The sequence below is a fragment of the Lemur catta genome, chromosome 13, assembly GCF_020740605.2.
Source record: "Lemur catta isolate mLemCat1 chromosome 13, mLemCat1.pri, whole genome shotgun sequence".
NCBI classification, from domain to species: domain Eukaryota; kingdom Metazoa; phylum Chordata; class Mammalia; order Primates; family Lemuridae; genus Lemur; species Lemur catta.
This window is the reverse complement of record NC_059140.1, coordinates 38,306,876-38,595,233: the sequence shown is the minus strand read 5'-3', so window position 1 is coordinate 38,595,233 and position 288,358 is coordinate 38,306,876. Positions and strand designations below refer to the sequence as shown.

The 288,358-nt window shown below is 37.4% G+C and overlaps 2 protein-coding genes and 1 long non-coding RNA gene across 12 annotated transcripts; all 3 read left to right on the top strand.

The window, feature by feature from the left end:
• The first annotated feature begins 10,649 nt into the window (after window positions 1-10,649).
• LOC123648958 lies at window positions 10,650-36,172 on the top strand. Its single transcript, XR_006738847.1, has 3 exons — window positions 10,650-10,669; window positions 17,814-17,863; window positions 36,120-36,172. It is a non-coding gene; the product is annotated as an uncharacterized LOC123648958 (long non-coding RNA).
• A 42,095-nt stretch (window positions 36,173-78,267) lies between these two features.
• SCEL (sciellin) lies at window positions 78,268-192,227 on the top strand. 10 transcript variants are annotated; one of them, XM_045566921.1, is made up of 36 exons: window positions 78,268-78,352; window positions 90,629-90,696; window positions 106,393-106,454; window positions 107,150-107,267; window positions 110,019-110,123; window positions 113,882-113,950; window positions 118,423-118,491; window positions 119,199-119,237; window positions 120,269-120,349; window positions 122,189-122,254; window positions 139,629-139,709; window positions 142,317-142,382; window positions 144,234-144,293; window positions 148,583-148,627; window positions 149,818-149,877; window positions 150,177-150,236; window positions 152,283-152,342; window positions 153,402-153,461; window positions 153,856-153,915; window positions 155,131-155,190; window positions 158,601-158,660; window positions 159,294-159,353; window positions 160,811-160,870; window positions 163,412-163,462; window positions 164,431-164,493; window positions 168,081-168,140; window positions 168,286-168,345; window positions 168,489-168,545; window positions 174,463-174,471; window positions 174,829-174,882; window positions 179,458-179,550; window positions 180,241-180,312; window positions 183,446-183,520; window positions 186,111-186,219; window positions 189,623-189,725; window positions 191,195-192,227. In XM_045566921.1, exons 3-36 carry the CDS (start codon window positions 106,412-106,414, stop codon window positions 191,209-191,211), a joined length of 2,205 nt encoding a protein of 734 aa, XP_045422877.1. In that variant the 5' UTR covers window positions 78,268-78,352; window positions 90,629-90,696; window positions 106,393-106,411; the 3' UTR covers window positions 191,212-192,227. The 10 variants fall into 10 exon arrangements, with proteins under 10 accessions (XP_045422877.1, XP_045422878.1, XP_045422879.1 ...); XM_045566922.1 differs by lacking the exon at window positions 90,629-90,696; XM_045566923.1 differs by lacking the exon at window positions 78,268-78,352 and having other exon boundaries at window positions 90,546-90,696; window positions 110,019-110,078.
• Window positions 192,228-212,275: 20,048 nt separating this feature from the next.
• On the top strand, window positions 212,276-265,671 carry SLAIN1 (SLAIN motif family member 1). The gene is given in 8 exon segments (XM_045566818.1): window positions 212,276-212,809; window positions 212,811-212,890; window positions 226,009-226,148; window positions 249,729-249,878; window positions 252,265-252,606; window positions 258,257-258,412; window positions 262,609-262,891; window positions 264,584-265,671. Coding segments are annotated over 8 exon segments (1,761 nt in total). The 3' UTR covers window positions 264,660-265,671.
• The last annotated feature ends 22,687 nt before the right edge of the window (window positions 265,672-288,358 follow it).

Below are 288,358 nucleotides of genomic sequence, written 5' to 3'. Positions count from 1 at the left end.
CTAGACATTGTCAAAATAGCTTGTTTGTGTGCTGTTTGTATCACAGATCTAAGATCACACCTGCATGTATTTCTCTAATTCTTTTGCCAAGGACGTCAAATAGCTACTACCCTTCTGTTTTTGTTTTCTTGCTTCACTTACATTTCAACAACTCCTACTGGAAAATACATCTGAACTCCCACAGCACCCACTACAACAAGATCACTCAGGCAGCAGCTAGGAGCTTATAGGTAGCTGGGTTGGGATAGAAGGAAACTGATGTTCCTTCCTCTTAAATTATAGGTTCTAAGGCTTTCACTTAATATCTTTCTTTTAGCTGTTTTATCTCTAGGTTCCACAGGAACAATATGTAATTTTAGCACCGACTTCCTTTCTAACATTTTATTTTGACTAAAAATTATAAAGTTTATGTGAAATTCACAATAATGGGATTTCACTGTGTAGGTAATGAGGGCATATCAACTTTCACAATCATAGAATCTTAGAGTGGGAAGCAATTCGTGCAATACCCTAATTTAATTTCTTCATTTTTCAGAGGAGGAAACTGAGACTCAAAGAAGTTATGTGATTTGCCTATAGTTACTCAGCTAGTAGATGGTTAAAACCGGGAGAACTATTTGCTACTCTACCCAGTGATACAGAATGTTGAATTTGTCTGTTTACTTAGATATATAAACTATTGTGACTGTTTTAAAAAGTTCTGGTGATGTTTAGTGTACATTGTTGGGGCTCAGAAAATGATATCCCAAAATGAAGGCCTCAGAGGCAGCCTCAGAAGCAAAACTTATTCTCTGACCTTCTCCTGCCCTGCTGTCTCGGGCCCCTCATTCTCCCTTGAGGCTAGCCATAGAAACTAGAATCCCTCTTGTCCAAGGAAGGTGATAGAAATCAGAACCCCTTTACCCCAAAGCCAGCCATAAAACCTAAAAATATAACTCTAATTTTTCCTCCACCTTTTTGAGTAAAAACTGGCGATAAAGAAATTATCTGACTTACCTTGTTTGATTGTAGGTTGTAAGACCCCCATTCCAGAGAGGGCCCTGTCCCATACCCAGAAGAAAGGAATGCTGCACAGAGAGGCCAAGAAGAGTCTAAATAGACAGGCCTTGCTGGGTCTATTAGCTGAGTCTATTAGCACTGAGTCTATTAGCATTAGGTCATATCTTTTGTCCAATCATATTTCTGTAAGGTTGTCCATACTTCATTGAACCAAGCATAAAAATGGAGAGTTTCCCATGTATTTTGGAGTCTTAATTCTGAAGGCTCCCAAGTCATGTAAAATCATGATCAAATAAATTTTTATATTTTTTCTCCTATTAATCTGCATTTTGTCAGTTGATTTTCAGCAAACCTTCAGAGGGCTAAGGGGAAGATTTCCCTTGGCCCTTACAGCATATTATATTTTTAAGAGTTTCAAAATTATTCACCTGCCTTTGCATGTTTTGAATGTTTTCATGGCATGACTCATATGTGCGTGTGTGTATGTGTGTGAAACTGCATAATTTTCAGTAGGTTTAACATTCCTGAGTCATAAAAGTAGGATTTAGTTTTATATTTAAGAAGTAACTTAAAACTCTATGGTTGGTAAATAGAGACTGATAGAAAAATTAAAGAGATTCATAAAGTATGTTCACTTCATATGGCTATAAAGTTGGACTCAGTAAGCAACGTATCTAGAAAATCCTGGCAGAAAAAAAAAAATACAAATTCACCATTTATTTCCAAAACCAAAATTGCTTTGGCTTTTATTTGTATTTATTTTGTATTTATATAAAATTCCCACCCAGAGTGCCTAATTGATCATAATCTCTGGATAAATTATTAAACTTTATACTTCATACTTCTCACAGAGATACAATCATTATATACAGATCTCTGAAATTTAATGGTATCACTTTCTCAGCAGCTCTAATAAAGTGATTAAGCTACATCAAATTATGTTTTTAAAAATATTTTATTGATACATAATATCTGTATATGTTTACTGGGTACATGTGATATTTTGTTACATGCATAGACAGTGTAATGACCAAGTCAGGGTATTTAGGGTATCCATCACTTCAAGTACTTATCATTTCTATGTGTTTGGAATATCTCAAGTTCTCTCTTCTAGCTATTTTGAAATATAAAGTACATTATTGTTAACTATAGTCACCCTACTCTACTATCCAACATTAGAACTTGTTCTTTTTATCTAACTGTATGTTTGTACCTATTAACCAACTTCTCTTTATGCCCCCACCCCCTTCCCAGCTTCCAGTAGCTATCATTCTACTATCTACCTCCATGAAATCGACGTTTTTAGCACCCACATATGAATGAAAACCCATTTGTTTTTCTGTACCTGGCTTATTTCACTTAACATAATGACCTCCAGTTCCAACCATGTTGCTGGGAATGACAGGATTTCATTGTTTTTTATGGCTGGATGGTATTCCATTGTGTATATGCCACATTTTCTGTATCCATTCATCAGTTAATGGACACTTAGGTTGATTCCATATCTTTGCTATTGTGAATAGTGCTGTAATAAAAATACGAGTGCAGGTATCCATTTGATATACTGATTTCCTTTGGATAAATACCCAGTAATGGAATTGCCGGATCATATGGGAGTTCTATTTTTAGTTTTTTGAGAAGTTTCCATGTTGTTTTCCACAATGGCTATACTAATTTACTAATATCTCATAGTGCTTTTGATTCATATTTCCCTGATGATTAGTGATGTTGAGCATTTTTTCTTATACCTATTGGACATAAAATTGTTTTCATATGATAACCCTGTAAGGTTTAAGTAATATTTAGGACATAGGCCTTGAATGATTGCCAGAATTAATGGTCTGAATGGGATTAATTTTCAAATTTAGCAGGCATATAGTTTCTATTTCTCCATTCTACTAAATAAATTAAAAGTTAATTTACTGTGGTGGAGGGCTGATAGAAACTGAGAACATTTACTTCCATATGCTTGGATCACTCCTGGGCTTGAAAAGCCTTTTACACACTGGCCCTCAGCCTGCCCAGCTGCCTTTCCCAGTACTCACCTTAGAACATGTTTCCTCCACTTCCTTTTCTGCCCAGTCCCCTAGGCTGCCTTTGCCTCTTCACTTGCCTCTCTTATAGCATGGCTAGCCCCAGAGCCTGCCCAGGCTTGTGGTAGCCTGATGAATGATCCCCCAAAGATGTCCATGTCCTGATCCCGGGGCCTGTGAATATATTACCTTTTATGGTAGAAAGGACTTTGCTGATGTGATTAAGGATTTTGAGATGGGGAGATTTTCCAGGTGGGCCTAACTGATGTCATCACAAGGGTCTTTATAAGAGGGAGGCAGGAACTCAAGGTCAGAAAAAGATGTGATGACAGAACTGGAGGTTGGACGGATGCCCATTGAATATGGAGGAAGTGGCCAGAAGCCAAAGAAAGTAGGTGGCCTCTAGAGACTGGAAAAGGGAAGGAAACAGATTCTTTCTTGAAGCCTTCGGGAGGAACTACTAGTACTGCCAACACCTTGATTTTAGACTTCTGATTTTCAGAATTCTAACAGAATAATTTGATTTTAGTCACTATATTTATGGTATTTTTTATAGTAGCAATAGGGAACTAATTCCATTATCATATACATTAAAACTCTTTCAAGATCTTAATATCGTATTAGATATTAATCACAGTAGCATGTCATAATACTTTTAAGTCCGTTTCTTAATATTGTGCTTAAAAATTAAATGTAATTAAAAAAACATATTTCCAAGTTTGTTTTAAAATATTCTCATAGGTAAATTTTGTACTGTTACCATATTTTAAAATTAATACATTTATTCAGTTAATGTTTATTAAACATCTATTCTGTGCAAAGGAGTGTGTTGCAGAGGACACAGAAATGTTTAGAATACGGACTTTAATTCCAAGGAACTCATAATGTTAGCTCCTAGTAGCTAAAATATATGCATAAGTAACTATTGCCCAAAAGGCAGCATACTGTATTAGTTAGCTAGAGTTGCCATAAGAAAGTACCGTAGACTGCGAGACTTAGACAACAGAAATTTATTTATTTATCTCACAATTCCGGAGGCTAGAAGTCTAAGATTAAGGTTTTCACAGGGTTGCTTTCTTCTGAGGCCTCTCTCCTTTGCTTGTAGATGTGTCTTTTCCATGTTTTTCCATGGTCTTCCCTCTGTGCCTACATCCTATTCTCCTCTTCTTAGAAGGATGCCAGTAATGTTGGGTTAGAGCCTATCCTATTGACCTCATTTTAACTTAATTACCTCTTCAAAGACACTTTCTAAATATAGTCACATTCTGAGGTACTGGGGGGTTTAGATTTCAACATATAAATTTTTGGGAAACACAGTTCAGCCCATACACACATTAAGGGTATGCTTTGGGAAAATTCAGAGAGGAGTGAGATACTTCAGATATTGCTAATAGTACAATTCATTTGAAAATCAATTATTAACAAGGAACTCCTTGTCATGTGTGGTTACTTACATCAAAAACTGAGCTATCCCTTCCAGAGTGCACAGAAACAACGTGGAACATTCCTGATGAAGAGATACAGAAATGGTAAATAAGATGATGAAATATGTTTTTGTCCTTTCAGGAAAAGCATTTAGAATTGAGTAAAGAGATCCTTTGGTGCATGCAGTTCCTCAGTTCTGTTCCCAGGTAACAAACAAAGCCAGCTGCTAATGAGTCTTCAGATGAATCTGCCCTTTGAAGTAACTAAATTTCACAATGAACTTTACTCTTCTCTTAGGAACTGTCATGCCTAGGCTTACAGATGTTAATGTATCTTAGTTGAGACAAAAAGAAAAAATTGAAAAGCTTATTGTTTCCTTAAAAGAGTCTGCTAGATAAGCAAAATATACTAAGTTCCTTAGGGTCCTAATTAATGTATTCTAGAGAAAAGGCTCACCCCAAAGTGAAAGTTTAGTGAAGCCAAGGTGTGCTTCTGTAAAAAGAGCAGACAAGGTTCACAGCAATCCTTTCATTTCTTTATCAACAAAGGTGAAAATGCTTAAGTTGGTGGGAACTCATTAGACCTGGTAATTTAATCAACCTACTTTGGCCTGTGATTGTTCTAGTGCTGTAGACGAAAATATGTAGACAGAGGACTGGGAAAAATAAGATGTTTATGTAAGATAACTCACATATATGCATAATGAAACATCATGTAAGAGAGTCTGAGGAAAAGATGGATAGGAGCTTCTTTGAATTTCTAGGTACAAAAAAAATAATGAAGAAATCCCACGTTTAGGTTATTCATTCATTTGCATAAACATCTACTAATTAGGTACCTAATGTACTCTCACTATCCTCTATTATTTCAGATAAATTGTGCTATTAGAAAATTGCAAAAATAATTTAGATTTCACAAAATGAATCATTTCAAAAAAAACAAATAAAATGGGAGAATAGGAGGATATCTAGTAAAAATAGTTAAAATGCTGGGTTTTTTCCAAAACAGTACTGTTTCAATTGTAGAGTACTTGAATTCCATTGTCTAAACAGTGTTTATTTGTTAGCAACGTGTACATTTATTTAATGATTGTGTGCAAGTTTTAGTAAGAATTACTGGTATTTTTCTAAGAATGTTGATCCACCTCAAATCACATTGTTTTTCAGACACAGTCTGTTGGGTTTTAACAAAACCCTATAGCTAATCACAGATAGCAAATAATTATACCACATAACTATTTTCATTGATGGTGTTGGTTTTTGTCTTAGATCAAACACAACAATGTGTTTCTTAGCAACATACTTCCTGTAGTCAAGGAGACATTGTCACATACTTAGAGGAAGAGATGAAAAAGGCCATCTAGGGCTATCCCTAAGATACAGAGAGGATACTTGCAGACCAGTAACTGGCCTCTATCTTAATTAAATTCAAAGCAATTTTAATCACAACTTAAATGATTGAGGTGGGGAAAAAATTGTTTTTCACAGGGAAGATGGCTAAACTTGGATAGAAAAGATTTTATAGAGGGAGCAATAGTTACCCAGAGTCTCAAGGCCCAGATATATTTATTTTAGGGGTTAGAGCTAATTCTAAGATTTGATGCCAGAGAGATGGGAAAGCTTTCTAAAGAAGGTCTTACATGATGTCAAGAGATGTAGAAAAAAGGGTGGAGAAGGCTGAAGGGCAGAATTTCTCATTTCCTTACCTATATGTCTCAGTACTCACATAAAGACACCCGGCAATGTTTGTGGATCTGTTCTGCTCTGCCCAAAGCCAACAGAAGAGTATATAAAACAAAAACAACACTAACGTTGTGTGTTAGAGGAACTTCAGGGAAAGCTACTCAATTTACATTTTTTATATTGTAGTACAGGGGTTAGCAAACTATAGCCTGTGGGCCTAATCTGGTCTGTTGCCTATTTTTGTATGGCCTGTGAGCCAAGAATGGTTTTACAGATGAACATTTGCAATTTATTTGATGGTAAGGCACACTAATTTTGAACTCCAGTTAAATGAAATGCTATCACCCACAAGAGAATTCCATTCTTTTCATCAGTAGAACTGTATTACAAAAAATTATTACATTTAAATGTTTTTCAATAAAATTTTGTGGCAGTTTGTTTTCTCTCTTGTTATAAGTACCTGCAAAGTAATTTTCTTTCTTCCTTTCTTCCTTTCTTTCTTCCTTTTCTTTCTTCTTCTTTTTTTTTGCCTCTTAGCCTATAATCATAGCCTAAAACATTTACTGAGACTTTGCAGAAAACGTTTGCCAACCCCTGTTCTAGTGAAGTAAATAGACAGGGGATGCTCTGTGTAATTTCAGCAGTTTCTGACATCTCAGATCCTCCTCAACTAATCAGAAAATGATTGGTAACATTTGCCAATCCATCCCATTCAAGCACAAGGTGTTCTTGACTTTTCATTGATTGCTACCTTAATAATGAAAATAACCTTGGGAAATTTTTTGTTTTCATATATTATCCAGAGAGGTCACTTCAAGGTATTCAGCTGGTGGATGGCTTTTCTCACATATATCTGCTTGGTGGGGATGATTGGAAGCCTGGCTCAGCTGGGACTGTTCACCATCATTCCTACATATGGCCTCTCCTGTATGGTGGTTTCAGGATAGTCAAATTTTTACATAGCAGCTCAAGGCTAGCAGACAGAGTATTTGAAGAAGCTTGAGTGGAAGCTTCAAGGCTTCTCATGACTAAGTCTGGAAGTCCCAGAATGTCCCTTCCACCATTTTTTACGGATCAAGAAAGTCACTAAAACCAGCTCAAATTCAAGGAGAAGAGAATTAGATTTCACCTCTAAATAAGAGGAGTAGCAAAGAATGTGTGACTATCTTTGGTAAGGTATAATCTATGATGTCATCCATTCCTTATTTTTAAACTTTTTATGGGATATTTATGAGTATGTGAAATCTTTTCATCATAGCCAATATGTTTACACTTTTTACTGTGGTTCTACCATTTTTTTTTCTCACCATGCTTCTGTAGATATGTTCTATTGACCTTCCTTTCAATTTCTAATCTTTTCTTCTACTATGTCTAATTTGGTACTAATCCCATCGATTGAGTTTTAAATTTTTGTTATTGTAGTGTCTATTTACAGAATTTTTACTTAAATTTAATTATTTATTACAGATTCCAGTTTTCTCTTGAAATTTTCCATGTAGTCATTGATTTTCTTGGACATATTTATAGTAATTTGAAAGACCATGAATAATAATGATAATATTGGAATCACCTATAGGTTTGCTTCAATTGGCTGTTTTTTTCTTTTATATGCCAGATATTTGGTCTTTTCCAAGCATGCCTTTTAGTTTTCTAATTGAGTACTAAATATTGTATTTGAAAAACTGTAGAAATAATTTGAGGCTTTCATGGATGTTATCTTCTTCTAAGGAAAGTCCCTTCCCCCCTTTCTGATGGGCAATTAGACTAAGAGAAGATCACCTCAATCCTACCTGAGGTTGAGTTGATTCAAAGATGGTTTAAATCCTTGGTAAGGTTTAGTCTATTTATAGTTCATATTTATTCTTAGAATATAGTCCTTTTGGAGTCTTGACTGGAAGTATAAGAAATTTACTAGGAGTCTTCCTCCTTGGAGGGCCCTGAACCCTAACTTTTTAGTAGTAAGATTCCTGAAATCGCAGTTTAGGATTTTGGCGTTTACTTTCTTCTTGGTTTATTAGTATCTCAGGCCTATGTAGCTTAGGAATCATCAAATGCCCCAAGGAGAAAAACTGCTGCAGAATGTTGGGTTCAGGTCAATGAGCTTCCTTTCTCTCTGGGATCATGGCTCTTGAAAGCATTGACTGTCTTGATAGCTTTCTGATTTCTTTTTTTTTTAATTAAAAAAATTTTTTTTGTAGAGATAGGAAGTTCTCACTATGTTGCTCAGTCTTGAACTCCTGATCTCAAGTGATCTTCTTGCATCAGCCTCTCAAAGCACTGGGATTACAGGCATGAGCCACTGCTCCTGACCCTGATTTCTCCAAAGAGATTTTTTGTTTAACTTTTACTTCAGCTTCTCTGGTCATGTTCAAATTGGAATGCAGTAAGCTCTTTTACTATTACTGAAAATGACCAATTTTCTTTTACCACAACAGTTAATTTTTCTCCTATGTTCAAGATACTTTTTTGGTTACCTTTTTTTCAGTGACTCTAGACATTTAATCATTGGCCTCGCAGACTCATTACTTGGCTTTCTTTGCCACTTTCTATTGCCATTCTTTTGTTGTCTACCCTAGCATTTATTACTTCATGTTGTTTTTTTAAAAGTTCATTTTAAATTCATCTATTATTCTCTAGCTACTAGTCCACACACTTATTGTGTTTACTTTAGATTTGCTGCAAATTCTAGTGATCTATTGCTGTATAACTACTTGGAAAATTAGTGACTTAAAGCGATGATTTGTTATTTCTTTTATAGGTCGACTGGCAGCTCTTTTGCTCCATGTGGTATCAGCTGGGGTCACACAAGTATAATTAGTTGGTGGCTGGGCTGGGTCTGGAACATCAGAAAAAGACCTCACCCACATGTCTGTGCCTCAGCTAGGGTGGGTTGTGTGCCTTGTTCTCCTCCAGGTGAATGGATCCCTTCCTCTGACAGTCTAGACTGGCTTCCTTCAAGCATGACAAATGGTTTCAATGAGAGCAAAAGTAGATGATGTTATTGTTCTTAAAGCCTCAACTCAGAACTGGCAGAGTGTCCATCATTTCTGCTGCATCCTCTTGGTCAAAATAAGTCAAAAGTCCAAGCTGACGCTGAGAAGAAAGGGAGCAGATTCCCTTCCTGAAGGGAAGAATGGCATGCACATCTAGAGAAAAGAGGAATTGTTGGTGGCCATCTTTAAAGACAAACTACCACAGTGTGGCTACCTATATAGGAGCACATTCCTTTTTGAGGTACAATTTACTGACTTGTTTGGCTTCTTCCCAGAATTCTTCTCCTAGCAATAGCCAAGTTCCATTGATTTTGACAGTAGACTCAGGCAAAGCATAAGCACTGGGTTTGGTATCAACCTAAGATAGAGAAAATTTTACCTGGACCTTTTCTAATTACATGCCACAGTTTTAATAATTATATGTTTCGTTTTTTTCCCCCCCACCTTTGAGCCAAACCTACCTATGCCCTATTTCTGTTATATCTTTTTAAATTTTTTGAACCTCACTGCTTTCTGGGACTGCAACATCTTGTCTTTCTTTGCTCTCTGTGTGTCATTTGTTCTTAGTTCCACTTCCCTTTACATCTTTACTACATTGTCATCTTCTCAGTACTCTCTTTCCAGTATTCTGGAAAATAGTTTGCTTCCAATGGGAGGATCCTTGAACCAGGATCTGCCCTTATTGGTTCTTATGGAATTAATCCCTTTATGTTCACAATAAATTGATAGGTCCAAATCTATTTATATATATTTTTAAACGAAGTAAAACTTATTAATGCAGCCCTGGGGAACACTAGGATCCACAGGTTACAAGGGGCCTATGTGTTTAGAAAGTTTTAACAAATTTGATAGTTGCCATTATAACCACTGAACATAAAAATTTTTCCTTGAATAGAATCAAATTAGGCCAGATTTTCTTAATAATCTGGAAGTGATATTATGCTACTGACATATGTATTTTAATTTGTCACAATATTTCACAAGAATAGAGTAGGTAAGTTCCAAATTTTTAAAGCAAATTTTATTTTATTCAAATAATCTTAAAAAATAATATATTACCCTGTGAATTGCTGGAGACACTGTATACCTCACCTAATTAATGTCTAAGTGGCTAAACAGTTGTAAGACCAAATTATATATTATTAAATAAAATGTAAACATTTACCTCTAAACAGTATCAATTAGTAGGGAAACACATGTCTCTGGCTTGTGGCCAGAGCAGTGTTTCCAGGGGTTGGGGGGAGAGGGAGGGCGGAATCAATGAACAGGTCAAATTTGTCTTTTTGTAATTCAGAATTTTTTGGTTAATGAGAAAAGTTTAAAATGAAATAAATGCATGTCTTATGCCTGTATTATTTTAATGTGTAAAAAAAGCATAAATATCTTTTTTTTTTTAAATAGACAAGGTCTTGACGTGTTGCCCAGGCTGGAGGAGTGCAGTGGCTATTCATAGGCATGAGCATGGTGGACTACAGCCCCAGACTCGTGTCTTCCAGAGATCTTCCCACCTCAGCTTCCCCAGTAGCTGGGACTATAGGTAGGTGTGCACCATTGTGCCAGCCATAAATATATCTTATTGGGAAGTCAGGACCTCTTGAAAGGGCTTTGAACATCGTCAGGTTTTTATGATAGAAAAGTCTCTAGTGGCAATGATAAAGGCTCAAAGCTGTCTTAGCAGCAGGTAACTCTTAAATAGTTGGCTACATTTCAGCTATAAGAATGAAGAAATCTTTGTTAGAGTCATGTATGAATATAGTAGTTAACAATGCCTATATCTCATAAAAGCTAGGTAGAAATTGTCCTTTTAAGATTTACCATGCTTTTTCAATTAAAAAAGAAAACAACTCAAGAATAGCCAAAATGTCACTGAGATCTGAAATAAAAAATTTTTACATTCTCTGCTTTGTCTAATTTGCCAGTTGCTCTCTGAACTTTGTCAGACTTTACCAGTTAAGTCAAGTTGTTGACTGGCTTGTATTTCTGATTCCAGAAATTCTATTAATTCAAATGGATGAAAAGTTTATTGTGAAGATGCAAGAAGTATTTTCAGTAGACTTATGTGAATCATTAGTACTTATTGCTGTGTAATTTTATTAAAAGTAGAATTGAAAAAAAATTAAGCTAAGAATTTTGTGGAATAGTCATAAATTATGTGAGTGGTAGTTTTTCCTAAAGTGTGTACTTTATTAATTTTATTTTTGACAATTCTCTCACATTCTTCCCTAAGTTAAAAAAACTACTTTCAAAAGCTATTTAAGGAATACTATGGGAACAATGTTTAGTGGTCTATCATTATTTAGCATAGAAGCTCAAGTGGTTAAAAAAATGGAAGTTTTAAAATATTGATAATTTGTTAATAGCAAGTCATAATTAAAGTCTCCAAAATTTGTTTCAAAATTTATATTTTGTGTAAGTTGACACAAATTGTGTATTTATCAGTGAAGTCAAAGTTCTTAGTTTTAAAGTAAATGTTGTAAATTTTTTAATTTTCTTATGTCTTCATTAGCTTGCTTTTTTTCTTTCCTTTTCTTCTTTCACTTTAAGAACACTTTCCACACCACATTTCTCTTCCATGTTGTCTAATTCCAGCCACACCTATTATTATCCCCTTCATACCACTCATGCCTGGTCCTTTTGTTTACTCTGACCCTCTGGCTTGGAGCTCCTGTGTGTCTATGTCTATGTTTGTGGCAGCTTTTGCAATAATAAGCAGACCTGCTACTGATTCATCAAAGATCTATTAAGCACCTATTATGTGCCAATCGGTGTGCTAGATTTTGGAAATAAGATAATGATAGTCTCTTTGAGCTTCTTGAAGTTAGAGGTTGTCTGATCTTCATCCTGATATCCCTAGTGCAACACATACCTGACCCATAGTAGACCTTCCGTAATTGTTATTAAAAGTATCCCCCAAAGCCCATCCGCCCTTTGAGCATCCCATCTGTATTGACTGTTTCCTCTTAGTTCCAATAATGTTTATCCAAATTTGGGAGTCTATTCTATTTGTCAGTCAATAAAGTATGGGGTGAAAATATCATTCTTAGATTTTCAGATGAAATTCACTACTATGGCAACAAATTGCCTGAGTATAAGGAACATACACTGTGCAAACATTGTTTCAAGTGCTTTGTTGCTATGTTGAGCCAGGTGTAATGCAGCATTTGGTTGGAGTTTCTGGTTAGCATGTCTGCTGTAGGTAAAGCCATCTGTGCACCTGAAATGTGGTAGCACCTGAAATATGTATTTTATTCACCCAAAAAGTTGAAGAATACATAACAAAATTAGGTTGTGTATTTAAAAGCATATAGTATTATTATTTGTATGCATATTGCAAATGAAGTGAATAAGATGTAAGATATATAAAATCAAGACATCTGTAAAGTTAAATGAATGTAATCTTTATTCCTGAGTAAAATAATATATAAATGTTTTAAGACTTCAAAAATATTAATTAATATATACCAGAAAAGTCCTACCCCAGCCTTTCTTCTATGGGTAACCAAGATGGAATTTAACTGAGATGTCATGTGCACATTAAATTATTCAATTATTTACATCCTGACTTTGCAAACTTAGTTTAATATAATTTCTTATCAGTTAGACTATCTCCTAGAACAGTGAAAACTATAATCATATTTATACTTGAAATAGTCAATTTGTGTATTGTGTGACATGGAGTCACATGTCCTTTTAAAATTTCTGAAGTCTCATTCTTTGTTTTGTCCAACTTTCTTGTGAAGAGTGAGGATCTATGCCAACTAATTTTAATAAGCCTTCACTTTTTCTCTAAATAATGTATGATTTAATCTTCATGCTTTACAGAATTTTGCCTTTTTCAAGATCAGACTTGCTCAATGTCATTTTCTTCCTTCCATTTGTTTCTTTTGTGAGGAAATTACCCCTTTCAGAAGCTAAAGAGTTGATGAAAGAAAACTCTCAAAGGCATGTTTGTTTTAGCTTGTTTACCCAAAAAGTGTAGACTTAAGAGACTGAGAGAGAATAAAAGAGGAGGGAAATTTAATGAACTAAAGACCAAAGACTTGAAACTTGAAATTAAAAACATATGTTCCTATCAATATATTTCTGACATATTCATCATACTTCTGACCAAAATTCATGATCCATAGAATTTCATGTATTAAAATTATTGTTTAGTTTTGACTTCCACTGAAAATAAATTTTGTCAGCCTTCTTATTCAAATGTTTTAGAACTAAACTCACAACAAAATAACAGTTCCAGAAATGCCATTAGGTTTTCTAAAAGAGCATCAATCTACTCAGAGTATGAATTCAGCATTTTAATGCATGTATTTTCATAGATGCTTTTTTTTCTATGGGCAGTGTGATGTAGTGAAAAAAATATGAAATTCTGGAATTACAAGAACTGAGCATGGGTCCTAGACCCTATACTACCAATTGTTTGACCTTGGGTAAGTCACTTAATCTGTCTGAAGGTTGGTTTATTTTTGCATGTCAAATGAAAAATAAGTGATACCAACCTTTCAGGTTTGGTGTGTAGATCATATAAATAATAAATGTGAAAATGCTTTGTAAATTATAAAGCATCATGCAAAAGATATTGTTTTATTTTGGATTAACTCAAATATTGTTCTAAATTGGTATGTCCTCAAACAAAACGAATGACTCCTAATGCCTAGAGTAGCCCTGGCTCTATCTGGATAAATTTTCTTTGGAGAAAACTTTTAATTAGCAAACTGTCAATGGGTTTAGAATTTTTTTAAAAAAGAATCATTATATATTTGAAATAATTCAATTAGGAAAAAACATAAGCCTTCATCTTAGTCTGTTTTGTATTGCTTTAATAAAATATCTGAGACTGGGTAATTTATACAGAAACAAGGTTTATTCAGCTCATAGTTCTACAAGCTAGAAAGTTCAAGGGCATTGCCCTGGCTTCTAGTGAGTGCTTTTGTGCTGAGTTATAACATAGTGGAAAAAGTCAAAGAGGAAGTGGACACATGTGAAGGGACAAAATCTGAGGGACAACACATTCCCATGAGCACTAATCCAATACCACCACCACCCCCCCCTCCCCGAAACGATCCAGTCTTGCCAGAGCAAGAACTCACTCATCATATTGAGAGTGGCACCAAGCCATTTACAAGGGACCTGCCCCCATGACTCAAATACTTCCCAGTAGGCGCCGCCTCCCAACACTGCCACATTGGGGACCAATTTCAACATGAATTTTGGTGGGGACAAACTCCAACCATAGCAGTCTCCTTTAAGAGCATCCCCTTGAAGTTGAATCATTTGAACCTTACCTCAAGTTTGTCTTATCACCAGCTTCCGGAACCAGTCTTGTCCTCCTGCAGAGAAACCCCTTTAAACTATGGATTGCATAAATGAGAATAATGTCCAAGTGAGAGCACATCCAAGCAGGGACAACTTACCCGTTAGACATAGTGGGCACCATGCCAAGGCATACTTTTAAATGTTCATGAAATTGTTTTAATTTTTTTTGAAATTGGAAGGAAAAAAGTGAACTTTTAGGTTAAAGTAAATGTTTTAATATATAATATTAATATATTCATCTTTATGCCAATGAGTCATAAAATATGACTTTTAATATTTGCTCTAGCCCTGGGTAACCCAGGAGGAATCCTTGGAGAAGCCCAGTTACCTGCAGTTCAAGGCACTGTTCCAACAGCAGTGGTGTTGCCAGGAAGCACAGATGTGAGATGATTAGTTCTATCCTGGGAAATAGGGAAGGCTTTGCTGAACTGATATTTAAATCAGTCCTTTAAAGATAAGTATGCTTTCTACAGGTAAAGATATTAGAAAGGACATTTCTGGGAGAAAAAAAGAACATGGACTAAGGAATGGATCTGTGGAGAGACAAAGCACTGGAACTTGACAATGGTCAATAATCAATGATGGACTCTTCACTATAAAGTCATGGGGGAAAATATATTGCCAAGGTTTACTAACTTTTCTCCATTATCTTTCACTGAAATACTTTAGAACTAAGCCTAAAAATTACATGAACATCTGCACAAATACCTAATGAATACGCAATGGGTTGTTCAAAGAGCTGATAAGATTAGACAGAGTTAATAAGGATGTTGTGTCAAGAAGAAGGAAAATTATCTATTGTATCAATTATTCTCTATAAGCAACAGAAACTGACTCTAGCTAATTCACACAGAAAGGAAAGAAAAGGAGAAAAAAGAAAGGAAGCTAGCTAGCCCTGCTAACACATATGATATTCTTTCAAAGGTCAGAAGTGTTTTTTTCTTTTCCTCACAGCTGAACCAGATAATCTCTACCTAGAGGTTTGGTTTCACCTGAAACACTATTGGACAAATCCCATCATTTGTCAATATCTCTAAGTCAGTACTCGGGTTATTCAGCACCAAATACGCAAGCTGATCCATTCTCCATATCCTCAGTAACCCTTGTGCCTTGCTATAAGATTGATACAGATTATGTGGTTAAATTCAAGAAATTGTGCTTTATCCTATTCCTCAAAACAAGCCCTCATGTTGTGGTCTGGTTCTATGGTGCTCTTTCCTCTTATCAATTTTTCTATGCTTCTCATCAATCATACCTCTGCTTCTCATCTCCAAGGACCTGTGATCAGGGCCCTACAAAGTGCATTGGATTGTTTATGTACACTGATATCTGTTCTGATGTATTGAGGCATCCTTCTTGTGGCCCATAACATATGTTCTGACTAGTGAGTGCCTATATGTACCAGGGGTTAGATGTTTCTCCGATCATTCCTGCCTATAATGAACATTTAATTTAATGTCTGATAGCATCATTAGAATCTCTGTATGAATACAGTAAATGAAAATTCTTTGTATGGTAAAACATTAGTTCTCCTCTTCCTCTAAGGATGAGGCTAGAATTGTTTATCCACCAGATAATATTATTTTCAGAATTGGATTTGTTTTCTGTCACTTAAAGGGCTAGCCATAAATGACTCTAATCAGAACTGTTGACTGATTAGACTTTCAGTATATGCATGCCAACCAAATATGCTCAGAGGCCAAATATTAGGAACAAAAGATAGAATTGGCCATGAACTGTGCCTGCAAGGAACTTGCTGCAGAGAGAGAACTTCTGTTCCTGGTTCTGCCATTTATTACTTTATTCAGAACAATTCACAGTTTTATATTTTTTGATTTAAAATTATAGTAGATTACTTAGTGACTTTTTGGAATGTAGGTGATTCATTAGATTTAGAAATATATTTGAGAGTATCACAATACTCTTGAAAGGTAATTGGATAGACCCTCAAATACTCATCCATCCATTCACCCATCTGCTATCTTGTTGGATTCATCCATCTGCCAGGAAATGTGCTTGCAAATAGAAAAAGATTCCCAAGAAGTTTACAGACTAGTGCAGAAATTAACACACAAACAGTTTCAATGCCATTGTGGAGATAAGTTCACAAGTAGACGAACACATACAAATTCCATAGGAGTATAGTGAAAAACGATCTGAGTCTCTGGAGGATTGTAGGTCTGGATTTGAATTTTGGCTCTGCTCTTACTAAAGCTATGGCTTTGAGTGAGTTATTTAATATCTCTGTGTCACAGCCTCCTCATCTACTATATGTGTATAATGTCACTTGCCCGATGCATTATAGATGCCCATTTTGTTAGCTATGTTCTATTAATATTTCTTCCACATCTCTTTTATTTATCTCCAGACTTGGTTTCCTTATCTCAAAAAGGAAAGAGTTTGATTCCCAAGTTCTTTAAGAATCTAAAGATCTGTGAGTTAGAAATGATTCCCCTAAGCTTGAAAGAAGTACATTCATTACTTATGGTCAAATATATTAATATAATGTATTCTATAAATACAATAAACCTTAATTAATAACACTGATTAGCCTCTAACACATAGAGCTCTTTCTCACCTTCAGGACTTGGCACCTCTTGTTCCTCTTGTTTGCAGATCTCTTTTCCCTACGTTTAACTGGCTAACTTGTGCTCATCCTCCAGGCCTCAGTCTAGAAGTCTTGGATTCCACACTCATGTTGTCAAAATAGCCATCACATTATAGCACTCTCCCACCTATATTCAAATGCTAAAATTTGAGATCTGTATTCTACTGTATGTCCCTTAAAAAAGATAGTGATAATGACTCCTCCAACCATAGACCCTTCCAGGGCTGGCTTATGGTTTACTGCAGAGAAAGGGAATCTATTTATATTTTAACATCTCTGCAAAATGCAGATACAAATTATTAATGACTTACATGTATAAATCATTTACTACATGCCAGGAACTATGCCAGGAACTTTATATGCATTATTTCATTTATTCATATTATATCAACTTTAAAAAATAGGTTTGTGAGTAAAATAGTTTACAAATCAAGAAACACTGACTTATGGAGTTTTAATAAATTGTTTACCATTACACAAATTCCTATGTTTCCTAAATATGAAGACACCATACATGTCAAAATAAAGCAAGGCCAAAAAACCCTACTCAAAACTCGAAACATCAACCAAAACATTATTGGTTTAACAATAGCTTTTCCAGGAGAGAAGGAAACATGACCTTATATATACACATTAATTCTAAGATTGATCCTGATGTCAGATGCATTAGAATTGTGGAGTGGAAGAGGCAAATTTGAACTCAGAACCATATGACTTCAGAACCAATATTTGTAAAATATTGCTCTATACTCTACAGGTTCAGAAGATCAGCCCTGTCCTACGTGATACTGGTGAGAGGCTCATGAGGTAAATAAAATTTTTTTTGAGATTTGTGAAAATCTGAAAATAAACCAAGGGGGAATAAAAGAGTAAAAACAAAACAAAAAACTAACCCCAAACAACCCAAAGCAATTAAATTCAAACTTGCCAGTAACATTAGATTTGCAAACTTTAAAAATTATGCAGAAAATATAGAATATTTATTAACATATCATCACTTTATATGTTTATTTTACTTAATCTTCATTACAATTTTGTAAGGTAAATGTATTATTATAATCCATATTTAACAAATGAGAAACTGAGGTATGGAACCTGACCTAGGTCATATATTAATACTAACAGAAGGTTGATTTTCATTAGACCTAGGTAGACTAATTCTAGAATCCACAAACTGTGGAATTGGTACAATTGATGAAATTCTACAATTCTCCAGATCCCCGTGATACAGTAATGTTTTCTGAATAATTGAATAAAATTAATCATGAGAAATGTTCACTGTTGGAGCAGGTTTTTAACATGGGAGAATCTGGTTTGTTGTGGAAATAATGAGATCCTTGCAAATCCCCTATTTTCTATCAGATCTTAATTTTGCCATCTTCAGTTTTGACAGTCACAGTAATTTAAGGAACAGAGCCCAACAAAGGGCTAAAATTAACTGCTTTGTAATCTGATTACTATCTCCATGGTCCCTAGACTAAAATCTTCTTGTGGTCAGGGGCTGTGTTTTGTTCTAGGTTGTATCAGTGTTTGGCATAGTCACAGGACTCAATAAATGCTTGCTGAACGTATGACACATGTAAGAAATTAAGCACAAGCAAATTTACATTTAAACAAAGAAAATGCTTTCCATGAAGAATATGGTCTTTTCATCAGGCCAAAACCAGCCTCCACAGGACCTTGGAAAAAGTACTTCTCCTGGGTGGATAAATTAGGAACAGGCACCCACTGGGCAGGTGTAATCTCTCTGACTTGGCTTAGCCGGGGCAAGTGTCCTCTTATCTTTCTTAATCAAGGCAGTACCAGTTCTGCCTAGCTTTAAAGATGTAAAATGATTACATACTATTGATTTATACCTTATTCAACATCCATGTCAGTTTTTCTTATTCTTATTCTTTTTTTGTTTTTGGAGACAAAATCTCTCTCTGTTGCCCGGGCTAGAGTGCCATGGCGTCAGCCTAGCTCACAGCAACCTCAAACTCCTGGGCTTAAGCAATCCTTCTGCCTCAGCTTCCCAAGTAGCTGGGACTACAGTCATGTGCCACCATGCCTGGCTAATTTTTTCTGTGTATAGTTTTAGTTGTCCATATAATTTCTTTCTATTTTAAGTAGAGACGGGGTCTTGCTCTTGCTCAGGCTGGTCTCGAACTCCTGAGCTCAAACGATCCACCTGCCTCGGCCTCCCAGAGTGCTAGGATTACAGGCATGAGCCACCATGCCCAGCCCAGTTTTTATTTTTCAAGGAGAGTGCATTAAAAAGATTAGTTCCTTTACTCCTTATACTGTAATCTATAAATAATTTTTATAGGATCTTTTTGAGTTTTGGAAACCAAACAATTGAGCCCTGAGCCTGTACATTTTAGTTTTTAGGACATTCTGTGAATTTTCTACTGATCTTTTTGAGCTACCCTTCTTATTTTGTGTTAAGTGAACCACTAGAAAAAAAAGAATTAGCTAAACTCAGAGTCTAACAGAACATGAATTCTCTTTCTTTTCTAAAATATTTGCAGGAGTACATACATATGAACACATGCACATACACATGCATGCAAATACAAACACTCATACACATAAACATGCATATACCCAAACATACACACACAAACACACATATGCATACACATATACATGCACATTCGGCTTTTTATGTGCTAAGGGGGAGTTTAGGGGCAACCTTATTCATAGCAAGAGATGGAGGAATTCTGTCGAAATTAGTGGCTCTCCAAATAGCTGATTAATTGCAAATGATCACCACAATAATAGCTTTCCAAAAATAGTTTATTAAAGCTTAAATCTTAAAACTCCATTACATATCACTTAGACACACACGTGCTCCAAAAATTTAGGAATTAAACCAGTATACCTTTCTTGAGCAAACAAAAGCCTAATTAAAATCATGTTTGCTTTGACTATAGCTCTGCTTCAGCATGCCTTTTAGGAGCTATATTTGTATTTATTTTTCATAAGGACCACAAAACCATTTTCAAGAAATTTGGTCATTTTGGGGAGAAGAGAATGTTTCAATTCAGTTCAGAAGTCCCCAGATGAGAAGTTGGCTTCTTGTCCTCAAATGTCTTTACAAATGTGATCTCTGTGATGGATCTCAATATCTGTTGTTTAATACTGAAGTTTCTACTCATAAAACTGAAGCAACAAAATGGAAAGGATTCTGATCATGAAGCAGAGAACCTCTCCCTTTGCTGGCTCTGAGGATGATTGACTGTTTTGTAGGTGAGGTCTGTGGATAGAAGCTGGCTATGCTCTCTCCACTGGTAAATGGGGGGTAGAGGCAACGCCATCAGGAGAGCCCTTGAGAGTGTTAATGAAAACCATAGCAAAGTGTTTGGAAGAAAAGCTAACCCTAATGTCAGGATTGCAAATGCCTACCAATATTGGTAGCCTCCTGCTTTATCAGACACTTTAATTTGTAGCACCTTTAAAATGACATGGTTTCTGGATGTCAAGGCACTTTCTTTTCTGGTTCATGTCGGCTTTGCTATTAAGCAGGTGCAAACACTGGATTGGCATCCAGGAGCACTAGCGAGAGGACTGTAGCACAGAGGGTTTGTGTCATCTGGAGAACAGTAGTGAGTGGTAATTAAAAGGAGAAGACTTCAGAGATGTGACTTTGAATCCCAGCTTTGCATTTTACCGTATGAGCTTGAGCAAGTTGTTTAACCTCTCAAAGGTTTTGTTTTCTTCATTTGCTATAGCCTCCATCTTAAATGGTTGTTCTAAGGATTAAATTATATGTGTCCAGTGCTTGGTAAATTTCTATTGTTGAGATGTGGTCCTGGATAATGTTTTTTGGTCTGAAATTCCTTTCTCAGAGGTTTATTTATTCCCTAGGAATAGCTGGAATGAATAACACTTTCAGACATGAATTTAGGCAAAACAGAATATATTGCAAGGGGTAGCTACCAAATAAGCCTTAATCTATCCTAAATTGTTTCCAATGAACTTGACTAGATTTATGCTATAAATAATGATAATGATGCTTATAGAAATAAGAATATTAATTATTTCTATTTGTTCAATGTAAACTTAATTTGCTAGGTGTTTTAAATATATACTTTTAAATACTTACAACAATGGCACATATTAAGTACCATTACTGATATTTTATAGATAAAGCAGAGGCAAAGAGACTAAATAACATCTTCAAGGCCACACAGCTAGTAAACAGAACTGGGATTGAAAACCATGTTTGTTTTACTCCAGAGCCTTTGTTTTTTCTACTACACCCTGTTGTATGCTCAGATGGGCTAGGAAATTTGTCCTAGGAATAGGTGTAGTGAACATCAACAGGTTGTTTTGTCTCCCTAGTGAATACCAAATATTTTGCTGCTCATTTTTACAGCTTCTGAGGGAATCCTATAGACTCTTCTTTGCTGGAAACCAGAATCCCTTTAGTTGATTAAATTACTTCCATTGCTGTGGATTTCAATTCAATCTAATAGCAACAGGGCACTGTCTTGACAAAGGATGTGCTGTTGTTAGGGATTTTTCTGAGAGGGGCTACTTTCATAACTTTTTTCAGTTAGATGAATTTGGAGAATAGAATTATTAACATCTGTCCAGTCCATGCAGAGAAAAAGTTCTATTCTAGGGACTGGTTTTATTTCTAATGGATCTTATCATGAGATTTTAGAAAATGATTCTGAAAAAAGAATCAATCATAGTGTTAGAAAAACAGATCACAGCCTCAGGAGGACAGATCAAAGATGAATAAGACATAAACAATTAAGAGGAAGAGACAGGGCTATAACCTAATAATAAAGTTAGTGGTACCAGGAGAAACAAATGTGTAGGCTATAATAAGGGCAACAAGGAAGGAAATGGTCAGATCCACTTATGGGAATTCAGGAAAGTCTTTGAAGACTTGAAAACCACTGACCTGACTATTGAAAAGTGAGTAATATGTTTCCAAATAACAGAGGAGAGGAATGGAATGTGCAATGGAATTAAAACTCATATAGCAAAGGAAAGTGTCAGACAACTTGGAGATAGATCAATAGAAATTACTCAAGAGGGACATAAAACAGAAAATAACCAAAATAGTAGACCTATTGTGTGGGCTTTTCCAACAACCAGTTCTCCAATTCTCCCACACCAACCAGGTGTAACAATTCAAATCTGGCACTATCTAGGTGGAATTAGCAGCAGATCCCATAAGTTAAAGGGCTCAGTCCCATAAGACTGCCTCCATTTCAGTCACTAGCTGCAAATAGGGTCCCCAGGCTATCCACACCTCTTCCTGGCCAACTGTAAATTCTGGGGTTTCCACGACCCTCTCCTCGGGCTTGGTAATTTGTTAGAATGACTCACAGAACCCAGGAAAGCACTTTACTTACTATTTCTGATTTGTTACAAAGGATACAACACAGGACCATCCAAATGGAAAAGATGCACAGGACAAGGTGGGGGTGGCCCCAAACCACTCTCCCAGCACATTGTTGTGTTCACCAACCAGAAGCTCTCTGAACTGTTGTTTAGTGATTTTTACCAAAGTTCCATTATGTAGGTATGATTGACTAAATCATTGGCCATTGGCAATTAAACAAAATCACTCTCCAGCCCCTTCCCTCCCTGGAGGTGAGGAGGGCATTAGAGGGGTTGAAATTTTCAGCCATCCAGTTAAGTGGTTGGTTTTTCTGGTGACCAGCCCCCACCCTGAAGCTATCTAGGCCACCCTCTTCTCCTTGGGCCATCTCATTAGCACTTGTTGTTCAGAAAATTCCAAGAGTTTTAGGACTTCTATACCAGAAACCAGAAACAAAAACCAAACATATATTTTTTATTGTACCACACCTATACCCAACCATATCCACAATTACATGAAATGTTAATGAATGAAACCTGTACTGTTTAGTATGGCTGCCACTGCCACATGTGGCTATTTGAATTTAAATTAATTAAATTTAAATGTAATTTAAAATGCAGTTCTTCAGTTGCACTGGGCACATTTCAAGTACTCAATAAGCAAATATGGGTAAATGGCTATCACATTGGATAGTGCAAATATAGAACATTTCATTACAGAAAGTCCTACAAGACAGTGTTGGAAACAGGGAATGTCAAAACAGATTTAAAAAAGCAAGACCCAATTACCTATTGCCTACAAAAGATACACTTTAAATATAAAGACCTAGAAAGACATACCATGCAAACAGTATGCATAAGAATGCTAGAGTGACTATATTAATGTCAGATAAACAGACTCTATGACAAAGTATCATTAGAGATTAATAGGAATATTTCATAATGACAAAAGACCAATTCATCAGGAAATCATAATAGTTATAAATGTTCATGTACCTAATAACAGAGCCTCCAAATACATGAAACAAAACTGAGAGCATTAAAGGTAAAAAAATAGTACTAATAATTCCACAATCATATTTGGAGATTTATTGCCCCTATCTCACTATTGTTACCGAAAGCTCGGCACTTGTCCTTGAGGCTGCATCAGAAGAACGAGAGCAAGTAGTTTGAAGAGAAAGAAAGAGAAGTTTATTACTTTGCTGGAAAAGGAGGAAAAATGGTATACTCTTATCTCAAAAATCCAAATTTTCTAAATATAAGCAGAAATACAAAGCTTTTAAAGGGGGTACCCTCAGTTCCAGGATACTGTATTAATGATTCCAATGGTCCCATCTCTGCCAAAGACAAAGCCTGTGACCTCTGCCCACCTGGCCCACCTGTGTTACCTCCGGTAACACAAAGAACAAAAGACCTTCTCCTTGCCTCAGGGATGCAGGGAGGCCAGTGCCCAAAAAGACTGGGGAAAGGGTAAAGAGACAGAAAATATTTTTGCCATTTTTTTCAAGCCATTCATTCCCTTTGCTACATATTCCCCAGTCTCAATTTTATGCTTCCATATCTTCCATATCTATGGGAGGAGGGGTGACTACTCTGTTACACTAATTAGTAGAGCAACTAGACAAAGGAACAAGTAAGGATGTAGACAATGTGAGCAGCACTATCAACTATCATAACCTAATTGGTATTTATAGAACTCTATAGCCAACGACTGCAAAATGCATATTCTTTTAAAATGTACATGGTACTTTCATTATGCCAGGCTCTAAAACCAGCCTCAATAAATTTGAAAGGATAAAAATCATATGGAGTATCTTTTCTAACCACAACAGAATTAAATTAAGAATCCATGACAATGACATATCTAAGGAAACTCCAAATTTTGGAAATTAAACAACATACTTCTAAATAACCCCATGGATCAAAGGAATAATAGGGAAATTAGAAAATAATTTAAATTGAATGATAAAATAATAACATCAAAATTTGTGGGATACAGCAAAAACAGTACTTATGGGGGAATTTAAATCTTTAAATTCTTATATTAGGAAAGGAGAAAGATCTACAATAAGTGATCTAAGGTTTTGTCTTAAGATACTAGAAAATGAAAAGCAAAGTGAAAATAAATGGAAGGACAGAAATAAAGCTAAGAGTAGAAATCAACAAAATTGAAGAAAAACTACAGAGAAATTTAATAAAGCCAAAGGTCAGGAAAGGAGCTAAGTGGATTGAGGATGTAAGGATCACTGTTCTGAAGGGAAAGGACGTCTGACAATGTCATCAGGTCTTTGTAGAAAACACCAAGCACATGAGGGGTCTTGTCAACACTGCCTTTCTGCCTGTGTACAGATGTTGCAAAATAGAAAATATTAGTATAATCTTATTTGTTCAAAATAGGGAAGTGCCCATTGCTTTTCTATGCTATGATTTCTCTCTTTGCCCATTTAGCACTGTTGATAAGAACCTCTACTTGATTCCTCACTGCCCTTACCTTTGTTGGTTCCCAGAAATATACTAACCCATGTAGACTCTATTCAAAATGCAGTTCCTTTGGGCACTTTAGGTCTGGATTTGGTCTTAAGATGAGGTCTCAAGGTGAATACTGTCTAGAAGAGAGGTCTACTTGTTTTTACTTCAGTTTAACATGCTGTGGAAATTTGCAAATGCCCTGCACATTATAGATTGAAAGAGATATTGGTCACAGGGTATTAGCTTAATTGTGGTAATCATTTTACAAGGTATATACCTTTACAAGGTTTTGATACATTATGTCAAAACATCAAGCATACCTTAGATATTTACAATTTTTATTTGTCAATTATATTTCAATAAAGCTGGAGGAAAAGAAAAGAAAGTTACAACTTGGTCTATAGAAAATGGTGGTTTGGCAGGGTAAGGTGGCTCATGCCTATAATTCCAGCACTTTGGGAGGCCTAGGTGGGAGGATGGCTTGAGGCCAGGAGTTTGAAGTTGCAGTAAGCTATGACTGCAGCACTTTGCTCCTGCATGGGCGACAGAGTGGGACCCTGTCCCCCACCCCCAGAAAAAAAGAAACTGGGCGATTTGATCAATGAATTGTTGGTATTAGTTTCCATTTAAATTTGAAATTTTTTAGTGTTTCTTTTTAAGTGACATTCAAAAAGACTCAAAAAAAGTTTTATAGGGTACAAATAAGTAATAACATTTTATTCTTATGCCATTTGACCAAAGCATTTTTATTTTTGCTCCATTGTGCTTTTTCTTTTCTTTTTTTAAAAATGCCAATAGAATTGTTAGGTGGCTAGTGGAGGGATTCTGGCCCTCCTGGGGACGAAGACAAGCACCCGGAGCACTTGCTGCATCTAGGGGAGGAGGGAACACCCTGCGAATCTGAAAATCAGAACATAGCCCTCCAACTGCAAAAGAATGCCAAAGTACAATAGGGTCTGGAAGGTGACCTAGGACAACCTAAGGCTCATTATCATGTCATTAGCTTAAATCTACATTGCAGTTTGCCCCCACCAATGGGCCTTCCAAGAGGCTAATGGGAGATCCATAAGTCCACAATAAGACTCAGGTTATATAACTTCCAACTGTCCATCAAAGTAGTTCATGGTGATGTCTGGACCACCAGGAAGGCCGAATCCAGACACCATAAAATGAGACCCAGACCATAACCAAGGCCTTTTTTGTTACAACAAGAGGCCCATTTACCGTTCTGTGGTGAACGTATCTTGCTCTTACTCTGTAAACCTGTATCTTGCTCTTGCTCTGTAATCCTATCTTTCTCTCCTCAATAAACTTCGTTTCGTGCTTACCTTGCTTTTGGTATGTCTGGTCATTCTTTGACCAAGAGCACACCAAGAACCAACATTTCAGACTGCTGACCAGACATACCCAACAGAAGTAGAAAAAAAAATTTAAAAGAAGTTTGTGGTCTCTAATGAAAACTAGAAAATGTAGAAGAACTTTGTTATACAGCAATTTGTGATGTATGCAGGTTTGGCAATGCCATAGGTCAAATATTATCCTCTGAAGCCTAACTATATTCAGTAAGAAAGCCTCATCTCAGATGATCTTTATTCAGTCCACCAATACCAGAATTATCCAAAGGCTCCGCTTTGTAGGAGGAGGGATGGGAGAGCAGAAGAAACATATGTTTGAGTCTGACAGATCTGGTTTCAAATGCCAGCTGAGCCCCCCTAGTATTTCTGTAATCTTGATTAAGTCCCTTAATGGGTTTGTATGTCAATATTCTAAATACCTACTTCACAAGGTTACAGTGTGCTTTTGAGGAAATAATGTATGTAAAGTGCCTGGCACATAGGAGGCCCCCCTTGACCCTATAATACAAGATGCTATAAATGATTAGTACTTTCCACATTTTCTGGGAGAACCACTGTGGCAGAGCAAAAAGAGCAAGGTCTTTGAAATTGCATAAAACTAGGCCTTATTCTCCCTTGTTGGTCTGACTTTAGGCAAATTATTTAACCTCTTAGAATTTCAGTTTGCCCATGAAAAAAAAAGAAAAAAGAAGATCTGTCTGCATAAACATGAGGATTAAATGAGTTGAGATATGTAAACATCCAGCACAGTGCCTGGCACAGTATTAATAAATACTCAAGAGTAGGTTTAGCTATTGTGACATTAAGATTTTTTTATTAAGGTTTTTTTTTTCAAAGTGCCTTTTATTTTCAGTGTGTTCAAATGATCAAAGCCTGCAGGACTATAATCAGCAATGCTAGAGCTCAGATCAATTGCTGGTTCAAATACTGGGTATATAATTTCATCTCTGCCCATGTTAATAAGGACTAGAAAGGTGAATCTCACTGTTCATATGCTGCAGAGCAGAAAGATTTATTATGGCTCCAATAATCTAATCTTTGTGCTTGAGGATTATTGTTTTAAGATTTTTAAAAGTTTCTTCTAAGAAATTCATATTTCAGATTATTGGTTTCTATTGAACTTGCCTACTTTTCAATGCAACAGAATATATGATTAGTGAGGTACAGAGCAATATTTATTTGCTTAAAATTTCCTTAGCTTAATTTTCTTGTTGCCACTGGCAACCAACAAAAGAATAGATCTAAAATGACAGGCAGTAGCCACAATGATTATAGTCCATGTTTTTATCTTTTCCCAGTTGTGATTTTAAAATAGCTTCTCTAGTGCTGTTACCAAAAGTTTGGTACTTGTCCCTGAGGCCTGATCAGTGAGAATGAAAAATGAGGACAAGTGATTTAAAGAAAAGGAAAAAGAAGTTTATTAATTTGCCAGCAAATGAGGAGGGTGGCAGACTAGGGTCTCAAAAGACCACCATGCTGCCTTTAAGCAGAAATACAGGACTTTTTAAAGGGGAGGTTTTTGGCAGTTGGGCTCTAGTCTATGTGACCGTTGCCACATGTCGTGGCTTCGAGCTACTGTTGTTTAACCATAGTTGGTGGTATTGGTGGACCTTATCTCCAGTGAATATGATCTCATGACCTTTGTCTGGACAATTCTGTTGAGCCAGCTCCTGTGGCTTAAGGTACTAGAAAACAAACAACAAAGAACATTTTCTTGCCCATTTGATTACTGGCCTCTGGGAAGGAATGCAGGTTTTAATTCCCAAAAACTTTGGGGGTTTTAGAGAGACAACTCATAAAACATTTTGCCTTTTTCAGGCCTTTACTTCTGTTACAGTGCTTGTCATCATAAAAACAATTGCTATATATGTCGCTTTGGACATATTGACAAACCATCCACCTAAATAACCCTACCCCTCTAATGAACTTCTTCCAGGGCTTGTAGAGTCAACCTTGGGTCACATGCACCATTGCTACCCTAATGGCTATAAGAAAGATGATACTGTTTATATTATAGAAATTATTTACCGAATTGAATTTTTAATTAACTGGTTTGTCTTGGATCAGCATAATATTAATATTATGTGTAGCAACAGCATTGAAATAGTTTGCATTTTAAAAAAAACTATTTAGTATCACTTCTTTAAAAAAAGCTGCATATAATCTATTTAAGAATTTGGTAGTTCTGGTATAGAGATATACTAAAGTTGCTAAACAAAACTAAAAATATACCCTTGGCAGAGCTGGTCATATTATAGTGAAATTCTGTTTGAGTGCTTTCCAAGGACAAAAGAACATCTCTGTAAGCAGGAAAATATTAACTTTACAGAAGCATGAAACAAACACCTTTGGGATGTTTTGTTGAGTCTTCCAAAATTGAACTTGTTATACAGTAAAAAATAAACACACCAGAGCAGCACATGGCATAATATAGTTTCATTCTTTCGCTGACATCTTGTTCATTTGCAAGTCAATAGAGAGAATCTGCTATTACATGATTTGATCTCTGCATGCTATGATGCTATTTGTCTGACCCCTGGGTGTGTTACATCCGCATAGACAGGATTTCCAGAGGGGTGGCCATTATCAAACTTACAATAAAGCTCCTGCTGGTTCAGAAGCCTTTTTGGTGAGAATCACGTGTGCTAAATTGTATTTCTTGAGGCTAAAGAAAGGTCTCCATATATTCCATATTAAAGGGCAGGATTCCTTAAAAGGAACGCTTTAGGCTGCTAACCATTATAGCACAATTGTTGATCAGAGTATTTTCTGGTCAGCTAGGAATTAATGGAGCCTGTACTTCCCATGAGCAGGGGCCTTTTGCAGCAAGATTTGACACAGGAAGCAAGGGCCTTGGAGGAAGGGCCCTGGAGCAGGGCAGGGGAAGAGGGCAGGGGAGAGAGCCAAGAAGAGGCCTGGGGAGGATCAAAAATATTTTGTCCACTTCATAAATTTTCCTGAGGCTGACAATCAAGACTTTTTTAATTAATAAAAAAAAGTGGTCTTAAATTTAGTCTAGCTAAAGTCACTAGATACTACAAGTAACAATTCCCCTTTTGCCTTTCCTTCTAAATCTATACAGTATTGCAACACCCTGCTTCTCTCTTTGCTTACATTTGCCACAGGCGGTGAAGATCTGAAGTTCCTAGCTGTTGATTATTGGCCAGTGAGTGCAAAGGTTGGTCAACTAAAGAAATGATGACTAAACTATTAACCAAATCCTAATCTCTGCCTGTCTCCTCCACCAACACTACAGCCAGAGGTGGATTAGAGCCCTCTATGTCTCTAGAGCTCACACTGGGTATGCTATTTATTAAATTAGGGAACAGGTTGTTTTGGGGAAGAATTTGGCTCAGGCCCTGATCATCAGGTGTTCATTCATATATTGAGGTTGTATACTTTGCAGCACTGCTCACTGCAGCCTGCAAATGTCACAAAGTCCCTGCCTACTGGGGGGTCTATGAGAATATGTCCTCTAGCTCAGTTATTCCTACTCATGACGGTCAATTAATTTTAATCACACTTCTTTCATTAATTTAAAGTCCTTTCCATTTTATCTTTGCACTTGTAATACCCACTCTTACTGTATTCCTTGGATTTTCTCAATTTGTCTCAGCTACTTGGGAGAGATAGAAGCTCTGGAGCTGCAGCCTGGGGAATTCCTTTAGAAGATTAACTGCTTTTAAACTGGGGAGCTTTTTTTTTTTTTAATAGAGTCTGAAAATGATGTTTAAAATAACTTAGATTCATTGGCACAAGTCAGAAATAAGGAAATCCTGGCCTCAAATAATTTAGATTCTTAAGAACGTAAAAGCCTGACACAATGAAATGGTAATCTGTGAAATTAAAGCAGTCTCTCTCTGAAATAATCATGTTCAATGATGCTTAAAAGTTGGAGGGTACTTGAGGGCTGAAGAATTTTTGATGCTCCATGACAGCAGGAATAATATTTTTCTTATTACTCTATTGCATGGCACAAAGTCAGCACTCAATAAATATCTGTTGAAAGAATAGATGAATGAATCACCTTTTATTTTGTAGTTCTATCTCCTTCTCTAGAACCTACTTCTTTAGAGCTTATATTTATTTACACATCAAATACTTATTAAGTGTCTACTTTATGTTAGGTACTCTCCTGAGTCATGAGTATAGGAAAAAATGAATAAAATTTGATACATGCCCCTAAAGAGATCACAGTCTGCTGTTTACAACGCTTTGATCTATAGAGCAAGGCTGTTTATCTGCACACTTTTTTCACTTCATTTCTGGTAAAATTCAAAAAAATTTTTTTCTTTACTTTAAAAAATTGGTATTACTATGCTTTATAACATTTCTTTTCTAAGTAACGCATTTCTACAAAATCTTTACAAGGCTTAAATTTTGAGAAACCCCAATATTTGTGTGAACTTGCTGAATTTGATTCATCCATATCTATCTTTCCTTCCTTCCTTCCCTCCCTCCCTCCCTCCCTCCCTCCCTCCCTCCTTCCTTCCTTCCTTCCTTCCTTCCTTCCTTCCTTCCTTCCTTCCTTCCTTTCTTCCTTCCTTCCTTCCTTCCAACATTGACTTTCCTCTAGATATGAATTGTGCAGTAATTCTTTCAATGTGATTATCATAATGTGATTGTCTAGTGTTTGGACCAGAGCTTTGAGGGTTTAGTGACTTTATATTAGCTTTCTATTGCTGCTGTAATAAATTACCACAAGTATTATGACTTAAAATAATACAAAGTTTTTAACTTATTGTTCTAAAGGTCAGAATTCTGGAATGGGTCTCACTGGGCTAAAATCGGGATGTTGTCAGGGCTGTGTTCCTTTTAAGAGCTGGACTCTAGGAGACAATCTGATCCTTGGCTTTTTCCACTTCCAGAGGCTGCTGGTATTCCTTTGATGGTAGCCTCTTCCATCTTCAGAGCCAACGATGGCCAGTCAAATCCTTCTCACACTGCATTGCTCTAATGTAATTTCCACCCTCATGTTTCCCTCTCCGACTCTTACACCCTTGCCTCCTAGTTTTACTTATAAGAACCCTTGTAATTACATTCAGCCCACCTGGATAATCTCCCCATCTCGAGATCCTTAATTTAATCACATCTGAAAAATTTCTTTTGTCACATGAAATAATGTATTCACATATTCCAGGGATTAGGATGTGGACATATTTGTGTGTGTGTATGTGTGTGTGTGTGTGTGTGTGTGTGTGTGTGTGTGTGTGAGGGGTCATTATTCTATTTACCACAGACCCACTGGGCTCCTAAAAAATAAGGTTCTTTATTCTTTTCATGTTAAAATGGTGGCTGCATCTATCAGGTCTGACTCTCCAAATCTTGGCCCAAATGCTTTGCTGATCTTTTCTGCTCTAAGTCCAGTAGCACAGCACCAAATGCATTGCTTTTGTGAAAGAGTATATTACATTGTATACCAGAATGAACTCTGTATGAATTCATTTGGGGAGGTAATATGCATTTTAGTGAACTAAAAATCAACTTGGTTTTACAAAATGTCACCTTATAATTTGGCACTTTTACTAGTAGTTTCAACAACGGGGTGATTTTAATCATGGTGTATGAATGCCATTCTGTATGCTATAGTATTTTTCAAAGTTTGTCCTTACGTTTTCATATTTCTTTTTATTTTCATTTTTCCAGAGAAAGTAGAGCTGTAATCACTAAGGTGAGGTAATTGCCATTATTCTATTGAAGTGAATTTTAGACCAGAATGGCTTATAAGATACATCCAATCATCCACAAACATTTAGTATACCAGTCTCTGTGAGTCCATAGGAACAAAGTGTTGCTCCTTCAGAAATCCACAGTTTACTAGGAGAAAGAGGGCATGCACAGAAGAGATAATTAGCAGCCTGTGAGAGCAAGACTCATGCTAGAAAATTAAATAATGGGAATTCAAATCTTATGTGTAGATGACATTCAGGCTTTAAAAATTCATGCAGTGATATTTCCTTGAGAACTGGAGGTAAATGTCACTTGCTTAAGTTCGTATTTGGAACAAAGGAGGTTGACAATTATAATGCATGTTGAAATAAAATTTCTAATCTGAAAAATCTTTAGATTTGCTTACATATTTTTTCTTGATGTCATATTAAGAGATTTGGTGGCGTTAATGAATAGGAAACAATATACAGAACCTTAAAGTGGGTACTGCAGAGATTAGAAAAGAAGTAAAAGCAGTTAAAATATGTGTTTTGATTGTTGGAATTTTTGTTTATAAAATACCATTGAGTGAATATGCCCCTTGTGAGTGTGAGGACATAGGTCTGTGGGGAAAGAAAAAGAATAAGATAGTTCTTGCTCTTGTTGAATGAGGATGAAGGGCAGGTACATAACAATTAATGATAATACAAAAATAATATAGGTGATTAAATCTCAGAGGTGTATGCCCAGTTACCTATAGCTGTATGGAGATAATTACATTAAGATTTAGTCACTGAGAAAGTTCAAAGAGTAAGAGACTGAGTGATTCTTGAGTGACTTCCAGGTAATGCCATTTTGAGGAACACTCTTCTTTTAACATATGTCATAATCATGAACTCCTTTGAGGGAATTAATTCCAGTAGCTTTAGTATGGTCCTTCAGTAAAACATATGATTAGATTTGTGGCACGGCCCTATGGTCATCCCTTCTTGCTTTTGTTTACCCACCCTGAGCTGACTTAGATCATAGCTTTAGGAAGGATCTTGTCAGTTGACTAATGGAGAATTGCTATTTTCTCAACTCAAAAGATTAAAACTTTACTCTCTGTGTGTACATGACCAAAGTTGAGTTGATGTCATATTAAATATGGTTATAATAACTAGATCCAGGGCAAGAATGAAGATATTTAAGAACTACCACCTTGGGTCATGAGATCTGCATCCATTACTACCTTTAGCTAAACCATGTTTTATTCCACTTGGAAGTATGCTTGGTGGTTATTGGTGGGCAATAAAATTCAATGATAGAAATTCCATCTTGTTGGTAGTTGGCTAATCATCCTTTAAAATTGTATCTATATGACACCAAAATAACTTACCTTATTCCTGTTTTACTTGCTTGGATTTGTTATTTTGTTTTATTTGTTATTTTGTCTTTGTAGTCAAATTCTTGTTGAAAATTACCTAATGATATGGGCTGAAGAGAACTCCAAAGAAAATTTATATCAGTCTTTTCATTTTAGAAATGAAAGCTATAGAGATAAGCTAAAGAGACAAAGGAATACTGTCCTGTGGCTGTGAGTCCTGCTGAAGTCTTGTGGTGACATATGCAAGCAGGTAGAGTGATAGACCACCACAACTAGGTCTTTGATTTGCTTAGAACCTAAATGACATGAACTCAGTAACATCAACTGCCATTACCTATGAAGAGAAATGAGCAAGTCTTTTGAAATTTGGGTAATAGACTATTGCTTGGACAAGCTGAGTCAAAAATTCTAAAAGTTTTATTCTTAAAAAAAAATTTTTGGTTGCTATCATTTCTAAGCAAGAAACAATTTTTGCTTTTAAAAATAGCTTTACTTTGTTTATTAAGTTGATACTTACATTCAAGGCAAGGTTCTATATTTGATATTGCACATGCTTTCAAAGAATTAAAGGCCTTGGAGGAAACTAAAGCTGGGAGATATAGCTGATATGAAGAAAGCAGCTGAGGCTGTGCAAAATTCCAGCTTGTGAGCAAGTGATTTTGGCCTAAGTTTTCCAGATTAGTTTTCTTATCTGCCAGATTGTTGTTCAATTTCCTACTTGTTTTGATTGGGTCTACTCTCAGTCTGACAAAACTAGAGTAACTGAAAATTTGATCATTGATTTATTGTGCCAGTCTGTAAATTCAGTGAATGGTGGGAAGCTGGGAGTGTTAGTATCTATAAAGTTTAAAAATTCAAAAGATTCAAAATTTACTCTCTGTGTGTATGTGGGCAAAGTTAAGCAAATTATACCACGCAAGATGAACTTTATGTTTTGCAGTAGCTGAGTCTTATGGACTCTGGTCATATCACAGCAATTCTTTGTTATTATAGAGCTATGGAGCCACTGTTTGACATTAACGTTTCCTTGAAAGTGATTATATAGTCATGGTTCTTAATTAACTTGGAGCTTTAATGTGTATGGTATCAAAAATTTAGTGCATAATACTGTCCATTGATAAAGGAAATTGGCATGTTAGAAAGCACAAATGATGTTAATTTAGACATATTGTTTGAAGTGTAATAAGGTGTAAGTGCAAGAGTTTTGTTATTTTTTTGCTTTTTAAAAAGAACCCAGCAACTTATCTGCTTTAGCAACCTTTGGTTTCATGTGTACCTACCTTTTACCCAGCTCCCCTCTCTGCTTACTTATTGATAAGTTTGTGTTTCTACATCAATAGCAGTTAGAATGGGGTTTGAGTTTTTCAACATATTTAATTTTTCCTTTTAATTTTCAACATATTTAATTTTTCCTTTTAATTTTTTTTTGGTAAAGTAAGGATAATAATATTTATCTTGAATATTTATTTTACTGATGTACATAAATGTATGTAAAGTTTCTGCTGCTTAATAAACACTCAGGAAACTAGGATGTATGTTCATCCAGAGACATGACTGTGGTTTCCCTTTAGGGTGAATATTCAAGAAATATTGCCAAATAACAGACTACTCAGATGAAAACACAAGAGCACATGCTGGAACTGGCTTATAAAATGCAAGCCAGCTGGCTGCCCTAGAAAAAGTCTTAGGAAAAAGGCTTCTTCATCTTATTCATAAATGGGAAATTGAATCTCCAGGCTTAACTGGCTTATTTTTTATCTTTTTTTGTTTGTTTGAATTATGCATTGCTGAATAACTCTGGCAACATTTGAAAGAAGTTTCATGAGTAAAGCAAAGGTTGACCTTTCACAAAGCAGTGTTATATCCATCTCTACAGAAAAGATAGATAGATAGATAGATAATTTTATGCAGGAAACACTCTGTGTATGGTGTGGCCTCAGGATAGCACACTTGATAAGGAGCAAAAGAAACCCTCTGCTCAAATTATCAGATATGCATGTGTATATCTCACTTGAATATATTTTATATATAGATGTGTGTGTGTGTCTGTGTGTGTGTTCTCCTTATATTAACAGTGCCTGAATACTTTCCAGATAGCCCTCATGTGTGTGTGTGTGTGTGTGTGTGTGTGTGTGTGTGTATCTCCGATCAGGATTTATTTCCACTCTTTTTTATACTCTCCCCAGTATCAAAGGGCTGGAAGCCTGAGAACCTCATTTCCCAGACTCCTTTGCTTTTGGTATTTTGGGTGTAATTTATGTTCTGTCAATGAAATGCAATCATGCAAGGTACCAGAGGCAGAATAGAGGTTCAGTGAACACATATATTAAAGAAATAAGAATTCCTTTGAAATATAAATAATACTTTTCCTAATTTATTAATTTTGTAAGTTTGGAAGTGTGAAGAGCCCCTCCCCCTAAGAAATACCTGTTAGTTCAGCATTTGCTATAATCACTGAAGCCTTTGTTAGACAAATAAGATGAATGAATTTTCTTCTTCCCCTTTAGCATACATTTTATGTGACATTGTTTAAGAGACTGAGCACAGTATTTTGAAACAGATGACAAGGTTGTCACCTTTGAATGGCATAAATTTAGTAGCAACAGTAGAGTGTTTTATTACAATTTCTTTACAGTATGAAACCCAAAATTTATTCCTCTGTGTCTTCATGATGAAATCAAATTGAGTAGCAATATTTAAGGTGGTGACTGGGAGGGTAGGAGAGTATGAGGAGAACATTCTAATTTTTGCCAAATGAAACAGCACTAGATTTGCAAAAAGGTAATCATATTTCTGAATAATGTGATGATTCTCCCACGTGAATATTTCACCTCCAAGAAACATTCAATCAGGTAAGCTATCAACAAGATCTGGGCTTTGATAAACATATCTCCTTTAATAGCAGTTCCTGAGATGAAAGATTTGGATTTATGGCACCCAATGTCTGCAGCCTGAAAATAGGAAATAACTTCCTAGGAAGCTGCCATGGAAACTATTACATTATGCTAGAGTCTTCCTTTTGGTAAGTCATAGGATGTTATTAATTGATTAATCTCACTCTATTCCTAAAAATGATTTAAGGAAGCTGGCCATATGATACACTGGAAAAATACTGCTTCTTGGCCTGATATAAAATGAGGAATTGTCCAAGATGAACTCTAAGGTGTCTTCCATATCACACCTTTTATGATACAATTTTTAGGAGTCTGTCCTTTAAAACTTCATTACAAAGGGTCATATTAAGATGAAATCTTAATAATAAGCCTCCTTATGTGGGGTTTCGATAGATCTTGATTGAACCTAGGACCTACATGGTATTTGGACTGCAGTGATTTTGAAGCTTACATGTATCCACAGTGTTGATGTAAACTGAATTCCCTAAAAAATTAGGAGACAAAGATTTGTTCTCTGTTCTTGTTACTAACTTGGTGAATTTGGCAAATGGTCATTACTGTTCAGCAGCACACAGTTAGTAACGACAGGAAATATTGTATTACAATCTCTATATTACATGAATTCTAAAATTAAGTTTGGTGATTGAGAGGGAAGGTGGTTAAAAGGACAGTATACTTTTCAACTAATGAAACATTTAACTTATGAGAATGTAATCATAGTATTACTGAACGATGTAGAGTTTCTTCCCCTATTGAGTAGTTTTCCTTTTGAAGGCAAAGAAAGTCAGTGTTATCTTGTTGAAAAATGTTTCTAGCCAATGTTTTACAAGAAATGTTTCCAAAAAGAGTTTAAGCAGCATAATTCACAATAACCAAAATGTGGAAGCAACCCAAGTGTCCATTGACAGATAAATGAATAAGCAAAATGTGGTATATCCATATAATACAATATTATTCAGCCTTAAAAGGAAGGAAATTATGACACTTGCTACAGCATAGATGAAACTTGAAAACATTATGCAAAGTGAAATAAGCCAGTCACAAAAGGACAAATATTATAGGATTTCACTTATTTGAGATACCTAGAATAGTTAAATTCACAGAGACAGAAAGTCGAGTGGTGGTTGCCAGGGGTTGGGGGAGTGGGGAATGGGGAGTGATGGTTTCATGGCACAGAGTTGCAGTTTGGAAACATGAAAAAGTTCTTCTCAAACTTTTGGGATGATGAATAGTGGTGATGGTTGCACAACAGAGTGAATGTACTAAAAGCCATGAAACTATATTCTTAAAACTGGTTAAAATGGCAAATTGTGTTACATATATTTTACCACAACTAAAAACAATAAATATAAAAAGAACAAAAAGTTTAAAATGACTTCAACTGCATCTTCGTGTTTATCTTTTTTCCTAATTTGAGGAGAATAAGTTCAGTTTCCCAGAATTCTGTTTCTGCTGCTTTAATGTTGAATAAAATATCACCAACAGCCTTTTGTCTCTGTTAAAATAGATTTTTTGGTAGGCTATCAGCTTTAAGACACATCTTTGTGCCTCTGAATTCAGATAAAATAGAACTATAGCTAAGTTACGTCTTCGATTTGTTTTATAATTACAAATATGGAAGGTAAATTAAGAAAAATAATGTTCCAATCTTTGAAAATTACCTTTGGGGAGATTGTGTACATAATGGTTTACATTAAAGATGTAATGTTAGCATGTCTTTATATATATTTAAAAATTCACATTTTGGCATCAATTTAAAGATACTAATAAAATATTTTCTTATTTGCTAAAGTGAATCTTACTTATTGTTGAGATGCTTCTTATCCCCTTATAAATATTTAAACACATCTTACTGTTCTTTTACTTTTTTGTGTTGCTTAAAATAGACTGATATGTCTCAAAAGTTTTTTTATTTTTCTGTTTATTTTCTGTTATGATAACTATCACAAATACCTTTATGTGTCAAAATTTTGAGCCAATAATACTAAAGTGAGAGTAATTTTTCCACTTTTTAAAAGTAAAGTCAGAATGATCTACCAAGTATTTTAAAATTCAGGTTCTCATCCAAAACCTTGAATAAGATTTATTTTAGAAGAGTTTTTTCCTCCAAGGATAATGTTAAAAAAGATGAGAACACAGAACTTTAAGCCCTAGACATATTCTTGATAGAATATAAAGCACTTTGAATTTTTTCCCTTAATTTATCCCTTTTTAATGATTAATCTGTTCTTAAGTTTTGAGAGAAATTTTCCATAAATGCTTAATTTTAAAAAGATAAGATAAATAAAAATAAAACAATCATTACAAAGAATAGTCAATAACTTGTAACACTGTACTGAGGTTAAAAGTGAAAACATTTATAATGCAAGCACAAATGCACATGGAAGTTTCAGGAAAGCAGAGAAGTCCTATAAGTCACGATTAGGGGCAAGGGTGACAGTTGAGAGTGAATTTTTATTGTTAAATACATCTTGGGCAGCAATGACTTTGGCTTTGGACAAGATTCCTTAATTTTTTTTCTTCCTAAATTTGTTGCAAAATGGAGAGTTTCAAGTACTCCCAGGAGGTGGCTGTTTCAGTGAGTATGAATTTTATGGTGGAAGGGTCTGATGACTGGAGTCCATGGAGAGGCAGTTGTTTCCTTGTGAGTGGTTAGAATTTACTTTGGGTCAGTTCAAGGAAAATGTTAAGTGCTTTTTCCCATGGTGAAGTGAGCTCCTCAATCCTCTGTGTGTGATTCCCCAATCCAAACTCCTCTGAAAACTCAAAGACTTTGTTTTTGCAGCTTCTTTGGTGACAATAATGGACCTGACCTAATGTGGGGCTATTTGTAGTTTTAACTGGAAATATTAGTGTTTGATTACAGGGGCCACCCAGAGCCTACCAGGAGTGTTCCATAATGTGTGGATTTTTCACCATATTACTCCAAAAGTCAGAACACTTATGAATTCCCAAATACCTCTAGCTCCAAAGATTTCAGAAAAGGGATTGTGGGTCTGTACTACTATAAATATTAGTGTTACTACTACTACTAAGTAATGATATTCTTTCATAAAATAAATATTTGATATATGCACATTATGTTCCAAGTGTGTGCTAGGAGCTGGATAGACAATAATGAGAAAAACATATATAGTCCTGACTGTCTTGTTGCAGAGGCAGGTATTGGATATCATGTGTGCAGCTATATAATCACAAATTGTGTTAAATGATGTGAAAGAAAAGAACAGAGTGCAGGAAAAAATGTGGGCATATCTAGTTTAGATTGGTCAATAAGGGAAATATTTAAATGGAGACCTGAAGAGTTACTAGGAGTCGTTAGGTGAAGAGGATAGAGAAAACATTCCACATAGAAGAAACAGGTTGGCCGGGCACGGTGGCTCACGCCTGTAATCCTAGCACTCTGGGAGGCTGAGATGGGCGGATCGTTGGAGCTCAGGAGTTCAAGACCAGCCTGAGCAAGAGCAAGACCCCGTCTCTACTAAAAATACAAAGAAATTATCTGGCCAACTAAAAAAATATATAGAAAAAAAATTAGCCGGGCATGGTGGCGCATGCCTGTAGTCCCAGCTACTTGGGAGGCTGAGGCAGTAGGATCACTTAAGCCCTGGAGTTTGAGGTTGCTGTGAACTAGGCTGATGCCACGGCACTCACTCTAGCCCTGGCAACAGAGCAAGACTCTGTCTCAAAAAAAAAAAAAGAAGAAACAGCTTGTGCCAAGGTGCAAGGGTAGGAAAGATCTTGGCAATTGTAGAGGTGGAAGAAGACCACATGCTTGGTGCATGACAAGGGATAAGGAACTGAGCTTTGGAAGTAGGCAGAGGCTAGATTATGCTAAGCAGGCCATGGAAAAGACAAATTCTATTCTATTTGCTGGGGAATGATACGATCAAATTTAATTTTTAAATGATCAATCTAGGTAGGATAGGATAGGAATTCTAAGAATGAATTGGAGTTGGGCAAAACTGGAAGGAAGAAAACTTTTTCAGATGAGAGATGATGGAAGTATAAACCAGAGTAAAGGAAGTGGAGATGAAGAGAAAGTGATAGATCCAAAATACAAATTGGAGAAAAGATTGACAGGGCTTAGTAATGATTTGGTCACAATAGTTGAAGGAGAGACTTCCTATGTTCCAGGTGAATGGAGGTATCACTTACCAAGATGAAAAAAAATTGAAGAACATGTTGGTTTGGGCTGGGGCCAGAGGAAACCAAAAGTCTGGTTTTGGATGTGTAAAGTCTGTGGTATCTGTAGAATATCCAAGTGAACTTGTCAAGTAGACATTTAGATAGATAGATCTGGAGCTAAGATACAGATTTGCAGAATATTAATTTGGGAGTTGTCATATAGATGGATTTAAAGCATGGGAATGGATGAGACTACTTAAAGAATAAAGATAGAGAAGAAAGACAGAGGCTGAGTCTTGAGAAATTTCAACATTTAAAAATTAAGTAGAAGAGGAAATTCAGCAATGGGGATTAAGAGAGAGTGGCCAGACCAGTAAGAGAGGAACTTGATGAGTGTGATGTAAAAAAAGCCAGGAGAAAGGGGTTTCAAGAAGCGAGAGCCCAAGAATGTTGAATGCTACAAAGAAGTAAGAGGGAAGGGTTATGAATGTGCTCCTTGTTTTTGATGACAGAGAAGTCATTGGTGGCCTTGGCATGAGCAATTTCTGTAACTGGGTTATGGTAGGCAAACCAGTGAGGGAGGAAAGTTCTTTTGGAAGCTTGGTTGTGAAGGGGAGCAGAGAAGCAAATAGAGATAGATTCAGGGGCAAAGAGATTATTTCAAAGATAGGAGCTAAGAGCTCCATGTCTAAATGTTGATGGGAATGAGGAGGAGAGAAGGGATCTACGGAATCAAGGCTACTTCTTACTCTGTATCAGGGTGCTAAGGCCATTATACACCTTAATCCATTTTAATCCTCACAACACCAGTAGGAAGAGATAAGTATCACAGTTGTAACACCTTGCTACATTCCAAATGGCTAGAAAGCCCAACAAGCATGGCCCCAGGCTTACCAATGTCTGTTAGGGATACCCTTGAAGGACAAAGGAAAGTGCAAATGTTTCTATAATGCACCCCTTGGTTGCCTTCCAGACACTGCCAAGTTCCCTCTCAGCAGAGGTTCATAGAAATCCCTTATCCTTGGTCTATTTCCATCCCATACTCATCTCTACCTTACCCTCTGCTCTCTCCCTCAGTCATGCCTTTATGATACACTGATAAGTTCTCTTTGCACTAGATCTTCCCATTCTTGGGAAGTATGCATAAGACCAATAGAAGCTAATATTGATCACTTCTCACAGTGTGTATTGGATTTATTCACGTTCTTATTCATTTACTTAAGCAATTACTATGTGCTAGATACCATGCTGTGCAGTGGTGGACAAGTAGACAAGGATCATGTGCTCATGGAACTTATGTGTGTATGTATGTATGGGGGGTACAGATGGTTGACAAGTGAACCAATACATTTAAAAAAAAAATGACTTCAGGTAGTGATGAATTCTATGAAAAAAATGAACCAGGGAAATGTGATACAGAATTATTGAATGTTTACTTTAGATTGGGAGGTCAGGAAAGGTCTTGACATTATGCTAAAGGAGCCTCCTTCACTAAGGATAAGGATAGAAACAAAGAGATCTGTCTTGGCCCACTGGCTAGCATGATATGAGTCAAAAGGATAAAGGAGAAGGGACCCTTGTCCAGCCACCCAACTCCCATTTTATAAATAAAAAACTGGAGGGCAGAGTCCTCTAGCCTGCTCAAGGCCCTGTAACTCAAAAAAGATAAAACTGAGATTCCTGTCTCAGTCTAGTTATCTTTTGAACAAAAGCACCAGTTGTAGACCTACAATACTCTGGGAAGCCTTGAACAAAGCAATTTACCTGGCTCTGCAAATGAGGCTGTTAGCACACTGAGTTCTCAGGGGTGAATGATATACGTGCAAGGGGACTGAATCTTTTGGAGACAGCAGGCAACATCAAATCAAAATTGTCACTACCATACCATCTCATCATTGTGAAATGTCATTTTCTTAGATAATTAGGTCTCAAATTCTGCCAAAGGCCACTTAGTCTTTCCCTTCTCTTCTAGGAAGGAATGTGCCTAAATTTTCCCAGAAAAATGGGTGTTCCCTTCAGAGAAATAGATTGCTCAACCTTGCTCAGTGGCAGCCAATTTCAGAGGATCACAAAAATTAGGGCAAGATTTTTTTTTTCCTGTATCGTACTAAGAGTTCTGTATAGAAATGCAAGGTATTGCATCATGGTTTGTGGCTAACTGGCAGAAAAAGATCCGGAAGTTACCATTGTTTGGTTGGTGTGACAAGTCCCCTTAAGACCCCAAGACCAGATCCTTGGGGTGTACCTTGGAGCATAACTGTGGAGCATGGCCCAGGGAAGGCTAGGGAAGTTCTTCCCTGCCCAGTCTTTTAGCTTGTTTTCAATTCAGGGGACTATAATTCAAATTGCCTATGCAAAACCAGGAAATAACCTAACTATTTTAAAAGAGAGCCAAAGAATGAAATAACTAAATGATTAGAAAATAAGATTTATGAGGGAAAATTAAAGAAGATGGAGAATGATGAAGAGATGGCTGAAGGTAGCAGATCCAAGACTGGTGCTTTTTACTATTTCCTCTCCATCCCTGGGCAGGACCTCAAGGTCCCTAGAGAAGACTCCGGGGTACCTCAAGAAGTCTCTCCAAGCCTTGCTTCCTACCTACATTGTATACCTCCTTCTTCTCATGTCCCTCCCACTCTCTCCCCCATTTCTTCATACCTGGTTTGTTTCTCCCTACTCATCCCTTTAGTTAATTGTTTTATTAAGCTGTGTTGTTTTCTGGGTCTCTACTCATTTGTTAAGAGCTGTCAACCACTCCCATCTAGTGATTGACTAGAGGAACACTCTCCATGTTGGTTTCTGGCACATAGTTTATGCTCTCCAAATGTTTTTTGAATTGAGTATTCACAGTATTTTTGGCACAGCTATCTCACTTTAGTATGGTGTTTCATGGACAACTGATGAGGAGAAAACAGCAGGCCTTTACATTCACATCCATTCCCAACAACTTGGTTTTCCCATTCCAGCTGAAATTGTGAAGATCTTTAGAATAACATCAGTTTTAGACTTGTATATTAGTTGGCACAGGCCAACTACTATAATGCAGAATTTCAAAATTTTCAAGTTTAAAATTTGGATTAAAAATCCAATAAAAGTTTATTTGTCACTTGTGTTACAGGCTTAACCTGGTTGGCTGACTCTACCTGGCAGCTTTCCTCCAAGCAGCAATTTAAGCTCTAGATCCTTCCCTTGATCCTTAGAATTTTCCATTCAGTGGATGCAAGAGAAAATAAGAGAGAAAGACTTGTGGGTGGGAGGGAGTCATGGGCTGGACCTGGAAGTAGTATCCATTATTTCTGTTCAGATTCCATCGACCAACACCAGTCACAAGGCTAACAACCAACTGGAAAGGCAACTATAATGTGTTGTCCACCAGTGTTCTTGGGGAGAAAGAAAAAATAATTTGGTGAATAACTATTTGTGGGCACAAATGCCATGAGCAAATCTCTGTTTTTATTAATGAAATGATTGCTAAAATGTTAAGAAAAAATATCAGAGCCTTAAAGAGTATATACAAAGTCCTCAAAGATTCTTATAGCTTGGAAACCATTACACTTTGATGTACTGAGTTATGGAAATAAATTTAAATATATAAAAGTATATTGAAGCTTAAAAATACATGGTTGTACCAGAATTATGACTCTGCCAACATATTAAAATTTTTCCAGGGCAAAATAATCAATGGTATTACAGCATACATTAAAGATGGTTCAGTCACATTTTTGTCATTTTTGCAAGGATTTTTAAACTCTTCTCATTTCTCTTGCTTTTCATTTTTCAAAAGAAGAAAAAAACCTCTTTGTTTTATGTACTTCCATGTGTAATCATGAAAAAATGAATGAACAAATGAAAGAGAGGAAAGGAAGGAAAGGAGGAAGGAAAAAAGAAAGGAAGGAGGGAAGGAGGGAAGGAAAGAAAAAAGAAAGGAAAAACCGTACTTAGGACATAAATACCCCCAAACTTATTTTTATGACCATTTTGGTCTTGTTTTATAGTAATTTATTGCATTAAATTTTAAGGTTTTCCTCCCAACTGTAAAAAAATAAACAAACAGAATTTCATTTCATTGTTCGTTTTGGCATCAGGTTTAAGAATTTGTCTTTTCTTTTAGTTATACTAGCTCATGCCTCCATTCATCAGTGTTCACTCCAAGCAGGATTCACTCCTAGTACAGGGGTAGTATGGGTGTCTGACACTATGACATGGAGGAGTTTCAGAAGAATGGTAGAGCCTGGAGAGAATAAGTAGAAACAACTCCAAACCAGATTAGAGATCAAAGAAATCAACTTCTTCCTAAAACATCCAACTTTACAAAACTATCATCACAAGAGCTACATGGGCTACTCAAATGGCATTATTGAGTGTGAAGCTGGAAGAGACAGAAAGGGCTCACAATAGAACAAGTGTCCTGAATTAGCAGTCTGCCTATATGCAAGAAACTAAGCTTAATGTTTTTTCATCTAGTATGTCCTTCCTTCCTTTTGTATGGAGCTCCAATGTGAGAGATGCTGTGCTGGGCATAACCTAATCAGTATGTCCTGTTGAGGAATATCAGTTAACATTGTCCAGCAATGTCCAAGAACCTCAAGGTTGACTATCATTGGCCAAGAGGCTGAGCAGCTGGCACATCTGGTGGAGACAGTCTGTGGCAGCACTGAACGAATGGAAAGCTATATATGAAGCTCTGGGTCTTGGTGCTGGATAGAGGATTGAATTGCATTAGAAGAAAAGTGCTCAGGTAAATGCATTGGATGAGCCTCATCCCTTGCTTAACTTCAACATTGCAATTTCATTCATTCAGTCAACATTTATTAAATTACAAATCAACAAGGTGGTCCTGGGCAATTGAGGAATGTGTGAAACATAGCTGAGCTTTTTATTGTAATATAAAATGGTCAGGGCCATCTGAAAGGTACAATTAGAAACTATAGGGGTGTACATCTCTCTAAAAATCTCTAGAATATATTCTACTGTTCATTTTAACTGGGCCCCAAAGCATCTCACTTGCAGGACTTTAGGATCTGAACTTTTACTCTTGCATACGACTAATTTATTTTAAATCTTGTCTTTGAAGTAACACAGTATAGTCTAGGTTCTTTGCCTACAGAACTAGGCATACAAAAACCCTTTGGCTCTCAGAACCACTGCAGCTTGTGAAGACCTCTTTAGGAAGCTTAGGAATTGCCAATTCAGGTTTCCTTATCTCTTATGGTAAGTAGAATGACTCCAGTGAATCCAGTAGCCAAATATTTTAGGCTTGCCTGATTCTATTGCTCCCATGCAAATCTTCTTTTATAGAAGTAGGGAAAAAAGGCAAATCCAAGGTCACATAAATTATTAATATTAGAGAAGAGGTTAGAATAAAATGTGGTCAGAAGAATCATTATAGGATTTTTACAGCAAATCGCATGGTTTGCTTTTCTATGTGCTCATATGAAAAATATGTATTTATTGACAAAAATATATGAGTAAATATGTTCAATAAATTAATTACAGCTATGTTTTAGACAGATGGTGGAGAAACTGTCGTGGACTTAAATATCACATTTGTTCCTTTTTACTATCAACAAGTTGAGTCATTTTATTGTGAAGGAACAAAGACATGGTTATTTCTCATTATTGTCTAAGCTTGAGTGTCTGAAACCTTTTCTTTCAAGGAACCAGGGTGCCATCCATGGAAATCACAGCACTGGCTGTCAGAGATCTGCTCCAGAAAATCAAAATGTGTTGGCCCTGACTTCTGTTCTTATTCATTATACATATGCCTGAAATCCCTAAGATTCTTCAGTTGCTTTTAACATTTGCAAATTATATCCATAACTGTTAGGTAGATAGTGAGGGATTCCGGGTCTCCTAGGGACAAAAGTGGGTGCTATTGCCCCATCTTGGTCCTGCCCCACCCTAATTCTTCATACCTGGGGGAAGAGGAAATATCCTACAAATCTGCAATCAGAACTGGGCATGCCAGCTGCAAAAAGAATGCAGAGGACTCTAGCCCAGGGGCCAAGCAGCATAGGTGCCACAGAGTCTGGAAGTGACCTAGAACCTGTATGCATAGCTAAGGCTCAGGTCCTGTGACTCCCAACTGTCCAATCAAAGTGGTTCCATGGTGACATCTGAACCACAAGGGAGGTCCCTATCTGGGCACCATAAAACAAGATGCAGACCATAACCAATCCTCTCTCTGCGCCCTTCCCTTTGCTCTCCTTTTACTGCGACAATGGGTCCTGTCTTCTGTGGTATATGTATCATGCTCTGTAAACCTATATCTGGCTCTTGCCCTATAAGCCTATTTTTCTCTCCGCAATAAACCTCATTTTCATGCTTAACTAACTTTGGCATGTCTGGTCATTCTTCTGCCGTGGGCACGCCAAGAACTGACAGTTTCAGACTGAAACCTGACATATTCACCTTTCAACAGTCAGTTCAGCAGTAGCTGATTTGAAAAAATGCTTCCTGATGCACTATCACAGTATACAGATTTTTCTGCTTTAAAATGGCTAAGAGCAAAATTATGCAAATAGTATAATAGAAAACATTATATGCTAAGAACCTTAATATACTTTTTAGCTTTAAGGTCTAATATTCTACCTAGGGCTTAGAATTAATTTTTGATTGTGCCTTCAGCCCGATTCTCTTTTTGGAAAGATTTTTAAAGAATCGGAGCTGAATGCTTCAATGTCTGTCACCGTTTTATCTGCATTTTCACAAGCATTTTAGCAATCATGTGAGTCATTTCTTTCTCACCTCCCACAAATAGCGTGGGTTAAATGGAGCTGTGGGAATTAAAAAAAAAAAGTAATAATTCTGACTTCACAATCTAAAAAGACATAGCTTACATTAAACACACACACACACACACACACACACACACCGAGAGAGAGAGAGAGAGAGAGAGAGAGAGAGAGAGAGAGAGAGAGAGAGAGAGAGAGAGAGAGAGAGAGAGAAACAACCTACCAATACAGCTGCCTCTGAATGTTCCATAAGGTCGTATGCCAGTGATTTATGTTTTGTTGTGTTATGGTTGCCCAGCCTCCTGGATCTTTTGCCATTTTGTAGGCAAGGTTAAGTCACAGAGTGAATTGGGAGACTGACCTCATTACATCATATGTGCTGAATCACTGTCCTACAACTGTCGTCCTGAAGGCACTAGGGCAGACATGGTAATGCTGTTCCGTTTGTGTTACATTAATGGGAACAAAAGATACTTTCTTCTTTCTCTTTCTCCTTCTCTCTCTCTCTCTTTCTCTCCTCTCATTTGCTAAACAATCAAATGCTTTTAAAATCCTGCAAAACAGCTTTCATTTTAAGGTTCTGATCTAAGGACTTGCCTTGCAACATCCCCAGTGTTCTGACTGTCCTCTAGTGGCTGTTTTCAATCACATTATGTTTCAAAAGAAATTTATCTTTGTTTCTTTACTGTGTCATGTCTACAATAAAAACATATGTGCCTGCGAGTCATCTTTTAAGAATATGATGCTTTTATGTTCAAAAAGGACAAGAGAATGATGACTTTTAATTTCTATATTGCTTCATCCTTGCTACACTTTGAAAACCTCAAACCTATGAAGTGTTAAGTAAATTAACTCTTGAGTGTGCAGCCTCCATGAGTGAATGCAATAGTTTAAGAATACTCATTCTTTGAAGAACAAATTGCTTTTGTCTGCGCCACTCCATTTAAGGGAAAACTACTTCTGGAATCCTATCCAACCTCTCCGTATGCTGAATGATTTCTACTGTTACTCTAATTATCAGCCAGGAGGCTTATTTGTAATCACCAGCTTTCAATAATTTAAATAGGTAGTTGTTCAGCCAACTATTTTTATTCAAAATGCCACAAAAGCTAAAATTGCGTGTTGAATTTGATCCAGATGCTGTCTTCTTTTAGGACATGCCAGCTGATGCAGGGCAGTTGTTCATTTTCTTATAACATGTCAGAAGCGCATTTTTACTTCATGAATCTAACTGGCAATCTAAAATGAAGTCTACAATTTATGTATCAGTTCAATTGCTTACCAGAACCAGCAGGAAGGACATTTTAAGAATTAATTCCGCACACTGAATCACCAAACATAACCACGCCTAAGCCATGTTATTCCTCAGACTTTAGAGAGGAGCTTTTCATCAACTATTTGAATTCCAACAAGAGCTGTTTTAGTGATTACGTTTTTCACCAAGAATAAGAAAGACCACTTTAAATAAGTTTGTTTAATACTTCTTTAAGGGCCCTAAAGGTCTTTTGTCTAATTTTTCTTTCATACTTTTGTATACAAAGTGGATCAACCTCTTAATCCCAACAAGAACTGAATCAGACAAAATCCAGATTCCTTAAGAACAAATTTCTATCATCTCAAACTTTTTTTAGCTCAATAATTATTACCTTCTGGACAGGCGGAGGAAATCAGTCTGAAAAGTTCCAAAGCTGTAAAATTGCAAAATGGAAAAGCTAGGTGAAATGTTTTTCTGTTCTGTGAAATTTGCCAGAGTTTGTCAGTCCCTGCTTTTGCACTGAAAAAGTTTCAGGGAAGGTTTGTGTCCTCCTTTGTCTGAGTCTTTGTTCAAAAACTGTCCATGGAGTGGCTAACTGCTATTAGCAAATGCAAATAGAAACAGTCGCCTCAGTGTAGCTCAACAGTCCTCTTGCCAGTCTCAGCAGGCTCCCTCTCCTGTTTCTCATTGTGGCTTTTCCAAGTCTTCCCCGTCCCTGCAAGTCCTTCCTAACTCCCCACACTCACTGTCAGCAGCTGACCTTGGCTCTTACCTCACAGAGGAAGCAGAATCCATCTACAGTAACTTTTTCGAATTCCTGCTACTCAATCAACTTCCTCCCCTTTGCAATCTGTTACCTCCTTTCTCAAGGGCAGGTGGGGGTGGGACGAAGAGACTCCTCTTATGTTTTGTTCCTCTTATTTTCTAAGACCAATCTCTCCCCCCTCACTCCCATTTCCCCAGAGCTCTTCCCCCATCCTTTCTCTTCTCTCTCATACATCTTCAGTCTCCCCTGAAGAGGAGAGACTCACTCCCCTCAGCATATGAACATGATGCAATCTCTCCCAGAGTATTGACTTGGGTCTATAGGGTTCTGAGTAACAACCCCCAGCTCCCTCTAGAGCACAGAGGCCACAAGTGGCTCCTTGGAGAAAAGCTGCCATGATTTTGGTTCTAAGACTCTGCCACCCTGGCCTCATGGTCTTGGATTATTGATAAGGGCCCTTCGGATATGAGAGCCTAAACTATATAGTGCTTGAGTTCTATTTGGGTTCCCGTTTGCAAGCAATAGAAAATGATTCTGGCTAATTTAACCACAATAGGGAATTCATTGGAAGCGTGTCTGTGGCTCATTTAGCTATAGGAGCCCTGGAGGACCTGGCTTAGAAAAGAGACAGAAGCCAAAGTGGATTTGTTGTGAAACACAGGTTGGGCTGCCCACCACCCAAGAGCCAGACACGAGAGGTGAGTGTCTGTGAAGGAAAGGTGGTTTATTCAAGTGCTGGCAGGCTGAGGAGAGGGTGGGCTATTGTCTCAAAAACCATCTCATCTTCTCTGCTGGGAGATAGGGAAGTCATGTCATGAAAGTGGTAGAATCACGAGAGTAGAAAGCACAGATGGATGCCCACTGTGAGGGGCGGTGAGACAACAGGTGACCATAGGTGCTGGGTTGCTTGGGATACTGGAGACGGCTCAATTCTGGAGGATTGTGTAGGGTTCACAGGCTTTGAAGTCAGAGGATCATCTGTGTCCCTGGGATTTAAATCCCAGCTTCACCATTTACCTGTCATGTGACTTTGTTTCTTAACTACTATATGCCTCCGTTTCCTCATCTCCAAAAATTATAACTAATGTCACCTTGTTGGTGTAAGAATTCAGTGACAATGCATATACGTGCTGAACATAGTTCCTGGAATATTAAATGTTAGCTGTTATTATTGCCATTATTATTTCATGTCTCTTATGATTTTACAAATCCTGTTCTATTCCATTATCTTCATGAAAAATTCCAATTTATCCTTTAAGATCCAGTTCAGATATTACCTCCTCTGCAAATCTATCCATGAATCCTCCCCTTGCCCCCTAGGCAGACTAATAATGCTGTTCATTTCAGTTCAGATCAACACTTACTGAGTGACTACTATATGCAAGGTACAGTATTTTTCTAGGTGCTGGAGATATCAAAGATGTCTAATATATAGTTTGTTTCCTCAAAACCTATAAACTGAAGGGAGAAACAGAGACACAAACACAAAATTTTCGTATCTCCTTGTAAATACCTTGGTAGAGCTATGACAAAGCAGCAAAATGTTTTGCATTTTCTTCTACCTAAATCATGCCTTTACTGTAGCAATGTGCCATTATCGTTTAGTTGTTTGCATGTCTACCTCTCTTAGTAGGCTGTATACTTTTTGAGTTCAAGAATATATTTTTTTCATCTTTTTATCCCCAGGACATATGAGGCACTCAATATCTTTTATGAATAAGATCAGATTCCATTGTATTTTCATTGAAAAATTTAATTATCAATTTTCAGAGATGTCATTCCTAGTAGATTATTATTAGTTAAGATAAAAAGTTTTGAAATTCCACAAGTTATTTCCTTACCTCAAATTAAGATTCAATCACTACAAAATTGCAAATCTTTGTTGAAATTTGAATAAAGGGAGGGAGGTGGGTATGGTAAATGCTAAGCCAAAGCTGTTGGGTTGCTGGGGGTTCCTGAGTGGGTCCCACTCAAGATAATGCACAAAGTTTGGGAAAAGCTGACGGGGACCACTGGGGTAGAAGAGCAGGTAGAGACAGAGGTAGGGCTGGATGGACACACAAGGGTGGGTGCAGTCCAAGGAGGAGGAGGGGAACAAGGCAGAGATCGGAGGCGGCTAGGCCATGGGAGTGGGGAAGATGCAGGGTATGTGTTAATTATTGATTTATTCGGGGGTTATGTGAAACATTGGCATGCATAACAAATGCTTAGCAAGGTTGGATAAACTATTTAATTGTCAAAAGGAATGATCTATGAGAGGATCAAAATGGCGGTCCCTGAGTGTCAGGAGGGAGAGTGACAGGCATCCTCCCACCTCCAGGTAAGCCAGCATCAGTGGAATATTGGGGACAAGGACCCAAGAAATAGGGTCCAATGCAGATTGTGGTGTCCCTCTCCCACCTGAGTGTTATGTTATACAACTCTGTACCAAAAATGCACATGGCTCACTTAGTACGATCATTCACCTATAATGTTAACATGTCTTTTTCTCTGGTTTTGACTTGTTGGGTAAATTTTTTCAGTGTTCATTCCCTTTGTCTCTGTGTTTTCATTTATGGTTTATGACTATGGTTTGTATTGATTAATGGCCAAACATTGTTTGAAAATATAATAAAGCATTATGGAACTGCTGAGTAACTAGATTATTTTTTGTTTATGTGACTCAAGATTGGCAGCTTTACAATTTATGTTTTATCTCTTTTGGCCAATTACCTTGATCAATCAAGCCAAGTGGAAATAGAGCCCATTTTAGGTGGTAGTGGAGCGTAGGCGAGTGGACTTTGGCAAAGTAAATTTGACAGTCTTTCAGAGCTGGAAAGGATGTTGTACAATTTCTTCATTTTGCAAATGTGAGGAACAAACCTTGAGAAGCTGAGTGACTTGCCAAGGCCATGCTGGGGAAGGAGAAATAGGAGGCTGATGGAGATGTGAGAGCTGGGTTGCTCAGTGTTCAAACAAACCTTCAAATGCCAGCGCACTCTCCCCCTCCAATGTAAATATGCCCTAGAGCCTAGTGCAAAGTCAACCCTGAAATGTGCAAAATTTTGTTAACTTATATTTGCAAAAATCTGGCTGATACATGTGGCAATGAATTCTGAGGATGTTGACTAAAAAGGGAAGAATATGGTTGAGATCAAGCAGAATTTGTCAATATAGGGATCTGCACCTATATATAATCCTTTGTTCAACTGGGGGTGATTTTAATTACTCTTTGTAGTTGATTGATGAAACATAGACTCAACAGTGGCCTAAATATTTCTGTTAAACTATGAAGGAAGAAATTAAAAGACTTAGAGATGTAGGAAAGTGGGAGTGAATTTCTTATGTGCAATCCATTTCCTTAACTCCTAACTATGGCCCCACGGCCTCACAGTGAGAGGAGACACAGTTGAAATGAGCTGTCTGATTTCACTGGGATGCTAGAATCCCAGAGTGGCAGACGCCATGTAGCTGCACTTAAACTCTGGGTGCAACTGGGTGTTGGGTGAATGAGGGGACAGGGGGAGGATGAGTCAATGTGGTAATCAATATGGTCTAACCCCCGGAAATCTTTGACATTTGCTAATCAGTCATGATTATCCTAGAAATGAATTATATGTACAGCCCACCAAGAGAATATTTGATTTCTGAGATAATACTAACACCAACCAAACCCCCAAAACTCTAGGTATGGCAATCAGAGGCCCAACTTGAACTACCAGAAAAGAAAGTGTTGGCCTTTTACTCAGTTTCCAAACTTAAATTTCAGACATTAAAAGGAAGGCTAGGTACTCTTGAAGAAGAATTCTGTGTTCATATCACAAGTGTTTATTTCTTTTAGCCTTCTGCAAAGGGACCTTCAGCACAGGGTGACTGTGCATTGGGAAAGGGAAATGTCTAGACCTTTCAGGGTCATACAGGAGTTGATTTGAGTTCAAATAGTCCTTGAGGGTCCAGTATAATACTGTGATCTGTCACTTAGAGTGAGGGCTTATGGGGCCAGGTTTGGACCTGAATCTACCTCAGTGGAACGTGGACTCATCTCTGTTTCTTTACTCAGTTCCTGATTTTATGATTGGAATGAAAACCGCAAAATCCCCTGTCAGCTTCCTGACACACGGAGTAAGGGTTACTATGATGGAAAGAGCTGAGTAGAAGCCTCTGATATTCTCCTTCCAAATAGTTTTCATATAATAGAATCATTCATTCATTCATTCATTCATCCATTCATTCATTTAAGTAATGTTTACTGATTATCTACTGCATGTCACATACTGTGGACTGGCAATTTATGAGTGAACAAAACAAATAAAAATTCCTGCCTTAGTAGAGTAAAAATTTTAGAGGAAGAAGAAAAATTAATAAGTAGTAATTAATGCCATTGAAAAAATAAATCAGAGGTGGGATGAGGAGTGGGGTAGTCTTCATTTCTCCAGGAACTGATTGGGGTTAGAATTGAGAGAACAGGGCTGGGCTTCTTGTGGTGACCACTGTAAACACAGATTGAGGGAGGAGTGAAATAATACATAACACCAAATACATAAACTAACAAATAGAAAACAATTTCACTGGGCTAAAGAAATCAGAAAGTCACCAGCAGGGACTTAAAAGATACAGGGGTGATGATCCCCTATTTGATCTCCATTTAACTTGCCTGTTTGGCAGATGCAGGAGGCAGAAGGGTATTGAAGAAAGAAGTGTTCACGCGTCCATATTAGGATTTGAGCTAAGTATGCATCGTAGAGAAACTAACTCATTGTGGGTGATCGGTAAATACCACATTATATCTTGGAGTCCTTATCCCAGTTGGTACTGTGAACCTTTGCACTAACATTTTGACATTAATTTTAAAGCCTTTAGCTGCTCAGCAGGTCTCCATGGAGTGGTGCTAGAGAGTCGAATATTATTCAGTATCTGCCTATCATCAGCCGTGAGCTTGACTGATAGTTACATTGTTTGTTTCAGGAATGGCTTCCCTTTCCACTCAGTTTTATCATCATTAATCAGTGGGGTAGCCTGCTGGGTGTTGGCATCTAAACTGAGATTACAATCTGTTTATTCAGGATGGTTTCAAGGAATCTTAGTACAACAAGAGAAGAATGATTTACGCAAGGGTTTATCTTTCAGTGCATTGATTTCAGAACCCACCAGTTCAATTATAGAGAATGTATTAACTTTTGTCTTTGAGCTGGATAATTCTGGATTTGATCCAAAGCATTAAAGTCCGAGGAGAAGATTTCCTCCTATTTAATGTTGTTCTTTGTTAGTAACATTAAGAAAGATGATGTCAGTTCTCTTTTTTGGAAAATATAGCCTGAATTATTCACATTAATTTCTTCTATTTTTGTTATAAATAGTCTTTTCTTCCATATAAAAGAAACATTTTTATTATAAAAATCTGGAAAATTCAGAAAAATGGAAAGGGAATGTGTTAGTTTTCTATTGATGTATGACATTTTACCACAGACCTAGAAGTCTTAAAACAGCATACAGGTATTATATCATAGCTTCTGTGGGTCAGGAGTCTTATCATGTCTTGGCTGAGTCCTCTGCTCAGAGCTTCACAAGGCTGCATGCAAGGCGTTGGCCAGGGCTGTGGTCTCATCTGAGGTTCAGGGTCCGATTTCAACCTCAAGTTTATGTTGACAAGTCATTTCCTGCACCTGTGGAACTCATGGTGTCTTGCTTCTGCAAAGCCACAGAAGTCTGTCCTTTCAGGGAAGGTCTAGTTAGACCCCCTTTGAGAGGGCTCACCTGTTTAGGCCAGACTCCCACAAGGATAATCGCTTTAGGGCTGAACTCAAAGTCAAATGATTGGGGGCTTTGATTATCTCTGTGAAATACCTTCACTTTTGTCATATACTGTAACATAATCACAGGAGTGATATCCCATCATATTCACAGGTCCAACCACCACTCAAGGGGGGGGAGGAATTACATATAGTTGTCGGTCATCTTAGAATCCTGCCAACCACAGGAAGAATACTTAAACCAAGTATAATAACAGCCTCAAAATTTTAAGGGATTTCTTTCCTGTGATTCTTCCTACGTAGAGCATTCTTAACACAGTTGGTATTAAATTAAATTTTGTATATTTGCACTTTTTTTTAAACTTTTTATTATGGAAAGTTGCAAATATGCACAAAAGTGGAAGGAAGATTAAACTCCAAGCAACCTACCACCCAGCTTCAACAATAATCACCATTCTGTAGTGCATAATATTTTGACAGTCTTTATCATTATCATTATATTGTAGCAATTTCCCCAATCTATTAAAAATCTTCAAAGCATCATCCATTCATCTGTTCATGAAATTAGTATATTTATTGGGTGCCACCTATACACCAGGGAGCAGTAGTGAACAAGAGAGATAAGGAGCTGCCTTCAAAGAGTTTATTGTCAAAGGGTGTCTCGCCAGCAAAAAGGCAATTTTAATATAGTGTAATGTATGTTACTTGGGATGTGAATTGAGAGAGCTGTGGGAGGAATAAATACCAAGCCCAGTTTTGGGGAGTCATGGAAGTTTCCCTAAGAAGGTGACACCTAAACTGAGGTCCTCCAAGCTTTCCAGCATCCTCTTTCTAGTGTCCCTCTGGGACCTGCAATTTTTTGCTCCCATTAGTTTTACTACTGTTCACACACCCCTTTTCTCACTTTCTCTTTTATTAGCTTTGCTTCCATGCAACGTCATTGTGTGTTTATTACAAAACTGAGAGAAAATTCAGATAAAAATAATGGAATATAGAACAAAAATGATAAGGAAATATGATTAAATTAATAGAAATTGCTTTGACTTTAAGGAGCAAGTTGTAGAAAAATTCACATTTTATCAAAAGCAGTAATTCATTAAGGATAAATTTTCAAAACAAGTAATGAATTGACTCTTAGATCATTTGATAATCCAATTAATGAAGAACAGGCCGTATTAACACATTGAGAGAATAGTTAAGTTTCTTGCCGACATGAGGTTTTGACAATGTCTGACAGTATTGGAGATATAGTAACACAACTTGAGATTTATGTTGCCCTGTATTGTGTAAGAAACTTTGCCTGAGGTTTTCCTAAATTTGGCAATCTTAAACATTTACATGATGTTAACAATAATGAGATGTGAAAAAATGAAATAAAGCTTTCTAAACTATCAGAAATTAAAAATTTGTGATTATCTGTGCTAGAGGAAATATACAATTATCTATTTTTCTCTCAAGACAGTGATATTACAACTTTATTGTCATATGCAAGAGGTGCAGAATATGCAGCAAAAAATGCAGAAAAATTATATAGTTATGGATCCCTTAAAGAAGAGTCAGGTAGTTGGTTAAATAAAATTATTATGCTATTTTTCTGGATTTTGCATGATATTTGTAATATTTTTCAGGTTTTTGAAAATTTTGAATTATGCTTTGTTTTTTGTTCTAAGGGAATATTCATTTCTGTATCTAACTTTATATTGTTTTTTTGTACTTTGTTGGACAAGTTTCCTAATTCCTTTGTGCCTTGGCATTCTTATCTGTAAAATGGGGGAGGACAGGAGCTGCTAATAACAGTAATTATTTCACAGGGTAAGTAAATTAAGAATGTGAAGCATGTAGTAAGTACCATGTAAACAGTGGCTCTTATTACTTATACATTTGATTTTTATTTTCTCATAACTTCAACTCCTCCATGGACTCAGCATGGTTGTCCTGATACTTTCTACAAGATGGCACTGACTCTGTTTCTAACTCAGTCCCACATTCTCAGGAGAGGAATCTCTTCGGCTCAGTTCCTCTTTTTAAGCTGGGCCACATTGGAATTGGTTTCTGGAAGGCCAGTAGATTTGCTGTCTTTTAGGCAAATCCCCTCCTCTGGTCCAGTCCTCCATGTTAGGGGTAGGGATTGGAATCACATGGGTAAAATGCAGCTGCTGTCTCTCACCAGGTTGGCAAGTTGGCACCAAAAAAACATTGAACAAAGATATCAGAAAATATAATAGGTTTAAGAAACATTAGTTTTTCTATTGAGTTTTTATGCATGGAATCATGATTTTCATTGACTTTATAACCCCAAAGATATAATCCATGGACTTCTTCTTACTATTACTATCATGGACCCATTAAATCTAGCAAAGTTATGGCACCACAGTGTTACAGAAAGAGCACAAAGTTGGAATGGGGTGATTTGGGTGAGTTATAATTCCTGCTCTCACCCACTGGTTAATCCTGGGCGATATATGAAAACTGAGTGTCACTTTTGTCTTCTGCAGAGATAAAAATATTTGTCTCATAGAATATAAAATATTAGTTCTTATTATAAATGTACTACTTTATAACGAGTAGCTTCCCTGTACAGTGTCTTTATTGAATAGCTGTGCATCAGAACTCAGAAACACAGTATGTCATGATCACAATAGATAAAAAAAACCTCTTTTAACGTGGCCAGCTTCAAAAGGCTAGCTATATAGAGAAAAAATAATCAATGGTGAGTAAAAATGACAATGAAGTATAAATGGTGTCAAAGAATAGCAGCTCAATACTAAGCTGGAAATAATATAATTCCAGCAGTTTTCTTAGATCAAGGATTTGGGCTTCATAAAAGAGAAAGTGAAATCCATTTGAAAATTTGAGTATATTGGGCTTAGGTATAGCAAGGCTCACTTTTACTAATCTCAATTTAAAAAAATGTCAAAATTAACATACTTCCTAATGTTCATGTCGTATGCTAATAGCTCAAGCAAAGTACAGATAGGATTTTAATTGAAGATGGGCACGCACTAACTGGTTGACTATCCAAAGAGTGTAATTTGAGAGGTACAGAGGTCCCTTTTCCAAAATACACCTTCATTGGCCTGCTCAGTTCTGTATTATAGCTTCTCCCCGAAAAGACAAATTTTAGCCAAGCTTAGGAGTTGTGTTTTGTGGCAGATGTGATTATCTGGTAAATAATGCCAACCATTTAAATTTCACAAATATTCCTAACGGAATGCCATGTATTTGTAGAAAAGACTCACTTTGAGCCAGACTGTCTGCATTTGAATTTTGGCTCCATAATTTACTAGTTCTGTGACTCACATCCTCATCTTTGAAATGGGGATAATAAAGGTACCTCGTAGTCATGTACTTCATAGGGTTGAATGAGCTAACATAAAAAGACTGTCAGCTCCTATTATGATAACGACATGAGAAGAAAGATCTGGAGAATGGAATCATGTCTTAGTAAGTGGGGCGTGTGTGTAGGGGGCAGCCAAGGGACATCATAAAAACATGATAGCTTAGAACAGTTGGGTATGCTGGAAAATAATATGAAGAGGCCACCCAGGACAGTGGTGGTTATCAATTATTAATTTTCCTTTTTTCACAATTTTTCAGAGAATCATCCAACCACTGATTAAAGCATTGTTACTCAGCCACTGTAGCTGCCAGAGAAAGATTAGTGTAAACCTTCTCTCTCATTTTATGGTCGACTATGCTTTTTTTTGTCAGTGGGACAAAGTTTTCTAGTTCCCTAGTTACTTATATTTCCCCCTTCAGTTCCATTCACTTAACACAACTTTTTGTACTAAGCAATAGGAGTATTAAGATTGTTCAATGTCCATCTTATGTCTATGTAAGAAACTTTGGTGTCTGTGAAAAATATCTTCAAGAAACAATGATGAAAGTAAACATGCTTTATTCTGAGAATGTTAATGTTGCTGCTTAACTTGTATGTTGTATTAAACAGGCTGTTAAATGGCTGAAACTGATGATCTGAAAACTGATTTCACATAGATTTATCTTCATTTCTGTCACTTTGTATATCACTGGACACTGTAACAACTTAGCATTAGTCGATGAAGCAGGCAAAAATGTAATTTTTTTCATGTCATTGATTGTGACTTTTGCAAAGATGATAGTTCAGTGAATTACTTAGAATTGGGTTTAGTTTTGACTATCAATAAAATGCAAATAGCAGCAGTTTGATCAAGAAAGAAGTTCATTTCTCTCTCCCATTAACACGTGGATGTAGGCATTCCATGTCTCTATGACAGGCAGTTCTGCTTCTTGAAGTGCTCAAGCACTCAGGCTTCTATCTTAATGCTTCATCCATGGTTTCCATTTTCTAAGTCAAGCCTTCATATTTCCATGCCAGACATTGGGGATGAGGAAAAGGAGAAGGGTGTGCTCCCACCACTTAAGGATACTTCCTGGTGCTTCACACAGCTCTGCTCACATTCCCACTGACCAGCACTTAGTCACAGGGCAGTGCCTATCTGTAAGGGAAATTGAGAACTGTACTCTTCCTTCTCTACAGCCATGTGCCCAGGAAGAAGGGAGACCAGATATTTTGGGACAAATAGCAGCCTTTGTCAGCCTTGGTCTAGGATGCCTATGAATCAACCTGAAAGATAAAATACAATACAGCATGCACTTAAATATTCATCTAAGAATTTCAGAGCCATCTCCAATTGCTCAGTTTCTTAAACTATGGTACTTAATTATCACAAAAGGAGCTCATTTATTTCAATCAGTGAATTAGAAATTTAAGCAAAGAAGATGCGATTTTGGTGATTTGCCTAGCTTCCTAAACTCCTGTTTGTTAAATTCCTATCTTGGATTCCCCACAGGGTCTGACGCATGTTTCACTGGAGGATTAACTCCATTCTGAGCTGGAAGAAATTTGAGGAAGTAAGTCTAGGTCTAGGGCTTGGAGGTTCAGTATTAGGTCTATTATGATTTTCCCTCTTCCTTCCTTTACTTGATTCTAAACTTTTTTTTTTAAACAAGCCCTTGCTTTGAGCATCATTAAATATTAATAATAAGTTCTTCTGTACCAAAGTTCCATCATTCCTCTGGGGGACAAGTGCCCCTATCCCTTCTCTGAGGTCCTGTCACCATCTGTCTCTGATGTCAACCACATCTAGCTTTATATTCATCTGATTGCCCTGATACTATGTCTCTGATGCTCAGACATCCATTTGCTACCCACTGTGGACCCATTATGCTGCTTTGGGCTTCTGGGCATTGCTTGGAGCTTTCTGGATTGCTTGTCCCCCTGGAGTGTCTTTATCCTCTGGGTTTCTGTTCCCCATTTCAGCCCATTTCAGAAAGCCTGATTTCTGTTTTCAAAATGAGAACAAATCTTCTATTTTCCATTGCTCAAAGCTTACTCCCATTCATTCAGCCAAGACTGAGTGTCCTTCATATGCTGAGCACTGTCTTAGTGACAGGGACACAATACTGAGCAAGGCAAAGAAAGCCACTACTGTTGTGGCGCTTACACCCTAGTAACAACTGTACAAACTATAATTGTGATTGCAATATATTATTACAACATTTACTTTCCCTTTCTGTTTCAGACAAATTTCTGTAAGGCATGGCTTGCTGCATTTCTAGAATTTTTAGTTGAGTATCTCAAACATAAAACCTGAAGATGAAAAGATAAAAAGTACTGCCATTATTATCATCATTATTTTTTTAATTCTAATAACCTACAAAATTTATGACAGCTATTAAGTCTTGAAACTCACAAGTGAATAAAAGGCAGGTGTGATGTTACTTTTTAAGAGTCATTACTGTTACTCAATAGCACTGTTTCAGAGTCCATCACTGTATGGGAAAATTTAGAGGCACCAAACACCGCTGAACTTATAAACCCCAGATTTTAAAGAAGAGTTAGAAAGAATAAGGCTAAGTTTATATTCATTTAGCCTTGCAAATAAATACCAAATTTACATCAGCATTCAAATACATATATTTTGATTTTACAAAGATAATACAAATAAGTAAAATAAGCATTCATCACTTTGTTTTTCTATTATAAAAATGACTGTCTCTAAAAAAAATCTATAACACACACATTTCATACATGCATTTTAAAATCAAGTATTACCTCACCAAATACTTGAATAAATTTACTGGGACCCAGTGGATTTTTTCCTATCAGTAAGAATAATCCCTAGGTTTGAAGACTGGTTGGATGAGGCCTATTACAAGTTCAAGTTCAAACATCATCATCTCAATATTGAACTAATTCTAAAATTATTCCATATTTAAAACATGATTAAAAATAATCACTGAGGTAGCCCTTAGAAGATGAAGCTCCCTTCACCTGTAATTTTGCTCCATTTGAAGAAGTAAATGGACCACAGATGGGAGAGTTAAAGACTGGAAACTTCCCAGAGAGCTTAATGATTTGCTATCATCAGCAACAAAAATCCCAGAACGTATTTTCATTATGGGAGGATGACAATGAGGTGTGTGGACTAAATTATAGTGCTGCTTTTTCTTCCATTTCTGAAAGCAGTGACCCTCCTATTGGTGCACGTAAAAAGGAAGCTAAGGTCAAAAATCGGTTGCTGCTTCCTGTTCTTAATAACATTAAAAAATGTTGTCCTACATGTAATTGGGAAAATAATTTCCTAAAAAGAATTTAAATAAGCCTTGAGTAATATGCTTGTGTAACCAAACCCTTCTCAAACTTGACTTACTACTTCACTATTTTTTTCTGACTGCACCAGAGGTAATGGATCTTCTGAGATTCCAGCTGTATATTTGTTCCTGAGAAGTGGGCTTGAAGGATTGTGAAATCAAATCCAAAGTGGTATATTTTGAAACCAGACTGCCATTTGAATGCCCCCCCACCGAAATTAACAGACTACATTAAAATGAAAAGAACAGTGTTCTTTTAACAGCTTAATACATTAGTTTTTATTATTTTTCTTACTTTGTTTCCCTCTGGATCCTCAAAGTGAAAAAAATGCGTGAGTGATTTATATGGAGACGTGTCCAACTCAATGAATTTGTTCATTACTGTCCCTTTTAGAACCTGGGCACCACTGCCCTTTTTAGGACATACAGTCCTGAATCACTTCCACCCCCCTAACCCACCAGGACCACTAAACACCTCTTACTGGAAACACTCAGGTTTCTAGGGACCAAGCACATGATCATGTTTGCTTCCATGTCTTCTGCCTGGCCATGTTTTTTATTTTTTTAAATTTGAATTTAATAATGCTACAAATTATAATGATGTGTAGGTATTAGGCTCAAATTGGGACAATTTTTAACTTATGAGTAAATGACTTAATACAATCAAATATTCATATATTATAACACAGTAATTTTTAAAAAGGGGGAAATGGATTAATATTTGGATTTTAAATATCAAGCACTCCATTTTTGCCCTAGAGATGCCATCCTTGTCATATTTCTCGTTATTCTTGACCTTCTGTCTTTCCCCTAATCTTGAAAAAGAGAACAATGATCAGGGCTTGCTACCACAGCAAGAGTTATTACTAGGGGAGAATTGCTACCTTGTTGATATTCTAAATGAGAGTGAATATGCTTTGCGGTCACTGTAGGCTGGTGCTCTGGAACTGTGATTCAGAGTCACTTAAAATTTCTTTTGGCAGGAGGCAGGGTATGTATCGCCAAATGATATTTTTATGGCTTTTCTAGGGTTTGATGATCTCACATTTCAGGCGGGACGACTTCCCATGATGACTATTAACCTGATAATCTAGGTATGATGATCAGTAAGGGATACTTTTAATCTTCTGAAAGAAGAAGGTACTGAACAGGCCGGCAGGGAAACACATGCATGCACTGTGAGCTAGTCCCACCCCAGTCTTTTGTGGTCTCAAATATACGGTCAAATGCCTCATATTCCATCTCCTTGTCTATTCTCCTTCAGATAATAATCAGGTGACACAATCAAACAGCATGGCTCCAATTTTAGTCAATCAGTTCCCTCGTATCTTTTTAAAGCTCAAGATAGAATTGCTGAGCTTCAAGTGACAGCCTGGGCATTTAGAATGAGAATAAGCAAGGATGAGATGAAGTAGAACTGGATCAGAAGCTTTCTTTGGTGTTATTTTAAAGACAGTTGGCAATCATCTTCAAAGGAGGGTGTGTGTTTATCTTTTCTGGCATGGGTTTTGTTTTACTCATTCTGGAGCCCCACCTTTTATTTCAGGTAATATTTTCTCCAGTATGCCTGGCAGCTGTGCTGAGGCTGCTCACAGTGTGGCCACATTATCTGGGTGACTGAGGGGGAGAAAAATCAAATTTGAATATTTGCCATCAAGTAGAAAAATAATACCCAAACTATTGCCTTGCAGTTCAGAGTGTTGCTTGCTATGTTGAAACAATCATAGAGCAATCTGAGCACTCCAAAATTCTGATAACTCATTTATATAGAACTCAGTAAAGTATGCCTTTAAAAATAGGGTAAAATATCAATGAACACTTGTGAGTGGGTTTTGGAGAAAGATAATTTTGCCGCTGAAAACATGTTCTACCATTTTTTCACTGGGAGAACTCTCTGAGGTAAAAGACTCCATGAAATTTAAGGTCTTTCTTTTATGCCATTCTTCCTCTAGTGTCTAGCAAATTGCCTGACTCACAGTAAAAGCTCAACTGCAGGAGTCTGAAGGGTTTTTCTTCCTGTGCATGAAAATTCTTTTCCAGTTAGTGTTTTCATATAAAAAGATTTGACACTTTGCTTTTTTCTGACGATCTGTTGGGTTCTACAATGTATTGTTTGCTTGAGAAGATGAAACATCACTCAGATATTTGACATTCGTTGCTTCCTGTTTCCTACTATGTTGCTCATTGTTGAGCATGCCATTTAAATTGTTTCTGAACCTACTTCCTTATTGATTGGTTGAGGTCAGAAATATACCTAATATTTAATGTTTTAATAATTAAATGAAGGGAAAAACTCAGTATTCAGACCTGAAAAAGGGAAGAGTTATTGAGGCTAAGGCAAAAGGATTCTATTTTGCTGTTGAAACTTTCAGTTGTATATTATCTTCTATATTATATGATCTGTAATCATCAGTGAATTTTGCCAGCACCAAAATTAAACTTAGATTTTATAACCAAATTAAACTTTGATAAGTCAGTCCTCAAGGTCTTTCCATAATTGAAGGGTACTCAGGTAGTATGTTAATTATACTTATCCAGAATATCTCAAATGGCTGCCTATCAGTTCACTTAATTTCATCAACCTTACATGAGTAATTACTATGTGACTAACCTGAGCTGGCAATGGAGGACTAAAAATGAATACAGATACTTCATTTCTAAAAATTTGTATGCTATAATTTACCATATTGACATGAAAACAACATGTGATATGATAATGGAATATGTATAAAATAATGGTGAGTATCACAATAGATGTTCAGAGACTGATAGTTGCCTACCCAGTATTAATTCTTCACCTATTTCATATAGTAGAATCCCAATTTTATACCAGGTGGCAAAATGCCCAGCTAAAGACTCCATTTTTACATTCTCCCTTGCAGCTAGATGTTGCCAGGGACTAAGTTCTGGCTAATGAGATGTAAGTGGAAGTTTTTGGGTTGGATTTCTGGAAAATCCCTTCAGCATGGGGACAAATGGTTGGAGTTTCTTGGTTGGAATGTGAATGTAATGGCTGGAGCTTTAGCAGCAACCCTGGAACATATTGTGACCTTGAGGATGAAAGCTATGTACAAAGGATGGCAGGGAACAAAGATAGAAGTTGGACATTGATGACCCAGCAGAATCCTAAACTGACTGTCCCTCAGTTTGGGGGTAGAAATGCATTTCTGTTCTTGTTTAAACCCCTGTGACTAGGGGTTTAAACCTCTGTTACTAGGGTCTAAATGCAATTTCAGATGATGTGAAAACTATACTTCTTTTTGAGTGGAAAGTGTTGGGGAAGGTATCACAGGTAAAGTAATGCCTTGGCATATTATTTTAAAGGATGAGCAGGAGGAGTTGTCCAGGTTATAGGAGATCAAGAACCTGTGGAAGGATATTTGTTGTTACCAAATATATCTGTAGATATTGTTTTCTTTAATTTGAATTTTTAATTTGGAAATAATTTCATACTTACCAAAATGTTACAAGAATAAGAATATTCAAGAATAAGAACATCTCTTATACCCTTTACTCAGATTCATCTGTTGTCATCATTTTACCCCATTTGTTTTGTAATTTTCTGTCTTGACTCTTTAAATACTTAACATTATATTAGCAATATTAAATTGTATACCTCATGGCCCTTTACCCCAGTATCACTTTACCTTTAAATATTTCATTGTATATTTCCTAAACATAGAGATATTTTCTTTTGTAACCACAGCTCAGTTATCCACTTTAGTAAATTTAACATTGATATACTAATTTCATGCCAGCTATTGTCCTTATGCAATTGTTCCAACAATGACTTTGTAGCATTTCCCCTTCCAATTTAGGATCCAATCTATGGCCAGATATTGCATTTATTTGTCATGTATTTTTAACTTCCTTTAATCTGGACTATAATATTCCCCTCTTTTTAACAGAATATTCCTCATTGGTCTGCTGTTTTCTCATGATTAGAGTCAGGTTTGTACATTTTTACCAGAATACTTCATAGGTGACGTTGTGGCCTTCTTAAGGTATTCCATCTGGAAGCATACAATAGCCATCTGCTCCTTACCAGTGATGTTAATTTTAATCACCTGATGAAGGTGTTGCCTAACTTCTCCCCTGTATAATTACTTTTTTAGAAAACTTGATACTAATTAGCAATTTGTGATAAGATGCTTTAAGCCCATGCCAAATTTCTGGTCTTCAAATGTTCGCTAGATTTAGCATCCCTTTCATGACTCTTGCCTGGTTCAGTCTTTACTATGATGTTACGAAATGATGATTTTCCAACTCTAACACCACCTCCATTATTTACCAGCCAGCACTCAGCATTCTACCTTAAGCAAGAGACCTAACTTTTCCTCATTTATTTATTGATCTATTAATTATTGGTATTGCTCATTAGGTCATACTTTTCTAATGTCTTATAATTCATTACTGTACTTAATATTTTGGTGCTCAAATTATCCCTAATTTGGCCATTGGAGGCCTCTTCAAGTTGGTTCCTTGTCCTTGTTACAAGCTCCCTTACTTTTTTAAAATAACTTCCTCATTTTCAGACATAACAGTATGTTTCAGACTTGTCTTTATAACCTAGCTCTAGAATCTAGCTCGTTGTCAGTAATTAGTGAATATCTCTGAATCCTCAGCCTAATCGATATTGAAAATCTTTGCACAGATAAATTTAATATTAATTTTAAAGTATTTTTAGCAGTTTAGCATATCCAAACTATGGTCAGATATTGTATTTATTTGTCATGTGTCTTTATCTTCTTTTAATCTGGAACATTTCCACAGCCTTTGTGTTTTGTGCCAATAACATTTTTAAAGACTATAATATTTTCCTCTTCTTAATAGAAGTGGAGTGCTGGTTCTCTTTAGTGGGGAATGGTATTAGAGGCCAAATTCTGAGCATTAGGTATGCTTAGGGTTATTAAGGTATCTTTACTTCTTGGCCTTGTCAGTGGACAGAGCTTGGAAATGTGTGTGTTCATACACAAGCACGCAGACACACACATACACATATAAATATGCCAGTATAAACGTATACATACAAACATAGATGTAAATGCATACACAGATAGATACACATATATAGACATATACACACACCAACATATTTTAGAAATTATGAGCCTACATCAATACTTCCAGTTCCAATTCTTTCTCATGGAGTTCTTTCTTGCCATCTTTGATTGTATACTTGTATGACTCTTATTCCTCAGTGAAAACTCTGGCTCTTAACAACATAAACATATTAACTCACTGGGCAATCTTATAATACATTTAAGTTGTTTCAAAATCACCTAATTTATACCACTACAATAAGTAAACCTATTAAAAAGACTAGGATTTGTTTGCAATCTCCCTCCCCACTCCTTTCATACTCCTTAAATATTATTTTTATTATTTATTTATTTATTTTTAATTTCAAAGTATTAAAGGGGCATAAATGTTTTGGTTACATGTATTGCTTTTGTAATGCTTGAGTCATGGCTATAAGTGTTCTGATCACCTAAATAATGTTCATTATACCCATTAGGTAGGTTTTTGCCCCTCCATTCCTCTCCTGTTCCTCCTGCTTGATTTCCACCAAGTTTTACATTCCTTTGTGCACATATGTGCTCATTGATTAATTCCAGTTTAATAGTAAGTACATGTGGTATTTGTTTTTCCATTCTTGTGATACTTCACTTAGGTTAATGGTCTCCAGTTCTATCCAAATTGTTGCAAAAGGCATTAATTCATCCTTTTTATAGCTGAGTAATACACCATGGTATACAAATACCACATTTTGTTAATCCACTCATGAATTGATAGGCACTTGGATTGATTCCACATCATTGCAATTGTGAATTGTGCTACAATAAATATTCGAGTGCAGGTGTCTTTTTGATAAAATGACTTTTTTTTCCTTTGGGTAGATTCCCAGTAGTGGGATTCTGGGGTCCAATGCTAGGTCTACATTTATTTCTTTGAGGAATCTCCATACTGTTTTCTATATAGGTTGTACTAATGTCATATTACACAGATCTGGAAAAATTAATTCTATGCTTCAGTTGGAACCAGAAAAGAGCCTGATTAGCCAAAGCAATCCTAAGCAAAAAGAACAAGTCTAGAGCCATCATGCTACCAGACTTCAAACTATACGACAAGGATATAGTAATCAAAACAGCATGGTATGTGTACAAAAATAGAGACATAGACCAATGGAACAGAACAGAGAACCCAGCTATAAAACCATCTACTGACAGCCAACTGACCTTCAACAAAGCAGACAACACATGCTGGGGAAATGAGCCCTATTCAATAAATGGTGCTGGGAAAACTGGATAGCCACGTGCAGAAGAATGAAACAGGACCCCTATCTCTCACCACTCACAAAAATTAATTCAAGATGAGTAAAATACTGAAATGTAAGGCATGAAACCACAAGAATTATAGAGGAAAATGTAGGAAAAACTCTTCTAGATATCAACCTAGATAAAGAATTTATGACTAAGACCCTAATGGCAATCACAGGAACAACAAAAATAAATAAATGTGATTCGATTAAACTAAACAGCTTCTACACAGCTAAGGAAATAATCAACAGAGTAAACAGACAACCTATGGAATGGGAGAAAATGTTCACAAGCTTTACATCTGATAAACGGCTTATATCCAAAATCTACAAAGAACTCAAGCAAATCAGCAGCAGAAGAAAAACAAACAATCCCCTTAAAAAGTGGACAAAAGACATGAACAGAAGCTTTTCAAAAGTAGGTAGACAAATGGCCAGTAAACATATGAAAAAATGCTCAATGTCACTAATCATCAGGGAAATGCAAATTAAAACCACAATGAGATATCATCTTACCCCTGTTAGAATGGCTTTTATTAAAAAGTCCCAAACCAATGGATGTTGGCATGGATGCAGAGAAGACGGAATGCTTATCCACTGTTGGTGGGACTGCAAATTAGTACAACCTCTATGGAAAACAGTGTAAATATTATTTTAATCCGAGAATAAGTTTCAAAGTCCCCAGTATGGGACTTCCATCTTCTATTGGCCTAAGACTATAAATTTAGCATGAGAATGGGAATACTCTTTACTCTAAGATTTAATGTTTCCTGTATTTGACATTTCATATTGTGGAGTGCAAATCCTAAACGATTGGTATGTATATATGTATATGTGTGTTTGATAATTATTGGTAAAGCACCATTTTTTTTTAAATTATGCTCTTTATACTTTTCTCTTTTTCACCACTCCCTAAATAAAAGTAGCAATTTGTAACTTAAATGCATATGGCTAAGTGAAAAAAAACAACTGAAAAGACTACATACTGTATGTTTCCAAACATATGACATTTTGGAAAAGGCAAAACCATAGAGACAGTGAAAAGATCAGTGGTTGCCAGATGTTAAAGGGGAGGGGAGAGGGAGATTAGTAGGTAGAAGACAAGGGATTTTTAGGGCAGTGAGACTTTTCTGCATGATACTGTATGGTTGATACATCATAATATGTATCTATCAAAACCCATACAACTGTACAACACAAAGAGTGAACACTAATGTGAACTGTGGACTTTAGTTAATAATATGTCAATATTGGCTCATCAATTGTAACAAATGCACCACACTAAAGCAAGATGTTAATAATAGAGGAAGCTGAGGGTTGGCATAAGGGTGTATTTGGGAACTCTGTACTTCTGCTTAATTTTTTCCATAAACCTAACACTGCTCTAAAAAACAAGTTCTTCTAATTCAAACAAAACAGCAAGATGCAATTCTAGAAAAACTCCAGTGGAAAAACAGAAAGCCTGTTTAATAATGTGAGTATTTAAACATACCCAGCGCAGCCATTAATTAATATATCATCTATGAAGCTGACCTGAATATTGGCAAAGGTTTTTAGTTGTGATTGTTGTTTTAATTGATTGATTGGTTTTTAGAAATTATGACAGATTTGAAGGTTTTTAAATATAGAAGAAAGATTTACTTTATTTGCCTTTCAGTGAATTATCGTTAAGCTCTCTTTATAATAATATACTCCCATAGAGTTGCTAAGGCTGACCCTATTGGAATTACTTAGTCTCCTGCACTGCTCATCTGCCTGACAGCTACAATGCTGAGATTTCTTGCACTGTACTCAACGGCCAAGCCACAGAATCTGAGTTCAGGTGCACACTCCCAAGTTGTGCTTTCATGGTAGTGGCTGGCTGTTTTACTTTGAGCCTCCTGGTTCTCTAGCTGTGAAGTAGCAGCCCTGCTCCCAGGACTGATGCTGGGAAGACAGTTTTTTAGCGGTCTGCTGCAATGCAAAACACTGCTCCAGAAACAAACTCATGTGGCTTAGACAGGTGGGTCATGTTTTGTACTGGGACCCTTATTAATAAGGGCAAAGGATTCGCTGCCTCTGCAACTTCAGTACAGTGATCTCCATCAACTGCATTAAGTGAAGATCCACTTATCCCAAGAACCTCAAAAAAAATGCTTGAGCCAGTTATTATGGTTACTACTTGGAGCCTGGCTTCCCTCATCTGCACGCATCCTTGGTGCAGCTGTGTTCTGGGTCTGTGTGTCCTTGTTGCTTAGCTGCCCTGAGGTTCTGCTGTTAATTTCCCTTGGCTTTGAAGGGATGAGAAAATAGCAGCCTGGAGGGGCTGCCCTTGATGGGAAATGTGGTTTTCAGTTGATTCCACCAACTTGTGCAGGTCTGTGATTTACGTCATTTCCCTAGTAACCATTTCTAGTGACAGATGGCAGCATAATGTCTTTGTACCAGCCGTGTTATAGAGTTTATGAATGTGAAGGAATATTATTTAGCTATTAGTAATGTCCCAAGCATGTGGGCTACCATCAGTATAAAAAATGGTAATGTGCAATAATCACCAAAAAAGGAGAAAAATTCAGGATTGGTACACACCATCTGCTGCAATTATGTGAAAATTTAATTTTATAATTGTAAGATCAGAAGAGACTTTGGTGAAAGAGTTTAGAATTTAATAATGTTCATGCATTTCCCTTTTTTTCTGTAATGACACCAAGTAGCTACTCAGAAGTCATCCTGTAGAAGGCTCTGGTGTGTTTCAGACTCTTGCATTTTCATGTAAACCTAGGAGTATGGAGGAAGAGTGGCTTTTGGAAATTCTGACTTGGAAACTCTCAGGCTTATTTTCCAAATAAGTGTGAAAAGCAGCTGGAGGTTCCTTCCTTAGGATAGACCCAGACTTCCTGGACTTACTACCTCATTCAGCATAAGTAGACCTAGAACACTGGGAATCTTTCTCCACTCTCTCTCTCACCTCTCACATCCAAATTTGTCACCATCCACTTCACCAGATCCTGTGGGTTTTACCTCCTTTAATATTTTTCAAATCATTTTACATTCTTTGTCTCCTTAGCCATCACCCTAGTTCAGGCTAATGTCATCTCTTGCCTAATACGCTGCACCAGCCTCCTAAATGTGTTTGCCAAACTCAGGCTTACCCTCTTCTGCAACCAGTTTAATTTTTTTTGTAAAACATAAACACAGTAAAATGCTCAAATTTTAGTTGTACAGCTCAGTCAAATTTCTTATACATATACACCTATAATTACCATTTAGATCACACAGATAATAGAGAAAGCCTGCAATAGCTCAGAAATTCCCAGTGAAGTCCAAGTTGGGCTGTGCAATTTGCTGGCTCCAGCCAATGGGAAGGGGAAGGAGCCTGATAAGGCCCAGAATTGCCTCAATTTATGTTCTGTAGGAGGAAAGGTAATTACACGGCACAACCAACACAAAGGGCTGGAAAATACAGTTCTGGCTGGGTCACTGTGTACCCAACCACACTTTCTTACCATGGAAGAAAGGGACAATAGGTTGTGATGGGCAACTCACAGCCTCAGACACACTATTATTACACTATTAATTTTTCCAATCCATAAAACATTTTATATCTTGCCATATATTTAGCACTTCTTTACTTTCTTCCAAAAAAGTGAAATAATTTTCTCCACAGAGTTCTTGCATGTCTTTTGTTAGAGTTTCTTGGTGTTTTATATTTTTGATGCAATTATAAGCCCTATTTGCGTTTCATTTTCTGTTGTGGCTCATGTGTAGAAATGCAGTTGTTTGCATGTTTATATATATATTTAAAGCCTTGCTAACTCTCTTTTTAATTCTGAACATTCATCTGTGTCTTTTGGGTTTTCTACATACACATTCATATCATCTGTGAGAAATGATAGTTTTCTTTCTTCCTTTCTAATCCTTATGATTTTTTTTTTTTTTTTGGCTGACTATATTGGCCAAAAATTTTGACTGGTAGAGGAAGTAGTTGTTATCCTTATCTTATTCCTAATCTTAATTGGAAAGGTAAGAACTTGAAGCCATGGTGATTGATTTAGGATTTTGTAGAGACTCTTAATCAGATTAAGGAATGTTTTTCTACTGCTGGTTTGTTCAGAGTTTTTATTGTGAATGGATGCTGAAGTTTTTCCAATGCTTTTCTACATTAACTGAGCTAATGATATAATTTTTTCCCTCATTTAATCTGTTAACGTGGTAAGTCACATTAATTGATTTCGTAATGTTAAATCAATCTTCTATTCCTGGAATAACTCAACTTGCCTATGAAGTCATCTAGGCCTATACTTTTCTTTGTTAAAAGATTTTTAATTACTGATTTCATTTTTGTTTTTAATAATGGTAACAGAACTGTTTAGATACTTTGTTTTTTGGTTGGTCTGTTTGGGTAAGCTATACTATTCTAGAAAATTTTCCATTTTGTTTACATTTTCAAATTTATTGGCATGAAGTTTTTATTATATTCTCTTACAGGTTTACTCCTAAGCCTGAGGCATGAGTACAAATGGTAGCCCACATACCATGTGTCTAAAAGTTTAAAAGTTATGAATCAAGGTGAGGAACTATCAGATATGGTCTAGCCTCCTTACTTGACAGATATATCTTTATACCAATCTGAAAGAACACATTCCAATTTGGAATTCTCTCATTCTTCAGACACCTCTTTTCATAATCTCCTATGTTACTTTTCTAATTTTCAGTTCCCTGCTGAAGTTTTCTAACTTTGCTTTTATATCTTTGAACATACTATGCGTACTTGTCTTGGGATCTGTATTGATAATTCTAATCTCAAATCTGTGTGTGTTTATTTTGGTTACCTATTTGTTTCTGCTGGTTCTTGTGCTTGGTGACATGTTTCCATGTGTGCTGCCTGGTTATTTTTTGACATTGCTGGACATTTTAACTAAAAATTTAATTGTGGGTATAATTAAGGGCTAGGGTGATAGAATCTCAGAGAGAATTTTTGTGTGTTTGTGTCAGGCATGTGAGGTGCTCTCAGTCAGGGACCATCTTAATTCAAGTTCCATTCTTAAAGTATTCTGGACCACCCAGATATTGTGCAACTGGGTTGTCAGTACTGTTTTATTTCTGGTTCTCTCTTATCCTAAAGCTACAAGTCCTTTAGTTTCCTCACTCATAGTGTGGAGGGTATATTAGAGTCACCCAGCCTTTTTGAAGCCAAAATATGGGATCAGTTTGAGTCATCTCTCTGGATTGGTGAATCTTTCCCACATGTAAAGCACTTTCTCAATGCTTTAGAAAGTCTTGGGTTTCTATCTCTGGGTTCCTATGCTCTCCTAAACTTGTAGGAACACTTTGAAACCTAATATTAATACATTTTTTTCCCAGACAGAATGTATATTTGCGTTTTCCAGGAATCTTGGGCCACCAGTATACAGTCTGGACCATTTTATAATAACATCCTAGTTTGAGGTTTATTGGATGGCACAATTTACGTGAATTTAGGCAGCAAATTCAGGTGTCTCAGGAACCATCTTTTTTCTGTTTATCAGTGAGGAAATTTTCTTTGCAGTTTCCTGGAAGCATGTGCATGCATATGTGTGTACGTGATTTGTATTTGGTCTAAAGGTGTAAGCTTTTAGGGTGCCAGCTTTATGTGGCAAGTGTCTCCCAGTGGCATCATCGTTTGGACACTGGATATCATCGCATGAGAGTTTGTTCTTCAGTATCTGTTAGGTAGAATGATCCTGAAATGAGGACAAATATCAAACAGAATCCCCTTAGAACTGTATAGAAGTACTATATATATAAGAAAGTGGTTCCTAATAATTTTAACTCATTCTTCAGATTGTTCTTACTACATAAGAAGCTGATTATGTGTCTTTATCAGATGTATGTAAATTGTATGTAAAGCAATAACACAAGCCCAACTTTGCATGCATCTTGCATATGACAAACCTTTAACAACTATTTAGGGGAAAAAAGGAGTTAAATTTATAAAACAGTAAGAACTATTTATAATAATATTAAACATATTTTTTCTCTGACAAAAATCACACTGTGGGAAAAAAGTGTCCTTTCTCTTCTGTAACTACATTTTCATCTTTATAGCTTTATTTAGACTCTAGTATCCTACCTTATCCTCTGAATTTTCACAAAATGCCCTTCCTTTTATATTATCGCTCATTCAAAGGGCTACAGACAATATTTCCATATAAATTCTCTAAATAATGATCTGAGATATAGCTCTGCATTATAATAATTTATATTTAATTTAAACATAAAAGCTAAAAAAAAACTGGGCTAAATAACACTTCAATTTTAATCCTAGTTTTTAAAGTTATGACATGTAGCCTTGATAAAATTGAATTAAATGATAGTTTTAACCTACAGAGTAAATATTAAGATGTATTTTGATGCACGAGATTTATATGTCATGAATCTACCTCTTTCTATGTCTACATGTGCCTTTTCTTCTGTCTCTGTCTCTTCTTCTCTATATATCTTACCTCTTTTTGGTAAGTTTTTCAGTGTCAAGGAGTCAACATCATTTTCTATATTTCCTTTTCTTATTCATGTTCCCTCTTCCAATGAGTTCTTTTTTTTTACCCTTTCTCCTCTTCTTTCTTTCCTTAACCATATATAATATAAAATGAAAATATATTTTTAGTACCTGTTTTATTTGTTGAAAAAAACTCTGTTAACAGAACGTTTCCCTCTTAAAATGTTAAGATTGAGTTTATATTTAACCTATATGTAGCTGTAGAAAGAGCATTCACATTTGGGAAAGGAGACTTGGGCGAGTCACTTAACCTCATTAAGCCTCAGTTTGCCCATGTGTAAAATGAAGGTATTAGGTGAGACAGGCTATAATGAGGTCTTTTAGTATAATGATCCTATTGTTACCTGTGACTCTAAAGCCAAAATACCACCAACAAAAATACACTTCCCTTTTTGCCTCTACGGAAAGGATTAATTCATGAGGGGATTTCAGGTCTTGCAGCAGCTGTGAGTGGTGTGTGATTTCAGGACTTTTCAGATTAAACCACAGAGGAAGTTGTTTTAAAATAAGTTTAGGTCTTGCTTTCTTTCTGGTCTAGTTCTTATTTTCCCTTATTAAATGTCTCTTATGAACGTGGAGGAGTTGTAGACACTGGTAGAGCTCCCCAAATTACATTTTTGGTCCATACGGTCAAGGCTTTGTAACTTAGAGACACCAAGACAAAATATGGCAGAAACAATAAGTGACCAAAGATAAAGTTAAAATGTGGAAGGAGGAACATAAGGTTTGCTGATAGAGCTGAATGTCATATTGAAAAGAAAGACTTCCTGGGGGTGGAGAGAGCTATAGCCCTCAGAGCCCTTTGGGGCTCCTGGCCAGCAGAGATAGAGCAGGCTTAGTTGCACCCACAGTAGAAGGGGACTAACAAACCAGTCTCACAGAAACAGGGGAGCAGTTCTGGAGCTTACGGGGTGACAGAGGCAGATGTTGGAGAGCGGAGCACTGGTAGTCCTGGGGCAGGTTTGTCGATTGCAGTATCAGGAGGGTGAATTCCTAAGGACCCACAGAGGAGAGGAGCCTGGGGCTTCCTCCCACCGGATCACAAACAGCACGCTTAACCGAACAGCAGAAATAGGCCACTGTGGCTCTCTGTAGCATCTCTGCCGTTTTCTAAAAGGATGCTATTAACACTTACATAGGCTGCATTTTAAAGTTGTGACTCACACAACACAATCCATTGGGTTGCAGGAAAAATTTTAAAATACTATATTATTACAAAGCACTATTACATCTTTTATTTTATTACATATAATTAGTATTAGGGGTTATAAAATATATGATTATAGATAACATTATGTTATGGTATACAAAATGTTAAAATTTTCGTATGTATTTTAAATCTTGAGAAATAATGATGAAATCAAATTTTGACAATATTTACTATATGAGCTGACATGGGTTCCCTTGCTCGGTACGTGTGTCACATGGTCATGTGTCTCACAGGGTGTGCCAGGTGTTGACAGTGCAGGGTTGGCAACAGAACCCTCACTTTTCACTGACTTTCAGCCTGTGACTCTCCAACAACCCCTGCTTCCGTCATCACATCACCTGACTTCTATGACCCTCCTGTCTCCCTCTTACGAGAATGCTTGTGGTGATGTTGGGCCCACTGGATACCTACCCATTTCAAGATCCTTAACTTAGTCATATCTGCAAAATCCCATTTTCCATGGTAACATTCACAGGTTCTAGGGATTAGGATGTGGCTATCTTGAGGGGACCATTATTCAGCCTACCACGAATAAATATTAAATGGCACTGTCTTAGTCCATTTTGTGTTTCTGTAACAAAATACCCAAGGCTGGGTAATTTATAAGGAAAAGAGACTTATTTGGCTCATAATTTACATTTTTATTAAGAAAAAAATGTTTACGTTATTTATAAAATAAAATAATTAAAATAATATTTACATTATCCTTTTAAATTTCTATTTGTATATTATGCTTTATAAGGTAAAGTCAGATTTCTGCCAAGGAAACCAAAAGGCTGGAGGATTGATGTTTAAGCAAGGCTGCTGATGGCTTTCATGAAACAGGGAGTTTCAGGAATTGCAGGAAATGGCTAACCATGATTCAGCTGCCCGTTCACCACTGAAATGAAATAATTCACAGGACGATGCTGGGAAGCTTTCAGAAACCATCTGCTGTCTGCCAAAACACACGATCTGCCTGCCTGTGGCTCAGAAACAATATTATGATTTCTACTCCTCTCTCACCTTCCAAAGCCTGTGTGAATATCTCTCACAGGCTGAATGTAACCCAAAAGCCTGCTGGCAGGCATTCTGAGAAATGTAGTTCCTAATATTGTAGCCCTTGCAAATCAAAGATTTTGGAAGATGGATAGTGCTGGGTTGCCCACAGATAATCTGCACAACACAAAACACACAAAAGTACAAATATTTAATTTAAAAATAAGTGAACACGTCTGTAGGTGGTATGTGCTCAAAATGTTTATATGTTGGTAGGTACATGCAATCAAAAGTTTTTGAGTAGTACTTCTCCAGCGCTCAGCAACTCCAGGGCATCTCCCACTCCCTTCGTTATCTCCCAATTACTAGCTCCAGTTCATAATCCCTCTTCCTGCCCTCTTGCTTTCTTATCTCCTCCTTCCTCACCATACAGTAGACTTTTAGGACACACCAGCTGCATCTTGTGCAGGTCTTATGGTGTGTGGTTGATCTTTGGCTGTGATTACTTTCCTCCTGAGAGTCAACCTGGGAAACAGAAAGTAGAGGTTAAAGTCGAGTGGGCAATTCTCAAATGCTCTAGAATGGGCCAGGGAGAGGAAAAGGATGCAAATCACTATCCACTCATAATTTTTGATCCAGCACACAAACAGAAATGATTACAGACAGTACAGGTTTCTGTCCCTGAGTTAACTGTAACCTACTCCCAAAGGGCTGATAACATCCCACAGCCATTTTGTATGGCTTCTTCCTCCAGCATCCTTCTTGTTTTTTAGCTTGTCTTTCTGGCCTATGATTTTATTTACCCCTACCCATGGACAAGTCAAAGAGTGTTCCTTATTGAAAAGACAAAAAGACAACAAACCCCCCAATTCTTCAAAGCTCCACCCACTCAATTCTGGCATCCATGTGGGTCATGCGTAGTTCACAGGTGACTCACGGGGCTGTGACAGCTGACTCCCACTGAGAATCAAGAAAGACTCAGCCCTTGACCTGGGTGACAGAGCGCAGCTCACTTGTGCAGTCTCCTGATTGACTCACTCAGCAGGTGGCTCCTCACCTCCCACAGAAAGGCCCGTGGAGTAATAGCACCTTCATCACCCAGTGGCAAAGCCTGCTCGACGTTAACATCAAAAGTAGAAAAATAGAAAGGCAGTGACCTTAGTTTGGGTCTACTAGGAATCCTGGTGATAAAAAAGGCAGGGGCTGGAACCAAATTCCTCTCAAGCCTTTGACTTTTCCCACAACTGACCTGGCCTGTGGAAACAGGGTTATGGTTAAAACGACATTGGTATGTCTCTGCTCACACAGTGCTCTGTAGGACTGAAAAAGAACTCTGTGGAGGGTCTGTTCCGGGTGCAAGATCTATCTACTGTTCTGGCACGTAAGAGAGACGTGAGTCATCCTTACTGGATTCTCAGGCTACACCACAAAAATCAGGGATGAAAGGAAGAAAAGAGAGGAGGAAAAAAGATATTTGTGCAAAATAACGTGTATTGGTTCCATCCTTTACTTGGTTTAATACAAGTAACCTTTTTTTCAAATAAATATCTTAAAGGTATTAGTAGCAGAGGAAGGCTTACATGCATTTTAATATAAAGGTGGATTTCTGGATAAGTACATTTTAGTAGTGATTTCTCCTGTGAGAGGCTGTAGATAATCCTGTGCCCCTGGCTGAGGAACTTGTTCTTTATGCCACACCTCTGGGGAAGACACAGCTGCCAAATTCCTTTGCACAATCCCTAAAGAATGTCTTCGCCTTTGAGACTGTATTTGCTCAGCCTTGTCAGGTTTGGTTGTGAAGGGTGGGCCAGCCCACAGGGCAGGCTGCATACCTTTTCCGGGAGACCCAGGAAGCTGCCCAGCTGTGCAAAGGGCAGTAGGAACTTCAGATGGAACATTAGAATTTGTTTACTGTGGTTAGGAATCTGCCCGGAGGTATCTGAAGTGCTCCACTGAGGTTCTCCAGACGGTAAATTTTTGTTGTAGTTTTTCAATAAGTTTGTTTACTTGCAGAAAATGATTTCACTGACATAATTTTTAACGTTTCTTGATTTGCCTCTGCAAAATCTGTGAAATATGTTGATGTTCTTCCCTTGCAGTCTTTGCAGTCAACTTAGGTAGCACCTGAAAGAGCCCTAGTTTCTCTCTGCCTTGGGTTCTGCTGAGTGAGGAAAAGAGAAGGTGGATTTTGAAGCTGCTGTTTTGATCATATGACCCATTGCTTCATTGTTGAATCTTGTCTTACTTTCTTGGAGACTCCTATGGGCTACCTCACCCAATTCACCTCCAGATTTTTTTCCCCTTACTGTTGGGAGAAATAAAGATTTGAAAGGAAGAGTGAAGGACAATGGACCTTATAAGGTGGCTTCATTAGAAACCCACTGGGAATTACTTTTGCTCTAAGACAGATTTTTTTCTTCTCATTTAATTTTTTTCATTGGAACCTATCTATTTTCACAGATGCAAAATAGGCCTTGGTTGGGGAAGGAAAGGCTGAGAGGGAATATATGCGTATAGGTATTAATAATGTTAGGATAATGTGCTTTATATATGCCCTTTTCTAGAGTCTGAGATAAAAATAAGAATGCATAGACTGAACAAACTTTACTAAGTAAATGGACAAGTAATGGTGGTTTACATTCATGTATAGGTTACATGAAGAATATTTGATTCTGTGACATGAACACATCAACTTAGAAAACATTTTATTTTATCTCATAATTTGCCATTTATCCTCAGATACCTTTTTCTATCAATGGTGGAGGCTTTAGTTATGACACTTTCCAAACCTTCACAAGGAAATACATTTATTTAGAAAAGAAGCGTGCACTTAATATGTCTTTATTCCTTCCTACATTTCTACACCTACTTGTCTGACAGGGCTTATGGAAAAACAAAGTGCACGAAGTGTGCGGAGGCTAATCTAGTGCAATACTGGGGTGCCAGGAAGGCACAATTATCTAAAACAATCACGTGGTTTTGGCTGTGAATGAAAGGCAATTCCAGTTGTTTTCTGGGGACCTGCCCTGGACCCTTAGTGGCTGTGGACACTGGGATGAGCCACAGAGCTGCTCCAGGAGTCAGGCAGGGTAGGAGGGAGCATGAAGTCAACTGACTTCCTTGATGTCCTGTGGTTGTGGGTCTTTTCAGATTGATGTTCTTGCTTAAGCAGAGATCAAACAATGACATTTCCCAGCCTTTCTGTGTGGGGTTGGCCATGGGTGTGTAACGTCAAGGTCCACTCCCTGTTTCTGTGTTGCAGAATTATAGTTAGACTGGATAAACAAGTTAGGTTTTGTGAGTGCTTCTGAGGGGGAAAAAATTCTATCCATGACAGCGTAGGTCAGATGCAATGGTAAGAACTCCAGTGTTGGATTCCAAGAACAGAAAGCACATATGCAACATTCAAAAAAGGCTTTTACTCAAGAGGATCATAGGCTAGCATCCAGTGGAAACTGGAACAGTGGGAGTATTGCATGATATGCAATATCAAGAATTTGAATAGAGCACAAGATGCATGCATGAAATAAAAAAGCAATTGCCTCTTGGTAGTCTCAATGACCTCAAGCCTTCTCTCTCTCTCTTTTTCTCTCTCTCACACACACACTCCCAAATTATTGAGGCCAACTATTTGTTAAAAACTTTTAGTTAAAATGACTTGGTTAGGAGTGGATTGGGGTATTGGCAGGGGGGCATTGTTGTAAAATTAAAGCAATAATAAAGTGTATGTGCCTGTTCCAAAGTATTTGAAAATTCCTGTTTTCTAGGGACACCATTAAAATTATCCCAAGTTTTGTTTTAATAAAGGATAATACATGGATCTATGGTAATGCTTGGAAACTAAAATTTTTCTAAAATTCTTTTCTCTCTTATGGAGGATTTACTCTTTGATTATATAAAGTAAAGGAACTGGGAGGCAATTTGAAGACGAATTGTGAGGAGAAATATGAGAGGTGGGAGAAGTGAGTGGAAGGCATGAAACAGTGGTTAGGAAGAGGAAATGGGCAGGAGAGGCTGGGGACACATTTCAATTTCAGATATTATGTGTGGGGAGGAGCAAGGACACAATTTTGGGATACCAAGTGATTTGAGGGATTCGGTCAATCAGAATGTGTAAGAACTAAAGAAAAATAGCAACAGAAACACTAGAATGAATGGGGAGGACTGTTTGAACCATATTTCTCTAGTCTATCCTATTGAAGGCTGAGACACTGAGAAAAAAAAGCAGGAGAAGAAAGTCTGGTGATTTCATTTTCTTGTCGGTGACTTCTGTTCCGTTGTCCCATGTGTCACATAGTAATGAAAATATACTCAACCAAGAAACCACCTCCGAGAACTGGCTAGGTCAGGCCCACTGAAGACTTAAGGATAAATAAGCTCGGGCCTCCACCTTCAAGTTGCTTACATTATGATAGGGAAGACAGACACAAGTAGAGTTATCAACATGTGTGTGTGTATTTATCTGATATATATGTGTTTTATATATATACATCTAATGTATGTATTATAGATGTGTAAATATAAATATACATTTATGTGCATAGGTAATATATTCAGCTTAGGTAGTATGTTTCCCCAAGATTTTGCCAGGAATGGTTTTCACACAATCATTGTAACCAATATTCAAGCATCCAGTGGTCATTTGAAAACATGCCTGTTAAATTAATACTGTTTGCATCACCCATGAATGGAAGGTAGAAAATGGCTGTAAAAATTGCATGTGTTTCTTGCATTTGTTTACCTGGCTTTTAAGTATAAAATTTGAGATGTAATTCTAAGTATGTCACCTTTTTAACTTAACAAAAGTCATGAGAGCATAGAATTTTTTTGTGTTTATTTACTAAAGCAAATAATTGCATGCATTTTGAATTTTATTTATTTAAAGGAACATTTATTTTTTAAAATTGTAAAAATGGATGAAGTTATAAAGAACTTGGAAATTGGAAAATATGATCGGTGTGATAGACTGGGTAATGATCCCCAAAGATAACCACGTCCTAATCTCGGGAACCTCTGAATGTGTTATCTCTTAAGGGACTTAGCGGATGTGATTAAATTAAGATGCTGAGATAAGGAGATTATCCTGGATTATCAGGTGGGCCACATATACTCACAGTGTCCTTATAAGAGGGAGACAGGAGGATTAGAGTCAGTGGTAAGAGACATGATGGCAGAGCAGGAGGTTAGAATGACACCAGGAAGGGATTGTGAACCAGGGATGCATCTGGGAAAGGCAAGAAAATGGATTCTCTCCTTAGAGCTTCCAGAAGACACTAATCCTGCCAATACGTTGACATTAGCCCAGTGAGACTAATTTTAGACTTTTGACATCCAGAACTATAAAATAATACTTTGTGTGACTATAAACCACCACGTTTGTGGTTAATTTGTTACAGCAGCAATAGAAAGCTAATACAACAGTGACTTGGTAGAGGAGAAATAAAATAGATTTCAAGAAAGAAATGAAACATAATGGATATGAGAACACTGCGGAAAGAGAAGAAAGATTAATCTAAGAAGAGAGAAATGCCATGCCAAATAGAAGAGAATGTGAATGACAAGAAATTATCATCTAAGAGAAATGAATTATGCAGTAAACACTGCACTCCACATGGGCACCTCTCATTCTGTCCTTTATAAATAATTTTTCTCAGTCAAAAAATGAGAGTTTCCTGCACTATGAGCCTTTTATAAAGCCATCAATAAGTTTCAGAGACTGACTCTTGAGAGAATCTTCATACATCTTCTAAAACCTGCATTTAGTCATACACAACTAATGATGTTCATGAACAACATTGTTAAAGAGTTTGACCCTTGGACACAGTACATGTATCTGAGAAGAGTGGGATTATTAATTGTGCTTACATTCTTGTCCTTCTCAGATACACTTCTAAGTATATATAAATAAAATACATTAGTAGTTTACTAAGAGCTAAGTTTTAGGTAGCACCTTACCTAGTTGTGGCCGTATTCTAAGTCTCTCTTCTGTATTAACACAGTTGATCCTCACACTGATCCTCACAATTATCCCTATTTCACAGATGAGAAAACTGAGACAAAAAGAGTGAAATGACTAGCACATGGTTGCTCAAGTAGTCAAGGCTCTCTGACACCCAAGTCTGTGCTCTGAAGCACTGGTTATGCTGCTTCCTCTAGTAAGGTATTCTAGAACAGTATGTCACGTCCTGGGTACACCTAGTTTATCATAAAATGTAGTTAAGTACTATAATGGAAGAATATGCAGAGTTCTTTCAGAGCGGAGAGAAAGAGGGAGACTACCTGTGTTTGGGGTCTGATATGGTGGGAAAATCTTCACAGAACAGGTTTTGTTTGCTGGGCCTTTTAGGCTGAATGAGGGATCACAAGGTTAGAAGGAAAAAGGATAGCTCAGATCACAGGCATGAGGATGTCAAAGGCCTAAAGTATTACAGTGCATTTGAGCAACAGCAAGGATTTCAATGTGACTAGAGCCTAGGGCACATGTGGAGAAGTGAAGGGAGATGAGCCTGGAATAGTTGCAAGTGACATAAAAAGACATTCTATCTCGTTCTGGTACATGTGGGTGAAAAAAAATTAAAAACAAATATAATTTTTAAAAAGGCATTCTAATTTGTACCGAGAACCCCACAGAATGAATTATCCAAAGTGCATTGATTTTAATACATGTTTTGGTTTGTAAAAAAATTATAGTAATTTCTTGCACATTTTTAGAAATTGATTGTATAAGAATTTATGTATCTGCTTCTACATACAGTGTGTAAATGAACATTTCATTCACAAGAAAAAAAAAAGACATTCTAGACCTGTTTTCTCCTTTTGCTATCTTCCCTATCCAATATGGCATTTAAAATGTGACTAGTGTAACTGAAGAAATGAATTTTAAATTTATTTAATTTGAATTAATTTAAATTTTAAATAGCCACATGTGGCTAGTGGCTGCTGCATTGGACAACAGAGTTGTGTATGTAATTTGAACTTTATGGGACGTGGGGAACTTACGATGGGTTGGAAGCTGGCGAATGACATGATTGCATCTGTATTTTGGAGAAATATTAATAGCATTAGGGGATGGACAGTCCTTCCTGGGGAGATATTTACAATGGAATGTGAGCCATGCCTGTAGCCCACTTCTGAGCAGTTCCAAGGCGCAGGGGAACCATGCTTTGAACCATAAAGTGCTATGACCTTGGTCACTGCTGATTGAGATGGGGTAGGTGTCTGACCAAAATTGTTTCTTATGACTAGCCAGAGACTCAACAGATGGCCTGGTGCAGGAACTCTACCCATTGGAACGCAGTATGAGAGAGTGACTCAAACAGATCTCTCTCAGGGGATTTAAACTGAAACCTGCCGAGACTATGATAAATTGGCAGCACTGTAGAAAGAAGCAGCAGGTTGAGAATCAAAGTTTGAGTCATGAACATGGGAGACACATAGAGATTCTCTTGGGTTCCAAGATTTGTATTGGACAACTAGTGTTATTTTTACAAAGTAACCAGCAGCAAATATTATTTAACATCTAAGGCTGCTGAGACACTATCCTGTTTTCCTTGTAGTCCCATGTCTGTGCTATGAATGTTAATGTTAGCATGCCTGGAATTAGCCTGAGTTATTCTACTAAAATAAGACATGAGCTGCACAGTACTCAACATGTCCAAATCGTACTGATTAGTAGTATTGCTTCCTCGCCATGCACGCTAAGAGTTTCAGGATGCTTTGCACTAGCTGGTCAGCACTGTTTATTGGTAACGGTGAGACTTACAATTAGTATCTGATGAGACCCCAGAAGCCCTGGTCACATAGCAGGATATGCCTACATGACCAGAAGGGCATAGGAAATCCCAGTTGACACTGCCTTTGGGTGTTCCATTCACAAGTCAGTGGTTCTTAACCTGAGAGAGAAAGTGGATCCTGAGAAGAATCTCATAGAAGAAGGACAATTGGAGCCTGCACATCGCCCCTCTGACTCTTTACTGTGAGACAACATTTAGCTATGAAGCTTATCTTTAATGCAGCTGTACACTATATCTTCTTCCTGTAATAAACTGTAGATTTCTAAGTATCATCATTTTGGGTTCTGTGGGTCTGTTCCGCTTAATTGCTACTGTTAGTATGGGCCCATCAACTGAGGCTCTCATTAACCAATCCTTACAACCTGAAAGAGCCTAACTGATTCAGCGGGGTCAGATTTGAAATGAGAAGAGAACAGATAGCAGGTAAGTAAAGTAGTGTGCCCTCAAGATAGTGAGGGCCTGAATGAGGCAGGTGGTGGGAGTCAAGTGGAAAGGGAGGGTTAGGCTGAATTAGGAGGTAAAATTGATGGTCATGGTTCAGTGATGAATCAATTGGACATAATTTAGAGTAGGGAGAAAGGATGAGCCAGGAGGCAGTGATGATGGACGTTCCAACCTTGGGCAATAAGTTCAACTATGATAATTCTTTTTGGGACAATCTCTGTAAAATGAAGAGAAATCTTACCTTGTTTTAAGAAAGCAGTGGTGTTACAGGTGAGTTGAAGAGATAATGTTATAGTCCTCTAGCCAGGGATAGAAAAATCTGACAGTAAAATCAGATTTTTAAAACAGATAAACCAGGCTTTTGTAAACAATGAATACCCCTTGTGTCTGCACACTTGTTGTGTATGATCATTATTCCTTTGTTCAGCCAACAAACACTGAGTGCTTCTGTGAGTCAAGACCTATGCTATGTTAACGTAAAGACAAGTATGAAGGCCCGGCCTCTGATCTCCAGGGGGTTATGATATAATACCATTAAATATTTGGCAATGGAGAGATTGCTGTAAAGTAGAAGAATTAACTATGAATTGAGGCAAATCAGGAGTTAAGATCATGAAATTATGAATTAGCAATCTGAGTTTAAAAGATTTTAATTAGGAAAATTGATTTGCCTTTCTAAGTTTTTTAGCGAGAGGAAAAGCAATTCTTCCGTCCTGTTCCTGTGGAATTGTTTATTTCAACCTGCAGCCCGTCGGATTGCACTATTGGTGCAGTGCAGCTCATGAGTGTCCACAGAAGACCATGAGAACAGGAAAATGTGGCCACATAACACCCTGAGCAATTTGGGTTGCTGGGCTGCCAAATTGCTCTTTTGGTTCAGGAATGGAGGGAGGAAACTAGTGAAATATTCATTATTAAGCAGAAATCTGGAAAAAGTTAAGAAGATCTAGGATGACAGAGTGGATGGATGGTTCTTCTACCTCATGACCATCTAATAATTGTCCACTCAAACTTTGAAACTCAGCATCAAAATCACCTCCCAGGTCTAGGAAGAACTCTCTGTTCTCTGCACCATGCAATGCCTGGCCTTGCAAATTGCTCTGTATTACTTTATCATGGTGTATTATAGTTGTTTAATTAAATGTCTGTCCCTCCAAATAAATTGTAACTTCCTGGTGAGAAAAAACTGGATCTCATTAATTTTCCTGTCCCTTGGGACTAAAACAATATTAGAGCATAGTAGGTACTTAATGTTTGTTAAGTGCACAAATGATTGAAAGGAGAGGATGAATGAGGACAAGAGGGATAAATTGGTAAATGCATTACAGAGGGCAATTAGGCAATATTCATCTACTAAAGTTCAAATGTATAAACCCTTGGGCCCAGCAATTACATTTCTAAGAATTTATCTTACAGATCTATTCCAGATATATTCACACACATGCCAAATGATTCATGTACAGTGTTATTCACTGCATGTTTATTTGTTAGCAGAAGTTTAGAAATGATGGAAATGCCCATCAATAGTGGATTGATGACAGATTATGGACCATCCATACCATGGAATACCCAGCAGCTGTGAAAAATCAATATAGAAATATCTTCAGATTATAATGTAAAAGGAAAAAAGCAGGATTCAGAACAATGTAATATGCAAACTTTTGTGTAAAAATGGAGGAACTCTCCATATCTTGTATTTGTTTTTATATGAATATATGTCTCCAGAAGGACCCAGGAGAAACTATTAACTGGATTTTGTTGTTGTTTTTGTTGGAGATACAGGCTTGGAGGAAGAGGAAGACTTTTCACTGTATTCCTTTTTATACTTTTTAGTTTCTGAACATTATAAATATATTAATGGTTCAAAATACTATATATAAATAAATTTTTAAAAAGAAAACTGCACATGGATGTTTACAGCAGTTTTATTCATAATAGCCAAAACTTGGAAGCAACCAAGATGTCCTTCAGTAGGTGAATGAATAAATATGAGGTATTTCCAGACAGTGGGATATTATTTAACACTAAAAAGAAATGAACTATCAATACATGGAGGAAACTTAAATGCACATTACTAAGTGAAAGAAGCCAATCTGAAAATTCTTCATACTGTGTGATTCCAACTGTATGACATTCTGCAAAAGGCAGAACTATGGAGACAGTAAAAAGATCAGTGGATGGGAGGGGTTAAAGGGAAGAAAGGGGTGAGTAAGCAGAGCACAGATGATTTTTAGGGCAGCAAAATTATTCTGTTTGATACTATAATGGTGGATGTATATCATTATACATTTGTCTGAATTCATAGAGTATACAATAACAAGAGTGAACCTTAATATAAACTACGGACTTTAGGTGATAATGATGTGTTAATGTAGGTTCATCAACTGTAACAAATTTACCGCTGTGGTGGGGGATGTTGATAGTGGTGAGACTGGAGGTATATGTGAACTCTCTGAACTTTATGTTCAATTTTGATGTGAACCTAAGACTGGTCTAAAAAATAATCTAAAAGAAAAATAAAAATGGTGAGCTATATCTACACTATCATTAAAAGACCCTAGAATTTGGAGCAATTCTTTGTCATTCTCTGGTTCTGGTATTGTAAGTTAATGAATGTGGGCTGTCATATATTATTTTTGATACTATGAACAATATAAATACATACATATATACATATATTTTCTGCTAAAGCCATAGTATTTTTTTGTCACCTATTAGTCTGGGCTGAGATCTGCTGTAACCTTAGCTCACTCTGTAGTCCAGAGTTCAGCAACAGTTTCTTGGTCGAAGTGCCCATTCTCCTCTCTGGTACTTTGGAGAGTCAGTGGAGCTTCATAACCAGGAATGTGGGCTCCACAGTGAGCATACCTAGATTGGAATCCTGGACATGTCTAATTTCTAGCTGTGTGATCTTGGGCTTTTGTTTTTTCATCTGTAATTGGGCATAACAACAGTTCCTATAGTGTAGGATTTAGTGAGGATCAAATGAAATAATACTTGTAAAGCACTTAGCTGTGATTGGCACATACTTGGCACATGTTGCTGCTCTTGTTATTGTTATTTTGATCATCATTATTATAATCATCATCAACAATGCCTAAAATCTGCTAAATTCTTAGGCCAAGAGTAGTTACTTCTTTGAAGCTCGAAGAGAGCCAGAAAGCCCAGGAACTCAGGACTGAGTTCTCCTGATCCCTCCTAGTGTAGTCTCGAGCACAGGTTTGGAGTTCTGTTTTAAAAAAAAAACCTGATATTGTCATCGTGATCTATTCAGTTGGTGAAGTGATGGTTATTATCAATTTCACTGCACCAAAAAAGACATGGGCATAAGAGTTCAGTGATTTGCCCATAATAAATAGCCTGTATAGCCAATTGAACTCAGGCTCCCCTGGGTTCTGTGTTGTGATCTCCGTTGGTCTACATCATGCTGGTGCCATCAAAGTGTATTAAGCAATGCACCAGCTCTTGCAGCACTGGTGGTAATTCATTGATTCTGACATCTGTTTATTCCCAAAGAGAAATTGGCTCTGCAATTACCACCTTAACAATACCCCTTTTGTTTTAACAGGCACATAACATTTGTTTCCTCCATCTGGAAGGCAAATGGGGAGCCCTCTGTCTTTCAAACCCTCAAAATCTTGGCATAATAGATTAGAAAGTTTTGAGATGCTGATTTGTCCTCTTTGTATTATTTGCATTTTCAGTGTCAGTTTTGGCATCTCTCTGGAGTGAGGAGGTGACATTTAATAACAATTATTAAATGAATGTATGAAAGCTTCTTAGAACAATGCCTGGCGCATTAAAAGTGCTATATAAGTGTTTTACTATTTTTGTTATTATGTAGTAATAAGTGCTCATTTTGGCTGGTTGTTTTATTGGCTAGTTGTATCCAACACATAGAGAGCAATATGATGTTGCAATCTCTAATTTTACAAGGCAGGGTCAACAAACATTCCCCCATCTAAGGCCTGTGGTTGATATTGCTAATTAACCATGACGCTCTCCTGGAGTCCAAACTTGCCTTACAAACTTCATCATATCCGTCCAGAAAGCCACCACCAATCAATTGGCATTGACACCTGAGATAAAACCATTGCCATCTCAGACTCTGAGCTTCCGTTCTAAAGAGACCTCAAGAACTCTGACACTCGCAGTGAAATAGGTGTGGTGAAGCCAAGGTATTCTCGGCATGCTCAAGGCTTCCCAGTTCAAGGCCTGAGTGAAACCAAAGCTAAGCTTCTTTGGCTACTTCCACACCCAAACACATTCTTTATTCGACCTCTTCACACTGTGAGATTTTAAATATGATGCAGTCTTTTTGTTGAGTGTGTGCTTAGCACAAGGGGGTCTAAATTTTGCTCAAGTGTTTAGACTTAGCCCTTTTTCATACTACAGATTTGATTCTAAATGAAAAGACGCTGGTTTGCTTTAGTGATATGGCTGTTGTGGTGTATAAAGTAAGAGAAACTCTTAATTATATGCAAAAATAATTGCTTGGAAGCTCAAAAGCCTTAAATTGCTTGGAAGCTCAACAGCTATAATGTGGGAAGCTTTACTTCATTATAAGATAGAAACTTATTTTTCTGGTTCTATATTTTATGCAGGACAAAAACATACATTTAAACATTTTATAATGTAAATTACTACTAGTCCTACAAGGTAGCTCTTAACCTGTTTTAGCTCTTCGTTTGGAATATAACTTCTAATCTACTTTTTGAGTTGAGCCAAATTTATTTTTGAGTTGTTTTTCAACTTTCTCATTTGTAGTATTAATTTCCATCCTCAATCCAACCAACAATTATGGGCATCACAGAAATATAAAACACATTTTAAAAATATTTTGCACATATGAAATTCCATAAAGGGGCTGAATAGACATGCATATATGTTTTACTTTGAAAGAATGCTTTCCATTTTAGATTTAAAACTTTCTCAGCCCAGAATAAGGGAGCATTAAGGAACATTGAGGAGGTGATCTCCCAGTTTATAATGAACACATACTGCAATTGCCTTACTCTCCAATCTGGATGTTTCTATTTCTTGTCATAGTCATTTCTGTGGGCATAGCTCCACTGGACCATGGTTTTCAGGAGTAGTCTTGCAAAAGAGGATTTGGTTAATTGTTAGTGTGACTGATGAATAAAGATGACCCAGGAGATTCTAATGACCCAGCTTCTCTCAGCAGTGCTCCAGATTTGCTAAGCTGCTTTCAAGCCTCTTTGGCTATTATGGAGGGTGTATTTCAGAACCTGTAATAGGAACCCCCACCTAGGAGGGCTCCTCTGCATTATTCCTTCCTCTCAGCAGAAGCAGCCTTTGACATTGGAGCCTACTGCTGCCCTCAGCTCTGAAAGACATTTCAAACATCCTTTTACCATTTTTTATATACAATGAAATAACATAAGAATCAAAATTCTTTCATTCCAGGGTATATTTTTCCTCTGATAGTTTTACAAAGTATTCTAGGCATAGAATTTGTGTAATGCATTGCTTTTTTGTTTTCTGATCCCAGGGTTTCTGGGTTCCCGAGGACTTTTTTTTCCTAAAAAGAGTTGTTTCCTTGAAGCAGTGTATTTCCTATGTGTGTGTCTGTGCCCCTGCCTCACAGGAGCTATGGCCAGATAGGAGGGATTCCTGCCACCTCGAGGTTTTTCTTTTGTTTTTTAAAAGAATATCCAAAATAGGTTGGGTACGATGCCATCTCGTCAGTGATAAGTTGTGTGTATTGTTGATATCAGTTGAAAGGGTGATAACAGGAGCATATTTTGTTTTTGGCATAACAAGCTTATAAATTAAATAAAGAATTTACCAAACAAAGGCAGTAGGCCCATGAGTGAGACTGTTTTAATTGAATTGGTATTTGTACAAGGTGACACCCTGTTTCATACCACCCACCTCCTCCCTGAGTGACTCAGCCGCTGAGGGAGAAACCTCTCCACTGTTCATTAACACAGTCAGGTAGAGGCTGCGACTACACTGAATAAACTCCAGGTACCCATTCATTTCAGCCGGATCCACCTGGGGAATCACTGCGGGCTGGTTAGCCAAAAACGTCCTGGTTTTCTGCTCAAAAGAGGTAAGTTTAATTCTCTTTGCAAACATAAATACATCTGCTGTATGTGCATAACATTCTTTGTTTTCCTTCCAAATGATAACAATTAGAACTTACTGTATTATCTTTGTCTTGTTTCCAATTAAATTTTGTCAGCCTCCAACAGGCTGTTCTGCTTGTCAACAGCTCTGCCCTTCCTTGTGTTTTTGGATTGCATTGCTTTTAACTTCTTGGCAATTTTACACATTACAGGCATCACAAAATGAGCACCTATTTGAGTTTCCAAGTGGAGCTGTCAGCTGGTGAATCCTGTCACACATAAGGATAGGAAGTTCTTTCAGTTAAGGGACCGGCTCCGATGCTCTGTTCTCTCAAGTGACTATAAAACCATTTTTCAACAGGGATCTTTCTGTTTTCATAATGATACCTTGAGTGAAATAGTGGACTCTCTTGTCTTATTTAAGTCATATTTGTTTTTTCTCAACTGCTAGAAACATTGCAAGTTGCTGAACTGTGAGAGAGAGATGCCAAACCTATCCTCCACTCTATCTTCCCAAAATAAGAAAAATCATCATTTCTTACATGAATGTACCAAGGAGCAAAGGCAGGGTGGGGTTAAATGGGGGTGTGTGGTTTCCCACAGGATTTGTGTGCATTTGGCCAACTTCTCTACGTTATACTCTGATTCTAACCTAAGAAGTGATTAATATATATGGAGGCAATTTTCAACCTTTATTCATATCCTAGTCCTGAAAAACCAGTTTTTGAAGACTTTGGTAAGAATAGAAAAGTTATTTTAACCAGACTTTCTTTTATAATGAATAGTTAAGCTGGCTTGTCTGACTTGTGTTTTTTCTCACCATTTCCATCCATGATACAGAGCTGTGGGATTGAAATGCAGGAACTATCTGCAGCTCGTAACTTGCAGCTCTGTGTCCTCCAAGGGGCATTCACACAGTGTCCCTGGCTCTGTCTTGAATACTTGAGTTTTCATTGCTTCCTGTTGCTGGCCAGGTCGCCTACAATCTCAGAGGAGTTTAGATACATCAGTATTCAATTCCCAAAGGTTTAGGGACGAATTTTATGACTTGGCTTTGAAATATTTATAGTAATCAGAAAACTAAAGTGTAGCAATTGTGGATACTTTTATTTTACATGATAAGTGATTAAATTTAAAGCTGCCTTACACATCCACAGTTTATAACACAGGTATGACCTTCCAGATAACTTGCTGTACTCTAGTGTTTACAGTATTAGAAAAATCAACTTGAGAAAACTGAGATATGACATGAGTAAAAATTTTAGTAAAACATTTGTATGATTCTAAATGTCAGGATATACAGAGAATGCAGAAAAACAGGACAGAATTTTCATTAAAATTTTAGCTTCATATAATTCTTTCATCTAATTGACATCATTTTTTAATTGGAAAGGAGTATAGGCTCATCTATTCTAATTCCTGAATTTTTTAGATGAGGAAAGCAAAGCATAAATGTTAAGCAACTTGCTAGAATCAGAGTGTCCGAACTAGAATGTGAAGCCAGATCTCTCGTCTTTTGTCTTACTGAATTTTCTCAGTGATTTTTCAGATTTCTTTCACATAAAATTTATATTAGCAGGAAATGAGCCACACTCCATCTTTTTAAAGGGACTACAAATGATATGGAAATGAGAATTTGCTTACCCAGCAATACGTGAAAATGTTATAGTGCGTATGTATGACTAAGATGTAATGGAATATATTTCCAACTTGTGGCTTTTGGAGTCAGTCTTGCTATTTATTATATTTATGAGGTCATAATCTCAGAAGCCAGTAGCCCCTTAGTAGGGAGGTGATCTTGTATGTGTGTGGGTTGTGGTATACACAATGAGGAACACCCTCACCTTAACTACCATTCTGTAGGTACGAATTTTGATGAAATACCTGAGAAATTCACATTCCTGGGGACTTTGTAAACAAAAGAGGAGATGTTTTGAATGACTGAACTCATGCTGTGGAATGGACTGCATATAATTCACTTGGCAGTCAACTTTAGCAAGCATGATTTAACCAGTAATATCCCATAGGATTCAGGCATTAACTTCCAGAGTTCCTTAAGAGCAAGGTGGTAAATTCCTTGGTCCAGCAGTCCAAGGGAAATCTTTGTTGGTCCCACTTGGCTTTTCTTCTGCATCTGTCCTGTTTCTAGGTCATTTATTGACCATTTTCCATTTTCTTTTGCTGAGAACTTTGAAATAAGAATGTTATGTGTTCATTGCTGTTACCTATCTGCAGTTGCTCCAAGTTCACTTTTTAATCAAAAGTCTTTATAGACTATAATCCTTAAGTGTTTCTAACTTACTGTTGTAAAAAGCCATATGATTTTAAGATTTGGGAGAGGCTTTTTCTCAGATGGATTCTCTGCCAAATGACAGCTACATTTATTGGCTTTCATTTTATGTTAGTTACTAAACTTCAAATCATCCTTTTATTGTGATAATTAATTGGAAGAGTGAATTTTATAGCTATCTATTAAATAACAACTGGCTTACTTCTAGACATGAGAACCAATCGTCCTGAATAATCGTTGTAATTGTATACTTGAGAGCTCCAAGGATCCAAATAATTTATTCTTTATCTCTAGATCCAATTTTCCCTGGCTCTAAAATGTTATTAAGTCTCCTTTATATACAACCTCCTGAGGGAAGACAGTGAACTATAGACCATACTTTTCACACTGAGATACACACATCCTAGGAGATTGTGGCAATATTCTAGCAAATGCCACAAAAATGACAAGATGAGCACGGTACATGTTTGTATGGAGAACTTATTTTAGTTAAAGAGTTTTGAAGAAAACTATCCGTATAATCCTGCCATCTTCCCACTTCTCCCCAGGGCTCTCTCTTTTGTCATTAGAGATGCTGTGTGTAAAAGTTTAAAAGGAATTTGTATACAAAAGTGCAGGGGACTGGAGTCCAGATGGACTTAAATTTGAATCAGGATCCTACTTTGACCAAGGATGACTTGTATGAGTGTGCCTGTCTCACAGCACCAGCAGATTAAAAAAAATAGGATTCTTGCTGAAAAATTAATATATATATACAAATTATATAATTTTATATTATATACATATTTTATAATATAGTATTACATGTGTTATATGACTCTTTCATGCAGCATGAAAAATATAAAAATTTAGAACAAAATCTCCACAAGAAAAATGTGGGATTCAGATGAAAAAAATAAGAAAATTTTGGGGCAAGACATAAAGGTAAAAGCTTATCATAAAGGTCAGCTCTTCTCAAAGCCTTTTATAGGATTCATGCAATTTCAATCCAAAGTTCTAATACAATGTTTATTTTGGAACCTGAAAAAATATTTTTAAAGTGGTCTGAAAGAAATGAGTAAATGAGGATAGCTGATAGAATTTCTAAAAAGGAAATTAATGAGGAGTACTTGCATGACTAGATATTAAAATATACATATTATAAATAGATGATGATTAAAATAGTTTGTTTCTATTGCAAGGAACTAAAGACAGATTTCTGGAAAAGAACAGGCAGCCATGAAGTATATTCACAAATATGTAAGAATTTAATATGTGACCAAGGAAGAACCCCATATCAGTGACAAAGGGAATTATTTCACCAGTACCAAAGTAAATCCACATGGATCGGTGTTTTATTGGGGGAGCTTACAGAAGGAAGCATGGTCTCGAGTGGCCACAAGACTGGTAAATCTCCACACCTGTAACTCCTAGACCCAGGGCTAGGGAAAGGTAGTATGTGCTCTGTGTAAGACAATTAAAGGCAACTTTCCAGAACAGGCAAGAATGCTATTTACGTAATAGCCTATAATTTGTGTGATAACATCAAGATTGACACATTCTTACACTAAGGACAGTAAATAAAGTAGAGATCAGGAGACATTCACGGGACTGGAGTTATTTAGAAGTCAACATGGCAGATTAGCATTCAAGCTGGAGTCACTTTTGACTCCACAACACTCATATGGTGCTACTGGATTGTAAACTAGAATAAGATATATGGAAAGAAACTCGATGATAGGAATCAAGAATATTTTAGAAATTATACTCCTTGGCAAGTAATTTTACTTCTAGGATCCATCCAAAGAAAATAATGATGTGGTCAAAGATTTTTGTATGGTTTTTTAAGAAACAACAGGGTAATTAAGTTACATTGATAGATAAATGAAATAAAATATTTTATAGTTGCAAAATAAATATTTCAATGTATTTTAATGGCATTGGAAAGTGTATGTCTGTAGAATCTAATAGACAAGGAAATACCCTGAAAGAAAATAACAATGATTGATGAAAAGTGTCTGATTATTTTTCTTCATTACGCTTTCTTGTGTTTTCCACATTTTATATAATGAGCAAGTATTCCTAATATAATGAGAAAGATTATACTGTGTAAAATTGGGATAAAGAATGACCACCTGACAGAGCTTTTGTGAACATGACATACAGTGTAGTATTTAACATAACTAACAGGGGATAGTTTGTGGTCAAAATTTGAGGTTTCACTCATCTAACAAATATTTTCAGCTAGAACTGGAAATAGCTCATCATGGGGCTCAGGTGATAGTTTTTATTGGCTAGCATTTTTATTAATGAATATTAGACTCATGTAAATTTTATAAAATGAAATACATTATTGTTCCAGAGAGTATGGAACTATTCATGCTAAAACTTGATGTTATCATTCTGCAGAAAAGATGAGAGATGGAAACAAGAGCGGGTGAGGGTCACATATTAAAGGCAAGAATCAACAGTGAGGAAATTTTATGGTAGGGGCTTATAAGACTCAGGAAATTGGTAGCATACAAACATCTGGGTGGCTGAAAGATTGCATTTGTGCTACATTCTGTTTCACCATCATTGAGCAAATATCCCAATGCTAAGCTGTGTAACTAAAGAAATAGCTGATCTCTAACCATCACAGCAAGCTAAATGGGTCTTTACCAGCCTGATCGTTTTTTTTGGATTTCCTTTTATGCTATGTATTCAGGGTAAACACAGTTGTTCATGTCTGGTAGACCATTTAAAAATTAATTTAAATGGGCTTGTTAACATTTACACTTCATGAAGCCCTGTTTGTTTTCTCCTTTACATAATATTTCATGTTCTTTTAGGTGATAATTAGTTGTTTGATGGTTTGTTTTAGTTATTTTCCAAAAGATAATGCTTCTGTTTATTGGTTTATCATTATTGGGCCCCTCTTATTCTTCTATTGAAAATGATTTTATAGCATTTATCTTTTTCCAGTTCTTAGGGATTTTCCCCATTTCACTGGTTTCTGGGAAACAAGTAGCAGTAGGTTTGGGACTGTTGCCAGGCCATGAAACCCTCAGGACTCTCATACACAAAGATGAATACCACCAGGGCCATTTGCCACTTTGTGCCATTTTCTAGACGTTTTTGCTGTATTTCTTTTCTTAGTCTACTTTAGCTTTTTTATACTCTCCATCATGGTAGAGATTTACCCTAGGCAACTATTCACATTTGGTATTTCCAAAAAGATAGCAATTTACATAAGTATATTAGAATCTTGATACATTGATTGGGAGATTTTGGAGCAGTTAAAAATATTCAGCTGTCACTCTGTGATGATCTCATGATGCTGTGGTGAAATGGGCCAAAGAAATCTGCTCCCATTCCTGCTCTTAGTTGAGCTCCATCATGGATCTTTACTGCAAAGGGGTTGTTATTCCTTTTACTATTTCTTTTAGCAGAATAACTTTCCACCTATTGGCCCCTTTTTGTTTCCTGGGCTTCTGAGACAGGTACAAGCTGATTTGGTTTTGAATCCCACCTGTGCAAGCCGCTAGATATATAACCCCTAGATATATATAACTACTCATCCTGAGACTCCTGTCCAGAAAAAAACTAATTTTTACTGGCTGCCCACATTCCCAAATCCTTCCCTAGCCTTCTGCAAAAAGACTCTGACTTCATGGAATCACTTGACATAAAGTTTCCTTTAGGTACAGAATAAGGATAATAATAGTAACAACATAAAAGTATTGTGCAAGGCGTAAATCAGACAATACATATAAAGATGGATAAAGCTATAATTAAGGCATGACTCCAAATATCAGCAGTCAGACTGAAGTACTTTTCTTTTTTTTTTGTCTTTTTCCCTCATCCTTTATTGTGTTAATCTATTTTCAGCTGCACATTTTTTTTCTGTTCTGCCTTACTTTTCCTATTCTCTTTTCTCTATGTGCCCTTCCCCTACCAATTTTAGTTTCTTTGCTCACACAATCTTTCTTAAGAGAAAGCAGGGAGTGGTAATGATAGTATCAGGTAAGCCATGAGGCATTTTGTCCTTGGGTAGGAAGAAAGAGTGAGATCTAAAAAGTCTTTGTGCTGAGAAGACCCAAAAGATGAAAAAGAAGATTGTAGATTGTAGCCTGAGCTGGGAGGTGGCCTAGGGAATTCTTGGTGCTGGGACAGGAACAGTTGGGGCTGGGGGGATAATAGGTCACCTACTGGACCTGAATGCTTCCAGGGAAAGTGCTACTATTAAAAATAGAAAATACTGAAGGAAGTTGAGAAAGGCTATAGGGAGATGAGGAGAAGCTGAAAAGAAGACAAATTTGCCTGGGCACGGTGGCTCTCACCTGTAATCCTAGCACTCTGGGAGGCCGAGGTGGGAGGACTACTTGAGGTCAGGAGTTCAAGACCAGCCTGAGCAAGAATGAGACCCCTGTCTCTACTGAAAATAGAAAAAATTAGCTGGGGCATGGTGGTGGGCACCTATAGTCCAGCTACTAGAGAGGCTGAGGCAGGAGGATTGCTTGAGTACAAAAGTTTGAGACCAACTTGAGCAAGAGTGAGACCTCCTCTCTACTAAAAATAGAAAAAAATCAGCCAGGCTCAGTGGCACATGCCTGTAGTCCCAGCTACTTGGGAGGCTGAGGCTGAGGATCACTTGAACCCAGGAGTTGGAGGTTGCAGTGAACTATGATGAACCCATTGCATTCTACCCGGGGTGACAAGTGAAACTCTTGTCTCAAAAAAAAAAAGAAAGAAAGAAAGAAAAATTTAAGAAATAGGGGATGCTGATAGTTTCATGCATACAAAAAGAACTAAGAAAGTTGATTGATTTCATGATTCAGCATTTAAGCAGAGTGATTTCATCTAAAACCTAAAGACAGATGTCTTTGGGCAGAGGCTGTAGGCAGTAGATGGAAATTAGCTCTTTCTGGTGTTTGGCCTCAAAGAGAAAATGGAAGATGGGCCAGGAGTGGAAAAGATTTTTTTTCCTTCTCTATTATGCACTTTGATGTCATGACTTCACATCAGAGTTTTCAACTTACACATTCAGTGCTTTAAAGGTAAAGGCTTTTGGAGTTCCCAGCTTTCACACATCTTTTCCCATAATATTCCACTTGGAAGGCACAGTTGCTGGTGTCTGTAATCGGTAGGCATATGTACTAGCAACAGCATTTTGAGCAGCCAAGATTAGAGTATCATCTTTCTCATGAGAAACTAAAAACTTAATTGGAATTAAACTGAAGGATGGCACTTAGAATTATTTTCAATTAGCTGAACTGTGGCTACTAAAGTGTCATTTATTTGTGTGTTGTATAGATTTGAAAGTCAGGATAACCTCAGCCCCAGTAATACGTAATTCCTTTAAAGAATTACATAAAAATAAAACTTGGCAGCATTTACTTTTTAACATTACCAATTTGAGAGACTTGTAATCTCAAATCCATTCAACACGAGGGCATTTTTGAACAAAGATATTACTTACAGAGACCTATGTTGTTGACCTATGTCTGTTTCTTTTAATTGACAAATAATAATTGTACACATTCATGGGTTCCAATACATATAATATGTAGTGATCAGATCAGGATAATTAGCATATCCATCATCTCAAACATTTGTCATTTCACATTGATCTATTTTTAATAACAGTACAAGAAATATCCATGTATATATAATAAATACCGATTTATATCCCGGGCAAGATGGAAAGAGTTCCACTGCAGTCGAATGTCTGTGGAAGTAGAGTTGAAACAAGGACTTGAACCCTAGAGGCTTTTGATTATAGCTTCTAGAAATGGCTCTAGGGCCTCCAACTGCACTGACAGAAGGGAGATGGTTAGGGTGGCATGGCCAATGGGTCCTTAGGGGAAAAGAGCAGGCAGGGCTGAGGGAGACTAGGGCGGGGGGAGATGCAGGAGAGATGCCAAAGGGGAAAGAAAAATAGTCTAAAGGGCAGACCTTGTCTGGCTTGGGCCATCTGACAGTGGCCACCACTGCCTTGCAACATGCAGCTTTGATGAGAAAGATTTAATTCCCACAAGTAGTCATTTTCATTTCAGAAGAAAAAATCCAGCATTCTTACTAAACTATTATCACTATAAATAGAATATATTACAGTTTCCTTTCTCATTTAGCTTGTGGCAATGGCCACCATGGGGCTACAAAAGAGAATGAAACATTGTCGAGCGGTCTGTATGAAACAGATCCAGGGAAGGAGTATGGTCAGGGATAGTGTCAGGCCACTTCTGGCTGCAGGTGGTGGTGGGAGGGGTGAGGCCCGAGGCTGAGCTGTCAGGGGATGCTGGGGCAGCCATTCATTACTCTGCGCCTCCCAGCCCCTCTTCCATTATCATCCATCTTTTGGAACTCCAGGGCATTTCTCTGAGTGCCTGGAATTGGCCATATCACATGGCAATTTGAGTTACGTGTAGTATCACTTACTGAAAAGAGCGCTGGCAATGCAGTCATATAGACCTAATTACAGCTCCTGGTTCTGCCAATTACTGCATGATTTGAGCAGGTTATTAACCTCTGTGATTTTGAGGCTCTTATAATTAGAGATAATAGTACTCACCTGGAAGGATTAAATAAGATAATTTGCCTGAAACACAGGGTACAGTGGGTGGTACATGGTAGGGGCCCAACAAGTAACCCTTCTTGCTAGGAACATTGAACACATATATAATGACTTACTGATAAAAGAATCACAAATATCATTTATAGACCCCCACTGGCTTTTAGGCCTTCTATTTGCTCCATGGTGACTTGGTAACATATGGGAAGAGCATTAGGTTTTAGTAACAAAAAAATGGAAAAGCAATCTCTTAAACAAACTAGGAGGCTTATTTTCCTCTTGGAAGGAGAAGTCTAGAAACAGATAATTGGCTATTGTGGCAGCTCTGTGACACTGTTGAGGAACTGGGCTCCTTTGAACTTCCTGCTCTGCCATCCTTAGAGTGTGAATTTAGTCCTTATGGTTGCTCACTATCCATAAGGCCTAAGATGATGGCTCTGCAAGGCATGTTAATTTCAGAAAAGAAGAGGGGGAAAGGACAAATTCTTCCCAGGAATGTCCGCTTCAGTCTTAATAGTCAGAAGTACACATGTGTCTACCTCTAGCTTCCAGGGAGGCTGAGAAATGTAGTTTTAGCTACAATAAGAAAGAGGAGAATGAATATTAGATAGGCAACCATAGTATACCATGAGTTCCTATTTGGAAATTTCCCGATTATCTGTGACTGGGTCTTTCTTTCTTGCCCTCTTCCATTTGAACAGGGCTCCTTTGATACCCCCCTAAAAGTTCAAGACAAATCTTAAACTAAAAAACATATCAGTAAATTTGTAATTTAAAACAGGGAGGCATGACATTCTGGAGGCATTCTAAATATAAAAATCAAGATTTACCCTAAAATATAAAGTGATGATTACTAACATATTTGAGCATGAAAATTCGTTTTTAAAATTAGAGAACTTCATGATGTTTCACATATGAGACTAATTATATTTTTAGTAATTCACTGGTTGACAAAAAGGTATGATGGATTTAGTAATTTATATTCCACTAAAAAAAATGCTTGGATGCTGAGAGAAGGATTTGCAAGCAGACCCTTACAATAGCTCAGTGCTGTTGCTCCAACCCCCCACCTCCTCCACCCACAGCCCACCTAGGGGTTTGCAGCTAGGGTTGGGTACTATGCTGGGATGGGTTAGATTGTGGTAGACTCCCATATTATCAGCACTTCCTGCAGAGAGCTGTATAGCGAAAAACAGGTATCTCTTCTTTGTCTTTTATTCAGGGCTAGCTCCCATCAGACTCAACATGCTGCTAAAGAGTCTGATATTTTCATGCTTTTGGTATCTAGATATTCTCCAGAAGGCCTGGTTAAATGAGAAAAAAATGAAATAAGTCACCCGAATAAGTTCATGAGCCTTAACCCCTTTCTCTCCGCTAATGACTAGTTTTAGGTCTATAAACACCCCCATTGGCTCCAACCCAGAATTTCTGGGATACTTTCTAGGAATAGTTTCCAAGAAACCCACTTGCTTTCTCTTGGACATCCCAGTTTTCATCTTGTTTCCTTTTCCATGGTATGTAGCTCCCTGCCAAAACCCCATACGGATATTGTTTTTTTGAGTTTTCCTTGTTATTCTACCCGTATCCCACCTCCGTCCTGCTTCTGACCCAGGCTTCTGCTGCCCCTTTAGGCCCTGCTGGGTAAGGAAGAGAGTTCAGCCAATGATAACACTTTAGATGATTTTATAATAATTTATAACATACAAAGCACTATCTCATTTAATTTCCACAGCAACCTTTTAAGATTGCTGTAACCCACACTCTGCAGAGGCCAAAGCAGAGGCTTGTTCCAAGTAGCTAATGAGTGGCAAAGCTGGAACTCAACCTGAGGCTTTTCAGCTCATGCGCCATCATGTTTCCTTCCATGCCACCACCAACACAGTAACTTCTTACTTGTTCAGACATATTTTACTTCAGATTGGCTAGTAAAAGGATGCTGAGGCAATGAGGCTCAAATAGACTTTGAGAGTTTGAGAGCAATGGAAAGTTCTGGGACATAAAGGGAAGGCAAAGATGAGATATAACGGGGAGAACAGAGGTGTTGACATTGAGATGGGCAGGAATTCTGCAAAGATCCAGTGTGCATCTTTAACCCTCTAAAAGAAGGTAAGGGAAATTTCTACATGCAGTGGATATTTGTTCATGGAAGGTAGCCTAAGTAGTATGGATAGAAGAACACGGTATGCATAAGGTAAGTTTATGTGTTTTAATGTGTGTTAGAATGTTTTCTAAAAATTGAATTTTAAGTTTATAGCTATAGGGATAGCTGTGTTGTATACTTATTTTATAAATAATATATTTATATATACCCTATATTTACTAAATATATACTAGATATATCTGTATCTATAGCATATATTTTTAAATAGCATAAGCTCAACTGAAAAAACAGAAAACACATTATCCAGTGGTTACATGTTTTGATAACACAGTAGAATATCACATTCTCTTATTGTCACATAGTCTGCTGTACCCCATTGTTAGTTCACATCGACATACTCTTGCCTGGCATTGACTTTTTCCTTGCAACTCTCATTTCTGCTTTCCTGTACAATAGAGTGACCCTGTTTGCAAGCCATAAATGGGAAATGGGGTCTGACCAGGAGTTAGAAAGTTTTAAATTTGGATGTTTCTCAATAGTTGTTTAACGTATTCATGTGGCCTCTGCTCGTGAGTCACAGGAGCCACAGGAACCAAGTCCTGTTTGTCCTTATTGCCCAAGTTTAACAGTGACTTGGATAGCTCAGGTTCAGAGAGCATGTTTTCAGGTCTACAGTGATGAATGATCCATGCTTTCCTCAAGACACCAGCTTAGCATTTAGGATTTGATGCAGATATTTACCTAGGGAGGGTCCAAGTGTTAGTAGTAGATGAAGATACAAAGTCCTCATGGGCCTGAGATATCTTGTGAAATAGAATCTAATTCCATTTTATTCTGGCAAAACCACAAAGGCCATATAAGCATGCTTAGCTCAGAGAAGGCCTGCGTCTGCTGCCAGTTTTTGTTTTTATTTTTTTAGTTGAGATATAATTCACATACCATAAAATTCACCATTTTAAAATGTAAAATTCAGTGTTTAAAAGGGGTGTGAAACCATCACCACTATCTGATTCTAGAACATGTTTTACCCTGAAAAGAAAACCCATTCCTGTTAACATTCTCCATTCTTCCCTCTTCCAAACCCTGACAAACACCAATCTACTTTTTTTTCTATATGTTTGACTATTCTGTATACTTCATATGAATGGAATCATACAATATATCATCTTCTTTGTCTGGCTTCTTTCATTTAGATTAATGTTTCAAGTTTCGTCTATGCTGTCACATGAATCAGGACTTCATTCCTTTTTATTGCCGAGTAATATTCCATTGTGTGGATATACCATCTTATATATCCATTAGTCCATTGATGGGCATTTGGGTTGTTTCCATTTTTTGGCTATTATATGCTACTATAACACAGTAGCACATAATTCATGTACAAGATTTTGCATGGACCTGTTTTATAACCAAAGGAATATCAGGGAATACACAGAGAAGGCTGTCCTATGAGGGTTTGTTGCAATGGCTCCTTAAGAGGCTGCCCTGGTTCTCCTGGGGTCCAGCACTGGGGCAGAGCTCATGGGACTTCCAAAGAGTGAGATATCCAGGATGAGGCAGGCCCTGCTGTTCACGATCCCTCTCTTGCTCTAATGCGAAGGCACTGATTTAGTCTTGCAGTGACTATGATGAGCATTATTGCTGGTTGCTGAGGATTAGAAGCCCAACACTGCCTCTTCACACCTTGACCGTGTGACATAAGTCTCCCTGAGCTCCAGTTGTCTTATCTGGGAATGGGAGGTAATAATAGCCACCCTGCAATGTGTGTGAGGATGAAAGACAATGCCTGGGAGGTACCCTGTTCAGAGCAGGGGCTCACCTGCGGATATTTATGCTATTAGAATTGTCCTGTGCAGTAAGACAATTGAAGACACAGAGAACACAGTCAGGGACAGTATGGCACAAAGCTCTTTGAATGACTTGGCTATTTCAGAAATACTTAAATCATTTTTTCCCGAGAACTGTATTACTTTACTAGGGCTGCTATAACAAAATACCACAGACTGGGTGACTTAGACAAAAGAGATTTGTTGTCTTACTGTTCTAGAGGCTGGAAGTCGAAGATCAAGGTGTCAACAGGTTTGCTTTCTCCTGAGGCCTCTCTCCTTGGCTGGCAGTTGGCCGCCTTCTTACTGTGTCCCCACATGGCCTTTTCTCTGGTGTCCTTTTGTGTTTCCAAATTTTTTCTTTTTGTAAGGCCACCAGTCAGGTTGAATTAATGTTCACCCCAAGGGCTTCATTTTAACTTAATTTCTTTAAAGGCCTTGTCTCCAAATAGTCACATACTGAAGTAATAGGGGTTTAGACTTCAGCATATGAATTTTGGAGGGACACCAATCAGCCGATAACAAGCCCCTAGGGAGCACCTACTCTGTCCCAGATTCTGGGAATAGAAAGGAAAGACTTAGGCCTTGCCCACTAGAAACTTAGTCTCTTGGAGAGACCGACAAGTAAGCACCCCTGCCCTTCATCTCACAACTGAATTTGTGATCTCTGCAAATGTGTCATCAAATATGCATTCAACATGTTGGCCACCGCAGAGCCCCAGTTCAATCAGCTGAGAACTCTCCAGGTCTTCATCAGCTAAGAGGAAAAGAATTTATCAGGGCCCATTTAGGAACAGGAAATAGGCTAGCCAAGAATCCTGAGAAGCACTAGCAGACAAAGACAAAATTAACAATTAGTTGATTTTTACGTTGTCTTTAGGTGCCCCTTTACCTTCCTTTCTGCTTTACGCAATCTCCAAACATAACCAGCTAGGGGCTCCCTCACATTGCCTGCATGCCCAGCTGCAAGTTCAAGTCTGTTCCCTTCCCTCCCCACATCCAACCATATCTCTCCTACATCTTTGCTCTTTGCTTTCCAAAGTGATAGAGTAGAGGCATGAAGTTAAGAATTATTGGGCACCTACTGTGTGGCAGGCAATAATTAGACACTTTACATATGTTATTTCATTTGAACCTCATAATAGCTCTATTTCACCTCGTTTTACAAATGAGGTACTTGAGCTAATAACATACCCAAGGTGACACAGTCAGGAAATAGCGTTGTTTAAATGCAGGTCTTTCTAACTCCATGCTATTAGTAATCACCCTATATAGTCAGACGATTGAAGACACAGAGAGCACAGGTCAGGGACAGGGTGGTTGGTACAAAGCCCGGCTGCAGGCTGTAGTGGGCAGGGAGGACCTGCAACCAGGCAGCCCCACCAACTAAGGGCAAGTCCTCAGAGAAAGTGCAGTCATGAGCCTATAGTTGCCAAGCCCCAGACTGGTAAAGGGGACCTGGTCTGGGCACCTACAGCCTCCGCTTCTGTAGCACTGCTGGCACTGCTGGCATTATAAAAGAAGACTCCAGGGGAAATAAACCCTTGACCCAAAGGAATGTATCTTTACCACTTCAGGTCTTATGGCAAGGTGTTGCAGGAGATAACTTTTGTATCAAAAGATAGAGGTGGGGGCTTTTATAACCCTGAAGTTATACCCATAGAAGGCTATCCAATAATGCTTTTTTAAGTCCAATAGGATTTATAGTTTGACGAAGTAGTTTTTGTATACATTATTCATTTGATCATTACAAAAACCTTATGAAATAGATGACAGTTTTCATCGATCCCATTTTGCAGGGAAGTTAAGTGGTTCAGTCTCAGAACTCGAATGTGATAAAGCTGGACCTAGAACTTGCTTCTGACTTAAAATCAAATGCCCCTCCAACGTTGTATACATGGTCTGGTTGGATGGACACTGCAAAGAACATAATACCCAACCTAGGGTGACCAGCTATCTGGTTTGTGCAGGACTTTTCTGGTTCTAAAACTGAAAGAGACCGAGGGCTAGTCTCTGGGTCTAGGCACAGTGCCCAAGGCCCACAATGCATTTAAGACCCACAGAAGTGCTCAATTTTAATTACTGTCAAAAGCAGAAGAAAAATATGAATTTAATAATAAAAATGAAGCCAGTTTAGATTATATTCATACTAACATATTCATAAAATATAATTTTTAATTTGTGTGTATATATGTGTGTGTGTAAGAAGGGACCATGAAGGCAGAAGTACCATACAGTCATAATGCAGCTCTGGGGAACTGGATCAGTCCTAAGCAAACTGGGACTGTGGTTTGCCTTAACCCCTTCACACCTTAACAGTAGTGGATGGTCTTAGCTAAGGAACTCTGAACTTTCCCATGTGGTGGTTGCCTAAAATCATGAGTGTTGCCCCAGATCTATGATTTCCATGCATCTGACTTCTTCCCTTCTAGTTATGTGTCAATTGCTTGAGTTTGCTTTGGCTTCTCTGATAAGGAGCAGATGCACCCCCTTTGGGCATTCCTCACACCATGCCATGGGTTCCAACGCAATGTCTCTCTCTTCCTCTTGACTATGACCAGGTACTTGTCTAACTCATCTTTTTGTCCTCAGTTCCTTGCTCAGTGCCAGGCCAGGCACACTGTAGGTACTAAATGCATATTTATTGATTGAAAGAATGAATTAATTGATGGTCTGATTCAACCAATTGCTTGTTATATAACACTGGGGACACTAAATGCCCTGGGCCTCATTTTCTCCATTTGTAAAATAAACATGTTGGAATAAATGAACTGTCAGGTTCTTAGGGAGCACTTTATGTTATGTATTTGTTATGCCAGATCATGTGACTTTGTCAATGTCATTGAAAAGTGTGCCTCGGTTAGCCAAGACATAGTCATTTCCAGATTCTTAGTAATGCTATGTTTTCTTCCATTCCCATTTTTCTTTTAGGTCCTTACTGGAAGGCAGCATGTCCAATTTTGCCTTGAGAAAAACGTCTCCCACAGGGAATGGTAATGTAAATGTTTCTCTTACTCAGAAAACTTAAAGATCTAGGAAAACTCACAGATCCTAATTCTTTACTACAGATATTGAGTGCTTAGAAATAGCAATCTAATTTAATTAGCCTTGTCAAAGGGAGGCTTAAGAAAAAGTAAGAGTGCTACAGCTTTTACTCATATAATTGTGACTCAAAGATTTTTTTAGAAAATCTTTGGGTGTTTTTTTAAAAAAAAATTTTTTTAATGTGACCTTCTATACTTCTTACTCTCACGAGATCAAAGAATTAAGTTACTTAAAATCAAATACACTGGGATTTATTGACTATTATTTACTAGGTACCATAAAAACATTCCTGTATGTACTTCTGAGTCATATTTCTTATTGAGTAAAATGGCCAATCTATTAAGCTCTGGCTCGGTTTATTCCGGGTTGTTGGTTCTGCCTTCCCAGCAGCTGGATGGGGCCTCATGAGCTGCACTGGCAGTTTCAGTTGGCACCTGAGCAGTTGTATATGTTATCTTTTATTGTGGGGTGTGGGATTTGTTTTTTCTTGCTGGTGCATCCTACTTGGAAACTGCACTAGCCTTGCAAGCCTAGAAGACTGATTCTGGCCAATCAGATGTGCCTCTCCTGATGTTCAGGTTAACAAGCCCACACTCAACACCACACTGTTACCTCTCCCAATTTTTCATGTTTCTCTTCATAGATACGAAGAGTTCCACTGAGGGGGCCAGACTGAGACAACAGGGGTTTCACGACGTGAACAAAAGAAGAGCTTTCTTACAGGATAATAGCTGGATAAAGAAACGTCCTGAAGAAGAAAAGTAAGAGGGTCTGGACAGTGGTGGGTGGATGGATGAGCCGCGAGAAGCATTCTCTGTTTGGGAAGCTAATGGCCATCTGAAAACCAAACACTTCTCTTTTAAAAACACTTTGTGTCATGGTCTAATTTTTGGTAAGATATATTAAGCATAAATTGGTTCCATCACATTTTCAAGAGTATCTCTACCATTTTTAATATCCACATACATAAGAGAATGTGAGTCATTACTGAGAGAGAGCCTGGTTGTCACCAAGAGTAGGCATATGTGCTTACTTGGTAAACTGAAAAGAAAACATGACTTTCCAGTTTCCAAAAAGGTTACAGTTAATCCATGATAAGGAGATTCCTGATATGGGTTGATCATGTCAGTTGAAACAAACACATAATAGTATAATTCCAATTTACAAATTTAATAATAAATTCCCAATTCATTTTAGTCTCATTTGGCCATTTAACTCTAGGTATTGAAAGGGTGGAAAATGTGCTATTACTTTGTAAGGGAAAGTGTTTACCACCAAATGTTTTGTCTGCTTTGCGCATTGCTTCTATTAGCTGTAAGTTTAAAGATCTGAAAACTATGACCATAGGCATGTAGCCTCATTGCTAAAATAGATTTTTAATATATATTTGTCTAGACTATATATTTATTATAAATTATGTATACATTATAGATTATGTATACAAATATATACATTTTCTGATTTCCTTATGTTTTAAGCTTGATGCTAGATATTGTACACATAATGCATCTTTAAATCTCAAAGCAAACATACAAGATAGATACTGTATCCTCATTTTATAGAGGAGAAACCTAAGGCTCAGAAAAGTTAAGTAACTTGTCCAATGACACACAGCTATTAAGTGGGTGGAATTGAGATTTTTAACATGGCCTATTGTCTTTTCATTACACAAGTATTCCTCAACCAGAGGCAATTTTACCTCCTGGGGACATTTGACAAGTTTGGAAGACATTTTTGGTTGTCAAAATTGGGATGTGCTCCTGGCATTTAATAGGTAGAGGTTAGGGATGTTTCAAAACATTCTATAATGCATAGGACAGCCTCTACAACAAAAAATTGTCAAATCCAAAGTGTCAATAGCCCTGAAGTTGAGAAATCCTGAATTACAGGATACCTACTCTAAACTATCTATAAACTATTCATATATGATTATTTGAGGGACATCCTTGTGAATATTGAATAAAAAAATCTATTAATTTCTGTTATTAAATCTTATTATAGTAAGGAAATATAGGGGTGCTTAGAGACTCACACTAATTTTTGGAGTTAGTATTATTGGACAGCAATCATTGCCTTCTATGAAACAGCACTCATTGCTTCTGTAAGAGCCTAATATGGCATTTCTATCTCTCTGTAGTGGTAATGTGATGTCAGATGTAGACCATAAGTTTTGGATTGCAAGTATTTACACAGATGGGTGAATATAGAATGCATAAGACAATCACAGTTGGTAGGAATGCTGCTTTTATGCCAGGCATGCCTCCCTTAAAAAAATCTGGGGAAGCCAGCTTGGATGGCATGGGAGCTGCTGAATGAAGGGGAAATTGGCTCTGATGCTTCCCTGACTCCCACTGGCCCGGTTCTAGGCCGTGTGTTATGATTCTTCTTCAGGTAAGAACACACCTGGTGTCTACTACTCTCTCATAAGTTTTAGGAAGAGATACCAAGGAAGATACGAAAATTCTCTTGGGATCTTTGAGGGTGTATATTTGCTGGCATTGTTTCAGTTTCACTACTTATCTTTCTTTTTAATTGTCTATTATAATTCATTTATAGCTTAATTAAAAATGGTTCCAGAGTGTTGTGTAATATTCGTGGGGAAGAACCAGGAAAAATGTGGTATTTCAGGTTTGGTTGGGCTGATGCGAAAAAGGTTCAGATACATACTCTTTGCCTTGGTTCAAGTCTGGAGGCTCTACTACATGTTTTGACATTTCCTAAAATTGCCTGTACTTTCAGGCCCACTGTATAAAATAAGAAAGACATGGCTTTGGGATTTTATGTATGAAGGTCTATTGCAGGGTTGACTAGTAGAAAAAGCAAAGATTTTGAAGAAAAAGATCTGGGTCCTAGACCCACCTCTGTCACTTGCTAACCTTATGGTCTTAGGAAAGCCATAAAATGCCTGATCAGTTTCCTCATCTGTGAATTGGATATGACAGTGTATTCACTGACTAATTCATAGGGTTATTTTAAAGACCACATAGAGCAAACTATGTATTCTCATGGTTCAAAAACTAAGTCTCCTGTGAATTGTCAGTCTCCTCCACCACAAATATTGGTACTTGTTTTCCTACATTTTATCAAGGAAACTTGTCAAGTCCACCAACATATCCAGACATAATGGGCTTAATCAAATTCAAACAATATTTGTAGAAAGCTTTAGTATTTGCCTTCCTGCAGAAAAAGACTCTTCTAATATATATAAAGTAGATGGCCTTGTGTTCCCACACTCTGATAAATGAAACAAAACAAAACACTCATTCACTGTTGAATCATGTGGCAATCTCATGGGGTAAATGATCATTTGCACTGGCAAACTTGTTTCTTTTCGCCATGCTCTTTCAAGTGGTAACTGGTTAAAATAGATACATAGTTGTGTTCTTATGCCTGAAGTAAAACAAATTAACCTTCCGAAAAATTGGAAGCTATCTCCCCTGTCTCTCTCTTTTAGTGCTTGGCAAATATTGTAGCAACTTTTTATGTGACATAATTTCATTCTTTCTCTGCAGAGACGAAAATTATGGTAGGGTGGTGCTCAACAGACACAATTCCCATGATGCCTTGGACAGGTGGGTGTTTAGACAAGTTACATCATTGGCAGGAGCACAAAGATGGTAGGTTTTTTTTTTCTTTTTGTAGATAATATGATTTAATATGTAGAAAATCCTAAAGACTCCACACAAAAACTCTGGTTAGAAACAATAAATGAATTCAGTAAAGTTGCAGGATGCAAAATCAACATGCAATCTAAAGATTTAATGCAATCTCTATCAAAATTCTTTATTTTATTTATTTATTTATTTTTGTCTAAAAGATGGTAGTTTTGAGAAAAGACTTGTTGAAGTCCGCTGAATATTTGTAGCTAGCCTCAGGATTTCCCTCATATTCTGGGCACGTAAAGAAGAATCTGATATAATCAGGGCTCGCCACAGGGCACCAGTGGTGCTTTTCCAGCTCTGTTCTCCCAGAACTATGGCTTGGAGGCAGAACACAATCACCCCTCTGTCCTCCTGCACAGAGATGGTCCTCCTCCTATAGAAACATCACTAGACGACATATCTCTGAACCTTACAGAAAAGAATCCTAAAACACAGAAATAACAACTCCAGAGTTCACTTGCCTTATGGGAGAATACATTTCTTTTTGGAAACTCCTGAGTTTGTGGGAAAACACTAACTGATCCTCAGTGGCAAATACACTTCCAAATGCAAGTTGATAGGAAAATTCAGACAAAACTTATAATCACAAGGATGTAAATCATCTCAGATTGATCAAGTAAATAGATAATATTCTTATTAAAACACATCTGTACTTGGAATGCATACAAACAACTACACCCATCAAAAGACCTAATTATTTATCAGATGCAAGTTGTATCTGGTCTAGTGGCTTGTGTCTGTTTCTCACCAAGAGCCTCTTGGTAAGGGAGTATGGTTGTCTTTCATTGTGTAGATTTTAAAAAGTTAAGTAGATAACTTGAATATGTCTATTTTGGAAACATTTATCTGTGAATTTCTCTCAACCACTTTAAACCTTTTCATAATTTTGACCTGTTTTCTGTGTAAAGTAGCCATTTCATTTTCCTGACGCTAGCCTTAGTGCAGCTGATTTGCTATTCTGTGATCTGGCAGAATCTCTACCTAGGCCCTCTCCCAATTGTCATGATATTGAAGATTACAGTCTGATTCTCAGTTGGCCCTCAGCTCACCAATGAAGGGGAGGCTCACTGAGTTCAGCCACCAATGGAAATTACTCCCTCCATTTTATTGACCCTTCTCTGGAACTACTAACGAACATAGATACTTGTTTTGAAGTGTGATAATGAAAACTAAGCATCATATTCTTAGTGTTATACAGTGTGCTTTAGGATAACAGGAACTTAATGCTTTCCATGTCTGTTTTGTATTTTAAATTATATTGGTTGCCTGGCCCCTTCCTCTTGGTGGCCAGCATTTTGGCCAAAGTAGCACATCAGGCTTTTTTCTTTGGTAACAAAAATCTCTAAGCCCTAGACCTACAACTAATATCACAGAATACACCTCCCTCAAAGAGTAGGGGAGATTGTTTTTCTCCTGGCACTTGCTCAAATCATGCTGGTTGTAATTTTTCTGCCCCGAGGAGGCTGTCTTCACTCTGATGATCATTCAGCAGCCACTTTGGAGCACCTGCTATGTGCTGGCCTCGTGCCAGGTGCTGGGAATACGAAGATGTGCAAGTCACAATCTTTGACTTGGAGAGTTCTAGCATGCATGGAAAACTATCCATAAACTAAAATAGAATACTAAAATTTACCAAGGGAAGTGCTGTTGTAGAGATGTGTGAGTATGCTATGGGAATAGACAAGAGAGAGAGACTAACTGTGCCTGAGTAATTAATTGAAGACCTCACCAAGGAAGTAGTCTTTGGTGTTGACACTGCTTCTTAAAGGATGAGGAGGAAAAGTTTCCCAAGTAGGCAAGGCTGGCTGGTGGGCATGGGGCAGGGAAAGAAGCACGTCCAGCAGAAAGGACAATGTGTGCCGAGTGCAGGCGTGAGCAAAGACCGAAAATAAAGGAAAAGGAAAAAAAAATAATATATTCTCCTAACCTTAGATGACAGCTTCATATTATCTATAAAGTAGGAAATTTTTCTGTGTATATCGTTTGATGGATTACTCAAATATATCAAATAAGGCTAGTAGACAAATAGTGCCTGTGGGATGCCTACTGTGAGCCAGATGCTGTGCTACGGACTGGGGACAAAACAAAGTCCCTCCTTCCAACCTGGCCTCCTAGCTGAAGGTGAGGGAGGGGAGAGACTAACACAATATAGTAGAAATAACACAATGTGATATGTCTTGTTGTGATAAGCTTTGGAAAGGATACAGTCTGCTAAAGAGATATAAAGTGATGGTATCTGTGAGGGGCTGTTTTATGGAAGGGGTCAGAGGGTCCCCCAGTACCTCTTTGCATTCGCACCTTCACAGGATGGCGAGCCTCACCACTCTGAGGTTTCCTAAAAACCTTGGGGAGTTATATTAGGCATTTTTCTTTACTTTTTTCTAGCCTTCACTGATAGATACTGTTCCCTCTACCTCAGTTTGAAAATGTTCACATCTATTTATCTGCCAAGGCCCAGCTCAAACTGCACCTCATCCGTAAAGCCTTCTCTGTTTTTACATTTGGAAATCAGCTTTCTCAGCTTAGAACTTCCTTGTACTTTACCTCCGAACCTCTTTTATGGCACTGACCACTTTCCGCCTTTGGATGTGCATACCTAATTTGTCTGTCTTGCCCTGTGTGGGTAGCATCTATAGTTATTTAATTCTAGATGTCCTCATAGTCATGGGCATAGTACTTTGTATATTGCCGACCTCCAAATACATGCTCAGTTAAAATATACCAGATCAAGTTTAAAATTGAATCTTGAGTATCCAGTCTTAGTAATTATCCTAATTCAATGCTTTTGATCTGTTGGCTTTCAATAATGCTTTGAAATGTAAACACAATAAATCATGGTATAATTCCCCAAAGAGCTTGCTTTTTTTTATATCACAGGGTTACACGAGGTGTTAAATAGCCTTTTCTTCCCTATTGGATCAGTCTGATCAGGATATTTTCACTGTTCCCACGATAGTGATTCCTCCTTTCAAGTCTCCTGTCCTTCCTTCCCTTAGTTTCTTGTTTCCTCTCCTTCTCTCCTGCCTTTTTTTGCTCATTTGCCTTCCATCTCTCCTCTCCTTACTTCTCCCGATCACTCTTCTTTTCTCCTCTTCTTTCCACATTTATCCTTTCTCTCATCTTCCATGTTCTTCTTTTTCATTTCTTTTTCCAGATTTTCCTGTTTCCTCCTTTTTCTTTTCTTTCTTCTCTGTCCCTCCCATTCTTCTGCCAGTGAGTTCTTTTCTTTCCACCCTGTCCACGGTGCTGAATGTTCAATAAAGCATGTTAGTATTTACCCCATTGTGCTGGCTTATGGCACTGCTAAAACTCTGCAAACTAAACGCAGCTGATTATAAGGGATTGAGTGCCTATTATTTAGAAATCAACGACATTGACAAGAGTACATATTAGTTATTAACCATTTTGCATGTTGTGTTGTTTGTTTTACGTATGTTATACCCAATTTGAATATGTCACATTGTAGTTAGAAATAATTAGAGCCAGAGACGAATCCTTTATTAGCATAGAGAAGTAGGTTTGCCAAAATTTATTCTAGCCAAGTAAAAAAAAAAAAAACTCGAAAGATTTTGGTACTCCAAATCAGTCTTTCCTTGGTAACATGTACATTTCCTACCTAAATAGGTCAAAAATTTGCCAGATGTTTGGTAGGTTTTGTAAACTGTTTTTTTTTTGTTATTTCTTTGATCTTTTGGTAATTATTTTTGCTGTAGGAAAATACATGAGAGAGAAGAGCCAAAAGCTACAATTAGTCGGTATAGATCTGATGACACTTTGGACAGGTAAGGTGCTTTTGAGCTGTGTAAGTGGAATGTATAACACATATTAAATTCCCTTTCTTATAAAGTTATGAGGTATTTAAATGTTTACCAAAATATGCTTTGAACTTTGATATTTTATTCCCAGGGATGGGGGCTCTAAAGATTGAACTATCTTCTTCAGAACTCACAAAATCTTGACTAGATACATTATTTTCCTAAAATTCTGCTAATAGTAGATTGATATAAAAAATTCTGAGAGACACTGATTTGAGTACAGGTAGGGTGGGCACTGCATGGAATCTGTTTGTTCAATGTAAAATGAAGAATATAGTTATTTTTGTGAATATGAATAGCCCTTGTTCTAGCATTTGGTTCTTCTATCCTGATGGGGGAAAAACAGCAGTTTCTGTACAAATTTTTTATGAAGAGATTGTAAATTTTAATAATACAATAGTCTTGATACACTGTTGGATAAAGACATTAGCTCTTTACAAAGTGAAACTGCTCTTCCAGTGCTCGAGTCACTACATGGCTTGTAGAATGAGTCCATTGTGTTGTGCCTGTTATTAGTTTCCTCTTAGGTCAAGGAAAAGGCTCACCTCTATAGAGAAAATTGGGAAACTTCTGTTCAGGTTGACAGGCAATGCCACAGTAACGTTTTTAGTTCATATTTGGTAGAGGTGCTTAGTAAGCATAAGTAAAGGACGAAGTTAACATCTTTCATAGGAGTATAAGCACCATGGACACCCCAGGCCAGTGATAGCTGGGTTCACTCTCTGTAGCTAAAGATGTGCTGCAATTGTAGGCAAAAATGGCACCTACTGGGTTGTGGCACCTACTGTGATGCTGAAATTTACAGCATCTAATAGACTCTGTATTCATACTATGTTGGTGTTGATTAATATAGCAAATGTATATACTTCTGTCCTATTCATATAGGCTTTCAAAGTCAGTCTTCCTAATCCACACTGGCATTCTAAAGAGATGGCCTCTCTCTTCTTTTAATTATCAGTCTTATCAAAAATGAGTTTGTAGAAGTTAATGTACAAGATCTCATCTCCACAGAAGTGAACGGAGAAGAGGTAGACAAAATACCTCTGTTCACTTGCCTTGGCCTTGCAGACTGTCCTTTTGCACAGTTAATTGAAGAAGGAAACCCTGTTTCTAGGAATGAATTTTAAAGTGAGATAATTAAGCCTCAATAAAGATGGGAGATCCAAGCTTTTGTAGGCTGTGTGTCTGAAAGTTTTTGTCAGGCCAGTCAAAACACACCCTTGGAATGTTAGAAATGGTCTAGACCTCACAGGCAGTCCAGTTAAGTCATTCTCAACCTTAGCTGCAAATGAGAACCACTGAGGAGCTTTTAAACTTTATTGACACACCTTGGTCCTGCTGCCCCTCATTCCCCCAATTCTGATTGAATTAGCCTGAGGTGGAACTCAGGCATTTTTTTCAAGCTTATAAAGTATTTATAATGTGCAGCCAAAACTCAGAACCATCAATATAGCCCAAACTGTTCACTTTATACACTAGAAAATGTGGCCAGAGATTAAGTGATTTACAGAGGTTTAGTGGCATGCTTGGGAGAAGTGCCCTGGTCAGCTCATTTGCAAGGCAGTAAATGTGGAAATAGAAGTGAGGAAGAAAACGCAGGAATCAGTAAAGAAAGGAAAGTCCTGTTAGCAGGAGTCAGACTTCTGTAATGTGGGCCACTCCAAAATGCAAGATGTGAAATAATTTTAGGAGGAAGATAATCAAATATATCTGGTGTGTGTGCATGCATTTTAATAATAATGCATTTGTTTTAGTGAATATGAGTTCAAGTTGGAAGAGTTCTCTATTAAAATATAAATATATGGGTAAAATATGAGGTGTGCTAAAGAAACATAAGTAAATAATAAAGTATGTACTGTGCATATATGGCCCAAATCATGAAGGTGGTTGAATGAGTAATTTGGAAAACCTAGGTTTGGGAGCCCCCTAGTGCTCTATTGTGAAAGTATAACTTTTCCTTTGGTTCTTTTGATCATGTTGCTAATTATAGTGTTTGAGTATTTCCTGTCTCCAAGCCCCACTCTTATTAAAACAACCTATTTCATATCACATGTTGACAGAAACCTAAATTCCAGGATAAATACAAAATTAATCTCCCCCAGCAATAAGATATTGACATATGTGTTGGAATGGTGGTTTAGAGTTCATTCCATGATTGTTAATAGACATATCCCTCTGGTAGCATGAAAGAAATTGTGACAGGTGAAGAATAATAACTAAAGAAAGACATGTAAACCTAATATATGAGTTTGGGGGACAATCATACAGAATCAGATATATGACATTGGGTCCCAGTGAAAAGATTTGGAGATAGACTACTTCCCAGTTGTGAAGCCAAGAGAAAGTCACCCAACTTCTCTGAGTCTCTATGTCTTTATCTATAAAATGAGAATAATTACACCTGCTCTGCAGGGATGTTCTGAAGAGTAGAGAAAATCTATGAAATGACAAGCAAAGAGTAGTCGGTAGCTATTTTTATTATATTTAGTATTGTCCATATAAATTTACATTGTGGAATTTTAATTAACTTTGTTTTATTTTAACATCAGAACCCACCTTGAGAACATTTGATATTAAGGTTCCATTTACTTTAGACATATTGCTGTTTTCAGTATACCAGAGTAGCAATTTTCCAAGGTTATTTTTATCTTATATGAGGATCTCATAGATAGCTATGAAGTCTGACTAGGATTCCCACAAAACATTTAAGATTTAAGATTGCTGATTGCCTGACATTTCACCTATGGTATTCACAGTGATTTACTGCAGAGCCTTCGAAATCTAAACATCTGAGAGCTTCAGAGGCTTCAGTTAGTGCAGGGGATATGATCCTAGTCTTTGGCCCACTGATCATTTTAGACATGAGTTTTTTTTACACATGGATTCTAGGATTATGTCCATATTAGTCCCTGCATTGTGAACAGTCTGTGGAGAATATGGAGCTATAACTACAGGAAGACGTGTTAAGTTACCTACAACACTAGAGTGTTATAACCAGTTATTTATTCTTCCTTTTGTATTCAAGAGTTAGCAGTTTGTGGTTATTATGTAGCATAAACAGAAGCTGTTCTGTTTGATTCAGAAATTTAATGTATTAGAGTCATCACCCAATAGTTTAGTTACAGATACCAAAATGACATCTAGAAATTGAAATGATTTTTAGTTTGTGACTAAAATAAGTAATATTTTATTTTAAATAAAGTCATATTTTCCCCACATGAACTTCTTTTAGAGAGGGGCAAAGTCAGTGTCCACCTTAGCAGGAACAGTTTATTTAAAGCCGTGTCCTAAAGTTGATCGTGAAAGCAGAAGTTCAGGCAAAGTTATAGTAGACCTGTAGTGTGGGATCAACAGAAGAGTCTTACTGACCTTTTGTTTTCCTGAGCTTAGCTTTGCTGTATCCTACTTTCCCGAAAGCTTGCAGAACGCTCCCAAAGACAGGCCCAGGTCTTAGGAGGAGCCTTCCTATGTGGTGTGAAGCAAGGAAGGAAGGAACAGGGCTGAAGTCGTGAGACCCCACCACTGGCATGGAATGATAACCTCCCTAATTTGTGTTTCCCGATCCAAGGGGCAGACAGACACACCTTTTCTAGATCTATGAGATTAAAGGGATTAAAACCTCTGATAGCCATTAGGAGCTATTAACTAAATGTATTAGTCAAAGTAAACTAATTTAACAAGTCCCCTTTCTCTTCCCCAAATCTAGATGGTTTGACACAATATAAGGTACTGCTTGACTCATCAGAGTCCAGTGTGATTTGCTGGAGTCTGTGCAGTGACTCAGGGAACACGTCCTTTGCATGTTTTAATGCTGCCGCCTTCAACCCATGGGCACCAAAGCCATAGTTGAAGGGAAGGAAAGAGCATGGAAGATTATGCCGGAGGTTTTTGTTGGGTCTGGAAGTGGCAAATAACATTTCTGCCTACATTTTTTAGTCTAGAACTCAATCATATGGCCCCAACTTAATTGCAATAAAGATTGGGAAATGTGGTCTTCCTGTGTGCTCAGGAAGAAAAGAAAATGAGTTTGGCAAACACTTTATATCATCTATGCCACAAATATTGTAAAAATATTTAAGTAGTCCATTGATGCTTTATCAACATAGGAAGTACCGTCATTTACTAGATATATGACTGAACAACAAAGTATATAAAAGTAGTTAATGAGTTAAATGCTCAGTGAGTCAGAAAGGCAACCTGGCAAAAGGCATAATACTTTTAAAGTTTCAAACTACATTAAAATAGCCTCATAAATAGATTTTGTCATCATAAGTAGCTTTTTTTAAACTGTAAAATTTTCTAAAATGTAACATCTGAAAAAAACAGTTTCTTTACTAGAGAAAGGTTATGTTGTAAAGTTATTCTAGCATGAAAGAGGCCTAAAAAGAGTTTAATAATCTAAATGTTTATCCAGACTTTTGTCTTGTTTCTTTATAAAGGATCTCAGACAGAAATGATGCTGCTAAAGTGTATAAGGCCAATACCTTGGATAACCGACTAACCAATAGGTACCAGTATCTACTAACTTTGGGAAAGGCTCAAGTATAGTATTCTTTTAAGTGTTAATTACTTACTTACAATTCTTTGATCCTACTTAATATCCTGCTTTAAATTATTATCTTCTATATTTTTAACACAAAAATTCTGGAGTAAATTCTTTATTCCTGCTCATGGCTAGAATAAAATCTTGTCTGGCTTAAAAATCAAGAGAGCTCACTGCTTCTCAGGGGTGGGAAACTGCGGCCTTAAGGCCACATGTGGCCTTCTAGATCCTAAATGTGACCTTTTGGCTGAATCTAAATTGGCTGCAGGTTCCCTACTCTTGCTTCTGGTCATCATTCTTAACCACATTTATGTTTCTGTTTCAGGCATCCTGGTGACAAAATTATGAAATGCATGCAAATGCAAATTTTAAATTCTTATTATTAAATAAAATTACTGAACCCAACAAACCAAAACACTGGGCTTTTAAGAGACACTGAGTTTTCCCAGAAGAAAAAAAAAATTTCTTTGGAATCTAGTACAAGAAATAGAATCATAAAGTCACCTTATCAAATTTATTCAAACATCGATGCTTTCTTTTTCTTTCTCTCAAATAATACTTAACTTTTAATAATAATAACTCTAAATTTATGGATGATTGCAAATAGATGCAAGTATTAATTTTTCGTTGCTGCTCAAATTTTGCCTTTTTTTTTTCTCTCGTTGTTACCAGGAACTTGTCCACATTTAGATCACCAGAAGCAACAAAGTCGTACGTACTTTCCTAATTTCTTTGTATGTGTTCAAGAGAATACAGGGTTTACCTCTCTTTTATTGGAACATGGCCACAGTTTTATTGGAACACAGTCACACCTATTGCTCTGGCAGAGTTGAGTAGTAGAGGTCAGATGCTGAAAAGGTCTGCAAAGGTTGAAATATTCATTTTTTTGCAGAAAAAGTTGCGGACTGTTATTCTAATCAAACACCAAAGTTTGGGTCATCTTTTTTTCTTCTTCTTTTAGAAAACTTAGACTCTTTATTTTTTTCCCCACAAAACTTTGTTTCCCTCTACTCCCACTTCCTTCCCCTACACCTCAGTTCCCTTCCCCCACACCCTTCCCAGCTATACCTCCTCTTTCAGGGAAAATTGAGTTGTGAGATCATAGGTCTGCTCACAATCTGTTTAGGTGAAATGCATTACCCCTGGAATGTACTACTGGCGGTTATAAGCAGCCCAAATTAGATAGAGTTTTTTAAAACTTAATTAGTTTTTAAATTTGTATTTACATGTAAAGTAATTCTCACACTGGACCATACCTGTCAGTGCTTGAAGCAGGCATGGATCACTTCCATTTTCTGAGGGTCTGAACATGTTAATAAATGCTAAATAGAGACTTAAAATGATGTGATTTAAAAATTCTTCTTACACAAACTAATGTTTTAATGCAAAAAATTGCAATATAATTCTGTTAGTCGCAACATAATCACAGCATTAAAAAATATGAATCCATGGCACATCAGAACTGATTGGTGTGAATTTCAGGCATACAATTAATGTCATTTTATGAATGACTCCTTCATCCATTCCTTTCAGTTTTACCTAGTTGTATGAGAGCCTGACAATTTATAAATGGGTAAACTAAGGAAGAACTTTTTTTGTTGTTGTTCTTCCATCCTCAAGGGAAACACTTTGTGGTAGACAGAGAGCAGGCGGGAATATGAGTAGATTATAAAATCTTTCAAAGGTGGGGTGGAATGAAAAAATGAGGAATGTGATGATTTGTTGTTTTTGTCATTGAACAGGCAACCTGGTGGTTTGTTGAGTGTGAACACTGCTAATACCACAGCTTCCACCTCTGCAACTACTCCTCTAAAGAAAAAGAGGTACGATGAGAGCTCCTTGTGTCTGCTTCTTGCTGATATCCTGTAAGGGACTGTTCCTTATTGACTTTTGAACCAAATCCTCCACCAAAACTCCCAGGCAGCTTTCAGAAGCTTCCTCCTCTCCTTCCATGGATCCAGCACCTACATTCTGTTGTTCCCAAACTTCAGTTCTTTCCTCCTTTTCAAATACACGGTCTTCTCTCCAGTTGCCTTGTGGCCTTAAGTTTCTAGGTAATGTTTTTGATGACAGAGCTCAAATGTTAAATGCCAGGCAACTTTGGGTTACGTGTTTATAGAGTCCTGCTACACGGAATGCCTTAGCCTGAAATAATGATTGATATATGGCCACATATTGCCATGCTCCTGAAACTAGCCTGCTCTGTAGATTGGGCTGACCCTGCTTTCAAGTGCAGAGTCTAAGGCCATCTTTCAAGACATCTGTCTGTGTTTATGTGACTATTGCCCCTTCCTCTGACTCCTCCGCGTGGTTGCCCACGCTTTGCTGGAGCAAGGTTCTAAGTATCTAGTAGGCAAGGAGGAGCAACTGGACCTGTGGTGGCCTGGATAGTCTTCATGGCAGGGAGCATTATGGTGGAAGAGATTTTCGCATATTGAAGAGAACACAGTGCTAATGAATCATGGTGCAAATGGATAACAAGCATTCATAAATATCAGTGCTTTTTAATTTTCTTATTTTCTTTGCCGGCACCTAGGTCACGCCATGCCTGGTATAGGGTAGGTGCTCAGTGTTTGTTGATGGACTGGCTGACTTTGCCACAGTGATGCTATAATCCTTCTGGAGAGAAATGACTGATTCTATTTTCCCTGTATTCGAGGTTCTGGTTATAACTGCAGAGTCTCAGAAAATATCATTCATCTTACCGTTGAACCCAAATTTCACATCCCCTTGACCCTTTCTTTGTCTGTTTAAAACAGATTCCTAAGGTTGAAAGAGAAATTTAAGACCAGTTAGTTCAATCTCCTACCCAGTACAAGAATCTTTCCTCTGAGACAGTAGGCACAATTCAGGACCATTGAAGCCAGCGATGAGATTCTCACTATTTTGTGATACACCTTTGACTCACTCTCCTGGGTGGCATCTACTCCGGATATTGAGCTGGAATTTTTTTGATTGATTCCCAGCTGGTCTTAGTTCAGTCCTGTGGTGCCCTAGAGAATAGAACTACTTCAAGAATTTAAAGCCAGCTCTCCTTTCCTCCTTATCCCAGTCTTTCCTTCTCCAGTTTGTATCACTATCCTCTGAACATCTTCACTTTGGGTTCATTTCTTAGGTTTTTTTTTTTTGACAGAGGCTTTAACTATTGCTACCAATTAAAATGATGTCCTCTGATTAAGGTTAAAATTGAGGTTAGTGTTGCTGTGGTGCCATTTATGTCTTCAATATTCTTACTTGTCAGAGTTTTCTATCACATGGTTTTTTAAAAAAATCATATTTGGAATAGAGCATAAGATTGTTATTTCTGTTATGAAATGGTTCCAATATGCAGAAAAATATAGAGAATAACATGATTAACATCCATCAGCCTACTATCTAGATTTAGCAATTGTTATTATTTTCCAGATTTGCTTTTAGATTTCATTTTAAAGAAATGCCTATTATTTAGTGCCAAAGGAAACGAGAAAAGAAGTTTTGAAGGAGCAGGTAGCCTGGAACATAGGATATTGACTTCCTATTTCATTTATGAACTAGTGTTCATTTTATTTCTAAGGCCTTGTATAATCTATTGTCTTTTTAATTGTCAAATTATTTTAAGACAGGTGGGTGGGATCAGCCTTTCAAACACTATGTTTATTACTACTAATGTCATTTCTTAACAGACAGTCCTGGTTCCCGCCGCCCCCTCCAGGTTATAGTGCCACCCCCAGCACAGGTGCCAGCAGAAGGTAAGAGAAAGGTGTCATATGTAATTGCAATGCCGTTGAATGAAAGAATGTGTCAGACATTGACAACATGTAATTGTGGATGCTTTGGAATAAACTGGAGGCAATTTTGTGAAGTTGAGCTCTGAACAAGACAATGCCCAGTGGGAGTGAGGTCAGGGCTAGAGGTGCCCCTGGTAGGAAATCTGACAAGCTACGAGGAGTAAGCAGGTGGCTGTATTAGTTTTCTAGGGTTGCTGTAATGAAGTGCCATAAAGTAGGTGGCTTAAGCAACAGAAATTTATTGCCTCCTAGTTTTAAGTGCTACAAGTCCAAGATCAAGGTGTCAGCAGGGTTGGTTCATTCTTAGGGTGAGAGAGAGTTTGTGCCATGCTCTCCCTAACTTCTGGTGGTTTCCTGGCAATCACTGATGTTGTCTAGTTTGTGCAAACATTATCCTGATCTCTGCCTTCATCTTCACATGACCTTCCTCCTATGTGCATGTCTGAATCCAAATTTCCCTTTCTTATAAAGCCACCAATCAAACTGGATTAGTGGTCCAGCCTACTTCAGTATGACCTCATCCTAATTTAACTAATTACATGTGCAATGACCCTGTTTCCAAGTAAGGTCACAGTCTGAGAAATTGCAGGTTAGAATTTCAACACATGAATTTTTGGGGGACACAATTTGACCCTTACCAGTGGCAGAAGCAGAGAACAGAGTCAAGGACCAGGCAGGGGCTCCAGTGCAGGCATCTGGTGCCCAGATGCTTCTAGGCTGTGCTGAACCCAGGACCAGATGGAGATATGTGTGGCAAGTTCCTTATAAACATTTAGTGACAAATGAGAGTTTTCTACTTTTATTTTTTTGTTGAAAGTAACAGTTATAGATCATGTGGAAGACACGTTGTTCTACAATTTCCATGCTAGAAATGCCAGCAACAATTCAATGTAATAAACATTTAATAACCACTACTGTGTGCCAGATATTACTCTAGGATCTTGGGATTAGTGAATGAAACAGGGAGCTTACACTCCAGGCTTTAAAGAAGCATGTTTTACAAGTGTAGAATTCCTGTCATCACTAACACAGAAAGCAAAATAAGTCTCTGATATGGTTTGGCTTTCAGGTATCCAAAAATGTTTTTATGTTTCAATCTCTAGAATATCTTCACCAAATATTTTCATGTTTCACTAGGATCTTCTTCCAATTCCAACAATTGGGAAAGAGAATGTCATTAAACTATCTGCTTGTTTAATATTAGATTGGTTTATTTTCTAAAATTTTCATCTACCATGCAGACTTCTAATGTCTCTTTCATTTCTAGGTAATGGAAATATTTGAAAATAAATGTCCTTTATTATCCATTGAGTATATTTTAGGCTGGATCTATAAGGATGTAAATAAACTTCAGTTACTGAATAGACACAAAGAGCTCAAGTTGCTTTTTTCCATACCTGTCATTACTTCTGTTTCTATGTATTAATATATATAACTAAATCAAATTATTGAACATGTTGAGCAATCACAACTTTGAATCACATCCACATTCTATTAAAATGTTTTCTTTTTATGAACTACCAAGTATGAATTACATTTCTAGTTTAACACATTAACTGCCACGTGAGTTGTATTTAACTCATGCTAGTTTTGAGCCCAGGGTGTCATGAAGCATATGGAACTCACATGTCTCTTCACCTTCAGAGCCGTGAGAACTATTTTTCAAGTTGCATATAACTCGGGCACAGAAAACAATACAAAATAACAAATTTTTCATTAAATTAGAAAGGCTTGTTTTGTTTTCAAAGTTTTTATTCTATTTTCATAATAAAACACTATGGCCCCAAGGAAAAAAAATTCTTTTTTTTTTTTTTTTTTTTTTAGTGTGGCAGTCAATGTGTTAAAGCATTCTTTCCCCTCAGGCTGTTATTAGACATTTCCCTATGGGTGATACATTTGGTGGAGCTAAGTAAAGAAAATGTTAACTAGGAGTTCTCATAGTTATAATATTTTTCCTGAGTATTAAGATCCATCCAATTTTGTCTTGATAGAGAATAACTGGTACTTTCCTTAAAAATATTTGTGACTTACTTCCAGAATAACTTATTTTTGTCCTCACACCATTATTTCAATATTAAGGTAAATTATCACTATAATAAGGAACAGGTTATATAACAGTATAAAAATATGAAAAGATTATTCATTCATGAATTAGCATCCCAGGCTTTCAGTGCCCATTGAGCTTTTGGATCTCTATTTGCACAGCACTGATGGTGCTTGGCTATATGCCCTTACAATTTATGCGTTACTGGTTGTGATTTACATGGGAGATGAGATGAGTTACAATGCTCCTATTTCTGATTTCTGGCTCAGATCCATAGCACTGGAACTAAGGAAAAGAGATTATTAGGCTAGGTTGATCAATTTAGATATCCATTCCTTTTTTTAGAGTCACAGATTATTAATATAATGGCTAAACAGAAAGACTTCTCTTTGAGGATCAGAAATGATGTCATGCCAAGCCTTCAAGGAAAGGATAGAATAATAACAATATAGCAATGCCTTTGATTTCTAAAGTGATTTTCTTTGGAAGAGCTCAAAGTACAGCTTCTGTTTCTCACCTTTAATGCCAGTACATTCCCAGGGCTGAGAAATAGCCCTTTTTAGTAAATGCCGAAAAATAGAAGCAATTATTAAATGATGAAAGAGAGTAAAGGCTTCAAAAAGAGATCTTTGTCCCCAGAGGAGCCCAAAGAAAATGAAAATAGGTCAAAAGCAGATAAATGGGGGACTCTGATTTATAACACTAGTTAATAGCTCAATGCTAAACTTATTTCCCTTTATCCTTCACTAATACGTGAGTATTCATAGTTCTCCCTTCCCATCTTCTCCAAAAGAATTTCCCCTTAATACTCACACCCTCACTCTCTTTTCTGTTCTTCATTTTGTGAGCCATTGTTTGTTTGTTTGTTTTACCACCCAATCTTTCCTTGAAGTTTCATTTTTCTCCCACATACCTGTCTTCATGCCGCACACTTGAGAACACCACCAGACTTCCCAGTTATCTAGGAACAAGTCCTTCTTAGACTTCTTCCCTTGACCTCTCTGTAGCCTTTAACACCATGGATTATCCCATCCCTCATTTGTTCCTTTCTTGACTAACGTACTATGAAAGAATTCAAATTTAGTTGTGTTTGGATTGAAAACTTGTGTTAGTATTGTGTTTGGATTAAAATCTATTACAGGCACAATGTAGACGGCACCCAAAGGGTCTCAAATTTTTTTTATTAACAGAAGAGCTCATGACATCTTGTCTATATGTATGTGTATGTCTATGCCCATGACTATGTAAGTCTATCTTTAGATCTTTATCTATTTCCATATCTATATGTAATTACATACATAATTAACACAAGCCTGGTGAGGTCAACTAGAACTTAAGTGAGAAAATAGAGTTTTCTGAAATAATCATATTTTGTAGCTAAAGAAAAAATGCAATTTCCTAAAACAAATATCATTTTAGGTATGATATACATTAGTCTTGGAATGAAAGGGTTCAGACCTAGGTGATCAAACACAATTTTGGAGTTGAGAGTTGAATATCTTTGAAAGCCTCCTGCCCTATTTTTGTAAATGTTAAAGAGAGAAGCTGTAAATCATGACAACGAGACATGGCATGTAGAGTTTTCAACCTAAAAAGTTTTCAACTTAAATAAAATCTTTGTCCCTCCTAGCTGATTTCTAAAGTTGCTTTTTGGTCATTGTGATTCTTGTCATTGGGATATAAATATTCTCTCTCTTCTTCTCTTGCTGAAAATGGAAATAACCAGTATAGTGTTTTGAATTTTCAAGGAATGCCAGCATTATCCTCTGAATTCTTATTACCAAACGCCATTGAAATGTATATTTTCTTTTCATTTTAATCAAGACTGAATCAAAATTTTAGCTTTATAACTATCATTCCTCACTACATTCATCTTTCCTCCCACCTCTCTGATCAAAGTCCTGCTGCACTGATTGCCCTCTTTTCCATGTTTAAATCTTTTTAATTTTAAAAAATAGCCTCCTAAAAATCTGATAGCATAATCTTAAAAACCCACTCAGCTGACACCCTTTCTATCTTTCTATCATAGCCAATGTTCTCGGAAGGGTGGATGATGCTTTTCATCTACATTTGCTGGTTCCCATCACCATTGGTTCATGGAAACAGCTCTCCAAGGTCACCAATGACTTTGGTGATATCAGTCCCTATGACTACTTGGCCCTTTAAAAGGAACCACTGACTATTCATGACTTTACGAAATCTCTCTTATTGTCTTTTGAGAATGAGACTCTCCCAACATATTGTTCTGGATTTTCTTTTATTTCTCTAGCCATTCTTTCTTAGTCTCCTCTGCTACCTGATCATCTTCTACCAAGCCATTAAATGTTGATGTTCCTAAAGGCTCAAAGTTGCTCTTCTCCTCTCTCCTGTTCCGTGCTCTGCCCTTCAGCAGAGGCATCCATACCCAGGACTTCAGTGGCCATTTGTATGTTCTCCACTCCTTCATTAGTAGGCACTTCAGACCTTTCTCTGAGTTTCCTCTCCTTAGCCAATTGCCTTCTTGCCACCTTCACTTAGGTGTCTCAAAAGCATTTAACATGTTCAGAATGAAATCCATAATTCTCCGTCCTAACCTGGTCCCCATCTCAGTGAAGAATACTATCCTTCAGCCATTTGACTCTCTGAAAACTTGAAGCTATTTTTCACATCTTCCTCTCCTTAGCCACCAATATCCAATCCATTAGTAAATCCTGCCAATTTATCTCCTAAATGCTTCTTGAATCCATATACCTCTCTCCTTTTCTCTCCTCTTCATCATGTCTCCTCTCCTGGACCACCATGACAGTAGCTGCCTACATATTCTGCCTTCATTCTTCCTGATACCTACCACCCACACCCCCATGTCTTCTCCTCACAGTTGTCACAGTGATATTTATGAAAGGATAATTGGAACACATCACCCTCCTACATAACAATTATAGTGATTTTTCATTACTGCTAGAATAAAGATCTGAATCCTTAGCACTGACTATTGGACCTTACCTGACCTCCATCCCTCATAACTTCCCTTTGCTCTCTGTTTCAGTTACTCAATCTGTTTTACATATGTTGTACTCCCACCATCTACAGATCCTTAGCATATAAGGTTTGTTTTACCTGGAATACTGTCTGTTCCCTAATCTGGGGCACTTAAGTTCTTGTGGCCATGTTTTGATCTGATGTTGTTTCTTCAGGGTTTCAATCCTGACTTACTCTGTCCTGTTCTCTCAACTCCTCACTAATCCAGCAGTAGTTTCTTTGATTTGTCCAAATGTCACCTCCATAAGGTCCTAATAAAGATGTGGGATAGCAGGAGTGGTAGCAGTACATTGCAGAAGCCCAGACCAACCTATGTAAAATGGACTAATAGAAATTCGTGTTTGTAAGTTCTCTGACCATGTCTGTTAGTGAGCATTTCTCATTGGCTGACATTCCTCTGCAGGTCTTACCCTGCTGCTGCTTTTGTCAACAGCCCCTCACTCCTTTCTTCCATCTCTCTCTTTCTCTCCCTCTGACCCTTAAATTCCTGTTAACTCCTTATGCTAGGTAGCTTAGGTCTTTTATTGCTGTGCCAGACTATCCTTAGAGAATCCTATCCTCATAACTAAACATGATGATATATTCAGTTTTGAGAGTCGTTCTATGCTACCTTTTAAAATAAAATCATTTTCTCATGTCACAATAAAGTGAACATTTAGTCAAACCCACACTTAAAAATGAAAACTATCATGGACTTCTTTGTCTTCCTTACTCCCCTTATTCAAATGTCATTGGAGTGAGTTTGAGGGATTAGGGTGCTGATTGAGGAAAAAGATGTGACCATGAGTGGCAGAAGCATGCCATGAGCTTGACTTGGGTGGTGCTTTGACAGATTTGCCGGCTGAAGGAGTCACTCACAGCATGAGACCTTCCAAAGACAACTTCCAAGGGACTGCCCAGAAAATGAGGATGGCAAAGGGACTCCTGGGGAGAGGGGCTCAGAGAAAGGGCTGGCGTGTCTAGGTGATGTCACTCAGCAGTGTGGCAAGAGTTCTTACGTCAGAGAATTCTGAAAGGCAGCGGCAGGTTAGGGTCCTTTATAACCCCCAAAGTTGGATAATCCGGGTGTACAAATATCTATAACACAAAATCAACTGTGGGGTCATGAGAAGAACACCAACATTCTCTAGGAGATCTGATACAGTAGGGAGAGCTTCTGGCAGGGCACTCAGGGAACAGGTTCCAAAAAAGGTGTGGGACTTGGGAAAAGGAGAGAAATTACACAATGCTAGGTTTTCAAGCCCAGGGTGATTTTAAGCATAGGGATGCCATCAGTCAATAGAAGAAATAGGAACAGAATATAGGTCTTAAGAAGCTGAGCAGGTAGAGTCTGGGACACTGGAAGGAAGTATTTGTGGAGGTGATTCCCAAGCAATGAGAAATGGCCGAGTAGGGGAGATGTTGCTCAGATAAAAAGCTTGTGCCAGAGATCTGGATTTGGGCATGGACCCAGGAATTTAAAATGTGGTATCTTCAGAGTGAAGATACTTCTGGAGAAAATATCAAATGAGAAGAGAATGAAAGTTGAACCTTGATGTGTGTCTACACATCAGGTGGTGGAGGAGGAACCAGAAAAATGAGACCATAACTACTGCAGTTACATGGTAAAGGTGGGGTGTAAGGAGGGGTAGGTAGGGTGGAAGTAGGAGGCAGGGTGGATGGATGGATTCCACCATCCCAAACCAACCCATCCTTCCAAGTCTGGCATGAATCTTACTTCCTCCACACAGCTTTCTCAGACCAAGGGGTTTTTTTTTTTTTTTTTTTTGTCATCTGGACTCAGAAAGCTTATTGTCTATAATTCTCTCTTAGCATTACCTTGAAATATCACTCACTTTTGTATTATACTCATCAACTAGATGGCATCATCTTATAACTCTTTGAGTCATCAAGTAAATTTATCCATAGTAATTGTTCTATAAATACATATTGATTGGTTGATTTTAATGGTATCTACAAGGCAACGAATTTTCCTCAACCATTGTCCTATTTGTCTCTTTGTAGTTGGGCCTTATTATATGTGCTTAGGTTATAATGACTGTTTAAACCTCTCTCTCTCTCTTTTTCTTTTCTCTCTTTCTCTGTGTTACTCTTTCTTTCTGTCTCTTTCTCTTTCTAAAACAATTGTTGAGCTCTTGCTATACACTAAGCAAGAAACTTTGCTAGATGCCAGGAGTATAGAGAGGTGTAGGACCCAGTCTCTATTTCAGGAAACTCAGAGTTTACCAGGAGTCATTTCAAGCCAGGATCATTAAACATGAAGGCTGGCTCTGACTGAAAGTGGGTCCTTGGGGGTATGATAAACACAGAGGCAGAGATAGCCACACAATATGTGGGGCATGGAGAGGGAGGCAATAGAATATGCATTTGGGGTGCAGCAGGCTCAAAGGAGGCAATGCCAGAAGTAAACCTTAAAGAATGAGTGTAAGCAAGCCAGGTGCAGAGGGGAAGTGAGGATGGAGCCATTCCAGGCAGAAAGGGGAGGAGAAGCAAAGTTCCAGTGCCAGAGAGCATGGGGTGTGTGTGTGTGCACGCGCCTGCGTACCTGTGAGTGCATTTGTATGTGTAGGACTATGGGCTTTCTATCTCTGGGGAATTCTCTGCATTTATCCTGTATCAGTTATGCTTAATGGGAGCAGGAAATCCAGTAACTCCAAATCTGATGTCATGTGGAAAAATGTCTTTTAGTATAAGACACTATGGATAGATATCCACTCGTAATTTGTGGTAAGCTTAAGTACAATTTCAGAATATCATGTTTCTATTTTAGGAGTTAATGCTGTGCTGTTATGTAATTTGAGCTCTGACCATGTGATAGAGATTTGAAATATATATAAGAGAAAATGCAAGTGTCATCAATGAAAATTACTACAAGGGCAGGGCCAGTGAATGTTTCCCCCTTCCCACTTCTTTTGTTTTAAGATGTGTCCAAAAGATGATAAATGTGTCAGCAATCACTAGTGTATGTCTTCATTTTTCAAGATCTTAAACTCTTTCTTGTCTTTGAGGTGGTACCACTTTAAAAGAGTAGTACTGTTTACCAGACGTGAGCCAATAGAGGGAACGATAGGTGCTATCAGGAGAAATGTTCACATGCATCCCAGGGACGCATGGAAATAAAAGTTCTGGATAGTGGATATTGAATTTTCTTCTGATTTCCCAACCTACTATGAATCTTGGTATTCTATTTATGGGACATTCAAATGCTTCTGACTATGTATTTAGGTGACTTAGAGATTCAGTGGTTAAATGGCATGTAGAGCTAACTTAGGAAATTCATGGAAGCCAAATTAAAGTACTTGCTTAACAGACAAAAAATATAAATATTTATGAATGTTATCAATTATTCTGATTTAGGAACATCAATGAAGGCATCATCACCACTACCACCAAAAAACCAATGTGCTTTTTTCTGGAACCACTTTTAAAGATAGAGAAGAAAATAAATAATATTTGATAGAATTAAAATAGTAGAAACATACCTATGGAAATTACCATATAAATATTTCCTAAATACCATCATAATCTCTCATCCTTGTTTGTTTCAACCTCTTCGGCTTCAGAGGTTTTCGCTTCCAGTTGGCTGATTGGTAGAGTTGAAGGAGGAAAAAAAAATCCTGATTGAGATGTGAGTTGCCATGGCAACCTTGCACTACAGTTATATTTTTCTGTCTGTAACTATAAATGGTAAAATGTAACCTTTCTAATTATGCTGCAACAGTTTTAACTCTGTTGGTACCAAATCCTCTACAAAGTTTGATATCACTCTAAATAAAAACAACACATTTCATTTTTATTTCAACAGAAATCTTTATATTAACTGGAATCTCTTTTGTAAAAATTAAGAATCTATGACACTCAGTAAAATGTCAAAGTATAATGATTTTAAAATCTTACCTGAATGCCTAGGTTACTCATTCTAAACATTCAAAATAACTAAAACATTAAACCAAGTCAAGGTTTATTATTTTTAAAAAGTGATATTTGGACAGGAACAAGGAGAAACCCAATTCAGAATGTGTAAATGAAGATCTTAAACTTTAGCAATGAATTGCTATTTTTTCAGTCCTATGGGGACAACCTAGACAGTCCCTGATCTCATATGAGTTTTAAATAACTCATACATTCGGACGACAACAAATAAAAAGCATTCCTGTTTTGTACAGTCCAGATTCCCTCCTCCCCTCCCTCCCTTGGAGCCCCTGTCGCCTCTGCCTCTGCCAAGGGAGCTTCTGGAAGTATCAGGAAGCAGAGAAGCTCCAGGTTCAAAGGGAAAGGTGGGACAGAGCCATGAGAATCAGGATACCTAGGGCAAGTGCTCTGCCAAAAACATCAGCCTGCCCTATCTATAAAAATCAAACAATTTGATTTAAAAATTATTTCACCATTTATTAGTATTGCTGGAAGTTCTATTAACTGGTGATTGTAAATCTCACCTCAATTAGAAGTATGAAAACTCTGACAGATTAAAGGGGCTGTCTCTGGCCATCCAAATCTTAGTGTCAATTACATAAATCAGGTTTCTTTCCTGCTAAAAGTGGGCAGAATTGGTGCACACTAAGGGAATGGAGGTTTGCATCACGTAGAGAGGAGTGGAAAATGGTTTTGGAGCAAAAGTACTGTGGGAGGCAGGAAAGTTGTGGTGTGGTGTGAATGATGGGGCACACTGTGGCACAGGGCCTGGGGGAGGGCCATGGGAGCCCGGGGTGGAGGATGTAAGGACCAACATTTTCCTTAGGACTGTCCTAATACTTGGGAAACGGGGTCCTTCTTTATCCTCTCATCTCTCTGTCTCCTCTCTCAGCTATATGAAAAATGTCATACAAATATAATCACACACACTATACAGCCTCTGGAATCTTCATAATGCATGTAAGATTCATCAATGCTGTTGCACGTGTCGATAGTTTATTCCTTTTTATTGCTGAGTCGTATTCCGTTGTATGGATGTACACAGTTCATATATCCATTCACCAGTTGAAGGACATTTGGGTTGTTTCCAAAGATGCTTTAAACATTCACATGCAGGTTTCCATGTGAACATACGTGCTCATTTCTTTTGAGTAATAAATGCCTACAAGTGGTATTGCTAGGTCACATGGTAAGTGCACTTTGATCTGTCAAAACTGCCAAACTGCTTTCAAAGTGGCTGTATCATTTTGCATTCCCACCACATATGAGAATTCTACTTGCTCTGCTTCCTTAATATTACTTAGTTTTTCAGTTTAAAAATTATTTTAGCCATTCTAATAGGTGTGTAAGGTATGTCATCATGGTTTTAATTTGCATTTTTCTGGAGACTAATGATGTTGTACAGCTTTTCATGTTTGTTTGTCATGTGTATATATTCTTTGGGAAAGTATCTGTTAAATTTTTTGCCTATTTTTTCCTACTGGTTTGTTTATGTATTGGTAAGTTTTGAGAGTGTTTAAAAAATATGTTCTCCTTACAAGTCCTTTGTCAGAAATGTAAATTGCAAATATTTTTTCAAGTATGTGGCTTGTTTTTTAAAAAATTTTCTTAACAATGCATTTTTCAGAAGAAAAGTTGTTTTAATTTAATGAAATCTAATTTATCTAGTTTTGTTCAATGAATTATGCGTTTGGTGTCTTTGCCTAATCAATGACCACAAAGATTTTCTTCTATATTTTCTTCTACAAGTTTTGTAGTTTCATGTTTTACATGTAGATCTATGGTCCATTTGGGGTAGACTCCTGTTTAATGAGAAAAATTTTTATTTCACCTGGTAATAGACTATTCTTACGTCTTTGAGAAACTATCTAAAAACAAAAAGCTGCTATGACTTAAGCAATACTTAAAAATTTGTGTCTTTTGTGTCTATTAACCAACTAAAGTTGATTTATGTTCTTACAGATCCAACCTAAATTTAAATTCTATTAATCACAACAGCATCTACATACATTGAAAAGTGCATACATGAATGTCGAGGTACTTTGTCCACAGCAAGATCAAGGGGCTTTGTCAAATTGGGGATTCCTTATAATGACTCAGCCCTCCCTCAGTCACTTGGTGGTTTGCTAACCGCAGATCGGGGCCAGTCTCTTCCTTTTATAGATAAGGAAGAAGAGGCCCAGAGGGAGACAGTACTCTTTCCAGAGTCAAACAGAAAGTTGGTGGCCACGCTAGTCTAGAACCAGGTCCCTGGAGTTCTTGTCCAGTGCATACTCCTTTCCTACGTTTTACTGAAATGGACACTAGCCACTAGGAAGTGAGACATCATCACAACAATCATTCTTTTGAACATGTGCCTTGCATTATATAAGTTCTAAAAAAGCATGAACCATACCTTTTCTAGTCTTTGAATGCCCAATTTTGTCTCATACACTGCTGTGTGTCCTAACATTATAACTGGGGCAGTTGTGGAATAAGTGCTTACCAGGCTATGGCTTCTTCCTTGGGCAAGGCAATATTTCAGAGCAATCTGTTTTTAAAAGACTTGCATTGAAAATACCTGGAAGAGAATTGGTTGGTTACAGTATGATATAGAGAAAAAGGTATGGAACTAGGTTTTCAATTTGCCCTGGGTCACACTTACTAGCACACTTACTAGGACCCAGGGCAAGTTACTTAACTTTTTGAGCCTCAGGGAATAATAATAATAATAATAATAATAATATACACTCTACAGGTTAGATGTATAGATTGAATAAAATAATATATGCAGGAGCTTGGCAAAGCTGGCATATTACTAAGACTCAATAAGTATATAAGTTAGTTCCATTTCCTTTGCCATTGTTGGAATAACAATTCTATCTGTGGGATACAAGAGCTAAGCACAATGGAAAGTGAAAATGATACTCACAATTAAATATTAGAGACAATTATTCCTGGTTCAACTTAGACTTGTGCTGCAGTCACAGAAATGTTGTTCACAAAGTCAGACTCGAACAGAATTCACAGAGTCAAACATATTATCCAAAAAAGCCATCATGAAAGGAAGTGATCTTTGCAGAGCACATGAAAATGAAGTAATGTAGGCAGCTTTCTTTACAGTGTTATTTCTTTTAGCTCTGGCCTTTGAGCTACAATCTGCAAGTTCTCACACATTTCTTGTGAAAGCTGCCTTTTTATTCCTAAAAGCTTTTCTTTACCATTATAGGCACTAATATGGTGGTGTAGATCCTGCAAAGGTCTTGTGAGGTCAGGAAGGGCAGAGAGGAGAGCCGAGGTCAACTTATCCAAGCTTAAACATCACATATCGAAGCAGAATTCAATCAGGATCATTCCAGTGAATGTCTCTTGTTTCCTTCTCTCCAAAACACTCCAGGCCACAGCTTCCTGCCTCAAGCTTGCATTTTAATCCCTCTGCTTGGCATCACATCATGCTCCTGGCACTGCATGAATGACTTCTCTCATTGCCCCCACCTCCGTCCCGCCCCAGGGCTTGGGTTCTGTCATCTGTGGCTGTCATTGCAGAGATGCAAATGAAAGCTCCTTTGAGGTAAATTGAAGTCAACATGGCATCGCCTGGCTCCTGGCCCAGCAGGGGTATAAATGCATCACCCTCGGAAATAAATATGGTCCTCTGCTTTTCTTGGCCTTCATAATAACCTCACACTCACCTTTTCTCTCCTGAGTACTCTCCAGGCCATCTCAGATCTACTTATACACATCTCTGCCTCCTAGAGACCCACCCAAGCAATATTTTCCCACCTCACTGAGGCCTTAGACATTGTCAAATTGAAGAAAGTTAGCATTTTATCAACACAAATATGGCATAAGCAACGCTTGGCATCGTCCCATTTCAACTTTTTGCAATGCCCCTTTCCATCTTGTTCCCTCTCTCCTGCCTGCCCTCAGATGTCCAGTGCTCTTTCCAGCCCCATTATTATCCAGGACTGATCACCTCCTTCCCCCGTTCCCGTATCTCTGGAAGGAAAGCATATAATCAGCTGAGCCACACAGATACACTAAAGACTATCACCTGACACAAAGCAAGGGGATTTTTTAGAAAAAAAGATAACAGTAATACAAACAAAATAATTTTTAACTGTAGAATCTGACACTAAGCCAGGGTTGGGAGATTATTTCCATGTAGATTGTTCTTCCAGAAATACTGTACAACACAGTAAGTCAGCTGTGCACCTGGCACTTTGTAAGTGCTCTGTAGTGGAATCAACAATGGAGTTCTTCCTATGAGAAAACCGCACAGATTTTGACAGTTGCAGGTCCCTCATCAGTACTCATTTCCTACCCACCAAACAGAAGAAATTTAACCAGTCACTGGCTCCTTCATTCATTCAACACTTCCTCATTGGACACCTAGGTCATGCACAATCCTAGTACTTGGGACATAACTATCCTTTTAGGAGATTTCAGTCTAGTGTGGAAACAGAATATCATGTGTAATCCAGAATAGCGTGATATGTGCTGTGAATAGGATTGCTATGGGAAAATGCAGGGATGTACCCAGCACAGCTTTGGGTACCACTGAAGATAGTAATTCCTAAGCCCAAGTTTGAAGGGCAACGAGTGAGCATCCAGGAGAGAGGGGGCAGAGGGTACTCCAGAGGGAAGAGAACATGGTGGGGCGGGTTTAGGAAGTACAAATGTTTGGCACCGCTGTAGCATTGGGTTCATGTGGGATAAAAGCAACAGCCAGAGAAAAGACATTTATTGAGCACTTCCCATGAGCCAGGCTGTCCCCTAGAGGTTTGCATGCCCTCTTCTGGTTTCAATGCCACCATCAACACAGGAGCCAGGAGACCTACTGTGTCCACTGCTCTGCTGCTCTGCTGCTCCACTGTTCCACTGCCCAACACCCAGAGCTCACCACCACACTCTGCCAAAGGGTCTTCAGGACTGATTCCATCATGTCTTCCCTCCCCGTGTCCATGGATCCCCATAGGAACCCCAGTCAGCTCATTTCTTGTCACCTGGACCATCCTGGACCATGTACTCTGTACATCCTGAACCTGAGCCCACCTAATGTCACCATGAGCTCTCAAACCCTTCCATCTGCCTTGCCGAGTGTGTCAAGCATCATTATCAAAGCCCTCTGCTCGTCAGCCTCCCCCTGAGTGGCCTCTCACCTTTCTGCTGGGGTCTTCTAGAGAACCTGCCTCCACAGCCTCCCTCTCAGTAAGGGCTGTTTTTCCCAAACCCGGCATATCACAGGGTCTGGAGGAAGGGTAGGGGTCTTGTTTGCTCCTCATTGCCACCTCCTGTCAGTCTTAACTTCCTCCCCTCTAGAACCCCCCATCTCCTCTGAAGCCATGCCATCATGAGCTTCTCTTCCTCGTTGGAGACATCTGAAGGTTTCTGAGTCACCCACCTTCATTCTTTGAAGACTTTAGCACCAGGCTCATTGCCTTTCCCAAACCCTTCTCCTGTCATAATGCTTGGTGATTCAAAATCCATGTGGAAGGTCCTTCCCCAGCCTGGCCTCTCACTTTCATGACCCCCTCTCCTGTGATCAGCCACCCATGGGACGTGCCCTTGTAAATAACCACACACCCTACAAAATGACAAAATGCCAGCGTCAAAGTTTTTCCTCTCTGGTTCCCGCTTTCTGTCCTTCTAGCTCCCTCCCTCAGTCCTTTGCCTCCGGTAATTCCTCAGCCCCGCCACAATCACCAGACCATTGATCCAACCATCTTTTCCATAATCCCTCACCCCTTGTATCTCCTCCTTCCTCTCTATATACATCTCTGACCCCACAGTCCCTCATTGTAATCCCTTCCTCACACACCTCTTCCACTCCTTTGCCATCCTTCTCTTTGTTGCACTCACTTGACTGAATTGTAAACTTAGTTAAGTCCAACTCTCTATCTCTTCTCTTCCTGCCCTCAAAGTAGCTGAATATGGCAAGAGAAAACAAAGCCAAATAACCCAATTTTAATTCTATTAGTACTAACCTCAACTGAGCCATTGGTGCTGCCCAAGGATCCCTTGAGAGATAGCATAGTGTGAGAAGGGCTTGTGGACTCATGTTTCCTAGTTTAGTTCCTTACTCTGCTCCTTACGAACTGGATCATCATGAGATATTTATTTTCACTTTCTGTGCCTCAGTCTTTTCATCTGTAAAATGTGAAGAAGAATAATACTTGTCTCTGGGATTGCAGTGAGGATTAACTTAGTTAATATCTGTAAAATGCTTAGAAATGTTCCCAGCACATAATAATCCCATATAACGGTGTGCTATTATTATCATCATATTTCATTTCCTGGGTCCACTTGCTCCCCTGTTCTCCTAGGAAACCATTTCGTACTTTCTCTCTGTCTCTCTCTCTTCCCCTCTCTCTCACCTCCTGCTCCTGCTCACCCTCTCACTTCAAATTAATGATCTTGATTCCTATTTTACTGAGAAAAAAAAGTAAACAAAGAGAACTTTCTCCACTCTGGATCAACTAACATATACCTCAGCTGTTCCTGTCGAAGTTCCTTTCTCGCTTTTTCCTGTGAATGAGCCCTCTGTGCTTCTGTCCAGCCACCCTACTTGTGCCTTAAGTCCTGTCACTTCTCAAGGACATCTGTCTAGCATCTGCTGCTCACTCTCCTGCAGCAGTGATTCACTGGATCATTCCCATCATGATGTCTACATGCTGTAGTATCTTTCCTTGTCCCCTCAAGCTCCAGGTGGCTACACGTTTCTCTCTTCCCTCTTCATGGCCAAACACTAGCATAGATGCCTCTACTGCCTTCCTTCCCGTTTTCTCCTAAATCCACTCCTATAATGTTTTATTCACCTCTGCTCCATCCAAACTGCTCTTATCAGGGTTACCAATGAGCACTATGTTGCCGAAACCATAGCAATTTCCTAGTCTTTGTTTTATTTGATTTAACAGTAGCATTTGGCATGGCCAATTACTGCTTCCTTGAAACACGTTTCTCACTTGGCTTCTAGGATACCACACCCTCCTATTTCTCTTGTCTTCTTGGCCACTCCTCCTCGACTCATTTGCTGTTTCCATCTCATATTCTTGACCTCTGAATATTGCAGGGCCAGAGGGTCCAACCCTTGGCCCTCTTTTCTTCTCTACTTACACTGACTCCCCTAGTGATCTCATCCAGTTTCAAGCATTAAATACCATCTCTAAGCTAATGATGCCTATTTTGTATGCTAGATTCTATCACTTCCTCCAGATCTTGGCTCAAATTTCACCTTACAGAGAGCCCTTCCTAGGCCATTCTAAATAAAATAGTGTTCCCATTCTATCAGTCTATATCCCTTTGTTCTGTTTTATTTTTTGCATAGCACTTTTCTTCTTCTGACATATATTTGTTTATATATTGAAAGCCTTTTGAGAATGGGGACATCATCCACCTCGGTAGAGTGCCCTGCACATAGAAAGCCACCAATAAATGTTTGTTGAATAAAAGCACAATCTCATTCAGTCCTGATAATACCCCAACAATCCTATTAGAAGAATTTTTACAGATGAAGAAACAGAATTGGGTTAACCCATTACCACACAGCTGGCGGCTCAGACCACCTGACTCCAGACCACACACCAACCTACCATGTTACAGAAGGCAGGGGATACATGGAGTCCAGATCAGAAGGTGCTTTTACTAGGTGCAGACTTTATCTTGAGGACACATACAGAACCACTGGGATTGTAGCGGTGGGAGGGCTGAGGAGTGACATGCCCTTGGTAAAGTGCTCACTCCATCCAAAATATGCATGTAATTGCCCACCTCCAGTTCTTAGGTCATTAAATCTTGCCAGCTCAGAGACTACCTTGGTGCCTCATTGAGAAATTTAGGCTGACAGTATATACATATGCTCTGCCAGCATCAAACTGGCCTGTGCTGACACTGACAATATTTAAGTCAGATTTAGTTAAGAGCTTCAAATCAAGCTTTAACTTGAGGCCTCTGAAATTAAAAACCATTCTTGCTGTTTCCATAGCAGCCTGATAGTTGACATAATCCCTAAAGGAGCTTATATGTTAATGCCCAAGAACCACTTACAATGCTCATGTATTGCTGACTCAAAATGCCTGACTTGTGCTAGATACACTAGCGAAACATTAAGCTATTTATTTAAAGAACATATTGTAGTTGACACTATAGTGAAAGAGGATGGGTTTCCAAAAGTCTGATTTAATGAACTTTTAAAATACTCATATTTTAAATATTTGACTTCTTTAGGATTTAATGCTCTGTGGATTCTGACCTTTTGCACATGGGGTTGGGTTGTAAGATGCAAGAGGTACTTCCATGTAGGCAATAAATAAATTTGATTAATAAATGCTAAAATTTACCATGTTTCCATGGTAAAAGGAGCTGCTATTTTCTGTTTTAAAGGGAACCAGTTTTTCACCCTCCGATACCTCCAAAGCCCAGTTCTCCTGTTTCTTCTCCTAATCACCTGAGGCAGGATAATAGGTAAGACCTAGTACTCCAGAATATCTTGCCAAAATGAAATTCAAGAGAAATGAAAGTAAATGAATTGTGACTTGCTTTGTGCAAAGCATGGATATGTTTTGTGTGCACATTCACTAAAGAAGCATTTGCAGAGCTTTTTCTAATTTTATTTGTCAATGCATATGTGTATTTACATTTGCCCTCGAATACTGGTGACTATTACTAGTCTCAAGGAATAAACCTTCAAGATAGAACAGGAACAATATTCATGTTCAGAAAGTGTTCACAGGCTTCTTATATACTAGCTCCTAATATATAAATATAAAATATATGTGTATTTGGCATATATATTATATATAAAGTATAAATATGTACGTATTAAACAATATATACATTTGGTTTGTATTTACTCCAAGTTTACCATTGAAAGCTACATATTCTGATGAAAGATGTTCTTGAAACTTTGTGTTACCACTCAAATCTTCACTTATGTTAGAAATATCTTTGGGTAGTTCTTTCATCTTTTATTTAGTTACGAAATTTGTGATGTATTTCAAAACTATCACAAATTTTGAAAAAATGTTCTAATTAACTTGTCTTCAAATCAGGAAAAACAGACTTGCTTTTCGGCTTTGAATCTGTGTCATTCTATAATTAATACTTAGAAACAAATTCAAAGATCTGCAAATCTTCCCATGTGTTCTTGTTGCACTGTTTAATATATTTTGAACCATTTTTCAGAATATACATCCCACATTTCCATTATTATGGTGAGATTAAAAAATGGTATCTCAATGAAGACCGACTCTATTAGATATGCTTGATTGCCTGCCTTTGATTTTTATGTATTTTTGCTTTTTTTTTTTGATGGTGATTTTTTAACACCATGTAAGACACAATTATAGAACTATCCTTCAATAAGACACAATTATAGATAGAACTATTCTTTAGTAGACACAATCATAGAAATATTTCTCAGTAAGACAGGAACTTCAGCTAGAAATTGCTGACTGGGCAGCAGAAGTATGTAGCATTAGGTGTTCATCTCCTTTGTTAAAACTCCAGGTCTGATTTTCTTTTTTTTTTTTTTTTTTTTTTTTTTTTTTGAGACAGAGTGTCACTTTGTTGCCCGGGCTAGAGTGAGTGCCGTGGCATCAGCCTAGCTCACAGCAACCTCAGACTCCTGGGCTTAAGCGATCCTACTGCCTCAGCCTCCCTAGTAGCTGGGACTACAGGCATGAGCCACCATGCCCGGCTAATTTTTTTGTATATATATTTTTTAGTTGGCCAGATAATTTCTTTCTATTTTTAGTAGAGACGGGGTCTCACTCTTGCTCAGGCTGGTCTCGAACTCCTGACCTCGAGCGATCCACCCGCCTCGGCCTCCCAGAGCTAGGATTACAGGCGTGAGCCACCTCGCCCGGCCTAATTTTCTATTCAGTGAAACTTCACAGGATCTTTTAAATTTTGTCCTTAGGATGTGAGGATAACTTTTTTTAATGAGTCAAGAGAATATTTCTTCACTGAACTAATTAAAAATATAGATCGGATTTATAACTTATTTGTACAATGGTTATAATTATCTCTTAAAAATAGCTTCTGAAGTTTTTTATCTTACATTATTTTCCCTTTAACTCTTATAGAATTAAGCAATTACATCTTACTTGAATAGAATTTTTAAGGGGCTAAAATTAATTGGCCTTAGTACACCTAAATTTTAATCTAAAATCAGTTACACTAGAGTTTTAAGCTTGTTTAGATTTAAAAGAAGGTAAATTTCACAGGAATTGGTCCAATTCATTTTTACTACTCTAATTTCTTTCTTCCACCAATGAACTGAAAAATAAAATTGGGACAACTTGCCTGTTTTTAAAACCCTGATTACTTTAATCACAGCAAGATGATTTTAATGAAAGAATATGAAAGGAAAGTGTTTCCTATGTAATTAACACATGTCCTCAGGAGTACAAAAAATAGTTGAATATAGCTTCTTGAGAACAAGCAAGAATGTGTAAGTAGGTCAACCAGATACTTAGAAAAAGAGCAGAGAAAAGCCTTATATCCTAAATTGTGACAGAACCTAACATAGTAAAATTTAATTCTGTCAGCTCAGTGTGGTCATTCTCAATGTGGTAGGTGAACTTGAAATGCAGACTTATTTCCCATCTTATCTGAGCAAATATATTTCTGGAGAGTATTCAAATGGGATAAATCCAAGAGAAAAATTATTCCTTTGATGCCTAATAACAAAAAACATTCTTACTATTTAAAAATATTATTACTTCTAATAGAGATAAATATGAAAATGCTTTATTGATGAATGGAGGCCAATAAAACCCCACATGAACATGTTTAGAACAGATATTTCTAGACACATCCAGAGGTTTAAAATATTTGAAAAGAGAAATAGATGAAATTAAAAAATGAGTATATTGGACTCTTTAGAATTTCAAATAGGAGGTGGTTGGGTTCCAGCCAACCCAATAGTTAAAGTTTGTTATCTCAAGTAGTGGTAGGATTCCAACACAGACCGATCTTTTTAAACATAAATGTTTTCTTATACATTTAAATTGAACAGAAAAGTGTTTTCTTACCTAATGGACATTATCTTTAACTTTGAAAATACAGGCAGATATGTCCACCTAAATCAGGTGTATATACAGAAACCCACAGATCTGCTGAAAGAAACATCAGGTATGATGCAATGGTCTCTATCTATATCTATGTAATTGTAGATATGCAACATGCAATGATAAAGTATGCTTTATTAAAACGCTTTAAAAATATAAAACATTAATAAAGTAGATAAAATCAATTTTCCAGCTGACTTCAATGTGGTGGATAATAAATGTTTTATAAGTACTTATAGAATTTTGTTTCTTTTATTTCTATCCTAAGCTTTACATTAAGAAAACAACCAAAATTGTCTGAATAGGATAACAGTATAAGATCAAAGCTCTTTAAGGAAAGACAGTTTGTTCTCCTCTTTGTTTCCAGCCCCTCCAGCTAGGTCCATGGCATAGCTGGTGTGGATGTATAAATGAAGAGGTGGAAGTACAGTTGTTTAGTTGAACCTGTGTTACAAAAGCTTTGCCTAGTGGTGACTGTACAAAGTCATGTCTACCTCCTCCGGTAGCATCAGGAAGAGGCACAGAAACTGTGTTGATGTCGTTGGGTAAGGCGACAGTCCCCAAATGTCTGGTTTCCCCATGAGAGTCCTGCTTTACACCTGTTGTCTTGCATGTCCTAGCTCATCTAGTTTTTGTTCTGGTTACATCTGTTTTTTTTTCTTTTTAGAAAAAAATGCTATTTTTGAAAATAGTTTTTAAACGATATTATTTTATAGGTCTACCAATATGATAAACCAATTTTTTAGTCAAAAGATTTCTTTGACTAAAAAAATTTTTCGGAAGTTCAAAACATATATACTTTTTGTGTTTTTATATTATCCCTTTTGACTTTCAGAGGAGTCCCAGTTCAAAGGACACATCACACAAATTCTTTACCTTTGGGGAGAATCATGTTTCCCTTGTACCTGGGAACTTAAAGCCCAGCTCTCAGCATTTCCCAAACTGTGTGCCCTGTGCCACAGAACATCCATACGTGCTCTGTGAAAGAAGGGTTCAATGATCCAATACATTTAGGAAACAAAAATAGACTTCTCTGCCACAGGACTTTTCACAACCTTCAGTGTACTTATGTGGATTCTGAATCACCAAAAGTAGGTTACATTTTCCAAAATTACTTAACTAGAATATCCTTTCTTCATGGAACCTTTTTAACCGTCTGTGAGACATTGTTTGTGAAACACAGTTATTAATTACAGGAGAGCTATAAAGATTTTCCTAATTATTCCTATTCGTGATCCAGGGAGATTGGCATGGATCCAAGCCCTTTATGTCTCAGGTGCTTTCACCTGTCCTATGGCCTTAGAAGACAGATATTTTCATCCCTTTAGAGGGACCAATTAATTGTCTGGATCTGTTCCTTAATGCTCTTTGGCTCCAGTAGAAAAACTTCCAAACTCACTTTTTTTTTTTTTTTTAGTATTAAAACTTTAGTTTTATTTATTTATTTATTTATTTATTCTTATTTCAGCATATTTTGGGGGTACAAAAGTTTAGGTTACGTATATTGCCCTTCCAAACTCACTTCTATGTTTACTTGTGCAATTAACTGGATTTTCTTTTCCATGTTCCTTTTTTTTAGCATAAACTTGGGAGCTGCCAATACAAATCCTTAGGGGAAAATGTAGTTATTTCAGTGAGCACTAGATGGCAGAGCCAACACCCAGGTGCAATGAAAAACTGTGTGTGGTGTGCGTGTGTGTGTGTGTGTGTGTGTGTTTCTGTCAATGGGGGATGCACATGTCTCTGTGTGCCATGAGCTGATAGAATAGAACCACTTTGTTATTCTGCTAAACTCAATAATTCCTGAACAACATCCGGACTATCACTTTCTCCACTGAAAACAGACGAGAAATATCAGCACCTTCAAAGATAGCTCTACTGTCATTGACCTGTGTTCATTTCTCATTGTTTGAAGGAGTCAGGATCTCGACAACATTGTCAAAGTGGCCACTTCACTTCAGAAAACCGACAAGGGGTGAGATCTCAGAGCTTTTGAGCTTGTTTTTTTCTTCTCTCTGTGTCTGAAAAATGCTTAACTGGTACCCTTGAAAGTTCCAATATGAACAAAACCCCAGTGCTGTTTGTTGTATATAATTTAAAAGAAGGTAAGTGCCCCCGAATAGTGAATGGTGTTGACATTTCTGGACACTCTTCTGCTGCCGATGCCTCCTCTGGAGGAGGAGTGGAGGATGAGGTCATTCATCCCAGTGACCTCAGCTGTCAAGCCTCATTCTAGGTCTCCAGTCCTGTATTTATGTCTCCCATCTGTCTGCCAGCACCCTACTCGGAATGCCCAAGGCCATATTCAAATATTCAACTTCTATCCCAAATGTGCTATTTTCTGGCTTCTTCTCTGTTCTTTCATTCCTACAGGCTCATCTTTTTGGAATCATTCTTTTTTTATTTATTAATTTATTTATTTTTTTTGTAGAGGCAGGTTCTTACTATGTTGCCCAGGCTGGTCTCAAACTCCTGGCCTCAAGTGATCCTCCCATCTCAGCCTCCCAAGTAACTGAGATTACAGGCACGAGCCACCATGCCTCGTCCTTGGAATCTTCTTGATTCTTCCATCTCTCTCCTCCTCCATGTAGTAACAGGCATATATGAACTGAAGGTCTAAAATGCCCCTCAAGTCCATGTGGCCTCTCCTTCAAACCCTCATTGACTCCTGCACAGTTGATTAGAATAGCTATCCAGATTTACTTAGACCCCTCAGTCTTTCCTTCTGCTAAACCATTATTGCCCATCAATGCCTGAATTTTTTTCCCTGAGATTCTGCTCAATCACTGTACCAGCTTCCTACTGCCCATTCAATTACATATAACCTCATTCAAGGGCCTTGTTAACCTGGCTCTAGCCTAACATTCCAGAGTTATTTCCTACTTCACTCATATATTTATCCTACATTCAATATCAAATTAAACCACTTCCTTTCTAAAATTTCCAGATACTCTGCTTTTGTTTATGCCACATGGCAATCTTTTCTAGCCCCTAGCCCACCATATCAATCCATCCAAGTCCTACCTGTTTTTCAAGATACAGATCAAGTATCACCTCCTCTATCAGTCTTCCCTGAATGATCCAGTGAAATGTGACTTCTGCCTCCCTAAGCTATAGGAGCCCTATGACTCATATTTTATAATACTGAATCATATTTGGATTTGTTTTATGTTATTTGTATACATCATCCTTCATCTCTGTAATCTCTCAGGGCAGATATTTTGTATGATTCACCATTCTCAGTGTCTGACATGATGCTTTGTGCAAAGTAGGTGTTCATATAATAAATTATGGCAAAATAATGACAGGTAGTGAGAAAATCTCAAATATTAATATTCCATCATTTAAATCCCAAGCCCACAAAAATATTCCTTGTTTAATGGAATTATACTGCTGAAATATTACAACAGATTGCAGTCTCTGTCAAAAGAATGAAGAGAAAAAACAAAAGCGAAACTTGGCTTTGCTGTGCAAATTCATAAACAAAATAGGAGCTCTGAATCCAGACCAATGAATCCAGACCAAGAATGTAGAAAGTCTCCTGAATGTTTCTTTCTTTTTTTTTTTTGAGACAGAGTCTCGCTCTGTAGCCCGGGCTAGAGTGCCATGGCGTCAGCCTAGCTCACAGCAACCTTGAACTCCTGGGCTCAAGTGATCCTCCTGCCTTAGCCTCCCGAGTAGCTGGGACTACAGGCATGTGCCACCATGCCTGGCTAATTTTTTCTATATATATTTTTAGCTGTCCATATAATTTCTTTCTATTTTTTAGTAGAGACAGGGTCTTGCTCTTGCTTAAGCTGGTCTCGAACTCCTGAGTTCAAACAATCTGCCTGCCTTGGCCTCCCAGAGTGCTAGGATTACAGGCGTGAGCCACCGCGCCTGGCCTCCTGAATGTTTCATTTCCATTTCTTCTTTTATCTAAGTGTCTGCCTCTCTAATTTTATTGACTTATTTTTGTTGGAGGTAATATTTTGTTTTCAGTGGGGATTGGACAGTTTTCTGGTGGGTGATTGGGATGTCTGGGGGAAAGATAGGTGAGTGATGCTGAAGGGAAATTACGGTTTAGCGTAAATCAAACAGAAGCAATGAGAGGGGCAGTGAGTTTAACTTTCCTGTCCTCATTCCCTAGCCACAAGGCACGAATTCCACAGCCAGGTATATTCATCACAGAGAGAAGTTACTGCTTGACAGGGACCGAGGAAAATGTCTGTTGCATTGACATAGTCATCACACAATATTGTTGCTGTGGGCCATCCACAGAGACTAGAAATAGCTTTATTTATCTGAGCTGCTCTTTGTAAAATGGGGTGTTACTGCTATCTGATCAAGAGCATTTAATTTGTTGCAAATGCAATGGTGAAACTTAATATCCAAAGCTTTCATCAATTTAAAGACATTTTGAAAGCTCAAGTTCTTTATTTGGAATACAGTATCCATTTTTTAAATTTACCACAGAGTATCTTCTCATGATTTATGCTAATTTTCTTGTGATAAACATGAGCAACCCCTAAACCTGATAAACTCATCATTGTGACTCATGCCAGTTAGAAAGGTCTGGGGCTAAAATTTACAGGATTCTTGGGTTTGTTCTTTCCCTTGGGGACTTGAATAGATTCGCAGCCTCAGAGTTGGAAGGTAGAATTTCAAGCAAGAAACGATAATGGGCCACTGTGTCAAGGGACTGGGTAGTGTTTGTCCCACACAAGGATAGAGCATTAATCAATTCTTTGTCATAGGCAGTGACTTTTGTATTTCAGTGTTTACTCTCAGTTTTCAATCCTACCATTGAACCAAGTGGATTCATCTATGTGATGGCTGTGAATTTAAAATATTTTTAGGGTCTCCAAGAGGACTGCCTTCAGCAGCTCTTCTGGCCATAATATTGTGCCAGGCATCTTCAAGCACATAAATGACTCAGTGACTATATCTCTTTAAGGCTAAATCAAAGTCTTGGTGTTTCTAAATGCAGTTAAAAAATAAATATAGCAAGCATTTATTAAATGAAAAATTTAGTATTGACAGGGCACTATTTATTATAATGTCCAAAACTCATTGAGAATTTGTAACTTGCCAGGCATCATGCTAAGCACTTTATCTTCATTAGCCTATTGATTCTTTTCTGAGGTGGGTAAGATTAGTATTCTCATTTTACAGATGGGAAAATTGAGTCAGCAGGGGTTTAGGTAACTTCTCAGGGTCACCAATGAATAAGTGGTGAATCCTGGATTGGACTCGAGGTGTTCTTGACCTGGGAGGCTGAATGTGTAACTACTAGGTTACTGGGTCTTACAGCCTCCTGGTCAACACCACAGATGACTCAGGAAGAAAGTAGAACCTTGAGAAAGCTTGGAAAACATATGACTCTAGAGTAGGAAGAAGGGAGAACCAAGATTTGTGAACAGAAAAGCTGGATGAGGAAGACAAGAGAAAAAGGGGTAGGAAGTGTGGACAGAGAAATTGGGGAGAGGACATGCTGTGAAAGGGAACAGGAGGAAGGCTCCAAGAGCACTTTTGCAAAACTTCCACCCCACCATATGTGCTGCCTCCCTGAGGGAGAAAGCTGAGCCCATGTGGTTTAAGTAAAATTCTTGAACCCAGGGGTTTAGCTTTGATAGGTTGCTCCTGAAGAAGCAGGCAGAAAGGGCTTTGCGGTTCTCAAATGTGGAAACAGGTGAACAAATTTAGCTGACCTGAAAATGAAGTAGGAGTAGAATTCAAAAAAGAAGCCAGGCTGACTGATGAACAAATATTGTCCAGTAGCTACTTTGTGCAAGTACATTGCACAAAGCTATAATTAGTCAGTGTACTGATATTTGTCGATTCAATTAAAAATGTATATTCAGCATTTACTGTATGAAAGATGCTATAGTAAAAACTGAAGAGGACCCAATGTAAAATACAGATCTAAATTTTAAGTGGTATAAATGTGTGTGTGGGGGGGGGCAGAGGCATTGACATGAGACAAGTGTGCAATGGCTATAATGCAAAGTATAGTGACAGGACTTCCATAAAGAATATGCAGAAAAACCAAATGCTGCAGGGTTCCAAAAATGGAGGGGATTATAATCAGTTGGAGGATTAGAAAAGGCTTCTTGGAGAAAGTGGTATTAAAGGGGAACCTTGAAGGATAATCAAGATTTTCGCAGATTATAAAGGTGGGACATGTGTTGTATTTCAGAGAACTCAGAGTTATTTAAAGGCGCATTTACCCCTTGACTCTGGGCAGGCTTTTACTAATGTGAGTTTTTTTTTCTCTTCCAAAAGTGAAGAATTAGATAATCTCATCAAAATGAACAAAAGCTTGAACAGGTAAGATTTTTAAATGTCTATTTTTGGCTTTATTACTGAACTACATATTATGACTTCTTATGTATTTTCAGTCTTTGAGCATAAGGACCCACATACCAGGCTAGTCAAAAGTATCCTACAGATCTTGAATAAAAAGCTTACAGAAATCACCATCATTTCATTATTATTATGAATGGTTATTAAAGCATAAAAATACTAATATTAAAGTGTCTTTGATTTATTAAGGCAGTTATATAAATAACCACAGTTCTCTTCCTGAAATATTAATTCACTAATATGTAAACAGAGTTTAGTTTGATCACTGAATAGTACTTTTAGTTTAACCATTACAAAAAATTTATTATCTCAGTTAACATTATCTCCTTATTCTGAATCATTTATAATTGCCTAACTTGAAATTTGCAAGAGAAATAAATGAATAATCGATGCTTGTGTGAGAGGTGTGTCCATGTTAGCTATCTCTCTGTTTCTTTTACACTAGCCTACCAAATGGGCGGGAACCAAAGAGAAGGAAAAGACAAAGCAAATGTCAAATGGATTACTTGATCTGAGGATCACAAGATGTGTTTTTCATACCCTATTCTGACAATAATGGTCACTTAAACTTGTTGGTTTTCAGTTCTCTCATCTACAAAGAAGGGAGGTATTAGTTCAGGAGTTGCAGACTTCATGGCCTCCTAAGGCCGGGCAGGTGTGAGTGAAGGGGGCTGATTCTATGGAACAGATGCTGGGAGAACTAGGCTAAAAAGGAGAGGAGATGCCCTTTCTAAATCACCTGGCTGCTTCTCAGCTCCAGCTGAGCGTTTCCACTGAACCCAATTTGCAGGACATTTTCAGCAGATCCTGAAAATCCAGCTTTCTATGTGTCATGGCCATCTTTGTAAACACTGGCTCACATTAAAAATAGAAACGCTCCCTGAACCCAGACAACACAGCTATGGACCTATTGTGGCTTGCAGATTCCCAGTTTATATCTTTTATTATTTTATTTTCTCTAAGGTCCACTGCAATTTAAACTTTGAGTCTGTGAAAAGACCTGTTTGGAATAAAGCCAGTTTCAAGCATTGTTGCTCGTCTTTCCCAGCCAGCTTTTATTTCCTGTCTTAGATGTGAACTGGTCTATGTTCTTATAGAGTTAAGCATCTTTTATTCCTACTGACAAGGTCTTTTTTTAATTAATACATTTAAAGAAATCAAGGTCTCGACGGTATCTTCAGAGCAAATCTGAAGGCAGAGGAAACAGCGAAAAGGTAAGTGCATCTTTCTCTAATCTGAAAATCTTGTCTCTCAGATTGCTTATCTTATTTCTTTAGACATTAGCTGCAAGGGAGTTGTATCCTCTGACATGGAAATGTACTAGCAAACATACAATGCTCTCAGTATTGTACATTTAGTTCAGATGTAATTGCCCAAAGAGATTTCTGCTCTTCCATTCAATAAGAATAAATAAGCAATTCATGAGGAATGTTTATTGTACCTGACCTTTCAAGATACCACACAATTTTATTTCAATATGCAGTCTTTTATTTGAATTTCTTTGTATTTTCAGAGCCAAAAGCCTTGAAAGCCTCGTCTGTGTGAATACCCGGACAGACAAAGATGGCAAAGAGTAAGATTTTATTAAGACAGGTCACTTTGATTGAATCCTAGACTGTATACTATTTTCTGGGGGAGACCTTCTGCTCAGGACAAGGGTCAAGCAGGCTGGTAGCACAGGCCTCGGATCAGGGTCAGGAAATAGTGCTGGCTCTGCCACCAACATCAATCTGAGTGACCTGGGCACATCACTTACCTTCTGTTTCCTCATCCCATAAAATGAAGCGTATGACCTCAATGATCTCCAAGTTCCCTTTATATATAAAATTGAAAGAAATACAACTAGCTGTTACACTTAATGGACAGAGGGCTGGTTTATGAACTAAATACATTTATGATAAGACATTTAGGTGCTGGGAACATAGCCCCTTACCACTGAAGTCTTTAGAATGTACTAAGGCACTGTTCAGTTGAAATCTGGGTTGGGTCACTGCACATGTGTATCTCTTCATATGTATTTGTAAATATCTTAAGGGCATGCTTTTATTTATTTTGTATCATAAAATGAATTAATTAATGATTAGTAACTGAACTGATAGCATTTAAGAGATTAACTTATAGTTCTAGCCTGATGCTGATATACTGGAAAATTGAATTCCATTACTATATTATTTTTCTTGTTGAAAGGAACCAAAGTCTTGACAGTTTCATTAAAGAAAATTCCAGAATAGTCAAGAATGGCAAAGGGTAAAGATTTATGAGATCTCTACTATTTTTTCCCCCAGATTTGCTGTTTACTTTGGATTTAGTTAGTCATTAAATTTGCCTTTCTAACGTAAGAATTATTTCTATTGTCACAGTTATTTTTAAAAACCATTTATCTGTGCCAATCTGTGCCCAGAATGGTATTCTAGCTTTCCAAGTCAGTCTTGGCAGACGCATTCTCAACCCTTTCTGAGGCAGAACACTTAACAAAGTCTATATAATGAAAAGTGTTGGCAGTAACCATCACACAGACATTGAATGCTTATTAGCAACATATGATTATTATGGAAACATGCCAACATACTACAGGTGATTTTTTTCCCAAATATAGAATAGATGAAGGTAGCAAATAGTCAATTCATTGTACATGGCTATATGAGCTTTACAGCAATAGATGAAATTTCAGGTATTTTAAAAAATGGAGTTTGGAGAGTTCCACAGAAGTGGTGGACGATGGGAAAAGTAGGATGAGCATCACAAGTAGATCATTTTGTGGGCTAGGAAAAAGGAGAAAATAGAACCAATTTGTAATCTGGGATAGCTTGCTAACAACAGGGCTTCGATGCAGGAATAACTGATCTTGTTGGTGTGGTAGGGAAAGAGTCCTAGTTCTTTTTCCTTCTTCCCTCCCTCCCTTCATTCTTTCTTATATTGAAAGAACTTAAAGCGTCAACAGTCTTATCATAGTGAAATCAGAGACAGATGAAAATGGAAAAATATAACATTTGGAAAATTGAGGAATTTAGAGGGATTAGCTTTTATATTCTCTCATAATTTTTAGTCATTGGCATGTGAAAATTTTATTCCATTTGTTCAGTTTATGTAAAGTACTGGAGCTATAATAGTAATTTTGACTTTTTCAAGGTAACTTCAGACCCTTTAATAAATACACCCTTGGCCTTTTTAGGTGACATGGTCTAAATCCTCAAAGTATTTAAACTTAAAATGTGGATCAATTGATTTCCACCCCTGATGTGAATGATTCCAGTGCTTAAATAAGATAGTATTCAACATATATATTAAAGTCAGCCTCCTCCCAACCCACACTCAAGAAAATAAAAGCTGAGACCTAGTGAAAATTTTTACTTTTAAATTGATTCAATCATAACTGAGTAATGGTTGGTATCTTAGTATCAAGCTGTCTCTTTGGCATTTTGCATGATGAATAAGAGCCACTTGAATTAAATATTTCCAAGGACTTCTGATCCTTTAGGCACTGATCACATCTTCTGTTGTGGAAAATCTGTCGTTGTCATAAAAGATTCTGAATATATCATCGAGTTGCTCTTCCTTCACTCTCTTTCTCTCTCTCTCTCCCTTGCTCTGTCTTTTCCTTTTTTCCAATGTCATAAAGAACCCAAGGGCTTGGAAGTCTTAATAAAGTTAATCAAAGGACTTACAAAAATGAGAAGGGGTAAGTAAATCTCCTACTTTGATGGGGCTCTGTTTTTTCAGGTTAGCTTTTTACACCTCATAAGAAATGCGAACACTAAGGTGCTGACACAGTAGTAATATTCTTTGGGGGTTAGGGGGTTGGGGGTGGGTAAACTCGCAACTAATGGACATGGTGAGCATTGTAGGGGTGAAAGGGCATGTCTCAAATCATGGTTTGGGTGTGGCAAAGTTGTAACATGTAACCAAAATGTTTGTACCCCATAATATCCTGAAAAAAAAAAAAAAAGGAATGGGAGTGAATTCTTGCACTGTTTAGACCCATCAGAGATAGTGGGTGAAAGGGATATGATGAGTGCTGTTTCCATAGGACCACAGATTGGTGCTGCAATTAAGTAGGTGCAGGAAAACCTGTTACATAATCTCTTACTCTATATTTTCTTAAATAATTAAAAAAAGAATCAAGCTTTTATTTAAATTAAGAAACATAGAGGCCGAGCGTGGTGGCTCACGCCTGTATTACTAGCACTCTGGGAGGCCGAGGCAGGTGGATCGTTTGAGCTCAGGAGTTCGAGACCAGCCTGAGCAAGAGCAAGACCCGGTCTCTACTAAAAATAGAAAGAAATTAGCTGGACAACTAAAAATACATGGAAAAAATTAGCCGGGCATGGTGGCACATGTCTGTAGTCCCAGCTACTCGGGAGGCTGAGGCAGGAGGATTGCTTGAGCCCAGGAGTTCGAGGTTGCTGTGAGCTAGGCTGATGCCACGGCACTCTAGCCCAGGCAACAGAGTGAGATTCTGTCTCTAAAAAAAAAAAAAAGGAAAAGAAATATAAAACACAAAGTTACAAAGTTAGAGGCATGTTGAGAAGGCTTTCTAAACTAATTTAGACTAGTTTAAATCAAACACTATTGTAGAAAGTAATAAAGATAAGTTAAAGATAATTATATCAAAGGTCTTTCTGGTCATTTGGTCCTGAAAATATCTGAAACCACATTAAGGTACATTCTTGTTTATATAGATTTTAGAGAAAATTGAATGTAACCTAACTGACATAAAATTTTGGTGTTTTCTCCAAAGAAGCCAAGATCTCACATCTGTTGTCAAAGTGAATGCCAGGATAGACAAAACCAGTAGAAGGTAAGAACTGCTTGGATGTCTTTGAATATTGGTTATTTTCTCCCAGATTAATTGTGTGATATTCTCAATGATATTGAGGGCATCACATCTTTGAGTCTGTCTTGTATCTTTTGTGTCTGATCCCTAGAGTCCCGATCTGTACTTCAAAGAGTCTACAGTATATTCTTTCTAAATTTACATTTATATATATAGCCCAATAAAATCCTAAAGATTAATTTAACTATATTAAATATATAAACTACATTAAACAGCCAATTTTATCCTAAAAGTCAATTTAATATCAGTATAATAATTTTCTCCAAACATTTGAATTAATCATCAAGAATATGGAATGTGTATATATCTAATATTATGGGAATATTTTGAAACTGACCTAAATTTTTTTTTACAAAAGAGGTGAAGACCTTGATAATGTTATCAAAGTGAATCAGAAAGGAAATGAAAATACCACTGGGTAAGACTTATCAGCATCTTTAATGCTGGTTTCTATAAGTGACGATCAGATGATCAATCAGAAGATAAAATGATTTGGCTTTTTAGCTTCATAACCATATTTTATTAGCATGAAATTGGGCAATAAAGATGGGCCACACAACTGTCCCTTTTTGCCCTCAATAAAACTACTTCTTTTTGAGGAATTGTCCCAATGTTTGATAGTAAATTGCCTTTTCTCCCAGATTTCGGGGTTTGATTATTTTTAGGGGTGAGTTACTGAATTGAATTTCTTTGTGTCTAAAGAATGCACAGTCTTGACAAAATTTTCAAAGTGGATTTCCAATATGACAAAGAGAGCCAAAAGTGAGCCTTAACTAAAGCTCTTGTAAATCAACTTCTCTAAGGATGGTGGCCCCCGGAGGCAGCCCAGGAGAGAGGCTGGGCAGCTATGCCCAAGGAGTGAGGACCTCCCACTCTTTGTGTCCTGTTCAGAGATATGCCAACCTGGCAGCAGCACCCAATTGCAATGCTTCTGCCGTCCCTGCTGTCCTTTGCATTTAACTTATGCCCCTTTCGTTATCACTCAGTGCATTGTAATGGGGTGGCCTGTGTCCTCCTGGGAAGTGAATCTTTAATTATCCTACTATGTGAGGTCTTTTTTCTTGCCTCTTACTACTCACCATAATCAACCTTGAGGCAAATGATATTTTGACAAGATTTGGGCTGGAGAGATAGTTGAGTTTATATGAAAGCATACAATCTTATTATTATTACTTTAAATATTATTAAATCATTATTATTATTAAATTATTATTCTTGACATTATTATTATTATTTAAAGACAGAATAGGCAATTGGATCTGATTGGTTGAGTAGAAATTTATATTCTGTCTGGATCCAGTACAGAACTTTAATATTACTTCAGTGCTGCCTTCAGAGTGTTCTAACAAGATGTCTCTGAGGGCAAAGTTGATTTTGTTAAATAACAAGTTTCACATATACTTATGCATTTTTGAGAAAAAAAACAAAAAACCATATGTTTTTTATTAACAAATAAACAACTGGTCTTCAGCTCAAGATGTAAGAGAAGAATTTTTATTTGCATTTAGAGCTTTAAAATTTTACACTGATATAGAGAACTAGCATGTTTACTGCTTAATTTTTCCAACCATTATTCACTTGATTAGTGTTTTATTTTAACAACATTCATTAAAATTTATTTCCTTATTCAAAGAAAACAAGACCTCGATGGGCTTATTAAAGTGAATCCTGAAACAAATAAAAATATGAGGAGGTAAGACATGTAAAGCTTTTCCCCACTTTGTCTGCCATTGATAAGCGCATTAGAATTCTGAGTGGTTGTATTCAGAGAATAAATTGAAACTCAAGCCAAAACTGAGCTCTTTTTACTCCTAACACATCATATTAAGCAAGTAATGCACATAAGTCTCTTCCATCTTATTTTTGGGTGATGTTTGCTACCAAATAATTTTGAGAAGTTAAATGGAAATTTTGACTGACCTTCTCTACTGAGCTAAATGATTTTTTGTATATATGAGTACATGTGCATATATGTATGTATAAGTAGTGTTTATGTATAAGTGTATGTGTATATGTATAAGTAGGGTGTGTATTTAAGTGTGTGTGTATATATAAGAAATGTGTGTATGTATCAGTAGTGTGTGTATAAGTGCATATGTGTATGTGAGTGTATAAGTAGCATGCATATATGTATGTGTGTGGATGTGTGAACTGTATGTACATGTATAGTGTATGTGTGTGTAGAGTGTGTCTGTGTATATAGTATAATATGTATTTAAAGATGAAGAGCTTAACAAAGTATACTTTGTTAAAAGAGTTCTCTTACCCATGAATTGTCAAGTAATTCTGGAGAGTTTTTGTCCCCTTGGCTTTTTATTCTTTAAAAAGCAGATGGAGTATTTTTGAAACTGAGCTTGTTGGCATATTGCTGAAAATAGTGTACCAAATAATGCCATGTGGTTTCCCTTGAACTTTTTTCCATTTGGTTAACTCAGCACATGATATTATTTGTTGATTCTAAAATGTGTCACGGATGCCCACAGGCCCAGTTGGCAGAGCAAGGGCTCAGCGAGCTGAAAAGCTGTTGTGCACACTGCCAAGCTGTCCTGCTCATGGCCGTGTGGCATGGTCAAAGGCACAGTGACCTAATGAGTTAGAGGCTTGTACAGTCTTGCAACCAACAGACTGAGAAGAAAGCATTGATTTCCTTGGCTACCTGGGTGGTTCAGGGAGGTAACCCAAGGTAGTGATTGTGAGCAGGGAGTTGGAAAGACCTGGGTTCAAATTCTGACTCTGTCACTTTTTAACTGTGTCTCTGTGCTTCAATTTACTCATTTACAAAAGAGAGATCATAATACTCTCATATGCCTGGCACATAGTAGATATAAGTAATTGTTACAATGATATTCAGGTGAATTATGTTTTCCTTTCTAATTTTTATTAGAGTATTTCAAATTGTGACCTATTTTTCTTCATATATTGTTGTATGTATATGTGTGCATACCTATGTGTGTACATATGTGTGTGAATGCATACAGATATTTGTGTGCATGTGCACATTCATATGTGCATGTGCTTGTATACTCATGAGTGTGTGTACACGTATGAGTAGTATGTGTACAGGTGTCTGCATTTGTATGTGTGCTTCCTGGGAGATAGCAGTTGTCATTTCCTTTTTCTACACATAATGAGGTTCTGTAGGTCTTTTAAAAATAAAGCCAAATCATGCTCACTCCCTTGTTAAAAACTTCCAATGTTCTCCCATCTCAAGTAGAATAAAATTCTAACACTTAGCGATGGCCTTTTGCTTTCTCAATAAAACCCAGCCAAATTGATTTTTTTCTATTCCAAGCTCATTCCTGCCTTAAGGCTTCTGCATATGCTGTTCCCATTTTCTCAAATGCTCTGTGCCCATATTGTCACCGTCTCAAACGGGTCATTTCTGAGCACTGAACATAATTATGTCACCACCTCCTCCTGCATCCCCAGTACTACAGGCAGTGGGCACTCTTTTTTATTTTCTTCGTAGCATATATGGTTATATGGAATTGTGGCATTCATTTATGTTTAATTGCATATTGCCTGCCTCTCCCGAAGTTACACGGGAAGCCTCAAGAGGTCTAATCCTGAGTCTGTATTGTTCACATTTATCCCAGCACTGGGGTCAGAGCTTGGCCTGTAGTGGGCTTTGAAAACAAGCTGTGGAGTAAAAGAATATATAAATACTGGAGACATATACACTATGAGGCATTGCTTCACACAGTTAAACTCAAATATTATTTTACATTATTACATTAATTAGTAGATTACAACATTAATTAACCCACTCTTCTTCACTGGCTTTGTGAACTATGAAATTTAAATAACCTTATACTGTTATGTGCTTTATTAATGTTTAAAGAGATCAAAGTCTTGACAATATAATCAAAGCAAACTCCACAACCAACACAAACAAAAGGAGGAGTTCTAATGCTTACTGTTCTGTTATTTTTTTGAATATTCAAATCTGGGAATAGTATTCTGGGAATTCTTTTTCTCAGTCACTGGCATTCAAATCCCACGTACTTCATTTAGGCAAAAATCAACAAGGGGTAATCTGGAGTAGAGTGGTTGTTTCTGTGGGGCCAATTGTTTCATTATTTGCATGACAAAGGTCCAAATGTTTTATTGCTGCTTTCAGTATGGGTATCATATTCTCAGACATCTGGATACAAACAAAAAACTTGAATCAACATCTGGCTGATTCAGAATATCTATATCTTTGATGTTGTATAGACAAAACCTCAGAGACTTTTTGACATGATCTGAGTAGGGTCACAGAGTATGGAGAAGCAGGATGTGAAAGTATCTTCCTGTGGATATTCTTTTCCCCATGTGGCATCCTCTGTAGATCAGAGCAGTTTTTGTTGGTGCTGCTGGTATGTGGAAAACACATGTAGATGCAATAAGAAAAGCAAAATTCCATTAAGATGAGAAACAGACATACACTAAAGGGTCACAATAAACTACTGAAGTGTTTTCAGTGACTGTGTGGAGTTTTAGATAACAGATATAGCTTACATTTCAGAATGTTCCAGAACTCTTTAGATTTTAATCTCCCTATTTTCTGTTGCCAAAACAAGTCAAAATTTGTAGTTTTAACACACAGTTTTAAGTACCAAAAACAGATACCAGGCTGTATATCATGGATTTTTAACATATTGGTTTATTAATCTTAATACAGTTTTATGATAGACAATCTGCTAATGTATATCAGTTTAAAAAAACACATATTCTCCAAAGTTGGTTTTAAAGTTCCACATGTTGCAGGTTGATAGTAACAGAGTATGCCTTATGGAATGTTCCATTAGACAAGTATATAGACTAAGTTACAAAGATGTTTTGTGCACCTGCCAAAGGCTGAAAGCATAGCATGAGGTGCATCAAAATAGAGGGTCCTAGTGCAGTACTCGCTAGCGGCCAATGGCTCCAAAATTAAAATGTCTCCCTGAGTCTGAATCAGAGTGTCAGAAATATATACTTCTGCACAGTCACCTTTAGCAATCTTCAATTCTCTGGCATGATATTAATGAGTTTTTATACTGTTTCTGAGTTTTAATGAACAGTTTTATGCACTTGTTATCAATCTACCACTAACCTCACCATTTTTTCAACGTTTTAAAGGGGACAAAGCCTGGACAATCTCATCAAAGTGACCCCGGAAGTAAATAGAAGTAACCAAGGGTGAGGATTATGCCTTATTTCTCTTCCTTGCCCCTCCCCATCAATTTGTGGCACTCATGAGAGAAAATGTTTTGAAAAACCTCTGGATTGGAATCAGAAAGTCTGAACTTCATTCCTTACCAGCTGGGTGTCTTTGAGCAAGTCCCTTGAACACTGAGTGGAAGCTTCTTTAGTTATAAAATGAAGATCTTAATGTTTGTTCTTTCTTTGTCACTTGATAGTTGTGAGGATTGAATGAAATAATGGATGTAAAAATCTATTTAAAACAAAAACCGTATTAAAAATGGAAATTATTAACAAAACATAGTTTTAGTTATAGCTATAGCATTAGATGTAATGCTTAAGGGGACCAGGTGAGAGTTCTTAGCAAATCATTACATTGTTTGTGAATTGATTATTTTTTAAAAACATAATCTCTCCATAATTTTATTGTTTAATTTTGAGGGTAAATGGGAAACTAAGCCAGGATACCAATGATTTGTATGAAAATCAAAATTTTGCTCAATCTTAACCCTAACCCTAACGCTAACTTAATAGTATAATTCATTTTGAGCACATATATCCTTTTTATCAAAATAGCCAATTGATGTAAGTCTATTTTTATTCATCATGTTTTTGGTTTTTGGTTTGAAGTGCGAAAGACCTTAATAACCTCATCAAAGTGAATCCAAGAACAGAAAAAAGTATGCAAGGGTAAGATTTAATATGCTCCTCTTTTTTATTTCATAGTAACCAATGCTTAAAAGTATAATTAAATCATCATTTCAGCTGACTGATGCTGAACCCAATGATCCTTCAAGAAAAGCCATGTAACCTGATTACCTCCTATCTGAAATGTTAACATTTTTGGTCAATTGATTTTTGATACAATGAAGGTACCCTTTGATTAATTAGGTCCACAGCTGCTTTCCCAGGATGGACAGGACATATCTATCTCTGTCTGTCTGTCTGTCTATCTATCCATCTATCTGTCATAAGCAGATAGGGATGGCACAGTAAAGGGGAAAGAGAACTAGAACTAGACTGGCCCCCACAGATGTGGGTCCAGTTCTGGCTCTGCCTGTCTCACCTGTGAGCTTTGGTTTTCTCATCTTCAAAGTGAAGAAAAATTGGACTGGGTAATCTCTAAACATTTCCAATGCTAATTCAGTTACTAAGTTTCAATAAGATGGTTGGTATAAAGCACAAGCATTCTGAAATTAGATTACATATCTTTATTTTTTTCATTTCAGAATATTATGGGAGTACAAATGTTTCGGTTATGTGATTTGCTTTTGTGCAGTTTGAGTCAAAGTTTTAAGTGTGGCCATCACCAAGGTAGCGTCATTGTACCAGTTAGGTGTAAATTTACCCATCCCCTCCTCCCCCCTCCCGCCTCCTTGATTTCTGTTGAGTTTTACTACCATATATATATATATACATGGGTGTTGATCAGTTAATTGCAATTTAATAATGGCTACATGTAGTGTTTGTTTTTCCATTCTTGAGATACTTCACTTAGAAGAATGGTCTCTAGTTATATCCAGGTTGTTACAAAAGGTATTAGTTCACCATTTTTATGGCTGCCTAGTATTCCATGGTATACATACACCATATTTTATTAATCCACTCATGGGCACTTTGGTTGATTCCACATCTTTGTGATTGTGAATTGCGCTGCAATAAATATTTGAGTGCATGTGTCTTTTTGATTAAATGATTTTTTTTCCTTTGGGTAAATACCCAATAGTGGGATTGCTGGATCAAATAGATTACCTATCTTTAAATCCCAGCCCTGCTACCACAAGCCAGGTGGGAAAATGACTTAATCTGTGTCTCAGTTTTTCCTCTTTGTATTAATGTTGATAATACTTCCTATATCATAGGACTGATGTGAGGATTCAGTTAGATAAATCATGTAAATCACTCAGAACAGTGACCAGCACATCAAAACTTTTCTCAAAATTGTCGTTGTTATTTCTATGCAGTTATAGTAAGTTCCCTATATAAGTATATCTTCACAGTCAACACTGAAAAACCCCAGCTTTCTGAGATGATCTCTGTTTTAATAAATATTTTATAATAGAAAATATTTCTCAGTTTAAACAAATATTTGCAACATTTTATGTAAACTCACCATTTATCTGGTCATTTTTTTTCATGATTTTAAGGGACCAAAGTCTTGACAGCCTCATCAAGGTGGCTCCTGAAACAAACAGAACTGACCAAGGGTAAGGTTTTTGGAACTCTTATCTTTCTCCTCTTTTTTCAGTTCAACTTTTAAAATATGATAAAATGCATTGTCTCACCATGGACACAACCAGTGATGGGACTCAAAATCAGCAGTTCCTGTGTCAGAAACCTGGTGTTCAAGCCTTTGTTCCCTGGCCATGGGCTTTTGAGTGAGAGAGAATTCCTTGAAACATAGGAATGATCTCTTACCAATATAGGATTCATATTTCGTGCTTAAGATGTCCTTAAAATGAACGAGAATTGCCCTTGGGACAGAACATCATGCGTTAGGCTAAGTAGCCTAAAGAAAGGTCTTCATGTGATAAAAAGCTTTCCTTCCTTCTTCCGCCATCATTTATTTCCTCTCTTCTTATTGTCTACCACCCCAACAATTTCTAAAGTTGGGGGAGGTCATTTTTAAAAATTATACTCAGTTGATTGAGATAATAAAAAATACAAAGAATGACATTTATCTTTTATAGAGAGAGCATTTTCTCTGAGACACATCATGTTAAGGAAATAAAGAGATATAACAAAACCATCAATCTATAAACACATATTGTTATGTTAGTTTAAACATGAGTATCTTTTATAGACACCAGGATATATAGCTTCTTTCTGACAGATTTTCTATCTTGCTTTGCATATAGGAATGCTCTCTATTTTTACAGTATGTAGCTAATCAAACAGCTTATTTTGACTAGCTCAGAGGTCAGCAACTTTTCTTAAAGGGTTAGAGAGTAAATAGTTCAGGTTTGGGGAGACAAAATCGTCTCCATTTTAACTAGTCAACTCTGCCAGTGGTGTGAAAGCAACCATAAATACTACCTTGTAAAAGAATGGATGTGGCTGTGTTCCAATAAAACTTTATTTATGGAACCAGGCTGCAGACTGGATTTAGCTTGAGGGCCATAGTTTGCTGACCCCTAGATAGTATTTCATTTGGTTGGGAGAAGAGGGTCAGCTCTGAAAGTAGTTGAAGTGGCTTCTGAGATACAGCCTGCTGCCCCTCCACTTTTGCATATTCTGGTTCGTTCTCTTTATGATTAAACCAAAGATTTTAGTACTCTTTTATCTGAATATTTAGTATTACATCATCCTTAGATTTTGTTTACCAGATAAGAATGCAATTTTATTGCCATTGTCTGAGGGTCAGACACTGAATTTAGAGACCATATAATACTTTACAGTACAGATTGAGTCAGTGAAAGTTGTCTTTTGTCCCTCTCCCAAGGTGACTTAGTTTCTAAAGGTGAAGATAGCCTTAATTATATGACCTTCCCCATACAGTGTCTGGGCCTCTATTTTAGTAGCCACATGCTGCCATGTATTGCATTTGGTGGTATGTCCATTTCTTCTACTTGGTAGGGCAATTTTTGAGTTCATAAAACATTTACTAGCTGTGTAGTCTTAGACAAATTGCTTAACCTCCTTTAAGCCTGAGATTTTTTATCTGTAAAGTCAGGATTGTAAGAGTTAATTTCTTCTGAGTTGCTAGGAAAATTGAATATGATCATGCTTGTGAATCACTTAGTGCTCAAGTATTTATTATACATTACTAATATTACTGCTTAATTTTTTCTTCATCAAAGCCCCATAGCACTACTCAATACTTAATTTGAAGAAGATACCAAAGAAATTATCCTATTAGGTTGAACCTTATGAAATTACTGGCATTCAACTATTTTTGGCCCACAAAATGACAGTTTCATATAATTCAACATAATAGAAAACAGCAATTTGCATGGAAGTATGTATACATTATAAAATGAGTGTATACATTAGTCCCAAAGATTAGTTAAGTGATATGAACCTTTCCAGTTTTTTTTTCTCTTCATATTGTCCAATCATAAAGTATATCAAAGTAGGCTTCTTGTTCAGGCCTTTGGTGTTAGGGTTGGTATCATTACTGTGATAATAGCGGTATCTCTTTAGAGCTATTAATGCCTATTTGAGTGTTTAAAATAAATACATAAATCATATAATCTGAAATCTTCTTGCATTGATTTAGCTTTGCATGAAGTGGGATTCTGAAATGATTTAATTAACATTTTGGAGTAGCAGCTATATTACATATTTACATTATATATAACCTATATAACTTAGAATTAGGAAATAACTCTTTTATAAAAGTCCCAGTTTTTGTTTGTTTTGGGAGGGAAGAAGCAAGAAACACATGGAAATGATGAAAAATTTTATGTTTTTCTCTTGCTCATTATAGTCTCCAAAGAATATTCTAGATGATCTAATTCTATTACACAGATATAATATGGAAAATAAGGAGTTTAGGAGTAATTCTGCTTTGAGGTTGACTTAAAAGAAACAAGAATAAAAATTAGATTCTCATATTTGCAAAGTTGTACAAGAAATGAATTGATAGTAGCCACCTATTTTTATTTAACACTAAAAGGAGAATTCATGTAATGATGGAATTTTAAATTGGCAACACTCATTTGATTTAACATTAAGGTTAGAAAATGTACAAATTATTGACGTTAGTTGACTTTGTCAGCTATTGAAACTTATAACACGTTTTTTAGGAACCAAGACCTGGGCAATCTTATCAAAGTGATTCCCCCAGAAAACAAAAGGTGAGCTTATTAAGATCGTTGAAGACTCCTGAGCAAGTCACAATTTATACCAAAAAATAAGATTAATTATTTGGCTAAGGATATTTTGAAAGGGGACATGAAAAAAAATGAGAACAAATTGATTTGTTGATGTGTAATAATGCTGGATAGATTTTTCTTTTATTATTGCTTCCATTTATTTCATTATAATATTGTTTCAGATGATAATATTGAAGCTAATCCTGTATAATTACTACTTGAGAAATTCCTTTTGACAGCAATAATAGCATAACTAGATTATAACTATGAATTTGTAGTTAATAAATTATAAGTTCATAAAACTGAATAAACAGAGAATATTGGCTTTCTACTCTCTCACAAATCCAAGGATTAATATTTAAATGACTTGTGAGAAAACTGGTTACATAACATTTTTATACTTGATTAGAATATTTTTTTTGCATGACATTGAATTTACTGCTATTCTTGAGAAATTAAGACCTATCATGCACGCAGCATGGCAGAGAAACTCTAAGCTACTTCTCATAGAATTGTTGTGAAGATAATGTTGGTAAAAAGCATTGAGCAGATGTAAGGGATTATTATGAACATAAAAGAGAGTAAGGTGTTCAGGGAAAGGAGTGTAGAGTTTGGGGTCCAGTGGTTGTGGCTTCAATCTTTGTTTATGCTCAGCCACTCCTTAGGTATCTGGCCCCAGGGAGTGTCCTAATCCCTTTGAAACTCAATTTCTTATTAATATTTATAAAGGGAAAATGGTAAGATTTACCTCACTGATTTATTTTGAGTTTTAAAAAATGGTTACTAATGTATATAAAGTAGAAACTCAGTAAACTTATTACGTTTTACACTAGGATCCTATTGAATGATATAAAACTGTGGACGGAAAAAAAAAAAAAGAAATGCCACTGTGAAATTTGCTGATTTCCAATTGAAGCTGACCTTTTATTTTATGTTTTATTTTGTTTTAGCAGTGAACGAGGTCTTGATGAACATATTAAAGTAAGCCCCAAAGCTGTCAAAAACTCCTCTGGGTAAGAGAAGGATGTTATTTATTTGCTTTGATTTATTTCTCCTTAACTAAACACAAAATGAATATAAATGACATAATTATTCTATGGCAAACTGAATATAGATCTTAAAATATCATCACAGTTGGAAACCTAGATGTCTAACTATTCGTTAATAGCAAGAAAGTGTAGCCACTGAAAACAATGTATAGTGATGCCTGCAATTCTCTCAGCCTCAAGAAAAGCTGAAGGGAGCAGCTGGAGAAGTGGATGGGTAGGAACATAGCTAGTCTATGAGCTGTTTATGTTTTGTTTTGTTTGTGTGGTATTGAGATTAATACTTTTGTCTCTGGAATTGATTAAAATTTATTAATGATAACTAATAAAAAAGACCTAGACACTTCATTAGAGTCATCATTACCAATATCATTCACCTCATTTTAGAAGAGTGTTTTCTGGTAGTCAGTGGAAATTTTATGAGGTTCAATGTTCTTTAGAGGGTTTGCTGCTCCCTGCACGGTTATGGACCTAAAATTTGATAATTCTTTAAGTAGTGTCAGTAAAATAATAAAATCCACTTTTTGTCTCTGATTACATGAAGATATACAGTATCATTACACATCACTGTTTTTATATATATATACATCTTAAGATTGTTTTCATGACTTCTTTTTTTAAATTTCATTGGTACATATACAAATTGTAAAATTTTAGAGATAGAAGGAAGGAGCTTTAGAGAATCTTAGCCCAGTTGGTTTGAACAATTTTGAAAACCATTGTTCCAGTTGAATCTGCTTATTTTGCAGGAGAAGAAATTAAGACTCAGAATGGTTAAGTGATTTGACCAGGGTCACAGAGAAAATTAGTGGAAGACTGATAGTACTTCTGTGATCTCTAGGCAGTGATTAATTACTGAGCACCTACTGGGTTCACAGCTTACAACTAGGTATCATTACTTGCACATTGGGTATAATTACAGACTGTGGATGCCAAAAAGAGAAGTCAGTAGACATATTCAATCTTATTAGCAGCAGGCAATTAACATAGATTAAAGCTAATTATGTACTAGGGGCTCAGAGATGTTACTCCAAGACAATAATAGGTTGTCAATTTAATATATTACATTTGGAGCACTCACGTACTGCTTGCTGAATATAGAATGTGTTGTCAGCGAGTTGTATTTAAAAAGAAAAAGAGATATTGAAGAGCTAATAAACACATAGGTGGTGAAATTCATGTTCATAGACTCCTAGGAGTAGATGTTGGAGATGGACAGAGCCTTAGAGATTATCCAGTCTGATTTCCTCATTTACAGAAGAGAATACTGAGGCCAGGGCAAAAATTTAATAGTCTTCTGTGAGGTCTTCTAACTCCCAGCCCAACTCCTAGTCTTTGCACCCTGGCACATAGACTTTGATCTTAAAATATATGAAAATTAAGTAAGCACCTTGGCAAATAGTAGAAGCTATAAAGATAGGATTGTTGCTCTTGTTGCAGGATGGACGGTTGTTTTTTACTGTTCTCAGGGGTCACATGAAGGATTACTTCATAGATTACAATGGCACAAATGTGCAAATTACTACAAAACACTTTACAACTTTTAAACTACATGGAAATAATAACACCTAAATCTTCTAATATATCCTTTACTATACCCTTAAAGCCAAATAAATGAAAGCAGTCACTTAAGTAGAAAAAATGTTACATTTTCCCTAGATAAAATTTAGATATGATTGCTTTATTTGCAGGATGTAGGGCCTGGAGAAAAACGTCTATACATTTGTTGTCTTCACAAATTGCATAATGCTATCAACTGAGGCAATTCAGGACTGTTACTGAGCTCTTTAGGCTTTATGAAATGGTGGTTTGAATACCATTGTTCTAGGTTGTTGGAGAAATCTAATTTTCTATGCTCAGTAGAACAGTAAAAATGGAAGCTCTCATGTTTGTTTTTGCATTTTCTATGTCATTTACTCTTAATTATGCTGGCACATGAATATTATATGTAGTTACACTAAACAATATTGTGATTAATTTTACATATTAAAAAATTTGTGGTTTTTGACAATACGTCTACAAAGTTTTTTTCATTATATATTTTTTTGAAACATGTAGAATTTACCTCATTTTAAGAACTGTTGTCTTTCTGGCACAGTTTAGTTTTATAACAGATTTTGGCTGGGCATGGCGGCTCTTGCCTGTAATCTCAGCACTTTGGGAGGATCACTTGAAGCCAGAAGTCTGAGACCAGCCTGGGCAATAGCGAGACCCCATCTCTACAAAAAATAAAAATAAAAAAATTAGCCAGGTGTGGTGGTGCATGCCTGTAGTCCCAGCTAATAGGGAGGCTGAGGCAGGAGGATCACTTGAGCCCAGGAGTTTGAGGCTGCAGTGACCTATGATGATGCCACTGCACTCTAGTCTGGGCAACAGAGTGAGACCCTGTCTCAAAAAATAAATTGATTAATTAAAGTAATGGCTTTTGCAATCAATTTATACAAAGTAATTATGTTGTGGATAGTTCTTATATGGCTGTCATTCTTTTAATAGTATTTATAGACGCCAATTATCTTTAATTGAGCATATTATTATTGACAATAATGTAAAACTGTGAAAATTCAGTTAGGGACTTTGATCAACCATGGAGATGTGGGAACCATGATGAAGACATCAAACTAAATGAAAGTATGAGCTCGAAAACACTTTCTATGGAAAAGTTGAGGGTTGGGGAAGGGAAATGTAGACCTTTTCTCAAACCTTTCGATGATATCTCTAAATGGCTCCCCTTTAGTTCCCGACCTTGCATCAATCTTTTTGATGGATAAAAATGTATTTTATTCTTATATAAGGGAAAAGGACTGTTGGGGGAAGGAGTACAGGCAGGTCACTGTCCCAGATGGTGCTGGAAAGCAGGTGTTAACAGTCCTGCAATTCTTGCTGTGCTGTTTGCCTTGTGTTTCTCTGAATAAATATTCAACTGTGTTTAGAGGAATGCTTCAAAAAATCACTGCTGTCCAGCCCTTAAAACAAGGCCTTATACTGAGGCAGTGAATAATAGCGAACTATATGGGAGGAAATACTGTTCTGTTTTTGAGAAGGGAAACAGGGAATGGACAGTTTTCAGAATATGTAATTATGAACACCTGAGTTAACTCAGTTTTTCAGTCATCATAGAAGAATAGTCACAATTTTGATGGATTGCTGCAACTCCCTTTGCCAGTCCACATGTTAAGAATAATCCCAGCTTTAGAGGCTATTTTTTTAAAAATGATATCTTTAGCTGGTAAACATGATTTAAAAAATGATAAGGACATTAGAATCAGTTTGTATCGTCATAATGTTAAAACATTTGAAAGTGTCACTCACCAGATGTTTGCTATGGAACACTTAACCAGCAGGCCCTTGGCAGTAAAATGTGTGAAGTCAGCGTAAGCTTTCCTCTGATACAGCATAATTCTTTCTCCCCTAACCTGGTTGGAAAACGTATTTCATCGCTGTTCAATACCAAAACAATATGTCTCATACTATAATCCTTTGTTTCCATTTCCGATGACCTTAAAACTGTATTATCTCTAACCTAAGCTACTTTAATCTTTTTTCCCCACTTAAAGAAACCAAGATCTTGATAAGCTCATCAAAGTGAATCCTGAAATTCTCACAAACAACCAAAGGTAATGGAACTATGTTATTTTTAATGTGCTTTGGTCAGGAAGAATATTTTATTTTATTATTATTTCAAGCAGATTTATAACCTTAATGATCTTACCAAAAGAACTTCATAATTAACCTGCTCTCTTTTTATTTTCCTATTTAAAGAAACCAAGATCTTAATAAGCTCATCAAAGTGAATCCTGCAGTAATCCGAAACAATCAGAGGTAATCAAATAAATGCAGTCAATTCATGTTTTCATCTGTCTGTTGCCCCTGAATGAAGTGGATTTTTAACGTTGCTTTATTGACCTAGTGCAACCCCAAAACTTATTACTAATCTGAACTTTTTTTCTTTCTCTTTTAAACAGCCAGGGCTTGGACAACCTTATTAAAGTGAAACCTTCAGCTCTCAGAAACGCTAATCGGTAAATGACCTTGCTTGACTATCTGGACATGTTCCCAAGGTTTTAGGGTAGGAACGAACTTTCTCTCGGGCTTCTCTTTCTTTCTTTCTTTCCTGCTCTTTCCTTCCTCCCTCCCTCCCTCCCTCCCTCCCTTTCTTCCTTCCTTCCAATTTCTTTCTTTCTTTCTTATTCTTTCAAAAAGGCTTTTGGTTTTCTTTAGTGATTTAAATGAGGACACATTTATAACCCATGTGTCTCCTGTCAACAAGGAAACATTGCACTCTTCTGGAATCAATTGCACTATTTTGGAATCAGTTTTGAGCTTCTTATTTGTGCTAAGACAACTCAGTGTTTATTGTCTATGGAAAATAGCATTTCAGGACTAAAATGAAAAAAATGAATAAAATTAAATAATAAGAAAAAATAATTTTGGAAAAGTTAAACCAAATAAGTGGTTTATATGGGTCTATAGAGCATTGAAAAGAGGATTTGGGGGTCTTTAAAATCCCAGATCAACAGCTAGTGTGGGCTTACAAAATATTACAGCAGATTTTAAACTTGAACTTCCATTTTGAGTTCTGAAAATATCTTATAATTTATTTTTATGTGATATCTTTCACTTAAAGTGTTTTATTAATACATAATAAAGTAATAGAAAATGCATAAGAGTGCACTGTGTCAGAAATCCATATTGTTCTGCTCACTTGAAATTTTATCATAATAAATACATAGCTGAGAATAATAGTCCAAAACTCTGAAATGAAGAGAATAAATTCACACATCAAGAAGTACTTTGAACCCACTAGGAGAAAAAGGAAAGTCCCTTATTGTTCTTTCTGTTCATATGTTTTGTCACTGGGTGTTGGGGTCTTTGAAGTAGGAAGGAGCAAATGCAGTTGAGCAACTACAACTTAAGAGAGTAGCATTTATTGAGCACCTAGGATGTGACTTGGCAAATTGCATACATTTAATCCTCAGGACAAACCATGAGAAATATATTCACGCACCCTTTTTATAGAAGAAGAAAGTATAGCTCAAAGATACTAAATAACCTTCTCAAGAAAGAAAACACACCTTGGATCTAAACTTAGATACTTTGTTACAACCCAGAGAAAAAACAAAAGATTGTTGGTTAAATCAGCTCAGACTCCCTTTTTTCCATCTTTCATATCCTCTATGCCCCTCCCCTCCCCATGCCCAATTAAAGGACTATAATCAGATATATTTATTCTAGAGAATTGTTAAAATGACAGAAGAGAAAGCACTTGCTGCATGGAGATTTTCTGATAGCTGAAATAATAGCAGACTTTTTGTGTGAACCCTGCTGCTGATAATTGCATGGAAATATCTTTGTTAAGTAGAACCCTTTCTTTACAGAGGTATTTCTTGGGCAGATTTTTCTTTTTATCAGTAACAGTTTTAGGAAGTTCCGAATGATGTTGAAAGTGGTTAGGTTTAATAACCACATTGTGTAATAGCTAACAGTGGGAAATGTAGTTTCTTTTTCTGTCTCTCCCCCTCTCTCCCTGCCTTTCTCCCTCCCCGCCCCACACCTCTTATCTCTCTCCCTCCTCTGACAAATGTACTGTGCTGACAATGATAGCTTTCTCATAAGAGTTTTGCCTTTTGTTTTATTAGAAGAGGCTAATTTTCTAAAAGAGTAGTTTTTGTTTCAGCAACTCCTAGTCAAATTATCGATAGATAGAGGACATTTGCCTTATACAGATATGGTTACCATAAAAAAGAAATTTAAAAATATTGGCCATCATGTTGTTTTAAGATAGCAGCTTGATCCACAAATCTAACCTAAGCTATGTCTGATTATTCTTTAGTAGCATACTAGATTTGATGATAGTCAGTGAGGCTGTTCAAGAATTATCACAGAGCAGACAAAACAGGAAAGACTAACAGTCTATTTGAAAAAAGTTACTTCATTCAATTGGTTCAGCTACCTGTATCTATAATGTATCCATGCAGCCCTCTTGATTTTAATGTAGGTAAAGAGAAGGATATTTTAAAGCACCTCCCAGTAGGAAGAACAGCCACAAGGCACTTTTACATCAATTCAATGTGACACAAGCACTGATTATTTAATAGTATAACAGCAGTGAATCAGAGTTCTTTTATGTGACTTTGCTGACATTTCCAGCAGCTGTATATTTAATTCACAGTTAGGGGCTGAATAAAATTCAGTCATCGATCAGAATGTAAGCAGGCATTCCTGAGCTCTTTCTAGTAACACAATAATCAGAACAAATGCAGATGGGCATAGAATTTTCATTTATTCCATGAGAAATTGCATGACATTTAGCAGTAACAGTTTCACATTTTCATGAACCAACATGAAAGAGAGATATTCAGTTATCTGTAGCCTATAAACTGTTGTTAGACTAATTATCAAAACTCTAAAGTTATACTCCCAAATGAATATTGAAAAGAATCTAGTGACACTAAGACCTTCTCATTTAGGGAAGGCATCCTGAATCTAAAGTAGAAAAAAAAATCTTAACTATTTGTGGTATTATATGTCCATCTTTTTAAGGGCTTTCTATTTGTCAAGACACCACCAAGTTTTTAGTATTTCAGTGAGAGAAGAGTTCCTTTCTAGCAACCTATTGTATATTTCTCATATTTCTGCTCAAGACATAAACTTGGGTGTAAACCTGACTCTATTGCTTCATTCCCTGTAATCAGTCAGTCAATCACTTTGGGTGCTTCTCCTAATAATCTAAGATCCTTCTTCATGCTCACTGCTACTGTAGTCTAGATTACTCTTTAGACTCTTAACTGGTCCCTCTGCTGCCAGTCTTGCCCTTCAATCCATTCACCACACTGTAGAGTGAGCTTCCTAAGACACAAATCTGATCATGTCATTCTTCTGATTTAACTCCTTCATTGGCTTCCCACTGGATAATGGCCACTTTAATCTGGTCTCCCACCATGATCTGGCCAGCACCATCTCCTCTTACTCTCCGCCCATAAGCAAACCCTACCCACACACCCTTTAACTTGCACACTCTTCACTCCCCGTTCATTGCTGTTGCATGGTTATCCTTTAGCTATCAGCTTAGGTGTCCTTCTCTCAGGTCCTGGGAAGCCCCCCAAGCTACCTTGTCTGCATCAGGTGCTTCTTCTAGATGTTCCCAGGCTCTCCCATCTTTTCTGTCCCATAGCATTGGTCCCTTAGAAGGAGTTATTGTTTAATCTTCCCTCTTCGGCTATAGATCTTTAAGGGTAAGGACTGGGTCTGTCTTGTTTATTTCTTTATCTATAGTGCATAGCACAATGCCTGGCATATATTAGGTGTTTAACAAATATTCTGCAAATTAAAGGCTAAATATCAAACTAATCAACGCTTTGTGATAGTTCGCCTAGATAAAGTCTATTGCCATCTAGCTTTAACATTCTGAGCTCCCATGAGTGAAACTAGATGGAAGGAATCTGGTTTCTTATGACTGATCTCTTTGCTTGAGCCAATAGCTGTCTTTTGCTCATGACAAAGAGTATATGAGTATGATCTCAATGAACTATAGTGAATTAGAGCCACTGAAATTCTTGGTCACATGTTATATTTAAAATATCTAAATTGCCCAGCTTCTCTAGGGACTTGTTAATTTCTTTAAAATATTTAAGAACCCCTAGTTGAAAAGAATTATAAAAATGTATAACGATATATGGGCCCATTTTGTTATGTCAGTAAGTTGAAGAATTATACCAGTTCTTTCACTGTATTCTCTATTCCTTTCAGAAAGACAGATATTCCTTTTTATAATAACGAAGGCCTAAGCCTAAGATTTAGTTCCTGCCATAAAAGAAATACCATAGCAAATTTTTTATGTGAGACCTCTTAATTTTGTAAATGTGTTTGACACTCTACAAAAGCAATTAAAGTTAGCCGTCTATAGAGGAACATATTGCCGCCTATTAATAAATACTACCCACTCCCACATAAGAGAGGAAGAACAGTTAGGAGAGAGCTAATAACTTTCTCTCATGCAGAGCTTATTCTAGAAAAAGTGGTATAAAAAGAGATATAATTCATGGGTCCCCAGAATCTCTATTTGTTTTTCCTTCACTTGCTTTGTAAAAGAGTGTTATATTCCTTAAAGTGACAGTGGGAAATAGATTACACTATTATAACATGGATAAATTTTTATACTCAAAAATGATCTCATGGCTTTACCCCATACATAATGCATATTTCCCCCAAAATATTTTGAAATATATATTTTAAAACATTTTTAGTTGCAATAGTTAGTAACAATTTGCTCTTTAGTAATTTTCTGTATCTATAGAGAGTTGGTAATTTTCTTGGAATTAATTCCAACTGCTCATAAATGTACAAAATTATAAGGTCTTCCTTCCACTGCAACTGCCATGGAAAGGGTTTGGAATCAAGCCTTTGCTCAACCCTGCGGCATTTGGCTGGCCTTCTATAAAAATCTATTTTTCACACTTTGACTCACAGTTCTTCATATTCTACTACAGTGTAAAAGAAAATGCAATAGATTTGGTCTTGATTAAAGAACAAAAATTTATTTTTATATCCCTGAACTTGGAAAGGTTGTGAGCAGTCTGAGCTTCTTGTATTAGGTCTTCAAAAATAGCTGGTGACATCAATCAGAGTGAATAAGCAAAGTAAATACACATTTTGGATTTTTCATAAACTGGAACTTTGTATTTAGCTTTAAATATTAATACAAATTATTCAGATTTAAATCTTATAATCCACTGTACCAAACTTGATATGTGATACTGTGTAATAAAATAAGAAAACTTTCATGAAACAACAAATAATATGGTTTATTATTTGTGATGCCTAAACAATGCTCCTACCAAATTAGCAAAGGCTTTTCCAGACTCCTCAAAAAGGAAAAAAGAAGGGGAATTATCAGTATTATACCTAATATATTAATAATTAATATATAAATAACCTACCAGAGAACCTTATATCTCATGAAAGAGTATCAAGTCATTAATGCAGCCCAGGATTTAAGAATCTGATCAGTGCATTCATCCTGCACATTTTGAATTGTTTATTCAAATTTTGAGTCAATTTCCTATGTTTCTGTACTCTCAAAAGCCTGAATGAAGTCTCCAAGTACAGCCTCAAATCTTGAGTATTTCATAAATTAGTTAATTGGCCTGGGAAAATTCACTTAGGTAGCCCTTCTGAGCTCCAGATGTTGTCCTGCAGGATTTTGTGAGATCTGAATCAGATAATTCATGTGAAAATCCACAGTTAGTACTTTGTGGCACAGAGTTAGTACTCATTAAATGTTAGCCAAGGGCCGGGCGCGGTGGCTCAAGCCTGAAATCCTAGCACTCTGGGAGGCCGAGGCGGGCAGATTGTTTGAGCTCAGGAGTTCGAGACCAGCCTGAGCAAGAGTGAGACCCCGTCTCTACTAAATTAGAAAGAAATTATATGGACAGCTAAAAATATATATAGAAAAAATTAGCCAGGCATGGTGGTGCATGCCTGTAGTCCCAGCTACTCGGGAGGCTGAGGCAGGAGGATCGCTCCAGCCCAGGACTTTGAGGTTGCTGTGAGCTAGGAGGACGCCACAGCACTCTAGCCCAGGCAACAGAGTGAGACTCTGTCTCAAAAAAAAAAAAAAAAAAAAAATATTAGCCAAGTGTGAATACAAATCAGTGGTTTCTTTTCAGACCAGATTTCCCAAACCTTTCAAAAACTTAGTTTTGTATTTCTCTCTCATAACACAATAGACACGTTCATATTTGATCCATGAATTATATGGATCAAATAGCTCAATGTCAGATTTCCATCTCCTATATCCTTATAGGCTGCAAATGATTGTGTCTAATATTATGTACTGATTTTTAAGTTTTTTACTAATATTTGTTTATTTCCTAAAATTATGTTGTAACTAAATCATATATATATATATTTTTATTTTTATTTTTATTTTTTTTTCAGAGACCAGGACCTGGACAATTTTTTTTTTTTTTTTTTTTTTTTGAGACAGAGTCTCACTTTGTTGCCCGGGCTACTAGAGTGAGTGCCGTGGCATCAGCCTAGCTCACAGCAACCTCAGACTCCTGGGCTTAAGCGATCCTACTGCCTCAGCCTCCCGAGTAGCTGGGACTACAGGCATGAGCCACCATGCCCGGCTAATTTTTTTGTATATATATTTTTTTTAGTTGGCCAGATAATTTCTTTCTATTTTTAGTAGAGACGGGGGTCTCACTCTTGCTCAGGCTGGTCTCGAACTCCTGACCTCGAGCGATCCACCCGCCTCGGCCTCCCAGAGCTAGGATTACAGGCGTGAGCCACCGCGCCCGGCCTGGACAATTTGATTAAAGTAAATTCTCATGTGTCTGAAAATAAGAATGAAAGGTAAAGCTTATTATAATTTACTTTATTTCTTACGAGTTCCCTATGTGCCTGCATAAATTGTGTGACTTCAGAAGATTTTCTAGGGAGTTGAATTGTATTATAGTATTTAAATATAAATACTATCCGAATACAAAAAATTATGGTACAGGGTACTTAATATATGGGAAAAAATTAACAAAATTCTAATTCTGTTAGAATTTCTGACTCAAGGCCTGCTGTTCTATTGCTTAGTGTAAAAGGCATCATGGATACCTTTTTTGGGTCTGTGAAGATTTATTTTTACTTGCTGTTGCTTGGTAGGTTTTCCACAGTGCATAGAGCACTCTGAGAATCTCTTCCTTGGATACCTAGTGCTAAAAGAATGCACAAATTCATCACAGCCACAAAACAGTACCTAATTTTGAAATTTCTTTACACCACAGGATATAATGGTTTTAAAACTGTTGTACCGGGTTTGCCCTTACAAGGAAGATTAGGATAAAAAGTATACTTCATTGTTGTTACAGACTGTTTAAATTCAGAAAGAATAACTTTTCCATGTTTAGCAATTCTTATCCCACATATGGGGGAACTTTAAAAATAATAATTTTGAATTTTTCTTTCCTAAGATACAGCTGCATTTTCTGTTAGTTTTATTTATGGAAGAGATGATATTGTTGATACTGCCTTCAGAGAATTGAAAAGCTAGGAAAAGTACTGGATTATTTTTTTCCCCAAACATGTTTTGAAAAGGCTCTTGAATCCAACAGGTAGATAGTCTCTTTCTGTTTCCTTAATTTCCCAAATCATCTTCTGCTTTCCTTTTTGTGATTCCCAAGAATGTCTTTGATAAAATGAGGGAGGATAAATTTTCAACAGGATCTGCTTATCATGGAAACATATCTACTATTTTGGAACTAGGACCGGGCTTATAGTTAACCAACTTCATTCAAATATTATTTGGAAGTGACTGAGGTAAAAAAAAAAAAAATTACAAGTAAATGATTATAATTAAGGAACTTCCCATTTAATATGATTTGAGAGGTGCTTCAGTTTCAGATGGGCTTGTTCATGAAATGGGATTTTATTGGAGGGATTAATGAGGAAATGGAATTTCATGGAAATTTAAAAGCAGAAATGGTGGCATGGTCAGGCCTTGGAAAGGTCTGAATTGTTCATTCTTGATGAAAAGAAATTTTGTCAGGAATCCTTGAAATTTAACCCTAGTTCTTTGTCATTATTGTAACTCAGCTACTCCCTGAGGGCTGGCTTCTGCCTGTCTTTCTCTTTCTCTTACTCTTTCTCTTTCCTTTACTTATTGGCTTCCTTATTCTCTACTCTGAATCTGTTTGATAACCCAGAATTTTTACTGCTTCCCTGTTTCCAAATCCTCATAACTTCAGCTTACTTTAGCTTTTCATGGACTCTAAAGAATCAAATTAGAAAGATGAGAGTCTTGGGCCAATCTGCTAAATTGAAACTTGATTTACTTTTTGAATATATTCACTTTATATTATAATTAGATGCCCAGGCAAATACATGTTTTCTAATTTGATTTATTAGGAATAACTTTAAATGTTTTTATTTGAATTCTAAATGGTGGAGTCTTTCCCTAAACTAAATGGCTAGTGATTGTGAGTGAAATAAATTCCACAGAGCCCCTTCACAGATTTCGAGGACATATAATACTTTTAAAGTCATATAAAGTAGCCAGGGAATTTTGTTTATCTATTCATTAGTTGATGGGTATTTGGATTGTTTCCACTATTGGCTTATAATTCACTATTATGAGTAATGCTGCTATGAACATTCATATTCATGTTTCTGCATGAAAATATGTTTCCATTTCTCTTGGATATATGCCTAGGAACGAGATTATTGGATTGTATAGTAATTCTTTGTTTAACCATTTGGAACTACCAGACTATTTTTCAAAGCACCCACGCCATTTTATTAATATATTCTCACAAGCAGTATATGAGGGTCTCAGGTAGCTAAATTTTCAAGGTGAATTTCCACTGCAGGAACTATTTTCTCAAGTGTAATTCCATGTGGAATTCTATAAGAGCCAATACAATGTTTGGATTTGGATTTGTAGAGTCATTGTTTAATTAAGAAACAAAACTGTGACCATTGATTGAAAGTTACAGTTCAGCAATTTGTTTCAATGGAGGCAAACTTCCTAACAGTAAAGCTGTCAAGTGACAAACATTGTGAACCATGAGTTCTTTAAAAAAATTATTCAAGGCATTTGAGGGAAATACTTTGGCAGAGGTTCGTCTATTGCACTGGTTCCCAAACTTTTGTATACATCAGAATCACCAGCTGTTCCAGGGACTACACTTTGTGAATCAGTTCTGTTTTGAGTAAGATGTTGGGATTACCAACCTCTAAGGCAGTTGTTCTCAACCTTGACTGCATGTGAAACTCGCTGGAGAGGTTTAAAGGTTTCTAGTGCCCAAATTGTATCCCAACCAATTAAATTATTATATCTGGACGTGGGACCCAATGGCATTTTAAAAAGCACTGAAGATTGTTTTATTGGTTGCCAAACTGTTGTCTCTCCAACTCTATTTCTATGGTTCTAAATAGCAAAAGAATTAGTGTTACCACTTATTGTCATTAAGACAGAATTTTCTTTGTATTAAATAAAATCTATCACTATCTCATAAAAAACAAAGAAAGACTTGGCAATTATCTTAGACCCTAGGAGACTAAAGAGACATAATGATTATGCAGAAGAAAAGTCAACAATGGAAAAACCAGTGAAATATGACTAAAGTCTGTAGTTTAGTTCACAGTATGGTATAAACGTTAATTCCTTAGTTTTGACAAATAAATGTATTACGATTATGGAAGATACTAGCCTTAAAGGAAGCTGCATTAAGGTTATACAGAGACTCTCCATACTATCTCTGAAGTTTTTCTGAACATTTAAAATTACTCCGAAATAAAGATTTATTTTTGTTTAAAAATTATCATCCTCAAAACCTACATAAGGTGAAAAATCCATCAAAGAGTTTGTTGTCCCACATTCTAAACCTACTATTTGGGTTTTGTTCACAAGTATAAAAATTAAATCTTTCATGAAGTCATTGTCATTAATCTCATTATAAATACAATTAGGAAATGATACTTTTATTAGTCCCCTCAGGCTTCCATAACAAAATAATACAGACTGAGTAGCTTAAACAATAGAAATTTATTTTCTCACAGTTCTGGAGGCTGAAAGTCCAAGATCGATGCTGTCAGGATTGGTTTCTGGTGAGACCTCTTCTTGGCTTGCAAATGGCTGCCTTCTTGCTGCGTCCTCATGTGGGCTTTCCTCTGTGAATGAAAGGAGAGAGATCTCTGGTATCTCTTCCTCTTGTTAGGGGTGTACCAGTTCTATCAGATTAAGGCCCTACCCTCATAACTTCTCTTAACCTTTATTACCTCTTTATCGATCCTATCTCCAAATATAATCACATTGAGGGTTAGGGCTTCAAAATATAAACTTTGAAGGGACACAATTAAGTCCCTAACAGTACTATTCACAAATTATTTCCCTCTCCTGTTTTTGGATTTTGCAAACTGGTGATTTTAATCTTATGTTGCTGCTGAGGACGATGCAAATGCATTTCAAACTCATTGATAACCTCTGTCCTTTGAAGCTATCTATTTGTTAAAGTTGCGTTTTGTATTGTATATTATATGATTTGAATATTTTCAAACAATTTCTACCTAGGTTTATTATTCCTGGGATGACATAGTCTAATAATCATATTAGAAAACCTTCTAATATTAATTTCATCTTCTCATTACTTAATATAATTTTAACTCAGCTGTATGTTTTGTGAAGCATCTACATTAAAAGCAGATGATTTTCTGTATGCCAGCAATAATATGTGAACAAGTGTTTTCCTCTTCTTTAAGAGCTATCTGGAAATGGATAGAACAGCCTGTTTGAGAATGATAAACCTTGGTAGAGATCTAAGATCTCCTTTAGGTTTTCATGTCTCTCTTATGTCAGAGTTAACTAACATGGAGGAGGAAAAGGAGCTGAAATTTCCACTATTCTTGCATTAAGAATTTCCTCTCTTCCATAGGAAAAACCAAATATGCCTACACTTTGTTAACCATAGTGACATCTTTAGATTATCAGAAATCTAGGTCAGAGTTCTTTTGCAATCTTCAAAGTACTGCCTTCCATTAAAAACCAAATGGAAACTGGAATTTCTCAAAGTAACCTCTGGATCATTTTCATTAAATTGATAAACTCTCAGATATATTGTACATGAGAAACTTTCTAAAATGGAATTGCTGATGTGAAAAATATTATAAGAACCAATTTCAGATGGTTTCTGTCCTTGATAGAAAGGACAGTGTTAGATAATAAGGCACACGTAGATTATTCTTAAATGTAAGACAGAGGTTTCTGTGGAAGCAGTAATATAGTACATGTGTTCTATTTGTGTTATCTGTGCAGAAACCAGGCAAACATAAAGAGGTTCACTGTATGTAAAATAATGTTTATTGAGAAGAATTTTAAGGATGTAAAAAAACTTCTAAGTGGCCTTGATTTTAAGTGTCTAATACTTGTGTTTGCTTTCTCAGGCCAGATGGCCAAGTCAATGGGTTCACCAGTGCTCTCCACAACCAGTCCACGAGAACCACTGCCTATTCTTATGAAGCCAGGAACAACCTCAGGTACTGCAGTCAATTACAAAACAAATGGCAGGACTATTCTCCCTGTTTTTAAAAATTATCCCCCAACCAACCTCACCCTTCCTTTGAAATGCAGAAATTTCTAATTTTATCTGGGGCTGTATGTAAACAGCCTTATACAAAAGTGTTGAGTTAGCAACTCAGTCTTTACTGTGACTAAAGGAAAGTGTAAAATGTGATTTTTCCTTAAAAAGTCTACAATTTAAAAAAAGCACAATTGTGACATTGGTGTGACATTCTTTAGGTAGATCTAAAGGTTTCATTAAATCAGATGCTGTCATGATAGCTAATTAAGGCCCACTTTTTGTTTGATGTTTATGGGGAAAGTTATGGTTTGAAAACATAAATGAGACATCAGGGAAACAGACTTTATAACCTATCACACAAATATTTAAAATAAAATTGATGCCATACAACAGATTTACTGAGTGACTAATTTTCATAATAATACTTGGGAAGTAGGCCAAGAAAATGGGAGTTAAGAACGAAATGGGAGACAGACAGAAATTACAGAAGTGGATTAATACCAGTTTAACATTTGTATTTCAGCAATTATAGTTTAGAAGGAATATACAAGTATTAGTTTTTGCATTGATTTGGAAAATAGCCTTGTCATGTTTATTATCCTTGTAAATAAACTTTAAAAATGAAATAAAATGGTTTGTATTGCAGCTCCAATGTTGGAATCAAACATGAAGGACCAAAGGATACTGTTGTGTACACAAGGACATATGTGGAGAATAGGTATTACAAATTTATTTGAAATATTTTGCTTTATTTAATAATTTTGAAATACTCTGTGTTTAACAAGACATGTTATTTATGTATTTTAGGGTCTACTTCTTTAAAATAGAAGACCATTTAAGAGTATTTTGAGTTCTAGGTGTATAATTTTTTATAATATTTTAGATATTATCCAATTATACTCATTGGATGGACTCAACATTGTAACATCACACATGTGTACATAATAAAATTTCCATTTAAAAGTTCTCACAGAAATATATATAACTTTTTATAGTGGAAATTCACTAGGTGCTCACAGTGTGAGTGGAGAAAGATTTCTCACACAAAGTTTAAGATATAAAGATGTAAAAAGTTTATTTTCCTTTCTTAGAAAGAAAGAGAGAGAAGGAGAGAAAGAGAGTGAGTGTGTGTGAGAGAGAAGGGAATAGAGAGGGAGAAAGAGAGAGATATGAGAGATGGTGTAGCACCTCAAAGAAAGAGAAGGGAGATACCCACTCAGAGGCCAAGAGGCTTGCTATTTTTATGTGGACAAAGAGAAAGGAGAAAAAAAATAGTGATTGTTGTCTGTTGATAACAGAAGCAGCTGTGAGATGTCGGAGGGTTGGCTTCTGCACTTTTCCCTTTCCTTGGAGACAGGTTTATTGCTGGGGATGTGATCTTGTCAATGATCTTGCCCTTGAGATGTGGTTTTGGGCAGGAACTGAGGCCTGGAGCTCACATACCCAATGTCCACTCAGAAATTCTTCAAGGGTGTAAAGCAAACCCTCAAAAGCAGTTTAATCTATAGGTCTGGTGACTGGAAAAGAGAAGGATTTACATTTTCTTTCTGTTTACTCAGCTCTTTTCAGATGTTGGGTGCCTGTTAGCAAGAGAGCTCATATGATTGATCTTAGCCGTTATTGAGAGACTGTGGGTTAGACAATTTCTCTGTTATTTTGTTAGCAAGGCCATCCTTTCATAACTGGTTATAATAAGCTTTGTAAAATTACACAACTATTCCCGTACTGCTTTGGAGTCCCACTGTAATTAGCTGGTTCTTTCCACTGTTGTTTACCTCCAATCTGAAATGAGGGGTGCAACTTTGAGTAGGTGCAACCTGGCCCAAATAACAGGGAATTGAAGTCCCACAAAATATGCTGCTTCAAGTGATAGATATTGAGGAAAATGTCAACCGAGGTCAGGGATTCAAAATACATTTGGTTTTTGAGAAGTATAAAAAGAGAATTGTCCTAATTGTGGGGTAATATAACAGGGAGGCATACAAATGTGGATATACGTAAACAATTGATTGTTAATCAGAGCCCATTGCAAAGAGGTCTAAGAGCAGCGTACCCAGGGAGCCTTGCGTGTGGAAGGCGACCCTGTGTGACATTCAATACATGTTAGGAGTGAGCAATCTTCCAAAAAAGGTTTCTCAAACCCATGCATAATTTACCTTGTAAAATGCAACCTCAAGATTGATTTTTCTCCTTAATCTAATTTTCACTCTATGGTGTGTTCAGGTCAGTGATTGCTGCATTTAATTAAACTAAAAGATAAAACATTTCAAGATAAATTTAAAAATAACAAGTAGTTACTAAATCTGGAAGAGAAATTGGTAAGTAGATAAGTAGTATCAAAATAATATTATAGTGAAAGCAAGACACCAAATATTGGCAAATAGAATTAAAAAAATAGACATTTATTCTATATTTACATAATAATCTCTCTCACACATTGTTACATCTATAAGATATATCACATCAATACACTTTGCTTTTTAAAGAAATGTCTCATGGGAACTAATGTGCCAAGCTACAATATTGATTTTTAAAGAAACGATGATTTTTTTTTTAGTATTAGGAATATTTTATAAAACATAATACTCTAGATTTTTTGATTTATTTAATAGTTGAATAAAAGAATATTAACTTGTTTCATGGAAATGCCAAGACTAAAGTATACTTGAATTATTTAACTATAATGACTATAGTTCATTTTTAAAAACCATGTACAATGTATGTATGTATATGTGTATCATGTACCCATATAGAACAGTAAGTCTGTACAAAAGTTTGGTCTCTGGGCCAGCAGCAACAGCAGCACCTGGGACCTAGAAATGAAAATTCTCTGGCCTCACCCCAGACCTGCTGAATTAGAAACTCAGCAGGTAAAGCCCAGTAATCTGTGTTTTAGCAAACTCCTCACGTGTTCCTGGTGCACTTTCAAGTTTCAGAACCATGTAAAAGGTAGCATAAATATCGTAGCATATCAGGCCAATAATAGTTTGTAGGCCAGAAAATTCTGGAAGAATTGGTTGCCTTCCATACCTTAACCTAGCAAGGATGGTGATTCACCTCAAACTTCCCTAAAATCTATACTGACAGGCAGCACGGTATAGTAAATAGTCCCTAGAATCAGATGGGGAGTTGAATCCTTGTTTGTCATTTCCTAACCATGTAGCCATGGTGAAGTTACTCTTCAAGTCTCAGTTTCCTCATTAATAAAATGAGAGCAATGCTATATGCATCGTGCATCAATCTGTGCAAACCCTTATTTAGCATTGTGGGGTTGTGTGTTCCATGAAGTAGATTTTAGTTCTGACGGCAGTCTGCCTACAGACAATTTGGAGGGAGGGAGAAGTTTCTCATTAAAAAAATCCCAGATGAGGGCCATGGAGTTATCACTCCCTGTATGAACTAAAAGAAACACATTGCTTCCATTCCTGCAGACCCCAGGTAGAACAAGTACTTGGGGAGCGATTATGAGCAGCCAGCTGGTTACTTCATTACAGGTTCCATTTGTCTCCAGGAAAGAATGACTTTTAAAAACTGAAACAATCTACAGAATGGAAAAGAGAGGACTTTTTAAAAAAATTACACTTCCTTTGCTTTCTAAATCTGCTCACACTTGTTCCTGTACTCCTTACCCTACTCTCTATTGACTTTGGTACATATGTCAATTTGGAAGTGTCTTGTGTATCACTACATCTACAGATTAAAGAATAAAAGGTGTTAGTACATCATCCTGGCTTATAACGTACACAAAAAATAATAATATTAAGGCTGCATGAGGCAGTGTGAGTGTGTTTCCTAACCTGCATATGGGACAATAGCCTGATTCTCATGTGTCCATATTTGTTTGTTTCTAGTATATCACCAAAGGATAGATATCAGGAGAATATCTCTGGAAAATACATACAAACAGTTTATTCAACTTCAGATAGGTGAGTATGTCTTTATTTCCATTCATAAATATATATATGTACACATATACACATATACACTTTTTTGCTGTCGTTTGTCCTTTGTACTTGGCGATGGCTCTCTTGGTACCACTTGTTCTGTATGTGCATGGATGGAACAAAGTACAGCTAACAACAACTTCTGCATGTAGGAATTTTTTTTCTTGGCTTCCTGGCTATTTCTGCTCTCTGATTTTAGTGCACATTATACCAAAAGACCTTTCCATGCCTTACAGCTGCCTTCCAAGCAAGCCTCTCTGCTGCTGGGGGTCCCCAGGAGTCCCTAGTACAGCCACATTATTAGAGTTTAGGCTTCATTGGATCACTAGTCTGTGCCCTCAGCCCTCCCTCCTTGTGGTTGTCTGAAGCCTGCTCACCTTACAAACAGCTGCTACCACCCAGTCTGGGCCCAAGCTCCCTTCCCAGGACTGACGTTATGATGAGTATTGATTGAGAGCTGGCGAACTGGCCCCATTCCAGGCCTTTGCTGTCAGTGATCCTCTTTTACCATTGAATATTCAGTGGGGCCCTCGGTGACACTCATAAGAGTGTAGGTTGCAGATTTCTAGTGGAGCAAATGAAAATAAATAATTAGCATTGCAACCTAACCACTGGAAATAAGCCATAATGCGTCTGTTCCTCTATAGCAGGGGCTGGAAATATGACTCATTGAGGGCAAAGACATATCTTATTTTTGTGTGTAGCCTCAGTGTCTAACACAGTGCTTGGCACCTAACATGTACTCCACAAATGTTTTTGAAAGACTGAACCTGTGTCCCATTTACTAAGGGAAACATGGGTAGACTAGGCATCAAAAGTATATCCTCTTCCTGTCACTTTTCCAAAATTTTGCCCATTAGCAAGCAATTCTCTGCAGAGTGTCTTGCCTTTAAGTCATACCTCTTTGAGGAGTAAAGTCATCTACACAAGGATTAGAACTACAAATCCAGACTGGATAACAGAAACAACAAACAGAGCTAGGTTTTTCATAATGCTTTGAAACGATCGTTGACTAGCCATATGATATCAAGAAGGACAACACCAACATAGAGCATTCCCTGGGCTCGTATTTTTATTGTTAACTGAAGGAAGGAAAATATTCTTCACAGAAGTATTGCTGTTGACATGAAGAATTTCAATCCTGTTCCTAAAGTGGTCCTTGAAGTTTTTCTTAGTCATCAGTGCAAAAGTCAATTCTCTATAAGGCCAATCAAGCAAGTTTTGCTATTGAGTAGTGTGTGAAGTAGGTGACATCCTCACAGTTCTTATCTAAGTACGTCAATCCCATTTAAAGTGGTTTCCTACTTTATGAGATAAAGTCCAACTTCCTTTGCACATTCTCTATGGCCCTTCAGAACCTGCTCTTCCCTTTCATTTTCCCTCCTCTCTGCTTCTACTCCTGGACCTGATGATAGATTAGAGGCTCCTGGGTATGACCAAGTCACTTCAACAAAGTTAGCTCAATAGACCTCATGGGCAGCACAAGGGCTCTGGGACCATGCTGTCTCCATTCAAATCCTGACCCTTCCTCTCACTGGTTTCATGACACTGTCCAGTTACTTATCTTGTGTGCCTCAGTTTCCTTTTTGATAAAATGATGATAAAAATAATAATACCAGCTTCTTGGGGATATTGTGAAGAATATAGGAGTTTATATAAGTAAAGCAAGTGCATGGGAAAATGTACTGCACATGTTAAGCACTATGTAAGTGTTTGCTATTTTTATTTCACCACCCCATTATGTGTCCTACTCTGGAAATTTCAGCCCTGCATGCTAATGCCCGCAAACTAGTCAATTTCGCAAGATGTTATTTAAGACAGTCCTAAGATCCTCCAAATGAAAATAATCCTTTCTTAAGGCTCTGGTGTGACCCAAGGTATTTTGGACTCTGCTGATCACAGCCAGAGATTATTTACTGTTGAACATTATTGCTCTAAAATAAATAATGAAACTATTTTTTTTCTTCATCAAATTTGTGGTGGGGTTATATCTTGCTGGAGAGAATAAATTTTGTCATGATAGTTATCCCTGTATCCTGAGTCACAGTGACACCAGGGGGGGTTTGGGTGACTGTAGACCCTACAGTCACAGGCACTACAGATCTATCGTTTGTGAGTTCATCAACACATTCTTGAATGGATTTCTCTTTTTGACCTATTGAATGTTTTGAGAGTGAAAAATGTGTATTAATCTGCAGCATAATTTTTTCATGTAATCTGTAAAATGATATATGTAAATTAATAATTAAAAATCCTCTTCTAGCTTCAAGGGGTACTTATGACCTAGTTTAACTAGGAAACTGAACATATTTGTCCTGTCCAGATGCACTCTTGATTCCTGATGAATTAATAATTTAATAACTTTCCCTCATGTTAATTCTTTGTCATCATTTTGAGGTAACTAGAAAAATCAATTCTATTACTAGAACAAGTAAATCCCAAACTTTCTTTGATTTTTGTGCAATTTCCCAATGTATCTTCAAAATTAACATATTTCCCCAGGACTTTATAGAGAATACATTGGTCTTTTGTATGATGGCAAATTTATTTTTAATTGTTTATGTCTCCATAGGTCTGTGATTGAAAGAGATATGTGCACTTATTGCCGAAAACCCCTGGGTGTAGAAACTAAAATGATTTTGGATGAATTACAAATTTGCTGCCATTCTACTTGCTTTAAGGTAAGGATGTGTTTATTTCACTTAACTAATATAAAATCGCATAATGACTGGAATAAAAATAATTATTTAATGAAATACATGAGATGAAGTTAAAGCTTTCAGAAACACTATCATCCACATTAATAATTCACTACTTAAATATTTCCCAGAGTTCTGCAGCCTAAACCTCAAAGGTTTGTAATTACTATCTTGGCTTTAGGCTTAGAGTTGATTACTGACACATTTATTCATTCTCACCCTAGAGATTTAAATTTGTGAAAAAGAGAAACACTTGTTCTTTTTATACAAGTTTTTTTGCAACATTTTAATAAATCATGTATTACATAAAATATGTAATGAAATTTTAAAAAAGAAAATAACTTGTTTAGAATAAAGCTGGCAGTTCTTACATCATGAAATTAGGACGGATGGGTTTCACAATAGTTGAAACACAGCCTGCTTTTGAGAGCATGATTAATTGTAATTAATTGTGGCTTAATAAATAATAATAAAGTTTCCATTAGCAGACTGCTTCTCAGTTTGTTCTTTCATAGGCTATTTCTTTTCATTCTCTAACACTGGGTGGATCAACATCATAGTGTTTGGAGCAACTGCATAAGTACTGAACTGGAAATCTGAAGACTTGAGTTCTAGTTTCACCTCTGCCAGAAACTGTGTCTGTGTGACTTTGGACAATCATCTAAATTACCCTGGGCTCAGTTTTCTCATCTATAAAATGAGGTAGTTGAGTGGACCAGTGGTTCTCAATCCTGGCTGCACATAATAATCTTCTGGGGAGATTAGGAAAAAAATGAAATCCTTGGGACTTGCCCCAATTAAATCATGAATCTCAGAGATGATTAATGGGCATTGGTATTTTAAAAAAATAAGACAGAGAGAGAGAGCGCGTGCGCACGCACACACACACATACACACACGCGCGCGCGTGCACGAGCCTAGGTTATTAAGTATGAAATGTCCGATTTCCTTAAGTATTAAGTTTGATAGTTGATATCTCTGACATTTTACTTTGACACTTCTTGTTTTATTTTTATTGTGAAGGTACATCCTCAATCTTTCAAACACATGTTTTGGCTTGTGATTATCTTTCAATTTTTTTAAAACAATTTTTGTGAAACCATGGATAAGTCAAAAATTCATGTTATTTTCAAATATGAGTTCCATCATGGAACCAATGCAGTGCAGACAGCTCAAAATATCAATGAAGTGTTTGGGAAGGATGTGGCTAATGAATTCACAGTACATCCATGGTTTGAGAAGTTCTGTTCTGGTGATTTTAATCTTGAAAATGAGCCATGTGGGCGACCTGAGACCAAGATGGATAATGATGAGCTGAAAACTGTAGTGGAAGCAAATCCATTTAAACCTACACGTGAATTAGCAGCAAGGTTTGATGTTACTATTCCAACAATATTGGACCATTTGAAACAAATGGGCAAGGTAAAGATTCCGGATCGATGGGTTCTGTATGAATTAAACAAGTGTCAGAAGAGAAATCGTCTCAAAGCTTGCCTTTCTTTGCTGTCAAAACATAAGGGCAAAGCATTTCTACACTGTATTGTTAGGTGTGATGAAAAATGGATCTTTTTGACAATCGCAAGCATTTGGCACAATGGTCGGATAAAGATGAAGTGCCGAAACACAGTTCAAAACCAAATATTCATCAAAAAAGTCTAATGGTATCATTTTTTGGTGGTCCAGTGCTGGTATTATCCACTACAGCTTCATGAACCCTGGTCAGTAGATTACAGTGGATGTCTACAGCAACCAATTGGATGAAATGATGAGGATGCTTGTGACTAAGCAGCTGAGATTGGTCAATAGAGCAGGCCAATCCTCTTGCAAGGCCATACTTGACCACATGTGACACAAACAACACTGCTTAAACTACAGAAGTTGGACCTGGAAACTCTCTGTCTTCCACCGTATTCACCAGACCTTGCACCAACTGACTACCACTTCTCCCAGGCTTTGGACCACTTCTTGCAAGGAAAAATATTCAATTCTCAACAAGCTGTGGAAAAACTCCTTTTGTGATTTCATTGCCACTCACTCTCCAGGCTTCTTCGCTGCTGGCATAAACAAGCTACTGTTAAGATGGCAAAATTGTGTTGATAGTTTAGGCACATACTTTGATTCATTGTACTGGTTCTTGTTTGATTTGAAATCAGACATTTCTTATGTAATGACCTAATACATCTAACATGCAGCCAGTTTGAGAACCATTTGCCCAAATCTACGGGTCCTTTCTGGTGCTGACATTCTACGGTTGATGCAAATTATCTAATTCAGTCAAATAGATGTAATACTTTGTGAACTGATTGCTTCTCTTCCAATTACCTTCAAACAGGGACACACAGCAATCAGAAGTGTGGTAGCTCATTTTGAGCAAAAAAAAAAAAAATCCAACTTTAGGGCATAATTTATAGAATTCTGTATAAAAATATAATCTCAAGATTGTATAATTATTTAGTTATGAGAACATTATGTTACTTTCTTTTAGTTGTAAAATATACTCAATTAAACAAAAGTTAGTCTAAAGCATTTTGTTTAAAATTATTATACAGGAAATTTTCTAAAACAAGAAAATTTTCCTGATTATTACTTTTGGTAAATAGAAGTAATTTTCATTATATTTTATAATTGTATTTTAGATAATTTTTTCCATTTTCAATATAATTTCAATAAAATATGACTGAGAATAAAAACATCCCCACACTTTTAGTAAAAAACTGATTATTCTATAGCCATGGTAATAGAGAACCATCTGAACCAGCTTAAATACGTCCAGCTGATCAATGACAATTTGCTTCAGTGAACTTGCTTCTGAAAGTCAACTAATCTGTGACAGCCACATGCTTGGAAGTCAGACAGCAGCGAACAGGTCTAAAGCAGAGGTCAACCCTTTCCTGCCTCTGTGACCAACATGACTCAGAACAAACTTTCTCCCTAAAGCCTGTAAGATCAGCAGGTAATTTCCCTCAGTGAAGTTGTGCCTAGACAGCATAGCTCTCCCTTATGTAAGCAAATAAGAAATGCAGTTTTGTGGGTTTTTTTGTTTTGTTTTGTTTTTGAAATACTGAGTGGTAATCTTGTTTTTGGCAAAAGCAATTTTTGGAACTTTATATTTACTCCAGTGTGCATTTAGTGGAAAACTTCAATGGTATATACGCCCTGAAATGTACTTGCATGGCTGAGAGATGATGTGAGAATTTATTTGAAAAGTTTGGCACGTGAATTATAGACAAGCACATTCTCAATTTCCTTGTGATTTCTCTTGAGGCTTTATCAGAGTGTTGCTCTGGAGGATAGTCCTGAATGAATTGAAGAGGCTATCCTTGTTCCTCTAAGAATCTAGATTTCATCTATAATGTATACTTTATATGTGTATTTTTTTCATTAGTGTGAAATATGTAAGCAGCCTTTGGAAAATCTACAAGCAGGTGACAGTATTTGGATTTATAGGCAGACAATACACTGTGAACCTTGCTACTCTAAAGTTATGGGTAAGTGTTATGCTCTATAAGGAACTTTCACTTTTGTTAACATTAATGAGCATTTAGTATTGTTGAAAATTATGTATTTCAATAAAGTAAAAATATTTTACTAATTATATTTTAAGAATTTAGCTGCAGATATTTATACTATGGTAATATTTTGTTTAATGGTATAATGTCAGTCAATTTTCATATTGTCTTCTGGTATTAGACCAGAAATGGATACAATTAAGCAAAGAAACTGCTTATTTAAAAATTTTTTCATTTTTTTCAAACAATAATAGATCTTCTGTGCTCAAATAATTGTTTAAATTGAAGTCCATATCAGTAAATGACCTTTTATACTTGCACTTGAATACTTTACAATTTTTTACCTAATTTGGTTATTGTACTAAATGCCTTTTAATGTTACTCTTAAACGGAAAACTTTTAGTTAATTCTATATAATTCTATATTAAATATAGCATCTAAGTTTTTTTTATCACTTTAAGACCAATGTTACTATAACTTGGACTCTTAATTAGCATAAATACTGTGAGAAAAAAACACTGAAGACCTGTATTTTTAACTAACATTTTATATAAACTAAGCATGAAAGGTTTAAAGGCTGATTTAAAAGAGTTGCACAGTACACTGTAAATTAGCAAAATAAAGTCCTACAAAATTTGATTGATATTTAAAAGCAAGTATCCACATTTTATTTGTAGATTCAATAGTAACTAAATAGAATAAAGAAAATGATATTGAAAAGATGGTCAACAGTACCTGTGTGAAAGGTGTTTTTTTCCTGATGTCTTATTGGTGTAGTGAATGAAAGAGGAACATTTGGGATTCCTACATGGGATACACAGTATGGAATTTAATGACAAATAATGTGATATTCATGAGCTACTGGGAGACTACATCTGGAAAATGCTCTGAAAAATATTCAGAAACCCACGTTCCATCAGGCTGCAGAATCAATTACAAGAATAAACCTAATTATATTCATACTTTCCCTTCTATTTTCTGCTTTCTCCAGAGAATTCTCACATTCGCTTTTCTTTCTAATTTAGCAGTCTTATCATGATACAGTATTATATCATGGGTCTTGATGTGCATGGTGGTAGCTCTAAAACTTTTAGTATCTTAGAAGTCCATGATATGGCTTAGGGGGTGTTGATACCAAAAGACTCAGAAGTCTTTGTGTCTTCCTCCTTGCCAATGTATGCTGCATAGGCATTGCATTTTTTATAGTACATGTACATTGTCAAGATATGACTCTTTGGCATCTCATAAATATGCATACCGGGCATCTGGTACTGCATATATACAGTATGACCAACAGCCACAGTGATGAATTCTGGAGTAGAAGAATAAGCGGGATCCTTAATTCATTACTACCCCCTGGGTGAATAATTGTTTTGTAAATTTTAGTGATTAGCTTGTTTTTATACTGAATTTGCATATCTAACTGTTATTTTCTTTAAAATTTTCAGCAAAGTGGATTCAATAACTCTGACACATGGAAATCAAGATGAAAAGCATTCACTGAAAAATTAAAAGTTAAAAGTTTTATTTTAAGAATATGTAATCTAGAAAAGCTTTTACACTAAAGATCGACTTGTATAAAATTAATTCTGCCATTGCATAAATAATCTCATTGCCTTCTATAAGGTGGTACACATAAAAAGAACCATCTGGTATCTGGCTAGATTTAGCAATAAAACGTTCAAATGGTTCCCATTACTAGTGTCAAAGGAATGATGCTCATGACAGGCAGTGAGCATTGTCACTCAAGCCAGGTCCATCCCGGCTCTGTATGTTGGTTGTGCATCATGGTTTCCATCGTAACCAAGTTTCTCATTTTCTCACCTTTATTTCCCTGAGAATCTAGATTCACAGACATTTTTGACATCCTGACAAGCTGTTAAGGAAGCAAGATATACTTTCTTTATCTGCAAAAGAAATGCTAATAGAAACTTTCTTATAAAGTTTGGCAAAAAGATGTTAACATAAAAAGTTGTATGGACCTCAGAAAATCATTTAAACTTTCCAGATCTCTGTGCCATTATTTGTAAAGTGAAGGACATTGAACAAAATGATTTCTAAGGTCCCTTTTTGCTCCCCAAATTCTCTGATTCTAAAGCAAGTTTTAGCTTGCTTTTTAGAAACATATCTGTACATGTGTTTGTTAAGCATAATGAACTAGATAGAACTTATAAACAATTTAACCTTAGAGTCATCCTTCAGTTTAATCATGGACATAGGGTTTAGAAACTATGTTTTAAAAACAGAAATGGATTTATGGGTAATAGGTAAAATCATATGATATGTATAGTTTACATGTTATAATTGGTTAAATTTTCTTTGCATGCATTTAAAAATCTGGGTATACAAGTAATCTATGAGAAGTGATGGTTATGGACTACAAAGACATGTTCTTTAGCATGTTGCATATATTCATATTGTATAACACTTTATGTTTACAGAAGGTTTATAAAAATAAAATAAACTATCAGTTACGTAGAATCTTTTTGTGAAGTGTCTATAAATAGTCACTGACATTGATTTTGTCCATTACATTGATCACAATTTATTATATTCTCTGCTATGCTGGTTAACTTATTTTTTTTCATTGCTTAAGCTATAGGTCTTATTTTTAAAGAGCTTTTTCTGAAGGAATTGGAAATTCAGTAATCATGTGAGGAATTAGTAGTATTAACATTGAGAAATTGAACTTATAAACTATTTTATATGCACATTTTATAAGCAACTTTTTATAGAAAGGGACTTATGGAACATTGAGGTGGGGGTGGAATTCAAGAGAAGTTTTAAGGCAGTTGCGAAAAACTGATATAAACTAGAGATACTAAAACATGATCATGGATTTTCTGAATGTTGATAAATTCAAAGAATTATTTTCCTTTATAATAATTTCATGCATCTGTTCCTCTTAGAGATTGGTTCACAAAGTGTTAAACACAAAATGCTTATCAAAATACAGCAATGTATAATTGTTGTCCTTTGGAGAGAGAGCCAGGAAAAACAATTAATAATAATTTGATATTCATTAATTCATGCTTGATGAGAAGCAGTGGTAATTGAGCCATATGTTTTATTGTTCTTTTATTACATGCTATCAGAGTGGATCAAAAGAAATAATTTTCTTAGAGTTGAAATTCACTGCAGAAAAGGAAGGATGAAATGGTATCCCTCCCTTTTATGAAGTATATTAACATCTCAATGCTTTTGTAGTAATTAAAATCATCTGAATATTATTTTAAGAGTATAAAAACCTAAAAGGAACACATTTCTCACTTTTCTATAGCTGTTTAATGGGCCCTCTCTTCCACAATAATGTATTAAATCAAACCAAAAGCTGTTGTAAAGATGGCATGGATATGGAGTGAAGAGAGAAGGGCTTCTGATTCATCAAGATCACTTCATTGTGTCTGCGTTTATTCTCACTAGAGGAATGGCTGATTCTTAAAACAATTTAGAAGATATCATTTTTTTTGCAGCCTATTAATTATGTTATGATTGGCATACTTTTCCTGGACACAATTACCTAAATGTAGGAATACTAGGTCCTGATTCTATTACTAATAAAAAGTTGTCTCTAAAAGAGAATTAATTGCTCCATCATGACAATGTCCTTCTAAAAAAGCAAAAGAAAAGACACATTCTCAGAAACTGAATTTATTAAAATTGTATTCCCTCTTTTAATAAGGCCAAGAAATAAGAATTTATTCAAGAAGTAATCTGTACATCCTTAATTGTTTGATTGCAATCACTCAACTAATTAGATATGAGTGATGAGATGGTCCCGCTGTCACTCTTGGTGTAGTCTCTGACTTGATATGATAGAAAAATTTACTATTATAGAAAATTGTGAGTGTTTGGAACATTCTTCCACTCAGCTTGATTCAGAAATCTAGCAAAACAAGTGACTGTTTATATCATGGCAAACTAACAAGGAAATTGATTTTTTTTTTGTACTATTGAATTTACTGGTTACTTTGGTACAAAGTAAATAAATTTCTTTTAGATTCCACCCATTCCATAGTAATAAACAGTTCCCAGAGGCACCCATAAATATCTGCATAACTTCAGCAAGCTACTTTCCTTCTTGGGCTCATTGTCGCCTGCTTAAAATGTTGGGCTTAGAATACTGAATACTGGCTCTCTGCTGTTCCCACCAGCTCAAACATCACTTGGATCTATCAATCTATTCCTGTTACTTACCTTATTCTTAGATGAAATGTTTTGTTAGATGCCTAAGGGTTGTTGAATGTTTCGTATGTACTTTAGAACTGCATGTTGATTTTATCATAACGCAAAAGTCGGGCACCATTCTGACCTTTATTCCTGCCATTTGAGAAGTATGGTTTCTAAGAGATATGACGAAAATGATCAAATGCATGAGTTAGGTAATGATTTCAGTTTTTTCACTGTAAGAGAGGACAGTGAACATCATCATTGCCTTACAAATGCCACCTGGGAAGAATCTTTTAACTTCATTTCCTCTGCATTCTTTTTGATATATTCTTCTCATTAATACATTTCAATGCCTAATTATTCTAGGCTCTGTAGGAAAAAATGCATGATTTATAATCTAACATCATTCATTCATTTGTTCTGTTATTCGATAACTTAAAACTTTTCTTTAAGGACATGCTATGTTCCAGGTCCCAGAGATGACAAAAACAGCCAAGGTTCCTGCCCTCATGAAACTTACATTCCAAAGAGGGAGAATGGAAGAGCAGTTTGAAAGTCAGAAACCAAACACAGTGATTTCTGAAATTGTTAAGACCTATGAAAGAAATGAAACACAGTGATGAGGTGAATGGATAGTTTTAAAAATAAGGTGGTCAGGTGAGGGGGTAATATTTCAAATAAAAAATGGTCTCTTTTGGAGAATGTTCCCTGTGATGATGAAAAGAATTTTGTATTCTGCAGAAGTTGGATGGAATATTCTGTAAATGTCAATTTATATGACGAGTCCCAGAGCTGAACTGCAACATGTAAGCATCTGTGCTTGCAAACTGACTAAATTCTGCCTTGCTTCATCTCTCTCATGGTAAATACAGTCACTTGGTCCATTTGAGCTACAATAATGAAATACAATAGATTGGGTACCTTATAAACAGCAAAAATATATTTGCCACAGATCTAGAAGCTGGGAAGTCCAAGATCAAGGTGCAGGCAGATTTGGTTTCTGGGGAGAGGCTGCTTTCTGGTTCAAAGATGGGACCTCTTGCTGTGATCTCACATGGTAAAAGGGACAAGGCAGCCCTCTGGGGCTTCTTTTATCAGGGAACAATATCATTCCTAAGGGTCCCATCCTTATCATCTAATTACCTCCTGAGTGCTCCACTTCCTAATACCATCACATTGGTGATTAGGTTTCCAACATACGAAGTTTGGAAGGACACAAACATTCAGACCACAGCATGCAATAAGGAATAGCAATGTATGCTAATATTCTGGGTTTTCCCGACCTCTTCTCCTATGATGCACTCCACAGATAGCTAAGGTAAGTTAGAACTTTGCCAAATGTTTTGACATGGTATAAGAAGAGTCAATAGATTTCCAGCCTGCGATATTTATTCCCTCATTGCTATTACATAAGCAATTAGCCAGTAACATGTGTTTTAGGATTTTGTTTGAGAGCACCTGATTTCTAACACTAGTCTCTATGTAAGTTAGGGCACAACTAAGTGGCTATAACAAAGAAAATCTAAAATAGGATGGCTGAAAATAATATAGAAATTTTTTTCTCTTTCTCATAGCAAAACAAAAGCAGGATTTGCCCATGAAAATGTCCAGACAATATTGCTGCATTGCCATCTTCTAGTATCTCACGATCAAAGCTGGCTCACCAGCTCTATACTTGTGTTCCTGACTTAGAGAAGAGAGAAAAAAAAAAAAAAAAGAGTATGATGAAGAAGCTGCCCCATTCCTTTCACTCATATTCAATTTGCCATTCATATCCCATTGGCCACATCTAACTCCCAGAGAGGGTGTGAAATGTAGTTTCTAGTCACATGCCTACTGATACATGTTGAGGGTTTTATTCTCAAAGGAAGATGGGGATGGATCATAGGAATTGGTCATAGTCTCAGCCACTGAGCCCTGGGGACAAGGGCCCCTGCCTGTCCCCTGTGCTAGCTCATCAGTGGGTGATACAGCCCATAGCCTCCTATGAAACATCTCTTTGTGTACAAAGACACTGTGATTAGTTCCCCACAATGATTTTTAAGAGTGTCGTTCTCTGTTGAACAAAGGATTTAGATCTATGTGGTCATTTGAGTATGATTCTGGCCTGATGCCCTCAATTTACAGCATCTGGAGAGGAAGTGAGTTGTGGACCTGAGACCCTGGCCAGTTCCATGATATAAGCAGTGTGTCAGTGGAAAAGCTAAGGTTGGAACCCAGCATACTGAATCTCTCTCACTATATATGGGGTTTTTAAATGAATACAATAATCTAAAAATGATCTCACTAGAATAGAATACAGTGGCAGACTAAGCCTCACATGCCAGTCTTGTATTTGGATAAAGCAGTACTTTATTAACTTTTAGAATTATAGTGACAAACTGCTAACTCCTACTTAACTTGTGGTTTTTATTTGTCTAGATCAATTTTATGCCATACGTTTGCAAAATAAGTTCTGTCCTAGCTTGCATTGGAATAGATTTCTTCTTTAACGAGTTACTTTTTGTAATCTGCATGTGTCATTAATGAATTATTAAATTTACAGTTCTTTTGGGGCCCATTTAACATGAAATGCTGTAAAGCATCAAATCCTGGGACCAAATAAAAATTTTCCTAAAGTTAATATGTATTATATCCATTATATGCCTCCAACTTACTATATTTATCACCATTCTAAAAAGTATATTAAATTAATATCTACTCCTTTAAAATCCATATTATTTTTTTCCATATTTTGCTATTTTGATTACACATTCTAATATTTTCTCTGGAAATGTAACTTATTGGTTACAATTCTAGACTTGTTTCCTTTAAATGTGGTTCCCTTTTTCACTTTTAGGCTTTCCTATAACTATTTTTGCCTTACTTTTGCATGTGGAAATATATTCACAATGCACTTCTGCAAAGTTTGTGGGTCCACAAGCCCATCCCCACTTCTGACATCAACTCCAGAGTTGTTCAAGGGTCCCCAAGACCACCATCACTTCTGACACAGCTACACGTTTGAGAGGTCTCCAAGACCACTGTCAGTTTTGATAATTCACTAAAAGAACTCACAGAGTATAACTCTGTTATACTCATAATTACAGTTTATTACAATGAAAGGATATAAATTAATGTCAGCTAGGGAAGAGGAGCACAGGGCAGTGTTTAGGTGACACCAAGTGCTGAACTTCAGTTGTTCTGTCTCAGTAGAGTTGTGTGGGCACCACCTAGTTCACCCAGCAGTGATGTGCAACAATTTGCACTGAATTGGGGCAATCAAGAAGGTTATCTGAGCCTTGGTGTCCAGGGTTTTTACTGGGGTTTGGTCTTGTAGATATGGTTGACCACCTGCATGGCTGACCTTAATCTCCAACCCCTCTAGAGGTAGAACTGATACTGTATGGCCCAAAGTCCCTACCATAAATCACATTGTTAGTGTACAATACCTGGCATGGCCCAAGGCCCCCAGGTAAAGGAAGACATACTTAGCAGGCAGGACATTCCAAGGGCTTAGACATTATCTTCTAGGATCGTCTAGGAGCCTAGAGAAAAGCCAAACCTCTCCTTGGACAAGGTTAATCCTTTTCTACACAACTTTCATATCAATAATGTAAGATTTGTAAATCCAGAAATGCTCAGGGTTCAGTCTCATAACAATGCTACATTCAAGAGGGGTACTTAGACTCTTAAGATGTAATTTAAAAGGATGCTATCTTTTACTAGTGCCTCTCCAAGGGCAGTCAAAAGGATCTAAACACATACTCTACAACCACTTTAAGTAACCCCCTTTCCTCTTCTATTTTTCTCATCCCCAGCCCCAATCCCCACCCCAGAAGCCCCATCCTTCTCTGCCTTTTCTCATCACATTTGTTCAGTAGATTGGTTTAGGCTTAAATTCAGCACAAAATTACCCTTACCCTTTAGGAAGTGAGAAGAGGTGGGAAATTGGGCTTACTAATGCAGATTTTCTTTGATGGGTAGGAACATTGGGAAAATCAAAGCATATGCCAATGCTAATAATTTTTTGACATAATCTTAGCTTCTACTCACTGGGCATCAACTATGTTTCAGGCATTTTACATACCCGTGTTTCTGAATCTAATACTTCACTTTTTCAGAGAGGTCACAACCTGGGAAAATTTTCAACAATTGTTAAGTAAAGGCAGAATCGTTCAAGAAATACTATAGGAATATCCTGAAGTACTTAATTCCCTGACAGTTAATTATGGTAATGGAAATACAAACCACAGGAAGAAAAATTAAAATGTGTAAGCATCAAAATATTCAGCTTCAAAGATTTCTTTTTTTCCTTTCTTTATTATTTTTTATTCTTATTGTATTCTAGCTTAATACTGGATAGTTAATTTAGGGAGACAAAGGGGAAAAAATCTAAGGGTTCTACCAAATTTTTCTTTTCTTTTCTTTTCTCTCTCTCTCTCTCTCTTTCTCTCTCTCTCTTTCTCTTTTTAGAGGGGGGGGGGGGGTCTTGCTATTTTTCCTAACCTGGTCTCGAACTCCTGGCCTGAAGCAATCTTCCTGCCTCATCCTCCTGAGTAGCTGAGATTACAGGCGCAAGCCACTATGCCCTGCTCTAAATTTTAACAAACACAAAATTTTAAAATGCAGGCATATTGTATCTATATGCAGCTCCTTCATAAGGTATTGAGAATTCTATTCTGTCAATTCTAATATATGTGAAGATGCTTGAATCTATTTAGAAGTTTTAATGCACTTTCTTTAGTAAAGAAAAATAAGATAGAAAGAAACCTTTTTCACTATCTGTGTGTCTTAATAGTTCACCAATTCATTTGTTAAACTGTTTATATATGTGTGTCAGGGTGAATTAAAACCAAATTTGAAATACACTTTATAGTTTATTCTTCCAGCAAAAGAAAGCAACAAACCTTACTTTCCCACTTCTGTCACCCTCCACTCTCCCATCCCTACCCTATTCCCACTTAACTGCAGCCTCGGGAGACTGATGTAGTTAACGTAGGATGTTTACTATTTTATATTTACTATGTTTATATTTTTAGAACATAGCACAATGTCATCAATATATGTCCGAAATCAGCTGTAATTCCTTAGTCTCCTCAAATATCCAGATAGTGCTTACATTTCCCAAATTATGACACAAATGTTCTCTATTTTCGTTTGCATTATGATTCAAACAATTGCTATACATTGCATTTGCCTAATACGTTCTTGTCTCTTTTAGTAGGTAAGTTCCTCCTCCATCTCTTATTTTCCCCTTGCAATTTTGTTGTTATTGGAGAAAGAGGATAAGGAGGAAGAGGAGGAGGAGAAGTTAGATCACTTGTCTCATAGAGTTTTTTTGCAGTGTGTATTTTTTCATTTTGTTTTATATAGGTTGCTCAGTCCCTCTATTTCTATGCCTTGAGATGTGATCATTTTCAGGTTTGGTGGTGGTGGGTGTGTGTGAAGACTGCTTAATCAGGGAGATGGGGTACTTTCATCAGAGACATATATAATGTCTGCCTCTCATTTTGTGATGTTAGCAATTCATTAGGGATTAGAAAATGTGATGTTATAATTCTATTTTTTCTTTTTCATTTATCAGCCAGAATACATCTATGAAAAGATACTTTCTCTCACAATAATTTGGTTACCCTGAATTTGTATAGAAAAGGCAGAATGAATGCTTTATGTTTTATTTATCAGTTTTCAAAGTTCTAAGTCAAAGCCCTCATATTCTCCAAAGGTGATCTGGATATTTAAGTATCATTTTGAACTCATGGATTTAAATATATTTGATGTGTGTCAATCCATGAATGTTATTATCCTTATTGCTACTTAAATGGTCCCATCTTTGGACAGTTGGGAGCTTATTCAGGTTGGCTCTCCAGTCCTTTTGACACAATCTTACTAGTTTTTGTTATGAATTATTAAGCTCATCTAGTAAATTTCCTCCCTTAGACCTCCAATGAGCCCCCTCCTTTTTTCCCCAAGATCACTCTTTCTTTTAAAGGAAAATGGTATTTAGAGACCACAATCTAGACACTAGGGTTACTCACTGCTATTGGATTTGTCAATATCTCTATGCCATTTCAGTGGATAGTGCAAAAAAGTAAATAATTTTTTTTTGCTAAAAAAGATAAATGGGTTAATACTGATATTCCCATTCAATTCATTTCAGGATTCTAAGGTTAAACTCATTGATCTTACTAGACATCTATTTTTTCCCATGCTATTAATACCAGTCATCAGTGACACAAACATAGCAGTCATTTGCTTGTGCATACATCACAGTGCATACATCAGAGCATCAAAATAACCATATGAACACCACTATCAATGACATATTTCTGGTAATTTCTTCAACTCAAAAGTATATCAGAAAAAGGATGGAATCTGAAAACTGTCAATATGGATCATTCTTTCTTAAACAAAGACTAACTACATGGCTTAAACATATTTACTTGGTGTTACTCAGGATCTGTATTAAAATGTTGAAATACTGCAGTTTGTGTGGAAGTCCAGCTCAGAAGGATGCTAGAATTTTCTTCTCAGAATTAGCACTTTGTAATTCAAATGACATACAAAAATATCTGTAGCTAATTCTTATCTCTTCTGTGCATTAACCAGAAGGATGACATATTTACAGAGAAACTCTTCCCCATGTGACAGGACTCACAATGAGTTGGTCTCCCTCCACGAGAAAGGCACAGTGGGGGTCAAGCCATGCCCGATTATGCCACAGTTCGGTCTGGTATCCCTGAACAGTTACCATAGACACTTTGAAGTATTGAAGTAACAGATGGTAAATTTAAAAGAACAGCTTTTTAAAATTTAAAACAAGTGCAAATGTAAACCTCCCTCATCTCCTCTATTCTATTCTTTGCCAAAAAAAAAAAAAAAGGGAGAAAAACATCACAAGTATGATTCTGAGCTGTTTATTTTAAAAGTATCATTTATCCTAGATTTCAAGATCCATTACAACTCATACTAAACAGTGGGGTATTTTTTTTGGTAAGCCAATGCCTCATTTTTATCAGCTTTTCCTAGTTGTTGGCCAGCATGTGGCAACAAGAGTCATGAGGCCACAACTCCTCAGAGGCAGCAGCCGAGAGGCAAGCTGCCACCACTGCCCCACTCACTATTCCAAACTGACACAGGACATCAAATCACTATCTCGGAACGAACGGGAACATTTTGCGTCTTTCTTTTATGAGCAAAATGTTTTATATAATTTACCTTTTTGTTTTTACATAAGAGAAAGAGGTTTAAAACCATGGTAATGTCCTCGTCTTCTCCGAGCGGGGATGGCATGCTGAGTAAGCAGTCTACGGTGTACGGTGCTAGAGGCCCAAGTTGAACTGTCGCTGTAGCAAGTGGCGAGAGCACACATCAGACATCTGTGAGTGGGGTTAGGCTGCACTGCTTAGTTGTTTTTTAAAAGCAGATCAAGAGTGTAGACTTCTTTATCAAAATGATATTCAAAGTTCACACTTTGAGCCACCCACAGACCCTGTGTCCAAATATAACCATGTGAGAAATAAATAAAATAAATAGATAATACTCTTCATGGGCAAGGAACTGAGAAGGAGCATAGGACTGAAGCCCCGGGACTGCCATTCTCAGTATCAGAAGTACCAAAGGCAGTGAGGATACCAGTTCCAAGGGCCACGCAGAAGTAGGGTGGAGTGGTGAGTCGCTCTCCTCCCTCCTTTCTTTTGCCCCCACCTCCACCCCAGGAAAAGAGGCAGGAAAGAAAAAGGTGCTGCCAATTGCTGCCCAGAGCTACAGCTTATAAGAGTCTGAGTGCCAAGGAAGACAGCGGGACAGACTCAATCTTTAGCATCAAGCCTAGCCAAAAGTCATCTAACTCTAAACTGTCCCAATGTCGTGGTGAAGTAAGAGCCCTGAGCCATCAGAAGAGCTGGTTTTGGACTGTGAGTTCTAGGGGCAGTGTTGAGGCAACCACAAAACCTCTGAATAGAGAGGAGGAAGGGAGAGAAAAAGAAAAATATCACCAAGTCAAAGACGATCTAAAAACCCAAATTCTAAAACACACAAAGAAAATTAACACCAAGAAAGACAGCAAGTAAAATCAAATATTGAGAAATAAAATCATTTTAGACAAAATAAAAATAAAAGTGCCATTTTAAAAACACTTTAGAATAAGTACCTTTGGTGTTATCAAAGGGATACATAAAGCAGTAGCATCATTCCAAATAAACAAGGGACATCATACAAAAATAATTTAAATAATTCAAAGCTCAGTAGGCTGAACAAACTCTAAACTGGAATAATCAAACTAATGTGAATATATTGAGTGGTAAAACTAAGGAATTCACTATGAATATAACAGAGAGATACAGAGAAAAAAATCTGAAAGATCATTTAAGAGATATGAAGGTAGATTGATATATAGATATAAATGAATGAACACACACACACATGCACACACACACACACACACACACACACAATCCCAGAAGAAGAGGAAAAGACAGAAGCTTCAAGCAGAAAGATAAAAATTGAGAATCTTTAGGGTTGATGAAAGACATCAGCTATCAGGTTAAAGATATACTTCAGATAATAGTAAATGCTCCACTAGACACATTATAATGAAATAGCAAAAACACAAAGATATTCTTAAAATCTATTCAGGAGAAAATACAGATTTACAATTAGATTGATTATTGCCAGTGGATACCAGAAGAAATAAAATTACATCTTTAAAATTCTTAGGGAAAAATCCATCTATCCAGAATTTTATATGTAGCTAAAGCACATTCAAGGATGAGGATAAAATAAATACATTTTTCCACAGAGCTTTACTGAAAACAGGTAAAAAAAATTTTTTAAGGGAGAAATAGACCAAGAGGTAAGAGAGAGGTAAAAAAAAAATGAGAGTATAAATTAATTTTTTAAAAGTTACCAATTTAACTGTTAAAATAATTATTTGTGTGTGGATGAATGTGTGCTCAAAAACAAGTGAAACTAAAACGGTAGGCAACAATAACAAGTATGCTGAGGAAGAAGTGCCAATGTATCCAAAAGTCCTTGTTCTATGCATACAAGGAAACAAATCAAAAATTTAAAAAATTTATGCTTGAACATGAGTCTTAAAAACTAAGTATAATTGCAAATAACAGATATAAAATTTGTAGCTTTTAAACCAGTAGAGGGGGAAATGAAATATATAAATTTATAAATCCAAGAAAAGATAGAAAAGAGGGAAAAAAAGGAAAAATAAGTGTAGTGAAAGAAAATATAAAATGTTATGATAGACATAAGTACACAAATATCAGTGATTACAATAAATGTAAACAGACTAAATTCACCTAATAAATAACAGAGACCATAAAATTGGATCATAAAACAAAATCCAATATATGTACCTTATGTAAATCATTCGTAAAACAAAAGAACATAGAAAGATCAGATTAAAAGTACTATCTGAAAGAAAGCTGAATTAGTAATATTAATATTATTAATGTTAGGTGGAATATATTTTAAGGCAAAAAGTCATTATAGGAGATGAAGGGAACATTACATAGTAATAAAGGGAACATTCTACAAAGATTATATAAATCATGAATATGTATGCATAAAATATATAAAATAACAAATATATATTTTTAAGTATACATTACCATGACAGAAAATTTAAACACTTTTTCCTTAGTAATTAATCAATAAATTAGTAGGACTATAGAAGATTTGAATTATGAAAGTAAGCAATTAGATGTCAAACAAATATATATGTTATATATCTACATAAATAAGTTTAGATAAATGCTATTTATATTTATATAAGTTATATATGTGTATATGTATCCTTCACCTAACAAATAGAATATATACATACTATTCAAATACATGTGGAATATTTCCATATATTCATAGTATACTAAGCCATGAAAGAAGTCCCATCAGGCCGGGCGCGGTGGCTCACGCCTGTAATCCTAGCACTCTGGGAGGCCGAGGCGGGTGGATCGCTCGAGGTCAGGAGTTCGAGACCAGCCTGAGCAAGAGTGAGACCCCATCTCTACTAAAAATAGAAAGAAATTATCTGGCCAACTAAAATATATATAGAAAAAATTAGCCGGGCATGGTGGCACATGCCTGTAGTCCCAGCTACTGGGGAGGCTGAGGCAGTAGGATTGCTTGAGCCCAGGAGTTTGAGGTTGCTGTGAGCTAGGGTGACACCATGGCACTCACTCTAGCCCGGGCAACAAAGCAAGACTCTGTCTCAAAAAAAAAAAAAAAAAAAAGAAGTCCCATCAAATTTCAATGAATCAGATTTATGCAGACCATAATCAATGGAATTGAGTTAGAAATCAACAGTAAAGGATGATTTATATATATATATATATATATATATATATATATATATATATATATATACAAACACACATATATATGCAAACAAGAATTATATTTTTAAATTACACATGAGCCAAAGACACATCACAATGAATTTATAGCCAAACAACTACACAAAAAAAGAGATGCCAATATTTATGAGAAGCAGCCAGAATATTTAAGGTAAATTTTAGCCTTAAGTTTGTTCAGTAACAGCGACAACTTATGTAAAAACTATTGTAATAGGCAGTACTACACACTAAATATTTCCAGTTCTTCTTCAGGTTATATGATATAATTGCATACCTCTATTCCCTCAAAGTTATTGATAGCCGTTGGTCAATGAAATGTGAGTGGAAGAAATTTTTGCCACTTTTAGCCAGGAGCTTTATGAGCTAGAATACAGTTAACCAGATCTTTTTTTTTTTTTTCTTATCTTGGCAATTATAGAAGCATGGAGATGGAACTTCCTTTAGCCTGGGCACCTGAGCAAGACTGAGACTTTTCTGAGCCCTGAGTCCCTGATGTCCTCTGACTCTTCCTGTCTGTCCCCAGGTGCAGTGCAGCAGTAGCAAAGGGACTGATTACCACCATCTCACTTTCAAGTTTGGCTTCCACAGTTATTCTCTGGATTTCTGTCTTCTACAAGCTGAATTATTTTAGATTTTCTTCTTTCAAGCTGCATTTGCCATATATTGGCCTAATCACCTAGTAAGCTTAATCCTTTAAAGTTACGCTCTATTGTCTGTTGTCTTCTTTGTCTCTAGTTTTCCAGTAGCATCTGAAAGCCTTCAGACACTGTTTTCCATGTACTAATAAAAACTGCTTACAAATACCATCAAATAAAACCCAAAGAGTGAAAACAGGCTTTAAGCTGGTTATAAAGCTGAAAAATGCCCTCTGTCTTAATTCTCCTTGTCCTAGTAATTTGACTAGACCATTCATGTTGGAGCTTTTTGCATTCCGATTTGGTGAAGACAACCACAGCTTTCATAAAGTATTCTATGGTAATTGACATGCATCTTCCTTTCTGAAAATAAGCAAACAAACATTCCTGAAGATAAAAAGAACATATCTATAGTCATGATGACACAATCCTTCTGACAGTTTTATAATCATTATCTCTGTGAAGGATCAAAGATGAGGTATTGTAGTTGAAACAAGGTCAACCCTTTATGATAATTGTTATTCTTTTCTGAAAATCAGTTATGTGCAGAAACCATGAATAGGCACTCATTGAAGGTTTGTTTTGAATAAACTTGCGGCAACTTCTTTGAGAGTGATTTATAACTTCTAGAATGTGATGACTTGGCAATGAGAATGGTGCGCTATTTTCTGGGTGCTGCCTTCCACAGCAATTTATTCCAAGAGTCATGGCCTTGCACCTTGTCAGTTCCTTGAAGGAGAACCAGAGGATCCACTATCATAGTATGGTCTATTGCCCTGTAGTGTCATGCAGACTTTCGAATGCTATCTGGCTTGGGTTTGTATAATAACACTTCAGTGTGATTACCATTTTTTTGCAAGGGAGTTTTATAAAAGCTCTGTAAATTATTAAAGAAAACTAACTCTTTTCAATTAAAGAAATTAAACTCTACCACATACACTTATAAGATGAGAGAAAAATTTGAGAAAAACAAGAATATAGATTGTTCTAGATCCAAGTATTTTCAAAAGTTCTAGAGCAGACATCAAATGTGAGGGTAGTATAAATTACCATTTTTTTTTCCCAGCAAGACTCAAATCATACCAAATTTGTTTTCTCTTATAAAGTTAAACTTTGAAAGAAAATTAAATATGCTTTTAAATATGATAGTATTCAAGGTTTAAGTAATCTTAGGCACTTATTTTCAAGAGGAACAAATCTTGTTCAAAAATGTCTATTTGGGAAAGAATTTATAAAGAAGACCCCAAAGGCAATCACAGCAATAACAAAAAAAATAAATGAGACCTGATTAAATTAAAAAGCTTCTGAACAGCCAAGGAAACTATCACAAGAGCAAACAGACAACTTACAGAACGGGAGAAAATATTCACTTACTACACATCTGATAAAGGGCTGATAACTAGAATCTATATAGAACTCAGGAAAATCAGCAAGAAAAAATCAAACAACCCCATCAAAAAGTGAGCAAACAACATGAACAGAAACTTTTCAAAAGAAGACAGAATAATGGCCAACAAACATATGAAAAAATGCTCAACATCTCTAATCATCAGGGAAATGCAAATCAAAACCACAATGAGATATCAATTAACTCCAGTGAGAATGGGTTTTATCAAAAAATCCCAAAACAATAAATGTTGGTGTGGATGTGGAGAGATAAGAACAGTCACACACTGCTGGTTGGGACTGCAAACTAGTGCAACCTCTGTGGAAAGTAATATGGAGATACTTCAAAGAGCTACAAGTAGAGCTACCATTTGGCCCAGCAATCCCATTACTGGGCATCTACCCAAAGGAAAAAAAGATATTCTATAAAAAAGGCATCTGCACTAGAATGTTTATAGTAGCACAATTCACAATTGTAAAGATGTGGAAACGACCCAAGTGCCCATAGATACATGAGTGGATTAATAAAATGCACTATATATATACCATGGAGTATTACTCAGCTACAAAAAACAATCGTGATCTAGTACCTCTTGTATCATCCTGGATAGAGCTGGAACCCATTCTACTAAGTGAAGTATCACAAGAATGGAAAAACAAACACCACATGTACTCACCATCAAATTGGTATTAACTGATCAATACTTATGTTCACATATAGTAGAAACATTCATCAGGTATTGGGCAGGTGGGAGGGGGGAGGAGGGGAAGGGTATGTTTACACCTAATGGGTGTGGTGCACACCATATGGGGGATGGACACGCTTGAAGCTCTGACTCAGGTGGAGCAAAGGCAGTATATGTAACCTAAACATTTGTACCCCCATAATATGCTGAAATAAAAAAAAATGAAAATTAAAAAATGTCTATTTGTTTTGGGTAAAAATGTTTCAGAGTTTGAAAAATTTTCTGATTTTTTTTTCACTTTTGAATCTTAAAACACTTCCAAAACCAGTATTGGATCTATTCGGGTCTGATACACGTTGTGACACTGTTTCTTTTGAGTATGCTCGTGATATTGACATTTGAAGAACATGAATGGCTAGAAACGCAAAACACAGCAGTGGTAATTTATGCTGTTTTTGTCATCTGCTCAGAAATAAGCATTGAATGAATAGCCATTGTACTGTTAAAAATGTTGTACTAGCACTGGCAACATTGTTGATCTTGGAAGCTTACTGTTTTCTAATCTGTGCTTGGTGACCTTTAAAGTTTCAGTAATATTTGCTTGTTAATGAATCAGACTTTGTTCAAGGCTTTCCAGCTACTGATTTTACATTAGTCAATAGTTTTTATTTATAAGCCACAAAGACCAGAGCAGAGTACTCTGCTAGGTGCTGCTTAAGACCTGAAAAGAGATACTACAGTTTAGGAGCTTGGACTCTTAAGTTAGACTTCCTAGCCTCAAATCTTGGCTCTGCCACTTAATGGCTGGGTAACTTTGGGCAGTTTGTTTGATTTCTCTGTGCCTCAGTTTCCTTGCTTATAAAATAGGAATAATAATTACCTTAAAGTGTTGTTTGATGATTAAACACGTTAATAAATGTAAATGACTTACAGAATTCCTGGCAATTAATAAGCACCAATAGCTTTTAAGATAAATTGTATTCTTTCTAATGCCAATGGTAGACATGTGAGCTATTCATACAAACAAAACAAACTGACCACAGAGGAAATGACATTGATTAATAATTAGAGCTGGGTGCTGTATTCTGGTTCTCATCCCATGAGAACTGCTAAATAATTATCACAATGCTTGCCCTAATGCCGTACAGCCTGATGAGGAGAAGCAAATGAAATAATGTGCACTTTCTTTTTCTTTCTTAGAGACAGGGTCTTGCTATGTTGGGCAGGCTGGCCTCAAACTTCTGGGCTAAAGTGATCCTCTCACTCTAGCTTGAAGCATGCACTACCATATCCAGCTGAAATAATGTACACTTTCTACATAAAGCCCTCCTAAAATTTGTAGCCAAAATAGTTCCTTCTTGATTGCTCCCTAAACTGTTGATTTGTGTTTTCACCTTGATACTTATCACACTAAGTCTTGTGGTGTAGTTAGTTGTTTACGTGCTTCTTTCTCCAACTAGATAAAGTCTTGAAGATGGCGACACTGTCTTACTCATTTTTTAAAAATCATCTAGCACTGTGACTTGAACATAATAGATATGTAACAATTGCTTATTAAAAAGGGCTCTTACAAGCATAGCTTGACAGATCAACAAAATTATTATTATTACTCCTACTGTTGTTATACAATAACTACTACTATATGTGACTTTATAGGGTATAATTACATGGGTTTGGAGCAAAATAGAAGTAGTGGAGTCGGGTGGGGTTAGAATGGAGCAACTCACACAAGGTGGTTTTTATGAAGTCTGGCTTCATATATTTTTGTTTTCTCTTTGCATTATCTACTTACATAATTAAAACACAACACATTAGATGCAGTAAGTATTTTTCTAGCTTTTAATTAGGTCAGATGTGAAATAATCAATTATTATGGGATCTGCAAAAAGCCTCTAATCTTCTGATGTTGTTACCACATAATAAATGAGACTGACAGACATAACTAATCAAGTTTTTGTTTAAATTCCAGCTAAAACTTGGGGAATGGATTATTTATTTATCTATTCCTTAAAAAGATGTCAATGTTTCTTTGCTATGTGCTAGACACTGTACTAGGCACTGCTCATGGGCAGTGGGACTTAGAGTATTCCAATTTTTTCTGTATGTATAAACAGGATTCTCCGTTAAGAGGCATAAGAATCACTCGAACATTGTAGTTCAAATCAACTTAAAAACACAGTTGGGGAATCCTTGATCTTAGTTTAACACATTAGGTGATTTTCTTTTCTTGCAGTAATTGGATCTATGAACTTGAATTAATGTAGTGCTCATATTAGGATATGTCAGCTGCATTGATTGAAAACCTACATTTAAAACATACGAGGCTTACTCTAGGAGGACTTTTACTCTAAGGCAAAGGGATAAGGAGTGGCTGGGTCACTAGAAACTGCTGAGAACCATCATTTTCATGACTGAACTTGGGCAAGTAACCTAACCTTGTTAGCTCATCTGTAAAACTGGGGTAATAACAGGCTGTTTCCAGATTCCTGTGGGGAATTATTTTTATATATTCAAGAAGAAACTATGCTGCTTTTGCAATTCTATTCATGGATCAATTTGATGTCCATAGACACTATTAAAGATATATGTAATTCACTATTGTGACTGTAGTTCTGAAGTGTAATGAATAGGTCCTACTGAAGAAATATGTATTTCTTTATCCAGTTTTGAATGTGTGATATATGGATGTTTCTCATTATTTTATGGTGTTTCAAATGCATCCTTAAAGCATAAAGTTTTTAATGAGATATGCACTTTCATTTTTCACATCCTGTTTGTAAGCCCCTGAAATCACCTATGTGATTTCATTTAAAATAAAACATTTTAAAATTGAGCAACTATGCATGCAATTTCTTTCAAAACACAAAGCTTACAAATTTGCATCAAAATAAAAAAATCAAGATTGCTTAATTAAAACCCTGACACCATCAACCCCTTTAATTATGTGTTAAAGAGACTGGTATCCTGGGGATACCAACTTAAAATCAGTGTGCATTTTGAGTGTCTCTGGTGTATGTACATGTGCAACTCACAGAAGGGAAAAAAGAGAAGCTTTAATAGGAAGCAAGAACATGATTTTAAATTTCTTCGGACGTGAATAATTTCACACTTTTAAAACAGATTGCAAGAGAGCAAATTTGTCTTTTCAGAAGAATAATGCAGATAGAAATGTAAAACACAATGGTTCACCTCTTTTCCATGTCTAAATTGCAATGAGTGCTTTCTTTTTAAAGAACAAAGATTTTTTTTATAATAATTGTTACTCAGAAGGCACAGTGATATAGCTTGAATACTGGTTGCTGGATGTATTCTATAGACCATATGAATACTGGTTGTTGGGTGTATTCTATAGACCACATTGGGTAAATGGGGGAGGAGAAGGTTGTTTATATTTCTCTTTCTTTACAGTATATAAATTTTGCAGTAAAATGACTGCTTTTCTTCACATCTTAATTCTTGTCGTCTTCACTATTACGTGCCTATTTCCAACTTCTTTTGCTAGTGTAGAACCCAGCAGCTCTTTGTTCTCATTGTGTCTGTCCTCTCCTTTTCTTTGTGTGGCAGGGATACTGCTACCCGCATCTGCCACTGAGCATGCGGAGAAATCCTTCAATAGATTCTTTACTTAGGACTTTCAGTAGTATTACTCCACTTCTCCAGGTTTTACTGATAACCAAAAAATCGTAAAGATACACTGAAACTTGGAAAGGTGATGGGTGATACAGGTGGTTAGGTGGTGGACTAGCAAGCAGGGACACAGCTGGGGAAGATGAGGGGCAGGTATCACACCAATGTATCTAATTTATAGACGCTCTCACCAAGCACGTTAAATGTAGAACATCCACCCCGCACACGGAAGCTAGAGATGGAGATTGACAACTGAGAAGACACAATTGTTTCTGAGTAGGAAGGCAGAGAACCACGTATCTAAAACCAATAGATACAATGTGCTAGCAGTTCCTGAGGGATGTGGTACATTGTCACAAGATTGGCAAAAAGTCCCTGAGCAAGAACCATCGCCAGATAATGTTAATATATTATCTGAGTATGAGAACCAGTTCTGTGGGCTTTTCTCACAAAATCTCCGGCTTTCCTCTGATTGTATTAAACACTCAAAATGCTAAGTCAATATTAACTGCATGAAACTTGATTCAATTCTTCTGCTTAAAGGGCTTTTAAAAAAATAAAAAGCAGCTAAGAAATAGCAGGTTTGCAGGTGAGATCAGAGGATATTGGGGAAAGTCCTGAGGTTTTATGTATTTTTTTCCTCCAGCAAATCTGATTTTAATAGCTCGTAAATTATTTGACAGATGGAGCACGACACAATGTTACTCATATTTCTCCCCTTCAGGATTGTTGCCTGTTGCGTTCACTGCTTGGACGGCCAGTTCTTAGAATGGCGCCTGGCACAGAGTAGGTGCTCAAAGATCTTTAAAAAGCAATTCTTGTTTTATTGCGGCAAACAATGGTGGTAATAGAATAGTTCAAATTTGACTATTTTAGAAAAAAACTTACGCGAACACTTGGCTGTTTAGCAGGTGGCCACTGTCCCTCTCATAGTGAAAGGGATTTCTTCCTATTTCTCCCGGGCCTTCTTTCTCTCTCCCACCATTTTGTTTCTGAATTATCAATTAGTGTAATAGATTAATAGCACCGTCCCAAGGCCTTTCAGTTCCACGTGTATGCTTTTCGGTTTTTACAATAACGATCCCCTCCCCAGCCTTTTCGTTTTCTGTAGGTTTCATTAGCTAGTGGCTAATAGATACAGTGAGTGTTCTTGGAAGGGACCCAACCAGCGGGCCCGGTCACTCCTGGGGGAAGGCAGGCACCTGCGGCGGCCACCGCGGAACCCCGCACCTGGCTCGGGGACCCGCGCAGTTGGCTCCCCGGGCTGCGGCGGGAGGAAGCGCCGTGGCGGGAAAGTTCAGGCTGGGTCCAATCAGGCACCCGGGGCCAGGTGGCGCGGGTGGGTGCGGGGGCCCAGCCCCAGCCCGCGCCGCCGGTCCCGCCCCCTCGGGGGCGCCTGTCCCCACCCCATCCCCGGGGCCGGCCCCGCGCCCCGCCCCGCCCCGGGGCCGCGGCTAAAACCCGGAGCCGCCGCGGCGCCCAGGGGAGCGGAGGGGCGCACTGAGCATGTGCAGAGCGGCTCGGGCCCGGTGCTGATGCGAGCGGCCGGCTCGGCCCCGGCGCCCGCGCGGTCGGCCCCCAGGCCCGGGCGGCGGTGAAGCGGCCGCAGCCTCCCCGCGGGCCGAGCAGCCGGCGCGCGCCTCCCGGCGGCCGCGGCGCCCCCGGGGCCCACGATGATGGCGGAGCAGGTGAAATGCGCCTCGGCGGGGGGCGGCTCCGGAGCGGGCTCCGGGCCGGTGGTGAACGCGGAGCTGGAGGTGAAGAAGCTGCAGGAGCTGGTGCGCAAGCTGGAGAAGCAGAACGAGCAGCTGCGGAGCCGGGCGGCCAGCGCGGCCGCCGCCCCGCACCTGCTGCTGCTGCCGCCGCCGCCGCCCGCCGCGCCGCCCCCCGCCGGGGCCTGCAGCCCGTTGGGTCCGCGGAGCCCCCCGGCCGCCCCCACCGCCTCGGGGGGCCTGGGGCTCGGGCTGGCGCTGGGCTCCGGGGGCGGGGGCGGCGGCGGCGGCGGCGGCGGCTCCGGCCCAGCGTTCCCCGGAACCTTCTGCCTGCCCAGCCCGGCGCCCTCTCTGCTCTGCAGCCTGGCGCAGCCCCCCGAGGCGCCTTTCGTCTACTTCAAGCCGGCCGCGGGCTTCTTCAGCGCGGGCAGCGCCGGGCCGGAGCCGGGGGCCGCGGGGACGCCGCCGGGGGCAGCCGCCGCGCCACCCTCGCCGCCCCCCCACGCCGCTGGACGAGGTGGAGCCGCTGGACCTGGAGAGCGTGGCCGCCTGGCGGGACGAGGACGACTACACCTGGTACTGCCGGGCTCCGCTCCCGGCCCCCAGACCCCGGCCCCGGGGCCCCGGGAAGCGGGGCGGGGGCGGGCGGGGCGGCCTAGCGAGTGTCGAGTCGGGCGATGAGCCGGGGCTTTTCACCAAGGCAGAAACCTGTTTTCTAATTGCTCCCAGTGGAGATGAATTGGTTCCCTCCATCTGCCTTGTGTTCTGCCATTTGATGACTGGTTGGGTCCCAAGCTCCTCGTTAGCCTTAACTGCAAAATCCATGTCATCATGTCTGGTTGCTGAATCCTGCTCTTTTTCCCAGGCTTTTAAGGGGAGTGACGGGGGATGGGTAGAGGTTGGCCCCTGCCGCTGTTACTATTCTTTCCTTCCAAACGAACGCTGCACGGGATTTGGGTGCTGCCCCTGCTCGGGTGGCATCCGAAGCCGCCTGGTGATGGATCTCTCCTTAGAGAGAGAGTCGTTCTTGCAGTTTGAGTTCTACAGTCTGTGCCCTCTTTCGCTGCCTTTTCATTGATATTTTCTTTTCGGAGACTGACTTGCTTTTTAAAATGCGATGACCTCACTGGCACAAGTAATGGTGTCGACAACGAGGGCTTTTCAGGGAGTGGAGTGAATAGGTTGAAGGCACTTTTTTTTTTTTAACCTAATAACCAAGGAACTTTCTTTAGTTTTAAAATTAAACTGCAGATTGAAGAAAAATGAGATTAGAGAAACCTCATTTTCTTAGAAGCTTTTTAGGTTGGTTATCGGAAACCTTGAGACTGACAGCATTTATTCAGTTGCAATCTGGTTAGCTCTGTCTACTTTTTTTTTTTGAATGAATAACTTTGGGGGTAGCCATCCAGTTCCTTTATTATGTAATTTTCCTACTTCATGCTCATGGAGTAATAGTCATTTCATGTCCGAATGCTGGTTAATTCCTAAGTTTTCCTGGTCACTAGACATAGTGGGATATGGTCAGATAAGTAGAAGCTTCAGAGAACGTGGAAGTTGGGGTTCATGCCAGGAAAATGAACAGCATTCATCTCTACATAGCAGTGGGATGAAGAATAGTTGTAGGTCTCCTTTTTTCTTAGGTCCTTTTGTTTAGGACCCTTCTTATTTTGCCAACCTGGGTTTTCCTGCCTTTGTGTTCCTGTTGCATAACTGCACAGAAGGGCATGGGAGATGGCGAACATTACTGATTTCCTCTTGGGAACTACTGTGTTCCTTTATCCTTACACTTTTATGTGAGAACTTTAACTGTAAAGTACATTAACTAGGTGGTTTGATTCAAGAGTCAAAATAATAATAAACCTTTCAGAGGAGTGTTCATCCTCCTCCTCTGTACCTTTTGGCAGCTGTGCAGGTAGCTCAAGTTGTAAAAATCGAACAACTCACCACTTTAAGCCATTCTTTGAAAGCTACACCTTTATCTTTATAAAACCCAGGCTGTATTGTAATCTCAGTTTCGGCGTGAATATGGGACTGGAAAATGCTCTTAGGTTTTGGCTAATAACTGTAAGCCCTTACGACACTTCCAAATTATTTCGGATTGATTTAGTCCCTGTTTGGTCTTTTTTGATTGGTATGTATGTAAACAGTGGAAGGAAACTTGTTTGTATTTTTGATGGGGCAATATATGGGATAAATCCCATGCTTTAAAAAATTAATGTTTTCTGATTTATTTTGTAAGTGTGCTAGATTAGTAATCTAATATATCTGTTCTTCTTTTGAATGGATTTATACCGTATTTAGTTACCGTTAACTATTGCTAGTATGTCAATATTTAGGCTTTCCTTTTATAGTTTATATTTAGTCCAAATAGCACTGAAATAACTAACTTTAACAAAAATCACCTACTTAGTGGGATTACCATTTTAGCCCTTCACATGATTTGAAGCAAATCAGAATTGATGCATGTTCTATTAATTTCAATCATCAAGTAGGTAGGTGAATATATCAAATCAATGCCTTAATGCTTTACAAATGTTTCTATAGACAAATGCCAACTATTTAGAGTATCTTCATCAAAACAAACCTAGAATTAGAATCTCAGGTGGAAAAACGAGGAGGGATCATTAATCTTACTGGGATGGACTTAAAAATGTTAAGGTCCCCTGATTTATAGAAAATTTATCATTACATTTTATACATTATTTTTGAATTGCAATAGTTTGGCATATTGATGAAAAATAAACAAACAGGGTTTAGTTTTTAAAGTTTAACCCATATGCTAATGCTTACAAAGCACTCTGAAGTGCCTTTATCCCTGCAAACTATAGTGTCCCTGTCATGTGGTCTTACAAATAGAGTGCTTTTCATTTGGATTCCCTGATGTTTGCAGGATGGCAACTTATTTTTATTTTTTATGTTTATTAAGAAATAACTGGAGTGGGTATATAGTACCTGATCATTTTAAAAATATTAAAAACTAGAAGTTTTACATTTTCATTAAGAAAAAGTTGGTATAAAGTCACAAAAGTCCTCTCTTGTCCCCAGTCCATTACCATGACTCTGAATTATTTCCATTAACACTCTGTAGATCCTTCAAGATAAAGAACATAATTGTACAAATCATTATACAAACATATATACATCAGTTTTTTGAATACCTTTCATTGAACGTATTTTGGACATCTTTGTCTATGCACGTAGCTCCACCTCTCCCTGTAACAATTGCAACATTGTTAAAATAACAATATTAGGGACCAAGTTACTGTTCACTGTATCACCTACAATTTTTTATGCATTTTTGTGATTTCATCCTAATGGTTTAAACAAAATTGATATTTGATTATTTAGAATAGTACTTTCTGCTAAAATGTCATATCTTCAGACAAGCTTTACAAGTATAAATTAATCATTGAATATTTTGGAAGTTCTTTCATGTAACTATATGTTTTCTAGTGAAACCTTAGGCCAGTGGTCCCCAACTTTTTTGGCACCAGGGACCGTTTTCATGGGAGACAATGTTTCCATGGACCAGGGAAGGGGGGATGGTTTTGGGATGATTCAAGCACATTACATTTATTGTATGCTTTATTTCTATTATTGTTACATTGTAATACATATAATGAAATAATTATACAACTCGCCATAGGTTGGGGACCTCTGCCTTAGACTATAATTAATCCCCTTTTATTAACAGCTTGGACAAAATTTGGATCAAAGATCATGTGTCCAAGGAAAATCATGAATAATAGAAGTAATATTTGTTTGATGATAGGTCATTAGTGAGTGATCAGTCAGGTCTCTTAGGTCTTTTTGTCTTTCTGAACAATTATTTAACCTATAAGTAGTATCTTCCTTTAAAAAAACAAACAAACAAACAGAAAAGCCCTTAATGTAAAAGAATGTGTTCTGCTTTTCATTTTGATGAAAAGCGTTGAAACAAAGCAATTTTCTTATTTCTTCAAATATTTCTCTCAACTGAATTTAAAGTGAATTTAAATTGCATTTAAAGTTGCCTGCTACAATTAAATGTCTCAGAAAATGAAAGTTGATGGCAGTTCCAGAACCTTAATTCTGAAGTCCAGTTATTATGGCCCTATAGTAAAACTTCACACCATGCTATACTGGTTCCTTAGTTATCTTAAATAATTTGATAGCCTTATCTCTCCAGAAGACCATAGGCTAGAAAGTAAAAGGGGAAAGTCTGAGTATCAGAAGCAAATAAAAAGCTCAATAGCACTAAAATCTTGGTGCATGCAGGGGATACGGTAAGACTAGATGATTCCAGTCTTTGTGGAAGATGATTCATATTTCTGTCCTGGTGTCCACAGGCTGAGAAGCTCCAGAGTACGAGCAGAGGAAGTCAGATTGGTATGAAGTGGCCATGCGAGCCATTAAGTGCATACTAGACTTTCTTATGACCCTTATTTGAATGCTGAGAAGCTCTGAGGTGAAATGACTTATGCAAGCTCTTCCCTGTAGTAACTGAAAGAGTTCAGACCAAAATTCAGGTTCTTTATACAGATTCAGATGTGTTTACACCATTGATAATTTTTTTTTCGACAAAACTAGATTGTGACCCATTAGTGAATTATAAAGTCAATTTCGTGGATTGACCTGCATTTTTTTTTTTAATGAAGTGCAGGAGAATAGAAAATCAGTGTACCACATCTTACAATACAGTGCTTGTCTTTGTTAAACTTGTTTCACTTTTACACATGTAAGATATTAAATGTATTTTTGTATTATGGTCAAGGTTAGAAAAATTCCAGTTTATACTGTTTGAAAGCAAAATGGACTTGGAGAAAACAGATGGAAAAGCACTGCTATCTGAAGATAGTGTAGTACTCTGGGGTAAGTCAGGTCTTGTATACTTCAACCAGGAAGACAGTTCTATGTAAGAGAGTGCCAAGTTAAAAACGTGCCAGCCAATGGACAGCACAGTCATATAAAGAGGCTTTATTTTAGTGCAATAACAATTGGAATATTGAGGCTATGTAAAGAGGATGTGGAAGGATTTTAAATTTGCTCAACTGGGAAAGACAATAGAAAAGTTGTTCATTATATGAGGAAAATGGTGATATGTACAAATTAAGGAAAATTTAGTGAATGAGATATTCATCTTTCACATGTAATACCAGGACCCCAGACATCTGGCTAAAATCATTGCCAATTTTTCATCAAAGCTGTTGAACACCTTGCGCTATACATATGGCACAGCTAAATTAGACCACCTAAACGGTTTTTTGCATAATTGATTTTCAGTGAAAAGACCAGAGGGTGCTTCACTTTCTGACAATGCTAATTGAAAATGCACAATGTTTTCTAAGAGCAAATGGAGTTGACTGAAGTATATGAAGATGTGTGTTTTAAATGAGTAACTTTGAAACGCTGAAGTAGATAGAAGTTTAGCTCTAACTGGGTTGGGTGTGGTGGGGTGGAGGGAAAGTTTGCTATAGGACAGTTCAATAACTAAAATTTGGACTCCAGGTATTAGTAGCTTGGTGATGCTGAGTTTTGCAGTGGCTGTCCAGTTTGAGCCTAGCAAGTGCTAGTGAATCCAACACTGTTTAAGAGAACTAAAGATTGGTTGGTTGTGCTTATTAGTCCTGGTGTGTTAGCTTTCCTTAAAATAAAACTTGTGGTGATTGAAGGCTCTTACAATTATTTGTCTGAAAATTACCACATATTACTTGTCAGTGACAGGTCTGCAAATATATATATATATGTTGTATATATTTTGCTGTACTATTTGTTTTTGTATTATGTGTAAAAGGATGACTTTAGAACCAAATGTTTTCTTGAGAATAATAGATTTTTTTGTGTGTGTGACAGTTGTAATACTTCATTTGAAACATTCAGGGTTATTATGGTGGGCTTTGTATTTTTGACCTCCCAGTGTTATCACATATATTAAGTCAGGGGGTCCGGAATGTGACCTGTTTGGAAAAGAAGGGATTCTGCAAGAAGGATAATAATATCCAGGTGTGTGAATTTGGAAGCTATTTAAGAAAAGTTAGTGTGATGTTTTAAATGGTAGTTTTTCTAATATTTGAATTCTGAAGTTTTAAATTAAGTATTTTAAGATATTCTTGCCAGATTCCAACATACCCATTAATAAAACTATTTAAATTGAAAGAGTAGTTTGTAAATCACTGGGAAGTATGTTACAGTAAGGATGCACACTTGGATATTGTAATTGTTACTTGCATTGTAATGACTTGCAATGTAAGGTGATTTTTATGACTCTTCAGAAGCTTACAACTATTTAGGAGAAATACAGATGTTTTTTACCTTAATAATTTTGGAGACATGTTGTACTCAAGGAGTTCACAGCTATGTAATCTCTGTAACTGTCTACCTTTTTTTTTTATTTAATTCTAGTCCTAGGCCAAGTCATAGAAATAGTAGGCTCAAAGCTATCCTGGACACACTGTTTGGAAACTGACTCTGAAAATGATCACTTCCGTTTTAATGTGATAGATTTGCATAGTTTTATCAAAAAATACAAAAAACAGTGTGTAAGTAGTTCAAAAAACTTCTCTCTAGCAAGGCTTATTACAGAAAGCAGTAAAGCCTCCTTCGTACTACTGAGCTCTTTACGTAGGCATCACTTTATACTCTTAGTAGTTGTTTCTTTTGCTCTTTATTTCTAAAGTCTTTATACTTTTATCATCTGAGACATCTGCGGACTTGTTATGGAAGATGAAGACTTAACTTTCTTCCCTTTTCATATGGTTTTTATAGTTTTTCTTGTATATTTAATTTTTTCACTGTGATTATAATTTATTAGCTGAGGCTTGTTAATTGTATGTTACATTTATTTCTTTCTAATCCCTTTGTTCCTCCAAGAGTTAATAATGACCTCTCTTTTGTCCTCTTTCACTTTCTTTAATTCCTTATCACAAATTATTTCCCCAGACACTCAAATGGAGTCAAAAAATTCCTCAATAAGATCACACACATTTAGTAATAATCTCTTAAGTCTGTTTGTAAAAATTTATTCTGTAGTGCTATCCCTTCCGAAACTCTTAATTTCATTGCTCCAGGCTTTACTCTTTGCTCCTTAGGCTGAATTCACAGTGCTATTGGCATGGCAACTCTTTTAGTTTCTTGACTATGTTGGATCCCATATTTCTTAAATCTTTTGTCTTCATATTTCATTTATTCTCTTAGGTGAGACACGGCCTCCCGTAGCTTTCTGAGAAAGGGCATGTGCATGAGCGGTATACTTTGAGATTCTGCATATTCTAAATGTCTTTGTTCTACCCTCACATAAAATTCATACTTGGGCTGGGTGTAACAGTCTAAGTTAACCTTTCTGTTATGCTTAAAGACATCTTTCATTTTGTTCTAGCTTCTGTTGTGTTCTGGCTATTGTGTGCGCTATGATTTGGTTACCTAATCCTTTGTGACTTTTTCTTTAGCTTTCTTTATCTCTAGTATTTTAAAATACATGTGTGTCTTAGTGTGATTCTTTTTATGTGTTTGGTGTGCTGGACACTTGGGGGCACTTTCATTCAAGAATTTCATGGCCTGCCTTCATCTCTGGGAAATTTTCTTGCTTTTTTTAAAAAAAAATCTTTGTCTCCACTTTTTTTTTTTTTTTTTTTTTTAACCACTTGTAACAGTCAGATGTAGATCAGTCCACCTAGTGCAATCATTTAATTTTTTTATCTGTCTTCTCACATTGCTAATCTGTTTTTGTTTTGCTTTTGGGAGACTTCTTCAACTTGATGTTACAAACCATTTATTGACTCTTATTTTTGCTTTGATTGTTTAATTTTCCAAGAATGAAGAAACTTACTTTCTTTTTAATATCTTTTTTTTTTTGTGAATGGAACATTTTCTCTTAGATGATATCAATTATAGTTGCATTGGATTTTTCATCTATTTCCTGCATTGCTTTTCTCCTTGGTTTTTATATTTTTCCCCTCTACTTTTAGTCTCAGTGTTTTATGTAAAAGGAATATTCTAAGATTTGGTGTCATTGGATGTCTGTTTACACCTAAAGGAAGTATTGAAGCTGATCTAAAGCTTTTCATGGGTGCAGCTATTTGACTAGTGCAGTTTACTAGCGATTAGGTGGGCAGCCAGTGCAGGTTTTAGTATCTCATCTCTAGGTCTTCTTTTGGGTGCATCTGTTTCTCTTGACATAAATCTTCTGTACTCCTGGGAGATATAAGCAAGGCATTCACTTCTAGGAGTGTAAAGAGAAAAATGAGGCCACAGTTCCAACCAGTCAGCATGTGGACATTGGTTTAGTCTCTGGTTCAGTAAGGTACCTCACTCCTCCTTCAGTTAAGTTTGATGTGCCTGAAGTCAGGGCTTCTCTGGGTCAGCCTATTCAGATGGTGAGTCTCTGGTCTTAGGTTGTGGTGGAGAAGGGGCAGTAGGACTGGCTGTATGGGTTACAGGAGAGGATCTGAGATTCCAGTTGTTTGTCCCTTCTGTAGACTTTCAACTGAATTCCCTGCTTTTCAGTATCGTGATCATGTGTACATTCTATGAAATTTGGGGTCGGGGTGAGCTATAGTACCAGTTAGTGGACATGAATGATGGGGTATGAAAGAAAGCCATGAACATAGCAGCGTGGGTCACTTAGGGACTGAATGTGCCTGTGGAAGTGAGAACTGCTTTCGAGTGTGCTGTGAGGCCCTGTGGTCACGTGAAAGAACTGCATCACGTAGGCCTTAAGAGATTAAGGGCATCGTCCTGTGGGGTTCCCCTAAAAACAATATATAAAGACTCTATCAAAAAAAAGTTGGTGGGATTATCCGAATTCCAGAGGCAAGCTGGTTGGTGGAAGCTTCCTAGCAACAGAAGAGATTGTCAGTTGTCCCATAGGATGCTGGGGGTAGCGGGCAGAACTGTACTTCAGATAGTAGCTGAGAGGTATTTGAGAGCAAGAAAAGAGTCAGAGACATGAATTTGTGTGTGTAGTAAACAAAGAGGAAAATTAGTTAACTCAAAGTCTAGAGATGAGGAAATTCTGCAGTTGACTAATTAGTGGCCCACTCACATCAGGGCTGTGGCACCAGCTTCTCTTCACATACATGGTAGATGAGAGGTCTGAGTCCCTCATCTTAACACTGAGGGACAGGAAGCAGTGGGTCCCTGTCTTGTGACCTTTTTTAAGAGCTGTACTGAATTGTGATTGACATATAAGCTGTACATTCTTAAAATGTGCAATGATAGACCTTGACATATGTATATACCTGTGAACCCCTGACCACGATCATGATGGTGAACAGGTTTCTGCACTTCAGGTTTCCTTGTGGTTCTCTGTGTTCCTTCCCTCATCCTGCCTACCTCCAACCCTGCAACCACTGGTCTGTTTCCTGTTGCTATAGATTAGTTTGCATTTTCTATAATGTTATGTCAGTGAAATCACATAGTATGTACTCTTTTTCATTTGTTTGTTTTTGTCTGGCTTCTTTTAAGCCAGATAATTATTTTGAAATCCATCTGTATTGTTAACACGAATCAATAGTTCATTCACTTGTATTGTGGGAACTGTTAGATTGCGTGAATACAACCATGGTTTGTTTATCCACTCATCTTTTGATGAACATTTGGATTGTGTTGAATTTTTTTAGATATTACAAGTAAAGCTGCTATGAATATTTATGTGTAAGTCTTTGTATGGACACATGCTTTTTTCTCTTGGGTAAATACTTAATGAGTTGAGTGGCTGGAACAGAGAGTAGGTGTGTGTTCTTAAGAAGCTGCCAAACTTTCTTTTCTGAAGTGATTATGCCATCGTACACTTCCATCAGCTCTGTATGAAGCTTGCAATTGTACTACACGCTCATCAACACTTAATTGCTATGGCTAATCTTTTTAATTTTAGCCATTTTAATAGCTATGTGGTAGTATATCATTGTGGTTTTAGTTAGCTTTTCTCTAATGACTAATGAACATCTTTTCATATACCTGTTTGCCATCAATAATTGGTGAAATTTTTATTGAAATCTTTTGCCCATTTTTTAACATTGATTATTGAGTTTGCAGAGTTTCTTACATATAGTCTACATAAAAATTGTTAGATACATGATTGGCAAATATTTTCCTCCTGATCTGTGGTTTGTCACTCATTCTCTTAGCAATGCCTTCGAAAGAGCAAAGTTTTTACTTTTGATAAAGTCCAAGTGATAATTTGTTTTCCTTATGAATCATGCTTTCAGTCTTAGAAATTGTGTCTAAGAAATATTTCCCAGCCCAGGGGCAAAGACTTACCTATGGTTTCTTACAAATTTTTACAGTTTCAAGTTATACATTTTTGTCTGTGCTCTATTTTGAGTTAATTTTGGGTATTGTGTGAATTATGGATCAAAGTTCACTTTTATGCATATGGATATCCATTTTGTTCCAGCACCATTTGTTCAAAAGACTACCTTTCTTTATTAATTTGTCTTTGTACTTTGTTAAAAATCAGTTCTACATATATGTGTGGTTCTATTTCTGGACTATCTATTTTTTTCCATTGATCTATTTATTTTTATGCCATGCTAAGCTGTCTTCATTACTGTAGCTTTGTCATGAGTCTCAATCAGTTGTAGCTCTCCAACTTTGTTTTTTAAGTAGTCATTTGGCTATTCTAGGATCTTTGCATTTCCATATAAATTTTAGAATCAGCTTTTACATTTCTACAGAAATGCCGGCTGGAATTTTGATTGGGATTTTGCTAATTATGTACATCAATTAAAGGAGAATTGACATCTTAACAATATTTAGTTTTCTGATCTCTAAATGTGGTATCTCTTTCCATGTATTTGTTTAATTTCTCTGTGTCTTGTAGTACTCAGTGTTCAGGTCCTGCACATTTTTTTGTCAAATTTATCCTTAGGAATCTTATGGTTTTTTTAATGCTATTATAAATGGAAAGTGAAATTTAAAAAATACCAATTGTCTGTGGCTAATATATACAAATATGCAGTTGATTTTCCTACATCAATCTGGTATCCTACAATCTTGCTACTAAACTCATTTATTCTATCTTTTTTGTATATTCGTCAGATTTTTTTTACATAGATAATCATGTCATCTGTGAATAAAGACAGATTTACTTCTTTCTTTCCCGTGTAGATGTTTTTATTTATTGCCTGATTACATTAGCTGAAACCTTCAGTGGGGTTGAATAGAAGTGATGAGAGCTAGTGTCCCTATCTTGTTCCTGATATTAGGGGAGAAGTGTTCAGCATTTCACCCTTAAGTATGCTGTTTTTGCAGATGCCTCCAATCAGACTGAGGATGTTTCCTTCTGTTCCTAATTTGCTGAGAATTTTTATCAGGAGTGGATGTCAAGTACTTTTTTGTCTATTGAGATTATCATATGGTTTTTCTGTTTTAGTTAATTGCTAAGTTATATTGATGTTTGAATGTTAAAACGAGCTTTCATTTCTGGGATAAACCCCACCTAGAAAAGATGAAGTATCTTTTTTATATATTGTTAGATTCAATTTGTTTGAAATATTTAGACATTTTGCATCTGTGTTCATGGGTGATATTGGTCTTTAGTTTCTTGTAATGTGTGTGTCTGGTTTTGGTATCAAGGTAACACTGCCCTAATAGACTGTGTTAGGATGTATTCTCTCTGCTTCTATTTTTTAGGAAGAGTTTGTGAAGAATTGTTTTTTGCTTTTTTGGTTTTTTTTTTGGTTTGGTAGAATTCAGTAGTGAAGTCTTCTGGGTCCAGACTTTTCTTTGTGGGTAGTTTTTTTTTGTTTGTTTTTAATTACTTTTCAGGCCTTTTATTTTTAACCCATTTGTGTGTCTACATTTAACATATATTTCCTGTGGGCAGCATGTAAGTGAGTCTTTGTGACACCTTTAAACATGAGGAAAACCTTGCCCACAAGCCCATCATATAATTTCCCTTCATTTTTTTGTTGGCTGGGATTGCATATGCGTCTTGGGCCTACACCAGTCAGTAGGCAAAGGGGAATGAGCCCAGTGCATCTCAAGGTGTGATCTCCAGACCAGTAATATCAGCATCACCTGGAAACTTGTTAGAAACTCAGCTCCTTTAACCCTACCCCAAACCTACTGAATCAGAAACTTAGAGGATGTGGTCTAGTAATTTGTGTTTTAACAAGCGCTTTGAGTGATTTTGACACACCAAAGGTTGAGAATAACTAGTCTGGACTAACCTTGGGGGAGTAGGGAGGGGTACCGGGTACTGAACAATTTAGGGCTCATTTAGCAAGAAAGGTGGAAGGGGTTATTACCTACATAGATAGGTAATGCATAGTAGGACTGAGACGGGACCTAGGAATATGAATTTTTACATAATTAGTATACTCTTGATGGAGACAGGATTGTGCACCACATCTAGGGAAAGAATGATATATTGAAAATACTATTAAATCAGTTAAAAGAGATATAGTTTAGAATCTTCATCTGTAGCAGGAGTCAGCAAACTGTCCCAAGGGCAAATCAAGTCTGTTGCGTGCTTTGTATGGCATGATAGGTTTTTACATTTTTAAATGATGGGAGAAAAATCAAAAGAATGTGGAAATTATGGGAAATTCAACTTTCAGTGTCTATAAATAAAGTTTATGGGAACACAGCCGTGCTTACTCATTTACATATTGTCTATGCTGCGTTTGGACTAGAACAGCAGAGTTGAGTAGTTGCAACAGTGATCCTGTGGCCCATGAAGCCTGTAATATTTGCTTGCTGGCCCTTTACAGAAAAAGTTTGCCAACCCTTGATCTATAAGAATAATTTACTAAAGAATAGTATATTCCCCAACCATCTTAGATAACTGATAAATTAATCTAATAGGTGGTAGTCCTATCTAGCACAGTAAAAGGGTGAAAAATGTAGTATGTTATTTCAAGAATATGTGCATTAGAATCGTAACTTTGAAGGAGTATTACTTTAGATTTGTAATTATGATAAGCTTAGTATAGCAAGGTCAATGACTAGAGCCAGCAATCGCAGGGGGGTCATTTCCCTTCTCTCCCCCTCATTTTTAGTTAAGTATTCCACAAAATAAACCTTTTTGTACAAGCCTATCATTGAACGTATTCTAAAATTTACCTTAACATAGTATATCAATGAGAGAAAACCTTTATTATAACTTGCAGTGCCTCCAGGTAGTTATTTTGAATGTTGCCCATTAACTGTGTTATGGTTAGATGCTGAAAGTAAATTCTTCCTAAAACATATCTTTTAAAAGCTGCTTGGCTTTAATGAAAAGAAGCACATACCAAGGTTAGTATAGATTTGAGACAGGTGAAATATCTGGTTATTTAAGGGTTCAGAGAATCAACAAACAACTGACTTTCACTTGTTTAGGTTTATTTTTTAAAGTTACAAGTAAGATCTGCCATGTTTACTTCCATTAGCCCAAGTTCACATAAGAGATTCTAATGCCAAAGAGAGAGATGAAAATGTTCGACATGTAAAGAGAGAGAGTAAGATCTTTGGTAACGAAAGCCTCTGATCCCTGACTCTGAAACACACAGTTAAGGGGGAGATCGTTAGACCTTCTGGAAGGTTTCACTGGGCTACAGAAAATGTCATATTCTACTTGGGGATATTTGCCTGTTAAAAATGATTTTTGGTACTTTGAAGTAATCAAATGTGAGTTCTGTGTCTATAGAAGTTGTTAAATACATGTTGTTTCCCCCCAAAGACAAGTACTCTATACCTATATCATACCTATAATGTAGATTTCTTTTTTTAAGGTTATACGTTGGCTCTTCAAAGACGTTCACCTCATCAGAGAAATCCCTGACTCCTTTGCAGTGGTGTAGACATGTCCTAGATAACCCAACTCCTGAGATGGAAGCCGCGAGACGTTCTCTGTGCTTTAGACTGGAGCAAGGTAATTGTGAACGTGTGCATTTGCATTCTCCAACTCTTGCCACTCTCAGCTTTGCTGCTGTTGCTGGTTTTGGAACAGACATTTCAACTGAAGAACCTGTGCAGCTGTTGCATGCAAGTCACTTCACATGTATTACTCATCAGGGCTTCTCCATATAGAGTGCATTTGGTTTTGTGCTTGTTTTAAACCAGATTTTTAGTTTGCTTTAGTTTATATTGTAACATAGGAATGCCTTTTTTTTCCTCTCTATTTTTTTCCCTTTCTGTTTGCAAAATACCAATAAATGGGTCAGTCTTCAATTCTCTGGGGTTGGTAACAAGGTTGTGTGGCTGAATTCTCAGGCGGAAAACTAGGGCTGCATTGGGATCTGAGTGCTGACCTTATTGAGCTTGTTCAGTGTTGAGTTGGATGTGTAAGTGGAAGTCCTAACCTTCATAAACTGAGAAATAATCTTTCTATTATATGTAACATTAGTTAACTTAAGGAGCCCAACAGAAGTTTCAGTAAAAAAAAGAACAGTTGGAAAAACAGCAAAAGGAATGAGTAGTCCTCAGTTCCTTGCTATTTTGATGCCGTAGACTGCTTAAAGCTGTGATTATTTAGGCTTTTGGCTTGTCTCTTAACCTCTTGGTATCTGTTTCATTATCTAGGAACGAACCCTGTTTGTATTCCATGGACCACCTGCATCCAAGTCATACTTGAGCTTAAAAGTACAGACTCCTGCCCCTCCAGACTAAAGAGTCAGAGTATCTGAGGGTAGGACAGGGGACTCTGCACTGTTAAGTTCACTAGTGTGATTCTCGTGCACACTGAAGTCTGAGAATGCTGCCCATGAAGCTCTGGGAGGGTAATGGTTATAAAACATTTGGACATAAGACAAAGTATAATAGGTCACGTTTCTCGAGCTCCGAATTCTGTGACAGTACCTTAAGTTCTTGACATCCTTCATCTTTCAGTGTAAGTGTAATCTTCTGAGGGAGGTAGTGAGCTCACCGTTAGCGGTGAGAAAAGTGAAGTTTAGAGAACTTCAGAGAGTTACAAGGCCAGGGTGATCCTCAGGGACAGAGTCGCAGCCGGGGTCTCCCTAACGCGAAAGACCCCATCCTTAACCAGTATTGTATGCTGCTGTACTGGCGTGGCTGTGTGGAAACGGCAACAGAAATCTGTTTTAAATACTTGGGGAAGGTGGAACTAAAGAGCAAGTTTTACTAACATTTTAACTAACATGAGATAAATGAGTTAACAGAAAGTTGAAGAGCAGTATAGGAACAAAGGCATGCTAGGGTTAAAACTTTGGCCACAGATGCCTGTCCAATAGAGCAGCCATCTGAGTCAGGGGGCTCTGATCTTGGTTTTGTTCCCATTTACCTGAGTGATCTAGGCAGACCGTTAAATCTCTTTGGACTTAGCTCTTTGAAGGGTTGTATAGATCATCCCTAAGACACCTTCCTTAAATAACCCTTGATTTAAGGACTTGTATGTACATTTTAATGGATTTGGCTCAGTAATCTGAAATAAAATTAAAATGAAATTCAGAATTATAGTCCTTTAGCTCAGGAGTCAAGAAACTTTTTCAGAAAGGAGCCAGATAGTAAGTATCTTAAGTTTTGCAGACGATGCAACCTCTGTGACAACTATTCAACTCAGCCACGAATGATATCGATGCAAAAATTAATGAACAACAGTGTTCTTTCAATAAGAGTTTATTTATGGACACTGAGATTTGAATTTCATGTAATTTTTCATGCGTCACAAAACACATTTTTTTCTCCAGTCATTCAAAAAAATGTAAAAATCATTCTTAGCTGGTGGGTTATTACAAAAGAGGAGTGGGCTGGATTTAGGCCACAACAGGCCACAGTTTGCCAACCCCTGGTTTGGCCCATTTGCACACCAGGTAGATTTACATATAAGGCTGATTTTGATAAACTTAATGTAAATCATCCTAATTAGTAGTTGTTTTTGAGATTTTAGACTTAAATGCCTGTTTATCTAATTTTTCTTTCATTACCAAGGGGCTCAGGCAGAATTGTGAGATTGTGAGGACACGAATTGGCATACTGTTTTGTTCATGTTGTAACCTATGTACATTTCAGATAAAAGTTTAAGTAGAGAACTAGTTTTTCAAAACCAAAATTAATCTTTCACTACGTTTGTATACATATCTAAAACCTCTTTTGCTGTGAGACTAAATGCTTTCGTTTCACAGTTCATTCATCATCCATAATCTCATTGAAATAAAGTAACCAATTAGAATAGGCTGTTTTGGATGAAAATTCTTTTTTAAAAAAATTCGGCTTATGTTTCATAAAATAATGTCTGTAATTTAAAAACTACTAGTTTTAGGAGTCTCATAAGAAAAGTATCAGATTCCTGCCCTCCCCTGCCCATGTTATTTGCCCATTTATTTCCCACATGCACTTAACAAAAACTGTGTTTTGGTTTTGCTGTTTACCTCTTTTTAAATTCCATGTCTAAATGGCTGTTGCTTGAGTTTTCAATTTTAAACATTATCCATTGGCCTTCAACTTGTGAAGGTGAAGATTTAATTCTTTTACACCCTCCTCCTCGTACTTTTTCTTTGCATATCATCCCCACATAGCTTTTTACCAACCTAAGCCATGCAGTATTTTAACATTGTATTTCTTTTTACATCTAATTTTTTATTGTTTTGTAAGAGTTAATTGTAAAAAGACTCTTAGTTGCTTTTTTGGTCCTTGTCATTAATTTATCCCCAAACTCTCTGGGTGAACCATCCTCAAGATGGAGACACATAAATCGAAGGGTTTGGTTTTGTTGCTATTCCTTCAGGCAGTGCCCTCTGTTCTTATTCTAATTGTTCCCTGTAACATCTGAATGAACATCTGTCATGGTGGGGCTTCCTTTTTGCTTTACCCCGGGAGCTCCTCTGGCCTCTCTTCAGGGCTGTGTCACCTGTTTTGGAAATGCAAAGACTTCCTTACATTCCCTTCTTTTAATGGAATACATTCTCCAGTTGCTTTTTTGGAGAGTAGAGGGAAAGAGGATATGTGGGAGGTAAGCCTTGAGACCCTTATGTGTCCGAAATGTCCTTATTGTACCTTCACCCTTTCACCCAATAGGTCTTTGGGCTAGGCATGGAATTCTAGGTTAAAAACCATTTCCCACGGAATTTAGAAGGTATTATTTCATCATACTTTAGTTTCGGGATGGCCAGTACCTCTCTCATTCCTGGTTCTCTTATTTGTGACCTCTCTAACTAAAATACTCTGAGTAGTGTAGAATCTTTCCTTTTATTCTTGACATTTTGAATTTCAAAGTTTTTGGTGCTCGAAACTTGAGCTCTGTGAAATTCCTTGCATTATTTCTTTGTTATTTACCCCTCAACACCCCCCCCCCCCCCCCCCCGTTTTCTCTGTTCTGTCTTTTTATATACTCCTGTGGGTCAGGATCTCCTGGATTGATGTTCACATCAATTTTATATTTTTCTCTCCTGCTTTCTTTTCCTGATCTCTTTATATTATACTTTCTTGGAGATTTAAAAAAACTCATCTTAACTCTTCTGCTGTGTATTTAGTGACTTCTATGTGCCAAGTACCATTCTAGGTAATGGGGACACAACAGTGGACAGTACAGATGTTTAAGTCTCTGCCCGCTTTGAACCTTTACCTTCTAGTGTCAGATTTCCACTTAATCCTCCTGTTTTTGTAAGGCACTCTTATACCCTTAAAACTAGTGGCTTTCTGTTTCAGTTTACTCAGGTAATAAAGCCTATATCCTTGATAAAAGCAGGGGAGGAGCAGTTCCTGAGCAGGCAGAGTGGAAGCTCCAGGGCTCCAGTGCTTTCCTGTAGATTTCCAGTGGTCCTCTATTTTTGCTTAACCACAGAACTTCCTACCTCCTGTGGTACTTTGTCTATGCAGTTCCAGGACCTTACCAGGTTCTTACTTGTTTCCCTTGCCTTGGGCCCTCAGAGCAGAAAACGCCAAACTCCAAGACTATTACCTAATGTGTATTTGTTTTTCATTTCTAAGATGTTGTGACCCTCTTAGCCTGATGTTGTTTCCTCTCCTATCCAGTCTTCCCTGTGGGCTTATAAAAATTTATCTGTCACTCTGGTGTGGTTTTACAAGAGATAGGGAGAAATTCCCATTTAATCCCTCATATTGAAAAATTCTTATTGGCTTCCAAGTAAGGCAGTCTTTTTTGAATGATGGTTAATTGACAGATATCAGAAATCAAGGTTTTAACCTAAATTTTATTCATGATATAGTACAAATATTTAGTTGGAATAACGTGAGCATTCCATATTTTAGAAGTTATATAAGTCTATGCATTTTCTTTTTGTTTAGACTTAATTTCTCCCTTGGACTATCAGCATTTTGAAGTAAGAGGTATCTCTGAGCATTTTCTTTGAGCCTAGGGCTGTTTTGCTCCGTTTGAATATAAATTGCTCAAGGGCAGGGACTTTGTTTTGTTGATCACCAGTTCCCTGACTCCTAGAAGGGAACCTGACACTTGATGGTGGCTGTTGCTAAAGTAAGTGAATGTTTAATTCTTTTTCAACCCAATGTCACATTTACTACTGCTTCAATTTCAGTTTTGGTGTTGAATAATTTAGGATTGGTTGGGGTCCTTGTAACTTTTTCCTTACCGGCCACCTCTTACATTCAGGAAATGGCTAGCATCGGTGTTAAGTGTCAGCTTGCTGTATTGCTTCACATTCACAAGCATGTTTACTTTAAAAGAATCAGTTTCTTACACATCTTATGCATTTTGTTGCAGAATGATTAATTAAAGTCCTTAGAGGCTGTACACCTCCCTCCACATATACAGAATTTAAAGATTGTTCACTAAGAAATGCACAGCCATGACTAGGAGCGATGAGATTTGAAGGAAGGGGAAATAGTTATCCTGTTCTCCATTCCTTCTCTCAGCCTCTACTCCTCTAGTTCTTTAATGTAACATTAAATGTAACGGTAGTCACAGAATGTAACATCTGGGGCTTCAGATGACATGCTGCTTATAAGAGCAAATATTTCAGGTATTTGGTTCCTATTTCTTGACCCTGATTTTTTTTTTAGAAGAAAATTCCTCAAAAATTAAAGATTAATTCCGTGGTACGACATAGTTATGAGGAGCCAGAGTGTATCTGGTGGGCAAGTTGGTTTAATATCCTCTTCCTTCTTCCTTATTTCCTCTTTACCCTAGGTCCTTAGCCTCTGCTGTTTCCTTGGCTGCAAGTTAGCCATGGTGGTGACGTAGCCATCTCTCCCTGTTTATGGAGTAAACATCCCTAGGAACACATCTAAGTGAGGTTTTGTCAAGGCTGGTTTCTGTAGGTGCATTTGGCTGCATTTTTCCCCAAACCCTCTCTAACTGGACAATTGCTAATGAGCTCGTTTGGACTGTAACTTCTTGCAGGGCCTCTGTTCCTCTTCTTCCTGCCTGCCTTCGAGATTTGGTAGGGTCCCCAGAAAGCTTTCATGCTCTGATAACTTTGTGGCCCTGGATCTAGATAACAAACTTGGTAAATTATGTGAAAATGTATGGGATGTAGTCAAGCCTTGCCTTGACGTTGTGAGGACAAGCTTATTAAAATCCTGACCTTCTGAAGAAAGTTTGTTTTCCTGAAGAAAATGAGGGAAAGAAAGGGATGTGTGTTGTAAGGTGTAATTTTATAGGGAGATGGCATCTGCTTAATTTTTTTTTAATTTTTATTTATTTTTCTTTTGGGGAGTTGTGAGGAGGGGTGCTCAGTTTCCTTGTTTTTTTTTTTTTTTTGTTGAGACAGTGTCTCACTCTGCTGCCCTGGGTATAGTGCAGTGGTGTCATTGTAGCTCACTGAAACCTCCAATTCCTGAGCTCTGAGCCATCCTTCTGCCTCAGCCTCCCAGTAGCTGGGACTACAGGCACATGCTGCAACACCCAGCTGGGTTTTTTAAAATTTCTTTTTGGTAGAGATGGGATCTCACTCTTGCTCAGGCTGGTCTTGAACTCCTGAGCTCAAGCAATCTTCCTGCCTCGGCCTCCCAGGGTGCTAGGATTACAGGCATGAGCCAACATGCCCAGACTGCTGTGACTGTTGTAAGATATTCCTAAAAGAAGTAGTTTGTCTTCACAATTATAATTTTGCAAATTGGTTAAATGTTTTTTTTTTTTTTTTTTTTTTGTTAAAGATACAATAGGGTAATTATTTTTGGTGTAAGGTATATATAACATATTCCTACACATGACTTAATATGTATCTAATACCCATAATCCTCATGAGGAATATTAACTGACTTGAATCTAAAACTTGTTATTATATATCCCAAACTTATTTTCTTTACCAAACTGATATTTTAATATTCAAATTTTACAATTTATAAGGTCTTATCTATCCTGTATTCAGCACAGGCAAGTTACTTAAGGTTTCTTAGCATCTTTTACATTTGTATTTGTTTTGTAGAGTTGTTATAAAGTAGTAAATAAAGATGGTTTGTAAAGCAGATATAATAAAGACTTAAATATTAGGTCTCCTCCCTAATATATTTGAATAGTGTAAATGGCTTTTTTGGATAAACCACAGAAAGTAATGTTTAAAAGTGAAATAACTGGGCCGGGCATGGTGGCTCACGCCTGTAATCCTAGCACCCTGGGAGGCCGAGGCGGGTGGATTGCTCGAGGTCAGGAGTTCGAGACCAGCCTGAGCAAGAGCGAGACCCCATCTCTACCAAAAATAGAAAGAAATTATCTGGCCAACTAAAATTATATATAGAAAAAAATTAGCCGGGCATGATAGCACATGCCTGTAGTCCCAGCTACTCGGGAGGCTGAGGCAGAAGGATTGCTTAAGCCCAGGAGTTTGAGGTTGCTGTGAGCTAGGCTGACGCCACGGCACTCACTCTAGCCTGGGCAACAGAGTGAGACTCTGTCTCAAAAAAAAAAAAAAAAAAAAAAATGTGAAATAATTAATCATTGGAAATTAAATCTTTTGGCATCTCTAAATCTGTAGTCTGTTGGTATAAAATCAAGTAATAAAAGGTAGAAGAACCTTTTCTTTTCCAAAACACTGAGCACTTTTTCAAGTGTGCAGTCTTACACAAAGCTCAGTATCTTGGTTGGTTTTCCTGTTTTTGAAGATGATCCTATCCTTCAAAATTAAGCCACCCTGTCTTGTGAACTTCTTGTTTAATTTTTAACGTATATGGCATTTTTCAGGTAGATCAAGCCTCTGAGGACAGAGGCCTATACCTCAATTTTTTTGAATTATCAGTGCTTAGTACTTTTTTTTAAAATGGGTTTTAAGCACTGAATGTTTGTTTTTTTGTAGTTTCTTAGGTTGGGCAAAAAACCTAATTTTCATTGAACATTTGGTGTTATAAATGGCATTCTACCAGCGAAGCCAAAAAATAAAACACATGGTGAGGCTCATTAAAATGTTAGTTCTGAGTGTGGAGGTTTGAGTCTGGTTTGTTCACTGCTGAACCCTCTCAGTGCCCAAAATAGTCCCTAACCCACCATAGGTGTTGAATGCCAATTGTTGAATGAGTGAATCTGGTGGGAAGAGACTTGATCTAATATTTAGACTGTGTGATTGATTGAGAGCGTGCTCCGTTTCCAGTGTCTTGCCTAGTAAGTGGGGACATTTAACAAATTTCACAGGGCTATTAGAAAGATTTCAGAAAATATTGAATGTGAACTTGGAAAAATGTGAAGTGCTGTATCAATATATGGAGACATTCCAAATAGGCAATTCTTTTTTATTCAGAAATTAAACCTAAAAAAAACCAGAGAATTATCTTTGGCTACTTATACTTCATAGAAAACTAATGGCAATTTCTTTTTGGGGGGGGTTTTGTTTTTCTATAAGTATACTTGTTAGAGTTAGGGATCTTAAATTGAAAATTTTATAAGCGTAGTTTATTCAAAAGTAGTAGAGAATTCAAAACAACCTCTTTAGTTGGTTCCTTTTCCATTTCTTCTTAGATCTATATGTATTCCATTTCTGACATGCCCATCTTTATTCTTTCTGCTCCCCTCACCCCTTTAGAATAAAAATAACAAAACCCCATAGGGCTTTCATGGGTAGGATTAACTCAAATGCTATCCTAAATTGAAATAAGGCTAATCTAGAGTCTTTGGTAAATCCATGTCATGAGGCTGGGATGTTAAATAACCAAATAATGATCAAAAGCTTATCTGAGTAATTTGAAACACCCGATATGTGGCTCAGTTAATTTGGGGCCAGTTAATAAAAGCTTATCTTGACTGTAGATACTCGAATGTCCATGACTATTGTATCAGGACAGGTCACATTTGAGGAGTGTGGGTCTAGTTTTCACAAATAGTGTAGCCCTGCACATTTGCTATCTTGGGTCATGTTTCACTGTAACCATCTCTCATTTCCTTTGGAATTATATGCTAAGGAAATGTGAATAGATACCACCACTTCATTGAGTTTTTCCTTTATCTTCATACGGTACCAGTTCCCATTCTTGTTTTCATTGTTATGATGGAGGGTTACTCTAAATTTAGCCAATGAAAAAGAAAGTTGTGGACTAATCCAAAATTCTGAAGGTGGCCCTTTCATTTGTTAAAATCCACACAGTTTGAACTGAGACATTACGCTTATCAAGTGTCCGTCTCCTGGAACCTGTCCAGTTTCTCCTTGCATGGCCTGAGATGCTATCTCTACCAGCTCACATTTCAAGTCTTGAGGTGCTCTGTCAAATTTGGAACACAAAATTAAAACTTAGTCTGTGGGGCTCATTTTGGGTAAGCTTTGCAAAGGATTCTTTTTCTCACTGGAAAAACAATTGGAATCATAATGAATTTTTTGTGCCAAGATAGGGTCTCCTGACCTTTGTTATTATTCCTGTGTGTTAGAAATGGAAAACACATTGTCATGGCTGTGGGATTCTATCAAATTTTTGTGTTGCTTTTCTATTTTATTCAGAATAACCCCAATACGTTTGTGATTGACTTAGTACAGTAAGTAACAAAAAATTAGGGATTGTGCTTCTATGAAATTTGAAGGTTTAGTCCATTATACCGGGCAACCTGGATATGTGTTTGCCAAAACAATCCTTCCTTCCTTTCTTTTGCCAGTTATGCATGTGTTCTAAGTGGTTTTTTGTTTTGTATTTCCACCATGATTAGAAAGGTGTTTATTAAAATATACAATAATATTAATAGTTCCAATAAATTTATTATCAAGATGCTATTTTATTACTTACTCCCACCAAGGAAGAAAACAAAACAATAGAGATTCTTCCAAAGTAGTTGTCTCCTGGTTTTATACTGCTGTGACAGTTGATTAAATTTGATTCTATGCCAATGAAATTAGTTTTATTTTGGTAAGTGTTCGTACCTATTTCTTGGGACCTCTACAAAACAGGCCTGAGACACTGGGGCTTGATCAGAGATGAGTAGAATGCCTGAACTGTGTAGAGTACATTCACGGTGCTAAGTACTAAGGTATTTAGGTACAGGCACCGGGCAAAGTAGTAAGGGTGCAGCGACAAGCAAGATGAGCTTGGTGCCTCGCCTTTGGGGTGTGCAGACTGGTGCAGGAGACAGGTGACACAGATAGCAGCTCTTGTTCTTTTACTTCCTCTCCCATAAAAGAAGCAGGATGGTGCTAATGGGAGACCTAACTAAGGGGTATGGTCAGAAAATACTTTCCCAAAGATATGATGCATCACTAAGAACTGAGAGTCAGTGGGAGCTAAGCCGGTAGCTAGTGTGTGTGTGTGTGTGTGTGTGTGTGTGAGTGAGTGGTGGTCGGGGTGCTGAGGAATAGCATCCCAGGACACAGGAACAGTGCGTGGAGAGGCCCTGCAATGGGACGAGATGTGACATGAGAGGAACTGGCAGGCTGTCATGGAGGTGGCATAATGGAGGGAAGTGAAGGAGGACTCCTGAGCTGAGGGACTCTCAATGAAACTAGAGATGTATGCAGGGTTTACAGGGCAGTTAAGGATTCTGGACTTTATCTTAAAATGTTTGAAAAGTCTTTGAATAACTTTAAGCAAAGGAGTGACATGGCTCTGAACAGGTAACTATGTGGCATTGTCTGAATTGCCTTCTTTTGAAATCTGGCAAGATATGGAGAGTGAAAGAGTGATTTTAGAAGTTCTTTGGAATGGAGTAAGTTTAGGCTTTAGCATTTTTTTCTTAAGGGTGGGATTCTTTAACTTAGTTAATATTTTCTTCTGCTTTTCTCATTAATATCCTGAATTTCTTATGTGACTACATGTGAAAAGCAGTAGTTGAAAATGTGGCCAAACTCTCATGACAAGTTACTTCGGAAACATAAGGCTTTGATTTGTTGATATAGTCAATTATTTATAATATGAGGGAGCTTTAAACTCTTACATTGTTTCATGTATATGAGTTTTAGGGCTCTTGTCGATTTGTGTTTGTGAGTTTAATTTTTTTCCACCGTCGCAGCTGTAAGATTGTATTTCAAGGAACAGTGTGTGTATTAGTGTTTTGAAATTCAGATTTGCAGTCATTGTGCATATGTATTTGTGTGTGTATATGTGTATAAGCGTATGCATACTCAGCCTTATCTTCCACGTTACAGCATTTTCAAATAAGTGAAGTCGAATCAGTAAAGGGTACTGCAGCAGTGGGAGCTGCTGGAATGTGAACAGTGCTGCAGATAACAGCTGCAAGTGGTGAGGATGCTTAGTCTTTAGGGTAGACCCAGATATCTATTTTTAAAGAAGGCAGAGAGATCCAAGTATGGGATCCCTACCTCTGATGGAGAAGCAGAACTGGAGGCAATTTCAGATGTCCACATCAGACAGAGCAGGGGGCGGGAAGTGTGTTAGATGATATTCTAAAACCTCCTGCCTCCCTTTGCAACCACCCGGCTGCTGTGTGTCCGGGCACCTCATGGGAATCCTGCTAGTGGAATAATTCACCTATTTACGTGGAGTGCCTGTTGTCGGTTTTTTCTGAAAGTTAGTCAAAGGAATCTCTCAAAAAGAGAGATGGAAAATATGAGAGAAGTTAAGGGACAGAATCAAATAGATTCAGAACCTCTCCTGTTGAATAGGAGTTCCAGAAGTAGGAACAGACCACATAGAGAATGAAATAACCAATAAATAATATTTCTTTGAGCTGAAGGAGAACAAGTCCTCAGGATGAACTAACACAAAAAAAAGACCTGCACCTAGACCTCCTGGTTGTTGTATTTCAGATTTTCCAGGGTTAAGAAAAAAATTCTAAATGTTCAAGGGAAAAAATAGTTTATCTACAATATAACAGACTTTAGACATTTCATAAGTAATATTGGATGCTAGATGAAAAATGAATATTGTCTTTAAAGTTTTAAGGGGACGTAATTTTCAAATTATAATTCTGTACCGAAGCAAGTAAATTATAGGAACAAAAGGAAGAGATTTGGTTATGCATAAATCTCTGGTTATGCAGAGATTTAGAAAGTTTTACTGTTTTATGCACCCTGTTTTAATGGTGGGAGGAGTGTAAGGAAAAAGATCGCATGAGATCTAGAAAACAGTGGCTGTAGAGATGACCTAGGAGAAGCCCAAATGGGTGGAAGAAGACAATGAGTTGACCCTCAGGTGTGTGATGGTTTTCACCTGGTAGTTATGGTCTAGTGCCAGTTACTTTCTTTCTCTTGGTCCTGTCACGTCCAAAAATCACCTTATAACTGTCCTAATCACAGATATAAAACAGAATGAGAATCCAGTAAACATTAACAATGTGAAAATAGAACTAACAGATCTAGAGATGGAAAGTAAGAGAAGGTGAATGTGTATTAAATGTCTAACTTTTCATGGCAGGAAATCAGATGCCAACAAGGCAATGCTTGGTTTGTCTACTTAAAGTTCTATCTAACTATATAATTGCCTTCAAATTCTGGAAAACAAAACTCCTGGAAGGTGAGTCTGGGCGAGGAGAGACAAGAAACTCCCGTATTAGACCTCTGTGTCTATTTTAATGCTTTGTGTGCAGGTATTTTAATTCAAAAAATCGTGAATGGGTTAGGTTTAGGGCCAAAAAACGTTTTTCCCTTGGTTCAAAACTCTAAATTTATATACTTAATTTCTACCACCTCAAGATTAGTGGGTTGGAGGCCTTTTCTGCCACTGGAATATAAGCCACACATATTGTGTCCTTAACTGGAAGAAGAGTGCCCAGGAGATACTGGAGAGGAAGTTTTATTCAAATTCCATTCTCATCTCCTCTATTCAGGAACTTACAGTGCTTTCTCATAGGGGGCAGGGCTTGGATTTCCCACCACTCTGTGCACAGTCATGGGCGTGGAGACTCTGATTGGCCATCTAGTCTATCCTTACTTTCGGGGGAAGGACCCCACCATTCTCAGACATGAGATTATTCAGCCCATTTCTCCATAGAATTAGATTCTGTAACATCTTTCTTACCTCCTGATTGCAGTCTAGTACGTGGAAGTTATTCCAGCTGGTTGTCAGCTTGCCTTGTGGCCGTAGTTGAAATTGAAAGCAGCTGTCTATAATCTGCTTGACAACATCACATTGTTGACAAATTATTAGGCCACTCTTTTCCCTTGTTCTTTTCAGATTAAATTATTACTTTCACACAGACCTTCTTCTCACTTTCTGTGGCCATTTTTACTGTCCTTAAATTTGATTTAAACTGTAGCAGACAGACCTAAGGGCGAAATGGCTTCTATAAAAGGGAATTTTTAAATATGCCTTTGAAGTCTAATTACTGCTGAGGTTTTTTTAATCTCCTTTATTAATTGCAGATGCGAAGTCTGACTTGTGAAGTTGCAGAGATCACTCTGGCCCTGGAGAACACTGGATTTGATCTATGTGTGCTTAAAGCTGGCATCTTACCTTCGGTTTTGACCAGTGATTAAGTGGAGACAATTTGATAGTCCATACAAAGTCCCCTTCCTGACCCTCGTTTTTCAGCTCTAGGTTTAGACTAGGGTCCAGTAACGGCAGTGAGGGAAGAGTATTAAGGATGTGGCCATGCCACTGGTTGGTGTCTGAGAAGTAGAAAAGTTTTAATACTTTAGTTATGGTGATTAGATACTTTAACCATTAAGATTATGTTAACTTTTAAAACCTAGGAAACATTTGACCTGTTAAATTCAGTTCTAAGAATAATTGTCATACTCTGATCTCTATGGAATAAATGTTATTAAATAATACTCCTTAATAAACATTGTGAAATTTTGTAACTCTCAATCAATAAATATTTATTAAATATTTACCTGCCTGTCATCAGGGGTACATGCCCCCTTAGTTACTTCCAAACCAAATATATTTTAAAGCTTAATCTTAACATTGAAAGTGACTTTCTTGATTAGCTGTGGTTATGAGTTTTATAGATAAACTAACTCTTTTCCTAGATGTTTCTTAAAGGTGGTATGTAAGTCATGTTTTTATAAGGTATTACATTTTGAACATGACTGCAAGTTTGAATATTGAGGGCCTATCATGTCCTGGGATCATAGGTACTCACACATACATATCATGGTTACTGATTTTAAATCATTACATTTGTCATCATAGGTTGCATGAACAGGAATTGTAGGAAAAGATTCAAATTAGCCTTCTAATAAGTTTTGTTAGCTAAATTTGAAGAGTGTGAGACTTGGGCATAATGCCTAACTTACCCTGATGATATAGTACCGAAGACTACCATTTAGGGACATTGACTGGTTCTTTAGCCCTTCTCCTTATACAAATACACTGACAAATATATTACAGTTGAATCCTTTTTATTTTGGGCATGTTTGGGAAAGAGACCTGAACACCTGTTTCAAAGTAGCAGTAGGACTTCCTAGACCCCATATGCCTATTTATCAGGTCATGGAGCGCTGTGGAGAAATTAATACTGCTCAAGTTTACCCAGTAAAAAATAGTGGATCAGATAAGCACAAACCATATGTTACTGCTCCAGGGGGGTTGCTGAGGTTGGGGCAGCACTTACTTGCTGTGAAATTACGGCCTCTCCAGAAAACTTTTATCTCAGTCCGTACAGTTAGAGCTTACGAGTGAACCAGTGAAGTATCATCTTCACTGCAGTTTTTGAATTCCTCCATTAAAGTTTAGTCTAAACGTTTGAGTGCATCTGTGTGCCCAGCATTTTTGTAGGCTTCGGGTATGTAAAGATAAAATAAGATCACCTAGGTCAGGAAGTTTATACCTGAGAGGATGGTTTATGGAAATGCAGATCTTCTTGCCCTGGTGGTTCGTGGGTTTCGGTCAAAATGCTGTGGTCTGGATAAAGCTTCCTGCCAATTTAAGGGAGAATAAAAAGTATTAAAAGAGCTGATATCTCCTTTCCCTTCACTGCTTTTAGATCCCTCTGTAACTGGTAAAGGACCATGCAGTTGGATCCTCTGTTTGGCTCAGCACTGAGGCCGGCCTGCCGGCCTGTTGTAAAAAGAGAATGAAGTGGAAGGATCGAAAGTCTGTTACCCTTGCCTGCTTCCTTCTCCCTTACTTTCCAAGACTCTGTGGTAATGAACATCATTATTGAAGACTCAAGATATGACCTTAGGAGCCTGTGGTTTTGAAGAAACCATTTTTCTTAAAAATGGCATTCAGGACATTTGTTTTCTCTGAGGTGGTCTTTGGATAAATAAGTGAGAATTGCTGACCTGTGGCGATGGAACTGTTGTGAAGGATCACAGCTCAGTGCTTTGTTTCTGAGGAAAGACTAGGTCTCTGAAATTGTCTAGATAAGCTATGATGTAAAAAGTGTGCCCATCATTTTGAGAAAACTAGGTTATACTTACTAAGAATTAGAAAAAGTGAGAGTCCTACAGATTTTCTTCTCCCACCTACCTTCTAGAACATTTGCCCTCAGAATGCTACAGTTTGCTATAACTTTTCACTTAAAGGCCGCAGTATAGTTTGTGAATGCGTGCTGCAGACTTTCCCCCTGTGCTCACCGGAGCCCTATTGGTTACCCTCCCACAAACATGGCTTTTTTTTTTTTTTTTTTCTCAGCAGAGAAACACTCTGACAGTGGAGAACACTATGAATTAAGATGTTATGATTTGCTCCAAATCTCAAAACCAGCATGTAGCAGGGTAGAGATTGGAACACAGGTGCCAGCTTCTGACTTCAATATCCTTTTAGTCTTTTCTTGGTCTTTATTACAATATATTACAGAAAATCACAATAAAGAAGTAGATCAGCCATCGTTGCTATGTCTCAGCACCTGACGTATCCCAGGCAGTGCTTTCTAGTTCTCCATGTTCAGCCGTTTCCTTGTTTCCAGTGTTGGCCATTTCAGACATTACTACATGAAGTTTTTCATCTCAGGCTCTGCCTTCTCAGTGTATTCACTGCCTTCTAATTTACAGATGAAGAACCTTGAACCTACCTGTCTCCCGCATTCTGTACATTCTCACGGTCTTTACTTCCGTGTGCCAGAAGAAGAGAGAGAACATCCCCTTTCTAAGGCTGCTTCCTCTGGCTCATCTCTGTCCCATTCCGCTTGCCTTCAGGATTTTCGTCAAGGCCCTTCCTTTTCTATAGAGACTCTTCTCTACTGGTTCCTTTTTTCCATGCCTCCTGGAAGCTTATACTCCTCAAGCTACAACCTTTTCTCCTTCCTTTTATAGCCAAATCTCTTCAAAGATACCTTCTTCCTCATCTTCCATCTGCTTGACCTATTAACACTGGATTTTTCTTACATCCTCTGTTGAATCTGCTCTCCTCAGTGAACCGGTTGTCCTAGCTAGTAGCCTTTTTTAGTCCTCATCCTGCAGGACCTCTCTGCAGTAGTTGCCACGGTTGATTATAGCTCCCACGTGGAAACTCTTCTGCATTGGTCTTTTTTCTTTGGGGGTTCCCCTGATCCTTGGGCCTCCTGAAGTCTTCTGTCCGATCGACCTTTCTCAGTCTCCTCTGCTGATTCTCTTTCTGTCTACTCTGGGTTGTTCCTTTCTTGAGCCTTTTCTCTTTTCCTTCTGTACGTTGTCTTAGTAATGTCATTCATGCCTGTGGTTTCACATAACACCTATTTTTTTATGTGTCCTGAATCTTCCTCTCTAGGCCTCTTTCCTGGACTCCAGCTCCATACTGGGCACCCACACGTAGGCATGTCCAACGACCATCTTGAGTTCAGTTCACTTTTTTCTTTTGAGCGTGCTTATCTCATGTTTTCTGAGCATTGGTTTCCTCCTTTTCTCCACCCCCTGTATTTATTGAGTTACCAGCTATCTCCACTTTAGCTCAGATGTGGCTTATTGAACCTGTTCTCACCAAATGTTCTGCTTGTGCTTTAGTTCAGGACATTGTTGTATCTTACCCAGGTCTTCTCTAAAAGCCTCCTAACTGATCTCCTAGTCATTAGTCTCTGTGCCCATTTAGTTCATCATCTACACGGCTACTTATGTCATCATAAAATATATATCTAATGTCTTTTACCTTCTCAAAATCAAAACACTGTATATTAAAGTGTATACAGTATATAAGACAGTGCAGAAACCAAACCTGCCAACCTCTCTGGCCCTAACTCTTCTTTCTTATACCCTATGCTTTAGGCCAAACATTTGCCACCCCCTGAACGTACATGGCTCTTTCATGCCTCCATGGTTTCACATGCATTATTTCTATCTAGAAATGGCATTGTATCCCATGAGATAAGCTCCTCAACCTTCAAGGGCCATATTCAACATGATGTCTTTTGAAATCTTTGGATTCCCTCGAAGTTAATCATTGTCTTTACCTTTGCTCTGAATGTACTTCATGGTACTTTTACTGCACTTACAATATCTCATTATATCCCATCTGACTTGCCTGGCTTCTGCAATAGCTTTTCTGTCTTTAGAAATCGGAGTGGGAAGGAGAGGAGAGCAATTACCACGTCTTGTTCATCTCAGTACCTGTGGTATCTGGTAACACTGTAGCCACAATAGTTGAGGACAACTCAAATAGATGGATGAATTTGAAAGAGCAGGTGGGGGCATAGGGACCAGACAGACTTTCCAGCATGACTCTGGAGCAGTGACATGCTGTGGGCCTCTGTGGAAGGTATTTAGGTAACTGTTGTAGAACTTTAATGTTTTTTATTGTCTCTTGGTAAATGTTGAATGAAGGAGTGACTACTGAATGTGATTTCCTAGTGCTGGGTGTCTGACTCATCCTGGAGTACTACTTTTTTTTTTTTTTTTCTCAATGGTACACACGACTTTGCTTATGAAGAATTAAATGATAACCGGGTAGCTCTGCAAGACAGAACCTGGATTTGGGAATAATGAAAGAGAATATAAATTTGGTTAGTTGAGAAGAGAGCCATGAGCAAAGAGATACAAAACCATGACTTATTTAGAAATCAGTATGTGAATTTTAGTAAAACATCTAAAATTTTCTCTTAATGGGTTTTTATCAGAATTATTAAAAGTTAAAGAGAAAACATCTATAGGGCTGCTTTAGAATTTTTTTCCCCCACCCCATGTTGCCAGGATTATTACACCCTTGTGGAGCCATGGTTTTAGATCTCCTGCTTTGAGTGAGAGACTAATAGGATGTGGCAAATTAGTGTGAGCCAAAGTCTCCGCAAGCTGCAGTTTTGCTTATTCTTAGATGAGAAAGGAGAAAAAGGATTCTAGAAATAGGGAAGATCAGGGCTTGTATCCTAGGGTCACTTCCCCCTGATTAGAAATGTGGCCCTAGTGTTAGAAGCCACTAGGAAGAGTAAGGTATTGCCCTGCAGCGCTTCCTAACCCAAGTCAGGTGTTACGTAATTGACAGAATGTATAGAAATTCCATTAGACACCATTGCAGCTGTTTTGTAACTGTGTCTTTGATTTTAAAACATGGTAGCGTTTCAAGATTTCAAGGAAACTTTGTTGCCTTCTTGCATGGTTTATTGTCAACTAGTGTGCTTGGTATAATCCATTTTAACTGTGCCATGCAACATTGTAGAAGCTAGCTCACCTTAGACAGTGACTGCTGTTTAACTAATTTTGATATGTCAGTTACCTCAGCCATAGGTGCTAACTGGGGTGCCAATATAATATAAAATCATTTAGTTGGAACCCAGAGGATTGATACACATAAAGTTCAACTTAGTAGTTATTAGAAAGTATTAATGAAATGCTTTTTCAGGTATATTGCTTCACTAAATCTCTAGGTGGTTTGAAATGTCTAATTACACTAATCGTTGTTTTCAAAGATATATTAAATTGTATTTATTTAAGTTTTTAAAAATTGGACAAAGTAATTTAGATGTTGAAACAAGTAAAGATATATTGGCCAAAATATTGCTAAATTTTGACCACAGGCAGCATTGATTGCATACTTTGTTTCAAATGTTTTATTAGATGCTGTACTTTCTCTATAGTGAGAAGAAAGTGAAAAATGATTGTTTCCAGAATATATTATAAAGTTGCTTTATTTTTGAACTCTTTTAGTTTAATACAATACTAACCTTTTGAGAATTATCATTAAGCTTTTAATTATATCAGTTTTTTAATGTAAATTGTCTAATTATTTTCTTAAATTTCATTTTGTTTATATACAGAGACATACATTCAATAAAAATTTGAATATTTAGTATATTTACTGTGAGTCTAGGCAAAGATGATCAAGGAATGGTAGGAATGTCATTGTTTCTGGGAACTTTTTGTTGTCAACAGAATAGTTTTCATTGTGGAAAATTTAAGAAATTTAGGTTCTTTCTTAAACCTATCCTGTCACCTGTCTTTTTGCGATTTTCTTGATATTAACATCACTGAAGCATTTATTCAATCTAGTTTCTTTTTTGGTCATATTTTGCATAATGGTGTACAAAAATAACTACAGAGATATATTTATTTTTTAACTCAGGCAACTTTGAAGATGTACAAAAAATAATAGACTATTAGGTACTCTCAACTTTTTTTTTTTTTTTTTTTTTTTTTTTTTAGAAAAATGATGTATCAGTGTACAACTTAGTACTTTATTGCATTCATTTTAGTTGAAGATGCTTATTAGACAAGGGAGGCGAAATAGAAAGTTTAACCAATGAGTATGTGCTTAAGGTCATTCAGAAGCACTCTAGAGGTGGGCATGGGATAACGGGCAGTCTGTAAGGGCAATAGTGAGATGGTGTGAAGTACCTTTAAGATCTTGTATTTGATGAAAAGCCACTGTGGTACTTTCATGGGTGAGAGTAACACTTACAATAACAAGACTAGCACTGCTTTGTAGGGATGTTCAGAACAGGCTTGTTGAGAGCGATATTGGCAGCTGGAAGTTTATTGAGGGATAGGTTGCAATATCTGGGGTGGGGTGAATGCTTTAGTAAGGAAGTTGCAGCAGAACTGCAGATCAATAAAAAGGTGATCTGGGAGGGAGTTTAGCTTAAGACGTTTGGGAAAGAAAACTATGCCAAGTAAGATGATTTAATCAATGCATTATCATGTTTGGGGCTATTCTAGGGGCTGGAATGAAATGAAAAAATACATAATCCATAGCATCTCCAAGTCTGAGAAGCCCTTTTCTCATAGATAGAACTTTGGAGTAGGAATATAGGGGAATTTAATGATTGTTCAGAAGTTTATCACTCATTTTGTCCATTGGCAAACTTGTCTTACTCCTTTCTTAGGGTCATTTTGGCCATCCCTGAGCCTCTCAAATAATTTAACATCTTTATATGAAAAGAATCTGTTGAAATAATTGCAGAAGATAGAATAGCCCTTTTAAAAACCCTTTCATTTGTTTTATAAAAGTTTTTCTTTATAGAAATGCTTCCTCTTGTAGTTCTTAGCTGCACGGTCCGGAATCACTAGGATGCGCTAGCTTCCGCTCCCTTTCCACTCTCCCCCTCCACCGCCACCTTGGGCACTAATGGAGCATTATTGTTTTGTTAGCTTGCCTCTGCAGTAATTCTCCTCACTCTTCTTAAAAGCTTCAATGCCAAAGAACAGTGTTGAGCATTCTTTCTTGCAATAGACGCTAATTGTGTTCTTAGTTGGGATCTTGCTGTCATAGCCACAATAACTGTGCCATTGTGTGGGGAGGCTGGGTCACAGCAGCTATTGTGCAGAGTAATGAATGCTGTTTACTTGTAATGTGTTGTCGCCTGCATCTGTGGGTGAGAACACGCAGTTACTGTAATTTGCCTGGCGAGTGATCAAACTGGTATGAAATAACATCATCTGTGAAGCAAGTTAGCAGTCACAAAGAACTATTGACCTTTTTTTTAATATAGAATTTTTAATGAGCAACTTTGAATAATAGAGATCGAAGATGTGAGAACAGCTACTTAGTGCTTATTGTATTGCATTTTGTAGTTTATTTTGTAGTGTATTTGTGGGTCAAGTTTACCTGTGTAGAAGTGAAGGAACTAGGGGTGCCTATCTGTGCTCTGGCTCAGATTGGGAAGAGCTGCTTAACCATGGTAAATTACAGCTTGGATAAGTGCCCACGTGTCTGGTGTCAACTGGGAACTAGGCTTCCTGGCAACGTCCCTTCATGAAACCTGTGGATTCTGAGTGCAAATGCAGAATATATAGAATATATCACTGTGAATGCAGTTTCCTTGCCCAGTTATTCCACCTACATAAAGCAAAGATATTTTTCATGTTAATTGTTGGAATGTGATGGTACTTAAGAATTCTTGCTGAAGTAAAGTGAAACATTTTGCTCTTTTAAGTAACCTTCATGGTATTTTGCAAGGAGCTTGAAAATCCCAGTTTTGGAACTGATTATTTTCTTGAGTATCCACATCTCACGGTTTCTTCCTCTCCATCCCACTACCCAATTTTAAGCACTCTTTAGCTATTTGACTGCTCATTAGCATTGCTCATTAAAAGTTATCTGAGGAATGCCTGTTAAAGCAGTCCTTTTTATACTTGTTTTTTCAAGTTTTGTCAAATTCTCAGCAAATATAAACTAGGTTATCGCTTAAAGTGAAGTTTGACCTAATTTATATTTGTTATATAGTCCCTCTGTTTCATACATATCTAAATGATAGCTTTTCAGAAAAGTGGATTTTGACTGACACAGTGATTTGTATCTCATGAAGGGAGAGTAAATGAGATTTATGTGACTTAAGTTTTTGTGATTTGGGGTCTTTTTTTGGCCCCAAGAATATAAAGATGACAGGGGGTGGTAATTTTGGAGGGAAGAAGTATTAAAATTAGGACAGGTGAGGAGGTAATGTAAGAATTAGATCATCTGCTCATGGCAGGCACAATTCCTTTTTTCCCTTATTTTAATCTAATATCAAAATATTATTAAAGTAATAATATGTATATTCCTGCCTTTAAAAGTTATATAAATAATATGTATGTTCAATGCAGAAAATTTAGAAAATTTTTTTAGAAAAGAAAAAATTCAAGTGATTGCCAGTAGTCTCTACACCTGCCATCCAAAATAGTCATCATTAAGTTTTTTTTTTTTTTTTTTTTTTTTTTTTTTTTTTGAGACAGAGTCTCACTCTGTTGCCCGGGCTAGAGTGAGTGCCGTGGCGTCAGCCTAGCTCACAGCAACCTCAAACTCCTGGGCTTAAGCGATCCTCCTGCCTCAGCCTCCCGAGTAGCTGGGACTACAGGCATGCGCCACCATGCCCGGCTAATTTTTTTTTTCTATATATATATTTTTAGCTGTCCATATAGTTTCTTTCTATTTTTTAGTAGAGACGGGGTCTCGTTCTTGCTCAGGCTGGTCTCGAACTCCTGAGCTCACACAATCCGCCCGCCTCGGCCTCCCAAGTGCTAGGATTACAGGCTTGAGCCACCGCGCCCGGCCATCATTAAGTTTTAATGTAGAAACCCTTCTGTTACTTTGTAGAGTACTTTTCCATAAACCTTGTTTTGGACCGAAGGCCATTTGGAAGCACAGTAGTCATTTTAAGTTTCTCCCATAATCCAAGAACAAGTTTCCATAAAAGATTTTTTGATGAACATTTTCAGATATTAAATGCATTGAAAATTAATCTTATAAAAAACAGAATTGTGAATAGTTAATATTAAGAACATTTCCTATGATTTCTAAAGATTACAAGTTTGAGTTTATCTTTTGACATTAATCTTTTTTTATATTATTACAAGACAATAAATTCTTATTTAGAAATAGAAAATAGAAAACATTTCTAATGTAGAAACTCAAATATGTTTTTATTTTTACATAGGCATATTGGCTTTAAAGTGAGATTGGTTTACTTTTTTACTGGGTGTATAAATAGGTCCCTAATTCATAAATTGCTTATTTTTACATATTTTTTCTTTAGACAAATGGAAGTCAGTTAAGATATTCTTATGAAAAATGGCTTTGTCTTTTTTTTTTTTTAAATCTCTTCCCTTTCTCATTCTGACAAATCAACATCTGCTTCTGTATAGCTAACTGCTGCTGTTTTCTGCTTCTATGACAGCTAGCCGATGGCGGAGTCTCTTCTCTTCAACTGCCTCACTGGCTTTTCCTTATAGTCCTGTTGCAAGACTCAGCCCTTATAGCAATGGCATTAATACTCCCAGCTTCTCTAAAACCTCAAATAAAGCAATACTAACACCTGAAAAAACAGGTAATGTTTCAACTTCTTGACTAGCTGCTTGCTTTGTTATTCGGTCACTAAACACAGCTTAAATATCCATCTTCCGTTGACAGGCTTAAGGGAAATCGGATAATGGAGAGTTCGTGCTGCACACTTACTTGGGTACAAGAAGGCCTAGCACTAATTTGTACTCTAACACCATTGACTGTTCTCAATTGTGTATAGTTTTCCCTCTTTAGCAAAAGCATATGTATGCAGTTATGTATTTCTAAGTGTCTAATGTGCTTTTAAAATTAAATGTCCAATACAAAGTAGGTAGTTTTTATTATAATTCAAGATTGTAAGCTTTAATATTTTGTTTTTAAAATTTTTAATTTTTCTGGCAGCTTTTTTATTAAGCTAGGGCTATGTAGAAAAAATAGTCATGGTGGCTTTTTGTGAGATAAAGGTCTCACCATTTCCTTATTTGTACCAGTACTGGTGTGATTCCATTCCTACAACTTTCTTCTATTTCTTCTTCAATTCTTTTATCTCAAGCCATTGCTTTTTTACTTTCACGGGTGGCTGTAAGTCTCCTGTGACTACTTGCTGGTCTAATTATGAAGGTTTTGTATATGTTTCTGTGCATGTATATGTCCCTTTGTGTGCTATTCTTATTCAATTATAGTACTATTGCTTGCACCCTTTAAAGAATGGACCAGATTAAATTTCAATTTTAAAATATGTAATCAGTTACTGCCAGAGACAAGTATGTCTTCTTATTAATAGTGTACCTGAATATGTGTCCCTGTAATATGCCTTTAGATAGATACTAATGCAGTGCAGATTTTAGCAGTAGTGAATTTTTTTATTGTGATCAAAAACACCTAACATGAAATCTACCTCCTTAACAAATTTTGTAGTGTACAGTAAAAGTCATTTTTTAATTGTGAAAACCGAATTTGAAAAAAACAGTGAACAGATGGTTTTATATATAGGAATTATGAACACATGAAGATGTGCGTGTTGTCTGACCATCAAATGGTGATGTGTTGGTCATTTTTTTTGTGACACGAAAAGAGGAAAAAAATTGCTAGTTTATATGTGAATTGTAAAGCATTATATAGATGTCAGTTCTTCAGACTAATAACACACGTTTCCTTTGTGTTCTAGGTTACACTTCCAGGGGCTCCCCTCTCAGTCCCCAGTCATCTATCGACAGTGAGCTGAGCACTTCAGAACTGGAGGATGATTCTATCTCCATGGGATATAAGTTACAGGACCTCACTGATGTTCAGATCATGGCTCGTCTGCAAGAAGAAAGTATGTTCTTTTTAGGCTAGAGAAGTGAGGCTTCCGCTTGGAATACAAGGGAAGTGGGGGAGGTTCAGGCCTTTCTCCCCAGATAATGGGCAAACAATTAGATTCTTTCTCTCATACTGCCTTACTTTGTAGGTGGGGCAGTTATATTCTTCTCCTACTCATGAAGTGTTAGGGGACATACTCTGATCAAAATACATCGATACATAGACATTGCTGGTATTGCCACTGTGGTAACGGGTTGGCAGTTTCCTAAAAAACTAACAATGCAACTTCCAATTGGCCCAGCAGACTGTACCCTTGGGCATTTGTCCCAGAACAGTGGAAATTTGTGTTCACAGAGACACCTGTACATGAATGTTCTTAGCAGATTTATCTGTTAACAGCCAAAACCTGGAATTGGCTTAGATGTCCTTTAGTAGGTGAATGGTTAAACCAGCTACTATGGTACATCCATACCACAGTACTCAGCTGTAACAAAGGAACAGACTACCAGTACACACAGTGTCTTGCATGTGAAATCATGCTGAGAGAAAAGGCGATTCCAAGAGTGTGCCTGCTATATAATTCCATTTATATAACACTTTTAAGATGACAAAATTTTAGAAATTAAGGACAGATTAGTGGTGGTTGGGGTTTAAGAATGGGCATGGAGTCTCAGAAGAGACATGGATATAGTTATAAAAGAGCATTTTTGTGGTGTTGGAACTGTTCAGAGTTTTGACTGTAATAGTGGATATGTGAACCTGTAGATACTAAAATTGCATAGAACTTAATACACACACACACACACACACACACACACACACACACTCTCTAAAACTGGGTAATCTGAATAAGATGGGTGGATTATATCACTACTAACACCCTGATTGTCATAGTATTCTATGATTTTGCAAAATATCACTGTTGGGGGAAACTGGGCAAAGTGTGCTATATTATTTCTTAGCACTGTGTGTAAGTCAGGAGTTATAAAAATGCAATTAAAATTCATTGGTATGCTTCTCAGGGTAAATAACTGTAGAAGAGTAGATAAGTGGAAATGGGACAGTTTATCAGTGGTTCTGCAATAAAGTTACAACAAATAATCCTGGAGTGAGCTACTTCAAGGACATTAATGGTATCAGAGGCACTATAAGTTGCAGATCACAGAACTGGGCTAAGTTTGTTTTGGAGTTATCTTTTCAGGCCAGCGTAAGTAGAAACAACCAAGTATCGTTTAAGCATAACAATTTCCTGCTTTCAGAATTAGTCAAGGCTACTATGAGAAACATGGTAATGCCTATATAGGACTTAATAAGATACATTTTGAGGAGAGAAGTGATTATTTTATATCATTTTTTAGTAACAGCAAATTCAAATTTTCTAAAAATATATAGCTAAAAGTTGGATGTCAGTTTCAGAAGTTAAGTAGTCATAAATAGACTACTTAAAAAAAATTGTGGTATTGGCAATGAGTTAAATAGCAAGAAACTTGCAGTTTGACTATTTTTAGATGGTTGCCATTTTGGATGACCTAAAATTATTGAAGTGTCGATGTGCTTTGAAAGAGATAATACTAGTAACAAAAAAGAACAAAAGAGAGATGATCTTGTTAGAAAATATTTGTACCTTGGGTTTTAAACTTTCCCTTTGACTTTGAAAGTTGTGAGTGGAAACAGACTGTCTTCCTACTGGGGCAGACATTGGATGATTTTAATTATTCTAACTCATAGAAAACTATTCTCTTTCTATTTTTTTTTTTTTTTTTGAGACAGAGTCTCACTTTGTTGCCCGGGCTAGAGTGAGTGCCGTGGCATCAGCCTAGCTCACAGCAACCTCAGACTCCTGGGCTTAAGCAATCCTACTGCCTCAGCCTCCCGAGTAGCTGGGACTACAGGCATGAGCCACCATGCCCGGCTAATTTTTTTTGTATATATATTTTTAGTTGGCCAGATAATTTCTTTCTATTTTTGGTAGAGATGGAGTCTCACTCTTGCTCAGGCTGGTCTCGAACTCCTGACCTCGAGCGATCCACCCGCCTCGGCCTCCCAGAGCTAGGATTACAGGCGTGAGCCACCGCGCCCGGCCTTATTCTCTTTCTAAATACTTCTGATTTGAAAAGGGATCATTTAGGGAAATTGATAGCTATTGATTGATGAGCTATAGCAGGTATATTTAAACTTTGCTGGAATTGAGGCAATCTTCTTGCAAAACAGCATTGTCTCACCTTAGATATCTGTTTAGTAGGTAAATGTGTTTTCTTAGGATTTAATAAACTAAGAACAAAATAATGAGTCTCTATGTGAATAGTTTGGCACAAATTTTTGTGCAATATTTGATTAATTATAATTTAATGTTAGCTAGATCAAAATACCTCATAAGAATACTGTTTGTTATTATTTTACAGGTCTTAGGCAAGATTATGCTTCCACTTCAGCATCCGTGTCAAGACATAGTTCCAGTGTGTCCTTGAGTTCAGGAAAAAAAGGGACAAGTAGTGATCAAGAATATGACCGATACAGTCTGGAGGATGAAGAAGAATTTGATCATTTGCCACCACCTCAGCCTCGTCTTCCAAGATGTTTACCTTTCCAAAGAGGAATTCCCCACTCACAGACTTTCTCCAGCATTCGGGAGTGTAGGAGGAGCCCCAGTTCCCAGTATTTTCCTTCAAATAATTACCAGCAGCAACAGTATTATTCTCCTCAAGCCCAAACTCCAGATCAGCAGCCAAATAGGACCAGTGGAGGTAGGTCGTGTGTCTCTTCGGTATTTGATGTGCTTTGTTCTTTCATATGGGGTCAAGAAATGGTCAAGAAATGGTTTGAAGGTCAACCTAAATAATTGGTAGATGTTTTCCAGATTTGTTAGGTTCATCTCTAAGACCTTATCAGTTTGGTCTAAGTTTATATCTGTAATTGACCAGCTTCTGATGACAGGTCCCAGATTCATAGCTTCAAGAAAACCACCATGAGGTAGATGGCTCAGAAAGAGTTAACAGCGTGGAATGTCTTTATGTTGTCGCTGGGGTACAGCCAGAGCACGGCAGGGTTGTGCAAGTTAAGGAGTTCGTGGCTGAGCCCCTGGAGTCCAAGGCTCTGAGTTGCATTGTTCTCTGCTTTGTGCAGCCTTCAGTCCCTGACCGCCTGTTCCTAGCACAGTGATGGTAAGCATGGATGATGACACTTGGGGAGGACGCTGCTCTTGCACATCCAGTTTGAGGGACGTTTGAGATGTGTCTTTCCCTTTGATTTCCTGACGGCTAGAATTAAGATCTTTGTAGCAGCAGGAATATGGAGGCTGATATTTGGCATGGTAATGGGAAGTTGATGTGTCCTAATGCCAACATGGTGGGTTGGAGTGTGTGTCATTCTCTGTGATATATTTCCTATCTTCCTCTTCTTCATTTATCTTTCTCCTTCACTCCCAAGAGTTAGACTCCTTGACGTCCAAGAACCATGGGGAAAGCAATCATGTAATAGCCTGGTGTGTTTTGTACTGAGGATCGGCCAGACCTTCACATACAAATTTGGTGTATTATGAAGAAACAAATTTCTTAAAAATAATTCATAGTTATACAGTTATAGCTTTTAATTATTACATAGCACCATTTCTCCAAAGCTGGGCCCAGAAGTGATCAAATGGTATTTAAAAATATCACTAGGGCAGATACCAATTGTGTTAGTGATCAACTGATACCATGTTTTTAGTTTGTACCTCTTCTTACTCTGTACTTGCGTCATTCATGCTAATTAAGAGATCATTTGAAAATATTTTAAATTTTATATTCATAATCTTTTACCATCATTTACCACTTGAAATCTCAAGATTTCAAGTTTAAAGTGGCAGATAAAATGTCACAGTGACTAATCTATTAAAGCTCATAATATCAGAAAGACAGTATATCCCGAGTGCTTTCTGGAAGTCATAGCATCATATTAAAATTGAGAGACGGGGCAACTAGAGTTGTTTCTCTAAAGGTTTTTTACTCAGGTGTTCATGGTCAGGTTGTCAAGCAGATGCTAGCTCTGCATCCTGATTAGTATTGTCAGTGCGATCAGTTTCCTCCACTGCACTGTTTGTCGCACCTTAGAAAAGTGATATTCACTTTCATCAGACACCATTTTGAACAGGGTTAGGTTTCCCTGAAAACTGTGCTTTGATATTCCTGATAGGAAAGAGGAGAATATACCACGGTTTAGGTTCCTTTGTGGTAGTTTTATTTTTCCTAAAAGATCTGGTTTCCACAACACAGAGAAAAGTGGAATACGAAGGCAATTTTCTGGACACCACATCTGCCTAATTAATGGTTGAGAGCACAGGCTCTGACGTGCAGTAGACCTTGGGTGCCAGTGCTGCCTGCCCACTTCCTTGAGGGGTTTCTTAAGTCTCTAAGCTTTGGTTTCCCTAACTATAAAATGTGGACAAGATACTGTCTTAGTAAACTTAGGTGTAATTCCACGTCAAATCATCTGGTACATATTCAACCTTATAAGGAGTAAATGCAGTAATGAACGTTACATTGCCAGGAGCTTGGAGTGGATGTGCTGAATAAAGGTTGTCTCCCCTGACCCTCTTTCTAAACTTTCGTGAACTTATGGCTCCGATGTCTGAGCCTGCATTTGTTATCATAGAATACTATTTGGACAAAATTGTGAAATAAGAATGGCAACTTTGAATGTAATCTATCAAATGTTTTTCTAAATTATCAAAATAATATAGATAGGAGAAAATAATTATTAAATAATCGAGTGTATTTTAAAATAATCGAAGGTAAACTAGAAATATATATATACATTTACTGCTTCCATAGCTTCTATACAGCCTAAATTCAAAGAGATGGCTCATTGAAAGTTCTTGGAATATTTTCTGAGAGTCATAGAATTAAAAGCATATTTGGAATAACTTGTTAGATATCAAAAATGACTAAATCTTGCAGAATCTTTACCAACTTTCTTATTATTTTTAGGGTATGGGGGTTATCTGTGACGTGACGTAGTCATTGTTAGCATGAGGACCTCCCCTGGCCCCTATATTGACTGCACGGGTATTAATAGGTCTCACTGTTGTGTGGGTGACTGAGTATCTCCTTTATTCCTAAAGATTCCTGAATCTTTTGTTCCATGGAGTGGTGAGTCTTGCTGTCTCCATAATATGAACAAACTCATTTGAATTCTTTCCTTGGTCTATCCTCCAGTTTCCTGCTGCATCTAAGATTGAAGATTGAATTGCTGATTTCTTGTGAAGACAGTAATAGCACATTAGTTTTGGTTCCTTGAACTTTAAAGTATATGTGGTTATTAAGACATTCCAAATTGTTCAACAGGAAAGTGTGCCTCATTTCTAGATGGTCTGACACAAGTTGGAGATCACAGCTTAGCTCCCAGAGAAAGAGTGTCCTAAATATTTACACTTGGAAGACTTTGTTTTTAAGAACATGTTTCAAGATTAAAGCTTGAAAAACTGACAAGGTGCTTAAATATGAGTAAAGATTGGTTTTAAAGAGTGATAGATCTAGATAAATAGCAATTAGACACATAACAACCAAGTGTAGTGCACGAACCTTGATTGGATTGTGGTTTAGGGGGAAAGATATTCTTGAGATGTTTGGAAAATTTTGTGTATGGATTATGATGTTATTGTTAATTTGTTTATATATGATGATGATATTGTGATTCTGTAGAACTTTCTCATGCTTAGGAGGTCCATGTGCATTTATGGTTAGAATGTCAAGATGTTTGTAGCTATATTGGTTAGCAAAAGATGAATCAAATATGGCAAAATGGAAACAACCAGTATATCTAGGTGGAAAATGTACATGTGCTTATGATACTATTTTTCAATGTTTCAATATATGAAAACTGTTATGGTAAATAGAAGTTTAAAAAAGAAACATAGAAGCTCAATTTTCTAAATAGTAGCATATAATTATTTCCCTTTACCTCCCAGCTACTTAAAAAATGCATATATAGTGAAAATAATTTGGTCTTGTACTGGTAAAAGGCTCACATTTTCTCACCAGTTTTTGTGATGTTCAAAAGATCAAAACTTTGTCCCTTCTCTTTTTAATTTCTCACTTCTACAGACTCCCTGCTAACACACAGTATTTGCTGAATGTATCAAGTGTCTGTTGGATGGGGCTAGGCACTTTAATAGGAATTTGGGAGTACAAGACATACGATTATTAAAAATAGGCCTGAAGGAGATAATGAGGAAAATAATCAAGAAATCTAACAGTCAGTGGCAGTATTTGAGCTTATTACTCTAGAAATATGCACAGAAAGTAAGGAAATGTGTGAGTGGTGGATACCTCAAGCAGGTGGTGTATAGAAAAGCTTCTCTAAGGAAGTAATAATTGTTCTAATTCTTAAAGTATTAGAGTTATTCAGGTGGGTAAAATACTCTTTTCCATTTTTCTATCCTTATATTCTCTACACTTTCTTATGCTTTCTTACTATGTAAGTATACTTATTATATTTAATTTTGTTCTTCCTAGACCTCCCCAAGGAGGCAAAAATTACTGGACAGGGCTACAATTAATGGGTATAAGTTATGTAGAAGTAGCAGGGTGTGAGGGGGAAGAGATGAGTTTGATTTTGCCTTTGAATGCACTTTGGGTTAGCGTTCAAATATATCATTTGTTTTCTGATTTAGCTTGAAAGAAAATGATCACAACAAGCTTGAATGTTCTGCTGTGTGCATTTTAGTGTGTTGGGGTATATATAAATAAAGGTAAAAATATCTTGCAGATTTGGGGAGCAATGAAAAAATCTTAGCTGTTATAATGGACCGTGATTTTCCAAAGTTTACCCCTACCCTTCAATGTGTTGTTCTTTAATATTTAATTTCTTTCATCTGGGAGAAATTTAATTTTAAATTCCATTTAAATTTATTTTAGATTTTCTTCTTAGGCTCAATAAGAGGGAAAATAAAACACTGAGAAACACTGGTCTAGATGCTAAACCCTATGAGAATGGGAACTGTATTTATCTAATAAATAAGTATCCCCACCATATGAGTGCCTGGCATTTAGTATATACACAATAAATATTTGTTCCCTTGTTCATTCGTTCCTTCCACAAAGTGGGGAAGGGTGTCCAGGCAGAGGGTGCAGGCTGGCAGTTGGTAGAAGACTCCCCTGTTGTTGGAGAGGCCACAGCAGGGGTAGCAGGAGGTAAGGCTGGAGCTGTGCCTTGATGTCTTTATGTGGGCCAGGCCCAGGCGCTTGGCTTTCCCATGACAAGCGAGAGGGGAATTGGAGTTGGAAAGGTTTCAGCAAGGGGGTGGCTACATGTGTGCTTGTGCTCTGGGAAGAGTGGGACTGGCTGTATGGGAAATGGATCGGAGGAACAAGACAGGGTGCATGTAGACCAACCAAGAGAATTTTGTGAAAAGGTAGGTGATAAATAAGGAGGGCTGAACTAGGTGGTACTGGAAGATGCACTAAATATTCATGAGGCAGAATTAACAGGACTTGGAGTCTAGGATGAAAGGGGAAGGTGACTCTTAGGAGACTCCCAGACTTCAGGATTAGGGGACTTGCTGGACAGGGCTACAGTTTGAGGATCTAAGTAATGTAGGAGAACAGTGTGTGAAAGGGAGAAAGAAATGAATGCAGTTTTGTACGTGAATGGGCTTTGGCTTAGTATTTAAATATGTCCTTTGTTTTCTCAGCTTGAGTGACCTGACATATGTACTTTAGTTTTTGTGTGTGTGTGGGGGGGTGCATTAAGAAACAGTCTTGTAGAGTCGTTTTGCAGTGGATTTAAAAATCTCAGCAACGTTGAGATCTGTCTATGACTCTCTGCTGCCTCTTGGTGGCAGAAGATGTGCTTAGCAAGGAGAAAAAAATTTAAGTATTTTCTTGTTCTTCTCCAAGTTTCCAGACATTTGCTGGCATACTCATGAAAATTAGAACTTTCCAGAAGTTAATGTGGTCATGTTGATATGATGAATAGATATGTTAAGACATGTCAAGTTGGAATTTTGTTAATTGGTTTCATTTTGATAGGTTAGCAAAAGATTCAGTAAGGGTTGGTTTTGAGTCCTTGTTTTTAAAAATAAACATATAACTTAATTTGTAGTGTTTTTTTGGTAAATTAAATGGCTTAAGATTATTTTATACTTATTTAATATAGTTTTATCTACTTATTGAATAGGAACAAAGATAATTGATTAGCTGATCCCTACCTCTTTTTATAGAATACTTATTTTATTTTAACAGTTTTAGTGGAACCTTCTGGTTAGAGAGTGTGTTTTCCTATACAGCACATTAGTTCTCTGATAGTTTGATAATAAGCACATGATAATTTTGATTTTTCATTTACTTTTGAAAGCTAGTGTTTTAATTGGCATAACATTTTTTATTTTTAACTTAGTAAAATTCCTTTCTCTTCCAGATAAGCTCCGAAGAAGTATGCCTAATCTCGCCCGAATGCCAAGTACAACCACTGTTAGCAGCAACGTTAGTTCTCCAGTCACCGTGCGAAACAGTCAGAGTTTCGACTCAAGCTTGCATGGAGCTGGAAATGGAATTTCAAGAATACAATCTTGTAGTAAGTATAAAAAATTTTCATTTTTTTGTAATTTTTAATTAGTTGTAACACCCATTAAGAAAATATTACTGTTTCATTTCCTCTTTTTTTTTTTTTTTTTTACTTGCAAGCACACTACAGGAAACTTTTCTCCTTGTCTTGTAACTTTTTCTTTTGTATTTCACCATTACTGTTGAGTAGTATTTTCACCAGTGCTTGTGTTATCAATTAATAATGGTAAATTATATATAGTCCTTTATATTCAAGGATAGCAGAAGAAGTACTAAGTGGTGATTACTTTATCCAGTCATCATAGAGAAACCTTTTTTCTTTGCAGATCCTCCTCTTTCTAGCGGTCTACCTGATACCTTTACTCTGTAGAAGAATGCTTAATTCTGTCTGTTACTTTGGTCTTATTTTTCACCAATCCATGGCATTTTTTTCCCCAAATGAAGTTATGTTTCAGTATGTCCAATATAGCTTTTATATACTCAATTTCAGCTTACCCCATAATCTTGTTAACTTTTTATACGTTTCATCTAGTGTTGAGCAATGGTAGTGAGTGTTAGACCCAGTGCTGTGTGTCTTCACTTTGTGCAGGGATGTGGTAATTCCAGACTTTTCCCCTCATTCCTACTCCTGCTGTCAATATCGGTTGTTGGGCTGAAGTCTTACACTAATCCCTGGGAGAAAGGCACAAGGTCACAGTGACAGTACACATATATGTGCCCAAACTTGGGAGACCCAAAGTGTTTTATGCCTGTATTGGCCAAGAGTCAACAACCAGATGTCTACATCTGCGTCCGAAATGGTTTGTAGCCCTTCTCCCTTAAACCCAGTTTTGGGTGTCAAATGGTATTTCCCCAACATGCGATGGTTTTTCATTTCTTTATGTCTTAGTTCCTAACAACCAAATGACAGCCTTGACTCTGTACAAGGGACTGTGCTAATTAGTTTATATTCACTATCTTATTTAGCCCTACCAACAACTCTGTGAGGTAGTTTCTATTGTCATTCCCATTTTGTGGACAAGCAGACAGTTTTAGATAGGTTAAGTAACGGTTTGCCCGAGGCCATGCAGGTGGGATGCAAACCTAGCCCTGGCTTTCTTTTAACCACTGTGATATTCTGACTCCACGTGCTGCTGTTCTCCGCCTGGCATTTTTCTATCCCCTTCTCCATCCAGTCTATTCCTATGACCTTTATAATACAGTACAAATGCCACACCCTTTGAAAGTCTTCATTGCTTCACCGATGACCCTAACACTCTCCCAGACACCCCCAAAGCAAGGCTAGAATGCATTAGATTTTTGGTGCTTACCTCTGTTATTTAATGTATCATGTTCTGCTGATAATATAATTTATCTTCCTTTCTAGGTTATATGGTTATTGTAGGCTTGGACCATAGCTTATTTTCTGTTTCCAGCATCTGGCATGTTGCCTGAACATAATGAACTTTCAGTGAATGCTTGAATGAATGAATGAATGAATGCCATATGGTTCTATCTGAAGGCTTGACCTGTTAAATATTTGAATTAATGCCTTATGTAAAGACACAGAGGCAACCTGTGAAATTTGCTAATGGTGTGAAACGGAGAGGACTACTATCTGATTTTATATCAGGAGGTTAGAACAAGGGACCAAGTATATCATGAGGAAATTTAACCGAGAGGAATTCCATATTAGAGTTACAAAAATCCATAGTGTAAGTATGGGATAGGAGAAATATGGTTTTGACAATAGCAGATGTGGTAATGATTAGGAATTTTTGTTAACTCCACCTCAGTGTGTTAATAGCCAAAATAAAATAGACTGCACACTACAAAGAATGTTCGGCTTTAATTGAAGTGCCCAATGGCCAAATGTGGGACAATTCAAGTCACTCAACAAATAATTATAGGGATGGATTATAAATGACAGAATAAAATAAATATCCATGGGTCTATACTTAATTGAATAAATAAATTAATGGAGAGGAGGGGAAATTCATTGCAGGAGAATTAGAATTAATAAATGTAAAAGAAATGAAAATAAAATCATTTGTAAGTCAAGCATAATATTGAGAGAGTGTCAATGTGTTATAGAAGGTCAGTCATAATGTTTTGTTTTAAAATTTTAGGATTCTGCTTTCATTTACTTTCATTTCTGAGCATTCTAAGCTGCTGTTCTTTATGTATTCTGTATTTATATCATGAAGGTTCCTATTCTGGACCATTTTACTTTCTGGAAAGGACAAGGTAGGACAGAGAAAGTTGGAAAGGTGGCAAGGTATAAAGGGAGGGACATGGTTGTCTCTGTATTCTCATAGTACATTTTACTCTGTTGTGACATTTATTACCATGTAGAGATTAATAATCTATCCATTTATGAGTGCTACTCTCAATTCTCCTAGGTTTTGAGTTCTTTGAGGGTAGATTTTAGGTTGACCTATGTATATGTGGTATTTTCAAGTCCAAATTATGAAATACCAATAATTTTAATAGTTATTTTTACTATATCCTACTCATTTTTATATCTATTACAGACCCTAGAATAATGTCTAATTAGAATAGGGCATGAGAGAGCCTTGTAAGGTGCTAGCGTGATATTTATATTTTGATACAGGGAGTAGTTACATGAGTGTGTTCACTTTGAAAATTCAGTGAGCTGTAGACTCAAAACTTACGTACTTTATGTATATTATGCTTCAAAAGAAATTGAGCCAAATGCATATATTGAGGGTTTTTTAAATTAATAATTTTTTTAAAGCAGTTTTAGGTTTACAGAGTAGTTGAATGGGAAGTACAGAGAGTTCCCATTTAACTGCTCACGCTCCAAACCGCTCTAATTTTCCGTTATTAACTTGCGTTAGTGCAGTAGATTTGTTATAGTTGATGAACTAATATATTAAAATTTGCATGGTTAAAAACTAATAAATTAAGGAATTGTAGAATTGGTAGGAAAAAAGCTTGGAGACATGATTTGTCAACCAAGAGAATTTACTGTGTCACAAAGCTAAATGGGAACACATCTATGGCAAAATATTATATACACTTTATTTTTCATAAAATTTTTTGACTATTGTACACTGACTACTATAGTACTGTCGGCATTTCTATGTGTAGATTTTACCTTGTGTGCTTGAACAAAACTAATTTAAGGAAATACTTTCAAGAGATGTTAAACTAATAAAACCACAGATACATTTTTTTGTCTTTTTTCCCTAATTTTATTTCAAAAATATATTTGTATATTTTATGATTAAGTAAATGCAACTGTTTTAGAAAACAAGGTGTGTTCATGGTTAAATGAATTGCAAGTAGTAGGTAGTGAAGGCTAGAGTAGTTAGTGAACAGGCAGAATTGTGTGTATACGTTTCTGTTAAATAGGATTTTCTTTTCCCTTAGAGAAATGGATTATAAAATTTAAAGATTTCTGCCAACAGTTTTTTGTTTTTGTTTTTAAAAAAAATTTTTTTTGTGGAGTTGGGTGTCTATGTTGCCCAGCTTCGTTTCAAACTCTTAGCCTCAAGTGAACCTCCCACCTTTGCCTCCTAAGGTGCTGGGATTACAGGCGTGAGCCACTGTGCCCAGCCAGTTTATTATTTTTTAATGTGAAATGATAAACAGTGTTGGGCTAGTATATTGATGAAGTTTTTAAATGAACTTCTTAATTTTGCTGCTATTATAAAGGCAATAATAGCTAGTACTTGTCGAGAGGTGACTAAGTGCCAAGTACCATTCTAAGGCTTTATGTAGATTAATTTATTTAATCTTCCTAGCAAGCCATTAAGATAGGTAAATGCCACAATGAATATTATTTAAGGAACATACCTGTAATAAACTGTACAGATAACACTTCTGTCTTCCTTTCTATAATTACAACTATTCAAGTGTCCTCTTGTTTTATTTTCATGAAACTATCCCTGGAGCATCCAGCAAGCAATCCTAATGTCTTCCAAGCAAGCAAGAAAGAATTTGTCTTATAAGAACGCAGAAAGTATCAAATTTGCTGAAAGGAAGGGAGGCTGTGCTTAGGCACCCCAAAATGTTGTTCATTGACTCTTGCCAAGGATTAGAATTTTCCACTATGAAATGCCGTCTGGAACCTGTGTTTCCCTTACTGCTTCCTGTGCATATCGTACTCTTAGACGATATAGGCTCTTTGAATGTAACATGCATTCCCTAAGTTGCATTGCAGTAGAAGTTTCCTCACATGAATGTCATATTCTCTTCTAGTTCCATCACCAGGACAGCTGCAACACAGAGTCCACAGTGTGGGACATTTCCCAGTGTCTGTCCGACAGCCTCTTAAAGCCACAGCCTATGTGAGTCCAACCGTTCAAGGCAGCAGTAATATGGCTTTATCCAACGGCTTACAGTTATATGCCAACACAGGAATCCCCACACCAAACAAAGCTGCAGCTTCTGGAATAATGGGTCGCAGTGCACTTCCGAGACCTTCATTGGCAATAAATGGGAGTAATCTGCCTCGAAGCAAAATTGCACAACCTGTTAGAAGGTAAGAATCTTTGTTTGGATAACTTCATTTGCAGCTGGAAACTAGAAACCGCTCCCAGAACCATCCTGACTTTTCCCTTGGCTCAGTTTAACCTTAATAGGTCACTACCCTTTATGGCCTGGCTTGTGTCCTCCTCCTCCTGTAAAGTGATGGGTGTCCCTGTATGGTCAGGTCCCCTTTTGTCTGATCTCATCTTCTTCCCTTACTCCCTCATCACTTCACTCCCGATGCACTGTTTGCTCTTGCCAGGTAAGCTCCACATCCAGAGCTTTTCTAGTTTCCTGCTCCCAAATTATTTCCATGTTCCCTGCCTCCTTTGGGCTTTTGCTCAGATGTCAGCTCTATCTCGAGTGTAAGCCCCATGAGCCTGGGGAGTATTTGATTCTTTGGTTCACTGCTGTATATTCCCAGTGCCAAGAACTATGTCTTATCACAGGGTGGGATCTCAAATATTTGTTGAATCAGTCACTTTTTATCAAAATGTATAAAAAGGTGTTAGGCACATGGGCACAAGTACACCCTTTCCCCAAACTCATGGTTTGAAAAGGATCTTAGGGATACTCAGCTGGGGCTATATCTGCTTATATTTGTAAGTTCGTTATGGTCCAGGTAGAGTTTTTTCTTACCTTCAGGATTCCAGATCACTTGCAGAGGACATCTGAGATCAGCCTATGGTCATGGTGTACCCTTCTTGAACTGGATATCTGAAGAGTTTTATAGTGGAAAATAAAATCTATGATATTGGGTTGCAGAGAGATTGGAAGATGAGGAAGAAGAGAGAATAAATAAAACTTTTCTAAGAAATTAGGATATGAAGGAAGAAAGGGAGGGAACCATAGGAAAAGTTTGAAAGGGATGTGGGAACAGGTAATTGTTTTCTTTATGCATTTATGTATATGTAAATAGTTTTGCTTTTTGTTTTCTGATTAAAAGTAGTAATAGGTGTTCAGATCAAAAACAAATTTTTAAAGACTCTTGAAAAACAAAAAAGTAAATACATGCTGACCCATAATCCTCCTACCCAGATAGAAATTATTTTACTACATGTTTGTTCAGTAAATTCTGACTCTTTCTGCTTAGTAAATGCAGAGCTATGTCGTCATGCTCATGCTGAATAGAATCACATTATTTGATGCACATAGGTTATTGCAGACCATCCATTTATCCCTGGATATATGTCTCCAAACTAAACTCCTGAAAAGGTGGTCACTGCTGGAATATAGGAGAGGATCTGTTTCTCAAAACTAAAGCGAACACTGGGTATTACCATTCTTTTTAAATACTTTGCCAATATGACAGGCAAATTTTCAATTATTAGTAAGGTTGAAAATTTCTTCATGTTTATTTGTTGTTTGTATTCAATGACCATTTTTGTTTTTAGGTCATTTTCCTATTGAGGAGTCTCTTTCTGATTTTAAAATATTTTTAATACACTAAGGATATTGGTCATTTTTATTTATGTTGCAAATTTGCTTTTGCACGTACAACACGCATGGCACTGTGCTGTGAGCTGGGGCCTCAGCAGGTGAGCATGCTGTGAAGGCCCACAGGTGTGAACCTAAGCTACGCTTCGGATAGTGCCGATAGTTTATCATTACTGGAGTGGAGGAGCACTGATGGGAGAGTAGATCAAAATAAGTGATGCAACTCATGGGATTATTAACAATCTTTCTTTTTTTCATCCCTTTATAGTTTCCTCCAGCCTCCAAAGCCTCTGTCTTCACTCAGCACTCTGAGGGATGGAAATTGGAGAGATGGTTGCTACTGATGCAGTTTTATATGCCCCTTGAAGAATGGGAAAGAAGTGAAACATGAGGGTTGTGTTACCTAGCTGGCTGGGTAACAGCGGATGTTGGGATATTCTTTCCCTTTTGCATTTTAATATATTTACTGCATTGTTTTTCAATGGACCAGTCACCAGAGACTAATTATTGCACTTAAATATTTGCCTGAGATACTGCAACATTCTCAAATCCATGATTGCAGTATTGTGACGCTTAGATCTAGGAAGTTTTTGTAGAACTGCTCTGTACCTGAATACTTTTTGAGAGAATTGAGATGTATCAATAATGCTTTGCCATATGAGTTTTTTTAAAGTAACTTGTTCAATTTACTTACGTGTTCTAAACATCTTTCCATTACATGTTCTGTATTTTAATACATTGCATATTTACAACTAGGTTCTATAATGTATGCTTTGAAATTTACTTTTTTATAGTTTACAGGAATTTTATTTTTTGTGCCTATTTCTTTTTACACCTATGTGAACCACTATGGAACAACTTAAATTTTGTGCCATAAAAATATTTTTGTGGTAAGGTACTATTTTTTTAGCTCTAGGGATATATCAGCAAAAATACATCATACAATTTGAGAGACATAACTTTGTGTTGAATGAGCACAACATCATCTGAAGCATTGCAAGGAGATAGCCAGACAGCAGAGTTAAATGGTCTTGTCTTTTTCATTGTTAATTTATTGTCATACATGGGTTTCATATTTATAACAGCATCACAAGCTCATTGCACTTAATACCTGCAATGTTTGCTACTGTACCACAATTGATTTTCAATACTTTATTACAAAGGATGAAACTGTAATGTTTTATTAACAATGCTTCTGGAAATGAATGCATTTTAAAGCAAATAAATCTTTTTGATAGACCTTTTACAAAATCCATTTGCACTAATGAATGCTTTCTTATGGCATATGACTTAATATTTGTTACTGTGTACACTGCTGTTTTGGAATGTTCAGAAATAAAGACTCTATTTCAGCAATATCAGGTCATGCATGAATGTGCAGCACAAACAGCATGAATGCATATATATATATTTCACTGCAATTGTGAAAATAGGTACTGTTGCTATATTCTTGTACATGGCATTTGTACCTTAAGCAGGCAGATTTAGAATACTCACGTTGTAAAATTGTTTTTCTTTTCTCACATACTTCTGGTAAGAAATATGAGGTTTTAGTTTTACAATGAAGTGTAGATCTCATTTAGAAAGGCCACTAGAACTTAAGCAGCCTGTTCCTCAGAAACACATTTATGCATAAACACTGTCAGTGGAGATTTCAATATTTTACAAGGGTTGAATTTGAAATACTTTGTATCAGCAAAATAGTAAAGTGCTATCATTATTCTACATTATATTTGATATATGTTAGAAAACTTTACCTGAAGCTACTATGGAAAATTTAGGCCACGGTTTTTATGTTAGGTTTTAAAGCAGAATTGTATCTATGGTCATTAGAGATTTTAATTTTTTTAAAAAGTGTGCCTCTGTATATAATTATATCTAGAACTAAACGGACTGGTTTTTAGATAACTTGCACTTCAAATGCAATGTGAGCTAGAGGAGATGAGACATGAAAGGGGAAGTAATATTTATTGAGCACTGCAGTGACAACTGTGCAGGATATTTTGTATGTTTGCCTAATTTAGATTTAACAATCACCTATTGTTATCACCACTTTAAAGATGAAGACAGTGAGTCCCAGAGTGGTGACATTAGCATTGGGTAAACATTTAGCTAATAGACAGTGAAGCTGAATCCAGGTTCATCTGACTCAGAAAGTCTGTTTTTCCTCACTACTGTACTCTCTTCCTATGAACACGTGTAGTTAGTATATTTTTAAAGAATCAGTTTATATTCTGTAGAGGAAATTAAAAAGATTCAACTCAGTATCAATCCAAACATTTGAATTATGTTGAAAAAGTCTGCTTGGCCCTTGGGATAAAAAACAAAGTTCCCTTCATCTTGGATTTTGCATTCTTGTTGGGGAGAGAGTATAAACCATAGGTAAGTAAATCATAGCAGGTTAGGTCAAAAATGCTATGAGGAAAAAGAAAGGAGACCAAGGTAAGGTGAGTTGAGAGAAAATAGGGATGGGGACAGATCACGCTATTACAAGGGTCATCTAGGTAGATATCCTTAAGGAGCTGATGTTTGAGCAAAGACTTGAAAATGGAGAGTTAGTCCTGGAGATATTTCACAACCTTTTTCTCCTGGAGTTCTGTTTGTGTTCATGACTATTTTCAGTTCTCCCTGGAATGGTATAGAGCTATTATTCTAAATGCACATGAAGCATTTAATACATTACAGACAATACTAGGGCAGTGTTTCTCAAAGTGTGGTTCCCATACCAGTAGCTGCAGCAGCATCTGTTGGGAACTTGTTATAAATGCATGTTCTCAAGCCCCACCCCAGACCTACCAAATCAGCCCTCTAGGTGATTTGTGGAATCCCCTCTGAGAGAGGCTGGTGGAAGGGAAGGAACAGCCTGTGTGAAGGCCGTAAGGTGGAGCATGCCTGTATGTTTGAGGAACAGCAAGGGGGCTGCAAACAGGGAACAAGGAGGACAAAGCCACAGAGATGCGGTCAGAAAGGTAATAGGGCAAGGCCAGGTAGGGCATGGTGGGCCACAATTAGGATTTTGATTTTATGCTGACATGGGAAGAAGCTATTGCATGGTTTTGAACAGCAGACTACATCATTTGACATATTTAAAAGCATTACCCTGGCATTTGGTGAGAATGGACTGTAAAAGGGCAAATGTAGATGCCGGCAAGATGAATTCAACAATTTCAGTAATCCAGACAAAGGTGAAGAATTGAACCAGCATGACAACAGTGGAAGTGGTAAAATGGTCAGATTCTGGATATATTCTAAAAGTAGAACTATTAGTATTCCTTTATTGGATTAGATGTGCTGTATTAGCAATCAAGAGAAAAGCTGCTGGGCTGAGCAGCTAGAAGGGTGGAGTTCTTCCAGCAGAATTGGGGAAGGTTGTGGGTGGAGTAGGTTTGAAAGCTGTGGTTCTGGCTGAGATCACCAAAAAGTGAGTTTAGATAGATAAAGACGACTAAGGACTGAGACCTGGGGCACTTTTGTCTTCTGTCTCCAAAGAGCAACTCATATGAGATCACCTGGGTAACAAACTGGAACTAAGAAAGGGGATTCTGAGAAGCATGGTTCTCAAACATGGGAGGGAGCTGGGTTAACAGGATCTAGCACGGTTTGCATATGTATTAGTTAGTTACTGCTGAGTGGCAAGTTACCATGAAACTTAGTGGCTTGAAACAATATTTACTCACGGTTGCTATGGGTCTGGGATCTGGCTACAGCTTAGCTGCGTCCTCTGGCTCAGGGTCTCTTACAAGGCTGCAGTCAGTGTGTCAGCCAGGACTCCAGTCGTCATCTCAAGCTCACTCTTGTGGTTATTGGCAGACTTCATTTCCCTTTGTGCTGTCAACCAGAAGCTGTCCTCAGTTCCTTGTCATATGGGCCTCTCTTTGGGCAGCTCACAACATAGCATCTTGCTGCATCAGAATGAGCAAGCAAGAAGAGCCAAAGAGCACCATCAAGATGGAAATGAAAATCTTTTAAACCTAATCTTGGAGGTGACATCTCATCACTTTTGCCATAATCTGTTCCTTAGAAGCCAGTCATTAGGTCCATTCCTTATTCAAAGGGAGGGAATTACACAAAGAGGTGAACACCAGGAGGTGAGGATCATTGGAGCCATCGCAGAAGCTGCCTGTAAAACATTGCCTTCAGCTTTACTAGATGATGCCAATCTAATTTCCTAAATGGTTGTAGCACTTTACATTTGTGCCAGCAGTGTGAGAATTCCAGTTGCTGTACATCCTTGATATTGTTAGTCTGTAGGTGTGGAGTAGTGTCTTCATTGTGGTTTTAATTGGCATTTTCTTGGTTGCCAGTGAGATTTAATACCTTTTCCTTTTCTCATTTATTGAACATTTACATATCCTCTTTTATGGATTCCTGTTCAGATCTTTTGCCTATTGGAGTTTTCTTTCCTTAACTGTACCCTTACCCTTACACTTAATCTCCTTATATCTAATCTGTTTATGCACAATTCAAGTTTCAGCCAGGGACTGGGGAGGAAACATCAGACATAGATCTCTCCTATATGATCATTTATAGATCTTTCTGGGTTCTCTGAAATTCAGAGAAAACAGTAAAGTGTAAACAATGCGACATGACATTGTACAATAAAAGATACTTAGAGAAAAGAGCACAGGGTAGTGATGGGACCGAGGGAACGATGAACTTTGATGGGATCAGCAGGTTTTCCAGGTAACCCAAGTGTTACTATTTTATCTTATATGAGGCCCTGAGTTCATTCATTCAATGAATATTTATTGAGAGCCTACCCTTTGTCGGGTTTTTTGCTAGATGCTGAGGATGTAACAGCCAAGTAGTCATACATGGTTCCTACCCTCATGGACGTTACATTCCTGATTCTATGACAGAAATGTTCAAGTAAACAAAGTACTATTTCCTTCCTGTGAAGGAACAAGCAAGGGGCCGAAACATAGAATGGTATGGAGAGGGTGAAAGGGAGAAAGATGCTTTACTTAATAGGGTCCTCTAGGAAGGGACCTGGAGGGGTCCTATTTAGGTAAATCATCTTTGGGACCTTCTAAGAAGATATTTAAGCTGAGGATAGGAGTTAATCAAGTAAAGAGAAGGAGAAAGATTTTTCTGGGCAGAAATGTGGAAGAATTTGGGGTGTCTGAAGGACTAACTGAAGTCTGGCATGGCTGGATCTTAGTGTGCTAGGGGTAGGACGGGCTACAAAATGAAATCCAGCGCCCCTCGTTGAAACATTAAGAATTTCAAGATGGCGTCAGTAGAATATTAAACCAAGCATGGGACCCAGTGCACTGTATAGGTCACACGCCCATGAAGCCAGCCCTGGCTACAGGAAGAGACAGGGGCAAGATCCTGTAGAACCTCAAGGCTATGTTAAGGACTTTAATTTTTATTCTGAGTTCAATGGAAAACTATTAATACACTCACAACGTTCTTCCTATGTGCCAGATACTCTGCTTGGTTCTTTAGAAATTTTTAGTTATGTAAAAAATCTTTTTTCCCCTTATGTAATCCTTGCACAGCCTTACAGAGTTAAGTACTATTATTGTCTGCATTTTGAAGATGAGGAAACTCAGTTCAGAAAGATTAAACAAGGTCACAGAGATATCAAGTGGCATCACCTAGATTCGAACACAGGCATTTAACCCAAAAGGAGTAACTTGAGCAAATTAAAAACTTAATCTACCATTATATGAGAGGGGGTTAAAGAGCGCCGAGGCTGGAAGCAGGCCCTAGGCAGGTGGGCACCCCGGTAGAGGGAGCAGGAAGGCAGAGAACGGAAGTTAAGTGGCTAGGTGAATCAGGAATTGCTGAGTTGAGCTGCGTCGTAGGGTACAAGGAAGTGCTGTAAGGGATGAAGCTGAAGGGATGGGCAGGAGCTAATTTTGTGCCTTGGAGTCCCTGCAAAGTAGGAATGGGGCGATGTGAAGGCAAGAATAGTATCTAATACTGTGTCAGCCAGGGCACAGTGCAGGTGGCTCAAATTACTCTATAAAAGCAGAGTTTGATGGAGGAATTTAGTGCCTGCGAGATCACTGGAAGGATCGGTGGACCAGGTTAGCGGGGCCTCAGAACAGCTCCCTGAGTAGCATCACAGGCCTGCCGGGGATCTGCCAGCACAGCCAGACAAGGACGTGGGGTCCCTGCAGCTGCGACGCTGCCCTAGCTGTGGTCCAGGGGATGAGGAAGCAGCATCGTGGCTGCGTCACCGTGTCCCACCTGTCTCACCCATGAAAAGCCCGACCAGACATGGGGACCTCTGCCGATGCTGCCACAGAATAAAGGCAATGCCTCCAGAGTCGTGCTTGCCAGTGGAAACGTCAGACGCCGAACTGTCACCGTTCACTGCAAGAACGGTGAGCCCTAAATCACATCTGGGCTCCGCGCCGTAGGGAAGCCTGAGAGACGTGTCTTCAGCCTTCTGTGCTCCGCAGGGCAGGGAGACACACCCACAGAGCGCCGTATCCACCGCGTGACTGTATTTGTCCCACGGACAGTGGACCGACCGGGCGAAGAGATAGGAGGGGCAGGAAGAAGGGAACATGGATAGGGCTTGAGGGAAGTCTGGTTTCAACAGAGCTCAGCGCACCTGGTGGTTTGCGCCCGGCGGATTCCCTTTACCAAACATCACGTCCGAGGATTGCAGGGAGGGCGGGCCCCGGTCTGCTCTCCCACGCCCTCGCAGCCTGGCACGTCATCGTCGGTAGCGGCTTTACCAGATGTCTTTACCAAGCATAACACGAGTCACCATTTTTCTACATCTGATACAATTTTACATTTTAGCCACGGAAGCACTCCATTTCCCGCACTCAATACTTGTATTCTTCGGGATGGATGTGTTAATATTAGTTTGGTTCCCCAAAGCAGATCTTGAGACAAAGGTAAGTAGTTTGATGGGGACATGCAGGAGACACCGCAGGGCAGCGGTGGATTGAGAGAGGACCGGGAAAGCAGGCAGTAAGGGGACTTACTGCTGAGGGCAACTGGAACTTGAGCCCACAGGGAAATTCTGAGAAATAGTGTGAACGCACACCTCAGGCTGCCCCACTCCACAGCTGAGATGCTTACCCACCTCCCTTCAGTCAGCAGTTGAGGGAAGCTCCCTGAGGGGTGTTGATTTGCCCTCCTGGGTTGGATGCTGAAGCTGCCTTCCCCAGCTTTGGAGAAAGCTAATAATGCTAATGATGCCTTCCACAGTTGTCTAGGTCAGCTTGCAAACTGGGGCCCATGGGCCCCATCCCACCTACAGACTACTTTTTTTTATAATACAGTTTACAAGCTAAGAGTGATCTTTACATTTTTACAGAGATATTTAAAAGAGCCATATGTGGCAGAGAATGTCTGTGGCCTGCAAAGTCTGAAATATTCACTTATGTGAGTCTTTACAGAAAAAGTTTGCCAAACCCCGTGTAAACGATCTTGCAAAATCCCCAAATCTCAGGTTAAAAACAACTATTGCTGACTTGTAGTCTATGTCCAAAAGAGGGCAGAAGAGAGTTCACTCCATGTGGTCAACTCTTCATTTTGTAAGGCTGCCCTGTAATCCCAGGGTTCCTAGTATTGGCAGGGAGATGAGATGGCAGGGAGAGAGAACGTGTGAGGTTGAGCACCAGGTTAGTCGTGCTTCACTGTAGGCGACACGGGCCATCTCCTGTCACGATGTTCCCACTGCAGGCACAGGACTGCAAAGGAAGCAGGGAAACATAGTGCTCTGTCCAGGAAGGGGAGACACTGGAAATCCTGGTGAGCAACACTCCTCTCTACCACAGCCCTCGCATGTCTTCTCGTCATTTCCCCCACATAGTTAAATGAATTTTTAATAAACAATATTTATTGACTTTATATATTTTCCTGGAGTTGATAACTGCTTCATTAAAAAAAAAATCTTAGATTTCTTTGAACCTATAGCTATGTTCTTTTTTATATTCTTCCTGGCTCTAAGACACTTCTCTTCCACGTAGTCTAACTTATCCGAAAATCTATCAGTCTCATTTTAATATGAGTATTTCTAATAGTTGTAGAATGGCTAGGAAATACTACCAATACCTTCATTATTTTTCCTTATTTATAATATTCAAGGGGCTTATTAATAAACATTTTGTGTTTCCAGTTATCCTCATTAATTTTGTAGTATATAAGCTTTCAGTCTGAAGACTAGTTTAAAAATTATACACCCGAGTCTGTCATTTTTACTGCACAATTAATAAAATATATTAGATAATATTATAAAATCTTGCACTTTTTTAGAATGAGCCTCAAAAACATCAAAGTTTGATGAGTAGAGTCTACATTTTTTCCTATAATACACTATTTACACTTTTAGATCCCACCGTTGAACTTGACCATGCATTGTTCTTTTACCTTCTCATAACAAAGTTATCACTTAGAAGTGTAATTGAACTTTTACAATGAAAAAGCAATAACTGTCAAGAACTTAGGTAATAAGCACCCTGAAAGTTCATAATCCAAACTAGTGGGAAATCTCAACATTTTTGCAGAGGATAAAGTTATGCTGCATTTTGCTTCACAATTAATTACAAAATACAAAATTAAATAGTGGAACATTAACCGTATTAGTTTTCTGTTGCTCCATTACAAATGATCATAAACTTAGTGGCTTAGAACAACAAATTTATGATCTTACAGTTTCTTTTTTTTTTTTTTTTTTTGAGACAGAGTCTCACTCTGTTGCTGGGGTTAGAGTGCCGTGGCCTCAGCCTAGCTCACAGCAACCTCCAACTCCTGGGCTCAAGAAATCCTCCTGCCTCAGCCTCCCAGGTAGCTGGGACTACAGGCATGCGCCACCATGCCCAGCTACTTTTTTCTATGTTTTAGTTGTTTGGCTAATTTCTTTCTATTTTTAGTAGAGACGGGGACGGGGTGGGGTGGGCAGGTCTCACTCTTGCTCAGGCTGGTCTCCAACTCCTGAGCTCGAGCGATCCGTCCGCCTCGGCCTCCCAGAGTGGTAGGAATACAGGCGTGAGCCACCGCGCCTGGCCTCATGGTTTCTATAGGTCAAAAATCCAGGGTTTTTTATTCAGGGTCACAAGGCTGAAATAGAGGTGGCGGATGGGCTGCCTTTCTTTTTTGAAGCTCGGTGTGTTCTTCCAAGTTCATTCATATTGTTGGCAGAATTCAGTCCCTTGAGCTGCAGGACTCAGACCCTTGTGGTCAGCCTGGGACCAGCTTAGCTCCTAAATGCTACCCACAGTAGCTTGTCCTGTGGCCCTCTCCTAATGCCCTCTTATGCTTCAAAACTGTCTTTCCGGAAAGACTCAGGCTCTTTGAAGATATGTCTTGTCTAGATATGGTCCACCTGGATAATCTCCCTTTTGATTAATCAAAAAGTCAACAGATTAGGGAGTGATATGTTCTATCATGTGCACATGTTGGTTCGGCCTGCATTTAAGAGGCGGCATTTACCAAGTGTGTACACTAGGGGGCAATATTCCTGAGGCCGCCTTAGAATTCTGCCACCACACTGTCCCATCATGTTGATGGTCGAATTAGCTATTACACGACAGCGCATCAAATGAGACACTAGCAGAGAAAACATCACATGGCATTTCCTAGCTAAGACCTTCATTCATTCTCATTATCCCATCGGTACAGTCTTTCACCACTTTTTCTTCACGATGGCCATTTCTTGGTGCACACAGGTCTTGCTAAGGATCTGTGTGATCCCTTCTAATATTTTCCACTTATTATTTTCCGTTCTATTATTTATCACTTTTTAAAAAAGCTAATTCTGACTCAGGAAATGGATTTCACCACATGGATTTTATGACCCCTGATTTGAAAACCAATGCACAAATTTTGTCTTAATTAATAATCTGGAAATATTTTTCTTTATAGGAAAAATCGATGAAATGTATTTATGTGAAAATAATTGTTTCCGAATAAATTGATATGGACTAAAGCATAGGTGCAAATGAATAAACAACGGTGTACTCTTTTAAAGTTTATGTAAAATTATTACGAGACAATCAGCAATACCACTACAGTCCTCAGGAGGGTAGCATCTGTTCTAACTATATTTGACGCTTAACTGCTCAGGTTTTTCTAGTGAATAGGAATTCTGGTAAGTAAATTACATTGTATTAGTGTAAGCAAAAATTGGTTTATGGTTGGCAATTGAGAATCCGTCCTGTCAAAACTACAGGAGCCATGATTTATTGTTTTTGTCTGATCCAAGAGGACTAGTTGAATTCTTTTATTCCTTGGTTCTTTCATCTTATGCTTTTTTCTTTTTGTCCCCTCTGTCCATCTCTATGTATCCTTTATTCTCACCTAGGTGATTCAGGTGGGGCCCAGTGACCATAGGCCCCTAGGACATGGCAGTCATAAACATTTGTGCTGACTGAGATCCATTGCAAAGTCTCTCTCTTCATTTCCACACCGAAGTTGACAGCCGCCACTCCTCTTGCCACACTTGCTGACTGGGGTCTCTTGCAGTAGTACCTCTTTTGCGAACAGACACGAGTCTCTTAACCAGTGTGTAAGAGACGTCCCGCCCTGCAGATGAGTCAGCATGTTCTCTTATCTTCAAACTTTGCGGTGCTTGGGAGAGGCTTTTCCTAACCCACAAACACAACAAAATCAAGCTGTCTAATCAAATGTTCTCAGCCTGTTAGGCCTATGTAAATAAGGCTTAGGTCTAATTATGACTATTGAAGGAAATATGCTATTTAGAATCTGTTCTTCTCACCTCTGTTCTGGACCCACCACGGTTTCCCCCTAAAATCACGGTCTGCATTGACCCTACTCTATGACTCAATCAACAGGAAATGGGCAGGAGGGTCCACACAGTGTAGTTAGATGTGGAGCAGATTTCCTGCCCTTTGTTTTACTTAGGTCCGTATTGTCACAGGTTATAGCACTGGCCCTAAGTGTGTATTTCTTTCAAATAATTCTATTTTGGGAGGTATTGGGTTGACGGGATCATGTCTCTACCTTTTGAGAGGGCCTGAAGTGTGTTGAATACAGCTACCTATGTGAATTTATTATTTTACTTTTTTTCTGATGTGCCACTTAGAGAGTTTGAAACTTGCCCTGCTTCCTCTTGCCTTTGGTCCTCTGCATGTGTTGCTTACTTGGCTCAAAATGCTGTTCCCACAGCCCTTTCCTTGTCCCCATTCCCTGCTTCAGGAGTCACCTGCAACCTCTTCTGTGACTGGTGTGTCTCACAGCACCTCCACATTGTAGATGCCTGTTGATTTGTCTGTTTCCCTCAACAAATCACCCCATAGTTCAAGACCAGAACTGTGTCCTCTTCCCAGAACCTGTCATGGTGCCTGGCACCTAGTAGACACATAATAACACTTTTTGTGTGAATCAAATCATAAGTAAATGCTGATGCTGTTGTTGACCTTGAGTTGACAGACAAGGTACTTGATAGACAGGTCGTTGGTAGACAAGGTCTTAGAGGTACCAAGAGGCCAGCATGGTGGGGGGGGGCTTAAATGTGTTTGAAGAGGAGAAGTGTCCAACGTCGGGTGAGTGAGATGAGACCAATAAACTGGGAAATTTAAGCTGATGACGGACACACCTAGGGTCTGAAGAGGTCTGGAAGGGTGTGGGGTGCAAATACAGCTGAACACTTCGGTTCTGGGAGGGGCAGGTGACAGGCCTTCAGCTTGCCATCTTTTTTCCTGGTTACCGGGACCACCAGGAAGGGATAGTAGGCCTGCTGGCTGCTTGAGTGTGGGCAGAAGTGCGGACTCAGAAAAGTGGTGCTGGAAAGGCAGAGAGAACTGACACCATGGGCTTGACCTGCACCCTGAGTGGAGTTTGAAAAGAAGGAGCCTCGTATTCTGGAAGACAGTGGGGGGAACACATGGCCCGGTGGAAAAAACCCAAACACAAGTTTGCTAGATCTATGCGCTCCTGGCTTAGGTTTTATTCCAAAATACATGCTCCTCCCACCCCCCTCCTCCTTCTCCTCTTCTTCCTGTTCCTATTCCTCTTCCTCTTCCTACTCCTCCCCCTCCTCCCTTCTTCTTCTCCTTCTTTCTTCTTCCTTTTAAATCTCACTATAAAAACTCCAAATCCCTCATAAACAAAGTTCTTACGATTCAGCATCACATCCCTCCCTTCTTACACAAGCTCCCAGGTCCCTTAACCTTAAAAGGCAACCCCAAACATTGATGTCCCTCAGCTGCGAAGGGACTGGCTTCCAGGAACCACTCAGCTGGACCTGAGCTCCTGGTCACCTCTTTCCCAGAAGTGACCCATGCCACCAGGGTTGCTGTGGCTCGAGTGTCTGAGCAACCCCAGTGGCGAGACTATTATTTCAGTGCTTGACAAGGAAATAGGCCTCTGGAGGGAAGCAGTTCAGAATCCCCCAGGCTAGAAACATAGAATGGCTTGTTTCCATACTTCAAAATCCCAGAATCAACTATTTTAAGCCACAGTTTGAAGATGACTTCAAAACCTCTCTTGTTGCTACATACCAAAAATGAGCCACATATTGGAACTTGGACCATTTCTCTCCTGTGAATGCAGATATTCTCCCTTTGGTTATGGAATAGCAAACCCTTAGAGAATAACAATGCTCAGAAAGTTAGACGAAAGCTGAGTTGCTCTGCTTCTATCCTAGAGGATACTGAAGTTGAGAATGAGTGTTTGAGAAGGCACAGAAGGTTGTTCATCATAGGTACATGTGTGAACATGAGTGTGAAGGGTGAGGTGAACATTTCTCCTTTAAATTTCTCTTTTATTTCATTTTTCATTAATATACCTAAAAGAAAGAGAGTGTTAAAAATAAATATCTAAAAACCAAAGCATGCACAGGATGCATGAAAAGATCTAAGTAGAATAACACTCACTGAGATATTTTTATAATAGAGAGGAATAGGAACAAATCTAAATGAACAGCAGTGGGAATATGGATGAAGAAACCCTGGCCCATGGTGGAAAACTGTGGCGGTTAAGCTGAATAAGCTAAATCATGTGGAACAACATGGAAAAATCTTGAAAACATAATTTTAAATGTAGAAAGCATGTGGCAAAGGATGTGTTCAAAGTGAAGCATTCATGTAACTGTTAGTATTGAAACAATATTATGAATTATAGTAATATAAATTGAATGCAATTATAACAAAACTTAAAAATACTTACAAGAAGGATAAATCTCCAATTCAGGATATTGATTTTTCCAGGGGATGGGAAGGGAAGGAGGTGGAGGATTGAGATCGTAGCTGCCACTGTAATGTCATGTTTTTAAAAATATGGGAAAATGTTAAAATTTATTAAATTTTTACAGTACGTACACAGATGTCTGTTTTACTATATTTTGTGTTTTTAGTGGTTTTGATATGTAAAAATAAAATCAGGGAGCCATATGAATGTAAGCATCTAAAAATTATGCCTCCAGTAAGAATGATTGTCAAGATTCAGCTCGTCCATTCTTAGCCTTTTCAAGCAGAAAGCTGATTTTATAAAATTGTGTCTAAACAATGCGGTGCCTCTGCGATACTGTGGGAGAAGAGAAGAGGGAGAAGAAATGCAAACAAATACAAGTCTTTGGCTACCAGGAGGTTTTTATTTCCTCCCAAATGGGAGCTCTTTGAAGGAAAGGATAGTCTTTGATCTTCCTGTACCAATCTAGTGCATCCAGCCAAGTACTAGGAACACAAAGACAGCTAAAAATATCAATAACAAAACTCTGAGTCGTTCTTCTGAACAGCTCAAAGCAGGTTCACATGGACTCCCTCATGTCACCTCACCGGGGTCCTGGGAATCCGGTTCAGATCACGTTACCAGCGCCGCTCTGCCTAATCGCAACAGTCGTGTTCTTTTCAACATGGAACCAGAAGGGCTTTGTTCTAAGAAAGATGACCTGGGAAATCCTGCTGAGATATGTGAGTCTGGATTGCATTTGGCTCATAACTGGATTGATAACGCTGAGAACAATGACAGTGTGTTTGTTTCTCCGTTGGATTGTATTGAAAGGAACTTGCGTTCAGTACTTCCGACCATGACAGATCCCAAGCACAGTTTCTCTCAGTGCCTGCCACAGTGTTTCTGAGGATCCTTGTGGTTTCTATCTATAAACTAGCATCTTGGGGGTTCTCTGTGTGAAAGATGTAGTGAGAGTTGTGTGAAGGTGATTCAGGAAAACCTTATTCTATTAAATATATCTGTGTCTATATGGACATCTAGTATGTATCAGTAAAAAATTTAGACAACAGAAAATGAAACTTATAATTAGAGAAAATACAAAATAACATTGTAAGTGAAAAAAAAACGCAGAGAAATTAAACACATCAATTGATCTCTTTCTTGATTGTAGCTAGCAAATCATGAAGTAAGAAATCATCAACAAATTGCAGCCCATGAACCAAACTGGCCATCACTTGGTTTTGTACATAAAGTTTTATGCAACATAACCAAGCTCATCTGTTTACATGTTGTCTACAACTGAATTGAGTAGCTGGACAGAGACTCCACAGCCCATAAAGCCTAAAATATTTCCCTTGTGGTCTTATAGAAAAAGTTTGCCAACCCCTGATTTAAACCATACAGTAGAAGTAGACAATCTAAGTTTTGAAACAAAAGCTTTGACCATAAAGCCAAATTGATATTTAATAGCTGTTCTGCATAGAAGCTAAGTAGAGCCTAATAGAAATGGGTAGAACCCAATGTGTCTTCTCAATGATCATAAGTCAACTCTTTAGTTAGTACTTTATATCTCATTACCTAAAACCCTGCTCTGATCAGTCTGCCCTGCGTCAAATAGGTCATAATGAGCAGGCACAAGAGTTAGCACAGAAAAACTAAAGAGAAATACACAATAATGAATTTAAAAAAGACACTTTCTCTAAAAGCCAGTGGTGATCTACCTGCCTGAGATGTGACTCTTGGGCCTACCTCCCAGCTCGGGTCTACCTTACTCAGCCTCAGGGACTGCAGAATTCCAGCTCCCAGCTCGGTCTCGCTTGGCTCCTTGGACAATCCTAAGTTGGCCTCGTCCCCATCAACAGGTGGTTTCTGGAGTGATTCTAGAATTTGGTTTGCCTGGAGTCTAGATTGTTCTCTACTGCCCCTGTGGGGATAAAGCTCCAACCACAGTCTACAAGGCTGCGATCGCGACCTCTTTTCAACCCCCCACCTGCTCTTACACCTGCTCACACTCTGTTCCAACTGTGTGGTTTTCGTCTCTTCCTCAGTCAAAGTGCTCCAGGACCACGATTCTGCCATGGGAGGGTTTGAAACAGCTCAGACCCCTTAGCAGTTACAGCAGCCTGAATCCCAGCCACAGACAAACTTGCCCTCAGGCAAACCCGCCAGCTCAGACTTCTGGGCGGTAAAAGCAGCGGCCTGGATCATAACTGAATTTCCACTTTCTGTCACTGTGCTTCCGGCTGCAGCTGGGTCAGCCTCGTTGGCTCCTTCTTTGCAAATCCAGGTTCACCTTCCTTTCTCCAACGGCCCATTTTGAAGCCCCAGTAAGCCTTGCAAGTAAAAACATAAGGATTTTGTCCGTGGTCTTCCTAAGCTGTAAAATATAAGCTTTAAATATTTGAAATAAACAGGGTAGGAGAAACAAGTCTGTTATGAGATAAATCAGTCGCAACTAAGATATTTATCTAATGATTAAGCATCTTGCCCGTTAGCCCAGTTCTTCATGTGAGTTCCTGGCAGTTTTCTCAACCCCTTTCAGGAGACAGGAATTGGTAAGAGGTCTGAACCCTTCCATCATGGAGTGAGCAGGGACTAATAATTCACTACAGTAGTCGCTTCTGTACTCACTGGAGCCCGTGGCCCCGCAGTGCCACTAGACCTCACAGGTTCGCACCACAGTCTCCGGTCCCCACATAGGAGAATGCCCACTTACACTGCCCGGTTAGTTCATCAAAACACATCACCGATTCCCCATTATTACGCAGCGTTGCGAGAGGGTGGGGCAGACCCAGCAGCCACTGCTTACTCAGATGCCTGCAGAGTGTTATCTTGCTTTTTGTTTGGACAACCCTAAGAGAAAACTAACCATTCCCCAAACTCCTCTGGGATCTAGTCCTTTATAATTTTTGTAAAGATTCACCATATCGTGGGGGATGCCTTCAAGATGGCTAATTTTGTGCCTGGTCTTACTGCTTCCACTCTTGTCCCTCTAGCCAGACTGAGCCCTCAACGCTAAGTCAGATTGTATTTCTTCCCTGATTAAACTCCCTCGTAATGATAGCCAACATTAGGGCTCATGACGCCCTCCCCAATCTGGCCCAAGCCTGCCTCTCCACACTCTTCGACCTCCCTGGGCTCTCGCCACACTGGAGTGCCAAGGCAGACTGATTCCTACCTCAGGGCCTTTGCAGTTGCTGGTCCTACTGCCTGGAATGCTCTTCCCCAAGATCTTTGTGTGGCAAGCTTAATCTTATCAGCCATGTCTTAGTACAAACGTCACCCCCTCAGAGAAGTCTTCCTGACCTAGGATAGCCGAAGAGATGCCCCAAGGCCCACTCATTCTCTATTCCATTACCCTGTTTTCTTGTCTTCATAGCACTTATGGCTCTATGGATTTATGTTTATTTATATTATTTATTTTATTTGTTCCTTCATCCATTCCTTCTTTTTTTCATGTGCACATCCTAGCAAAAATAAGTCCCATGGTGGCAGAATTTCATTTGTCTTATTCAAGACTTTATGTTTAGAGAATAGCAGTATGCACTTAGCAAATATTTTTGGACAAAAGATTGACTAAATGAATCAATGCTTAGTTTTCTCCAATACTGCTTCCATCATCATTCACCTTCCAGGAAGTATTTCATCTTCCTCATATCCTTAGGTGCATGTTTCATATATAACTTCCATACAATCCCTAAATGGACTTTGAAGTCAAAGGTCTACGTACAATGTCTTGTTAGACAAATAGGAAACTCAGTTTAATAGCCCCACTATTATAAAGTGCTAACAAAATTATTCCTCTCACTTTCATACCATTAAGCTTGCCCACAATTATTACTGAGAAGCTCCCCAAAACTTCCTTTGCTAAATGCTTACTTATTCCTACTGTAAGGTTTTTTGGAGTGGCCGGTGCCAGAGAAAGAAAGATGAGCAGAGTAGAAAGGGATAAGTAAAGAGGCTTTATTGGAGCGCTCCCGGGTGGGGGTAACGAGTCCCCAAGAGAGGGACCCAGGCGAGCCTCAGAGTCCCATGAGTGGGACTAGAGAAGCTGCGCCGACCAGAAGTCTGAGTGGGTTTATATGGGTTCTTAGGGCTGGGGGATGGGAGCTTCTTTGGCCAGGAGATGTCAGCGCCAGGAGTAAGGAATTTCTTTGTTTCAGTTTTGGGGCGGGTATGGAGGAGTAGGAGGGGCTTCTTTTTTCATTAGGGAAGGGAGGGACACCTGCCACCAGCCTTACACCTACAAGTTTATAAAATTAAATAATGGAGATGAATAGTCTATGAAAAGCTTAAAATATTGTGCAAATTGAGATTACATGTGCATTTTAGAGACATCTCATTGAGTTTCAGATATGCACTATCTTAAAAGAAATTATTTAGATACAAAACGGTAGCCAATAGTTTTCAAAAATGTCTAAGCCATACGTTTTTAATTGGTTTCAGTACAATTGGTCATGCAGGTGTATCAACAAGGGTTCGAACAGAGAAGAAGAACCACACTGAATGATAAAGAGAATTTATTACAGGTATTTGACTTTCTGCAATTTGGGGAGCTGGTTAAGCCAGTATCTGTTGCCGCAGTGCTGGGTCTAAGTCAACTCGGCAAGAAGTTGTAAAGAGAAGAAGGGCATGAGGTGTGGGGGGTCAAGGACAAACTGCACCGATGAGGATGAACTGGAACCTGTGTCTTTTTCTCACTGGAACTCATGGTGATTTCTGACTGTTTTCAAGCTGTCTCCTTTGACGACGTAAGTGACTGAAAAAGAGCTGGTGCATGCTGCCACCGAGAAGCTGAAGAAGGAGATCTGGGAGGAGCTGGAGGAACTGAGGTGTGGATGCTGCCCCATGCCGGCAAGGTGACCCAGAAGATCTGTGACAATGTGCATGATGTGAGCTGCAACAGTGCCTGGTTCTCAACTGATCTTCCCAATGTACACACGGCTGCCGCTTTCCTTCCACATTCTAAACTGCACAAAAATTCCTCTTGTGGCCAATGATGATCCAAACCATATGAGGAAGGGTATTCTGGGAAGCATAGTTCCAGCTTAGCTGATTTTACACAATACAAAGTCACCTTAGTAAGTAGCATATTCTACTGAGGTCTACAATCCATACAGCTATAAATATATATATTTCTCTGAAACTCACTGATTCCAGGAGTCAATAGACCTGGGTACTAGTCTAGACTTCACCTCCAACCAGCACTTCACCTTTAGAAAATCACTTCAGTACCTTGACTTTAAATTATGTAATCATTAGTTAACCAAGGGCATTTAGATGGCATCTTTAAATGGCTTTCCAATACCAACATGTCCTGACTGCAAGATTTATTTCTTATTTTTTTTTTTTTATTTTTGGTAGCAAAATGTTTATTTGTTTTCAGCATCTGGGTGCAGGTGGGTTGGAGGCTGGAAAAAGGTGTCCACGAGAGAAAAGAGAAGAGCCTTGGGTTTTATAGAGAGTTTTTCTGGGAGGAGTAAATACTTTTCGAACAACTGGGAGGGATAAGGAAAGTAAGTTCCCCTCTTGGATTCCATCCCTTTATCTCCCTAGGGAACAACTGGGAAGGATGAGGGTCATCCTTATCAGGAAGGATAAGGAAAGTAAGTTCCCCTTTTGCATTTCATTCCTGTATCTCCCTAGGGGTCTGGCAAAAGGTAGGTTCCTAATACACCCCTAGGAAGGGGAGAGGGGTGGGTTCTATAGGACGTTTTGATGGAAGTTTGGGAAGAGTGAATTCTTCAAACCTAACAATCCACCCTTTTTATACATGTAAGAAAAGAAAGGGCAAGGTATGAGAAAGAGGAAAAAATTAAAAATTAGAAAGATTGGGAAGCAGGCATCCTTGTCTTTTCCAGCAGGTTGCCTGCTAGTTCGGGAGAGAAGCAGCAAAGAAAGTAGGAAGAACTCAAGACTGATCTTTAGCTGTTATTAGAAAATTAAGAGATTCAAGGCCACCCTAGCATTCCCCTCTTTCTGTTGTTAAAATTAAATTTCTATTTAAAATGAACTCAGAAGTTGGGAAAATGGACAGAGATCTTTCCCCTGTAGCTACTTCCTGCTAGGAAGGGGCGTAGAGATGTTTTTATGGGGTTCATTTAAATTATTAAATGGGAGGGGGTTGAAAATGGACAGTCTTGAAGTTAGAATAGAGGCAGGATGAGGTTTCTCAGCAGAGACACGAGAAGTATACAGAGGAGGCAAAGCAGGATAAGGAGCCGTCTATACCACAGCGTATTATCGGAGCCTGGTATCCATGATGATTTTTGAAAAAAGAAATGAGTATAGCAAACTCAACCAATAATCTTTGATAAATGCATGCATCTCTATGTTAATCCTAAATCTATGAAGTTTTAAAATATTTCTTATTTTTTAGAGATATACACTCAACTGTGTGGACGAAATGATGTGATGTGTGGAGTTTGATCCAAAACGAAAAGGGAAAGAAGGAAGTGCCAGGGAAGGAAGGGGTAAGCATGAAGCACAATAAGCCATAAATTAATAATCGCTGAAGTTGATAATTGTTCAGTGTGGGTAATGGGTTCATTAAGCCATTCTCTCCATGTTTGTATGTTTGAAATTCTCCATAATAAAGTGGTTTTAAAAATTGAATGCTGGAAAGTTCTCATTATTAGATTTTGGTTTTTTTCCTTGTTTTATTTTATTGTGGACTAAGAAAAATGGGGTGTATGGAATTCTAAATTGGAATTTTCTTATTTCAACACAAACTCCAATTTCTTCTTGCTTACATGGTTTCTGAAGGGAAGTTCGATATAATTCTTTGATAGGTAGGATATTACATTGCTTTGAATTCTTTCCAGATTTACTCTTTGGCTTGCTGCAATTTGAATATGATATGCTAGATCTTTTTGTATGTATCCTGCTTTGTGTCTCTGAGCTTCATGAATCTGTAATCTGACATCATTGGTTATTTCCAATTTAATAGCAAGTACATGTGGTGTTTCTTTTACCATTCTTTAGATACTTCATTTAGGACAATGGTCTCCAGTTACATACATATTGTTGCAAAAGGCATTAAGTCATCTTTCTTCAAGGCTGAGAAGTATTCCATGGTATACGTATACCATATTTTGTTAATCTACTCATGAATTGATGAGCAGTAGGGTTGTTTCACATCTTTGCAATTATGAATTGTGCTGCAATAATCATTAGAGTGTAGGTGTCTTTGTGATAAAATGACTTCTTTTCCTTTGGGTAAATACTCAGTAGTTGGATTTCTGGATCAAATAGTAGGTCTACTTTTAGTTCTTTGAGGAATTTCCATACTGTTTTCCATAGAGGTTGTACTAATTTGCAGTCCCAGCAACAGTATATAAGTACTCCTTTCTCTCTGCATCCATGCCAGAATCTATTGTTTTTGGACTTTTTAATAAAAGCCATTCTAACTGGGGTAAGGTGATAACTGCTTGTGGTTTTAATTTGCATTTCCCTGATGATTGGTGATGTAAAGCATTTTTTCATATGTTTATTGGTCATTTGTCTATCTTCTTTTGAAAAGCTTCTGTTCATGTTTTTTGCCCACTCTCTGATGGGATTATTTGATATTTGCTTGCTGATTTGCTTGAGTTCTTTGTAGATTCTGGTTATTAGCCCTTTATCGAATATATAGCTTGCAAATATTTTCTTCCATTCTGTGGGTTGTCTATTTGCTCTCTTGATTATTTCCTTGGCTCTGCAGGTGCTTTTTAATTTAATCAACTCCCATTTATTTATTTTTATTGTTGCTGTGATTGCCATTGGGGTCTTCTTCATAAATTCTTTGCCTAGGTTGATATCTAGGATAGTTTTTTCAACATTTTCTTCTAGAATTCTTATGGTTTCATGCCTTACATGAAAGTCTTTTATCCATCTTTGTGAGTGGTGAGAGACATGGATCCTATGTCATTCTTCTGCACATGGCTATCCAATCTTCCCAGAACCATTTATTGAATAGGGGTTCTTTTCTCCAGTGTATATTGTTGTCTGCTTTGTCAAAGATCAGTTGGCTCTATGTGGATGGTTTTATATCTGAGTTTTCTGTTCTGTTCCATTGGTCTAAGTCTCTATTTCTGTGCCAATACCATACTGTTTTGGTTACTGTAGCCTTGTAGTATATTTTAAAGTCTGGTAATGTAATGCCTCCAGATTTGTTTCTTTTGCTTAAGATTGCTTTGGCTATTTAGGCTCTTTTCTGGTTCCAAATGAAGCATAGATTATTATTTCTAGATCTGTGAAATACGACGTTGATATTCTGATGGGGATTGCATTGAGTCTGCACATCACTTTGTATAGTATGGACATTTTAACAATGTTGATTGTAGCGACCCATGAGCATGATATGTTTTTCTGTTTGTTCATCTGTGATTTTTTTCCTCAGTGTTTTGTAATTCTGTTCGTAGAGATCTTTTAGAATTCTGTACTCAGAAAGATTATTCTTAAAAACTACAGGAGAAATAAGGATTTTTCCAAACAAAAACAAAGGGAATTTGCACCAGTAGACCTGCCTTAAAATAAAAGTTAAAGTTCTTCAGAGAGACAGAAAATAATATTAGTTGGAAATTTGAAATTATATAAAGAAAGAACGATCATTAGAGAAAGAATAAATGAAAGCAAAATAATATATTTTATTTTCATTATTCTCAATTTACCTAGCAGATGATTGTTTAATATAATAATAGCAACAACATACTGAATGTAATTATAGCTATGCAAAAGTGAAACTAATGATAGCAATATTATAAAGGATAGAAAAAAAACGAAAATACTTTGTTATAAGGTACCTTTACTACCTAGGAAGTGGTATGTGTTTTTTGAAAGTGGACTTAAATTTAGGGTAAATGTATTATATACTACAAACTTGAGAATTACCACTAACATAATTTTTAAAGAAGTATAGTTGATGTGATAAGATAGGAGAGATATGGAATCATACAAAATGCTCAATTAAAAGGCAGAAAAAGAGGGAAATAAAAAAATAAAGAAAAGTGAAATGAATAGAAAAATATTACAAATATGGTAGATATTAATCCAACAATATTACTTTAAATACAAGTCATCTAAATACATCAATTAGAAGAGATTAATGGAATGGGTAAAAGAAACAAGACACAATTATATATTGTCTACAAAAAAACCCACTTTAAATATAAAGACAGACTAAAATTAAAGGAATGAAAAACATAAAAGAAATAAAAATTAGAGCAGAAATTAATGTAATTTAATAGAGGGAAACAATAAAGAAAATTAGTAAAACCAAAAGAGCAACATAATTGGTAAACTTCTAGGCAGACTAACCACAAAGAAAAGAGAGAAAGCACACAATACAAAAATCAGAAATAAAGGGAGGCTACATCTACTGATCCTCTGAACATTAAAAGAATTCTCTGTTCGTGAATTTGATAACTAACATAAAATGGACAAATTCCCTGAAAGACAGAAACTACCAAAAGTCACACGAGGAGAAATAAACAATTCAAATGAGCCTATATCTATAAGATAAATTGAATTAATGATTAATAACCCAGATGACTTCACTGGCGAATTCTCCCAAACATTTGAGAAGCAATGATACTAATTCTTTATAATTTATCTTATTCTGTTGCATGTTGCTATAAAGGAATACCTGAGGCTGGTAATTTATACAGAAAAGGTTTCTTTGGCTCATGGTTCTTCAGACCGTACAAGAAGCATTGCACCAGCACCTGCATTGGGTGAGGGCCTCAGGCTGCTTCCACTCATGGCGGAAGCCGAAGGGAGCTGGTGTGTGCAGAGATCACATGGTGAGAGATAAGCAAGGGAGCTGCCAGGCTCTTTTTAACAACCAGCTCTCTCCTGGTGGGAACTACTAAGGGCAGTAACTCACTCACCCTGGAGGGCAGGCATAGTTTACTTGCCTTACCTCCAACACTGGGGATAAAATTGCAACATGAAATTTTAAGGGAATAAACACCCAAACTATAGCACTCTTCCAGGAAATAGAGCAGAAATACTGTAGACTTTTATTTCTTAAGAACAAAGCTATTTTTTTTTATCCATAGGTACGCTGTAACAGATCATTATTCTTTTATCTTTCTAATGTGATTCTACTTGATCAATAATTTTTTTTCTTTTACTTTTTTTTTTTTTGGAGACAGAGTCTCCCTTTGTTGCCTGGGCTACAGTGCCGTGGCGTCAGCCTAGCTCACAGCAACCTCAAACTCCCAGGCTCAAACAATCCTTCTTCCTCAGCCTCCTGAGTAGCTGGGACTACAGGCATGCGCCACCATGCCAGGCTAATTTTTTCTATATATATTTTTAGCTGTCCAGATAATTTCTTTCTATTTTTAGCAGAGACAGGGTCTCGCTCTTGCTCAGGCTGGTCTCGAACTCCTGACCTTGAGAGATCCTCCCACCTCGGCCTCCCAGTGTGTTAGGATTACAGGCACGAGCCACCGTGCCTGGCCAATAAATTTTTATATACCAAAAAAAAAAAAAAAAGAAAAGAAAAGCAGGGTGTAATTGCTCCATTGTTAAGATCTCTAGGAAGACAGAGACCTTTGCCCATATGATAATTTTTACCTACTAGTCCCTATGGATTATCCTCCTTCCTCCCTCCTCTGGCGCCAAATGCAAGCCCAGACTTGGGAACTTTCGTTCACTCACACAGCAGAACATTAAAACATTCAGTGTAGGGCCGGGCACGGTGGCTCACGCCTGTAATCCTAGGACTCTGGGAGGCCGAGGCGGGTGGATCATTTGAGCTCAGGAGTTCGAGACCAGCCTCAGCAAGAGTGAGACACCGTCTCTACTAAAAATAGAAATAAATTATCTGGCCAACTAAAAATATATATACAAAAAATTAGCTGGGCATGGTGGTGCATGTCTGTAGTCCCAGCTACTGGGGAGGCTGAGGCAGTAGGATCGCTTAAGCCCAGGAGTTTGAGGTTGCTGTGAGCTA

Bases quoted from the DNA above. Each gene is read 5' to 3' on its own strand.
- SCEL (XM_045566922.1), top strand. From the start codon at position 106,412: ATGTCCAATTTTGCCTTGAGAAAAACGTCTCCCACAGGGAATG. The intron at 122,255-139,628 runs GTAAGAGAAAGG...TCTGTTTTAAAG, and splicing joins AGCACAGGTGCCAGCAGAAG to GGAACCAGTTTTTCACCCTC. The intron at 160,871-163,411 runs GTAAGGTTTTTG...CACGTTTTTTAG, and splicing joins ACAAACAGAACTGACCAAGG to GAACCAAGACCTGGGCAATC.